This window comes from Talpa occidentalis, unplaced genomic scaffold (genome assembly GCF_014898055.3).
Source record: "Talpa occidentalis isolate TD23 unplaced genomic scaffold, MPIMG_talOcc4v2.1 talOcc4.9, whole genome shotgun sequence".
NCBI lineage: Eukaryota > Metazoa > Chordata > Mammalia > Eulipotyphla > Talpidae > Talpa > Talpa occidentalis.
The window spans coordinates 109,388,677-109,642,747 of record NW_023605305.1 but is presented as its reverse complement, the minus strand read 5'-3'; the positions used below and the strand labels follow the sequence as shown (position 1 = coordinate 109,642,747).

The 254,071-nt window shown below is 41.9% G+C and overlaps 8 protein-coding genes and 1 long non-coding RNA gene across 15 annotated transcripts; 5 read left to right on the top strand and 4 right to left on the bottom strand.

Annotated features, from left to right (window-relative positions):
- Window positions 1-60,203: 60,203 nt before the first annotated feature.
- Window positions 60,204-63,002, bottom strand: OLFML3 (olfactomedin like 3). The gene is made up of 3 exons (XM_037500297.2): window positions 62,786-63,002; window positions 61,808-62,093; window positions 60,204-61,511 (listed from the first exon to the last, which is right to left on the bottom strand). Exons 1-3 carry the CDS (start codon window positions 62,900-62,902, stop codon window positions 60,691-60,693), a joined length of 1,224 nt encoding a protein of 407 aa, XP_037356194.1. The 5' UTR covers window positions 62,903-63,002; the 3' UTR covers window positions 60,204-60,690.
- A 6,501-nt stretch (window positions 63,003-69,503) lies between these two features.
- HIPK1 (homeodomain interacting protein kinase 1) lies at window positions 69,504-116,083 on the bottom strand. 6 transcript variants are annotated; one of them, XM_054691826.1, is made up of 17 exons: window positions 115,621-115,724; window positions 114,994-115,171; window positions 105,029-106,106; window positions 95,371-95,494; window positions 87,835-87,954; window positions 86,945-87,031; window positions 86,041-86,225; window positions 85,556-85,718; window positions 83,794-84,019; window positions 79,800-79,921; window positions 78,747-78,881; window positions 76,055-76,197; window positions 75,450-75,632; window positions 74,769-74,975; window positions 72,822-73,063; window positions 71,518-71,648; window positions 69,504-70,442 (listed from the first exon to the last, which is right to left on the bottom strand). In XM_054691826.1, the coding sequence occupies exons 3-17, from the start codon at window positions 106,102-106,104 to the stop codon at window positions 69,954-69,956; spliced, it is 3,633 nt and encodes a 1,210-aa protein (XP_054547801.1). In that variant the 5' UTR covers window positions 106,105-106,106; window positions 114,994-115,171; window positions 115,621-115,724; the 3' UTR covers window positions 69,504-69,953. The 6 variants fall into 6 exon arrangements, with proteins under 6 accessions (XP_054547801.1, XP_037357027.1, XP_037357026.1 ...); XM_037501133.2 differs by lacking the exon at window positions 114,994-115,171 and adding an exon at window positions 70,776-70,844 and having other exon boundaries at window positions 70,426-70,442; window positions 115,621-115,721; XM_037501130.2 differs by lacking the exons at window positions 114,994-115,171; window positions 115,621-115,724 and adding an exon at window positions 116,021-116,083.
- Window positions 116,084-116,283: 200 nt separating this feature from the next.
- Window positions 116,284-121,944, top strand: LOC119237122 (uncharacterized). The gene is made up of 3 exons (XR_005123195.2): window positions 116,284-116,732; window positions 117,153-117,270; window positions 121,177-121,944. It is a non-coding gene; the product is annotated as an uncharacterized LOC119237122 (long non-coding RNA).
- A 10,375-nt stretch (window positions 121,945-132,319) lies between these two features.
- Window positions 132,320-138,750, bottom strand: DCLRE1B (DNA cross-link repair 1B). Its single transcript, XM_037500161.2, has 4 exons — window positions 138,438-138,750; window positions 137,669-137,834; window positions 137,145-137,327; window positions 132,320-134,871 (listed from the first exon to the last, which is right to left on the bottom strand). Exons 1-4 carry the CDS (start codon window positions 138,624-138,626, stop codon window positions 133,823-133,825), a joined length of 1,587 nt encoding a protein of 528 aa, XP_037356058.1. The 5' UTR covers window positions 138,627-138,750; the 3' UTR covers window positions 132,320-133,822.
- A 631-nt stretch (window positions 138,751-139,381) lies between these two features.
- AP4B1 (adaptor related protein complex 4 subunit beta 1) lies at window positions 139,382-148,569 on the top strand. 2 transcript variants are annotated; one of them, XM_037499675.2, is made up of 10 exons: window positions 139,382-139,659; window positions 141,074-141,298; window positions 141,767-141,897; window positions 142,233-142,380; window positions 143,214-143,344; window positions 145,430-145,513; window positions 146,228-146,331; window positions 147,120-147,327; window positions 147,587-147,868; window positions 148,132-148,569. In XM_037499675.2, the coding sequence occupies exons 1-10, from the start codon at window positions 139,547-139,549 to the stop codon at window positions 148,557-148,559; spliced, it is 1,854 nt and encodes a 617-aa protein (XP_037355572.1). In that variant the 5' UTR covers window positions 139,382-139,546; the 3' UTR covers window positions 148,560-148,569. The 2 variants fall into 2 exon arrangements, with proteins under 2 accessions (XP_037355572.1, XP_037355571.1); XM_037499674.2 differs by having other exon boundaries at window positions 143,214-143,710.
- Window positions 148,570-153,996: 5,427 nt separating this feature from the next.
- BCL2L15 (BCL2 like 15) lies at window positions 153,997-160,120 on the top strand. Its single transcript, XM_037499730.1, has 4 exons — window positions 153,997-154,234; window positions 154,545-154,666; window positions 159,117-159,329; window positions 159,986-160,120. The coding sequence occupies exons 1-4, from the start codon at window positions 154,108-154,110 to the stop codon at window positions 160,004-160,006; spliced, it is 483 nt and encodes a 160-aa protein (XP_037355627.1). The 5' UTR covers window positions 153,997-154,107; the 3' UTR covers window positions 160,007-160,120.
- On the bottom strand, window positions 156,227-158,209 carry LOC119235858 (protein S100-A11-like). The gene is given in 3 exon segments (XM_037499426.1): window positions 156,227-156,579; window positions 156,582-156,625; window positions 158,181-158,209. Coding segments are annotated over 3 exon segments (426 nt in total).
- Window positions 160,121-167,684: 7,564 nt separating the features above from the next.
- PTPN22 (protein tyrosine phosphatase non-receptor type 22) lies at window positions 167,685-211,309 on the top strand. The gene is made up of 22 exons (XM_037498608.2): window positions 167,685-167,693; window positions 168,734-168,842; window positions 183,131-183,239; window positions 183,473-183,549; window positions 183,663-183,758; window positions 184,186-184,224; window positions 185,629-185,700; window positions 185,815-185,874; window positions 186,397-186,539; window positions 187,203-187,269; window positions 189,611-189,688; window positions 192,602-192,688; window positions 195,879-195,955; window positions 196,095-196,834; window positions 198,942-199,025; window positions 199,176-199,306; window positions 200,425-200,452; window positions 200,734-200,817; window positions 201,056-201,177; window positions 201,885-201,915; window positions 205,762-205,839; window positions 211,080-211,309. The coding sequence occupies exons 2-22, from the start codon at window positions 168,756-168,758 to the stop codon at window positions 211,142-211,144; spliced, it is 2,355 nt and encodes a 784-aa protein (XP_037354505.1). The 5' UTR covers window positions 167,685-167,693; window positions 168,734-168,755; the 3' UTR covers window positions 211,145-211,309.
- A 1,824-nt stretch (window positions 211,310-213,133) lies between these two features.
- Window positions 213,134-253,702, top strand: RSBN1 (round spermatid basic protein 1). Its single transcript, XM_037498162.2, has 7 exons — window positions 213,134-213,890; window positions 224,749-225,422; window positions 240,798-240,935; window positions 241,245-241,387; window positions 247,065-247,232; window positions 248,442-248,550; window positions 249,138-253,702. Exons 1-7 carry the CDS (start codon window positions 213,185-213,187, stop codon window positions 249,609-249,611), a joined length of 2,412 nt encoding a protein of 803 aa, XP_037354059.1. The 5' UTR covers window positions 213,134-213,184; the 3' UTR covers window positions 249,612-253,702.
- Window positions 253,703-254,071: the final 369 nt, after the last annotated feature.

Here is a 254,071-nt window from a genome sequence, read left to right as displayed (position 1 = left end):
AGAAAACCCTACTGCAGACTCAAATGTAAAAGGATGTTCTAACTTAATAGAATATCTTCTCTGCTCACCCCTGAGTTTTATAATTAATTTAGACGGCAGCCCATAGAGAGCAGAGCGGAAGGCACTGCTGTCTTGCACTTGTGCACCTAATTACTGGCACTCCAGAGTGAGAGGCCACCGGGGGAGCTGAATGCCTGAGAGAAGTGCTCTGCTGGCTGAGGTTGCCACTGCCCCTGGTTCTGCCCTCCTGCCAGCCACCCAGTGCAGGCAGGCCTGGTGATGCTGTCGGGGCAAACATCTCTGGTGGTTGGGCTGGGGCGTGCAGCAATCACAGCCTTCAGGTTCCAGTGGCTTATTTCTCATTCATGCCAGGTGCCCATCACAGGTCAACACAGAGGCCTCTACTCTTTGAGTTTATTCAAGGGTGCTCAAGATGTCAGAGCGGCCAACAGTTTCAATGACACGAGTTGTCATGCACCAGGAAATGAACTCCCGAGCGCCTCCCACTGGCCTCGGTGCCCTGGCCTGGAAGTGTCACACATCTCTTCCCTTCACAGCTCATTTCCTGGGGAATATTCACATGGTCTCCAAAAACAGAAGGGGTTCAAGTGCCTGGGGTGCAGGGGAAGGGAGAATAACTAGAAATGTTTGGTTAGCAGCCTTGGGAAGACCAAGGGAACTCAGAACTCAGGAGGGTGATAGCTACTGGAATGGCTGATTCAAAGAAATGAATAAAGAGAAACTTCTATTTGCGTAGAGTGAAATCAAGGACTATAGACTGAGCCACACAACTGTGCTAGCCTCAGACCTGAATCTCCCCCACCCCCCAAAAGTTATAGTCTAGTAAACTGGCAAGTTAAGTCGCTACAGTTCAGGGTAGAATGTGGAAAGTGTGGTTAGGGAGATGAGTGAAAAGCCTACAGACGGTGGAGAAAGAGTATCACAGCTTGGCAGAATGCGTGACAGCTTCAAGAAAGAAGGGGCATCTGATCTAGGTACTCTAAGGAGGTCAGGGTTTGAGGGTGTGGAAGTTGAGGAGTCCCTACAGGTGAAGGCCCAGAGCAGAGGACTTCCCACAGCTGCCAAGCACCCTGAACCCAGGGGGCACTATAACCCCCCTGAGGGTGACTGCTGTCTTGCTCGCCCGGGCAGGCCCAAGGAGTCCTTCCCTCCCACCCCCGGAGCCCCACCCCACCAGGCTGCAGACCTGGCCTTGCCTGACATTTGTCACCCCTGACCGGGTGAACTGCCCCTCCCCTCTCCACTGTGGCCGGTTTCTGCCTGGCTTCCAGAGTCAAGCTAGCAGTCACTCCCCATCCACTTACCAATCCCCACCTCCACGGATGGTTTCTCAGCCAGAAGCCACTCAGGACTTCATGATCGGCGCTGTGTCCCCTTCTCCTTGAGGTGAGCCTGTCCAGATGTCTGAGTCCAAGTGCAGGGACCAGGGCTGCCTCTTCCTGCTTTTCCTCTGGACGTTTCATCGCTGCACTTGGCCCTGAGGAGAGGCTGGCTGCGAGGAAACCAGTGGGCAACCGCGGTGGTCCACACAAGAGGGATGCAGGGCTGAGCCAGGCGGTCACTGCAAGGCGAGACAAGGGGGCTCCTCTAGGGTGTGGGGACCACGGGCAGACAATGCAACAGGGCTGTCAGCTGTGCAGACCCAGCAGAGGGGGAGCAGAAAGGGGGATTCAAACATTTTGTATGTTTTTACACTCGAGGCACCGAAAAAATGATGGTGCCTTCTGCAGAAACCAGAAATTCAGCAGAACAAGTTAAAATCATGAGGCTGGCTTGGACCAAACTGGGTTTGAGATACCGGATGGCTGCAAGCAGACAGCTACAGTTCATGATGCAGCTGGCAGAGAGGTCGGGCAGGAGATGCTAATTTATAGGAAGCTTACACACCAGAATGGGGCGTGCAGACAGGAGGCTGACACCACCACGCAGGTACAAGCAGACAAGGAGAGTCTCAGAGAGAGGTTGTCCAGGAATCATTAGCATGTAGAGTTCTAAGGAAAGGAAAGTGATCTGAATAATAATGGAGCTGGGTTCCAGCACAGCTGATCTATGAAAATGCTGATGGACAAAAACAGATCAATCAAGGACTTCATAAAATGAGTCTTCGTAACAGACTCAACCAAAGCACTTAAACGTAACTTGAGTCACACATCTCTCTTCATCCACCTTTGCAGGGACCCAATCCTTTGCTCTTCTGAGCTTTGCCAGCTTAGTCTGCTCTTTGCTGTTTTTAAAATGGTGGTACATTATATATCCGACAATTTACCATTTAACCATTTTTAAGTTTACACTTCAGTGGCTTTAAATACACGCACATTGTTGTACAATCATCTTGCCCGTCGGCACAGAACTTTTTTCATCTCGCAAAACTGAAAATCCATCCCCACAAAACAGCAACTCCCATTCCGCTCTCCAGCCCCTGGCAACCATCATCCTATTTTCTGTCTCTGTGAATTTGATTACTCTGGGTAGCTCATATGAATGGAATCATATATTTGTCCTTTTGTGTCTGGATTATTTCACTTAGCATAATGCCCTCGAGGTTGCTATCATGCGTCAGAATTTCCTTCCTTTTAAAGGTTCATCTTTCCGTGTCTATATCTCCTACATTTTGTTTGCCATTCACCTGTCCATGGACAAGCAAGACGCCTTTTTCTTTTGGCTATTGAGAATAACGCGACTAAGAATGTGGTTGTACAAATACCTTTTCATGTCCCTGCTTTCAATTCTTTTGAGTCTATACACAGAAGTGGAATTGCTAGGTCACATGGCAGTTCTATTTTCAACATTTGAGGAAGCTCCATGCTGATGCCTTAATGGCTGCGCCATTTTACATTCCCAGGAGCAGCGTATAAAGTTTCCAATTTTTCAACATCCTCTCCAGTACTTGTTCATTTGTTTTATGTTGTGATTTTGATGGTCGGTGTCCTATGGTGAGTGAAGTGGTATTTTGTGCCTTTAATTGGCATTTTTCTAGTCATTAATGAGGTTGAGAATCTTTTCTTGTGCTCATTGGCCATTTGATATCTTTTTTGGAGAAATACCTATTCAAGTCCTTTGTTCGTTTTTGAGTTGTGTTGTTTTTTTAATTGATGTTGAGCATTAGGTATTTTCGATATATTCTGGGATTTTAACTCCTTAAATGAATTGCAAATACTGTCACCCATTCTGTGGGTTGCCTTTTCACTTGGTGGCTCTTTTTCTTTTATTCATACATGTTTTTAGTTTTATTTGGTTTTTTTTTTGCCTTTTTATTTAAATATTTTATTTTATATAATTCTTACATCTTTTTTCATCTTTGCACAATGTAAGCATTTTCATTTTGGTTATATTCCCCATACAATTGCACCCCCCCTTATTTTGACTCTACTCCTTCCTTTCCCCGCACCTCCCTCCCCCCACGCCCCGTACTGTGTCTCTGGTTTATAGTTGCTTGTTGATTTTGATTTTTACTTTGTATTGATTAGTCTTTTTCCTGATCTCTTATTTAGGTTTTCTAAATTCCTGCTATGAGTGAGACCATCTGGTATTTTTATTTTTCTTTCTGGCTTATTTCGCTGAGCATGATCCCTTCTAGCTCCATCCATGTTGCTGCAAACTGCATGTGTTTATCTTTTTTGATTGCTGAGTAATATTCCATTGTGTATATGGACCACATCTTCTTGATCCAATGCCCAAAAATAGATGAATGTTTTTAATTTTAATGAAGTTCAATTCATCCGTTTTTTTCTTTTGTTGCACGTGCAAGAAATCATCATCAAATCCGATGCTATGAAGCTTTTCCACAATATTTTCTTCTAAGAGTCTATAGTTATTACCCATAGGTCTTTGATTCACTTTTTGAGTTAATTTTTGTATCTTTTGCATGTGTGTATCTTGGCATCTTATTGAAAATCCTTTGGCCATATAGCTGTGGGTTTATTTCTTGGCTCTCTATTCTATTCCATTGACTATATCTGCCTTTATGTAGCACTACACTTTTGATTACTGTAGCTTTGTAGTAAGTTTTCAAATCAGAAAGTGTGAATCCTCCCATTTTGTTCCTTTTTGAATTTTAGAATGAATATTTCTGTGTCTGCAAAAAAAAATCACTAGAGTTCTGATAGAGATTGCTTTGAATCTCTAGATTACTTTGGGTAGTCTTGACTGAGACCCATTTCTGTAATCACCCAGAAGCTACCATTTGCTAACATTCTGTCCACAAATCTCTGGGGTCCTCTCTCATGTTATGATAGTTGGCACAGACCAAAACACAGTCATGGAGGTTATACCAGTCTGGCAGACCTTTTATACCACACATAACATAACCCAACTCTTGCCATTTTCCTATGGAAGTCATCTTTCACAGCTGCAAAATGCCTGTCCCAATTCCCAATCTACTGACCAAACTCAACCGATAGCCCAAAGGTCTCTCTCCTACCCCATCGCTGTCCCAGAACAGTCAAGAAATTCAGCTGAACTTAGTCCCATTAATGCTGGCTCATCTTTTTTTTGCTTGCACATAGGTATTCACTCATTCACTCAACAAGCAGTGTCAAGCACCTTGTGTATATTGGGTAACATGCCCAAGCTGAGGCACACAAACTAATAAAGACTAACATACACTAAGCATTTAATACATGCCAGGCACTATTCTAGGTGCATCACATGCATTATCTCATTTAATTCTCTCTCTAATCCTAAAAGGTTAAGCAGTTTACCCAAGGTCACATAGCTGAACCTAGATAGTTAAATCCCACAGCTTGCATGCTTAAGTCCTATGCTAAGTTGTCTTCTAACAGCCCCACTGCTCTTCAGTGGGGCTCACAATTCAGAGGAGGAGCTAGACCCATAACTAGAAAATTGCTTTATAATGTGGAAAGGGAAGTGCTAGAGATAAGTCTGAGATTTAAGGCATTGTAGGGAAGGATAATGTAACTCAGCCATCTATACATATATCTTTCATGATGCATCCCTAAACGGACCCCCTGAGGCCTTGCCTCATCCTTTTCTGAATGGCTCATGCATACTAATTTGATCCCCTACATTAGTTACTCCTCCAGAGACAGCTGCAGAAGAGTCATAGTGTGTCCATAACACCAACCACAACCAGTCACCCCATAAACGCCTTCTGTGTTGGACAACTCCAGGAAGAATGAAATACCGTCACTCAGAGAGCTACGGGAGAGCAGGCTTGAGTTCCAAAAGGCAAGAGGGTTATCACTCTACAGTATGCATCTCTGAACAAATCCTCTGCAACTAGACCTGATGAAAGGGAAAACCTGACATTGAGCTGCCATGGAGGGGGCAGACAGGACTCAGGGGGTTCAGAGTTACCCTGCAAACTCAGGAACTCACAAAGCAGCTCAGCTGCCTGCCTTCTTGCTTGGCTGCATTCAGTACCAGAGGAATGAGTCAGCTCTGCAGGTGTCTGGCGTGGACCTACTCAGGGTATATTAGTACTGGGGACTGGGAATGGGGAAATGTGTGAGTCTTTCCCCCGAGGTGACTTTTTTCTGCACAGATTGGGGAAGTTTGGTGACACATCGTAGATTATCCAGAGAGACAGGGCAGGGACGTGGGCAGGTGCCTCAGGCTTCCTGCGACACGCAGCATTTCTTCTTTGTGGCTTTGCTGTGCTGTCTATGCCAGAGTCAGGTTTATGGGGCAATAAGGAATGAAATTCCACAGCTAGGTATTCTGAGTGTATTTGGAAGTGTGAGTCCCTGAGATGACAGAGGACTTGCTAATCACAGTTGAAAAGGTTATGGCCCTTTGTACCACGGTCTTTCATTGCTTTGGAGAAATTACCGACAGTGACACACCGCAGTTAAAAATGGATTGTGAAATCAAAGAGCCAGACAAGCTTCAGACATTGTCTTCCTAAAATTCCCAGCACCTTCTCTGCCAGATGGTCCCAGCGTGCCTGACTTCCTAGGCAGACAGGTCCTTCTGGGCCTCCTGGTCTTGAACCTTGGCTGCCTGGGGTCCTGACTCCTGGACAATGAAACGCCAGGGGCAAGTTGACAGTAATGAAAGCCTTTTGCTGCCGGATTTGGGTGGATTCACCTCTGACATGAATACATTTGGAAATCTCAAGAGCCTAGAGTCAAAAGATCTGGGGGAAGTCCTGGCTCCTCCCACCCCAGGTGTCCCCTGGGCAGCTCACGTCACCTCTGTGCCTCGTCCCCTCATCTGTAAAATGGGTGTAATCGCCAGGATAGATGTGCTGGGGCTCAGCTTCTGATCTGTGCCCCAAGAACAGACAGCAGCATCGCTACTGCCCATGCCCTCTCTCCTCAAAGACCTGTTCACCTCTCCCAACCAGGTGACCGGAGAATAAAGAGAATCAGGGGCTGTGCTGCTCTGCAGAGGGGGGGTATGTGGGGAATAAATCAAGTGGCTCTGTAATTAATTTAGAATGACTAGCGCAGTGAACGTCGAAGAGAAATAAAGTGATGACATTTAATGAATGTGTCGGTCGATATCTCACTCATTCCAGCTGTCTTTTTAAATGTCAGATAACTCGCAACTCCTGTTCCTGCAGCTGGAAGGTTTATGCTAACACCACCCACCGAGCCTGGCTTCTGCCCAGTGGGTTAGCGCGGCGCATCACTGCAGAAGCGGGAGTCCTGGAGGCGACAGGGACTGGGTACAATGCCCGTCAGCCCCAGAGAGCCAGGGGCTGCAGCTGCTCCAGCTCCCCCACTGATCCATTCTTCTCGCCCTTCGCCCACCTTCTTGCCATCGGCTATAAAAACACACGAAGAATCCACACCAAAAAAAAAGATAGCCGGTGTGTTCCCAGGTGGCATTCTCCCTGGCCCCAATTTTGCTTCTTCAAACTTCTTAGAGCGCTGACATCTTCAAGAGAAAACCTTAGCTGAACTCCAGGGACAGAGAGAGCCAAGAGCCAATTGCTCCAGAAAACTCCAGGCTCAGGATTTTCTGTTCCTAGCTGGTGGGCCCTTGACTCGGTCCTCTAGAAACCCCAGGTAGCGCTTCCGAGGCCACTCCGGGGAACAAGCAAGGGGATTCTCACTTCAGGGAAAAATGAAACCTGTGGCACTGAACAACCATCACCCCAAACTCCACCCCTGCCCTCCAAAGTGAGCTTCCCCGCTTTCAGGCCCAGCCAAGAGGCCAATCTCTTCAACCTTACTCAGACTTGAGGTGCCAGGAGGAGGAGCAACTACCACCCAAATGGAAAACTGGTTGGTGTTCAACTGACTGAGAAGCCTGCGTGGCGGAGAGGCTCCGGCTCGTGGAGCAGAGCGCAGCTGTGGCTTGAGGAGAGAGAGAGGCCTGGGAGTGGGGCCGGCAGGCGGCTCAGGACAGAGGGTGATAGATCAGCCTTGGCCAAGCCGGCTGCTGGGATGTGCAGAGGACATGTTGGGGCAAGTTTCCCACCCTGCCACTGTCCAGGGAGTCCATGCCAGCTTCTTGGGCGAAGCCAAGTCCCCAGAACTCCACCACCTAAGTGCACCCGCAGGCAGAGCAGCACCAAACCACCACCCCTTCTTACCAGCGTGCTAAGCCACTGGCTTGTTAAAGCAAGTGCTCCCGCCCATCTCTTTGGGGCTGGTCACCCCTCCCTCTGAGGTTGTCTCCTAACCTCACTCTGGCCTCTTCCACGGGACCCACATTTGCCGCCCCCCAGCTCACACACACACACCCCTAGAAGTGGGAAGGCCCAGACCCTGTTTTTGGCCTCCCCCCAATGCTGCTCTCTCTCCCTGGGCAGCTTCAACCGCCACCTGCCACTCTGTGCTGATGGCACCATACCCCAGATGCCACACAGCCCGGGCACCAGGCCCCCGCGCCAGCTCCCCGGGCAGCTGCGGACCTCAGGTGCCTTGTCCCATTGGTTTAACCCTCGAGGCCCTTCTCTCCCTTCCCTGGCCTCAAAGTCACGTGTCTATTCGGCGCCTGTGATGTCTCCTCTCTCATGCAGCCGCCCTGCTCTTTCTCTGACCCTCACGATCTCCCCCCAGATTACTGCTGTCATCTCCTTAATTTGGGGTTTCTACTTCTTCCTCTCCTCCTTGCTTATCCGGGGACCGAATACTCTCAAGACGGAAGGGGTTGAGCCGGCGGTGTCAATGTGTGAGGCTGTAAAACAAAGCTAGAGGGGCAGTTGTGGGAACCGGAGACCCTACTTGAAGCTATTCAAATTAATAGAAATCTCACAGCTAGGACAATGAATCAGATTTGTCCCCAGACAATGACATTTCCACTCTAAACGGCCATTCTCCACTGCCTGGTGGTTTAATCACCCTAATACCTTGGGCAGGCATTCCACCGCTACTCAAAATTTTTTTTACTGACTCCCCTTTTGCCTACAGGGGGAAACGGATGATGAATGTTTGCAGAAAGCTTTAGAAATTGCCGAGGACTTTGCCTTACGTGAAATTGGCCATGGATCTGTTCAGCTTTCAGGCAGCCCTGGGTCTCCTCCTCAGGCACACACGCAGCCCTTGCTCTCTTCAGGCCCTCCTTAAGCCGGACCTCCACCCCAGGATGCCCTCCCCTCCCCTGGACCTGAATCCCATCCTTGCTTTAAGGCCTAACGCCAGCCTCTGCCCACATTGGGAGCCAGTTGCTGGGGTGCTCCTGCGTAGACGCTGCTATGCTTTGCTTTGTGCTGCTATTTCTTTTCATGCCCACGTTCCTCCTCCACTAGCGACCGGGGCTAGAACCTTTTTCTGTCTGGCTCCCTCTGATGCCCTGTGTATCTGCACGCCAGAGAGGAAGCCCTTGCTGTGAGAGGTAGCCCCCTCCAGCCAAGGCCAGAGTCAGTACCCAGATTCAGAAAACCAAAAGTGGTTCAGAAACTTTCTAGAAAACCCAGTGTAATGGCAACAAAGGATATTCTCTCACTCTCAGACTTTACTCTACCTTGGAGTCAACTGAAAAGCTGAAGTGGAAATTGCTACCACTAAGGTCCTGAAGTGCTAGCCTGGGTCAGAGCCCAGGATCCTGTATTCCAACCAGCTGCTAGATGATTCTGATGCCAATAAACTCCAGGCCCATGCACGGAGGGACATTGGGCCCCAGAATTAGAGGTTTGCTTAACCTGGAGTGGCCCAGCTGAACCGAGGTCGGGAAAACCTTGACGCAGACTCAGTTCGCAGGGGGACCTTGCGAATTCCACGTGGCTGGCTCTCACAAAGGGCTGCATTCAGGGACAGTCTTGGGGTGGGGGACAGGCCTCCGCTGTCCCCGCTCCTGCCTCTGCCTCCACAGAACAAAAGCAGAAGCAGACAAGTTGGTCATGACCGAGGGCATTTGCTCTGAACCAGCGATCCCGGCTGGGCACAGGCCGTGGCAGAGTCCGGCTCTGGCTGGGCGCCTCCTCCAGACGGCCTCCACCACCCCTCTCCCTGACCCTATCTTTTCCTTCTTACAGTGAACAAGCACTGCCCAGGCTCCCAGGGACAGACACGGACGCACTTTAGGAAGGAATCTACTCTGGGATCGAGGACTGAGTGGAGCGGAAAAGAAAAGGCAGAGGCCGAGAGGGCACTAATCCCACCCACTCTTCGTCTGCTTTGGGTCTGGAGGTAGAGGAGGGGTCTTCTGAGCCACGAGAAAATATCCTGAGATGCCCCCAGAGCAGTGACCTCTCTCCTAAGCTCCCACATTCCTGCTGAGAAATCCGTGTGGGTGACGACAGCGCCCCCAACTCTGTGCAGCCCACTCTCAACAGACTCCCCTCACGCCAGGCCACCTGACTCCCTTCTCGTGGTGATGGCACCATCAGAGTCTCCTCCCCAGGCAGAGCTCCCGAATCATCTTTCTGTTCCTCCCTCTTCTGGGCCTTAAGAAATAAGCCAAAAATATCACCTCTTTGGAGGGTCCTCCCTGTGTTCACACTGCCCCAGGGCCCCTTGGGACCACGGTGGCCGCTACCTCCCAACACACTCATTCCAGGATTACGCGTATCAGCTAGTATTATGTCTAGTCCATATGAATGCTAACACCAGCAGCCATCATCTGTTAAATGATAATGATATGCAGGCCCTGTGCCAGGTTCTGATTTAGCTCTGCCCTCAGGCCTATGAACTAGGTAATGCTAGTTTTGTTTCATTACATACAGGAAACAAATCAGAGAAATAGAGTCACTTGCCGCAGGCCCAGGAGCAGAGATTCAATCCTAGATGAGTCTGACCCTAGCTGCTTTATCCTACCTCTGGAGGGCTGGGGCGCCATCTCTGCCTGCACCCCGTTGGTCACCCCTGAGCCATCAGCATGGACTATAGGTTCGTCTCTTGTCAGGGAGACAGTGCGCTCCACAGGACATTGCACCCGGGCCATGGAGGGCAGACCACTGGCTATTTGCCCTGCTCTGCCCGAAGTGTAAGTTCCCACAGGCCCCCAAATGCTGCTGGGAAACCTCTTCCTTGTGCTGAGAGACCTGGGCCCAGGCCACCAAATGTATCATATGTTATGTTACATGTAACCAGATTGAAATCGCTGCCCCTACCCACACCCGCCTTCCTCCCGCTGCAAGGTGGTACCTGGGATCGGCTGCCTCGGATGATGGATGCTTTCAATATTCTGGCCAGTCCCACTAAGAAGGCTTGACCATAAACCAGCAGGAAAAGGTAATTAGGCAGCGTTTCCTGATGAGGTGGGAGGATCAGCAGGTGTGAGATCGGGGATCTGAGTCCTGGTGTGCATTTAATGAAGTGTTGCTGTTCTCTTCACACATTGGATGGCAAAGCTTGAAAAAAATCCCAACCAACCTCTTTCCTCACGAGCCTGGATGGGGTTGGAGGAAGGGAGCCAAGTGTGCAAAAAAAAAAAAAAAAAAATTAAATAAATAAATAAGAAGTAAACAAACCAGAAGCGAAATAGAGCAGCCAGAACCTCAAGCTGTCTTCTTTGAATGCTCAGCCCTTCTTTGTGAAAAGAACAACCAAAGGCAACATAGAGAGCCCTGGGGCCAGGGCTCTAGACAACCCCCTGGCACACAAAAGGCCTGGAGGAAGGGGCAGGGATGCTTAAAAATCAGTTGGGCCGTGGCTGCAAGTCATCCCATTTAAATTCTAACAAGGCCGGTATTGAGAGATAACAAAGGCCACTGTGTTTAATTAAGGGTATAAATGGTAGAAATATGAGACAGGAGCTTTTACGAGCTGTTAATGAGGTGGATGGGAAGCCTCTAAAAATAAACCACTGCAAGTTGAAAGGGTAATTAGGGGTGTGAAAATAAACAGAGGTTGTGGATTTGAGAGAAGTTCCAAGCAAAGTCTCCTCCAACACGCTCTTAGTGGAAAGGGCAGGCCAAAAAGAGGGCCCCGGGGTCAGGGTCGGCGAGGACACTCGTGGCCCCTAACATGGCTTTTCTCCTCCTCTCCAAAGTGGAGATGAGATTCCTCCATCACCTGGAGCCCCGTGAGGCTGGCTGTGTGCCCCATGTAAGAGGGGGACCCCAAGGAGACCTGAGAAAATGGTAGGGATGAGAGACTTGCCGAGCTGAGGGGTAGTGTGAGGAGGGAACACTATGGTGGTGGATTGTGGGTGCTTGGTGGTGGGTGCGCCACGGTAATAGCACCTGAGGGGGGTCCTTATACCTCTAAAATATAAACAATAATGCAAACCGTTACGTCAATTAAATATATATATATATATATATGTACACACACACGTACACAGTCAGTGTGCTTCCTGCAGTTGCGCTGTTAGCCAGGAATTATGCTGAAGTACATGGGTGCATGTACACATGCAGCTGCTCACACACACACAAACACACACACACACACACACACACACGTCATTTGAGTTTTCCAGTCGAGGTCCGTGGCTGCTGAGTACAGAGCAAGAGATCGCTCACCCTTGGGCCCCTCCTGCAAGCCCCTGTCCCAGCCCCGCCTCTGCAGTGTCTTCCTCCCCTTCCTGCTGCTGCTCTGAGCACCGCCGGACCCGACGTTGCTCTGTGCCAAGTAAGTGTGGGAAATTCTTTCCATAATATACCCCCAGAACCAGCAGAGAAAGAAGGATCAAAACCCAATGCCGGCCCTAAGCAGCCTTTCCTTCTCGATCCAGTCCTACCTGCGAGCCTTGCATCTCAGTGGGAATGTTCTTATTTTATGGCAAAGGCAGAATGAGAAATGTCGGGGAGAAACATGGAGGGGGTGTCATGTGTCATGTTCCTCAGCAATGCCTTCTCCTCCCAAATAATTCTTTCCCAATGGCCTGAATATCCATCTCTGTCTATCAGAGCTTTATCTTTGGCACCAGATGTTCAAGGAGACAGGAATGCAGAACAGACCACAGCTTGGCGAGGTCCGCTGGTTCTGAACTCGACTCCAAGTAATCTGAGAGCTCAGGCTACAGGCTTCAGGGTTACATAATCACTCTGCTTTTCTTATTTGCTCATAGAAAGACATTCTGGACAGAAGCCTATTTCTCTTCTCTTGGCCTTTATCTAAGACTCCAAGCAATAAATAAACTGCTTATTACACTTACATTCAGCTGCAAAACCTCCCAAAGCCTTACCTTTTGTGTACACGTGGTCTGATTCTCAAGGGAAATCAAATGACAACTTAATTGTTTTTCCACCAAAAAGTATAGACTTCCGATCCTGCAGTGGAATATTTTTTATTGTATCTTGTCCCAATGATACCATAACTAGTCTCATGTTTTAAGGCTCCATCACTTGAAACCCCATTCCTGGTCCCAATTTCTAATTTTGGCTGTTCGGGTTATATATTTATGAAGTAAAGTAAAAGAATTAAAGTGGAAAATGGTAAATGAAAGTATACTTAACATTTAGACATATCTATAACATTTATATAACTATACAATGCTTTGAATTATATATAAAATATATATAAACATACATATATGGAATATTTAAACATAATAGATGATAGATAGACAGACAGACAGATAGACTAAGAGAGAGAACAGGGACAGTCAGGCTCAAGGGAACTAGAACTGAAAATTAGAAAATAAGCCAGGCATTGTCTCTTTCTCTGTCTCTGTGTGTGTGCCTGCGTGTCTGTCTGTCTGTCTCTCTCCAGGGTAGTGACATGATCACTCAGTTCTTTGTCTATCTGTGTCTATTCCATCCTCTTCTCTTTTCAGGTATTTCAGGAAGATATCAAGGGGCTAATTTACAACCACTTATTATGACCCCAGTGGCCTCCACCAGTATCTGATTCTCGGACCTTCCAACACCAATGTCCATTAACAACTGGCAGCCCAATGGCTTGGTTGAAACTCTCGAGAGAAAAATCTAATCAGCACAGATCATTTGTCTGAGTGAGACCATACATAATAAGTTACAGGTCAGTCATTGTAGCACTGCCTTTGTACCTGATATCTATTCCCTGTCTAGTCTGCACTAGCAGTCAGGAGAAAGCTACTAAGTCTGCCATCCTACCCCTTCCTGGAGGGATGAACAGGGAGGCATCCTGGGATAAAAATGGCAGAATATCCAAACACCATGTTTATCTCTACATGGAATATCTAAACACTATCTCTACATGGAATTCATAGGCCCTAAAGATGAGTCAGAGTCAAACTGAAGCTACCATCCTGAGCTGTGTCCTGCCATCCACACAGTTCTCCAAGCTGGAAATGAGGGTGTGACCCTTCTATTCTATGCCAATCCCACATCCAGTTCGTTTGACTTCAAATTTTGCTGATTTTGCTTCCCAAATATCCCTTCCATGGACTTCCCTTCAACCTTCCAGCATATCTCAGATCATGTTATTATCAACTTTTTTAAAAAATAATTATTATTTTTTTAGATTTATTTATTTATTTATACAAGCACTGGGTACAGTCAGAAGCACGGGAGGGTGAGAGAATTCACCAGAGCCAGAGCGGGGAGCAGAACAGGCAGACTGACGAAGTACACTGCTGAGGGGAGCAGCGGGCGGCAGGAGAGGTCTGCGTGCCATATGGGACCCTCTCGGGTGGCTGGGGATCAAACTAGCACTGCAGAGGCTGCAGGCGGCTTCGCAGCCCAGCGCTCAACCGCTGCGCCACCAGGGGAGGCCCTATTATCAACTTTTAACTAGTTCATTGTAGTAGCCTTCTAACTGATTTTTCTCACTCAGTTGTTCCTCCTTCCAAATATTCCCCATATGGCTTTCAAGTGGTCTTGTCACTCTCCACTTAAAACATTTCAGTAGTGCCCAGTGTTCAAATCCTCCCCCTCCTAGCTTCTGCCTGTCTCTACAGTCTTAGCACTTAAGTTCACTGAGAGTCTGAGTGGAAAATAAACATTTCCAAGAAGATACCATTTTCCAGTCTCCTTTGCCCATGCCCAACACCTCTTCCACAAGGTTTTTCTCTGAGCTCTCCTAGTCTAGATTAAGAGAACTTTCTGGGTACTCTCATAAGGGAGTCAGCGTTTCCATGGTTCTTACTGCTCCGTATTATAAATGCCTGTTTTCTTATCTGTATACACCACAAGACTTTAGTTCCTTACAGGCAAGGCCTATGTCTTACTGTTCATTGAACCTGTCCCACACTCAGCACAGCATGATTAATACAGCATTGAATAAAAAGACACGCTTACCTATCACTGTACACATACTGCCACCTTCTAGAGACACTTTTTCTTATGAAAATGATTGCTAGCTTTTGTGCAGGGTATTAATATTTTGTAAAGAATATTCATAAGTTGTATCTCATTGGTTCATCCCAGCGACTGCTCCCCCTCCATTCCAGTCTTTCTAGCCCTGGTATGATGTCAAGAACAAAGGGAGGAATTACTCTTATTTACCTACGAAAGAAATAGTATTCAAAGATATTAAGTGACTTGCCTCGTGGCAAGTGATTAAGACAGATTCCTACTAGGAAAATCTGTAAGTGACAGCTGGGAAGCAGGTGCCAATCTCCAGAGAAAGTGCAGGAATGGGCACGTTCTTGGGAAAAACATTCCCTGAGTAGTGAGGTTGGAGACCCTAACCAGGAAAGTCCGATACTGTTAAGAAGACAACAGAGGAGGTATTTCACTGCCACTTGGGCACAAGGGAGGGGAAGACTTTGTGTTCCACCATTAACAGACTCTGTTAAGGCCCTTAAGTGATGATTTATGGTGTTCTTTAAGGGCAGCTCACATAGCTGCACTGAGCAAGGATTAGACACAACATGAGCTCAAAAAACAGCTAAATGTCAATGGCCAGGGAAAAGTTAGGTACAGGGTGACCTGATTTTCTAAAGAACATGACAAGGTAGGCCAAGCAGAGGGAGGAAACCAAGCATTGGGGAGGATATTAGAATATAAAACAGGCTAAGAAGCCACTGCCTAAGAGGGGTGAGATCTGCTTATATTAAGGGGTACTGTCCAGATATGTATTCCAATCACCATTCAGAGCCTCCTCGCTTAGTGCTCAATAAGAGCACTGTGTGTGTGTGTGTGTTTGTGTGTGTCTGTGTTATTGCCAGGACATCAAAGCACTTTTAGCAACAACAAAAAAAATGCTTCAAACAAAGGGAAAAAAACGCAGGCAAAACAACAAAGCCTGACTCCATTAAACAAGATTATACCCAGAAAAAGCAGAGAACTGCTAGACCCACAGTGACAGATGTACATCTCCATTTGTTTTACCAGTTGTGCAGAAAATAAAAGCAAAGAGTGACACAAAAAACAAATAGCTACCAACAAACAGCTTTGCCTCTGGGCAGATTGCAGGCAGTCGGGAGTTCCTTTGCTGGGCCCAGGGCTTGTGGCTGAATGAACCCTCTTGAAATGCTGACAAAGTAGTGTTAGCAGCTAAATAGGTTGCATAATTGATGTAACCAAGTGTCAATTTAAGATCTGTGTTTCAGGGCACCACTGCTGAAATGTGGTGTGGCCTAGTGTGGAAAAAGCAATTCATTCCAGGAGTAGATATACCGAGGGTTTTACCTGAAGGCTGAGAATTACAACTGCCAAAAGGAAGTGATTTTGTTCCCTCACCCATCTTGTACACATTACAGAATTTCCAGTTATTCCAAAGGTTTTTAGCCAGGCTTCCATCCCCCCACCTCTTTGCTAGCTCCCCACAGTAGCACGGCTACTCCAATGGCATGCTCCAAGTTAGCATGGCTAAGTTGGGCTCAGCCCAGTCCCAAGACTAAGAACAGATTTGATGTGAGAAATAAATGATTTGAAGAGCCTTCAATCCTAGTAACCACTCCCTCCAATCTAGTGGGGGTTGACTTGAGAACACAAATGAGGTGCAGGATAAAGGACCCCCTCATGGTCTCAAGCTCACTTCCCTATTGTCTTGGGCTAGCCCATAGCCCTCACCCCGGGGCTGGTTTGTTCCATCTCTAAAATGTCTGCACCTGGACCTCTCCTGTCTCGCCTGCTGCTCCCCTCAGCAGTGTGTTTCAGTCAGTCTGCCTGTTCTGTTACCTACTCTGTCTCTGGTGAATCCTCTCAACACCCGCACCTCTGGCCTGTACCCCAGCTCTTGTATGCATAAATAAATAAATCTTAAAAAAAAAAAATGTCTGCACCTGTGTCTCCACTGCTCCCCTCTCTCCTACCACCTACTCTAAGTCCCACCTCCCCTCTCCTCTGGGACATTGCAAAGCCTGCTACCTGGCCTCTCGATTCCCCTCTTGCCCCTGCAATCCACTGTCCACACAACAACTGAATTATTTTTGTTGTAACTTTTAATAGACATTTAAAAAGACATGCTTAATCTGGTAGCACAGCATAGTGTGTGTGTTATGAAGACAGCTGTATTTTTGTGGCAAGTGTAAAGGGTAGGGTGCCCCCAGATGTACCTCTTTGGCATGTGGATTATCTCAAGCTAAGGTCAGCTAAGGGCCCATCAAGAGAAACTCTGACCACTCCCTTATTACTTACAAGGTTGAAACTTGGGGTCTTCCCCAGAAATAGAGTTATTATCAGAAATAACCATTCTATCTAAAAACCTATCTAGTTACAGAACATCTGGTCTTTTCAACATTTGAGCCCCCAATCTCTTTCCTCAAAGCCCCAGACCTCTACCCCACTCCTTACTTCAGGATATAGTCCCCCAGTGTGGCTGACTGTCTTTGGAATCCAGCTGTCTATGTAGGTTCCCCCCCATATTAGTAATTAAATTTTTTTCCTCCTATTAATTTGCCTGATGTTAATTTGACTACTGGAGCAGCCCAAGGAGAGCCCATGTGGGTCGGGGGAAATTCTCCCTCTCCCCCCAACCATGCCAAAGCAAATCTTAGACATCACGGCATATCACCCCTACATACTGTGCATTAAATAATTTTTTAATATTATTTAATAACAAGTTTGCTTTCAAATTCCCTGCATGGCCTCAAAGATCTCTTTTTGCAATTAGTTTGTTTGAATAAAGAGCCAAACTAGGTCTCTCCCATGTGTTTATTATGTTCTCTCAGGCTCTTGTATTCTTTATTAGTCCCTCCTTTCTTTTTTTCCATGCCATTGATTGATCTCTTTAAAATACAAAATCAGATCAGGTCATTTCCTGCTCAAAACCCTCTAACAGTTTCTCTCTGCAATTAAATAAAATTTAACCCCATGACCCCCCCTGCCAACCTCGGGGTTCTCTGTCACTTACTCAATTAGTCCAGCCCCAGTGGTCTTGCCTGAACGCACTAACCTTGTCTCCACCTGGGATGCTGCGCTTGCTGTTTCTGCGGCCTGCACTGCTTTCTCTTCCCCCACCATGCACACACCCCGATCTGGGTAGAACCAGCTCCTCTCCTTCAGTCCCAGCTCAGAGTGCCGCCTCCTTAGAGACAGATACCTCCCAGATAACACATCCTAAATTAGGTGTTCTTCCCCCAGGCCGTTCTCTATCACTTCACTTGATTTTTATTTCTTCATGGAGTTATTACTATCCAAAATTATATTATTTTTGTTTGCTTACCTGTCTAACAGCACATTAAAATAAGAATTTCCCTCTTAAATCTCAAAAGACAGTAGATAAAAAAAAAAAATTAAAGCCAGTGAGCCATGTGCACATTCTACCAAGGAAACAGCCAGGAGCATTTCCATGACTGTTGGTGCTCACAGCCGAGTACAAAGAAGAGGAAGGAGAATGAAGGGAGAGGGATTTGCAGAGTATTTCTTGGGAAGGAGTTGTTGCTGTCTAGAGACAGGCAATGCCTTCCACCCAAGGTGAGGGGGTGAGGAGTGCTACGTCCTTCTTGACGCCTAGGGAGAGAGAGGCTTGAGAGGACCACTCAGAGAGCTTACTGTGGGTTCTCCTGGCATATGATTTGAGGAGACTTCAGCCCTGGTAACCACGCCCTCCAATCTAGTGGGGGTTACTTGAGAACACAAATGCGGTGCAGGATAAAGGACCCCCTCATGGTCTCAAGCTCACTGCCCTATTGTCTTGGGCTAGCCCATAGCCCTCACCCCGGGCCAATTGGTTCCATCTCTAAAATGTCTGCACCTGTGTCTCCACTGCTCCATGAGAGCGGACAGGGAAACTAAAGTCCTGGGAGTGAAATGACCTCCCTGGGTTGACATGGCTAATGGCTGAGCAGTTTGAAGAAGCAGGTACGGCGCACATGTCTCCCCAGAGGAGCTGGGCTTCGCCTCTGTCTTTTCATGAGGAGATCAGTCCTGGGAGGGCTGAGACCTGCTTGCTGTGAGACCCCCAGCGGCATCCCGTGCTGCTTCCTGCTGAGAATTTGAAAGCAGCAGGGAGTTAAACCTTAGGCCAGTAGGCAGAGGGATGAATCTTTGACCGAAACAAGATGGGAACTAATGGATAAATGCTTTCTCTTTCTGTCCTCCAGCTACACAGTTGAGACACTATCAGAGGCTGCTCAGTCACTCTCAATCAGGCAACCGTGACACGCTCACTTGGTAACGCGTCCTTGAGTTAGCTCTCTCTGGCCCTGCTTCCGTCCCTCTCGCTCTGCTTCGTGCTCTGTGGATCCCACTCTCCAAGAAAATCCTCACATTTAAGGCTTTTTCTCAGGCTCTTTTTTCTGGGGCACCAGGCTCAGGCAGTCAAGAGAGAGTGACCCCTAAGAATGCTGGCTGCCTACGTAAGCCCCCTGAGAGACCATTAGTCTTGGTTAATTCTCCAATTCCCGTGTCCAGTCCTCTGCTTTGTTGGCTCAGAAACTTAATTTGTTCAGCACTAAATAGGGGATCTCTCCCAGCGGCAGCTTATATTACCTAAGCCCACAGGATGCACATCTATTTAATCACCATAAAATGTAAATGTTAGACCAGATACTTGAGGCCACCTAAATAGCACATCTTCTGCCTGTCGGTAGGAAACTCAAGATGCCTCGTGACCAGAAAATCCCTCAGTGAGCCGTGAACGCCCTCGCAGTTCAGGGGACTGGGGCTTATCTCCCGGCTAAGTACCCTGAGGACCTCTTAAGGCTTCAGACGGGACCTTGACAAGGAGATCTTAGGATAAGTCTGCTTGGCCAAGAGATCCTCTCTCCAAGCAGTGCCTATTAGGGCAATGTCCAAATTTGCCCTCTCTCATTCCCATGTCAGTGCTTCTGGATGATTAGTGTTATTATTAAGGTGCAATATTTTTATTATTCTTAACATGCTTTTCAGAGGATATGACCTCCCCTTTAGTTAGCCCCAACCATCTACCTAGCTGGGAAGAGATTAAATTGCTACAGAATGCAAAAAGAAATAATTACTGTTCTTCTGTTGACATTTAAAATGAGAATTTTCTTCAAGGGACTCGAGTGCAAGACACTGGATCCAGTTAGTGTCTTGAGAGCAGACTTGCTCTCCACTACAACAGCTACACGGCCAAGTGTCTGGGCTGGAGTCCAGATTCCATTGATTACCAGTGGTTTGACCTTGAGCAAATGACTGAATTATTCTATGACTTGGCCTCCTTGTCTGCAAAATGGGAGTGATAATAATTCCTACTCAGAGGATTGTCATGAGAATTTAACAAACTAAATGCACACTGACCAGGCATTAAACAAATTGAGTTCCTTCTAGATGCCAAGTACTCAGAAGTAGGTTAGAAAGTGTCTGCAACATGATAAGTGTGCAATAAACATAAGCTATCATTTTAACATTCCTGTGTCTTCTTCTTTAGTGTATCAAGACCCAGCCCTTAAGTTCCAATGAAGCCAAGAAACTTCCTCTGTGGTAGACAGGGATATAACAGAGAGAGTGATGAGAATCTTTCCTTTCAGTCTTGAGGGTTTGTGGGGAGGATATCTGAGAAAGAGAGAAGAAAATTTCCTGCCATCCCATCACATACACCCTATACACCACACACCCACACACATGCACACACGCATGCGCGCACAGCACATGCGTAGCCCACCATATACACCCACACACACTGCTGGAGCTGAGCTTCTGAACACCCAGAAAGTGACAAGCACTATGGACAGAGCTCTCGCGTGGCAAAGCATAGATGATGAGGACAAAGTGCCCATATCAGGCAGAATGAGGGTCTTGAGAAAACCAGCAGGGTCAGGAAGCCAGAGAGGCCCTGACAGAAAGATGGCGTGCCCTCACCCTCAGGAGCTCTAAAGGGAGACTTGACTTAGCCAGGGAGTAACACAGGGTCCTAAACAGACAGAGGGAGGCCAATCACAGATCCCTCTAGCTGCCAGCTTTAGCAGCACAAGAAATGACCAGGACTAGGGACAAGAGAGAGAGAGCCCTGGGGACTCCAGGAACCAGGGACACCACTCTCGATTCTAGGGGCCAATGAGCGTGGGTGAGTGGACAGACAACTCCAAGGCTGGGGTGTAGGGCACTTTCACATGGCGAGACAGCCTATTTCCTAGAGGTACTGTTTGCATTGTTACCTATGGTTGTATTGAATCTGAGTTTTTCTTCCGGTTACCCAAAGCTTGGAAACAAAATACAGATTCCATTTCCTCTGGATGGCTGAGGTATGGGATAAGTCTTATGTTCCTGATTGATTGTTATTTGAGTGGGTGCTCTTTTCCGTGGGGCGACTCTTCTTTGGGAGCTGCCCTTCCCACCACAGTGCAGTCCTAACAACAACAACAAAAATCTTTCTATTAAGACAATTCATTAGATGCTTGGTGGGCATCTGGCTCGAGGTGGGCCATTCACACACCCTGCCTTGGGGTTTGGAGTTTTGGATCTGAGAAAGACGACTGTTAGTTTCTGGAAAGCATGGCAGATTTCCAGAACAATGATTCCCAGTGTACTACTGGAGCTCTCTGATGAGCCTCAAGACAAAGCAAAATGCAAAATAAAAAAAAAAAAAGTGCTTCTATTCTTATGTGCAATTGATTTTTTTATACAATGCCATAAATTTTTGTATGCAATGAAGGACTAATTCCTAATAATCTACTGAATGGGTTATTATGGGTTCCTAAAATTTAGGATTTCCAAGCTAAAGTGATTTTTACAGAATGTGCTGGGAACTCTGATTCCATTTTCTGCTGAGGAAGCTGTCTGCCAGCTAGGCAAGTTGGCAATGGAGTGATGCTCTCACAACGGAAGCACCCAGATAGCTGGAATTTCTGCAATTTGGGGTAATAACACTTTATTGTCAGTCCTTCATCAGCGCTGTTTGGAATTGACTATGGGTTTTGCTGGCTTAGTTACATTGATCATTATTTATAAATTGCATTCATTATAAATTACTGTTAATTTGACTTTTTTACTATTTAGCTTTGTAATGATCAGTTTAGTTTATTGTGGTTGTGTGTAGTGGTCTTTGGAGCCTATACTTTCTCAATAACTACACTTTAAAACCGTGTTATAACTCAAATAAGGTTCATCCCACCTGCATATGTACAACTTGCATATGCATGAACCCTTGAAATTTTAATAGTACTTGATAATTCACATAATACTGTCTTCTTCTCTGGAAATTGGGAATGATTGAAAGGTTTCAAGGTTTTTACTCCTTTTCAGTGAATCACAGTAAATTTGAGATTCTGGAGGAAGGACACACAAATCACCGATGTTCTGTCCATAGGTTGTTATCCTTATTCTCAAATTTCCCGAGATCCGTTTAGTCAAATTCTTTTTTGAGCCCATGAATGTATACAGCACGTTCTCCTATTGACTTAAACTAGCTTGAGTTTGTTTTGGTTACTTGTATCAAAAGAGTCTTAAGTAATAAAGTCATTTCTTCTTCAATAGGGAAAATAATTATATTTCAGTCTCTCCTCCTCCCACTGTATACTAAAGAAATCATGTTATCTGAGAATAAAGGTGTTTTCACTTCTTCTTTGACAATCCGTACACCATTTATTTCTTTTTCTTACCTACACAACACTAGAAAACTAACACAAACTAACACAGTCACCTTGAGGCAGGCAACTTGTGGTGAAAGAAAGCTAATAGTTTTGTGTCATTCCATTGGCTGAAGTCAACACTCCATCACTGAGCAGCCAGGACTGTCCTGTAATGGAGATGCTTCCACATGGGGATGCAGGCAATGGGAAGGAAGATATGGCCCCTCTCTCCAGGCCTGACTCAATAAGAAGAGTGAAAGGAGAGAGAACTGTTTTATCAGGAGGCTACAATCATAATCCAGACAAGCGATGGAGGTCGGTAAACAGACCTGAGGCAAATAAATATATAACTTGCCAGGGTTGCTAATTGACTGAATACAGAAGGTGAGCAAGAAGGGGTCAGGAATAACTCCTAGGTCTCTGGGTTGAAAAACCAGGGCTATGGTGAAGTCACTGATCAACAAAGGAAGCTCTGGGAGAGACAGTTTGGCAGAAGAGTGGAAATCAAGCTTTTCATTCTGGGCATGTTTAATATGAGCACCTTTGGGACATCCAGGTAGAGATGTCAGGTAGGGGGCGGGATATGCCAATCTGAAACTCAGAGAAGTTGGGGCTAAAGATATAAATGCGTGAGTCATCAGCATAAAGATATCGCTTAAAGTCATGAAAAGGGATGGAACCACCGAGGGAGAGAATGTAGAATCTTGTCCTTCCAATGTCTCTTTCGCATTGCCCTTGGACTTGGTGTCAGACTTGGTCTCACTCGTCATTCTATCATGCAAATCAGATCGTGCCATTTTGCTTAAAATTATGCATTAGCAGTCAAAGGGAATTTTTCTTCTTTTAACTTTCAATTTTACTAAAATGCTGCTTAAATTGTAAAAGGAAAGTTGTGTTCACACATTGTACATTGACCTAGTTTCCCAGAAGAAATTATATAGCACTGATTAAAAGCAGTACAATATTTGGAGAGTTGAAGAGAAACAGAGAACGCAAAGAAAATATGATGAAGGCAGGCAGATAATTAAATTACAGAAAATGTGTTGCTTTTAACATTGTTTTCTCAGAGTAACTGATAATTTATATACTCGGTCAGAGATTTTAATTGCTTAAAAGGCCATTCACTAACCGTGTGACCCTATAAACCACTTTAACCTTTCTAAGACTGCTTTTGCTTTTTCTCTAAGGTGGGAGTAACGATGTTTGCACTACTTTCCTGGAAAGGTTGCTGAGAAGGCCAAATGAGATCATGGAAATAAAAGCACTGAAAAGTTTACAGGAGGAGGTGGTGGAGGTTATAAGCTCCTTAAGTTCAAGGGCTATAACTTACTATACTTGTATCCTCTCTACCCAGGCAATTAATTGCCTAGAGTTCATTATATGATTATTATTGAAAAGAAAAATGGCTTCGAGGTCTCCCAATTGCCTTCAGAATAAATTTCAGCTGGGATCCCTTGAAGAGCAGAATCTGAATTCAAGATAGTTGCAGATAGGTTATGAAATTGTCTAGAAAAAAAGGAGCAAGGAAACAGGAAGAGACAACCAGGTCAAGCCAATGTGCCGTCCAGTAGAGGCATCACCATTAAGGGCAGCAAGGCTCACTTCTACAATTTTGGGGGAAAACTATGTCCTGAATGAACTCTGCCCACTGATGTTTTATGGACTCTACCCAAATCCATGCCAAAGAAATTCTCTCTCTCTCTCTCTCTCTCTCTCTCTCTCTCTCTCTCTCTCTCTCACACACACACACACACACACACACACTGAGTCACGGCCAGACTATCTGCCTCTACCACAGGAGACTGTCCGAGAGCACCAGGGCCCTGTAACAACACTTCTCAAGGTGGTTCTGCCAACAATGGAATGACCTAGAGCAAGTCATGTGAGCTTTTTTTTTTTTTTTTTTTTTGTGGGACCCTCGCCAGAGGCCGGGGAACGAACCAGCGCTGCAGAGGCTGTGGGCAGCCTCGCAGCCCAGCGCTCAACTGCTGCGCCACCAGGGGAGGCCCTGAGCTTTTTAATCCTATTCCTCACCCATCAAAACAAGATAAGTGGTGACAGTGCCTTCTCTTAAGATTGTCATGAAGCGTGCCTTAGACCTTCGATGTAAAAGAGCTTAGAAAAGCCTCGTCCCCAAATAAACAATGGCTACTGTTGGAGGTTTAGAGCAGAAAATTTGGGATGGAAGCTGCACAAGACCAGACATTAGAGGCAGGTGGAGAAATGATTAAGAACGTCGATAAACCTGCTATGGAAATAGAAAATGCTTAGCTGGACATGGGGATATGGAGATTGAGCATCATTACAAAAATTCTCCAGTCCTGGGCCTTCCCGGTGGTGCAGCGGTTGAGCGCTGGGTTGCAAAGCTGCCTGCAGCCTCTGCAGCACCGGTTCGATCCCTGGCTGCTCCCCGGCCACCAGAGGAGGGTCCCACATGGCGCGCAGACCTCTCCTGCCGCCCGCTGCTCCCCTCAGCAGTGTACTTCGGTCCTTCTGCCTGCTCTGCTCCCCGCTCTGGCTCTGGTGAATTCTCTCACCCTCCCGCACTTCTGACTGTACCCAGTGCTTGCATAAATAAATAAATAAATAGATAGATAGATAGATAGATAGATAGATAAATCTTGTATAAATAAATAAAATAAATAAATCTTAAAAAAAACCTTCAGTCCTGATAGATGAACCCAATCACACCCCAGAATTGACTGATTTAACAATAAAGAACAATTCCACAAAGGAATGGAACCCTCCCCCAAAAAAGAAATTGTAAGAATAAACTTGTCCCTTTCAAACGCTCCTCTCTGCCCATCTGTGTCTGAAGCACCTTCTCTTTCTCTCTTTCTCCCAATTCACCCGCCCTTCTGAATACAACCTTTGCCTGCCCGTGTCTATGCAAAGGGTGTAGACATCTTTTCCTTAGTAAACTCGCTGTAAGGGGAACTCTGGAAAATGTGGTAACCCAAGGACCTCGCTCACTGAACCCCAACATCAACCTCATCCATCGTTTTTGTACACAAGGGGAGGCAAGGCCTCATGGAATGTTCTTCATTCTCTAGCTCTCTTCCATTTGCCTCACACACCGCCCTTCCTTCAAGGCCGGAAGTGTCTGTATATTCTTCCCCTCCCATAAGATGGTGACAGTTTTGCCTTCCCTTCTAGCCCGCCATGTCCGAGGCCCGAGACAGGGAGGTGCTACTCTAGCCGGGATCCGCTGGTCCTGGGACCTGGGCATCTGCTGTGGGGAAGGGATGATGAGCAGATAACGGGTGCTTCAAGTCTATATTGGCTTCTCTCCACGAGAAAATGCTACAGCCGCTTTCTCCTCAATGCCCTAAAAAGCAAACACCCTCACTACAGCAACAATTAATCTTCTTCCAAAGACCAACATCTTGGCTACCCAAGGAGTGTACATTCTTTCCATTAACTCAGCTTTGACCCTACTCTTTGAAAAGTAATTATCCTGGCCTTGTTATGCTAAAAAAAAAAAACCATTTGCCCACGCCTGGCCTGCTTTTTAGCACCTTCCCTTTGACTAAAAAGGCTTCTGCTTGAATCAGAAGACTAAGGACACTGTCTCTTTGGTATATTTCCCCCAACCCCCAAATTTCTCTTTTCTAGTAGCTGTTTTTCTTTTTGCTTATCCCACCGTCTCCTTCCATCTTCTGATTTCGAAGCTCTCACTGTGGGAACTCCCACTCAGCCACTGTTTCTAGCCTGAAGGGCACCTTTTGCTCCTGGCTCACTACAGAGATGACTAACACATGCTAAGCCCAAAGATGAATCACTCAGGCCACCAGGTCCAACCCATTTTCTCACAGATCCTGTGACCTCCTAGGCTCACCCCAGCCTTCCCTGTCCTTCTGGAATTGTCCTTCTGGAACTGTGGTTCTCCACTCTGTCCCGGTCTGCCAGCCCATATGTACCTGTGCCCACATTCCTAGCACCAGGGCATCCTGGATTTTCTCCTTTTATTGTCTGTGGCATTAACAAGGCCGTCTGGAGGTAATTCTCACTCCCCGGTTCTGATTCTCAATGCCAACAATTCCCGCAGCTGAGCAGCCCTCCCCCACATTTCATACAATAACAGCAAATATAATTCCTTCCACGGAACGAGAAAGCCCACCCCTTTCTCCCAAGACTCCGAGAAACCAATGAGAATTAGTTAATTCCACCTAAATCCCAAACCCCAGAATCTCAGAGCCCGCCAATAACCAGGCGCCCACAATGGACACTTGAGCTCACCCCACCCACCCTCCGCCCCAATTTTCTAAGCCTGTTCAGCAACCAGAGCCATTTAATCCAGAAACTAATTTGCAAGGAAAACAATGAGAAGAGTAATAGTCTCCCTGTAGGATTCCAATAGAAGGTCCCCCCTGGAACTGGCACTCTGTAAAGAATGGAGAATGGGCACCTGGAGAGAAATGCCTATTAACATTCAAAACCCCCCAGTGGAATGGAAGCTGACCCACTGCAAAATGGAAATCTGCCCCTGCACACAAGAGCCAGCACTCAGCTTCACATTATTTATCCTGCAAACACTGTTGCTAATAGGAAGCAATTGCAGCCTGCTCGGGTGTCTCAGGGCAGCCCGCAGAGCTGTGCCCAGGATCTGCGCCTGGGTTGCTTTGGAGCAGTGCTATTTGGAAAAGAGTAAAAAGAACCAAAGAGGCCGAGAGCCAGTGGCTGGGCAGGCGGGCTGAGAGGGCAGCCTGCTGGTCTTGGCACACTCCCACCGTCCACCAACTTTGCAGGAAGGAGCACTGATGTGGTCTTCTGTCCTTCGTGGATGGGGCCTGGAACTCAGAAATGAGGACATTCACCTTGACTCATTCTATGAGTCACAGATAGCAGGAGGCAGAAATAGATCTATGACCCGCTGCTCCTTACCGCAGATGTCATGGAGCCTCTTTATCAGGGACTCCTGGAGAGGGATGCATCCGGGCGCTCCCTGTAGCTGGATCGGTTTGTCTGATGAAGTGTCCAGCCTTTTCCATTCCAAAGGCAAATGATTTCAAGTCAAGAAGGACTAGGACCTTCAAGCAAACGGCCCTGGCCAAGGCTGCTGGCCCGCGCACATCAAGCACATCTTGATGGAGAACACCTGCGTGCTTTGTTCCTCCTTTGTCTCTACAGCCTTCTTGATGCACACAACACGCTCATCTAGATTTCTAGGTCTCCCTGGAAGCTCATGCACTTCAAAAAGCCTTCCTTGATGAGAACAACCCCATTTTGATCTTTCATGTGTATCCCCTAGGGCTTGTGACAGACGATGCAATGGCCTCCCTGCATCCAAGCCGTCCCCTGCCTTTTTCCCAAAACTCACCTTAGTGCTGATGTTACCTTCCCCCTGTGCCAAGGAAGGTGCCCTTCACAGGCCAGTCATGCCTTTGGATTCATCAGCGAGGATTGTACAGTTTTCAAATGTCAGTTTTACTCTTTTTCAGACATGGTGGGGCCAACAGGTCAGGAGAGGATGACCTGAGGGGTTTGTTACAGTTCCCCAGAGAGGGAGCATGTCTTGGGAGGGGGAGACTCGTGGGGACAATGAGGAGCCCCAGGGAGAGCCAGTCGAGGCAGGACACAGAGGAAACCGGAAGCCAGAACCTTCACTGCAGTGTCTGCGGAATGCAAGAGGTGGGCGTGGGTAGTAGGTAGAGGCCTGACTACTTTGGATAATTTCAGGGCTGGGGTGCAGGAAGGGAACTGCCCTCAGCTGTCAGGTGAGTGCGGCAGGTGGATAGTGGTCCAGGGCATGAGAGACTTACCAAGACATGATAAAAAAAAGAAAAGGCAGAGGAGGCTGGAATGGGGGATTGCTTGGCTTGCACACAAAAGGCAAGTTTCAGGAGAGCAGTTTAGTTTCTGCAGGCATGAGCTTGCTCTGGGAGGAGCAGTTTCTCAGGCTCAGCAAGGACCCAAGAGGCCAGAGCATCAGAAATACAGAAACTAGAAAGGCACAGTGAACGCAGTTTCCCTTGGAGCTGTGGCAGCCATCTTGTGACCACAGGACGAAGTCACAGAATTCCCGGAAAGCCACGTCAGCGCCCGAGGTTGAGCCGCTCCATCGAGCATCCACGAATTGCTTCACTCTAATGTTCCTTTCATGTGAGATCAAAGCCCTGAATGCTTCAGCCACCTTTATGCAGTTATGATGTAGCCCTCAGCATCCTAAGTGATGTATATAAGTCTCCTGTTTATTCTAGAGTAAAATAAGTAAAAATTATAACTGTTTTGTTACTTTAAAAATGCTTTTTAAAGAATGAGTTGTTTACTATACAACTATTTAAGAAAAAAAGATGAAGTCCTGCCATAAAATCCTGCCATTTGCAGCAACATGAATGGACTTAAGGGGATTAGGCTCAGTGAAATAGGCCAGAGAAAGACAAACACCAGATATTTTTCGCATATGTGGTATATGGAGAAGTAAATAAAAAAGCTGACGATATAAAATGAAAATAAACATTTGGACTATGGGGCCAAGTTGATGGTTACCACAAGGGAAGGCAGGGAGGGGAGTGTGGGTCTTGAGAACATTATTTGGAGCAAAAGAGACAGACATTAGGTGTACAATGAGATTTATTTCATATATATAAAGTTCAGCCACCACCAAATTGGCAGATATTAATAGAAATTAAGACAGAGGATGCATGTGTGAGTTTCAATTAAAATGTTACAGAGGAGGGGCCTCTCTGGTGGTGCAGGGAGTTGAGCACAGTACTATGAGGTGGTCCGCAGCATCTGCAGCACGAGTTTGATCCCCAGCTGGCCGGGGTGCTACCCACATGGCGCAGCAGACCTCTCCTGTCTCGCCCGCTGCTCCCCTCAGCAGTGTATTTCAGTCAATCTGCCTGTTCTGCTCCCCACTCTGTCTCTGGTGAATCCTCTCACCCCCTGCACCTCTGGCCTGTACCCCAGGTCTCGTATGCATAAAAATAAAAATAAATCTTTAAAAAAATTACAAAGGAATATTTTCTGTGTTAATGGATATAATTCACATGTTAAGAAAGGATTTAGATTTTGTAGAGGTTATACATTTTAAAGATTTGTCAAGTCTCGCATTTATTGTCATATTTCACTATGTTTTAATGTTATATTGATAGAAACAGTAAGAAAGAGGTTAAAAAAATGAATGATCAGATATTAATGGAAAGAAATCACAGTCACAAATCCCCTGTCCCACCGAGTATCACTGACCAGCCTGGGATGCCAGTGGCTCGTTGGGTTCTAGGTGGAATGTTGGGGTTTGTGGTGGCTGGTGCCCCCATGGTTACAGGGCTTAGCCCTGTGCTGGGCCAGTGCCATGGAGGGGCTGCCACCCGCTGTGGGTCTTGGCTTTGGGCTGATCCTTGAGAACTTGAGTGAGGTGGTGACGGAGCTTCTGCCCGTAGGCCTGAACCCACCACTCACTCTCCAGAGCTTCCAGTGGGGGAGAGTGTCGAGTCCCCTCTTCATCGGCTTCCTGGTCGGTCTCTTATTTCTATTCCGACTCCTTCAGTCTGTTAGAAGTTGGCTTTATGTAAGACATGAAAAGCAGCTCGCAAGAGCCCTGGCGGCACGGATTGAGGAGAAATGCCACCTCATTGACAAGCTTTATGCTGCTAAGAAGGAGTATGAAGAGATCGAGTCTTCTTTGGAGAAAGCCAGGCTGGAGAGAGACGCACTCAACGTGCCCGGCCTTGCAGAGGCCTACAGGAAGGCGGTGAGGGCCAACGCGGCGGTGATGGCGGAGCTCAGAGCCCTGGCTCAAGAGCTGAAGGAGGAGAAGTCCACGCATTCAGAGCAACAGCACGTGATGGTGGAGATGCAGAAAGAGCTCAAGGCCCTGAAAGAGCTCGTGACAATCACCAAATCTCAAGGAGCTTTCCCAAGCCTTCTGGGAGGTGAAGAGCCTGTCCTGAAGGTCCCTTTCCTGGGAGTGGACGTGGGTCTTAAAGCAGCACCGGGTCCTGGCCTCCACCTGGCCTCCTGACTGCTGGCCTCATTCACCTGCCTCCAACTCCCCATCTCTACCAAGGGACACGGGGCCAGTGGAAGTAGGGGGTGTGGGGCCCTTCTTGGGCTGCAGTTCTCCAAATTCACCCACTGGACATAGAGCAGTCAGCTCTTCCCAACCTAAAGTCTATTGGAATTCCTAGAAACGCCAAGAAATGCGTGACTTACTTTATATTCATAGACTGTTTGGATTATCTCACCAGCCACAAAATAAATGTACTTCAGAGATTATTATTTTCGAAGTAGGCTGATAACAGAGCTGAGGTTACCAGAGGGGGAGAGAGTGTGGGGTAGGAATAAAGGTGGACGGAGTTTTATAGTTTACCACTTCTTAGCTGTTGCCTGTGCTCTTCAGTGTCAAATGGGGAATGAAGTTCCAGAGTGCTCCATCCAGCTGCAGATGGCAGAAGGAATATTTTCCCTCTCCCGACTCCGGGATCTTTCCATATGATCCTTCTTCTTGGAGAGATGTTTGGACTTTAGGTAAGTGAGATGTTTGCATGGGGAGACTTGATTAAGAAGGAGTGAAAGTAGAATTCCCTTTCTATTTGACTGCACACATTAGTACATTGGGGAAGCATTATCTTGGAAGAAAGAAGACTGGGCTTGGCTGCTGTTCAGACATGTGCCCTCTGCCAAATCACATCCCGTTTCTACATCTCAAGTTTTCTCAGTCACAAAATGAAGAAGTGGGGTGAGGCTATTTGTGATGCTGGGTGCAAAGGCAATCAGCTTGTAGACCTCTGGATTCTTCTCAGGCTGGACAAGTAATCAAAACAGCATCAGATGGGTGAGCAAAGGAAAGGCAATTTAATGACATATCTAAGGAGAACTTACATGGATGTAAACTCTAAAGACTAATGGAGTGGGCCAAAGAGATTTGCCCTGTTTTAAGGACCTGGGACATCAAAGGGTGGGGGAACTTCACACAACATATAGCAGGGGTGGGGGTTCACTGCACCCTGACTCAGAATAAAGATGAGATTCTTAGAGAGAACATGTTCACTGATAAACCTATGTGAGACCCCCAAGCTACAATCTACAATCTTCTAAGTGTCTTTTCCTTGATGAGGGAAGGTTGAAGGCCTTAGGCAGAGACAGGGGCTTTCTAGCCTTCAAGACCCTCACTGCTGTCGACCCAAAACCATGTGCCTTAAGCAATGGTAACAGACAACCCAGGACTCACAGGGTCCTGACCGACCTCTAGTTCTCATACCACAGTGACAAGAGGCCTTCTCCGGGAATATTGAGAAAAGTCTGTCTGACCCTTCTGGAGATGACTCCACCCACCCCCCAACTCCCCTTTCCTACACACACACTGATCATTGCAAACTCTCAGATATCATGATTGTAAATGTAAACAGATCATCTCAACTCTCAAAATACCAACCAGTATATTCAATCCAATCACATCTCGCCCATCCCCATTGCAAAACCACCCTGGTCCTGGCTACCAACACCACCAGCCCCCACCCCCAGCCCCCTCTCTGAGCTTACTCCTCTAGCCTAATGAGTTTCTGCTAGTAGCTTCCATTCCTATTCCGGAATCTCCACACAGCTTTCCATTGTGGTTGGACCAGTTTGCATTCCCAGGCCTTGTTCATTTTTTCCTCAAACCTAGACTGGCATCTGGCACACCAGCAGGCCATAAATGTGTCTGCAATGCATGGGTGGAATGTTACAGTGCTCACAGTGGGAGCCCCACTTTGGGAGACTTTCTCCTGCCTTTTGCTGCTCCGAGGTCAGTGCTGTGGCCCAAGCAGGGAGCCATCAAGTACTTGCTTGTTAGGTGATGAGGGAAATCCTTCTTCTGTAATTTCTGATCTTCTTAAATATAGAATTTTCTGGGAGGTCCCAGGATTTCACATTCAGAAATCCAACACACACTTGCAAAGATGAGACCGAGAAATTTGTCCTCAATTTCTCCCCCCCCCCCCCCCCAGGAAGTCTCTGTTGAGTGCAACAGATTCATCCCACATAGGCTTGGTCTGTCCCAAACTCAACACTTAGCTGTTCTTACTAAACTCACATGTATAAATATTCTCTGGATTTTTAATTACTTCCAACACAGAGAACACATTTGGAGCCCCTTGTCAGTCATTCTGAATCTCTTACCACTTTGAACTACTTGGGAAATGAGTTTTTCTGCCACAGAGGACATGGAAGAAAACTAGGGACGCTTTTTCTAATGAAACCCATATTTGGATTTTTCTCACAGGCATTACCTCTGCTTGTAACAAAAGGAAGTGACCTTGTATTTCTTGGAAACTGATTGCTCCATTCCCCTTAGTACTCTGTTTCTGGTGGCCCATTGACTTTTAAGTCCCTCCAGAAGCTGTTCTTAACCCCAAAGCCTCCGGGCAGGCTCTACAGTTGCAGCTGTGAGAAGTGGCAACAGATTCCTGGAGACCTTGAAAAGTCTGTAGGAGGCAGAGTCAGAAGAAGGGGGACTCTGAGCTTTAGAGGGTGAGTCCAAGGCAATATTGCTTTCCAGAGAACCCGCTGCACAGAATGGAAATCTCCGTTACAGCTGGGAGTGCCCTGTCCCTGCCCCACTGCTACCGTCCACCCGTCCCCACTCTCGTTTAATTATTCCAGATCAAGGAAAGGCAGAAAGCGATTTTAAAAAGTTAAACAAGCTTGGCATTAGCCTCTAAGAAGGAAGAAGCAGTGTCTTCTGGGTAAAGTGGCAAGCTATACAAATTTCTTTTACCAAATTTCCTTTGGTCAAAGGTGTTGGGAAAGCAACATAACTAAGCAATGTGATTTGGTTTAAGCTCTTTGGGTTGCAAATGGCATTCATTTGTGCTAACTTCAAATGGGATAGTGAATTGTATGGATATGGGAACATTTCCCAGAATCCCAAATCAGGGTGAGGATACGGGTTAAAGGGGAGATCTCAGCCAGGAGCTTGAACTAGAACAGCCATTTGCTTTTATTCTTTCACTGTAGGATCTCAGAGACCCTTATCTCTGCCTCTTTCTATGCTGCTATGCCCATCCCCCACCTAACAGCCATTATTCAACTCTCAGCTCAAGTCACACGCAGCAATTCCTGTCCCTAAATCACTGTTCCAGGTTCCTAAAAGAGCGTGATTGGCTCAAGCCGAGTACCCAGTCCTGATCCATTTTACTCCTGGACAGTGAACATGTACTAACCCTTATTGGGAAAAGACACTAAACAGTAGACAAGGCAGGTCAGGGAGGATTCACAGGCAAAGGTCACTGAGAGCCTGAGGGCTTGGCAGCAACCCCCAAGCCCCTATATTGTGTCATGTCCCTGCATGGACAGTCTCTCAGGTTATCGCTGCTGCTGTTCAGCAGCCCCGGAGAGTTAGAAATGACTGTAATCTGGCTCTTGATTTATTGCTTTTCTTATCTAAGAAAAGTATCGTTTTTCGTTAGAACTTCCTAATGAATCCTAAAATCGTTTTTTCTAGAGTATTTTTTTTTTTTTCTTTCTGAATGTCTGAGCCAGGGTTTCCAAACTCCTAAGTCACAATTACTCATTCTCAAGCACTGGGAACTACGGTCGCGGTCCTGGGACAGTGAAGGCTGACTAAGAAGTCATAATGACAAGGGAAGAAGAGAGAAGGGGAAGAAGAAATGGACACGAAAGAGAAGGACTGAACACATGTCAAACACTTGGGACTGCAGGCCCTGTAGTAGCCTCTTAGGGTGTCTGACGGCAATCCCCTCTCAAGCAGGTGAGAGATGCTGGGAGCTGTAACTCTATTACCCACCCATGTTCAGGATTACTGCCCTCTCCAAGCTGTAGGTGCTTGGCTTAATTGCACAAAATATTACTAGCTATTTTCATTTACACAAATAGATTTCATTTAAACCTAATCACCATGTCGCACAAAGATGATTATGTGTTGATTAACTTTGCTTTAAGATTAATGCCAACATTAAACTCTGCCCACTATTTTCAGGCTTCCTATTTTATTGTTTGTACAGAATTGATTGTCTACTCCAACTAAAAATAATTAGAGGAAACATCATATCCTGAGCTACTAGGCTATAATAAAGATGGCATGCAGGGCCTTCCCCAACCGCAGAGGATAATTGGATATTCTGAAGAATTGATCCAAAGCTATCTGGATATCCTTCTGGAAATGGAAAGAATATTAGCAACATGGAGATATATAATATAATATGGTCTCGTTGCATTTGCAAGATGCTAAAAAGGAAGGTGGGCAGTAAGACATGGTGGAAGAGCGCAGGTACTAAAGTCAAAAACCAAGACCAGCCCTTCCCCAGCAATTATTAGCTATGGTAATTTCGGGGGGTGGAGAGGTGGGGGTCATGTAGGGGTAACTAACATTCATTGAATGTATATTATTAAATAAGAAATAGATCTGCCAGCTGCTTTAGTAAAAGGGGTGACTAACAATAAGAACAAAGCAGGTGATCCTCGGAATAACCCTAAGGGCATGGATGGTGTTATCATCTCTCTCTTGATCTCCACAGAACAGGACAAAAAGCTCAGAGATGCTAAGTGACTTGACAAAGATCGTGGTGATCATTCATAAGTCATCTGGACTTGAATCCAGGTCTGTCAGGCATCAAAACACAAGATCTTTCTAGATCTCCTCGGGTGTATGATGGTTAAATGCTCCCTCATCTCCAAGAATCTCGGCTTCCTCATTTGCAATGCTGGGTAATAATGTTTTACTGAAAACACAAGGTCTTAATGAGGTGCCATAGGATCCACACACCTGAGAGCACTTTGTAAAATGCTAACAAGTGTAAATTAAAGACTTAGAAAGTTTATGTTTTTCTTGGAAAAAATAGGTAAACGTTGCCTTTTTGCCTTTTGCCTTTTTCCTTCCTCTCTCACTTCTTTCCTTCCTTCCTTCCTTCCACCCTGCAGCCACTCCACCCTCCTGCCTAGTTTGGGAAAGAATTAGCCTGGGCGCCCAGGAGAGCATGCGTTTTAATTAGTCATCTATGATTCCCTGGGAAATGGCTGTTGCTCTGAAGACAGGAACCTGAAAGTTCCTCACTCACACAGAGCTGGTTGCACACCCAGCAGGGGCACAGGGCACAGTTGCTAAATGATGGATGCTCCTGTGACTCCAGTTAGGTAAAGCGCTGGATGGATCGGAACAATTTCCTTTTATAGCATCATCTTCATGCTGAGTCTCGGGCATCAACCTGGTCTTCTCCTGGAGAGAAACTAGATATCTGCCCTAAACAGGGTGGAGTAGATAAGGCATAAGCGATCAGAATATCTAGATCTGGGTCCCAACTGTGCTGCATTTCTGCTGTGTGACATTGAGAAAGTATTTACCCTCTCTGAGCCTCAATTTTCTCTTCTCTAAAAAAAAAAAGGACGGTGATAACAGCGTGTTGAGGGTGTTAGCATTAAATGAGATAATATTTTATAAACAGTGTGCTTATGATGATCACAGATATTAGTTGTGACTATAATTTTTCTAGCAGTGGGGGGAGGGGATCAGGGCTGAAAGGCAGTGGCTGAACCCCTGGAAAGGCCTCGTGGGAATATGATAGTGCATGGCAGATATGATGTGCTGCGCAATATCATATTTGATCCTCAGAATAACCCTAAGGGATTGGGGCTATTATTGCCTTCATCGTTACAAAACGGGAAAGCAAAGATCAGAGCAGGTTCACCTAATTTTCTTTATAATTATCATTATTTAGAAAAACAAGCACAGATGTCACTTCTCAGAATTTTTCCGACACCTGCACTTGCCACAGAGGCGGTAACAATGGTCAGCAGAAGGTGTGAATTCCAGGGGCTGGGTTTGTGGGGATGGAGGCCTGTTCCCCACAGGCAACTCAACAATGTGTTGGTCATGCTTTAAACCTAGAGGACATCACCCTCTGGCCCCCAGTTTCTAAGAACTATCTCCAAACACTGCTCTCCATCACAGGATACTGAGGAAATTGCTGATATGTTTGTAAGGACTAGAGTTCAGACAATTAGGGGAAACCTCAAGCACAAAATTATGATAAATATATAGAAATTAAACATAAGCACAAGACAATAATTACCTTAAGTATAAAGAAATAAAACAGTCCAAGAAAGAAAAACTAATACTTCTGCTATGAAATGCACTTAGATGGCCATAATAGTGTAGTCATCAACTCAGTATAAATGCTGGTCAGACCTACTATAATGTTTTGGGAGAAGGGAAAAGTGAGAGAAAATGTTTATTCTGTTAATCTGCTGTTCAGAGGTAACTTGCTTTTCTTACTATAAAAATGAAAAAGTAGCAAATTAAGGGATAATGTTGAAAACAGGAAAATCAGGATATACAATAGCAATATCAACTTGTTATTTAGAGACAGAAAGTTAGTGCCGAAAACTTAGAGAAGAAAAAGATAAGTTATAAAAACTGGGCTGGATGACCCACATCCACGGCTCATGGACAAGGCTGACAAGTTATTTTGATAGTTGGAGGGAGGCCTCATTTCTTCACCCCATGGACCTCTCTGATGGCTGCTTGAGTGTTCTCACAACATGGCAGCTGCCTTGCCCCAGAGCAGTCGTTTAAGAAAGAACACAGTGGAAGTCACAATATCTTTTATGACCTAGCTTTGCAAGTCACACTCCATCATTGCTGGAATATCCTACTGGTTACACAGGTCAGCCCTATTCAGTGTGGGAGGTGACTACACAAAAGTATGGATTATCAGGAGGTTAAGATCATTGTTGGTCAATGAACTAAATCTCTATCCTTAACATTCTTTTTTTTTAAGATTTTATTTATACAAAAACTGGGGTACAGGCCAGATGTGTGGGAGGGTGAGAGGATTCACCACAGACAGAGCAGGAAACAGAACAGGCAGAAGGACCAAAATACACTGCTGAAGGGAGCAGCGGTTGAAACAGGAGAGGTCTGCCATGCCATGTGGGTTTCTCCGTGGCTGGCCGGGAATGAACCCACACTGCAGAGGCAGTGGGCAGCTTCACAGTGTGGCACTCAACTGCCTGTGCCACCAGGGAGGTCCCTCTATCCTTAACATTCTTACAAGTATACCTGGTGACATAGCAGAGAAGCTCTGTCAATAATCAAGCCAGGGGCCTCGCTGGTGGCACAAGGGGTTAAGTCGCAGCACGATGAAGCTCGCTGCAGCCACTGCAGCATGAGTTCGATCCCTGGCCAGGGAGCTACCCACATGGTGCAGCAGACCTCTCCTGACTCGCCCGCTGCTCCCCTCAGCAGTGTATTTCAGTCCACCTGCCTGTTCTGTTCCCTCCTCTGTCTCTGGTGAATCCTCTGACCCCCTGCACCTTTGGCCTGTACCCCACTTCTTGTATGCACAAATAAATAAATCTTTAAAAAAAATAATCAAGCCAACCAGAAACTAAAATCATGTGTTCAGGTACCCAAGTCTCTAAAGACCCCTGCAGGTCTGACTTACCCAGGGGCAGTACTGAGGGAATCCAGAGGAATGGTGGGAATGCATATCTTTTGCCTCCATCAATGCTATTTTTTGCAACCAAGCACTTGGTAAATGTTGAGCTGAAAGAAATTCAATGTTATGCTCTCTGACAAGTACATGGAGTCGGCTCCTCCCTGCTACCAATTACGGGCAGATCCATATTCTTTAATAGGCTGAACTGGAGATGGCTGTCATTCACCTGTGAAAGTTCAGCAGCCTGGCTGGGACACATGCTTGGCTAGAAGGAGAGCTTCCTGCATGTAATACTTGTCCCAGATGCAGACAGCCTTGGAATTTAGGGCATTCCAGCTATAAACCCACACCCTCCTGCTTTCCCAACAGCAGAACAAGGATTCAGTTACTCAGTTAAAGTTCTACAGACCCTCAAAAGTGCAGTTACAAAGCCTCCCTCCATCAAGCGTCCTGCCTTCCCTCCAGAACTGCTCTTCCGCCGCCTCCTGACCTGTGTCCAGGACTCTTGACCCCTTCCTGCTCCCCTGTCCACCCTTATTCTTAACCAGAGGAAGAATCCTTGTCGGAGGACACAGAGCAGCGCTTGTGGGCCAGCTGTGGCCCTCTGGGGCTATTGGTTTGGCAACGTTTAAAAGTGAGAGGATTTTACATAAAACCCCACAGATTTCCAGCTTTTAAAACAAAATGGAAAATGAGGCAACACTGAGCCCACATTCCCTGGTGACTTTAGTTGGCTTGATCTGGCAGCCTCTGCCCTTCTGATGGGGCACAGGATCCCTGCGGTCCCCACCCATCAGTTTCTTTTTGATGCTTACTTGACCCCTGTCTGGGTCTTTGGCTTTGATCTTCAGGAATTGGGGGATGTTTTTCTCTCAGTTGTTGTGGTTTTTGCTGGTTTCAGGCCACCGCTCACCATTTTTAGTAACTCTGTCTGGTTCCCCCCCAGCACAGGGGAGTGCACCCTCAGGCACATTCTGGCCATCGAGGCACTCTTCTCCTTGTTGAGGCGCCCTCACCTACGGGGGGACCTACCTGAGCAGAAGGGCCCTTCTGACATGGACGCCCATTCCTGATTGGTGTGCAGGTGCATGAAGCTAGGTGAGTGCCAATTCTTCCTCTCTCCTTGCACCTTCCTCTTCTTCTCTCCCTCCTCCCCATATCCCCTCCTCCCTGCCTCTGAGCCAAGGAGCGCGCCCCCTCCACCAAGGGAGCTTGTGTTTGCCTCTGATTCCTCAGGCCCACGGGACTTTAAGAACTCCATTTTGCTCTTGATGTAAGAGCCTCAGTCCAAGCCCCTAATGGAGGCAAAGCTTTGCATTCCATCCGTCCGCACATTGTCTGTTTCCTCTCATAGTCCATGGCTTCAGGAATCACGCTCTGCTCTTTGCCTTCTAATTACGTGACCTTAATCGAATCACTTCATCTCTTCCAGCTCAGTTTCTTCACCTGCAGAAAGAATACAATGAGACCCGTGTCACCATCACCGGGTCATCATGACAAAAAGCCGAGCTCATGTAGCTTTAAATGATGTTCTCTTAGTTTGATATCCAGAGCATAGTGAGAATCAGTAACTGTATCTGTTACAATTTTTAATCTCAGTGATTTAAAAACTAAACCAAACCAAAACTAGAAAACCAAAATCAAAACAGAAAAACATAAATTTACTGTGGCTGGAGCTCTTTCCTTCCTCCCTTTGTGGACCTCTAGGTGCTTCCAGGAGACCCCCCAGGGATCCACACCCCAGGGGGTTCTCCAGACAAAGCTTTAAATCACTTCCTAGTCCTGCACTCACCAGATGCCGGACCCCAGAGAGTCACCTTTGACTCTTCCATGTCCCCCACCCTACTAACAAGCCCAGGTCCTGCTGGCCATCCCGCCAAAGTTCTTCCCACCATCACTCCCTGTTTCTCACTCCACCGCTACTCTCCTTGCCTTTTTGAAATTTTTCTTTCATCCATGAATTCAATATTTCATTCATTGAGCAAATATTTACTTATACCAACAATGTGCCAGGCACTGAGGATACAGCAGGAAGGAAAACAGACACACCTCAAGGAGCTTCCATTCTGCTGGAATTGGACAGGAAAGAAACAGATACATACAGATATAATGTGGTGGATGGAAAAAATAGAACATGAAGTGGGACAGGGAGTGGCGTTTGGGGAGGACTGTTTTAAATAAAATGGGGAGGAAATGTTCACTGCAAAGGAGAATTTCAGCAAAGGTTTAAAGGAGACAAAGGAACGACCCATGTAAACGTCTGCAGAAAGACCATTCCAGAAAGAGAAAATGCAAAGGCACTGTGGTCAACATGACCACCTGGGACCAGCTAGCAGGAGATGTGGCCGAGTCAGGAAAGGTTGGGACTTGAGGTTACAGAGCTAACAGGTCAGTCCTGGGGACCCGGGAGTTCTTTGGGGTGACTTGTTCTTTACTCTGAGTGCAATGGGAAGCATTTAACGGAGACATCTCCATTTTCTACCTGCATTACTATGATACCCTCCTGCCTGGCCTCCCTGGCTCCCGTCTTCACCCCGTCTACCCCGCCTGCCAGGGCTGCCAGAGTCAACTGTCCAGGACATTTATTAACCTCTCTCACTCTGACCACCATTCCCAGGTCTTCACTGTTGCCAGAAAAGGTCAATTTCTTTGTTGAGGTTTCAGAACTCTGTGATTCACCTTAGAGCCTCCCCTTTCTACAGCCATTATCCGGAGCCGGCCCCTGCCCTCCCCAACATGGATTCTCATTTCCTGCATGGGTCACTCCCTGTCATGCATTTTTTGTTGCAGCTGCTCCCTCTGTGAACTCCCCTCTTCCTCTCTTCTGGCTGTTCAGGCCCTGCCAGGCCAACCTGGAGGTGGAGAGAACAGCCACCCTCGCTGAGTTCCCATCCTGGGTATGTCTACTCTGCAATTTCCAGCTGTTCCTCACAGTGTGTCGGTTCATTCTTCTGTCTGCCCTAGCAGAGCCCTCTGAAGACCCCGTTGCATCTTTTCCTCTCAGCATCCTTAGCGCTCAACACAATTCCTTGCACGGAGTAGCAGCTCAATTAAATTTTAGCTTAAAAATAAATGATCTTTTCCTTCCCCACTTCAAACCCAACTCATTAAGCTAGAATCAGTCTTAAACACTTCCTTGCATTTGATCTTTGCAGTTATCACAGCCCGACCTTTATTAGTTATGAATGTACATGTGTTATATTTCCTCCTGGGTTACAAATGAACTAAGTAGGGACATTGGGATCAATTTTAAAACCACCCTCCACCCTCACCACCTAGAATGATGCCGCTCAAAGGCAATTAAGAGTCTGCGCTTGAGCTTCTGTGGTTCTTCTCTGCTTGCATTTTGGCTTTCTGGCCTGTGAGGTCTCGGCCTCCCTCTTTTTTTAGGACATGGGGGTGGTGATGACTATTTCGTGGCGCTTTTGAAGGAGCTAAATGAGCAACTGTGCAGGGTTAGCCATTGATTAAAGGGCTGGAAAAGGCAGCTATTATCATTAGAGGCTCTGCGTAGAATTTCTCAGGCTTGTGTAAAGTTCAGTGTCTTTTAAAGGAGAAAAATGTACATAGGACCCCGAAGAACACAGGCAAGAGTGCTGGCTTGCGTGCCGGCTGGGTAAGAGTTTTTGGAAAATATCATAAAATTGAAAAGTCAACAGCCAAGCAGTTCTTGGAGAACTTGCAGAAGCCAAGACTGTGTCCGCACACCCCAATCTGAGGGGTTTTTGGTTATGAAGTTGACTTGGGGCAGAACCCCAAGGCGGAGGAAGGCAGGAGGCCACGGCCGTGAGCTGAGTGTGGCTTCCTTCCAGAGTTTTCTTAACCGGGGTTCTGCAAAGACGGGAGCCTTTTGATCTTCCCAAGTGCCAGGGGGTAGACTGGGAAGAGGAGCCAAGAGGCCAGCGGTTGGCCCTGTGGCTCAAGTAGGGGTGGGCCCAGGCCATGACTGAGCAACCTCCCGCCAGAGCCCTGGAGCAAGCTTCTCCTTGCGCAAGACCGAGGGGAGATGGGCCGCAGGCAGGGTGGAAGCACAGGGACGAGGACATCCCCAACTCAGAAACTTTGTCTTCAGCAGATGGGAAATCACTGAGGCAAGGAAGGGTCAGCCAAGCAGAGATGAACCACAGCAACTAAATATAAACACGGACCCCTGGCTGGCTCCACAATCCCCTCTCCAGTACCCCCTCAAATCCTCCCCAGACTCTCGGGGCCTGTGAGTCCTCTGGGTCTTCTGCACTGCTGGTCTCCAAACGCCAACACTCAGCCCCGCCCAGAACACGCTTCTCTCCTCGCCTCAGCAGAAACCGGTCACTGGGAGTCGCCCTGGCCCCAGACCCAGAGCAGAACTTCTAGAGATCTGCCAAGTGACATTTCAAAGGGATCTGGAGAACTCCCTCCCACCAGCAGCATAGGCATCTTCTTGCACATTGTCAGGAGGCCCAGGCATCAGTAGTAAACAGATTACTAGTGACCTGCTCACCGTGCCCTTCCCAAAAACCTAAACACAAGTCCCAGTGAGCAGGCTCCGAGTGTGAACGCGAGATCATTCCATTCAGAACGACTCTGTAGAGGCCGTGGCCTCTCTGAAGCTCTCTTTTCTCATTGGAGACATTTTGTAGAGGCAGTTGGTGGGGGGAGAGAAATTTCCCCCCAACCGCTGGGGTTCTTCTAGGGCCGGTGGAGCCAAGGAATGGGATAGAGGCCTGTGGCTTCACGGAGAGATTTCCAGGGGGACTCACAAGACAAGGATGAGAAGACCTGCTGCTGTGATTGGATTTTTGTCCGACCACATGGATAGACTTTCTGACAGAAAAGTTATTTCTGATAAAAATCCTAATTCTGGGCAATACCCCCAATTTTCATTCTTCTAGGTAGTTAAGATGTTGGAATGGCCTGGTGTGGACAAAGAACCAAACTCTCCCCCTGACAACCAACATGCACCTCGCCCCAAGCTGGGGGAGACCTGTGAGGGCCAGGTCCGAAGCCACCCCAGATGTCCAGAGTGGGGGCTGCGGGGAGGGAGTGGAGCTGAGCTGCTGTTTTGTGAGTCTTTAGAAGGGACAGAGGCTCATGGTTGAGCTCTCTCCCTCGCTCACCCTCCTCTCTCGCCTTCTCTCTCTCTTCCCCTCCCTTCCTCTTTTTATTACCAGAGCTGCCACTCTCCCAGTCAGACATCAGGATTTTGAACCTGCTCCCACCACCCTGAGGACCCCCTACCTCAGGGCTGCTAGTTCTCCCTCCCCCTCTAACCTATTTTGTGCAATTAATTGCTTTTGTTTTTCATTTTTGCTGCATGAAAGACCCTTTCATTTACATTTGTAGCTGAGAGTTCAGACCCACAACCGGTAAGAGAGGTTCTGACCCAGTGACGGTTTCTTAGACCCTTGGTCTGGTAGCGAAGGGAGGGGCAAAGTCTCCTGCGCCATTGGGCCTTGATTGACCTTAGCTCAAAATATTCCTGTGCCAAAGCGACATGTCTTCTGAGCACCTTGGGGAGGCCCATCCTTCCCGTGGTCTGTCCTTCAAATTTGCAATGTTATTCTTCTCTTAGGAAACTTGGGGACAGTAAAGTAACATAAAACCAAAACCAGCACCCTAAAATATCCCCCTGGCAACTTTGCAGGGGAATCAGTCTTTGTCCTAAAGCCTCAGAATGTGAAACAGCTCCTGAGGCTTCCCCTCCCCCTTGAGCTGCCAGATCCCCTGTGTCAGGCTGGCAGAGGCAGAAAATGCCAGGAGCAGCCACCTCCAGGAAACAGTTGAGGATTCGTGAAGAAACTAGTTTGACTGTTGACCAATAGAGCCAAAGTCCCACACTGAGCTCTGCTTTCTCCTAGCTCTCCTTTAAACATCTCTTCCCAACCTGCCCCACCGGAAGTTGCAACAGTTTTCCGGAGGGCAGTTTGACAATGTGAGTGCTGACTAAGTCTGACTTCTAAGAATCTACCCCAGGAAAATGAAATGCTTTGTTTTCCTTTAAATCTAGGAGTGTTCTCTTTGGAGTGTTCTTTTAGTAATAAGCATAAATGGCCCAGCTATAAAGAATTGACTGAGTGTTGTACAGCAGAAGGCCATAAAATCTTGGAGGGGGGGAGTGATATGAGGAGAGTTCTTGCTATATTGGGGATTTTTTATGAAGCATTTTCTAAAATATTATTTCAGTATTTTTCCAATGATGCAAAGAAAGAGCAAAACAAAAATATGTCCAAAAAAAAAAAAAAAAGGACCAGAAAGATGGAATTTGTCACATATTCCTCTGGGTTCTCGGCTGGTAGATAATCAAAAAAGCATCAGCCAGATTGATAAGAGAAAAGTGAAAAAAATGTTTAATAATAGCATGTGTACCTCCCGCATACATGGGAGTCACCCAGCATGACTAATTCCTCTCCTGGCTTCAGATGTCATCTAAATACTTTAGCTAAGGCAGAAAAGGAATTGGGGGACAGTGGGGTACATCAGTCAGGGAGCCTACCAGGGAAGGTACAGGAGACAAAAATATGCAGATTTAAATTCTACCTTCTTGAGAAGGGATAAGGAGATTAGGTATTCCAGGGCCATGCCCTTATAGAAGGTTACCTGTGAAATATCTTCTTCAAAAGCCACCTCCGCCCAGCCTTCTGAACCCCTCCCATGAAATCAGCCTCTTGCCAAAGACATATTTTGGGTGGCAAAAAGTTTTTGCTTCTCTATAACATTGAATATATGTTATACATTCCTTCTTTTGTATACTTCTTCCTTCTTTGAATACTTTTCAAATTGTCTACAATTAGCATGTATTTTTCTTTAAACAGGGCATAAAGATCAATAAATTGTCTCTCTTACTAAGAGACGTCATCTATTTTTTATCTGACTCATATCCTTTAAAAGCAAACATCTTATATTGCTCCCTGGAAAAAATCAGACTTGGAAAGAGCAAACCCAAGGCAGCCATTGGCAGGGCCAGCTGCATAATTTGTGGGGTTCAGTGCAAAATAAAAATGGGGGCCCCCTGTTTCAAAAACTAAGAATTTCAAGACAGCAGCAAGAGAGCATTAGACCAAATTGGGGTCCTTCTAAGTGGGGGCCTTGGTGACTGCAAGCATCACATGCCTAGGAAGACCACCTGGTCAATGCCAGGAGCAGGACACTGACCCCTCAGGGAGGGCTTGCAAAGGGGCACCACCCCCAGAGGAGCTGATAGAGGTCCCCTTGCCTCCTTGTTGCAGGGCATCATCTCCACAAAAAGGGGAGTTTCCATGTTCCCTGCCACAGCTGAGGAAGGTGGCACTGAGGCTGGAGGAGATGCTGAAGAAGCCAGCGAGCAGTGTGGAGAGGAGACTGCAGGACCCATGTGGAGGGGGACATGTGAAGAAGGCGTGCTTGCTTCTCAGCTTTGGACTTGCCTCAGGAACTCGGGGCTCATGGAAGGAGACACGGAGTCAGACATGCAGAGACACTTGGAAGAGACATGGGAGAGAGACGCACGGGGAGGCGGACAGTGGCAGCCTTTGTCTTGATTTGTGCTTTGATTTTGCTTCCTTCATCCCAGACTTGTCTGGTTCCTTGCTTTAGCCTTGTAGGCAAATCTTTGGGGCTCAGCAGCCCTGCTTTGGGCCTGGGTATTTGCCCACGAGGGGATGGGTAACTGGGTGTTTCATTGGAAAACTTTATCCTTTCTTTCTCTAAGCACAGTCCTATTAAAGTTCTTTCACACAAAGAGAATGCTTTGTCTTTATGCAGTGAATGTCAGAACCCATTTAGAGCGTGCAAGTTCAGGGGGTCCCGGGATACCCCTCAGTCTGCATGCTAACATCTTCATCTGCTGCGGAACCTAATTTCATTCTTCAGCAGTCCAGCTTCTGAGCAATCAACCCCTGAACAGTGGCATACTTTATCTCATACATGCAAATCAGAAGCCTAGCCAGGATTACTTAAACCCTGGATCATAACCTTCTTCTGGTTTTTTTTTTTTTTTAATTTTAAGGTGACTGATTATTTATTCTATTTGAAGGATACCAGAAAGATGCCAAGCCATCTTCTACCTGAAGTTAATGACAGTTCCCACAGAGACCAGAATGTGGGATTTTTTTTAAAAAAGAAATTTCTGGATATTTTCTCTCCAGAATCATCAGGAACCCCAACTTGCGTCTTTCCCTGGTCAAAAAATCCTTTTTTTTTTTTTTTTTTTGTGCCAGCTCCTCCTATCTGGAAGCAGGAAACTCATTAACAAATTCACAACAGAGCATTATTCATTCCGCATGTCTCAGAGGATTTTAATATCAGGAGTTACAGTAAATCACCCCCGAGTTGTGGTCACATGAATCTAACTAGGCGCACAGAGCAGCATCCTTGCTAATGACCAACGAAGGCGAGGCTGGGGGAAGCTGTTGATTCCCCTTGTCTGCGGGGGAGCAAACTCATTAACTAACACTTGGATTAAATTATGTGCAAAGCAAATCTCTCCCTTTGCAACCAGTCACTGCGGCTGCCTGCCACAGAAATGCAAACAAATTAGATTTAAACCTCAGCCAGACACCTGCCCGAGCAGAGCCGGTGAAAAATGAACGCAGAGTTGCTTAGGCTGAAACGCCTTCCTGACTCCTCTAGGAGAGTTCCAGGTCTGGGGTGAGTGGCGCAGGGCCCGGGTGCTACCCTCACCCCAAAGACTAGAAGCAACATCTCATTTCCTAAAACATAGCATGCGGCGTTTCACCCAGGATCCGTTAGTCCAACACCTTTGGACTTCTTTTCTGTTAACACCCCATCTTTTTCTCTTGCTGAAAAATGGAACAAAGTTTGAATGTTGGAAACGCCGTGATGGGCGTCTGGCTCCACTCCTCATCTCACGCTTGGATCCTTTGTTAGGGCCCAACGGTCATCCTGCGTTTGCTTGGACGTCTCCAGAAACATGGAGATCATTGTTGCCAAGGAGACAAAGCGTGCAGGCCAGGGCTGTGCTCCCTTCTGTGAAAAGGGACTCCCTCGCTTGGCGAAAGTCCTCCCTTCAGGGACCAGTTCTGCACGTTGGGCCAGATAAAACCAGCTTCGCCCGCTTTCCTTGTGACCACCTTCCTGGTGTTAACTTCTCCACTTCCCTGGGGCGTTGGCCTGTGGCCCTCTGGGAGGCTCAGTTTCCTTACTTGTAAAATGGAGAAAATAATATCTACCTTGTTGGATTGTTGGATAAAACATCACCAGGATTGTTGTTAGAAACAAAAAGAATGCTCACGGGATCCTAGCACAGGGTAGGTGCCTAATAAATAGCAGCTGCTCCAAAGGTCCTCCTCACCCAGGATAGAAAAGAATATTGGCCCTCCAGCCTGACCTCAGCCAGCAACCCCGGGGGTATAGCCCCCATTACTCAGCCTGAGGAGTGTGGTCTTTGGGGCTGCCACATGGTAACTGCTCATATGGGCCGTATACCAGCCAAAACCCTAAGTCTTGTGGCTTTAAGCCTATTGTGCAACTTGAGGAGGTTATGGAGCAGGAAGAGGCCTACAGGACACGCACAGTAGGGACACAGAGAGTCAGTGGCTGCTGATGGCTGCCCAGGAACAATCCTGTCCGGGAGGAGGAGAGGCACTGGCAGGGAGGAGCTTTGCAGAGACCCGGCCCAGACTCAGTGGGCCTCACTTCCCCTGGGCCCTCAGTCTCCTGCTGGCCCCCACCAAACCGCCCCAGGAACTGGTTCACTCTCTTCCTTTCTCTTGGGCTCAGAGCTCATCCCACCCCCCTGCCCCCACCCCTGCAGCATTCAGCAGGCCTCTGGCCTCCTACCCCAACAAGTCACCAGTGGGAACACCGTGTCCACAGGTGCCCGCGCAGCCCTGGCCTTCTCCCTCCATTTCCATCCTCATCCTGCTCCCTTCTATTCTCTCTCTCCATGACATTGGCAACCTCTACCCAGATTCCTACCGTTTTCCCTCTGGAAAAAAGTGTTTCTCTTGCCCTAAAAACTCCTTCTCCCACAGGCTAATTAACATGGTAATGAGACACCACTTCGCAATAGCAGGCTGGCAGGAGCCGAGTGTTATCCTGCTCCACCACCCGCTCGCTGCACCGGTTCACTGTGCAGGGAGTGAGGGTCCAGTGGGAGACCAGGGGACTCTTGGTAGCGCCATACCACCGAGGACATGCACCTGGGGATGCCCAGGGGCCTCCTCTTCCAGCCCTGTGGGCCCGGGACTCCGGCAAGGATATGCCCTGCAGCACCGCTCCTAACAGTGAGAACTGGACACAACCTGTTGACCAGCGGAGGGAAAGGTTGGGACTTGTTAACACAGCGGTAGCGACCGTAAATGAACCATCACGAGCAGGCTCAGAAATAATGCTGAGGTTTGAAGAAAAATTGCAGGAATACATTTTTAGAAGGTATCTCTTATATGAATTTTAAAACATAGGAAACAATTCCATCAACCTCACTGGCACAGGTATAGGCAGCGACAATGTTTTTGAACGCGTGGGAATGATCCTGTCTTCAGGACGGTGAATCCCTGAGGGGTGGGAGAGAGGAAGGAGGAAATGGTGGAGGGGCTGGGAATGACCCCTAGCACTGATCACAAATGCTTTTTAAGGCCGAGTGGTGCTTCAGGCTTGCCGGTTACATTATTACATCATTTTCGGTGCATACGACTTTGTCATCATTAAGAATACATTAGAGAAAAAGCTTCCCTCAACCCTCTCCTCACTGCTGCCTTCCTTGTCTGCACGTCGGTCACCGGATTTCTTCAACGATTCTCTCCTTTCACTGCCTCCCCTTCTTTCATGCTCACCGCCTGCTCCCTCCAGCCTCCAGGAAGCTCTTCCCTCCTCTCTCTTCTCTGAGTGTTGGAGACTCCCGGCTGCCTCCTCCTCTCAGATTTAGAGATGCAGGCTCATCCAGTTCCCCTCAATCTCCCTCCTTCACCAGCTCCTCTTCATTCTCCCAACCCCTGACTATACACTGCTTTCTCCCTCAAGACCTCACCGGTTCCCACACAACGAAGGGCGCAAGAACAGGACCTTGGGAGTCCCACAGACTTTGGGACAAGCTCCAGCCCTGCTGCTTCCTAAGTGTGTGTGACCTGGACAGATGTTGCATTTAAACCGCAGTTCCCTCATCTGTAAGAAGGTGCTGGCGGCCCCAGCCATAGGGCTGTTGTGAGGCTCACACACACCCACCAGTTCAGTCAGCGTCAGCTATCGCTCTCACAGTGTCAACGTGTTTCCCTCAGAAATGCTCCCTGGCAACAGGGCCCTGACTGGAGTTGCTGGCTTTTATTTCTCTAACTCTCTGAGGGTCATTGTATTCCCATAGAACTGGGCTGGTAGCTGCTTCTGACCAGGTCTTCTGACCCGGCCTGTGGGTGGTGGGGCTGGTCCTTTCTCTGGGACGTCCTTGTAGTCCCATCCTCCCTCAGAGGCCTACCTGGGACGCCACTGTCTCCCTTGTTAGAGCATGACCTCCTCCTCCTTAGAAGTCTGGAGAAATGTCCCCCTGAAGGCAACTGACAAACTACTCATCTTAGGTAGCAGAGGGAAAGCCTGGCTTGTCTTGTCCTGCCTCCTTTAACCACCCCTCCACTCCCCCACCCACTGCCTTGTGGCACCCGAGATGCAGCGCTGTCCTCAAGCCTGGCTCCCATTAAATGCTGATTGGTGGGATGGGCTGTTTCGATGATTAAGTGAGATCACCGCATGTTGGGCATGTCCAGTGGGTGCCAAGGGCTTGGTAAACAGGCAGGGCCAAGAGAGGAGTACCCTAGAGACGCCACAAGGCCAAGGTGAGTTCCTAGGTGAGCCCAGTGAGCCCAGTGTGCCCAGCCTCTGAGGGAGGCAAGGCTGGCAACAGCGTCCTACTCCAGGGAGACAGGCAGAGACAACTGTGTGCCCGAGAGAGAAGCTTGGCTGGCTTCCAGCCTCAAGCATCTCTCTACTCAGGGGAGGAGAAGCATCCAGTGTCTGTGGTACTTACCGCCCAGCTCACAGAGAACATCCTTGGAAAGATAGGACAACTCCTGGGCAGGAAGGACCTTCCTTTCTCTTCTTGTGCTCACCTGCCTTTTTCATCTCCCTCTTCCCCTCAAATATCCACTGGCCGGGACACTGGGCACTGAAGCTGTGAAGAGGCAGTCTCTGTCCCTGCCCCATGCCTAGTCTGGAGAGAAGGACCCTTAACAAATGATGATCCACCTTGAGGTGTAATGACCGCTGTGCGGGGCCAGGAGGCCACTGGGAGCTTCCTGCAATGGTCCAGCGGGTGGTCGTGCAGCAGTGACAATGGAGTGGACAGGAGTTGTCACCATGTTCTGCTGGCTCAGGCTGAGGAGCCTCCAGAGCTGGCCCATCCCCCACCGCAGGCATGAGGATCACATGACCCCTCCCAGCCTCCAGGAGGGCCTGCTTGTCCACCTCTATCCCACCCGCCCAGCAGCTGTGAAAACAAGTCAGCCTCTGCCTTCCTCACTGTCGTGAATAAACATAGTAAATACTTCATCAATATTCATGAAGTTTTTAATCTATTGTCTGTCCCAGTGGCTTTGACATGAGGGTTCTGCAGATGCTGCCTCTCACATGGCTGTCACTCGGGCCTCGTGTCCCTGGGTGGCCTCCCTGACCTGGTCCCGTGTCTCACCCCCCTCTTCTCCCTGCTCCAGGAATGAGGCCCCGGGCCTCCCGCTACACTGTCATGGTGTTTTGACTTTAGCACATCTTGGACTTTATACTTTCTGCCTGATGGCGGTTCTGGCCCATCTTGGGGACTAGGTGAGACTCACGTCCTCTTTTATGAGTCTGGGAAAGCCACAGTTGGTTTGCAGCCATCGACTCCTCTGATGATGCCTTTTTTTTTTTTTTTTTTTTTTTTTGTGGGACCCTCGCCAGCGGCCAGGGAATGAACCGGTGCTGCAGAGGCTGTGGACAGCCCCGCAGCCCAGCGCTCAACTGCTGCGCCCCCAGGGGAGGCCCAGTGATGACGCCTTCTGCACAGCACCTTTTCACCCCTTGCCAGACAGGCAGCCCCCTGGCCGGTCTTGGCTGCCCCAGACCCCAGCACGGACACAAGCCACTAGATGCGAGTATTGAGAATGGGAGCCTCTGGCGCTTGCGGAGCTCTGGGATTTACACACTTCCACACGCGTGTAGTCGTCACATCACCGTGCGGGGGAGATACTAACACCGCTGCTCTCTTGCAGAGGAGGAGACCGAGGTCACGCCGGCGGGAAAGAGCTGAATCACAACTTGAACCTGGACCCCTGCCCCATGCCCTTCCTCGACAAGGCCCCAGTGACAGGTCCGCCAGACTGTTCCTTTCCAGACCACAGATCAATTGGTTGCGCTGCCTCCCTCACCCGCATTAAAAACCGACCTAACGTAAATCACTATTTATGGTGGGTAATTTGGGAATAATTCATAGATGTTCAAATGGATCCCAAAGTTTGGTTTAGATGAGGTTACTCCTGGGCCTCCCTGGCGTCAGCACTGTGAAGCTAGCTGCAACTCCTGCGGCACGGGTTTGCTCCCCGGCCAGGGAGCTGACCCACAGGACACGGGAGACCTCGCCCGTCTCCCCGCTGCTCCCCTCAGCAGTGTATTTCAGTCAATCCGCCTATTCTGCTCCCCACTCTGCCTCTGGTGAATCCTCTTACACCCCCCACCCCCCACCTCTGGCCTGTGCCCCAGTTCTTGTATGCATACATAAATAAATATTTTTTAAAAAGAAAATTAAAAAAAACAAATGAGGTTATTCCTATCTCAATTTAGAATCCATGCTACAAGGCATTTCCCTCTGTCTCCACTTACTTACTTACATCTCGAAAGCTTCCCCTAGGCCTCTAAATAGTATATAACACTGAAAAATTATTTCACCTCAGAGAGGTGTAAGGAAGGCTGGAAAGGACAAGAGGAAGAGAAATGAATTGCTAGGTTGTCATCAGGAATGAAAGGGGAAACCCAGATCTACATGTATTTACCTTCTCTGTGCAGGAAGGAAAATGCTTAAGCCTCCAGGACACGGGGCAGAGATTGCAGGTGGTGGGAACCATTATGTCCTCAGCATGAAACACACAGCTGCTTGACAAGTCGCTGGATTAGCCACAGCAGTGTGAGCAGAGAGCAATGGTGAGGGCACCTGGGTTAGAAAACACTTGTCTGGGGGCCTCCCCGGTGGCACAGCGGTTGAGCGCTGGGTTGCGAAGCTGCCGCAGCCTCTGCCGCGCCGGTTCGATCCCCGGCTGCTCCCCGGCCACCAGAGGAGGGTCCCACATGGCGCGCAGACCTCTCCTGCCGCCCGCTGCTCCCCTCAGCAGTGTACTTCGGTCCCTCTGCCTGCTCTGCTCCCCGCTCTGGCTCTGGTGAATTCTCTCACCCTCCCGCACTTCTGACTGTACCCAGTGCTTGCATAAATAAATAAATAAATAAAATCTTAAAAAAAAAAAAAAAAAGAGAGAGAGGGAAAAAAAAGAGAAAAAGAAAAAAGAAAACACTTGTCTGGGTGGAAGGGGAGACGAGATGACATCACGGCCTCTTTCTGCTCAAAATAGTCCGTGTTTCTGGCCTCTGAAATACTCGGCCACACTCCTTGCCACGCCAGCAGAGGTGCCCGGCCCTTGTGCCAACCTCAAATCTTCCAAAGCCTTTCCCTCTCGTTCTAGCCCAGCCTTGAGTGGATTAGAAATAGCGATGGCGATTTCTCAGAGTGGATCCAGTGGCTGCAGAGAAAACTGAGAGGTGATGGTGAGAGAGGAGAAGAAACACCAAGCAGAAAAGCGTAATAGCCTCTTGCACACGGCATAATTGGTTCTGAAGGCGTCACGGAGTAGCAGCACAGGAGAGTAACTGATGTTGATAATACCTATGAGTCATCAAGAGAGGTTAAGTCACAGATAAGTCACCAAGAGAGGCCACTCCGTTACAAACTGTCTTGGTTATGGTCTCCCAGTATGTGCCTGACTCTGCTGGATCTTGGGGCTAGAAAGATAGAGAAGGCCTGGCCTTTGCCCTCACAACACTCTCTGGACTTGTGATTTCTAAGATTCCTTCCTGCAGGTCCAGAAAGCTTTACACATTAGGACTTGAACCCTATGAAAGGATAATCCAGGCCACATAATCCTGTTTTGCTAACGAGCAAACAGACTCAGAGGAGCTGGCATCGGGCTCAAGGTCACAGTAAATGAGGAGCAGAGCAGGGATACTCAGGCACATGGACCAACCACACAGAAATAGAAAGGTCTTCATACTTTCACCCCCGTGCTCTTCCCACACCATCTTCCTTCCCCCAGAAGGGCTATCACAGAGATGGAGAAAGGCTCATGTATTTGACAACTGCCTGGATTTACAGGTCTGGAACAGAGCATTCAGCAGCTACAAAACAAAAATCATGTGCAACTGGACAGCAATAAATATCTGTAAGGCTAAGTGCAACCGAAATGGTATCGAAGGATCTGTCAAAATCAACAGCAAGTCCAAGAAGTCAATAGTGACGGTGACCTGGGACACATACTGAACTACTGAAATATCTTTGCAAGAAATGTAGTAGGAGAGAAACAGAGCTTAGGTGCAGGCCAAGGCCGTGCACACCACTGCTGGTAGGGTTGGGTCGGGCGCAGAGCGAGGGGACACCCATGTCCCTCCCTGACGGCTGGCAGGGGACGCCTGTCAACTGCACTGTCACCTGTCACGTCGGGATCAATGGCAGGAGACAGGTGCCATGTCTTCCCACAGACCATGTACAAATGGAAAGAGGAAGCAGCTGGAGAGGCCTTGGATCAACACAGGAGGCTTAGAATACCAAACAGAGGCGCAGAAGACAGCAAGAGGCACGGGCCTGGGAATGAGCATTTCCCGAGCACCTGTCTGTTTCTGGATGCCCGGCTAAATATCTCACCAGCACTCCAGGTCAGAAGGAGAAAGACAAATATCAGATGATGTCACTCATTTGTGGAACCTAGAGAAACGAAAGAAAACTTCCAACAAAACCAACCCGATAACCAACCCTTGGCATCTGACTGCAAGCCTGAGGTTCCCAGAGGGGAGGCCGGGGTGGGGGCCCGGGGGGGCACCGTGAAGGAAGACGGGCTTTAGCCGTGGCCAGGGGGTGAATACATACATCTTAAGAGATTTTCAAACACATGTCCTCTAAATTTAATAGAGTGTTGCAAACCTACATCACCTCAATTAAAAAAGAAAGAAAGCAAAACACTAGCTCGCCCTTTCACGCCCAGTCTCTGAGCGGGTTCTAGTCCCTGAAGTCCAGGGCCGTCGTATGCCGGGATCCCAGAGCAGAGAGTGACACGTCAGGATTTGACCTCAGCTGCGGTTCTTCCGTCTTCTGTGCAGCCTCCAGGACACAGATTCAGGCCCCAAGACTCGGGGCTGGGGGTTGCTTAGTGGAGTTGCGGTCAAGGACAGGCCACATACCGCCTGTGGTCCTCACAGACCCATCGGGGGGTGCGGTACCATCACCATCCTGCAACTGCACTCCAGGAGGTCACAGGATGACAACATCCCTCCTCACGATCGGACGGTATCCCCCTCACTGAGCAACACGGGACTGCGTTAGCCTTGTGGCCTTAGACACATCATGTTAATCCCGTAATCCTCAGGTTCCTGAGAACTGCCTATCTCGTGGAATGGTTGTGCAGACCCAAGGAGACAAGCTACATGAGCATTTTGCTACCCGTAACACGTGTGATAATGATGATGATGATATTAACAATAATGTTTTTTTTTTCATATTTTATTTAAATTTTATTTTTATATTCCCCATACAATTACAACCCCCTTATTTTGACCCCATCCCTCTTTTCCCCGCCCCCCACCCCCCATAGAGTGTCTCTGGTTCATAGTTTTTGTTGATTTTGATATTTTCTTTCTTATAGTTATTCTTTTTCCTGGTCCCTTATTTAGGTTTTCTAGATTCCTGCTATGAGTGAGACCATCCGGTATTTTTCTTTTTCTTTCTGGCTCATTTCGCTGAGCATGATCCCTTCCAGCGCCATCCATGTTGCTGCAAATTGCATGTGTTTATCTTTTTTGAATGCTGAGTAATATTCTATGGTGTATATGGACCACATCTTCTTGATCCAGTCATCTATTTTGGGCATTTGGGTTGTTTCCAAAGCTTAGCTATTGTCAACAGTGCTGCTATAAACATAGGGGTGCAGGTGTTCTTTGGAATTGATGTTTCTGTGTCCTTTGGGTAAATACCTAGGAGTGGAGTTGCTGGATCATATGGAAGCTCTATGTTTAGTAGGTCCAGAAATCTCCACACAGCTCTCCATAGTGGTTGGACCAGTTTGCACTCCCACCAACAGTGCAGGAGAGTTCCTTTTTCTCCACACCCTCGCCAACATTTAACAATAATGTTATTGAGTACCTACCATGTCCCAGGCACTGGGTTACTGCTTCACAGGGATAACTTCATTTAATTCTTGGCACAATCTGTGAAGCTGGGACTGTGGTCCCCATGTATAGGTGAGGAAGCTGAGGCTGATGGCACTGTAGTAATTTGCTAGCAAGTGGCAGGGCTAGTGTGGGAGCAGGTTTGACTATTCCAGAACCCTGCCACGAACCACACGCCGAACAACAAAGGTCTCCCCACTGTCTTCTGTAATTTCAGCCTCATTCTCCCCTGTGGTCAGAGGGCTTAGATGTGCTAGTCTGGCTTGTGAGTTTCCCTTTAGATGCTGGAGCTAGAAATTGCCCCTGTGGGAAGGCCAGCCAACGCTGCAGTTGAAAGGAGACAGCTTTTAGTTTTTATCTGTAGCTTGTCTTTGTCCAAATAAATTGAAAAAATGCCATCAAGAACGGTTACTGCTTGCTGGCAGCATGCCACCCTGAGTGAGGACCTGCGTTAGGAGACAAACATTCCTTCTGTTGCCAGGGCTCACAGGACGACGGAGGAGCGCAAGCACGAGGGGGTACCGAGCCCCTTCTCTGAGCCAGGTTCTGTGTTAGGCCCCGGGCACAAGGGAATAAGACACAGCACACTGAGACACAGACCCCCTGGGGGGGTGTGCCTGGAGAAACAGGGGTTCAGAGGGGAGGCCCTGAAACCTACCTTTTCTTGAGTATTTTAAAAAGCTTTCTTCCTCATTTCCCAAAACATTCATCAGCATTCTAATTGTGACAAACACCAGAGCTTTTAATAAGTCTACTCCATGTTAACAATAGAGATGAAAATGGTTAGAAGTAATCTCAGATACACACATAATACATATGCTTATGTATCACAAATACACACATAAAAATACACACATCAAACTTACTTTTAAACTGCATGGGTGGGGCCTCCCGTTGGCACAAGGGGTAAAGACACAGCACTATGAAGCTGTCCGCAGATACTGCAGTTCGATCCCCGGCCAGGGTGCTACACACAGGCACAGGAGACCTCTCCTGTCTCGCCCGCTGCTCCCCTCAGCACTGTATTACAGTAAATCTGCCTCTTCTGCTCCCCACTCTGTCTCTGGTGAATCCTCTCACCACTCCCCCCATGCCTCTGGCCTGTAACCCAGTTCTTGTATGCATAAATATTTAAAAGAAATAAATGGCATGGGTAGTTTTCCTCTATGAATTGAGACTGATCCTGTTGATGGAGTGGAAAACCCCCCCAGAGGAAGTGGGTTTCAGAGCCCCCACATGCTGATGGTCCACACTGCTCAAGTGTCTGCGTGAATCATCCCTGACCTGCTCTGCGCCAACCCCACTGGGCAGGTTTTGTGTCACGAGCAAGGCATTAAGTGACTGGCCCACAGGCCACAGCAGTAAGTGGCAGAGCCGGACTCTGGCCCCAGGAGCTCTGACTCCGATGTTCCTGCCCCTTCTGACACCAGATTGCCCGGACAGCACCGTGCCCCGATGGAGGGAGACAGCACAGGCCGAGCGAGCGCAGAGAAGGACCGGCCACCGGAAGATGTCTTGGGAGGGCAGACCTGAGCGCCGTGGCAGAATGATCCAGGACTGGCCTGCACAGCTCTTTATTCTGGTGAGTCCGCTGGGTCATGTGCAGGCCGGAGCCTTCCAAAGGGTCAAGGTCATCCACCCGGCAGGCTGGGGGATGTGGGAGGGTGTCAGTGGGGTGGTAAAGTGAACGCAAGTTGCTGTCTTTGTGCATTAGGGTAGAAACCCATCAATACGAACTTAGAAGATAAAAAGCAACAACATAAAAAGCAGGAGTGTTTAAAGATTCCGGTGTTTGGTTAGACCCAAAGGCAGGAGATGGGCTTTGATCACAGGAGGGATGAGGAGGGAGGGCTGGAGGCTCTGCCACCTCTCCTCTCCCTCCTCCTGCTGGGCTTCTGTCCTGCGTCTGCCTGTCCTTACCCCGCCCCTCTCACTGCCTCTCAGAAGCAGGCCAGGAGATGCTGCCAGACACTCTCAGACCTAAGATCTCTGACCTGCCTTTTTTTTTTTTTAAAGATTTATTTATTTTTATGCAAGAACTGGGGTACAGGCCAGAGGTGCGGGAGGGTGGGAGGATTCACCAGAGACAGAGCAGGGAGCAGAACAGGCAGAAGGACCGAAAGCACTGTGAAGGGGAGCAGCGGGCGAGACAGGAGAGGTCTCTGCGCCATGTGGGTTTCTCCCTGGCCAGCCGGGAATTGAACCGGCGCTGCGGAAGCTGCGGACAGCTTCACAATGCTGTGTTCAACCCACTGCGCCACCGGGGAGGCCCTCTGACCTGCCATTCTTAATCCCCCGGAGAATCCGATTTAATCCCCTCGGGCCACACAGCTATGGCCAGGGAACAAGGTGTCCACTCTGACAGCAGGTAGAATTTGGGCTGGATGGACCCCCAGAGGTCATGCCAGAGCATTCTGGAGAGGCGTCCAGCTCGGGCTGGTGTCAGAACCCCTGTTCCAGCGAGAGGGTGCAGGGAGGTCTTCGTTTGCACTTTCTCACTCTGCCCTTTAAAGCAATACATTGGCTTCCACATTTATAATTCTTCTGTGGAGTTATTAAGTCCATAAATAAAGATTTAATCTTTTAAGCTCTGCACTGTGAGAGCAGAAGTGAAAGAGCAGGCAGAGCTTACCAGCCGGGGCAGCCTGGGTGGCGAAGGAGGAAGCTTCCAGTCTGTGCACAGAGGACCCAGCAGAGGCTGCAGCTGCAGAGAGGCTCTCAGGCCGAAGAGTCAGCACCTGCCCTCTGGCTGGAGGAACAGAAAAGCACCCCCCCCACCCCAACACACACACACACACACACACACACACACACTGTGGCTCAAAGACCACGCAAGGCAGCCACAGACAGGTGCATCGCCAGCGCACAGCGGTCTTCAGTTCTCCAAAATGACCTCAGCCAGGTGGAGAAAGGGGCAGGAGAGAAAGAGGGTGCTCCCAGGAGCCCGGGGAAGGGGTGCCTTTGCAAGGAGAGGGATTGGGAAGGGACCAGAGAACTGGAGACTGGAGGAGGAGAAGGGGAAGAGCCCCGGTTCCTGTGCAGCTCAGCGTCCTCCAGAGGAAGCGCTGACAGCTGAATCAACAACTCCGCGGCCTGGTCTCTGCTCTGCCTCCCCAGCGCCCAGGCCTGGAGAACTCTGGCTCAGCTCCTTGATGAAAACGGCAGGAAGCAAGCGAGCTTTGGTTTCCCTGTAGGCAGATCCTAAGCCGGTTTCAGGGAGGAGGGGAGGGGTTCTGAGGACGCAGAAGGACACTCTGGGGCCCAGAGCAGGGACCAGCCTGGGGGCGAGAGGCAGCTCCAGCACCCCAGCCCCGGCAGGCGGCGTCTGCTCCTCAGGCCCCAGCCCCGGCTGCCGCTGTCCGAGGGTCCTGTGTGGGGCTTTTAGCCTCTCTCGCTCCCATTCGGGCCCTCACTTGGCATCGCTCGAGCCCAGCCAGAGGTCATCACCTCCTCCTGCCAAGCGCTGGTTATGGGCGGCCGCGAAGAGGCGGCGAGGCTGTTTTCTGATGATAGGATTCAGCTCCCGAGGCGCTCTCCTTGAGCAGCAGATAATTTAGTTTAATGAATTTGGACAGTTCACTGGATCTGCCCACACAGTTCCACTCACCTTCCAAAACGCTTCCAAAATAGCACTCGGCGTTGTACAGTGGCCAAGAAAAAAGCAAAAAGTAAGAAATGACAAGGCCCCAGAGATTCCTGCCCCTTTGGAAAAGTCTGAGTGAACTTTTCCAAAGAAAATTCAAGCCAAATTGTTTAAAAGGCTGCTTTTCCCTTTCTCGCTGCGGAGTCAGCCCAGGAAGGTGCCACAAAGCCTCCCGCGGGCAGGGGAGCAGGAGGCCCCTCAGAGCAAAGCCATCTCCACCGTCCTGGAGCTGTTCTCTCTGCAGGGCCTTCGAGAAACCATTCCTGATGTTTGCTGCCCGCTCTAGATAACTCCACAGACACAGCCCACCTTCCAGGAGCTCACAGTCCACACTGGGAAGGAGACAAGCGCCGCTCCCCGCACACACACTCACACACACTCACACACTCGCTCGCTCATGGCCGCAGCAGCCCTCCGCCTGGACCCCTCTCTCCAGGCCTCCACGGAGCCCTCCCTCCCTCCTCCACACCCTCCCCAGTGCTCCGCTGCAGCCAGATGTTGCGTGGGCAGACCCCTCCGTGGGCTGACAGGCGGTGATTACCGCTGCCAGCCCCACATTAGGGGAGAATTGAATGGGAGAGAGCCCCCACCGCCTGGCTCCCTACAATAGCGCCTTTGTGAGGTGCTGCACTGCCTTTCTCTTCCCCGTCCTCACCAACCTACGTCAGGAGCTGTTCTGCCTGAGGAGACAAGACAAAAGGAGGCTCACAGGGTGCTGACGGATCCACCCTATCCCGGGTGGGGAGGAGAGGTGCACTTTGGGGGAAAGACTCTTTCTCCCCATTCTTGTAAATAACCACAAGGCCCTCCCCAGGCACCTGAGGACAACCTCCCTGGGAAAGCAGCAGGTCTTGTCCTTCAGCCCACGTTGCTCCTGCGTGCTGGGCAGGGGTGAGGCTGGGGTGGGGTCTGGCACAGGGTGTAGCAGATTCCTAAGAACCTGGGGGCTCTTCTTCCTGACCCTCCTCCTATCCCCCCGAGGGCCTCCGTAATTCCAAGCCCGAGGCCAGGGAAGAAGGCCAGAAAGGGTTAAGTGCTGAGGCCTCCCGGACAGACTTTGCCAGCTTCCAGGGCTGCAGTGGGGTCGGTGGGGTGGTGAGGGTGCAGAGGGGCATGTGTTGGGGCACTGGTGAGGCTAACATCTGGGACGTGGTCAAGCCCCCCCTCCCTGCCCAAACCGCAGACGCTGTGGCAGCAGGAAAACCAGAGCAGTTCGGACCAAGAACAATTGTGCAACCTGGCCCGGGGACAAGCTCCATGCTGGGGACAGGAGGGGGCTGGGGCAGAGTCCACTTCGGAGGTGAGAACAAAGTTCTGACTGAAAACACACGCGCTCGGGACTTCGGTTGCCATACAAGGCTTCAATGTGACTGAAATCCGTTCTCTGGTTCAAAACCTCGGCGAACTGGAATTGGAAGCCTGCTGGGGCCCCTGCCAGAGGCCTGGTGTCATGAGTGGTTCTGGGAGGGTCTGGGAGGATGGTGGGTGTGGGGGGCCTTGAGCCCAGCCTCCTCAAGTGGCGGCTGGAGCTTCCCCAGGCGCCTCACAGTGAAACCTGTAACCAGAGAAGGCCCCTCGCCAGCCAAACCCCTGATGCGGCTTAAGGAGGGGATGGGTGTGTAGGAGGAAAATGGAGGGTCATTGGGGGAAATCTAATCTGAGGGTTTCCCCCAAACAAACACAGGAGAGGAGCGTGGCTTTTCCTTTTAATGCAAAAAGTTGCAATACAAAATGACGTGGAGAAAGTCCGGCTCTTCAGGGCACCGAAGACAGGAGAGAGAGGGCGGCCTTGAAGCCTCCTTCTGCCAGGCCTCTGTCCCGGCTCTCAGTCGGGCGGGAGAGAATCTGTTGCCCTTTGCCGGCCTGAGGTCTGGATCTGGCTTCTCTTTGGTCTAAAATTCCTTGACGTGGCGCAGGAGGAAAGGAGTGAACATTGGGGTTTTCTCTGTTTTCGCTCTCAAGGGATTGATTACTCAAGAGCTGGAGTCCTGGATAAAATGAAGGGGCTGTGAGGGTTTGGCATCCACTGGCTAAAAATATGGGGTCTGAACCACAGCTTGTCCACATGAGGAGAATAGGAGCAAGCAATTTAGTGGGGGTGTAAATGTGAGGAGGCTGAGAGAAATTCCCAGAGACGAGGCTGGCTCCTCAGACTTCTTCCTCTTTCCTCCTCATCTCCAGCTTGTAGACGATCTGGTAGCCATCATCCCAGGCGTAGAGCTGGCGCTCCCGGGGGTTATAGCGGAGGCTGGCATGGGCACCGTATCGGCGGGGAAAATAGGGGAGCGCTGCTCTTTCGGGGGTCAGAGTGCCACTGGCGTCAAAGGAGCACTGGACGCGGGCCCGGCTGGCGGGGCGGGTGTTGTAGACGACGTAGAGGGTCCCGCAGATCACAAAGGCCGCCTCGGCGTTGTCTCTGGGACACGGGGTGTCCCACTGCTGCTCTGTGTCCAGTGTCTGCGGGTCCAGCTTGGCCAGACACAAGTGCCTGTCGTCCTCCCGGGTGGCGTAGACGGCCCAGAGGCCCTCCTCGTCGGCGGCCAGGTCGATGTAGGTGTCCGCCGTCAGCCCGTACGGGGGGATCAAGCCCTCCGCGGGGAACACGGAACTGTCCACCACTGTCCGGTTGGCCAGATGGAATTTGATGAGCTGCAACGTGTTCTCTGACTCACCGCCCCCTCCAGGCCCTCCGGGAGGCCTCCGGGCATAGTAAAGAAAGCCGCCGTACACCAGCTGCCCCGTGCCCACCCAGGGGAAGGGCAGCCGGACCCGGGAGGCTTTCCGGGCAGCCATGGCCAGGGTGAAGTCACGCAGCCGCGGGAAGATGAAGGCCGTGTCGTTCTGCGTCCCGTCTAACACGTAGATCTTCTCTGTCGGCCCCAGCGGATCCTTGGTCCACAGGCCAGCTGGGCCCCCAAACCGCTTCAGGATCTTCATGGATCTCACCTGGGAGACTGTGTAGCCACAGTCTGGTGGGGAGGGGGAAGCAGAGGACAAGGAGGTAGAGGCAGCGGTCGAGGCCCACTGGCAGGAACCCCCTCCCACTGGGCAAGTGGGGGCATCTACCCAGCAGACCCTCCACTCTTCTGGAGGATCGGGGAAAGCGGCACGCAGAGGCCTGGCTCCCCAGAAACCCTGCTCGATGAGCCTCTGACTATAAGGATGTCCCCAAAACAGAGTCCAAAAGATAGAACCAAAGTGGGGGGAAAGAGGAAGAGCATGGGAGAAGAGAGGTGAGCGAGGGGCCCGCCTGCAGGTCACTTACCAGTCACCATGTCATACTTCTCGTTTCTTCTGCCCTTGCCTTTGGCCCCAGGGCCTCCAGCCACCTTCTCATCAACCTCTACACAGGGCAGAGCTGGGCTCTGCGTCTCCAGATAGTCAACCTCGCGTTCCAGACGGTCCACTCTCCCCGAGATGGAGTCTGCTTCGGTTCTCAGTGCTTCGCGCTCCTTCTCGGCCACCTCCAGCAGAGGCAGCATCTTGTTCTTGAAGTCCCGAAGCTCTGCAGCCTGCCGGGTACTCTGGTCGTGGCACTGGGCCAGACGTTCCTGACCAGATCGGGGAACAGGAGGGAAGGCTGAGGGTTACGACTCCCAGACAGGGAGAGGCCCGAGCAGGGGCGGGCGTGGCGAAAGTACAGCCTCAGCCAGGCTTGAGCGGCCCCTGCAACCCTCCCAGGCAAGAGCCAGATGTTCAAAGACGTTCACTGTGCAGAGGGCTCAGTCCCCTCGGCCCGGCCCCTGGCGTCCTCGGCCTGGGCACTCTGCAGCAGCGCCACTGAGACACGTGCCTCCAGGGCGGGCTCTGTGCATGAAGGTGGGAAGGGGTCTCCGCTCCATTATGCAACTCCTCTCCTGGCAAGTAAGAGGCTACAGACCTCAAACTGTGCTTAAAAAGCCAGAAAGTTGCAGGTCTCCTGGGAACGCCCAACATCAACAGCATCATCAGCTCATCCTGATGATGCAGGCTCCAAGCCTGGCTCTCGCTTCCACCCTGCCCCTTTATCCCATTCTCATCTCGGGGCTTAAAACACAAGGGTCTGCGTGCTTTGGAATTGTTCTACGTGTGTGAGCGAAGAGAAGGGCTTGCAGTTTTGAAAATTCTCTTAGGGCAAGCGTGTTCTGCCTGGGTTCTTCCAGAGCTCTACCTTGTCACCCCCAGATTCCTGACACGCGAGGTGATTCACGGGAAGGGAGGGCATCCCATGCGGGCTGAGCTGGAGGAGCCAGGAGCCACTCACCTCCAAGGCGGCCAGTCGGTGATCCATGTACTCCACAAGGTGGTGCTGCTGTCCGAGAAGGGGTCGGGGCCACGACAGAAGCAACAGGATGAGGAGAGAGGTGCTGCGGGGCCCCATGGCAGCCAGCGGGCGGCACCGGCGTGGATGAGAGCCCTGGGCCTCTTCCACTGGAGCCTGCGGGTTACTCTGGGGGCGGGGTGGGGGCGGTGCGTCCTCTTTCTGGATCTCTGGTCTCTCTCACTACTCTGGAATGCTTTCAGTCTCTTTACAGCCCCCCCTCCCCCTTCCGCCTGGATTGATCAAACACAGATGGCCCCACTGCAGAGCAGCCAGAAGCCTTAACCACCTCCCGCCTAGGCTGCAGGCTCCCCAGGACAGGGAAGGGGATGGAAACCCAAGGGCAGGCGTTCTAGACGGTCACCCGGGAAAAGGAGTGTCCAGCGCTGATGTCTTAAGAAACTGCCTTCATGAATCCTGCCCTTTCTCAGCAACAACAGCACGGGTTGCTCTCGGCCTTGTTCAGTGGAAGCAGAAAGCAGGGGAGGTGAGGTTTGAAGGGAAGAGGTGGCAAAAGGAGGCCCAGTGGTCAATTTTCATTACTTCTGTAGCTCACTTGCGCCATCTGGTGCTGAGCACTTAGTGTCACGTCCCCTCCGGAGGAAAATTTTCCACCAAGTCAGCCAAACAGATTGGATTTATGGGGATTTTCATCATTAAAACACAGATTTCCCCACAGACGACCCCATTACTTAAAGGACTATCCCGATCTCGCTCTGATTTAGCCTAAGGAAGAGATTATAACTATGATAAAAAAGGAAAAACATCATTGAAAAATGTAGTAAATTGGGCCTCCCCGGTGGCGCAGCGGTTGAGCGCTGGGTTGCGAAGCTGCCCGCAGCCTCTGCAGCGCCGGTTCGATCCCCGGCTGCTCCCCGGCCACCGGAGGAGGGTCCCACATGGCGCGCAGACCTCTCCTGCCTCCCGCTGCTCCCCTCAGCAGTGTACTTCGTCAGTCTGCCTGCTCTGCTCCCCGCTCTGACTCTGGTGAATTCTCTCACCCTCCTGCGCTTCTGACTGTACCCAGTGCTTGTATAAATAAATAAATCTTAAAAAAAAAAAAATGTAGTAAATTAATTCTTAATTACCTGAAGTGAGACTGACAGCAAAATCTTCCTACATGGCTTTCCTTTGCCTGAAAACTTCTTTGAGGTAAGTGGTTTTAGGTAGCATGTTCCCCACCCATGCAATGGCGGGCAGAGCTGGCAGGCCAGGCAAAGCTATAAACATGGGAGGCAGGTGGGCGCCGGGGGAGGGACATGTGGAGAAGGGTGCTTGCTTCTCAGCTTTGGACTTGCACCTGGGACTGGAGGGACTTGGGGGACACATGGCGGGAGAGGCATGGGGAGGCTGACAGAGGCGGCCTTTATCTTGATTTGTTCTTTGACTTTGCTTCTTTCATCCCAGACCTGCCTGGGCCCTTTTGTCCCTTTCCTACGGCTCCCAGCCAGGTACCTTAGACTCATGGTGAGCTTTTGGGACTCCGCAGCCTGGTTTTCGGGCCAACGCTGTTTAGCTGGGCATTCACCCAGGAGGGAATGAGTAACTTTGGGTGTTTTGTTGGGAAACTGTTATCCTTTCTAATCTTCTCTTTGTTGACTGACTGTTAAAGCTCTTTTACACAGTGCAATCAAGCTATTGCCAGCCACTGTGGCCTGAGTTCGATCTCTGGCCAGGGAGCTGACCCACATGGCGCAGTGGGCCTCTCCTGTCGCGCCCGCTGCTCCCCTCAGCAGTGTATTTCAGTCAGTCTGCCTGTTCTGCTCCCCACTCTGTCTCTGGTGAATCCTCTCACACACACACCCCCCCCACACACACACACCTCTGGCCTACACCCCTGTTCTAATATGCATAAATAAATCTTAAAAAAAAAAAAAGAATATGCCTTGTCTTTGTGCATATGGATGGCCAGATCCCTTTAGGGTGTACAAGTTTGGGGGCCTCAGGGTACCCCTTGGTCACACACTAACACTTCCAGGTATAGTCTCTTACCAAAAATTGGGGAGTGTTCCACAAGTTCACACTAACTTTATATCCACTTATTTATGGAAAAAAATCCGGAAAATATGTAGCAGCCTAAATCAAAATAAATGTATTCTGACTCCCCTACTAACGGGAGGCAATAAACAACTGATCACTTCCCTTGGTTCAGGAGTCCAAGATGAATTAATAACGGTCACTATAGAGTAGGTAGACTCGGCCTGAAACATATATCCCAAAAAAGCACAAAAAAAAAAAATATATATATATATAGATAGATAGCATTTATTCCGAGATCTGTGGTGATTAATCTAGCTAGATCTCTAACTCTATCAGGAAAAATTTTATTCACTGTAGAATCAAGAAAAATCTGATCAGAAGTGCTCCTCTAAAAAGTACAGCTTCTAACAGTGCAATTTAAAACAAAGCACTTGCTTGTGATTATTTTCATTCTGCTACTTTAGAGATTTGGTGGGAAATACTAACAAACAAAGTTCAATTAGTCTTTGTTAAAAGTTCCTGGCCTTTCAAACAGCCAGACGCAAACCATCTTAAGTTAGGGCCTTGGGTACTCTCTTCTTGGGAAGTGTTTCCTGCCAATCCCTATTCATCTGCGTTCTGGGGTTTATATGAAGAATGACTTTGTATCTGATCTTCTACTGATGGTCAGATGCAATGGATTCAACCACTCCAAATAAGCCATCAGGGGTCACCATCGTACCTTTATAACAGAAGTCAAAAAAAGTCACATGAATCAGAAAATTTACCCATTTTATTGATGCATTGCAATTGCTCTACATTTTACCATATTATGTAGAAAATACTGAAAATACAAGCTACTTTGTAAAACCAAAGACAAACATTGAATCCAAAGATAAACTATGTTTTACACAATGGACCCTTTTCCCGTAAGTTAGTATTAAATTTTAAATATCTATTTCTTTTGTTAAAATGATTATTTTACATACTCCCTAGGTACATCTGCATTACAAACATAGCTCAATAATTCTCAGGAACTGTTTCTAGAGGCTTGTTGTAAAAGGAAGCGCACAACCAGAAAAGGGAGAAAGCAAAAACAAGTTTAAATCGCACACAGTAACTAGCATATCAAATTACATTTAATAAAGTTGGAATTTCATTGCAATATCAAGGATTCAAAGCAGAAATACTAACATTACATATAATGTACATATAATGTACTGCTACATGTAGTGAGATTATTTTTCAAGCTGAATCAAAACCACACATTATATAAAGTTTAGCAACGAACAACCATGTAGACATGCTGCACCATCCATCAGTTTAAAAAAAAAAAAAAAAAGTTAAAATAGGAAGCAGGCTTGGGCCATTCCTGTCACTGAGAGGCAATTTCATTTCCTATCCTAAAACAAACCATCCAGTGGGTTTTTGCATTAATAATGCTGAATAAAAGCACACGTTACTGTGCTTGCCTGGCTAAAGGCGGTCACGCTTAGCGCCTCTAGTGGAGGATGATGGATGGCCAGAATTGCTGGGAATGGAGTTCTTAGTCCTGGGGTTGGTACTTCAGCTGAGTACTGACAGCAGTATCACCTCCTGGGAACTATTAAACCCTCCACAGGGCTCTGGTGTCCTGATGAGCCCAGAGTGGTCGTATGGAACCCTTCCCCACGTTCCCTCTCGCCCTGAAGGGGAGAAGCTGGAAATGCAAGTTCTGAGAAGACTTAAAGCCTGAAGCTGGTCTGAGGTCAGGTCACTGTGACCTGGGCCAGCTGCTCACTAAACGTAAAGGGCTTCCCCACCTGGCCACAGCCAGCAATGTTAAGCCCCAGGGATAGACTCTAAAGCCACAAGGAGCACACACAACATTTGACAGACAGTAGTTTTTGATCTTGGTAGATCTGAAATGCCAACTGATAGACTAACAGAAGTCAAAAACAGTCACATGAATCAGAAAATTTACCCATTTTATTGACGCACTGCATCAATGAACTCAAATCAATAGACTGGAAAATTTCCAAAATGCTTAAAGTCACACAATGCTAGAAAAGTGACTAGGGAAACAATACAAGCTGTTGATACTGTCTATTTGCTGTGAAGTTAAGACTCCTATCTTAAATGGGGTCTACTTCATGGATTGGGGGGCAAGTGGAGTGTTTTGGTTTTTTTCCTGCATCTCATTTCTTACAAAAACAAAAAATCTTATCCTTGCAGAAGAAAGACAGGAACAAAAAATATTTCCATTATAAACTAGATCTGCCTTTGAGCAAGAAAATCAGAATGTGCTTGGCAAAAAGGAGACACAAAGATCATCTACGCGACCAGAAAACTAACACCAGTGACAAAAACTATACAAACTGCTTGGGTATCTTGCAAACACAAGTCAATATAATGATAAAAATATATATATAGAAAATACCAACATGTTCCTGGTAGGCTGTATTGACTCTCTGCCCCATCTTGGAAGCCCTCACTTCTTACAATGAGGAAACTGCAAATGACTTGACAGCTCCTCGGTGTTCAACCTGGCAGTCTGCTGACCAGTCTCCATGAAATCTCCCATCTCCATCCCGCACCTCCTTGACACCATCTCCACAAAGAACCAGTCCTAGACTTATCCCTCACATGCGTAATTTTCAATTCAGATGGAACACATCTGTATCTTAGGGTTCACCTTCTTGCCCAGAATCTTCGGCGAGCAGGAACATCCCTATCCTAAGTACCCTCTACTTGACCTAGATCTGGCAGAAGTCGAGAGTACAAGGACAATTTCACAGTTTGAAGGGCCCCAAGAATATATAAATTGTTAAAAAGAAAAAAAAAAAAAAAAAAGAAACCTCAAAAGCCCAATAACTCAACAGGCTTTGGTTCCTTCTTCATAGTCATCACCGGCTGAGAAACCTTTCTGCGAGTTCCCTGTCACGGCGGCATCACGCAGCTCCTCATGGTATGGGGACAGGGTAAGCAATACAACAGGCTCTTTGGTATGAAAACATCCGTTACATGTTTTTTCAACAAGCAAATATTTTACTAGGAATGTCAACTATTTGCAGGAAGGACTGCCATGTGGGAAAAGTGAAGAAAAAAAAACTCATTCTAAAAGTGATTGCACATACTTTTTAAGAACGAAAGAAAAAAAAAAAAAGGAATATACACTATTGGCTTGACTCCTCCCACCTGCTTCCCGAGTTCTCACAGAGGCAAGGTGGCAGTGCACAGTGAGAGAGCCACGAGGGGAAAAGGCGTCTGTGAGAACTCAGCTGAGATTCCAAAATGGAAAGGGGTAGAGGTGCGATAAAGGAGAAAAGCTGCTGTTTTTATGTTTCAATGTCGGCAGGGAAACTGAGAACAATGCATTTACACAACACCGCTAGCTACTAATCCTGTTTTGATAAATCCCAGTGAACAGCTTAGGGTCCACGGGGGCTTGCTGGTCCATCCTAAGGCAAGCTCACTGTAAACGCTATTAACCACTACGTTATCATATAAGGCACTACAATAAGGGAAGGAGAAAGGGAAGGAAGAGACACACACTGAACAACTCCTCACCAGACACACCTGTGCAAAACAAGTCCTAGGGTCTCCTCTCCTTGCAGGCAATGCCCCTGCTCATTCAGCACTACAGTAATATGCTCTAAGATAACTGCAATTAGTTCACATACATTCCAACACGTATCAGTTCATTTTGGTTTAAATACAATGGAGACATCAATTCCATCTCCGGGGTAACACTGGAGGATCAGATACACACTAAATACACAATTCAAGTGTAATCACTACACATTTGATTACAAATAACATTTTGGGTTAGCAGGAAAAAATTGCTTGTTATAGTTTTCTAATCAATATGTACATATTTAATTATGCAAAATATTAAAACACCACCATTACAAAACTTCTAAAATATTTTAAATTTAGTAATAAATTTTTAAAATATTTTTTTTTTGCAGTTCCTACATGCACTTATTGTATAAGTCTTAATAAGAGAGCATTCAATTTGCTGCTGGCATACAAAGGAAGCTACTGTAAAGTATAAAAGCTATTCACAACAACGTTCTTTATCTGGTTTCAGATTCTTTAGCTTTCTCCCAAAATAAATCACATAGAACAGAAGGGAGAGATGAGGCAAATAGAGAGAGGTGTAGTATTGAAAATTCATACTAATCTTTAGACAAAACTCATCAATGCCAGTATCACATAATAGAGAGATTTTGCATATAATAAAACCACCACCACTATACAATAATAACCACCTTAATGGCTTTTCCAATAATAAAATTTAAGTTGAATCAGAGCGAGAAGGACATTTTAAAAAAATAATTTAAAAAGAATGCATGGTGCTTCATTTAAAAGAATACCCAGTGCTTTCACGGTAGTAAGGATTCTCTCACAAGGTTATCAGCAAATGGTGAGCTGCCTTTTGGAACACTATGAGAAACACAGAAGCCACCGAGAGGATCCCAACATTAACAAGAGTAGGATTAAAGCAGTTTTGCAAAAATAACAACTGTCCACTAAGTATAACATGACATGAAAACAAAACTAAAGTACTGTAAGTTTACATGTCCCATAAACAAAAGTCAGATTTTGAGGAGAAATGCCGGATAGTTACACAGAGACTTGTATAAGCTGCTTTAAAAGAGGCAATTAAGTCTAGATTTTTAAACAAGAAAAAAGGAAGGATTTTTCTCTTCTCACTAGAATCAGATTTCTTTCTATCAGCATTTTTCCTCTGACCAGCAATTACAATAAAACAAAGTAAAATGAAGAGGGGCTTCATTTGTTGTGAAAAGCATTTATAGAAATCATGTCAGAGACAAAATATTTTTCAAAGGGTAACTTCGGAAGCATTTCTCCTCCTAGGTAACTACAGAAGGTGGGCATCTGAACTCTTCCAAATACTAAAAATGCTGTCACAAAAATAAAGAATTAAAAAATAGGGCTGACTTTGGGAGACTACAATAATGCAGTCAACACCGACACAGGTTCCCCAGAGAAAAAAATCTCCTGCTTCAGAGGGCCCCTGCAGAACAAGTTGCTGGCTAAGGAGTTTCGAGAGAGGGTTAGGGAGGAGCTCATCACAGCCCATTATTAGGAATTCAGGGTCAAGAATAGGCAGCCATGACCCGGCCTCCTCCCTCCTGTTCACCGACTACAAGTAGGAATACTGGCTGATCTTGGTAGGACTCAGTGGGTATCCAGTGTAAATTGCTGAGCCTCGGGAAGACCCGATGTAGGACTGGGTGGCAAACTGGTGTTGGTACTGAGCCGGGGCCACGCTGGCGGAAGTGAGGAGGCTGGGCCCAACACTGACAGGGACCTGGTGCACCAGAGTGCCGGGGTGAGTGGTGTAGGCTGCAGCGTGCCTCGAGGAGCCCTGTGGGGAGAAGAGGTGAGCGATGGAGCTGGTGGAGCCCAGGGCAGCGGCAGAGGTGGGGGCAGCATACGTATACAGGTGAGGCTGGCTCGGCAAGTGGGCAGGGGCCGGGGCCAGGTGTGGGTGCCCCGTCGAGTGCAGGGGGCTGCCATGCTGGAAGGCGTAGGGGGCTTGGGAGAGCGGGGCCACAAACGCCTGCTGCCTGCGGGGGGCAGGATTGCTGCTTCTCTCCTGCGAGGTTGGAGCTGACGATGACTGCTGGTTCTGGAAGGAGGAAGAAGGGAGTGAGGAACGGGGATCGCTCTGGTTCTGGGTGCCACAGGCCAAACTGAGAGCTGAGGTTCTAAACTGTACGGCTTCAGGGCTGCCACAGCACAGAGTCTCCCGGGCTGGCCATGCTATCGGAGGTCAGCCATCCATCCCTCTGCCTCTTGGCAGAACAGATCCTAACCCAGCCCAGATAGCAACAGTCTGCTCTCAGGGATGCCAGAGGAAAGGGGGAATCAAGCATTCACAGGGCTCCCCACTCCTTCAAGTGAATAACTGTCGACTCAACTCACCCTATTCTGGCGTCAGTGAATTTGAATTTTTCCTAACCTTTCTTTCTTGTCATTGTTTTCTTTTGTTCTCCTCTAAGTTCTTCATGTCCCTCTTGAAATGTGGAGCCTAAAATACATGCACTAACTCGAACTCACATCTGTACAGGCATGTGCTTTCATGCGTTCTCACTCTCTCGCTCACACACGCGCACACAACTGTCACACAGTGTCGCGCCTTCTCGCTGCCCGTAGACGTCACACAAGCATGAGAATTTTAGCTGAGGAAAGAGCGAACATAAGCAGAATAGTGGCCCTCTGCACCCCGTCAGAGAATCAGGTGAGGGGGAAAGTCCCAAATCCCACACTCAAGCAGCATCAGGACTAGCACCAGCTGATGAGGTGGCCAGAAAGCCTTTCACTGTGTCTTTCCCCGAGTAAACAGCGCTAGGCTTGTTATTTATGGCTGGGGAGATAAAGGAGAATCTGGTCTCAAAGTATATAGTGGCGCAGCACCAGGCACAGACCAAAGCATCCATGGCTCTTTCTAAATTCCAGACATTTATCTTCCGGGAAAGACAAGGGGGTAGGATGGGAAACCCAGAAAAGTCCATCCCGAACACTCCGGAGGGAATGAAGAGACACGGCAGGTGCAGGTAAGACACAGCCACAGAACACCGAATTGCTTAACAGAAAAGGAGTTTACATTTGGCTTTATTCAGCAATCCAGCCAGAAGCAGGGTTCTCCAGAGAGGAGCAATAGTGGGGAGCCCAAACAGAAGGCAGCAGCCCCTCGCGCTTACCTGGCTGAGGTTGAGTGGCTGTGCTGCGCTGGTCCCCCCGCGTTGAGCTCGATACCCTGTGGGGGTGATGCAGCATCCAGACGACTGCCCACTCACTGAGGCCACTGGCTTGGTCTTACTGCTCAAGAGACCTAAAAAAGGGTCAGGATTTAGTGGCTTAGGAGGAGACATCTGCTCAGTATCACTGAACTAACCTTGGGACCCTATCAGGGCAATCCGGCCATATTTGCGTGCAGTTCTCAAGAGTTAGTTTCTTGTTTCCTCAATTACACTTAACACCAGAAGAACAGAAACTGTATCATCTGTTTCTTTTTGGTCTTGCCACAAAGCTCCATAAGGGAGCCTTACAGGGTTTATTTCAGTAAGTACTACCTACGCTCCCATGATATGCAGCATATTACAGAAATACAAACACAAGCAAGACACAGTCCCTGCCCTAAATGTCTTAAGAAAGAAGGCATAGAAATGACGATGTGAAGTTGAGTAAAATATTGGTAATTGTTGGGACACTGACATGTCAAAGGGTTTGAAGGAAGGCAAGATTGTATCTTGGGCATTCACTGTCTTCAAATAAGAAACTGAAAAGCAGCTACCTACAACCAGACTAGTTTTAAACATTTTACTTCCACCTGTAGTCCCACTAGGAAAACTGGAGTGTTCACTCAGTGCCTCATGGGGCAGCTTAAGTTCTCTGGACCCATCAGGGACAAGCGCTTCTAACAAGGCTGCTCAGCAGCCTGGTGTCAGTTTAGTCTTGTCTGCAATGGGACAGTGTCTACTTCTGAAAAGGAGAACCACTCTGAGGCTTAACACAATACCCTCAAATTATAATCCTGCTATATCTCAGGCAGTAACACAACTCAGGACTAAACAGAAGATGCAGAGAAGCGAGGCAGAGATGGCATGCTCCCTCTGAGCAGCGGGTGGCCCCTGGGAAGCCACTGCCTAGACAAGGACCACACTTCCGGGGCCCCTGGCATTGAGGCCGTGTAACTCGTTTTTACTATTTCCAGGGCTAAAGGGGTTAAGAAATGTATGAACCTCCTCCAAACTGTCTTGTCCACTTTCCCCCATCAACAGCCAGTGTATCTGAGAGTACATACTCACTTTTATGTAAAAGCAAATAAGCACAGGAAGATAAACTGATGGCCAAAATCACTTCACATCATAAGAAGTTGATGGCTGAATGAAGTACTTCTGAAGCTGGCTGTCCCACCGGGCTCTACCACAGCGTGGGGGACAACAGCAAATACTAAGCCTACGCAAGTCAAAAGAGGCTTAAGCTCCAGCTATGGAGAACTCACCTGAGGCCTGGGTTGCTACAGTGCAGTCACCAAGCTGAGTTTTCAGTGGAGGCACAATGATGGTGCGGGTGCCAGTGCCGTCCCCCACGGCTCTGCCGGGCCCCTCGATAAGGGGCCCACTGTTGCCCCGGAGAGCACTCAGGGTATCAGTGGAATATGGGCTGCTCAAAGAAGAGTCAGAGTCTGGAGAATCATTGACAGTGACATAACTGATGACATTAGATCTTGGCTTCAGGCCAGAGCTGAGAAGAAAATACATGAAAAATCAACACCTTTTTAGCCATGTTCCTCCCTTAACAATGATGATGATGATACTAACAGCAGGAGCAAGCTTCTGAGCACTTGTTATGTAGGAGACACTCTTCTTATATTCTACATACATCCTGTTGAATCCTCACATTTCTATGAAGTACTATCATCCCCATTCTGCAGATGAAGAAACTAAGGTATAGGAAAATCAAAGAACTTGCCCAAAGTCACAAGAGTAGTAAGTGAAGGCAGGATTCAGAACCAAGGCGGAGGACACAGCTCTAACAACCACTCTGTCGTTCCCATGCACATGATTTCAGTAACACTCTGCAAGTACCACTCTTTTCCCTATCACCCTACTGGACTCTGAATGGTTCTATTTAATCAAACTTCTCATTAAATATATAATTTTGAAGTTTCTTTATTAACTGCTCTCCATATTGCTAATTTTTGTTTTTCCTCATTTTTTAGAAGATTCGGTTCTCATCAAACCAATCGGCTGGTTATATCATTTTTGCCACTATGGAAGGCCACTTTTCCTCACTGGAAGGCTTACTGTTTCTCTTCCCCAAATCAGTTCAATGACCACTTTCAAAACTTAGTTTCAAGTCAACTTACCCATTTGTAAATGGTTCTTTTAAATTACTTCATTCTAGAATTTACTTTTCAAGTTCACTTCATTTTTATATGACTGTAAAGTCACTGTATTATTTACTTTCATGTGTGAGTCCTACCTCCTCAGGGAAAAGTAGGGTTATTCCCTCTTCTGAATGCCTGACACCAAAAGTTAATGAAGAACACAACACAATAAACCAGGCCCTGAGAGACATTTAAAGAGACAGCTTTTAAATTTTCAACTGCCTTGGGCCTCCCTGGAGGCACAGCAGGTTGAGCGCCATGCTATGAAGCTGTCTTCAGCCTTTGCAGTGCGGGTTTGATCCCGGCTGGGCAGCAAGAATCCCACCTCTCCTGTCTCGCCCGTTGCTCCCCTCAGCAGTGCATTTTAGTCATCTGCCTGTTATGCTCCCTGCTCTGTCTCTGGTGAATCCTCTCACCCTCCTGTGCCTCTGGCCTGTATCCCAGGTCTTGCATAAAAATAAATAAATCTTTAAAATAAATAAATACATTTTCAACTCCCTCTTTGGTAACTGCCCAGTTAAGGACTTGGATTAAGGTAGTGGGATAAGAAAAAATAATCTGTTACTTAAATTCTTAAGCTTTCACACAGCAGAGGGAGAAAAAGAAGGGAGCCCTACTTTAAAGTTTTGCTTCTTCAAAGAGGCTTTTTCAGATTAAGAAAATCACATGAATCTCAAATGATCTCCTATCTACCAACTCATTCCAATGAACTGCTATCCAGATGATCCTGTTATGTATGTTTTCAGAGTCTCTAGTTCCTTATGGCCGGGGCTCTCACACCTGTTGCAGAATGTGCATTCCAAGCCAGAGTAGTCTGACAATTTCATACATACCAGCTATCAAACCTATCTGATTAAACTGCTATGTATAATCCTCTGGAAAACCTGAAAATGCTCAGTTATGGAAACTTGGCGTGCTTGGGATCATCATCCAAAATACCATGCTTCTAAAATTCCTTCTTTGTCTTCCTTCCATAGCCAAAATTGGCAACTTGCCTAATGTCAACAGACTAAGACCAAGGGCAGAGCCAATAAGCCCGGGACCAATGCCCTGTCTTACCTGTTGGGCTTAAACTTGCTGTCCTCTTCCTCATCAGTGTCACTGCGGATAGTGATGACACTCACAGGAGGACTAGGAGTATCTGGAATGATGATTGGCTGATGCGGATCCTGGACAGGGACTAGGGAATTATAAGAAGATGTGGTGCGGAGGGGGCTGCTCCCAACCAGAGAATAGACTTGAGAAGGCAGAACATCCAGAGAGGATCTGTAGGAAGTCACAAGAAAGACTGTTCAGATCATGGCCCCAAACTCGAATCATTTTCCAGAACCCTCTCCTTTCCAATATGCTCTTTGATTCTTTTTTAACCCAGTCATTAAGCTAATACACTTAACTATAAAAGCTCCAATAAAAAATAAACTAAACATTCTAGCCAGGGTATCCAGCAATAACACCAAAATACAACATAAATTTAATTTCTGTATGCCCTTCACCTTCCCCTGCCCTACCCAGTTAACTTTAAGGTTATAAAGTGGGCAGAGAAATAAAAACATCAGTGTAAAGGAGGCCTGCATTCAGAGTAGCAGCAGAGAGGAGGGATAAATACAATCAGGACACACCTGGTATGCAAACCCTCAATTTGGCCGCTGCCTCATACCAAAAATGTCTTAACCATAACACTCTAAATGCCAGGCTCTCAAACTGGCACAGTTTTATCTATCAGTTCTAACAGAGATTTACTTAGAAGAGACTGGAGCAGACTGCTTGTTCTTCTTTGAAGGGAGGGAACTGGATTGCTGCTGTCTGACAACATGGGCAACACCAACATTCAGCGGCTGAGCAGTGGCCAAAGTCACATGGTTAGTCAGCAAGGGAGGCTGCTGCATGATCGTGCTGTACTGGTTGCCATGAGAGTGGGCATTTCTGCAGCGGCAGAAAGAAAAAAGAGCAAATGAGCAAAACACTGGGAAATCAAAACCAAGGAAATAATAAAAGCAATTAAAATAACCACATACAGTTGCATTTTATTTTTAAAGTTGGGCACCTGGATTACCAGGTTTTAGTTTTTCACTGTATGCCTTTTAATTGCAGAAGACTTTCCTTAAGTAAATGACTACTTCTGAAGTAAACGATTCCTGATCTTTACAATGGGTCCTAAGCTTTTCCTGTATTCAAAGTTTCTTATAATTCCACCTCTTAGCCTGATATGGACCCTTTTCTAAAAGAATTTCCAAGAGAAATACCTATCTCCTTTATTTTCTTCTCAGTCTGACCAAATCGCCAGGAGCACCTAGTCTAAGGGATCTGCCATACAACTCTCCCACAGAAGAACTCAGGGGACTTGCCTCCAGTCTGTGAGCTGCTGGCCGCTGCCCATGGCCTCTGGAATCACTGCTGCGGGCTGGACAGAGTTGTGCAGAGCTACCCCAGGCAACTGTTGCCAAGTTGAAGGCAGGAGAATTTGCTGAGTTCCTCCAGGCCAAGCCTGCTGTAAAGAAACACACACACAAAAAAAGACCCAGACTTGACTCATTCTTGGCTTTTTCTTCTGGTTGTTTTTTTTTTTTTTTAAGATGAAAGAAAAATTCATATCTTAAAAGAAGTTGCTTGCAGATTGTTAACTTGCAGAGATTAAAAAAGAAAGTTCAGGGGGCTCAAGGTTACAAGTCTTGTAAATAGGGAAAGAGAACACGCTGCTTTATCTTGGCCACCTCCATAACCTGACCACCAGGGTAGTAAAGAAAAGAAGATCCTGGTGTGTTAAGAGTTTCTATTATACTGTAGAGCAAAGGAGTCTGAAAATTCAGAGATAAGCTCTGGTTAAATGGTGTAGTATCATTTTTGTAAAGATTATAAAATACATCCCTTGAAAGAGTTAAGACAGCTCCCTTAAGAAAAAAAGAATTTTTTGAGTGCCAATCAGATAAGACATTAGGTCAATTCAATCCATAAAACTAAAGGGAGAACTGTTCCTTTATAAAAGGGTAGTAACTTGGAAAATGGAGCCAGATGTGAATGACCGAAGGCCAAATCCTCTAGCAAACAAACTTACTCTAACAAGAGAAAACTAACTTCGTTATTTACAGCCAAATGATAAAATTAAAAATAAGGCAATAAGTATGTGATTTATGAGACAGATGCAGACAGCCGTATTTTGTTCGTAGTTACCTAAATATATACAATTTTATATATTTGTAGAAACATTCTTCAACAGAAAAACTAATCACAAGAAAATATACCCTTTTTAGTTTTCAACAAGCCAAGATACTTGCAATAGACAGCAACAAATGTTTTCTGTTCTTTTTACAGAAATTCTGGCATTTTCTGAAAAAATGGAAATGGATTTGAAAGCTTCCTTTTTAAACTTGAATTCTACAGAACAATCACCTACAATGCTTGGGTACATATGGTTCTGTTTCTTGAATTTCAAACTGCAAGGCCATCATCAAGACACTGTTTTAAAAATATTTCTGCAAGTAACAGATCCACTTGTTACAAATACGGGTTCCAAACAAGAAGCCTTCAAAGCAGAGAAACTGCAAACGTCTGCTATCATAAGCAGAATTGAAAACAAAACAAAACAAAACAAAAAATAAGAGAAGTATGTTAAGTCACACCATGCGTCTTTCCATAAGCCAACACCTGCACAAGACAAAGCGTGTAGTTTAATACAGAGCAAGAAATAACATTCCAACGTGAAGCAGAAATCTGGCGTTCCAAGCGACGAACTGTTTTGACAGAGGAAGAACAAAAATATGCAAAGCTTAGCAAATGGCTAGTGCAAACTTAAGAGAAGCGGCAAAGGAGAATTGTCAACTAACATTCCAACCTCAAAACTACAGGTGAACAAGTAAAAACCGGTGGGTCAGATCAATCGAGTTGGAAATATATATCTGACTCCCCTGCATTCGGGTCTTATGTTTATGAGATAATTAATCTGGAGGTGACAAAGATTTTCAAACTGAAAACTGAATTATAGTCATGTTGAAAGATGTAGAAATACCAGGACTCAATAGTATCTATTAAGTTTTCTAATCTGATTTTAAATTTTAAATAATGAAATGCTGTATGACCAATAAATAATTCTAACTGACCCCCCCAAAGAACTAAAACATACCCAAAAATCACTCTTAAAAGTCTAAATCCTTAAATACACCTGGAAGTCCTGTCTGTCTGTCCTGTCTTCAAGCCCCATACTGATACACTTGCTTCTGTACTTAATAACTTTTTGTAACAAAGTTATTATATTTGCATGGTTTTTCTGTATTATTTTCACCTTTATATACAGACCTATTTGTAAAGCAAGTAATTTCTCCATAAACCCCTAAAAAATGAGTTCACCTTTAATTTCAATCAATAAATGAAATACAGTCTAAAAGCATTTTAAAGGGAGTATCTTCACATGAAAGATAGAAGGTACCACCAATCATGTGTGGCAGAGTTACCTTCACGCGTCAATAGAAGGAAAGTTATTATCAACTCACACAGCAATAAATTAAGAGCATCTTAAACATTTCCACAGGCACAAGTTTTAGAAGCTTAAAAGAGCAAATAAATGAGGAAGCTAACTTGCCAAGGAGTTTAAATTTTGGCCATCGGAGTATCTGGAGCAGAGCCAAACCAAAGGCCATTTCCTTCATTCAAGAATCAGAGGGTAAGAGATAGGGCAGAAAACAGGTAACAGTGTTGAGGCTCTTCTGAAGCTACCCCAAGAGCCTTCATCACACTAAGCTGGCAAGAAGAACCAAGGGTTCTGGCTCCTTACAGGGCCACACTGAACATCAGAATCAAACAGTGCTTCAGCAGATGTTGGGGAGGAAAACAATGAGACATTAAAGATATAGCAAGAACACAGCCACAAGATGGCACATGCTTCCATGCCCTCTGCAAAAACTAAGTTAAAAGGTTTTTTTTTTTTTTTTTTTTGAAAAAATGAGAAACCCAGAATAAAACAGAACAAAAACAAACAGGGAACAAATAAAAAAGAAAGAAACCAAAGAAACTCCGTTAGTAACACAATCAAGTGAGGGGAATTACCAGTACAGCGGCAGTCTGTTCAACCAGCGCCGGCCGGCCGGCTGCGCAGCTCAGAGTAAAGGGCACCGCATACTGCGGTGTGATGGTGGCTACTTGAGGGTGGAGAGTTGCTACCATTAGTGGTGTACAGCTTCCCTGAAATGTAGATTAGGCAGGTGAGTGAAACAAACACGGAGGCAGGTTATTTGGATTCAGAAGGGTTCTCATTCCCCCCAAGTTAATACCAAAAATAAACAACAATTTCTTATCACCTAAAACACATGTATCAAACACGACTTTTCCTGTCAATTCTGCACAGCACTGGCCCACTATGTCAAATGCCAAGGGCCTAAAGCAAAATATCAATAGTAAAGAAATCCTTCTTGGGCCAGATTCAGAGGATCAATTCCATAAAACTCGGTTAACAAAGCATGTATTGAGGATTCCGCCTCTTCCTACTCACAAAGTAAGGGTTTTGGATTTCAGAATTTTCTAGGCATCATGGTCCACAAACATTTACTACAGAATTGAAAATTTATTTATTGTTCCTATATTTTTTGAATTCCTTTACCATCTTAGTTGCAAACATGGCAATTAAAAAGCTTTAAGCTTTCTACAGCTTGGTTAAGCACAAGGAATAAGGCAATGTTACACTTGAAGAGACACCTGTTGTGATCTGGCTTCTCAACCATGAATGAAATTCTGAAAAAGTGAACAATGGAGACACTAAGGAAACAAAGGGGGATCTTTTACTTTAGAATCAAAATGTTGTTGTTTGTGTACCATATCTTTAAGGGCGCCAAGATAAAAAATGAAATTCATCCCACAAAATTTGAGAAAATTTACTCAGAAAACAATTTCTCAACATATAAATAATTTATCCCTCAAATCTAGGGAAGAACTGGCAGTTGGGAATGAATACATCACTCCACAAAAACATTTCATTTTTAGTCCACTGAATCATAACCAAGAAAGATCTTATAGGCAAAGCAAATACCACTTTCTAGGACAAAATAATCTGATTCTCAATAGTGCTTCGACACTACTGAGCATCTAAGTTGCTCTGGCTTTTACCTGGGTGAGAACTCCTGACTGTATCTGTAGTGGCTGAGCAGCTGGTGCCTGAGGTACAATTGGCACAGCATTATCCATCCTCACAGGGAATCCAGAATGCTTTGTTGTTGCTTGTAATCCAGCTGCAGAAAATAACATCTCAGTTAAACTGTTTTGCTAGGTCTAGGAGGTTTTTGATGTGTCTAGCTTTTCTATTCAAATAACCCACCACTCAGGTTTTAGTTCTAAACAATTAAGGCAAAGGAGTTGCACAGAAGGCTGGAAGTTTAAAAAAAAGGAGACTTGAGTTCTTTCAGATTAGATTAACAGAGATGTCTGATATGGGGGGGAAGTTTAAAAGGATTTTAAATTTTCTATATCCTACAAAACTTAAAACACAACACACATCCTGTTTCCATTAACAGTGTAGGTCAAATCAAGCAACCAATACAAAAAAGCTCACTTGGTAAATGACATTTACCTTTTAATCCACTAGGGGAAAAAAAAACCTTAAGTGGTTTTTAAATGTAATATATTAAAAGCGAAGACTTTAAAAAAATAAATAAATAAAAGCAAAGACTTGAATATAACTTTTGGATAATTAGGTAAGAAAAATTATGAAAAGCTCAATTTATCATTTAAGTTATCTTATGATCAAAATATTTTAGAGGATGTTTTATTCCACACTTCAAAAAACATAACCTAGTTCATAAATTAGTCATACATTTTATCTTTAACCAGTATGTGAATAAATTATGCCTAGAATAAAAAAATTGAAAGGCAGATATTTTGGTTTACAAAAACTTTCTTATTTTAGAAATCTGTTCTTATTATTGACAGCTTTCTAAAAAGCTCTTGTGTAGCTAATGAAGATGTAAGAAAAACCAAGAGCTTTTGTTGCTTTTAAAATGTGACTATGTTTCCTTTACCTCATATTTAATACAATAAGCTCTGTGCACAAATGCTGAGTAAATATTCCCTATAAATAGGAACATCACATTTTGGAGAAAAGAGAGGCTTCAAGATATTTCTCCATTTTGCCAAGACTGGAGAAGACAGTTTTCAAAGTTTTCTTTGAAGTCTACAGTATCAAACTTTAAGTGTAGAGAATTTAAGTTTCTATTCTGTCTCTAATTCACTAATGTCTACAGCTTTTTAAAGAGAGAATACATTTTAATAAGAATATTCTTCTAGTGACATTTTCTAAACTATTACCAAATAATTTTCCTCAATATTACTGCTCAAGTATCAACCATAATTCATTTTGTTTTGTTTTTAGCAAGTTAACCTTCTAAGTTTCCATTTCAGCAAATGACTACTTAAATAGCAAGTTGTCATATTGGTAAACACAATCCAGAAATTAAGAGAAATTAGTAAAGTAAGAGAAATTAGTAAAATCAGAATTAAAGCACACAAAAATGCATTTTTTAAGAAGTGCTACTAATATAAAAGGAACAATCCAGATACCCAGACCAAAAAAAAAAAAGCCAGTCATTCTTCCTAAGGCAATGCTATCTAATAAGGAAACTAAGCAACATTAAAATTCTTGTCTCTATTCCCAGAATACATTACCAAACAATGTTATTGTAACAACTTCCCACCAACTGTTAGGAACTGAGAAGGCAAAATTTAGGAAGAAATGTTCACTGTAAAGACTCATCTGTGGGTCTCAAAGTGATGAAGTAGCAGGGTACAAAATTATAGAACCAAAGTTAACACTGAGCAAAATGTATGTCTGCTTTGGTCAAGTGGAATAGTATGGAAAATAGATGTTTATAGTATGGACCTACAAATGTCACTCTAAATAAGTATTAGATTGATGTAGTAATTTAGGCTAAGCCACAGCAGTCAAGCTAGTTTAAAATTAGCTTCTTCGGGAAACCACAAGTGAAACAAAGAATTAACCAAAGGTAACACTTTTAAAAGGTTCTCCCTGAGGCCTGAAGGATCAGTTTTGCTTTTATTTGTTTTGATTTTTATTTTTGTTGAACATAGCCTTTCAAATGAAGAACCATGGAACTATGGAAAGAAAAGTAAAACTGTCTAACTGATGAGGGTCTATCTTCTTTTAAGAGCAGGTGGTAAAAGAAAGCAGGCAACCTGGCATAGAGGCCTATTGGGCAAAAACCAGCAAATGGATGTGGGTGGCAAATCAATTTACAATTCTTCACAGCTATTTGAGTTTAGATACGAAGGGGTGGTAGAGAATAGTACCTCCCCCCAAGGAAGGACACAAGGTATGAACCCCACTGCCTGGGTTCAAATTATGGTTCTACCTCTAACTAGTTATAGACTTTGAACAAATGAGGGAATAGTAATCAATTTTCTCATTTAAAAATTGAGGATAATCACATTACTCACTTCCTAGGGCTGTCTGTCAGGATGAATTAATATATGTAAAGGCACCTGAAACATTACCTGGCATATGGTAACACATATCAGCTAACATCATTGTCACGACCTTAACTTAAAAAATTCCTTTCATTTGGAGATTTTTAAATTTGCTCTAACTAGCTGCTTGAGTTTTATTTATACTTCCCAGATAGGAAAAAAATTTCCAAAACTTATAGCTACCTAATTATACCAAAAGAGGTTATACCACTTTCCCTCTCTACCTCTTCAGTTTAAATTTTTTGTTTTTTTGTTTTGTTTTGTTTTTTTTAAAGGAAATCAAAAGTACTGCCTCATCTCTGAAGTGTCATCTGAGAAGTGGCAGAAAATTTTAGATCTGAAAGTTACTTCAATGAAATTTGGAAAAGGTTATCCACTTTGGAAAAAGTGAGGGGAAGCAGGTGACTAGTTTGCTAAGAAGTTCAGTATAAGAATCATTCTATATATGCTAACCCAAAGTATAGAATTTACTACTATGAAGCATACGCAGAAAATAATTGGTAAGTTAGGCTAAATGCACATTTACAGGTTTTGAATCTGCTCCTCCGCTCTCCCTGTAGTTTCTCCCTGGTTTACATGGCTATCGCTCTCCTGTCCTCCCGGTAATTTCTCAGTCTCCCCTATCCCCTCTTTTCCTTGTGCTTGCTCCGACTCTGTCAGAAACCAAACAAACAAAAGAGTCACAGTCAATTAGTAACTGAAGTAAAAAAAGACAAAAATGCTACCTGCTTCCATGTAAAGTGTGATGAGAAGCCTGAATCCTGGTTTATTCCCAAAGGATTCTGACTCTGACTTTCTATTAAGAAAGTCAAGTGTGTTGCCAGGAAATATCCTTAAAATATTTAACCTTTTAAATGGCTCATCAGATCAATAAGCACACATTTCCCATGTTTCAGAAAAAAAGTAACCAGATAGACTGGATTACAGAAGGAGAAAATGAGGATGGATGGGAATGTGAAAATGAAAATCTTATTGCAACACAAGGGGTAAGAGCCTCCTCCTTCAGCCATTCTGTTCCTCTGTAGAGAGTTGTTTGCAGGAACAAAGTGATTCATAAGCTGAAGCAGATAATCTTAATGCCTTCCCCATGTAAGTACCTCAGCTTGGAGAATTTTTCAGTTCAATAAAAAATTATCTTTATTTCTTAAGAGCTTAACTTAAGAGTAACATAAGAGATTTCCACATTCTTAACATGATTCCTATATTTTAAAATAAAATTTAACTTTCGTTTGGAATGCTGATTTTATTTTACAATGGAATGATATAGGAAATAAGATAAATAATCTTAGAGAAAATATGAGATTGGTCTGAGGTCTCAGTAAGAAAACTGCTATCAGGCAGTTGAGTTAATAAAACATTACCTGAATTAGAGATAGCATCATAATTAGACAGTCAATGTAAAGTACAAATTTTAATAAGTTTTAAAAATTTTAATTATTAAAAATTTTAAATAATTATAAAATATTTTGTAATTCATAAAAAGTTATAATTTTAAAATTTTATAAAATAAAAATTTAACTTCAGTTATCTTCATAATGAGAGCAAGTGTTTAAATGTCAAAGATCAAAACTAAACAACTAGGTACCTAATAGGTACTATATGACACAGGAGTTTCCCCACTTACTTTGAAAAGCAGGTGGGCACACTATAAATGTTTGTTGGAATGGATCTGTCTGAGTGCAAATCTGGGTGGTTCCAGGCTGTAAGGAAACACCCTGCTGGGCCACTCCAGGAACTGGTGCTGCAGATGATGGGTACAAAGCTGACTGGTAGTTAAGCAGTGAGACGTCTGAATTAGCCAGAGAAAGAGTAGCAGCTGCTGCGGTAGAACTGGAAGCTAGAACACTGGCCTAAAAACAAAAAGATGACAGTTGAATAGTGGCATAAAGTGAAGATTATAGCAGTGTTTCACGTAACATATCCAGAAAAACTTAAAAACATTTAAAAATGTCATGTTAACTGTCTATGAAGAAATGAAAAGTGGTCCTGTACTGCTTGATGCTATCTAAACCTCTACATCTCTTGAGCAAAATTACTGGGTGTGAGATCCTACCAAATCTCACATATTCTTTCATTTAAAAAGCAGAGCTTGCTAAGAAAATAAAAAGATTACATCTTCAGAAAACTACTTAAATCAAACTATATCTGTTTAGCAAACAAATGCAAAACAACTTTTAAGGTAAGTTACTGGAAATACCAAGCAAACTCATAGAGTACTGTTGGTTGGGGATGGAGGTGAGGAGGAGAATGGGTGTAGAAACTTCAAGTTATAAGATGAGTAAGATTCTGGGAACCCAATGTACAACACAGAAGAAAATTAATTGGAAACACCCTTCAAGACATATTAACAGAGAGATATTTGGCTAAAGTGTGTGTGTGTGTGTCTGTGCGCGCGCGTGTGTGTGTGCGCACGTGTGAGAGAGTACATATATCCTGCATATTGAGAAATACATGCTTATATCTTGACATTGGTACAAATTCTCAATAGGCAAGAAAACTGACATCAGGTAGTTCAAAGAAGAAAATATTTTTTTTTATTTAATTTATATATATTTTACATCATTCACCTATTTTATATATTTCACCTATAAGTGAAACCATTCAATATTTTTCTTTTTCCTTCTGGCTTATTTCACTAAGCATAAATCTCTTCCAGCTCCATCCATGTTGGTGTGAATGGCATGAATTTATCATTTTTGATTGCTGGGTAATATTCCATTGTGTATATATGCCATGTTTTCATAAAGAAGAAAATATTAATTGAACTTCTATAATGCATTGGGTAGTACCATAACTAGATAAACAACTAATGCTAAAAAAGGCAAATTTGGGCCTCCCTGGTGGCACGGGCGGTTGAGCGCCACACTGTGAAGCTGTCTGCAGTCTCTGCAGTGCGGGTTCGATCCCGGCTGGCAGGGGAGAATCCCACATGGCGCGGCAGACCTCTTCTATCTCGCTTGCTGCTCCCCTCAGCGGTGTGTTTCGGTAGTCTGCCTGTTCTGTTCCCCACTCTGTCTCTGGTGAATCCTCTCACCCTTCTGCACATATGGCATGTACCCCGGTTCTTGCATAAATAAATAAATCTTTAAAAGATTAAAGTAAAAAAGGTAAATTTGACTAACCAGTAACTAGTACAACAGTCTGTTCCATTTATTTTACTATGTTAAGACTGTGAGGGCACGGATTAGGCCTTTGTATTTAATCTTTGTCAGTGTGTGGCTGATAGGCATTATCACTCTAGCCTATCTTCCATCACTCTGTCAAGTGGAAAATTCTTATGAAGCAACAAGACCACCAAAGCAAAGCCTGGTTTCTTTAGCTCAACATGCATTCTTCCTAGTTTCTATCCCAATAAGTTTAAGATTCCAAAATCATTTACTAAATACCTGATTGTGCACTGTATTGAGTTGGTTGCTGAAGCTCATGGTTAGATTTGTGCTTGTATTTGGGGCAACATGGGTAGTGAAGGGACTCTTGATCTGACTCACTGTATCATACATGTGCACCCTGCGCTTGCAGATCTCCATGTTCTGGAAACAAGACTTAACACTGGAAAAAAGAGATTAAAAGTTCACTGAAATGCATGCTGAGAATTAAACAGACAACAAATAACACAAGATTACTAGAGACCAATGTTCCATTTTCCTCTGAGTACTCTGAGTAAAATGAATCAAGAGTTTTTATAACCATAAGGAGGAAAAATACACATTTAATTTTTAATCTCATGATTTTTCAATGACAAAGGAAAGTACCAGCCAAATATACAAGCACCAACGCTGCTGCTCACATGACAGTTTCATTTAACTACAGGCTGGTGACTCAACAGAGAACCACATCATGGCAAAAGAGCCCCAGAGACCACAGTACTCACTGATTGCTATGCGGAAAGTCCAGAAGGTGAGTCATTGTCACAAATTGATGATTAAGAGTTTTCAGAGGAGTGATTCTTTTATCTGCATCAATAGTTAGCATTTTTTTTAATAGGTCAATGTATTCCCTTCGATCCGCCTTCTCTGCCAACATGTCTGTTCCCTCTAAGTCTGTAGACATATTCACCTATGAAGGAAATTTTAGAAATATTATACTTTATCCTTAACCTCTAATGCTGGCACTAAGTATCTGACTTCTCTCCAAATTACCTATCTATCTACCTACCTACTTACCTATCTACCTTTCTACCTATACTTACACATATATATATATACACACATATACACATAGTGCTCAAGAGAAAAATCTGAGACAATTCTAATACAGGATAATCATTTTCACAGGTAAGCCCTTACATTAATTAAAATCTGCAAATTGGTAGAGGTTTTTTTTTTTAAAAAAATAAAGCTAAATAAATTCTTTTCATTTAAAATTTGAATCAAGCAAGTTAAGCAAAAGTGACTACTATTATGTAATTTTAAGTTTCTGTTGTTGAAAAGATTAAATGACATAAATGTAAAGTGTTTAAACCAATTTTGAACATAAACGCCCAAATGCTAGCACTTATGAAATATTTATTTAGTAGAGAAAATAGATAAAGAAACCTTCATAAACAATATTTCAAAATGCTAACATATAAGACCAGTTAAAAGGGAGAAATATTCTACAAGTATCCTTCTCTAAGATTTAAATCAATGACTGATTATTAATGCATTTTCTGTAAAAAAAATGAAAACACATATCAGGCAAAAACAAATTGAATCTACTTTAATAGAACCAACAGAAGGTGTCTCTTATTAAAGAAACCGATAAATCTGTGGATTTCTGAAGCTTTCTATACTCACCTGAGCCATGTCATCTAAACAATTAAAAATGTACTTCCGAGCTTCTTTTGATTTGATTCCAGTCTCCAGTTCATGTTCTTCAGGTGTCTATAAAATATACATTTTTAAAATTTCACTGTATGCTCTTTTCACATTTTGTTCTAAATTAAAGCCAGAATACAAAGAAACCAGTGTTGTCACCTTGCCAACCAGAGATGGCAAAGTGTAAGTAATTTACAACCAGAAAATCTGGTGGAGAGATGTCACTTGCTGCTGTCTGGCCATCCCTTCAACAGCTTTAAATAAACATGCAAAAAGTGATGTCGCATAGATCCTGAAGAATGTCAAGTAAGAAGGGACCCTGCCAATTTTCTCTCAAAGCCACTTTCAAATGAAATGATATTTCCAGTGCTGACTATTCAACCGGCTCAGAGGCAGAGTGACAGGGTTAGTCAAATAACTCAGATTCTCAAGTTAAAAGAGTTGGCTCGGAAGTAAAAGGTAAATATTTGATTCAAGAAAATATATAAAGCCTTTTATGTGGGCAGTTAGAAAATTACATTGTCTTGTCATAATTATTAAGAATTCTCTACAAGGTAGTCATTGCTAAATCACTTGGTTCTTCCTAACACTTTAACTACAGTGCACATTACTCTCTATACCCTTTCTAGGATGCTGATTAAAACATAAAATAATCTCAGTCAAATGACTGACATTTAACGTTTTGTTTAACTAAGGGTAAGGCCAAAATGGGTACAATGAAATAATTTTTCAAAGGATTTACTCCCGCAAATATATACCTCCCTTCCCTACTTTTCCCTCCTCTAATTCCAGAATTTAATAACTAAATTTTGAATTCAAAGTTAGGAGTGAAGAGTATAGGGATGGGTAGCATCACAGGGGAGACAGACCTTCAGTCGCCACAGCGGATAACCCAAATTAGGATCTCTGTTGAAAAACCTGGTTGTTTTTGTCCCAGCACTGAGAAGATATTCAGCTGGCAGGCCTTGTGTTTGTGAAATGTAACGAATCTGAAACATCAAAACCATCAAAACATTGATTTAAAGAGCGAAATTATTAAAAACTTTTAAGGTATTATTAGATCTACGCAAAAATGCTACTGCAAAGAATTAACTCTTTGATCAATACAACTGAAATTAACCTGTAAATACATACATATGCTAACCCACTCATAGTTAATCCCCAAATATTTATTCAGTGACTTCTTTGTTACTATGTCAGTTATTTATAAGGAAAATTCAATTTGAAAAATTTGTGTGAAACTTCTTTTGCTCTTTGTAGACTTCTGATACAAAATTCAGAAAACTTCAGGAAGGTTCTAGACAGAATAGTTTCTAGTAAATACTGTTTCACATATTACCAAGATTTACTTTGTTTTTGATAGATTATCAATTAAAAAGATTAAAAAATTTTTCCATAAACCTTTCTTCCTTGCCTATTCTAACTCCTGTTAATTGCCCCATCTCTAAACTGCCACAGAGCTTACCTCTAATACCATAAAATTAAGTATTGAATTTAGCTTTTCTTTCCCTCCACAGTACCTACTGTGTTCATTCATTCAACATTTATTGACCATCTACTATGAATTAGGTTAGAAGTTCTCAAAGTATGGTCTGGGGTCCCCAGAGGTCTCCAAGACAGTTTCAAGAGTCTATGAAGTAAAATCTATTTTCATAATAATACTAAAGTTATTTGACATTTCATTCTATTCTCATGGGTATACAGATTTCCGGAGGTGATGTGTGAATATGTCACTGCTCTGATGAGTAAGGAAACGTGCTTGCGTACGTATTTTCCTGGTTTTACTGTTCACACCAAGGCTTGTTCCACAGTTCTCCTCACCCATGAAAACAACAGAAGAGCCAATGCATCTCTCCCCACAATTAACAGAGTTATGAGAAGCAAATTTTTTCACTACCCCCTCCCTAAATTGAATGGCTATGCTTAAAATGAAATTAGAAACTTGTAAATAAGGAAATAAATCTTACTTTCCAACTCTCCTCCCCAAAATCTTCAGTTTTATTTCTAATGTAGTATATATGAACAGACATTGCTATATACACAGTTCTTTGGGTCCTTAACAATTTTTTAAGAATACAAACCAAAGGTCACCAAACTATGGCCTACAGACCAAATCAGACCTGCTGCCATGAATCAATTTTAGTACTATGCAGGCAGTTAAAATGACAGGGTAGAAGTATATTTATTGACATGTAAAAATATTTCACAATATGCTAAGTAGAAAAAGCAGATTACAAATTAAATATCTCAATTATTTTTTAATTACTATATTTCACTGATTCTAAGAACATTTTCTCACTTTAACATCTTTGAAATCAAGTAATTCTTTAAAATTGAAAGCTGCCATGATTTAACTGGCAGCATTCTTTCTTAGAGGTACAGAAAAATGGTGCATTTTTCAATCGATGGTGTATTAGATATGATACAGCCCATAAGGTCCTTATATCCCTAAATTTCTATCAGACCACAAACACATGTTCATTCACTAAATATTTATTTAGTCAGGCAGTGGTGATTTTAAAAACAGACATGGTTCTTGCTCTCATAGACCTTGCAGTTTGGTGAGGAAAACAGACACTGAATATACAATTCAAACTGAATTGGCATTCTGAAGGGAATAAATAGGTTTCTATAAAAATACACAACAAAGGAACCTGACATAGACTGAAGACTGGTGCAGAAAATCTCCTTGAAGTGATACTTGAGCTAATAAATGAAATGAAGGGGTACTGGAGAAGTATTCCAAACTATGGGAATAGAACGTGCAAGAGCCTGTGCTGGAAGGAAGCATATTTTTAACCACTGCTGAAATGACACCAATGGGGCTAGAACATGAAAAGCAAGAACAAATAAATATCAACCTAGAGAAGGAAAGAGTACCATATGAAGGATTTAACTCTTTATTCTAAAAGTGATGGGAAACCACTAAAAAGCAGGGAAGTGGCTTGAGGAAATCTGTATTTTGAAAAAAATCACTCCAGAAAAAAAAAACCTGCAGGGAGGTCAGAGTAGATAAAAGGAGACTGTCTAGTAGCCTTGGTAAGTGATGAAGACAGGCTGGACTAGGGTGGTAGCATGGGAAAAAATGAGTCTAAACAAAAGGAATTAGGATATAAATGATCAAGAGATATGCATGTGCATATGCACATATCAAATGGCATTTTTCCTTCATAGAATTTATCTCAATTGTTATTATATAAATATTTGTGTGATTACTTACTTAAAGTCTGTTTCCTATCACTGAACTATATAGCCTCCATGAATGCAAGATAATTAACCTGACCCAAAGTACTTACTCAACAAACATGATAAAATCTAACACATTACACACATACACACACATACACACACCAGGTTAACTCTGAGGGGTAAGCTACTACTGGAGGTGGAAATTTTTGTCTCTTGGCATCTTTTCTAATTTTTCTACAGTGATATATTTACTAAATTAAAACGCTAAAAATATTTAATATTATAGAATGAAATAGATTCATTATAATGGTAGAACAGGAAGCTTGATATTGCTTTTTGCATAAGTTTAAAATAAAGCAACAGGGCTGTAAATAAAGCAACAGGGCTGTAAATAAAGCAACAGTGATGTAAAGCTGTCTGCAGCCTCTGCAGTGCCAGTTTGATTCCTGGCCAGCCAGGGAGATACCCACATGGCGGGGCAGACCTCTCCAGACTCGCCCGCTGCTCTCCTCAGCAGTGTATCTCAGTCAATCTGCCTGTTCTGTTCCCCACTCTGTCTCTGGTGAATCTTCTCACCCAGCCCCACCCCCCACCTCTGGCCTGTACCCCAGTTCTTGTATGCATAAATAAATAAATCTTAAAAAAAAAAACCTAGAAAAAAGCCACAACTAATATTATACTTAATAGGAAAAATGGAATGTTTTCCCCTAAAATCAAGAAAAAGACAAGGATGTCCACTCTTGCTATTTCCACTCAACACTGTACTAGTGATTCAATGGAAAGCAATTAGGTAAAGGGGAAACAAAGAATCCAGATCGAAAAGGAAGTTGTAAACTGACCTTTATTTGCACACAGCATAATCTCATAGTTAGAAAATCATAACCAAAAAAAAAAAAAAAATCAGAATACAGTTGTATTAGGAAACTTAGAAAAAGTCCAACAAAGTTGCAGAATACCAGATCCGTGACAGCTCATTGTATTTTTATACACTAGCAATGAAATTAACAAAAATAACACCATTTACCAGAGCCTCAAAAATAATAAAATACTTAGAAATAAATTTAACAAAGGAAGTATAAACCTGTACTCTGAAAATTACAATATAATGCTAAAGAAAACCTAATAAATGTCATGGATCAGAAGATAATATTGTTAAGATGGCAGTACTTCCTAAAGTGATCTATGGATTCAATACAATCCTTATTTTTAAAATGACGTTCTCTGTAGAAATAGAAAAATCTACCCTCAAGTTCATATAGAATCTTAAGACCGGCCTCCCCGGTGGCGCAGCTGTTGAGCGCTGGGATGCAAAGCTGCCTGCAGCCTCTGCAGCGCCAGTTCGATCCCTGGCTGCTAGGTGAGGGTCCCACATGGCGTGTAGACCTCTCCTGCTGCCTGCTGCTCCCCTCAGCAGTGTACTTCATCAGTCTGCCTGCTCTGCTCTCCGCTCTGACTCTGGTGAATTCTCTCACCCTCCCGCGCTTCTGACTGTACCCAGTGCTTGTATAAATAAATAAATCTTTAAACAAAAAAAATAAAAGTAAGCGTTCTTCTGGAAAAGTTATTAAAAAAAAAAAAAAGGAATCTCAAGAGGCCCCAAATAGCCAAAATAATCTTGAATAAGAACAAAGTTAGAAAACTTAACATCTCCTGATTTCAAAACTGATTATGAAGCTCCATGTAATCATAATTGTGTGGTACAGTCATAGGAATATAGGTTAAAGATCTATGGAACAGAATTTAAACAGTCCATAAATAAACCATTATATTTCTCATATCTGACCAACAACAAATCAATGGAGAAAGAAATCTTTTAGCAAGCAATGATAGAAAACTGAATACCTATATGCAAAAGAGTAAAACTGGACTCTTGAACCACATTCAAAAATTAACTTCAAATAGCTCAAAAACCTAAAAGAAAGAGTTAAAACTGTAAAACTCTTAGAAAACACTGGGGTGAAGTTTCATGACATTGCTTTGGCAATGATTTCTTGGATATGATCCCAAAAGTACAAACAACAAAGGAAAAAACAAACTAGACTTCATCTAAATTAAAAACTCTTGTATAAATAACACTATCAACAAAGTGAAAAGCAATCCCATGTAATGGTAGAACTTATTTACATAATTACATAATACGTGATAACCATATTATGATTGATACCCAGACAATATAAAGAACTACAACTCAACCAAAAAAAAAAAGAAAAAAACAAATCAAACATGAACAATGGGCTTCTCAAAGAAGATACATAGCTCTCTAGTAAGCACGTGAAAGATGCTCAACACCACTGATCATTAGGGAAATGCAAATCAAAACCACAATGAGATCGCACTTCACATCATAAAGATGGCTATTACTTGAAAGAGAGAGGAAAAAAAATAAACAGTGCTGTTAAGGACTTAGAGAAATTGGAATTCCTGTGCATTGGTGGGAATGTAAAATGGTCTACGCACTATGGAAATCAATTTGGTAGTTCCTCAAAAAGTTAAACACAGAATTACAATATGACTAGACAATTATACTTCTATCTGTAAACACAAAACAACTGAAAACAGGGACTTAACCACTTGTACACCAAAGTCAGCAAAACAGTCATAAACAAGAGCGAAAAAGTGAAAATAACCCATGTGTCCCCCACAAATGGATAAATTTCCTTCTCCTTATACACAGATTGTCATTCAAGCACAATTTTTTTGAATTAACTGTTTTTCCACTGAATTACCTCAGCATCTTTATTGAAAAATACCTGACATATATGTGTCGGGTCTATTTCTGGACTTTTCCCATCTGTTCTATTGATCTATATATCTGCTTAGCATATTGTTTTGATTACTGGAATGATATATTAAAATCTTAAAGTTTAAAGAAAGGTGGCACGCACATACACACACACACACACACACACACACACACACACACACGCATGAGATTATTATTAATCCATAAAGAGTAATGAAGTTCTGGGGCCTCCCTGATGGCTCAGGGGTTCAGAGCTATCAAGCTATCGCCAGTCACCCTGACTGAGTTTAATCCCCAGCCAGGGAGCTGAACTAACCCACATGGCGTAGCAGACCTCTCCTGTCTCGCCCACTGTTCCCCTCAGCAGTGTATTTTAGTAAATCCGCCTATTCTGCTCCCCACTCTGTCTCTAGTGAATCCTCTCACCCCCATACCTCTGGCCTACACCCCAGTTGTTGTATGCATAAATAAATAAAAACAAATCTTTAAAAAAAAATGCAATGAAGGTCTGATACATGCTATAGCATGGATAAAAGAAATTGCTAAGTAAGACAAGACTATCACAAAAAGACCACATATTGTACTTGATGAATATGTTGTATCAAAAGAGGCAAATCTATAGAGGAAGTAGCCAGTGGTTGCTGAGGGTGGGGTAGAGGTTGGGGAGAAACGGGATTCTTACTGAGTTACTTTTTGAAGTGATAAAAATGTTCTTAGACTGATTTGGTGATGGTTCACAACTCTGTGACCACACTGAACACTACTGAATTGTATATTTAATAACTAAATTCTGTGGTATGTAAATTATATCTCAATAAAGTTTTCTTAAGGCTCAGCTATGAAAACAAGGATTCTGCCATAGGAATCTTTTTATGTAACAGCAGCTGCACCAAGAAAAACTACCCTGAATCCTGCTCTACAACAGCAGCATCCTATTTATTCAGCATGGGAAAAATGTTTTCCTCCTACCACCCACAGTTTCACATCTCTGCATCACACAAAAGATCTTAAAACTACCAATCATTTCTTTGCAAGAAATGCCTCACTTGTACCTTAGCTTTTAAACCTAATTTTATTTGGTTCCAGTTCCTAAGAAAATTTATGATACCAATCAATTAGTAAGGTTGAAGAGGTGTCACAAAACAGTTGGCCTGGAATGCCATGTTGGAGACTGTAATTGCTATGAGCAAGATATCTTAATCAGGGGTCCATGTATCCACTTCATTTATACACAAAACATAGTACGTGTATTTTCCTGAAAAGATACACAGCTTCATCAAATTCTCAAAAGGGTCTAAAATCCCGAAAGAAGAACCAATGACTTGGTTCAGCCATTTAATCTCCCTCATACTTTCTGGTGTAAAATAAGGACACTGACTTATTTCTAGCAAGGTAAAACTCTAAATATTCTGAAGCACAATGTAACTGGTTAGTTACACATGAACAACTCATTTTTTATGTTTCATTCCAAGATATGTTGAGAGTCAAAATTTCGGAAGTTGGCAAAGGTTGTATCTACCTTAAAATGGATCGAGTAGTCAAAAATTCTAAGTCAAACAGGGAAAGAGTTGTGTTCCTTTTCCCTTTTAATAATTTCTTTAAATAAATAAATAAACAAATGAGGTGTTTATTTATTTACCTCATTTACCTACTATGTACCAAACATAGTGTGCTGAGGAGACGCTGGTGGAATGAAAAATGTCTCTACACTCCAAGCTTATTACATAATGGTTAGAGCTTTTTCTTTTTTATTTTTAAGAATAAGAAATGAGAATTCATAATTTATCTCCATGGTGAAACTTTCGCTCAGGACCGTCTCCTTAGGAAACTGTAGCATATCTTCTGAAGACTGTTTCGAAACATAGGTCATTTATCAGAATACTTTGCAACTCATATGATTTCCCTCCTAAGTTCTATTTTACATCTGAGACAGAGGCCCAACAAATGTGACAGCTTCTGAGGTCCAATGTGTTTCAGTATACAGAGGGTGCTGACTTCAGTGTGTCATCTATAAAAGGAAATATGAGCTCTAAGTGAAATTTCATTTTTAAAATTCCAGTTCCTCATCCTGCCTTTAATTTCATTTCTTTCTCTCTTTCTTTTTTTTTTTTTAAGAGAACAGAAAAGAGAGACTTGTTGAAACACACCACCAAGGGAAGCAGTGGGCAAGACAGGAGAGAGGTCTGCTGCCTACTTTCATTTCTTAATTTACAAGACATATTCGTTAATCCAAATTAACCCTCTAATAATTATTACAGCTCTAGAAAAGTATCTAAAATAATATAAAAGCAAATTTCTTTTTAAATTTAAAATTGCAAATGCAACTTTAGACTAAGAAGCAGTAAAGAAAATTCTATTCTTTAAAAATTCTTTCTAATTAGACTATTCTTTCCTGCTACACTTCATCTTCCTCTCAGATTTACTTCAGTAGTAACTACTTGCTTTCTATTTCGATCTAAATAAATACTCTTACCTGATCATATTCAGAAGCACCAGGATAAAGAGGCCATCCCAGGAACAGCTCAGCTATCACACAACCCAACGACCACATATCAATAGCTTCACAAAATGGTAATCCAAGAATTATTTCAGGGGCTCTAAGCAAACAAACAAACAAACATTATCTGGGGAAAATAATTATGTTAACTAAGTCTTATTTTACTGTAGGCTAAAGGTACATCAATTTAATGAGACTAAAAGCATTATCTTTGGTATAAAGCCCATCATCCAAATCTCCCAAAACTCGCAGGGCCAGATATGTACTAGAATTCAGAAGGTTTTGCATTTCAAAAAGGTACTAACATACATAAACTACAAATTGGATAATGATCACAGTGGACATTTAAAGAAGCACCCCATAATCAAATTCATATTTCTGAAACAAAATTCATGAGCATTTACAGTAGGCCAACTAAATAAAGATTTTAAATAATCTTGCATTGACTCAGTTCAGGTCCTGCAAATAAATAAGTTAGACCAAAGGCAGAAAGATTTTAGTTTTGAGAACTTCCTGAATTTTGAAATCATGGATAAGGGATCATAGATTTATTCCTTTTATTCTAAGCATATTTTTAATTATGGAAAAACCAATTGAATCGCTTGGTCAATAAATGCCCCTTTGCGATAGAAATGCCTTCTGAAGAGACACAGCGCTTGACAGCAGAGACTCTATAGCCAACTTTTAGGTTCAAATCCTAGTTTCATTATTTAATAGCTGTAGGCAATTACTTACCTCTCTGTGCCTCAGGTTCCTCATTCATAAAATGGAGATAAGGGTTGTTACAAGGTTTGAATAATAATAATAATTATGCTTAAATATTAAAGCTCTTGACCAGTACCTGGCACATAGTAAGCACTATGTGAGTGTTAGATATACAGTAATTTATTATTATATTATCATTGTTTTAAAGCTTTACATTCTTAGTGTGTTTTCTAAAATAATCATTTCCATACCACTTAATCATAAAAAATGGCATCTTGCCATCTGAAACAATACGTATGGGCCTTGTGAAGTAAGTCAAAAGGAGAAAGACAAATACCTCATGACTTTGCTCATTTGTGAAATATAACTGGGGGAAAAGACAATCAGAAACAAAACAAAAATAAAATCAATCCCTTACACTCTGACAACAGAAGGGAAGCGCTCAGAGGGAAAGGACAAGGGAGGGAACAGGAAGAGGGGCTGAGTGCCCGGGGGCGGCTGGGGGTTAACCACTTGGTGGTGGGCATGGGGTGATACATACCCTTGCTGAGGGAAGAGCATCTAAAACGTACACAGTGTTGTAAACTAATGTTACCGCAATAAAAACAAGAAACAAAGGAAAGAAAAAGAAATAATCTTTTCTATTAAGGCTTCAAGTGAGGAACCTAACTGAGCCAACCTTAAGGAGAAGACTAAGAAAATACATAAACTTAGAGCCATATATATATATATATATATATATATATATATATAAACACATTCAAAGCAAAATTATTATCACTGTTTATAGAGAAGGAAACTGAGGCAAAAAAGATACTAAGTAATTTGCCCAAAATTAAATAGTTAATGACTGGCAGAAAGAGAACTCGAAGCTAAGCTGTGTTGTACTGGAATTGGGTATATTATATTGTATCTAAGTAAATAAAGGTTAAGAACATCTCCATCCATATACATCAATTTGGCATGGAGCTATAGATGGCATTTTTTTAAAATAGTCACTAAAATTAAGAGATAAATGGATCCAAAAAGGGGTTTAATAATAGTAACACTAATACAAATATAACTATAATAGGTAACACATAGTACGTACTGTGTGCCATGATCTGTTCTCCCTGTAAATGTGGAGTCACTTAATCCTCATAACAATCCTAGGAAAGCAGGCATTGTTTCTAAATATTAAGTCCTCAATTTTAAGATGCATATTTCCACCCCACATTTTACATCCCTGAAATTAAGAAGATTCTTGCCAATAACGGTATATTTTAGTTTAATGGCAGAACTTCTACTTTCTCATTGGTACACAGTGTTGCCTCTTATAATCCATGATCTGACATTCTGTGTAATAAAGTATCATTTCCATTTTACAGATAAAGAAATTGGGAACTGAGGGGTTAACTTGCCCAAGGCTGCACAATTAGTAAATGATGGAGCCCAGGCAGTTTAGATTCAAGGTCCAAGTTGTTAAACACTTGATTATCTTCACAGAAAGATTTCCTTTCTCTACTACAAGCCATAGAATGTAAATCTGTGAAGACAGCCCAGATCCAGGTCTCTCATTTAACAAAAACTAAATGGAGGGCCTCCCTGGTGGTGCAGGGTTGAGTGATGGGCTGTGAAGCTGCCTGCAGCCTCTGCAGCACCGGTTCAATTCCTGGCCGGCCAGCGAGGGTCCCACATGGTGTGACAGACCTCTCCTGCCACGCCCACTTCTCCCTCAGCAGCGTATTTCGTCAGTCTGCCTGTTCTGCTCCCCGCTCTGTTTCTGGTGAATTCTCTCACCCTCCCGCGCTTCTGACTGTACCCAGTGCTTGTATAAATTAATTAATTAATTTTAAAAAAGAGAACTAAATGGAAAGGCTGTTGTCTCCATGAGGAATCACCTAACAGACCACTCATGGAGTGACTAGGTTTCCCAAACCCTGACTTTCAAGGAAAGTGTACTTATTATTGCTTTTTTGTGTGTTGGGAGGTGGGGGTGAGAGAGACAAAGATTGAGCAGGGAGGATATAAAGAAATTTCCTTAAATAAAAATATCCTCCCCAAGTAAGTATCTAGGAAGAGCAGCCAGCCCTTAGAAAACAGGACGTAGGAATTAAAGGACTCCACAGGGCATAGAAGCTTTCCTGACCCTTGTACAGAGAAAGCAGACGGTCCAGACCTGATGAAACTTACACTGTCTGACAGCTACGGGTAGAACCACTAATATCTCCAGTTTTTCTACTAACTGATGTGAGCTGACATCAGGCAAATAAAGAACCTCTAAAAGTGGTATTAATGATGTCAGAGCCTCTCCTTTCTCTCTTCGTGATCAGGCCTGTGGAGGCCTGCCGGAAACAAGACTTCTAAAATATGGCTGGGAAGCTGCCGTTCAAGGTCATTTTTACTGGCTACTACCATGGTCTCTCCAACCAGAGGGAATGCACAGAGCTTCTTAAAATTGAAAGTGTTTATCCACAAGAAGAAACTGAATTCTATCTAGGCAAGAGATTGCTTATGTGTACAAAGCAAAGAACAGCAGAGTGACTGCTGGTGGCAAATCGAATAAAACCTTTCCAAGGTTTCCCAGGGGAACAGTGGCGGGGTTCGTAACCAAAGCTTGAAGCAACTTCCTGCTAAAGGCATAGGAGATAATCTGCATGATGCTACTACACCCTTCATAGATTTAAACTTATTGAAAAGCCAGTAAAAGTGAATTTGTTTTCCTGTTTAAAAAAAAAAAGGTGGTATTTCTGTTGCAGGTGGCTGGAGTCCCATATTACTGATGGAATGTCAGAGTTCCATTAACTTGGCATGTTTTAAGGCAGCCCAAGTTTCATAGCATTAATAAACTAGAGGGTAAGAGTACCAGGAAACATAAACGTTTTTCTCAAATTGAAAAGGTACAAATTTTTTATTTCCAATGAACATAATCATTAATTTCCAAGTTCATCACAGTGCCAAATACAGCTGACAGGGACAACGCAAATGGCTTTGTGCCAAAATAAAAACTGGGCTTAGAGATTCCTAAACATCAACTGAAGGGTGGCAAATTGATTCTGTTACTCCCACTAGACCTGGAAGACACTTTAAAGTCCAAAAGGCCTGCCACAGAGAGGGGCCTGGCCACTCAATAATGACGTCTTTAAAAATGTAGCAACAATGTGACCACTAGTGCTACACTTCTGAAGTTTAAAGTCTCATGGAAATTAAAAAAATACTAATTTCAGGCCCCAAGCCCCATTAAACAAAATAACCCTTAAAATTGGCTGGAATCAGTTTTTCCATTTGATCTCAACCTGCTTCTGGAGCAACAAAAGCAGCTAAGGATTTCCACGAAAATTCACACAAAATAGTTAACTACCAAATCTACCATACCAAAAGGCAAGTATCAATAGAAAAAAAACAAACAAAAAATTGAAAAGAGTAAAAAATAAAAACAAGGCTGCAGTCTATATAGGGTATTTCATTATCAGTAAAGCTGAGAAATGTTAGATTTACTTAAACTCTAGGAAGGAAAAACACTACATTCATTTTCTCTTTTAACTGAATAAAAAGGAATTATTTAGAGCAAGTTCATCTCTAAAGAGTGAATGCTTTAAACTTTGAATTAATATTATAATTCTTGGAAATATTTTCATTATGATGTCATCTTTCCCCTTGGCCTCTATTATTTCTCAATCCCTCAGTATAAACTCTGGACACTGAAATTCTGGTTCTACTCCATCGGTAACAGGGTAATCCCCAGGGAAAGAGGAGGTTCCAGGTTTCCCGCCCTACCCTAAGGATGGGTGGAGCTGGGCGGGAGCAGAAGCCAGAGGAGCCTGGGAGAAGGGAAGGGGATCAAGACGACTTGGAGCAGGCACAGGGAGCAGAACCTGTGTGCCCGACTTGGAAACAACATTCTTTCTCTTTCTCGTCTCTGCATTGCACACCAGCTGTAGGAAAGTTCCTTTCCATTGAAGGTCTTACACGCTAAGAGTATGTCTGGCTTTACGCGGCAGATGGCAGAACCTATTCAGAGTAGGCAAGTTTGGGTGTCCTGGGGTGTCCCTCACCCTGTCCTGTATCACATCTACCTATATAATAACAAAGACCCAAACCACTATTCTTCCAGGCCCCTTTCTGGCTCGGGCATTCCAACAACTGGGCGGTAAGAAAAGATTACTGACTAAAGCATGGGAAAGAGGGATCAAAGGGCAAAATTCACTTTGGCAGGAAAATGACATTAACTGCACTTAGGGCTTCTTTCTGAAGACAACATGCCCATCCTAAGAGAACAAACACTAAACACGCTCTAATTACTACATCAGGTAGAAGAAGAAAAAAATCCTTGTCTTTTGATTTTCTAAGTTCAAATATCTTCAAACTGAAAATTTCCACCAAAGCCATAAAGCTTATGTCACTGGAACCCAGCGCAAGCCGAGAGTAGAGTCGCTTAATAATGCATATCATTCTTGGGCCATTTTCATGTTCTTCCTGCCCATCTCAAAGGCATCAAACACATTTACCAGATCAGAGCTGTTATAGAAAGTGTAACTTCCTCCATCTGCGGCTTAGGTGAAACTGTAAACCAGACAAAATTGGATTGTATGTCTAGGATAAGCTGAAAATATGTTTTCCTTCTCTAGACCTTGCCCTTCCATAGAAAATAAAGTGATCTCAGCTTTAAATAAAGGCCAGCAAGTTTGTTAGAATGGAAAAGCACTGAATCTCTTTTAGCATGGTAAACTTTAAGCATGCTTTTTTTATATGATAAACTTTTCCCCACCAAAACAAGAGCCCCCAAGACAGCAACTTCCCTTGCAATTAGTCTACATTTACACGTACAGTTAGCCAAGGAATAAAATATGTTATTTCCACTGACTGAGTCATGTAGCCATGCTTGTGGTCAATGAAACAGCGGGGTGGCAAAAATTTATGTCAACTTATATTATGTTAGCAAGATGAAACAATATAAACTAAAAGGAGGGCAAAAGGAAGGTTGGCTTTGCAGTCAGAATGAATCACTGACCAGTTAGATTTCACAGAGGTTTTCTGAAGGCAAGAGGGAGAATTCAATGAACTCCCATCAGGCAACAAAGCAACATCAAGAAAACCAGTATGGATAAAACTTGTGATAAAAAAGGAATTGCTAAGCTGCTATTCCATGTGCTCACTATCAATAATACGGTAATAAAACAGAACACTGATATTAAATAATAAGAGTAGTCAAGCCCTAGATATTGAACCTCATTATGCACAGTATTACACTCAGAACTTCTGTTTTAAGGAATAAACTTAACTCCATTTAAAATGACTCCTTTAAGAAATATAGAGGATCCAAACAAGGGATCAGGGGGAAAAAAGTAATTATAACAAACTAAAAATCAAAATCAACAGGCAACTATAAACCAGAGACATTCTGCAGTGGGGCTCCAGGGTATAGGATCAAAGCAGAGGTTAAAAGAAAGTTACTTATTCTAAGTCTCAAGATAATATAAGAAATTAAATAAGTGTAAATAAATAAATAAATAAATAAATAAATAAATAAAATCACTCCTATAGTCAACATCTAAATGCAATGAATTTTTAGGAAGCTTTATTGAAGAGTAATTACCAGTGGGTACCAAAATTTGAAAATCTTTTCAACAAAATAAAAGCAAATTACTCAAATGACAGCTTAAATTAAATTAAAATCATAAGAAAGGGGTAAAGAGCAGCAACCTACCTTGAAAATTATTCAAATGAAATACACTAGCATAAACTAAGCAGCCAGAACTATTTGTACTTATGATATCCTTTACCCTTTAAAAATCCTCCAAAGATAATTTCATGAAATAATTTCATCTCAATTGTTCTGCTTTTTTCAATTTTAAAATTGCTTCTACCACAAAAGAATGCACTTTTTCTTTGATAGGGCAGACAAACAGTTAAAGGAGATCTGCAGGCAAGAAAAGATCTAGAAAACAAGAGGTGATCAACTCTAGGCTATAATCTCCCTCTGACCTCCCCCAGTGGGATGCAGAACTGAACTCTTCAGTGCACCTGTAGAATGTGCTGTGTGTGTGCAAGTGTGGGTGACAGTAGGACTGCTCGAAGACGTGCATTAGAAGAAAAAGTAATTGGAACTTAAATCTCTCCAGTCACGAATAAATAAATGGAGATGATTCTCAAAATTAGCCAAGTTGCCTGGGGCAGCATGAAACCAGAAACCAAAAGCTCTAGGCATTTCTTTATTCCATCTCACTGCAGAAATGTCATTGTTTTATAAAACTATAAAAAGAAAAGATATGAAAATAAGTGAGGGTGGACTGGAAGAATTAATGTTAGTAAGATAACAGTACTATCCAAAGTAATTTAAAGATTCAGGGCACTGCCTTATCATAAACCAATTAGGTTTTGTTGTTTTTTTTTTTTGGTAGAAATAGAGAAACTAATCCTAAAAATTCATATGGAATCTCGAGGGATTCCAAATAGCAAAAATAAACTTGAAAGACAACAAAGCTAGAGATTTCAAAGCTTTGATTTCAAAGCTTCCTACAAAGCTACAAGTAATCAAAACATGGTGGTGGTACTGGCAAATAGACATATAGACCAAGAAAATAGCCCAGAAATAAATCATACATGGTCAAAGTATTTAAGTAAGGGTGCCAAGTTTATTCAATGGAATGGAAAGTTTTCTCAGCAAATGGTGTGGAAAAACTAAATATCCACCAGCAAAAGAATGAAATTAAACCCTAAATTTATGCCATACTCTAAAATTAACTTAAAATGGATCAAAGTCTAAATGTAAGAGCTAAAACTATTCTAGAAAGAAGACATAAAGGAAAAGTTTCATAAATAACCTTGGTTTTGCAATGATTTCTTGGTTATACCTAAATACAAATAGCAAAGAAAAAAATGTACAAATAACAAAAGAAAACAATGAACGAACTAGATTTTATCAAACTTAAAAACTTGTGTATAAATAACCACTATCAACAGAGTAAAAAGACAACCTCACAATACGGGAGGATGTATTTGTAAATATCTTGGTAAGTGATTAATACCCAGAATATATAAAGAACTCCCGAAACTGAACAACAACAACAAAATAATAATCCAAATAAAAAGTGGACAAAGGACTTTAATAGACATTGCTCCAAAAGCAGGATATACAGATGGCCAACAAGCACATGAAAAGATGTTCAATGACAACAATAATTAGGGGAATGCAAATCTCAAACCACAATGAGATACCATTTCACACATACAACCGGATGGCGAGAAGAGGAGGAGGAGGAGGAGGAAGAAGAAAAGAAAAAGTGTTGGCTGGGCATGGAGACACTGAAGCCCCAGTGTACTGCTGGGGGAGGGTGGGTGGGGATGCAAAATGGTGAAACCACTGTGGAAAGCAAACTGGTGATTCCATAAAGCTACTTAGCAAAGAATTACTATACGAACTAGCAACTCTACTTCTAAATATATATACAAAATTTGAGAACAAGGACTTAAACACTTTGTGCTTAAGTGTTCATCCCAGCATTATGCACAATGGCCAAAAGTATGGAAACAACCCAACTGTCCACCAACAGATACATGGATGAACAAAATGTGGCCTCTATATATAATGGAATAGTATTTGGCTATAAAAAAGGAATGAAGTTCTGGAACATGACACAGCATGGATTTACCTTGAAAACATGCTAAGTGAAATAAATATAACACAAAGGGATAAATTTTGTATTGTCTGATTTACATGCAATATCTAAAACCGGCAAATTCATAAAGAAAGGAAGTCAAATAGAGATTATCGGGGTGGGGGAAGGAAGAACTATTGCTTAAGGCTCACAGAGTTTCTGTTTTGGTAGTGAAAAATTTTTGGAAATAAGAGGTGATAGTTACAGAAAATTGTGAGTGTATTTACCAATATTAAATGGGATAATTACAATGTTAAGTAAAATTTACCACAATTAGAAAAAAAGAAACACACAAATAGTGTATTTTCTGAGTCCTTTTCAAAAATATCCTTACAAGAAAAAATATAGAATTTCTAAAATATATAAATTTTAGTTCACAATTTCTATTTTTTCAAAATTTATTATCAGCTTTGGGCATAGTGAACATACCTCCTGATAGACATATTTTGTGGGTTATCTTTTTTTGGTCCATTTATTATTTCATTTCCTGATTGGATAAGTTTAAGATTTGGATTTCATGCATGGCCATTAAAATTAAATATCAAATTCTTTAAAATAAATAAGACAAAAAAACCTGTATACACCACCATTTAAGTACTGGCCCGGTAATTTGAAGATACTAAAAAGTTAGCCATGTTAGAAGCAACTATCTGAAAAAAATAAATCACTAAAGTGTAAGGTACCTGAATCAAGGCCATTCAAGGATAGCCAAACAAGTTCATAACAATTAGGCTGAAAATACTATGGAGAATGCTGAAACAGGAAGAGACCTTGGCAATCATCTAATCTAATTTTCACTATTACACAAGAAAGAAAATGTAAAAGAATAAAATATTACTAGAGTTAAACCTGCGGTTATTTCCAAGGCAACTTACCTGCCAAGATATGAACAGAATGGGGTGGGGGAGGTTGTGGGGAGGAGACATATACCCAAATGCATCACAAATAAGAACATATCTTTAAAATGGGGCAATTACATATAATAGGACTAAAGAAAGAACCAGATGCTAGTACGATTCAACTAGCATCAGAGCGAACTGATTTTTTTCCAGAACTTAATAACCTTCAGAATCAGAGTGAATTAATTTTTTTAGTGTTAAAGAAAATTCTGAAACAAGGCAATGGTACATCTAGAAATGCCACACACATGGAAGGAACTTAAAATACATCATCTGATTTCTAGCTTGAAATCTGTAAATAAATGAATTGTTACATGTAGCTCTATAGAGTGCATGTTAAATATAAGAACAGTTCTCTAGTCTAAGAGATGCTTTTCAGCATCCATCACTTGCCTGTAGTAACGTGACTGTAAGTAGGTTGAGCACACAGCCTTGGAAACGTGACTGGCAGAACCAAAGTCAATGACCTTCACTCGGTAGGGCTGGCGTACCGGGTCAACCAGCATTATGTTTTCAGGCTTAAGGTCGGCGTGGATCAGACCAAGGCTCTTAAGCTTCATCAGGGCTGTGGCCACCTGCTGCAAGATGGGTCTGATATACTTGAGTGGCAGTGGGCTAAATTTGTTCTGTTTCAGAAAGTCATATAAGTTCTGCTCCAGCATCTCAAACACAAGGCAGGTGTGATTCTTGTGCTGAAAGCACTCGTAAGAACGGACAAAATTATACTCATCAGCATTTTCACTGCTGAGGCGGGAGAGGATGCTCACTTCGATCTGCCCTTGCCTGGCATAAGAGGGGTGGTTCTTCAGGATTTTAATGGCCACGATCTCCTTGGTGCTCCGCTTCCAGCACTTAGCCACTTGCCCAAACGTCCCCCGGCCTAGGAACTCCAAGACTTCATAGCTGTTGGTCATAGAGCAAAGGATCTCATGCTGGACCAGCTGGTAATCCCCTTCCCCGCTGGAACTGCTACTCTTGGTGGTCACAGTGGTGGTCGTGGCAGCAGCACCCACCACAGTCCTGTTTTGCAGCATGAGAGGGGGATGTTCTTCTATGATCTGCACGCTACCGTTGCTGTCGACTTCCTCACTTTTTCTTTTCAATCCACATTTTTGATATGGCTCAAGCAAAGAAACGTTGCTTCTGTGAGTCAGGGTCTGGCTGCTTTGGAAGGTGGATGTAGCCGCACTGGCAGAGCTGTCAGCGGCTGTTACAACAATATGCTCCACTGCAGGAGCCGGGAGGAGGAGGCCCTGGTCGTAAGCAGGGAGGTTGAAATTTGCTACCTGGTGAGAGGAGTTGGCTTGTCCTTGTGTGGCTGGAAGGGTTTTGCTGTGAGTATAGTATTTGTCGTTGCTGCTCTGTCCTGAAACATCCCAGCCAGAGGGCTCTATTTTCAGTTTCTTTGCACTGCAGAAGGCACTCGACGACACTGATGGGGGGGAAAACACCTGCAGCTGTGATGCCATACCTACATGCAGAGAAGGGAAGAATTAGACCCTCAATTTTACATACCCCTCTATTAGTACCTAAGAAAACTTTTAGTTTAGAAAAACCACAAGCAAACACTTATCTGGCTATGGTTTTATTTTGTACATTTCCAAAACATGTTCCCTTTTTTGGCCTAATTACACAACCTTAAACACTCTTTGAGGCCTAGCAACAACAGGGCTGTGATTATCTATGATGGTTTATAAAATAATAACAGTAGTATTAACTCAGATGACTGCTCACTCACTATGTGCCAAATCTAAGCACTTCGCCTATATTACTCATTTAATTTTCATCACAACCCTTTGAAATGAATACCATTATTTCCATTTTATAGATGCAGGAACTAAGGCACAGAGAGGTTTAAGTAATTTACCCAAAATAACAAAGCTATGAAGTGGCAGTATTGGAATTCAGAGGCAAGCTCTTTGGCGCCTGCAGTCATTTCACAGTTGTCTTCATTCTCGCCCTGATTAACTTTTTAATCAATTATTTAAATTTAGACATAGATGGCATGCTTATAAAAATCACAATGAACCAAGTTTGGGCAGGGCATTCAATATTGCTAAGTAACAGGTCCAAAAAGATAACAACAGGGTACAAACCACATGGCAAATCTAGCAGATGAAATTTAACACAAATAGACTCCTACTTAGGTCCAAAATATGAATAGCACAAAGCAGAAGGACAAGTGATACAGCATTTACCAACACACACACACACACACACATATACACACACACACGGTTGTCAGAAGTCATGATGCATTTTTGCTTGAAAAACAGAGAAAATATGCCTTGACTTTTCCAACAACCCTATCCTATACATGTGTGTTTGTGTATGTATGTGCATACAGCATACATAAGAGAAAAATGATATAATAGTGTTCCCCTCATCAAAACCTAATTCAATCTTAATCTACATTCATCGAAATAGTGTCCAAAATATGGTGGAAAAGTGAATGTTAGCCACTCTGCTCAGATCATACAGGAAACAGTGTTCAGTTCTGCCACTACACTGTAAGAGCATCATTAATAAACTGACCAGAGAAAAAACAATCAGGATGATGCAAAACTGAGAGGCTCGTCTAAAGAACTTCAGGACATTATCCTTAGAAACACACAGGTAAAGGAAGTGAGAACAGCCCAGCCTTCATCCCTGAATGCAGACAAAGATACCTGGAGCTCAAAAAGCCCAAAGACTAATCCCAAAGCTATCACTTTCAGAATTAAATGCAAACACAACACAGCACACAATTCATTTCATATTTATTTTCTCTGCTCTCAACCATACAACCCTCAGATACTTTGGGGTTCTTACTAGCTTATCCTTATTTTGCTTCACCACTTTCCCCCTTTATAATAACTACTTCCCAGGATTAGTCACCTGCAAAGATCCTCAAGTCTCCATCGCTAACCCAGACTTCTCTTTCTTGACCTCAAAATCCTGATATCCAATTGCCCCCTCCATACTGCAACTTGGATATCTTACACCACAAGTTCAACATGTGCAAAATGAAACATAAGAACGTCCATCCCACCCTCAGTACCCCCAGATTTCTCTCTTAATTATGAGATGGCACATATTTTTACCCAATACTTCAAGCCAAACTTCAGGGAGGCAATGAGTCTCAGTTTATGCATCTATAAAATAGTGATAGTAATACCTGTCTCATGGGGTTCTGAGTACTAAATGATTTAATACACCTAAAGTGCTTGAAACTCATTTAAATCCTGACTTGTGGGCATCCCCTGGTGGCACAGCGGTTGAGCGCTGGGCGGCAAAGCTGCCCGCAACCTTTGCAGTGCCGGTTAGATCCCCGGCCGCCAGTGAGGGTCCCACATGGCGTACAGACCTCTCTTGCCGTGCCCGCTGCTCCCCTCAGCAGTGTATTTCATTGGTCTGCCTGTTCTATTCCCCGCTCTGGCTCTGGTGAATTCTCTCACCCTCCTGCGCGTCTGACTGTACCCAGTGCTTGTATAAATAAATAAATCTTTAAAAATCAATCAATCAATCAATCAATCAATCCTGACTTGTATAAGATACTGTAAGGTATAAGATAAAGATACCCTCCCTTCTTCCCTCATATTTTATCAATTCTAGCTTCTAAGTATATTTCAAATCAGCTACTTTGCTTTATCCTTATTGGAATCATCTAGTTCAAACTGTTAGTAGCCTCCAAACTAATCTCGAATGCACTCAGGGGATCTTATCTTTATACAAGTCAGATGACTGTTCTCTTTCTTAACCCACCTCACCTCCTTTCTCCCCCTCTGTGACTTCCCACTGCTTTTGGAATAAAGTCCAAAATCTTCAGTGGGTCTAAAAAAGGTCTCCAAAATTCTGGTTGCTGTCTTTCAAAAATCTTCCCATCTGACTCCTCCATTCCAGCCAAACGGCCCTTTTTCAGTTCTTGGTAGGATGCTCCGTTTTCTTTCACCTCTGGGCCCTCTAATATATTGAAGACTTTCTGCTGGAAAACTGTTTCCTGACAGACACAAACATACGCTCACACAAGCACTCTCCCATAGACATCACCACTATCACTGCCACCCCCCACCACTCACTCCTCACAACACCCTGTTCTTCCCTTACAACTTGAAATTATTTAATGCTAGGGTGTAAGTTCGATGAGGCAACTTCCATATCTGCCCTGTTCTTTCCTTGTGTAACTAGAACTGACCGCAGGCTCTTGTAATATACAAGCTCAGTATCTGTGGGATGATTTGGCCCCTGCCAGTCAACCTCATATATACATCCTCCCTCATAGATACATATCAAACAGCAAGGTTTTCAAATGCCTGACTTTGTTTAGTTGTTTAATATCTCTCCCTTATCTGTATGGTCTTTGAGATATGGGGGCAGTCTCCACTCCAATACACACTGTCTAATTCTACTTGTTATAAAAGAACAAACATATAACTAGAAAGGAAGGAAGCATGACAAAGGATGTTACAAAACATAAAAAAAAAAAGCAATGTGTACATTTCTTTGTGCTTGAATGCAACTAAAAACCATCTGCACTGGACTAGACAGCTGGAACAAAAACATTCTCAGCCTTCAATTTCCAAAATGTGGTCTGGATTTATTTTAAACAAGAGTTTCTATAATTTACATGAACCATGAAAGAATAAAGTGTAAGTTTAAAACTAAAGTCAGTACAATTCAACTCTAAGCCTTCAAATTTACAAATCATTTTGTTCTACCTATATCAATGACATAACATCAAGCTATAATAAAAGAAAAATCTGAAACCAAGTAGTGCCTTTACAAAATTTACCTGTGAAAGTATATGCAAAGGTATTTCTAGTCCTCATAAAATTGAGACAAATTCTGAAAAATGAAAAAATTAAATTTGTTTCCCATGGCGCAACCTACCAATTTTAACAATCATCAAAAAATACGAACACAATGTTAATGCACCTAAACTTATTTAGTGCGAGAACATGAATTTAAAAAAATGCTGGCAGTAGCTCTACGTCTAATAATATGGGATCTTAAAGTAGTAATAATGAAGTCATGACATTTAATACTTGATGACTTCAAATCTTAACATTGAGCACTGCAAAAACACACATATGAAGAAATTTTTCAGGAAGTTTAAGTGAACAAATGACTGTAACTCTTTCTCAGTAAGACAAACTTTAGTCCACCATAGGGAAGAACCCATAATGTCACCAGGACTGAGACCCGTGCTGACCTCAACCAAGTCAAGGTTCGCTGAAGATACAGAATCAAAATTGCCTACAACACCCGAGACTCTTGTTTGGATAGCACTCTGAAATTCAGCTAAGAAGAGTCCTTTTCAGGTACAAGATAAAGATACTATGTTCCACAAAATTTGCAAATGAAAGGCAATATTCTTCCTAGGCTGAGACCTCTCAAAAATATGGAACAGAATTAGTATCTGTGGAAAACTTACTATGTAGCAGACTGTTAAACAAATTACAAATATTTTCAAATCACAGGAGAATAGCTACCAATAAATAAATGTTACTTCTGACTTCCTGAAAGTGTTGCACCTCTTGACTCCAAGCAATAAACTAGTCTTTTCATTTCAAAGCTGACTTTCCAAGGACTTAAACAAAAAAAAAAAATGACAACATTGATCACTGCATTAATTGCCAATGAGAATAGGCAAAAGGCAACTGGTAATTGTACCGGTAGATAATAAAGAAAATTGGGTCTTGCTATAGAATCCAAGGCTTTCCAAAAACAAAGTAACAGAATTCCCATTTGTTTTCTATTTAATGGGTGCTCCCCGCCCCCGCCCCCCCCCCATTTATGGGCACCCCAGGTAGATAATCTTACTACAAAGAATTCAAATATTACAATATGAATCTAATAGTTGGGTATGACAAGCAAGATAATCACTTTTCAATATTTTGCCCAATGTCATCATTTCCTCCCTGACAGATCATAAATTCCTGCTGCTTTCACTTACTGTCATCACTGCCTCTGCGATACAATTTAACAAATGCTGACCTAAATAGCCTAAAGTCAGTTGTGTATATTGATTTCTTCCTTCAGCACTTGTCCTCAATTCATATGTACCCAGATGTACCTATCCTCCAGCACGCCGACACATAGAGAATATTCATAATCATTAAAGCAGGTAAATAACAACACATTTTCTGCAAAAATAAAGCAAGACCAAGCCTGGGAAGAAGACTGTCACCTGAACATCAAATGCGTCTCTGCTGTACCCATGGTTCTCCACCCTAACTGCACAATTCCGGACGATTTACTTCAACAGCCTAACTTCCCCAAATTGTCCTCTCAAGCATCCCCTTTCAGACTGCTGCTTCCAATTCATTCTTCAACTTACAACTGAAGTTTTTTGTTTTGTTTTGTTTTTAGTGCTTATTTGCACCCCCCTGCTTAAAACCCAAGCACAAAGTACAAAAGCACTAATGTGGATTGCCAGGCCTTATAAGATCTGGACCCTGATTATTTTTATAGCCTAAGCTCATCTACCCTTTCCCCCAGGCACTCTCTCTTCCAGAAGTACTAAATTTCCGTGGGTTTCTAGAGCAGGCCTTGGTTTCTCCTGCCTCGTTCCTTCACACATAACGCTCCCTTTCTGCACTTCATTTTCCCCTTTCGCCTTCTCCTGTGCTAACTTCTACTCCATGTCTCTGCTGAAAGCTCACTTTTCCAGTATGGCAGAGCTGCTGGTTTGGCTCCAAATCTACTCTCCCTTTATCCAGGCAAATGGCTTGACTGTCTATACCAGTCCCTCCCTCTAGTGGAAAGTGACGTGTGAAGTCTGGCGCAATCCTTCCCTTTCCACCAGCAGAAACTCAGAGACCCAGCTTTCACCGAGACGCCACCGCCCAATGGATGGCAGAGCCACAAGATGGAAAGAACAAGGGTCCCTGAACACGGAGAACAGAGTCACCTGCCCTCCAGGGATGCCCACCGCAACCTGGAACATTTACTTCAGGCTGCTACGTGAGAGAAAAACTATTTTCCTTCAGCTACATTATTATTTTGTCAGCCTTATACTGACAAACTTACTCAGGAAGTCTTCCCCAGACCTATACTTCACACTAGGTTAGGTTTCCTAGTAAAGACTCCCATAGCATCCTCTACTATTTAGCACTTACCACACTTGTACTTACTTATTTCATTTATGTATTTAACAAACATATATTGGTCATCTAACATATATTTGTTAGGCACTATTTTAGACATTAGGGTAAAAGTGCTATTCAAGATGGACAAGATCCCTTATTTCCTTGTGTTTACTGTCTATTGGGGAAACACACGCATGCACACACCAAGAAATAGCACTTAATGATAAATACTATGATGAAAACAAAAATGCTAAGAGAGCCAGAGGGAAGGAGAGAGATACCACAGATTTGGTAGTGAATAAAAAGCCTTGTAAGGAGGGAGCAAGTAAGCTGAGAAGTAATTGGCAAGAAGGAGTCCATCCAGTGAAAATGAACCTTTAACGCAAAGCTACATTCTCCGGGTATTTGAAACAAAGTACAGAAGGGCTCAAGTGAGGAAACAGTATAAGCAGGACTCCAGAGGAAGCCAGGCAAGATCACACACTGACTGATGAACCACTTTGGGATCTATTCTAAGTTGCCTTCCCTTATAAACTACAAGTTCAAGACCAGAGGAGGATCACCAGCAGCGACTGCAGTGGCTAGCATACATTATGTCCCAAATGTTTGCTAAAATAAATGACCATAAAGATATCAAATAATTTCTCCATATATACATGGAAGGGGATTTTAAAAGTCTTTTGGACTAAATTAGAACAATAATCACAGGAAGAGATAAAAATTTGCCTTATCTACAAGAGAATATATGTATTAGTTTTCCAAGTAATGTGATACATTAGAAAATAAGCTTGATACTTTTTGAGTCAAAGTTCCCATCCCCTTTCTACAGTACTTCCTTCATGTGAAACAAGCCAGGTCCCCAACTGGTATGCAAAAATAGGGTATGGAACAATTGGTGTTAGCCCACAAAGGAGTAACTCTTTAATTCCATGTAATTTCCGATCATAAATTTTCTAATATTTTCGTAAACTGGCTGAAGGGTGCTTTCTTTCTAGACAGAATATTTTGTTCTAAATTTTAGCAGCTCACGTAAGGTTTTCTAGAAATGGCAAATCTGTAATAACAGAGCAAAAGGAAAGGAGGGACTTTGGGGGGGGGAAAGGAACCATCTTAGTATGTCTGCAGGACAGTCTACAAGCCTGTAAAGTTTAGAATAAAGAAACACTTACCTCAAGGCGTTTCTAGCACAAGGAAAATGTCAAACTAAAACAGAGATCAGTAGGAAACATAATCACTAAGAGGATCCAGTTTAGATTAGCCAGCAAATGCCTAAGAAAAAAGGACTTAAATAAAGTAACAATAATTTAGAAGGTGGAAGAAGTTCTTTCAGATGGATCAGACGACTTCTGCCAGTATGATCGGGGATGTGGAAAAATTAAGAACGGTTCAGAGAAAAAGAGATGTATTTTACTAGAGCAGAAAACACTGACAAAAAAAAAAAATTTCAGGGGATCTCATAACTAAAATCCCCTAATTCCAAGATGAGGAAAAAGGAGACCCAAGAAAGCCAAACAAGTTTTACATAAAGCTGATGAGCGGCAACGCTGGCAAAGAGCTCAGGTCTTCTGATTCTTTCATTAAGCACTCTGGGAAAGCACTGTACTAGGTGTCTTTAAAGATTCCAAAAGAAATACACATAAGTTTCTCTTCTTTAAAGAGCTGAGAATGTTGCTTAAGTGATATGACACACACACACACACACACACAAGAAAGCAAAAAGAAAACATAAAAACAGATGCAAATTAGTTTTAAGTGCCAAATTATGATCTAAAAAATACATGAGGCATTTAGGAAGCTGAGCTAACAACTAAAAGGGAAATTAAAAACAAAAACAGGGACCCAAAATCACATCAGTGATTGTAGAAATGGTGCTTGAATGACTACGATGCTGCTGATGTCTTCAGAAAGGCATGACATATCCGGGAAGAGTGGGGAGGAATTAATGACTCTAAGAAAAAAACTTTAAAAGATATACTGACCTGAATAACCACGAAAATGAAAATAAAAGGGCAGATCAGGAAGCTCATGTTTGCAAAATTACTTTGAATTACAAAAGGACCGGTTACAATACCTAACAACAAGTTGCACAAGTTCCAAGCACAAGAAGTTTACATGGTAGGTTTGGTTCATTGATTTCTACCAACACAACCACTGACTGAGCTGTACTTACAAAAACAAAGCCACAGAATGAAAGAATTCTATTTTCCAGCCAATTGTGAACTTTGAACCTATCTTTTTTTTTTTCTTTCAGGAGTGCTGGTTGGTTTTAAACCTCAAGTTACCAATCAACTACATGAAACTCCAGTGTCCAAAGATAGGATAAACTATTCTGAAAATACCCTCCGCACAAGTTCTACTTGCCAACCAGAGTCAGTATATTTACAAGATCTCACTCACCACTTTACCCCTCAGATGCTTTCCTGACTTGGCTGCCTCCAGTTCCAACCGCAAGTACTTTACCAAAATATCCTCAAGTCAGGAACAGTATCTTAAAGTCAATGATATCCTTCATCATCCCATCGTGCCAGAATCCTAACACAGCTCCCTGAGATAATTACATGTAAAGACCCCAAATCTCCAGCTGAATAACAACTATTTGGGAAAATGACTTGTTAGTAGAATTTTAAATGCCTTACCAAAAGCTTCAGATTCACACATGGAAAAAAAAAAAAAAAGCTGGTGCTGATTTGCATTCTCTATGATGATCCTCATCATAATATAATTAAAAAACCCTACAGACCAGGAATTAAAAATAGCTTCACACAAACAAGAGCAAAATTGTAGGTTTTGCTGAGGGCATCAGCCACTTAATTTAAACCCCACTCGATCAGGAGCAGGACCGCTGCTGTAGTCATCAGAGTTACCAGGAAACAAGATAACGAAGACATTGGGCAGAGAGGACTGTAGAGTCGAAACGAATATTTTGATGCAATTACTGAAAACGCCCGATGTGTCACTCCGAAAAAGCACCTAGGGCTGCCTCAAAATGAGTTCTATGTACAACTGAGTCAGTGGTTGAAGCGGAGAAAACACTCTGGAGCCTGGGTTGTTTTTTCCCCTTCTCCCCACCCCCCTCCCCTGGCCCCCACCTAAACAGGAAAGAACACGCGCCCAGCATAAACACAGGCCACAGCTCGGTTTGTCACCACAACAAACTGGAGGTTAGACAGGCGCTCCTGGAGACGGAGCTAGCTCGGGTCGGGGCTGCTGGGCCCCCAAGTGGCCCCTCTCCCCCCCAAAACAGTGAACGGCATGGGCCTTACCCACGAGTTGTGGTTGTTTCCTCACCTTTTTTTTCTTTTCCTTTTTTCTTTTTTTTTTTTTTTTTTTTAATTTAACGAAAGCTTTGGGAAAGTGGCGACAGCAAAAGTTTCCCTTTGGGCCAGACCTCTAGCTCTGCCTCGCACAGACAGACTTTAGGTGGGCTGGTCCCGCGGAGGCTCCACCATCATTACAAATTACCAACCTGACGATTAAAAAGCATTAGTGGAGGGCGCAGGACGGCTTCCACACCCACCCCGCACGCTCCCCCTTTCCAGACACCGCTTCCTGGCCCCCCCAAAACACACACACACACACACACACACAGAGGCGCACCCCGGGAACCAGCCCGACCCCGGGGCGGCCCCGGCGGGGCGCGGAGACCCTGTCATTTGAGGACAGCACCACGCCCAGGCGGGAAGTGGCAGGAGACGGGGGGAGCTTCCCCGAAAACAGCCCCGAGCGCCCCGCTCTTGTGGGGTCGCGACCCCCCTGGCGCCGCGAGCGGCCGGGGCGCAGGACCGGGCGCCGGGCCCCGGGCGGGGACCCGCCGGCGGAGGCGCCCCCCGCAGGCCGGCGCCCTGGGAGCCCGCGGCCAGCCCGGCCCCGCCTCGGGGGCGCAGGGAGGTCGCCCCCCGCCCCGCCCGCACTCACCGCCGGTGTGTCGGGGGCTCAGCCGCGAGCTGGGGCTGCCGAGAGGAGGCGGCGGAGGAGACGAGATCCGGGGCCCCACCGCCGGGTCATCATACCCCCCGCGCGAGCCGGCCCGGGCCCCGGCCCCCGCCCCCCGGAGCCGCCCCGCGCCCGTCCCGCGGGGGGAGCCCCCTCAGCCTCCCGCCCGCGCCGCCCCCGGCCCCAGGCCGCCGCCGCCGCCGCCTCGGCCCCGCGCGCTCCCGCCTCGGCCTCCCGCTGCCGTCCGGGGCCACCGCCGGGCCCCTCACTCCGCAGCCGCCGTTGTCGCCAGGCCCGACGAGCCGAGCGCCGAGCGGCCGCCCCCATCCGCCCGGCCCCGCCTCGCAGGAACTGCTCGCCCGCCCCGCGCCATGACACCTACTGAGGCGGAAGTGCGGCGCGCGCGGCGGTCAGCGCGACTGCATGGTGCCGGGGGGAGGGGTGGGCGCGGGAGTGGGGCGCGGGGGGCCGCCGTGGGGAGCCAGGGTGGGGCGGGTGCCGCGGGGGGTGGGCCGCCCCGTCCTCAAGGCCGACTCCGCGGAGATTTTAAGGTGCTGGTGGCGGGGGGTCCAGCTGTAAGGTGTTACCCTGCCAGTGTGACATCACCGCCCAGTGTGACACCCGCCCCCGCAGAGGCCGCGCCGGGCCGCGCCGCGCCGGGCTGAGCCGCGAAGCCCCACGCGGGGCAGGATCCCCGCCGTTTACGCTTTGATTCATTGACGTCTGGAGGGACCTCCGTGTGCGGGATCTGTTGGTCCCCAAGACTCTAGCCCAGAGACCCCGAGAGGGCTCTGCTGCCGCCGCCTGGGAAGCCTGTGATTGTGTTTGCAAGTGAGAAGCTAGGCGTGCTCTGAACCCAGCTCCTGAGAACCAGCGATGAGCAAATGCTGCCGTCATTTTCTTGCCTTTTCCAGCTGATAGTAAGGCTGGGTAATCAAGAATGTCTTGTGCACACAACTTCTGGGAAAGTGGATACGGCGTGGAAACTAGGGTATCCTAATAGGCAGTTGCTATCTCGCACTGTCAAGAAGGTCAAGAGGTTGTGTAGACCGTCGGATGTACCTCCCACCGCGTAAAATGTTCTGATTTCTAAAGTGAGAGGTGTTTTTAAGATGACAGTAGTATAATCTGTTTTTTCCAGGCCGCAAGTACTATGATCAGCCCTAGAAAGTGACCGTCCCGCACCCTGGGTATTTGCATGTACTCTTTGAGGAGGACCACAGATGTGGCTAAGATAGGACTCTGCTACCTAGTTATATTTTTCAGATCTTGCTTCGTTTTACATGCTTGACCTCTTTGGTGATCCTCTTTGGATCACCATCTCCTCACCAATAAAAGATCATTTTTGTGAAGATGTGCTGAAGTGGTTATATTACCTTTGGGTTTCTCTCCTGACTCAACAGCATTGGGAGCAGTTTTGTTTTATTGGGAACAGGAAAGTTTATTTCCCTAGAGGACAAGGGTTAACAAAAGTGTTCAGTCCCACAGGGCAGTTTTGTTCCTTATTTTCACAGAAACTTAGAGAACATAAAGTCCTACATTGGACTGACCTGGAAAACATCAAGACAAAGAGAGTGGGTGAACATGCCTGCCTGGGGAGCCAGGAAAAACAGCAGAAGCTGATCTCTAAAGGTAAAACAGATCCTGTTCAAAAAGACTGCTTTAAACACACTTAACTGCATATCATGCTTTGGTTCAGCCCAACTTGATGTCTTGCTTCTAAACAACTCTTTTTCCAAGTCCCTTTTCTCTTTTCAAAATGTTTCAAAATTCTCCTTAAGGGAGCTGTTCCTGATTGACCCCCACTTTATTCTAATTGTTCAGTTCTATGTCGTCGTCTGACTACTTAATTTACTTCTTTATAAGTTATTTATTTATAGTTGTTGATCTCTGTATTTTCACTTTTCTTAGATCATTTTCTTGGTCTCTCACTACATAGAAATCATCATTAAATATAGTATTTTCCCCTCTCTGGTATCGTTCTTCCATCCAACAAATTGCTTGTGTGCATGCTCTATACCAGGCACTCTCCTAGACACTAAATCAGATGCAGGATGAATAAGACAGATAGTTTGCTGTCTAGATGGGGGGGAAATGCATGGAGTTATGTATGATGAGACTTTAATGATGGAATCAGGGAAGACTTTCAAAGATGGTATTTGAGCATTGTATGGTCAGAGAAGTTTCCAAGTTTCGTGTACCTGAAGTTCATGTGTCCATTCTTCAAATATCTGTTGAGAATCTTCTGTGTACCAGACACTATGTTGGAAATTAAAGATACAAAGAAGGACCCCCCTGGTGGCGCAAAGGATTAACACGCAACCTATGAAGCTATCCGCAGCCACTGCAGCATGAGTTCGATTCCCAGCTAGAGAGCTGCCCACATGGCACAGCACACCTCTCCTGACTCTCCCACTGCTCCCTTCAGCAGTGTACTTCAGTCAATCTGCCTGTTCTGCTCCCCACTCTGTCTCTGGTGACTCCTCTCATCCCCCTCACCCTCTCACCTCTGGCCTGTACCACAGTTCTTGTATGCATAAATAAATAAATCTTTTAAAAAAATAAAGATACAAAGATGAAAAAACAGGATCCATTCCCTGAGGGAGCTTTTAGTGCAGCAGAGAGGCTGCAGAATATGGAATTAGTAAAGTAGGTTGAGTCAGATTTTGAAAAGCAATGAAGAACTATTAGAGATTTAATCAGACAGGTAATGTGAAGGAATCTGTGCTTTAAAGAGAGAACTCGTGGCAGTGAGGGCGATAACTGAGCAAAGTGGATGAAGACTAGAAACAGCCTAATAAGAGAACTTGGAAGAGGCTTTGATCAAGTAGGGGAACATGAGAGAAGGTGAACAGTTTCTTCCCGGACAACTCAGGGCAGCCAGAGAGGGAGACAGAGCAGTCGCAAATCCTGTATGATACCCCTTCCGGGTCTAGAGCCTACGTTCAGTGTTGCAGGCAAAAGGCACTTGCTCAGAAGCTTCAGTGCTTAAGGCCTAGAAGCTGAATCAACAAGCTAGGCAAACTATAGAAGTGGTGAAGCCAAGGGGCTAGAAAGAAAAGGAGAATTCAAGTAGAAGCCAACATATTGGAAAACCATGAGTGAAGATCTAAAATCAAGTCATAGAAAATCCCTTTTAAAATCTAATAACATCCTTCTTACCATTTTCTCCCCATCCAGTATGTACAAGACCCAGCTTACAGTCATATTTTGCACTTGATTGTCATGTCTCTAGTCTCCTTTAAAACAGTTCCTTAGCTCTTTAATATTTTGAAGAATATAGGCCATATTTTTAATAATTGAATATGATTATTAACCTGTTATAACAGGTGTTTGGTTTGTTTGTCTCCTGTTTATTCATGACTAGATTCAGGTTATCCATCCCTGGCCAGAATGCTACATTAATGATCTACTTTCCCAGGATATCATACCCAAAGGCAGATGAAGTCTCTGTTCCTCATTGGGTGACAATTTTAATCACTTTGACCAGGGGTCTAATTTCTCCACTGTATATTTACTATTTTTTCCTTGTAATAATAAAGAATCTGTGGAAAGAAACCTTAGATCATGCAAATATTCTGCTTCCCATTAAACATGCTCCCACAGATTTAATATCCATCAATGATTCTTGCCTATACCACGTCTCCCTTATCTCTTATTACTTAATTAACCATGAAGTTGTTTGTTCCTTAATGATACAGACTCATGGACTACTGTGTTTTTCAATGGTTTATAATTCCTTACTGTCCTTAATGATTTTGGTGCTAAAATTGCCCACATTTAGCCTGCAGTGGCCTTTTCAAGCTCCTTTGTTTTTGTTTTTTAACATGTCTCCATGCTTTGAACTGATCTTGTCCTTCAAGACCAGCCCTAGAATCAGTCATTTCTCTGAGTCCTAGTTCCTTTTATAGTGAATTGTATTAGAAAACAGATTTGGGCTCTAAGTCCACATTGATGTCTTATAGGATGCTTGTGACCTTGGGTGTGAATGTCAACCCTAGTGGACAGTTTCTGCATTGCAAGAATGAGGTACCTTCCAAAGCTCATTTATGGTGGATTTTTCCCTTCCAAGGCTCATTTATGGTGGTGGTAGCAAAGGGGAATGTGGCAGGCATTGTTCATTGACTGTTCAATGAATAGTTAGGGTTAACCACCCCTGTGTACCAAACAACCCCCATAGCTCAGTGACTTAACACAATTAAGTTTTATTGCTTGCTCATAGCATCAGTCTATTTCAGGTAACGATTTCAGGTAACTTTGCAGTACTAGGGGTTAGAGGGTTACTCAGCTCCATGAAGTCCTTCAGGGATACAGGCACCTTCCAACCAGAGTCTTGTGTCTTCTCCATTCTTTGCTTGGATTTCTCTATTGGATTCTTTGCCTCTGTCCAGAAAAAAAGGACTAGAAAATATGGATGATTGTGTGGGAAGTTTTTATAGGCCAGGCCTGGAGGTAACAAACACATACACCCACTCTGCACACATTACTTTGTTGGGAACTCAGCAACTGGATGCTGCTAGCTCCAGAGAGGCTAGAGGATGATGCAATCTAGCTATGTGCCCAGGAGATTTGATTTCAAAATAATTAAGTCAGTCTCTCTCATACTTATTCAAAAGTCATTTCCTGTATTATTTCTTCCTTATTAATATAATACCAGTTTTATTCAGATAAGAAGGAGGATTCTTTGGTTCCAAGAACTGTAAGGTCTTTCTTCCAAATCAGGGAATAAATTACAATTGATCTAAACCAATCCTATTGATCCCATTTCTTTATTTTTTTAAAGAAACTGTTTATTTTCCATCAACCTTATTTTCATTTTCTGTAGAAGAGTCTGTTGAAGAATAGCCCATGCCTCTTTGCCAATGATAGGTCTAGGGATGGACAGAAGACTTAGTTCTGATTACTGAAATATGAAAAGTCTGCTTAAAGGCTCCTGGAAATTTTTTCTCGATATATAAAAAAACACCTTGAGAAGTAGAAATTCTTTTACTCTTGCCTCTGTCTTCTTTCTGAAACAAAGAAATGAATATACAAGGCCTGGCCTTCTTGTGACCACAAATGCAACAGCATAGATAAAGACAAAAAGGGGTCTCCCTGGTAGCCCAAGGGTTAAGTCTCAGCACTACCAAGCTATTGCCAGCCACTGTAGCATGAGTTTGACCCTTGGCCAGGGAACTGACCCACATGGTGCATCAGACCTCTCCTGTCTCTCCTGCTGCTCCCCTCCAGTGTATTTCAGTCAATCTGCCTGTTCTTCTCCCCACTCTGTCTCTGGGAAATCCTCTCACACACCCCCACCCCATACCTCTGGCCTACACCCCAGTTCTTGCGTGCATGCATAAATAAAATATATCTTTTAAAAAAAAAAAAAGACACACAGTCACATGCTGAGTACAGCAGAGGACACGGATAGAAAGAGTGTGTCTTTGATGACGTGCCTGAACTCAGAGAACCTGAAACTGCCCACTTCTGGACTTTAAGTAAATAAATATTCTTAGGTTTAAAGCTACTGTTAAGACATTTTTCTGTTATTTGCAGCCACAACCAGTCTTGACTGAAACAGGAGAGAATGAAGAGGTTTCCTGGCAGAAGATACTCATGTGTAGTGTCCAGAGGTTCTGAGATAAAAAGGAGAATAGGGTTGAAGAGTGCTAGTGGACTTGGCATTAGAAGGGCCACTGTTGATCTTGGTGAGAGCAATTTGAATGGCAGAGTGGTGGCAGAAGTGATGTGTTTCCTACATAGGATTTTTCATAGTATGAGCGGTGACTGGCAAACTGGGAAGTGTGGTTTGGTTTGCCTGGATAACGGAATCTGTTCTGGTCAGTTCTCATGTTCAACTCTCTGCAACCAAAGAAGCTGCCTGGGTCTGTGCCATCCTCTTCAGCTACTTCTAAGGAGCCATGATCTGAGTGACTGACTGCTCTGTCACTCCTCACAGGAATAAGTTGTTCTTGCCCCTTAAATGGTTTCATGAATGACAAATCTAACATGCATGGTTGGGATTAGAATAGGACTTTTTTCCCCCATTTCTTCCAAGATTTAGTGACTGTAATAAATATCAGGTACTGAGTTGGCCAGAACAAAAAGATGAATTAAGCACATTCCCTGTCCTCAAGGGTCTCAAAAGCTAAGTTAAAGAGATGAATTAGGAATAATGATCACAAGTCTGTGAGGTTGGCCTTCACACCATATAACAAGCGCTGAGCAACCTAAGACAACTGTCTGGTGGTTACTATGGAAGCCTCTAGGTGTCTCAATTGACCGAGTAGGAATGTAAAGAAGATGGTACTGGACCAACAGTGAGATGCTTTTTGTTTTTGTTTTTTTTAAGATTTATTTTATTTATACAAGAACTGGGGTATAGGCCAGAGGCACGGGAGGGTGAGAGAATTCACTAGAGACAGAGTGGGGAGCAGAACAGGGGAGCAGATGACCAAAAACACAGCGGGCAAGACAGGAGAGGTCTGCCGCGCCATGTGGGTATCTCCCTGGCCGGCAGGGAATCGAACCCACACTGCAGAGGCTGCAGATAGCTTCATAGAGCGGCACTCAACCCGCTGCGTCATGGGGAGGCCCCTGCTTTTCGTTTTTAGTAATTCAATTTTTCATGCATAATATGAACAAAATAAATACAGATATCGCCTACTTCCTGAAAGTCCACATTATGCCAATTGGCTTTCATGAAAGGCCTACCTCAGTATTTGCTTGTGCTCACTGAAAGAAATCCAAAGAGGATTTTTGCTTTTACAACAAAAGGTGAAAGGTAAAACTCACTTGTTCAGCATTTGTTTTACAGCAGCCATTCTAGAGGCAGCCAATCCAAACAGCCGAAGTGACCCCAGTAACCTCTTCCCCTCCCCAACACCCCCACCCCCACACTATTTTACACAGGCCGTGTATTTATGTCCCTTCCTTCCTTCCTTTCTTCCTTCCTTCCTTCTTTCATTTAGGGAAAGAAAAAGTTTATTGAGGAGAAAAGGAACAGAAATAAAGTGGGACTCCCAGGTTGGTGGAACCAGGCCAGGGAGGGGCACAGGAGCCATTTTTGCTTTAACTGTATGTTAATTTTTTAAGTGTTTTTTGGTTTTTTTTTTTACTATATGTTGATTTTTTTTTTAAAAGTGTGATTTGATTATTTGGGGGATCTGGGAAAGCTGGAAGTTTTTTAACATAAATCAATAGTAATTGCTTCTTCACTTTCTGCCATTTCACCTATTTGTGGATAGGCTCTATTTGTGGATAGCAGGATTCTGCCATTTCGCCTTCCGAAGGTTCCATAGGAAGGCTCTATTTGTGGATAGCAGGAAGAACCTGTTTGCCCTTATATTATCACACATGAGGGACATGAGCTCTTAAGAATGACACGTACTTCCTGGGGAAAACTGGTTCTGAGTCGATGCTAAGCTGCCAGAGAGCTGTGAGATTGTACATAAACGCAGGAAGGAGATGAGTTTATAGAACTGAGAAGCAAAGAGTCCGTGTATGTTAGGAGCACTCCCAGGAAAATCAGCCAAGTGAGTCCTCCCCTTTTCCTGGCAAAGGCTCCTCCTCTGTGTTGTGAACTGGCTTAGTCTCCTCACTGCCTCGCTCCTACCTGCTCCTCCCCACCAAAGCAGACCTGGCTGTTGGGCTGAACAGTGTGGTATGTGATTGTGGATGGAAATCTAACTTGCCTGCCCTCAAGTCCCACTCTTGCTAGTTTTGATTGTCGCATCAGAATAGGACAGTTTGGGGACTGGGTCCCAGCAGAAATGATGACTTTGGTGGGATGAGAGTTTGAAGAAAGGCCATGCCTGTAAAAGTAAATACACAATTAAAAAAAAAAAAAAAAGAAGACCCAATTCAGGCTGAATTTGGCAATGCTTTGTTGTCCAAAGATCAGGACTAATATTTTCCATTAAATCTTACAGTTAAAACTTCATAATAATTGAAATAAAAGCATAAGTATTCTCTGATAAATGAAATATTTTTACTGAAGTGTCCTAGTCTCTCAGGAAATGTAACCTCTAACCCCAAGGCCTGTGTTGACTCCAAAGCAAGTAAAACATGTTTTTTCCTCTCAAGTACATAGTTATAAAACATGCCTGTTAGGGAATAGTGTTAATTCATAAAATATTCCAGTTATTTGTATTGTAAATAAACACTTATTTTATTCTTCTTCATTTCCCCAAATATGTGTTTCTATATAATATGTGTGGATACACACCCACACCCCCACACCCCCACACACATGCACACACAGTTATATATATAATATATACATTTTTGTGAAAGTTTTGGTGGAAGAAAATTATACCTTTCTCCCTGCAGCTGCTTGTGTGAAAGCGGTAACCAACAGAATTGTACCCAAACACATACAGAGCCCTTTCTTCCCAAAATCCCGATTCAGTTCACCAGTATTTCTCATCACTGCAAGAGCCTGCTAAGTAGCATTCCTGTTTTCGTTTTGGTCCCATCATCCACCTATTTCTTTTTAGACTATACATCAGGTCAACTTATTCCCCCACTTTGAAGAACTCCAATAGCTTCCTATTCCATTAAAACTAAAACTCAAACTTCTTGGGCCTCCCTGGTGACGCAAAGGGTTAAGTACAGCATTATGAAGCAATACACAGCCACTGCAGCACTAGTTTGATTCCCAGTCGGCCAGGGAGCAACCCACATGGTGCAGCAGACCTCTCCTTTCTCACCCACAGCTCCCCTCAGCAGTGTACCTCGATCAGTCTCTGGTGAATCCTCTCTCCGCCCCCGACCCCGCATCTCCGGCCTGTACCCCAGCTCTTGTATGCATAAATAAATAAATCTTTTTAAAAAATTAAAAAAAAAAACCCCAAATTTCTTACTGTAACCTACAAGTCACTTCTGAGACAACATGTGCTTCCCTCTCTGAGCTCACGTCTACCTCATCTTCCCCCAACACATGATCTTCCTGATGTTCTTTGGGCACAGAGCTTATTCCCAGTGGGCTACACCAATGGCACCCCTAATCTTTACCTGGCTGGCTCCTTTCGTCTCATCTTCAGTGTCAGTTCCAGAGAGACACCTTCCTAGACTGTATCTAGCTGCTCCCCATCCCCAATATCCAGTTTTATCTTCCCCTTAGCACTGTGTGTGTTTATGTGTAGTGTATATGTCCTTTGGAATATAAGTTCCAAGTGGGCAGGACATTTTTTGTCTTGTTATTGATTATTTTATATCCCTAATGTCTAGAACACATGCTTTGCACTTGGTGGGTATTGAATAAATATTTGGTGGATGAACAATTAAATAAATCAGTTTATGGACACTAGTTTCTCATAATTGCAAGATATAGAGATTATATTTATAAAGGGTCTGCCAAACTAAGCTTCAGTAGTTCAGTCCTGGGGAGCTAAGAGCTCTACTTTATTTCCTGATTGAGAGAAATAGTATTTATTGAGGGAGGATTCCCTAAAGGATGTGCAATCCATCATTCCTTCAGATTTATTCATTGACTCATTCTAGCAAAGATTATTATTAAAAACCTATTTTGTATTCTGGACAGTGGGGATGCAACAGTGAGCAAAACAGACTAAAAAAAAAAAAAGTCCTGGAGTTCACATTCTAGTACAGTGAGACACAAGCTAACCTCAATAAATAAATGATATTCTGTGTAATACAAAGTAAAACTCAAAATCAACAAGCAACTATAAACCAGAGACACATTACGGGGTGGGGGAGGTGTGGGGAGAGGAAGGATTAGGGTCAAAATAAGGGGGGATGCAATTGTATGGGGAATATAACCAAAATGAAAATCCATACATTGTGCAAATATGAAAAATGATGTAAGAATTATATATAATAAAATATTTTTTAAAAAGTGGTCAGAGGGCCTTGCTGGTGGTACAGGGGTTAAAATCTCAGTGCAATCAAGCTATCACCAGCCACTGCAACATGAGTTCAATCCCAGCCAGGGAGCTGACCCACATGCGCAGCAGACCTCTCCTATCTTGCCTGCTGCTCCCCTCAGCAGTGTATTTCAGTAGATCTGCCTGTTCTGCTCCCCACTCTGTCTCTGGTGAATCCTCTCACCCCCCCCCACATCTCTGGGTTACACCCCCATTCTTGTATGCATAAATAAATAAAAATAAATCTTTTGGAAAAAAAAAGTGGTAAGAGCCCCATGGAGAAAAATTAAGGAAGGGCAGGTGGTGGTTGCAATTTTACATAAGATAAACAAGAATAGCGTCACTGGGCAAGAACTTGAAGGAAGTGGGGAAGCCAGGTGGGTATCTAGGTGAAAATCTCTGTGTTTACTGGGTACATTGCAGTAACTGCAAGAGGGCCAGTGTCCCCGGAGGATAGAAAACGAGGTGTGAGAGATGGCGGGAGGTTGTGTGAGTAAGGCAGACCACTATAAGAGCTTGGGTTTTTCCTCAAAGTGAGCTGGAAAGTCACTGGAGGATTTGAGCTGAGAAGTAAAATGATCTATGTACTGCCTGCTGTGGGGATTACACAATATATTAGGAGACCGGAGGGGTCAATGTTGGGAGCAAAGAGGACATATAAGAGGTTATTGTCATAACTTAGACAAGAGACAAAGGTTGCTTGGATAAAAGTAAGAGAGGTGAAGATGGTGAAAGGACAATTTGAAGTATGTTTCAAGGTGGAGTTAACAGGATTTATTGGTATACAATAGTGTAGGTGGGAGGGGAAAGCCATGAAAGAGAGAAGAGGAAACCAAGCCTACTAGAAAAACAGAAGAGGATTGCTCAGTGGTAAGGAAGCCATTTGGATGTATGATAATGATGTATGAGATCATGAATCTAAAATGAAGCCAGTCAACTGGTTGGATTTCACCAGTGTCCCAGCTGCTCCAGCGCTGGCAATGTGTAGATAGATAGTATGATTTATCCAGATTGGAGTTTTCAAGGCAAGTATCTACATGAGAAGACAGCAAGGGAGTGATATTAAACTGATGAATCACAGGATTCAACCGGGTCAATGTGGGAAGAGAAGCTTGGAGAGGGTTTATGAATAGTAAACTACCAGCACTGGAGATACTTGAGCAAATAACCTGGAGAAATGAAGGTTCAGCATTGAGATTTCAGATGCGTAATTTCTGGCAAAGACAGGATGGTGAGGTACAGGGAAATAAGATCTCTGGACAGGAGAAGAAGGAAACCGAGAAGCCAGAATACTGAAGTCGTTCAGAAGGAAGACAGTGTTCTACAGGAGCAGAAAACTAAATCAGTGACTCAGTCTTGCTAAATGAAGAGGGGGAGAGGATGCTGTAGCTGGTGGCAGACACTTCAAAAGGAGAGATTTTCCCAGGAAAGAATGGTTAATAATCAAATTAAAAATAGAAAAAAAAAATAGGCCCAAGATGGAGTCCCTCAGGTTGGGCCTCCATCCAGACTTAATTCCTACTGCAGTTTCAACCTCTCCCAAAAGTGTTATCCTATGTCTTCAATCTGGAGTTTCCCAACCAGCAAGAGCAGGTCATCTGCATGATAAGACCCCTCTACTTTCCCCTGACAGGTGACTTTACCTGAAAAAGAATCTTTTATTTTGCTAATAACCTTGTTTCACCCTCTTTCTATCTACAAATAACCTCCATTTTGTGTCTCCCTTGCAGTATCTGGATGAGATGCTGCCTGGTTCATGAATCATTTAATAAAGCCAATCAGATCACTAAATTTGTGAATTTTATTTTTTAACAGTATTATGGGTCAGCAAAGAGAATAAAGGGATTTTAATTCCACCTCTTTACCATGAGGGGTTGGGGGAGAGAAATGGCCTCTGCTTGAGAGTGTTGAGAGATCCAAGCACTCAGAGGCGAGCCCATTGTCACCTTAGGAAAGAAAGGTGAAAGGGACTTTCAGAACAGATGCAGAGAACGTAAGAGGAGTTTGCTGAGCGCAGAGCAGGAGGCTGGAGAGCCCAGAGAGACAAGGTTGGGAAGGCTAAGTATTAGCCCTGGATTTCTGACAGCGCTGAGGTCTCTTCTGCTGCCACCTCAGGGGAAGGGCTGGTTGAGCAGACCTGTCCCTTCGGTCCAAGAGAGTCCCCTCAAGGTAGGGCAGCCTGGTACCCGTAGTGCTCAGGCATCTCCCTAGGCTTTCATAATGTGAGAGTTGGAGGTCGTTTAAGTTTTGAATAAGCAGTGAGGCACAGAAGAGGGCCTGGACTGAGGAGGTGACAAGTAATGTTGAGGATGCCAGAGGCTGAACTATGTAGTGACACCAGCTATGTGGTTCATTTCTCCAGGGTAGGAGTTGACAAGAAGTCAGGGACTGATCCGGGCTTGATTTGTAGAGCTGGTATGAAAGGAGGACCCAGAACCAGATCAAGTGCAGTGTCTGGCCCTTTGTCTCCGCACAATGGAATGTCCTGGACTGTCAGCCCAGGTGCTCTGCTCTGCACACATCTTTGGACTCCCTGGGCCTGTGACCTGCCACTTGTTCTTCTGTTGTGCTTTGAGCTTGCCCTTAGGATTTTACAGTTAAAACTGCTCAGCATTTGAGCTTGCTGTGATTTGATCCTATTCTCTTTTTTTCCATCTGGACACAGGTATCCTTGGCTGCTTCAGCTAACCATCCTTCTGGCAAGACCTGACTCCAGGAACCTCCCTACCAAGAAATGTCTTCATTAACCAATCTCTCAACAGACTTTTCTAGACCTGCAAGACAGGCTTAGCCAATGGCACTGTGTAGGGCATGCACCAGGAATGTCAACCACTCACTCTCCCATTGTTACAGGGCAGGGAGGGGGCAGCCCAGACCCCGCAAATCTGCCTATTCTAAATGGGTTCTGCCATCTGACGCATCAACACAAAACATATGAGACTTTAATGGGAAGGAACTTTAATGCAACTAGGAAACAAAACAGAAAAGGCAAAGAATCTAGTTTCTAAATCAAGCACCCAAAGTTACTGGTCCCCTCGTGGGTAAAACTCCATCCAAATGGGACTGGCCCAGAGCAAGGCCCCAAAGCCTGCCACAAGTCTAAAGCACCTTCCAGTGGGGACCCACAGAAAAGGGTCAGAAACAACCAGACAAGCCTGGAAGGAAAAGAGCAAAATCAACATCAAGATAAAAGCTGCCATTGTCACTTCCACGGGTCTCACCCACATCTGTGTCACCCAGTCCACGACCAAAAGGCAAGCGCAGTTTCTTCACGTGTCTCTCGGCTCCATGCGCCTCCTCCAGGTCTCCTTTTGGCTCCATCCTGCTTCCTTCCTTCTCAGTCTCCTCTGCAGCTTCTTCTCTCCCTGCTCAGCTCCACCCTCCATTTGGGTGGGGCAGGGAACCCGGAACCTCCCCCTTTCCTGGGGACCACCCTGTTACACCATAACTACAATTGAAGGCATGGCAGGGAGGATAAAGTAAAAATATGTTTTTCAATGTACTGGATGTTTTGTGAGGCACTTAGGTCACTTTGTCCTCGAAACCCTATGAGGTCGACATTATTCTTCTCACACTACAGATGAGAAAACTGATATGTCAAAAATCAAAGTAACTTGCTTAAGAGTGTGCAGAAAGCTAATCAGTGCAAGGGTGATTGCTCCCAGACTGTCCATCCTGAAAACCTGTGTCTCTTCCATTATGGCTGTTGTGCAGGTAGGAGATCCTGGGGACAGGTGAGTTGCTAGCTTGGGCCTTGATACCTGTGCTAAGTAGTTTGAGTTCCTAAAGGTTTATGAGTAGAGGAAATGTTTTCTTAGTAAGAAATAATTAAGGGCCTCCCCTGGTGGCGCAGCGGTTGAACGCTGGGTTGCGAAGCTGCCCGCAGCCTCTGCAGCGCCGGTTCAATCCCCGGCCACGGGGTGATGGTCTCACATGGTGCGCAGACCTCTCCTGCTGCCCGCTGCTCCCCTCAGCAGTGTATTTTGCCGGTCTGCCTCTTCTGCTACCTGCTCTGGCTCTGGTGAATCCTCTCACCCTCCCACGCTTCTGACTGTACCCAGTGCTTGTATAAATAAATAAGCCTTTAAAAAAAAAGATAATTAAAAAGGTTTTTTTTTTTTTTGCTTCCATTGAGAGTGAAATTAGCAAGCAGATTGTGAAAGCCTAGAAGATGGATGGGAATTGAAAGCAATTTAGCTGATGGAGATGTTTTCCTTCCTGAAGGTCAGTTTTTTCCAAACTTTACATCCCTGACTCCCTAGGAATCTGGTCTCGCCCTCATGCTTTGTTTCTCCAGAGACTGACTAGTAGGATAAGTGAGCTTGGTCCAATTTTCATGTTTCTCAAAGCACACCTTTTAGTGAGCACATCCATTGTGGAACTGTAGCACTGAGAACACACTCTTCAGCCTCCACTTCCCAAAACTACTGTAAATTGAAGGGAGGAGTCAGAGCTAATAGGATGGCTGAATAAATAGCATTTTACTTTATTTTTTTTAAAGATTTATTTATTTATGCACACAAGATCTGGGGTACAGGCCAGAGATGTGTGTGTGTGTGTGTGTGAGAGAGAGAGAGAGAGAGAGAGAGAGGATTCACCAGAGACAGAGTGGGGAACAGAACAGGCAGACTGACTGATGTACACTGCTGAAGGGAGCAGCGAGCGAGACAGGAGAGGTCTGCTGCGCCATGTGGGTTTCTCCCTGGCTGGCGGAGGATCAAACTTGTGCTGCAGAGGCTGCGGATTGCTTCATAGTGCTGTGCTTAACCCCTTGTGCCACCAGGGAGGCCCCTACAATAGCATTTTAAATATTGAATATTGTAAGGGAAACAGTAACCCAGGGCTGGCCACAAATTTTGTGGGATTGAAAGATGACTCAATAAGTTTTCTCTCTAGGGAAAGAACCAAGAGCAAGATTCTGGGTGCTTTCTGTGACCTATGTGTTCAAAGAGAAAGGATGTGTTCAAAGAGAGTGACCCAGGAATGAGATAGTCGAGGGAAGGAGATAGCTAAATAAAAGCACTGTGGCTAAAATAAAGACAAACTTAACCATTCTGAGAATTCCCTGTAGGCACTTATAGATTCAGAGGATTGTAAGGACATAGCAGAATCTTTCAATAGTGATGAAGGTGGGATGTCCTTGGAAAGAGTAAGGGGAAGCACCATGAACCCAAGACAGCTGTGGCAGTGGTGGTTACAGAGGCTAAAGGTGAGGGACCCGAAACAGACTGACGGCGACCCACCAGTGGTAGTATCAAACATATGTGCACGTGGAAGCCCAGGCAGAATTTCTCCTGCTTAAGAACCACACCAAAATGTGAGAGCTCTCTGAGTGAACAAGAGATAGAGAACCTGGGCCCAAATCTCTTAAGGAAAGAACAGGCAGACTCTCTTTTTTTTTTTGAAAGAATTATTTATTTATGCATACAAGAACTGGGGTACAGGCCAGAGGTGCAGGGGTGAGGGAGGGTAAGAGGATTCACCAGAGAGAGAGTGGAAACAGAACAGGTAGATTGATTGAAACACACTGCTGAGGGGAGCAGCAGGTGAGTCAGGAGAGGTCTGCTGCGCCATGTGGGTATCTCCTTGGCCGGTGATCAAACTCGTGCTGCAGTGACTGTGGATAGCTTCATATGTTGCATCTTAACCCCGTGCGCCACCAGGGAGGACCCCAGACAGACTCTCTTACCTCCTATTTTCTATAACAAGGGGCAGTCTTGGTCTTGAGTGCTGATGGTGCCCAAAGCCCCCCAGGCAAACTTCTCTCTCCAAAGGGACTTTAGCCACTTTTAGTCTCATTTAGTCTCATTTTAATCACATTTAGTCTCAGGAAAAGTACAAGTTTTCCCACAGATTGTGAAATAACTAATTGATCCCTAGGGAACTTGCTTTACCCCAGTACCTGCAGCCTAACTGCAAGGTTTTCTAGATCTAAGGGGTCAACCTTAGTTTTAAAAAACAAATCAGCTTCCTAGAGATATATGCTATGCAGCATTTTTATGAGTGTTGGGAAACCAAACAAATGAAGCAAATGCCAATCTGTATTATAAGGTAGACAAATTATAAGGCAGACAAATAGGATGGAATTTTCCCATCATTAAATTACAGACACGCCACCAACAACTGAGTTCCTCAAGGCCTGTGCTTCTCATCCCCTAGCTGAATTTACAGATCCCAATTCAAGGAATATGTGTGACCAGCGTGAGTCCACAGGTTCCCGTGTTGCCAGAAGATAATGCCAATCCAGGGGCCTTGCAGTGCAGGCCACCCTATCTCTCCCAGCCACCTTTGGGCAGCACAGCATAGAAATGAGACAGCTAGAGGCTCCTGGAGGAAGTCCAACTAAGCATTGCTCACACAGCTTAGTAAATATTTACTAACTTATGAGATGAGGTTGTAAAGGTTAACATGTACCTTTCAAATGACATCATTTGTACTTAATGTGTCTTTATTTTCATACTGCCCTGTTCTGCAGCTTCTCTGGAGGTCAACTGGGCATCATTTGCATCAAAAACATAAAACTGTGATCCTACTTCCAGTAATTCACTCCAAGGAAATAAAAATTCTATGAGATATGCATAAGAATGCTCATTGTACTATGTATAATTGGGGGGAAAAGAGCACACAAAATGTTGAATATGGAAATAGTTTTAATTAAGGTAGACTCCCTGAGAGGGCCTTATACAGCTATTAAAAATGACACTTTAAGTAGTATTTAATAACATGAAATTCTTAATATATTAATATCGTAAATATATTAATTCATTATATTAATATATTAATTTACTATATTAACATAGTAAAATCAGGATATAAAATTATATACGGCATTACCCTGACTTTGAAAAAAAGTTATGTATTTAATATTTGCACGCCAAGAAAAACGACTAGAACAATTGAGCTGCAGGAAGGAATTAGAATTGATTTTTTTCTTTACATTTTCATAATTTCCAAAATTTCTTATTTTATATACAGAACATTTTTAAAGAGAGAGGCAAAGAGAATCAGCATTTGAAACACCCACCGTGTAGTAGGTATTGAGTCTTTTACCAACTATCTAGCTTCTATAGCAGTCAGGAGAAGTAGGTATCTCAGTACCTGTATTACAGATAAGGGGCTGGGGCTCTGCTGTTTGCTCTGCCACTTGCTTTAGCTGCTGTGCTCCTAGAGGGTCCAGGGAGGCTTATAGTGAAGGTCACTGACAAAACTGAGCTGTGCACAGCTTGCCCAAGAGCCAGGCCTTATCTTGCTTTCTAAACTTTTCAAATCTTCCCCCAGAAGTAGAAAACTTTCTCTTGACAAGAAAGGCTAAAGACCAGGATTCCATTACGAAGCAGTTTTCACCCATGCCCTAAGGCCATGGTCTCTGCCATCCTTATTGGTATGGCATTTTGTCAGGCGGCGAGCAGGCCAGGGCAGAATTCCCTGCACACCCCCCCCAGCTAGCTCCCTGGTCTGCCTTGGATACTAAAACAAACAGGCTGTGTGCTCTGGCTCCCTACTCAATCCAAAGGGGGGGGATTGGGGGAGCAGCAAATATCTCAGCTATGTGAACTATCAGGAATATCTGGCAATGCATTTGATCTTTTGTGACTTTATTTCAGCCAAAGAGTCAGGACCTTCTGGCAGCTAAGAGCCTTAATGTTCAGCTGTGTTCCAGGTACTCCCTTGGTGAGGGGTGCCCAACCCCCCAGCTGGCTGGGTTCCAGATAGGTCCCCAGTGGCACTGCTGCAAACTCTCATGGAGGCAGAGGTGGAATTTTTCTTCACTGTTCCAAGGCTCTTCATTGCTTCCTGTTCCTTCCCAGAGGCAGAGACAGGAAGTCACTTGGATGGGGTCATAGCAAGTCAATGACATTCAGGATTGAAACGTGCTGCCTGGATCACCACTTTATCCTCAAGCGCCACAGCTGCTAACTTAAAAAACAGAACCACCTAGGGATTTTTATCTAGGAAGGGGGAGAACCACAGAGAATGGCACATGACACACCAAGTAACAATGGAGGGAATGACCTGGCCCTTCTGGATTCAGGCTCATTATCTTCTACACCCCCATTTTCAAAAAAGTTGGCGAACACTGAGCTGAAGTTTTAAGTTACTGCAGGACTTAGCAGAACCTTCAAGGTGCTCATGTCTACTGTGAAAAATGTTTTGGGATCCCCATGAACATACATTGGGGAACGCTGCTCTGGGGCGATTCCATAAGGACCTTGTGAGGACAGAATAGAGGGCCCAAAACACACTCTCCCTACCAGCCATTCTCTTCAAATCTGCGATGTTGGATCAAATGAGGTTGTCATTCTACACTCTCCTGTCTACTCTGGCCAAAGTTTATGGTATTTTTCCACTTGCTGATCAAAGCCCCTGGAAGAGAACCCTGCCTGGAAAAAGTTCACAGGTGTCAGAAGGTATTTTAGTGCCAGGCCCTTGAACTCAGGAGCGAGAAGAGGGGCAGCCTGGCTGCTGTGAGACAGGGTAGAATCCTGGCCCAGCCAAGTGTGCTGGGTCCCTGTGGCTGTGAAGCCAGCGTTGTCTCCCCTGGAGACCAAGTGAGACCCTGCACCAATTTCCTTCCCAGTTTCTGGTGAAATAAATTCCTCATCTGGAGACCTTAAGTGCACTGAAACACCCAAGGGGGCAGTCAGGCTAGGCCCCATCTTCCGGGACTCAGAGAAAGGAACTGCCTTGCTGCAGAGGTCTGGGAATAACTGTTTCTGGGTCTGCGAAGGACAGCGGGGAGGCAGCTTCCCAAGGCCCCCAGAAAGTCTTGCATTCTTGGCCTTCGTTGAGATGCTCTTAGTTTGAGACTGATCAGCATCTTCCTCAAGGGGTTCAAACACAACACCCTGGGTTTTCGGCCTCTTTAGCCTCCTTTCTAACAACTTCCAGAGGAAGGTTGGTTTTCTAGTGGAGGAACTCATGTACTGCTGCACAGAGTCTGGAACAGGAGGAAGAGAGAGCCTGGGGCTCAGGCTGTCCTGAAAGTAGTCCCAGCAGGCTTGCCGACGGACAATGGGCACCACCCGGCAAGGCTTCAGCGCTGCAACAAAGGCACGGAGCTCAGAGTAGGAGGAGTGGTCAGAGTAAGGGATTATGTGGATATCAGGGTGAGAGTAGTGGATTTTCCGGCTTGTGGGGAGGATGGCAATGGTGGGGTGGCTGTGATTCCACCGCAGCATGGCGGAATGGCGGATCTCCATGTGGTTCACGGCATGGATGCGGCCAGCCTTCTCCTCCACCGTGAACACATCTGCCAGGCCCAGCAGCTGGACCAACTCCAGCCGCTGAGGACTCAATACCACCCAGGTCCGACACTCCAGGGCCAGCTGCTCCAGCAGTGACTCTTTCCCCAGGCTATAAAGTCCTGAAAAATGTTAAAGGGATTGAGGAAAGGAAGAGAATGAAGCTGCTATGAAATTCCAGTAAATGAACTGAATATTTAACAAAAATACACAAAATTAATGTTGGGGAGTCTCAGGGAGATGGCTTTTGAGCTATATGGAGAATGGGGAGAGAGGTAAACAGAATTCACTCATTTCAACAGAGAAAGGCATCGACCAGTGGCTAGGCACCGTGAGAACAAGTCTCAGCTCTCCAAGGGTATAATCTCCAGAGACCTAGAAACCATGTAGTTAAGGGCAGTGGAGGTGATAGGTCCAGAAAAGTATCTACCATATGAGGTCATGGGGTTTCCTGAAAATGACATCTGAGCTACGTCTTCAAGGGTGGGTCTGAGTTAACCTGACTAAGTCTTCAAGGATGGAGGTCACAGTAGAGAACTTTCAAGAGGGGTCAGTTTGGTGTTACTAAAGCAAAAAGAAGGGACTGGTAAGAGATGACACTAGAAAAGGACCATATAATAGAGGGCCTCATATAAACTGCTAAGGAGGCTGGACTTCATGCTGTAAGTGAAGGGGAGCTAGTAAGGAGCCTGAAATGGGGACATGGCTAATTCTAATCATAGACATAATATAACCAGAGCAGTTATGTTAACAGTGCTGTTATAGTAACACTAAGCAGTATTCTCCAACAGCCGGCTGACAAGGCGTTGTAAGCAAAAATATTAGTTAAAAGGCCTAAATAGAACTTACACGGGAAAAAACAGAGCCTGAATTTGAATAACGGTGGTGGTGACAGATGTGGGAGAAGTTGTTTAATAGTCATTCTCAGATCTTTTCTGAAGGTGTATTTCAAGTTCTTACGCAGATTATGAACTTTATCAAAGAATTTATATTTCTTTTATATTCCCCTTATTCTTCACCTAGCTCAAAAATAGCTGATTTTTTTCTCTCTCCCTATCCTGGCCCCCTCCTTCCCTTAAAACCTCTTTTAGGTCCTTTTCTGCTAAAAGATATTTTACTCATCCTTCTATCCCCAGGGCCTATCAAAAGAGTATTTGGCACATAGTAAGGGCTTATATATTTGCCAAATTAATCAAGCCCCGCCACAGCACCCTCTAGGCAGCTGGGAAACTGCCTAAAACTCTGGGAAAATTCCAATATTTAGGATGAGAGGTCTTCACAAGCAGTGAAGCAACCAGAGAGTAATGGGCATTCCTTGATCAATTTGGTGGTCTCTCTGGCAGGCATGAAACTTTTTTCAATATCCTTGTTTAACCCCTTTCAGAGGGATTTCAGAGTTTGGCCATAACCTTTTAAATATTCATTACGGTGGCAAAACTTTTTCCTTTTGGGGACTTATAATTTTGGGAAAAATCAAAAGGTGATTAGAACTAAATCTGTTATATTTTTAAAAACAAAAATTGCTTCTCAGAAATTATCTCAAAAGACAATTCCAAAGGAGTCCTCTTGTCCTGTACTATTGTGGAACTGCTAGAATAAGCACTCAGCTGGGTTTTCAATGTATCTAATTTTAGGCAGTACTCTCATTTGAATATCTAAATCCAGATAAATTTCATTCGCTCATATAGCAAATATTTACTGAATACCTCTATCTGGCATTAATTTAAGCATTTGGGACATAGTCATAAGTAACAAATAGTTCAGCCACCGTGGAACTTACACTCGAGCAGGGACAGACAAATAGTAAAAACTGAATATGGTAATGAACCTAAATTATGGTAAACACCGCAAGGTGATGAGTGCAACGCTGTCCCTTTCCAACTTAAAATCCTTCAATAGTTCTTTGTTCCAAGAGCAATGTTGGTGTTTAGGTTCAAGTTTAAAATGGCTAACAAGTACTTTAGCCCCTCCTGCCTCTCCTACCTCCTCACCCTTGTGTGCGGGTCACACTGGCTGCAGCTTCTCTGTTCCACAAACACACGACTTCTTCCCACCTCCACCCATGAGCTCAAGGAGTTTGTGGTCCAGGTGAGTGGAGGGCAGGGGAAGTGGCGGGTAGACAATAAACAATAAGCAACAGCACATTAAGACATGACAGGTAATGGGCACTATGGGAAAGTGAAAAAGTTCCGTTAGTGTAGGGATCAGGAGCTGGGAGTGTGAGAGGAGGGCTGCTGGGCAGGCTGTAATTTTAAATAAATTGGTCAGGGCAGCTTTCATGGAGAAGGGGAGTTCTGTGCAAAGTCTTGAAAGTGTGAACCTCTCCCTCCTTACCCCCCAAAGAACCTAGATTTAGTAGCTCTGAGTGAGAGAAAAAGGAATGGACACCACTCACCGATCTTTATGTTATGTTGTGGGTGCTTTTGAATGAGCTCAATGATCTGGCGGGCAGCTTCTTGTTGGGAGGGAAGAACCAGGGCTGGGTTGCAATTGGTGTTGTCCAGGTATAATGTATGGATCTGTTTCCCCACTCTCAGAGCTGGTTCCTTTAGCATGGATGGTGTATATCGAAAATCACCTGAAGAATACAGGGGTGGGGGCGGAGACAATAAAACAGAAGACTGACCTCATCTACCTCCAACAAATGGGCAGGTATTTGTTGACCTGTGGAGAAACTGTCATGGAGTGTGGCGCTGAACTAATGTAGTATATAGCTCCTATGTGGAAATGTTCCCATCCTGCTCCTGGCTTTTTGGATTATTTTTCACAAGGTTCGAACCCAAAAGAGTGGGACATCAGATATAAAAAAAGGGGTCACTGTGTTCATAAGGTAGGAGAAGTCCAGAAAGTCTGTTATGAGCTAAGGCTGCTCAAGAAAATTAGGCTGGGAAGGTGAGCAGGACCCCGCAGGAGGCCCACCTGTGTAGAGGATGTTTCCAAAGTATCCTTCAAAGAGAAACATGACAGATCCAGGGCAGTGATTGGCATCTAGGAGGGTCACGGTCATGGTCTCTCGCCCAATTTCATCTAGAGGCAGAACATGGCTCTCACCAACCTCCAGGGCTCGGATCCACTGCTTAGATACCTGAGGAAACAGTTTGGTCGTCACAACAAAGACAGAACTCCTCCCTGATTACTCTGTAGATCAAAACTATCCCTTTCCCCAGCCAGGGAAAGCTGGTCAAACAACCCCGTTTCTCCTCCCATGCCCCACCCCTGTGTACAATTTTCAATTAGAATCCGGGAAACGGTCTAGTTAGCGATTCTTAAACTTCTGTAGAAATAATAACCCCTTGGGGTAACTGGTAAAAAAAACTCCAGCACTTGCCCCAGATGTATCTACGAATCAAGGGGCGGCCGCTGGACAACCCATACATTTACCCGGCACAATAAGGTGGATTCTTGTGAGGAGCTGAGTTTGGGCAGCACCGGTTTAGCTTGTGTGAAAAGCAGGAACAGTTTCTTGGCGGGACTCAAAGATCTCCCCAATTTATAGCTACAACCTCCCAAGAAAGCCAGTTGGAAGTCACGCTCCTATTGCGGACTAAAGATGCATTTCTGGATGCAAACAACTCCCACTTTTGTCAAAATTAGTCCTGACTAATGACTAGGCAGTGACTCCAGAGCTGTGTGCCAGATCGGGGTCCCCAGCAGATGCCTGCACAGAGGCCCACGGCGGCCCCCCTACCTGCAGGTGGCGGTGCAAGAGGTAGGCGGTGACGGGGGAGCAGTAGAGGGGCCGGGACCAGGTGCTCGTGAGCCCCACGGTGTGGTCCGAGTGCATGTGGGACAAGAAAAAGAGCCGCGCCGACGCGGCCCGGCGCAGGCTCCAGAAGTCCACCGCGATGGGCGTGTGGGGGATCAGGAGCCCGTTCATGGCGGCGGGGCTGGGGGCCCCGGGTGGGCTCTTCACGGGGCCGGGACCCCGCGCGGGGTTCCCGGGACAGCGCGCCGAGAAGGCCACGCTGGGGCCAGCCCCGGGCCGGAGCCGCTCAGGAAAGCCAGCCCATTGGGGGTCAGAGGGCGGTGGACGAAAGGAGGTGCCGCCGGGGCGCGGGTGGAGGCGCGAATCGCCCGCGACTCAGGGCGCGCCCCGCTCCCACGCGCGGGAACCGCGCCGGGCGCGCCGCTCAAAGCGCGCGCCGCGGGGCTGAGACAGGCCGAAGCAGCCGATGGCCGAGCGCCCGCCGCCCTCCGCCAGAGGGAGCCGCGCGGCTGCGCTGGGAGGTGAGAGGTTGGGGGAAGGGCACTGAGGTCGGGGCGGGCGCGCTCGGCGCTCCCCGGGAGACTGTGAGTGGCAGCTGCTCGGGGCGGGCGCGCGGGAGGGGGCGGGACTTCCTGCCTGTCATGCCCGCGACCGCATGGAGGCGCCAGAAAGGCCGGCGCTGGAGGAGGAGGGGTCTGCGGACCCGGCGGCCCGGCCGGAGACCGCGCCCGGGGCCTAGAGGTAGCCGCAGCGGGGTGGAGCGAAGCGGCCAGCACGTCCCGCGGAGGCGCCGAGCCGTCGAGGGTGGGCCTGGCCGGGGAGCAGAGAGCGTTTGCGTTTGTGTACTAGGGCCTGGGGCCGCCTGGGAAAGCCGAGGCTGGGCGCGAGTCCCCGACTCCGCGCTGACTGACATTTGCTTTACCCAGGTTCCCACGTCGGGGCGAGGAGCCCACGGGTGACCCCGGGCTGTGGGCACGGCCCCGTCAGTCTCCGCGCTGACTGACATTTGCTTTACCCAGGTTCCCACGTCGGGGCGAGGAGCCCACGGGTGACCCCGGGCTGTGGGCACGGCCCCGTGGCCGGGGGCGAAGATGCCGTACCTGGGCTCCGAGGACGTGGTGAAGGAGCTCAAGAAGGCTCTGTGCAACCCTCACGTCCAGGCCGACAGGCTGCGCTACCGGAATGTCATCCAGCGAGTGATTAGGTATCTCCCAGCGCTGCTGACCGCCACCCCCGCCCTGCCCTCCTCCCTCGGCCACTGCCCAGGAGTAAATGAACTTTCACACTTGGCAGTTTATGTTTTGGTCTTTCTGTTTCTCTGCAGGGCCGCCTCAGTCTCCCTGTGAGACTTATATTCAGCCGGGTGGTTGCGTCCATGTCTTGAACTGCCGAGTCCAGGATCTGTGATAGATATTTAGCACAGAACTCCCTGTTTTGATCTGCAGGCCCACATATCCTCTTGCCTGCTTGGCGTTTCCACCTGAATGTTTCTTCAAAGACATGCAAATAGCAGCTACATCCTCCCCCTTTTCCAAACCTGCTCTCCCACTTACATTTGTGTTGATGAATGTCAGCACCCAGCTGACCATGCGTGGGTGTCAACCTTGAAGACACCTGAGCATCACTCCTCTAGTCAGATGATAGGGATTCTTAATTTTAAATATCCATTTAAAAAAAAGTTTTTAATTGGGATGGATGGCTGCTGTTCTGCTTTCATCATCAAAGCAATAGCAGTAGCTTACTAGTAGGTCACCTTGCCTCCTTTTTTCCCCACCAGACTTTTTTCAGTAAGTGAATTTGAACATCCAATTCTTGGCTACAGCTGTGGGCCACAAATTTAGTATGTGCAAATTTCCTTAGGGTGCATTTTTTATGTAATTTTTTTTTTATCAACCTGGTAATTCTGATTTCAGTAGCCTGGGGTGGGACTCAGGAATCTGCATCACAAAACACCGTCCCATCTGATTGCTCTAGGAAGTCAGTGTTTGAGAAACAGTGATCCATCAAGTCCAAACTTCTTATCATGGCACCCAAGGAACACCCCACTAACCCAACTACCTGCAGACAGTAGAGAGAATGTGCCATCTGTACTCGTGTCTACATACCTGATACCATGTACTTGTCTGCCAGACCTCCCTAGTGAGCTCCTGCTCATTCAGCTAAAGTATTCTTCTTCTGTCAAAACATTTTCTGATTCCCTGGCAGTGTTAGACCTCTGGGTTCCCACTTCACCTTGCCCATTACTTCTTCATAATACTTATCTGTTGTGCTATAATTAGTGGCATTCATTTCTGGGCTTCTTAGTAGACTTTGAATTCTAGAGATCTGAGGCCATGCTTCCTTCAAGATTATGTCCCCAGAACATTTTCCTGGAATATAAAAGCTGAATTTCACTGGAATTTACTAGGGATTCAATAGTGTTTATTGATTTAATAGAACAATGTTTATTGCAGGCCCACGGTGTGAAGTATTGTGTTAAATATAATAGACAAGATCAGTCTGCTTGCTTCTCCCCAAGAGATCACAATCTAGTTGGATAACGAGGAAGTATTTAAGTTTGACCTCTTGTGGATTGAAGATATGTATTTTATTCTTCCCTCTCTGCTTATTGATTTCAGGCACATGACTCAGGGCTTGGACATGTCTGGTGTTTTCATGGAAATGGTGAAGGCCAGTGCCACTGTAGATATTGTTCAGAAGAAGTTGGTTTATCTGTACATGTGCACATATGCCCCCCTTAAACCAGACCTGGCTCTCCTAGCCATCAACACACTGTGCAAAGATTGTTCAGACCCCAACCCGATGGTGCGAGGGTTGGCGCTGCGGAGCATGTGTAGCCTCAGGTGAGCCCCCTCTTGTCTGTTTCTCAGTGGCTGATGAGTTCAGGAGATCGAGGAGGAAACTTTTTAATGATGGCAATTTATTTGAGCTTCTTAATAATGGGGAAAACACCGTTGTAACCTGAACTCAGGTTTTTAGCCATTACTTTGGCTTAAAAAAAATTACATGGTTTCATTAAAGGCGTCTTGCAATCTTATTCCATGAAATAATTCTTGGTTTTGTTTAAAGATTTCTAGATAATTTTTACATATATATTTTACACACACACACACACACACAGTTGGGCAGCATTATTCCAAATGAAACATCAACTAGGGCTTTTAAAGTTTGGCAGCTGCTTTCTCCAGTTCTGCATGAGATGAGGGATGCACATTCAGACATCTACTAAACCCTCCGTTAAATGCATAGGTGCAGAAGTTTGTCAAAACTAGTATTTCAGGATCTGACTGACTCCAGGATATGTTTCCTAGGATGCCGGGTGTGCAGGAGTATATCCAACAACCTATTCTCAACGGTCTTCGGGATAAGGCTTCCTACGTCAGGCGAGTAGCTGTCCTTGGTTGTGCCAAGATGCATAATCTTCATGAAGATTCTGAAGTGGGTAAGTTTCAGTGTAATCCATAATAATCAATAGTTACTAGTGACTCCACTATGTGTATGATTTTACAAAAAATTTTGTAGCTTTGACAGACAGTGATAATGTGGTCCTACTTCTTTATACTTCTCTTTAAGTAGAAGTAGGATGAGGAGCTTGGTGTTTGGGACCCAGGTGAGATCCTTTGCGTTAGCTACTTAGAACAGTCTGAAGGTAATATTTTTTGCCTTGTGCTGTTATTGTTTTTGTCAACTTTGTCCTCCTAAAGCTGTGACGGTAGTTCCAGTTCTGTGACTGTGAAGCTTTTCTTCTTTATCTGAGATCTTTGTTCTCTGTTCTAGATGGTGCCCTGGTAAATGAATTATATAGTTTGCTGCGTGACCAGGATCCAATTGTGGTTGTGAACTGCCTGAGGTCTCTAGAGGAAATTCTGAAGCAGGAAGGAGGTGTTGTCATCAATAAGCCCATCGCTCACCACCTGTTAAATCGGTCTGGATGCCCAGTACTCTTTATTATGATGAGATCTGCGTCGTAGTGGGATCTTGTTGCTGTGTTGAATTAAGGAGACATCTTGAACAACTTCTGTAGAGTAGAAAAAGAAAGTTAACTTTAACTATTAACTTTCTCATAGTTCACTGAGAGGATTTCTTTTGCTTGCCTTAATTTCTTACGGTAAAATAGAGAGATGGTAGAAATACCTTGTGCGAACAGGTTCTGTCATCTTCTACTGTCATTGTGTCCCCCGAACGAAGCCATTTATGCTGTTCCAATGTAGAGAATCTGAACCTGGGGTATACTGACCATGTCTTTGACCTTAGATGAGTGTACTTTTCTTTTTTTTAAAAAGATTGATTTATTTATGCATACAAGAACTGAGGTACAGGCCAGAGGTGTGGGAGGTGAGTGGATTTATCAGAGACAGAATGGGGAGCAGAACAGGCAGATCTACAGATACACACTGCTGAGGGGAGCAGTGGGCAAGACAGGAGATGTCTGCTGCACCATGTGGGTTGCTCCCTGGCCAGCCAGGGATTGAACACGTGTGGCAGAGGCTGTGGATAGCTTCACAGTGCTGTGCTTAACCCGTTGTGCCACCAGGGAGGCCCAGATGAGTATACTTTTCTATTATAAACTGGTCATGGAATTTATAGCCTGTTTTGTGTCTAAATTCTATGTTAAAAGAATGATTCGATTATGGTACAGCTTATTTTCATTAATTCCCCCTTTGGTTTGATGAATAGATGTCTGTGAACATGGCAATAGCATGGAGATGGCCCTTATTTTTGTTGCTAAAATAGCACTTTATTTCCTTTTTTGGCTAGAATGTCAAAATTGGACCAATGGGGCCAGGCTGAAGTCTTGAACTTTCTGCTCCGCTACCAACCCCGCAGCGACGAGGAACTATTTGACATTCTCAACCTGTTGGACAGCTTCCTCAAGAGCAGTAGCCCAGGTGTGGTGATGGGGGCCACCAAACTCTTTCTGATCTTGGCAAAAAAATTCCCCCACGTACAAACTGACGTGCTAGTGCGAGTCAAGGGGGCTTTGCTGGCAGCCTGCTCTTCAGAGAGCCGTGAGCTCTGCTTTGCTGCCCTCTGTCACGTGCGGCAGATCTTGCATAGTTTGCCAGGTCACTTTAGCAGCCACTACAAAAAATTTTTTTGCTCCTACTCGGAGCCCCACTACATCAAGCTACAGAAGGTGGAAGTGCTCTGTGAGCTGGTGAATGACGAGAACGTGCAGCAGGTGCTGGAAGAGCTTCGAGGCTACTGCACTGACGTTTCTGCTGACTTTGCACAGGCGGCCATCTTTGCCATAGGTAGGTGTCTGTGGCCTTCGTGTTGAGAGCCTGGACCAACCTGCTAGAAAGCTGTATAACCAGAAAGAGGAAAAGGGAATGAGACAAAGTACCATGGACTAAAGAACCGGATCAATGACTAGAACAAGGCAGGGAGGGATTTTTTTTTAATTTTTTAAATATATGCTGCCATATATTCCAGGATAGAGAATACAGGTAATTCAAACTATAGTACTTAAAATTCACACTGCATTTTGTTGCCTCCTATCTAAAATGCTTTCCTGCATATCATCTTAACATAGTATTTAAGGCAGTCAGGAAAAATGAGCAGGTTTTACGAACTTCATTTTAAAGATAAGAAACTCAGGCATAAAAAGGCTATTAAATTATGAAAAGGTTATGTAATTCCCAAACCCAGCTTTCCTAATTCAAAGTCCTGTGCAAACTCACCATTCATGTGTTGATCTCCTATGGACCATGTGTTATGTTGAGTACACACCATAGATTAAGTCCTAAGTCTTGCAGACTTTTTCATACTACCCTGTCCGGGATTTATTTTTTTTTTAATATATTTTATTTTACATAATTCTCACATAATTTTTCATTTTTGCACAATGTATGCATTTTCATTTTGGGTATATTCCCCATACAATTCCTGTCTGGGATTTAAAAGTGTAGAGTGATACAAAAGGAAAGCGACGAGGGAGCTGAGTTTTGGAGGACTTCACGTGAAAGAGAAGGAGCCTTCACATTCAGAGGAAAGCATGGTCATTATTAGGGTAAAAAAGAGGGAACAAAGAGGACAGTAGAAACCACAGTTGGGAGACTGTGTCACGTTCTTCCCAACAGGAATATTCCCATATCTACAGTAAACAGTGCCTCCTGTCCAGTTGCCACAAAAATACCTTTGTTACTAACATTTTTCAGCCCTTTTCAACGGGAAATTCTTTTTCCATCCTTTCTGGTGGTCAATTGGAAAAAAGGTGGATTCATTTTTATCAAAGTACCCTTATAGCAACTTAAAATCTTGTTTCATCAAGCAAGGGTTACTTTTTTTAACTTTTTTTTTTTGTGTGTGTGTAGAAGGACTGGGGTGTAGACAAGAGGTACAGGGAGGTGAGACAGAGTGGGGAACACTACATGCAGATCTACTGAAATACACTGCTGAGGGGAGCAGTGGGTGAGACTGGAGAGGTCTGCTGCATCATGTGGGTTAGCTCCCTGGCCAGGGATGGAACTCAAGCTGTAGTGGTGATAGCACTGAGGCTTAACCCCTAGGCCACCAGGGAGGCTCAAGGGTTACTTTTTTTTTTTTTTTTTATAGAGGCATGCTTTATTTATTTATTTGTTTGCTGGTTTGTTTGTTTGTTTTGTTTATACATGCACTGGGTACAGTCAGAAGCGCGGGAGGGTGAGAGAATTCACCAGAGCCAGAGCGGAGAGTAGAACAGGCAGAGTGAGTAAGTACACTGCTGAGAGGAGCAGCGGGAGGCAGGAGAGGTCTGCGCGCCATGTGGGACCCTCCTCCGGTGGCCAGGGAGCAGCCGGGGATCAAACCGGCACCGCAGAGGCCGCGCGCAGCTTCGCAACCCAGCGCTCAACCGCTGCGCCACCGGGGAGGCCCTCAAGGGTTACTTTTTAAGGTATCTTTGGTCTTCTTTGTCTTTGGTGTGAAATTGCTGTAGAATGAGGCGCTCTTATCTGACCTAGTGCTTTCTTCTGCCTTTCCTTCCTCCGTAGGTGGTATTGCCAGGACCTACACAGAGCAATGTGTACAGATTCTCACAGAGTTGCTAGGGCTTCGGCAAGAGCACATTACCACAGGTAATGGCTTACCTTACTGGGATTTTTATTTTTTAGGTCAACTGTCTAGGCCTTGCTCCAAAAATATTTGTTAGTGACTAACATGGAGGTTTAGACTTTCCTTTGCATCATCCTCTGTTATCATCAGAGAAGCAGAGGCTCTACAGATCTAACAGAGAACCTTCAGGTTGCTGTGGATCTATAAAACTATTACAGATAATAAAGGATGCTGGGATGACCCTGTTTGAGCCCCCTTTTTTGCTTTATGACAACTTATTGTAAATGGTGGTTTCTAGGGCTGGGCCTCGGGTAAGACAAGCACAGTGCCTAAGAGACAAAGATTAAAAGAAACACTCAGGTTTGTGTAAGTGTGAACCCTGCTTGTTTTAAATTTTATTCCCCGGCACTTTGCTTCTCTCACCATATTACCAGCCTGGTGGCTCCAATTATACTGTTTTCAGAGTATTATTCAATACTACCCTACATTTGCATACAGCTTTACATTTTACCAAGTACTTTTACATACTTTAGCTCATTTATCCTCATATAATCTGGTAAGAGCAACAATCATTTAAGAAATGATTGCCCAAGTGAGACATTTCTCAGGTAATCACACCACCCCTAATACCTATTTGACCCAAATTCACCCAGCAATCTAGTGTGAATATGCCTTATTAAGATTCCTTCCGCAGTAGGCTCTAACCCTGTGCTCTTGTGTCCTGAGCTGTGTTGCAGTGGTGGTGCAAACTTTCCGAGACCTGGTTTGGTTGTGTCCTCAGTGTACAGAAGCTGTGTGTCAAGCCCTGCCTGGCTGTGAGGAGAACATTGAAGACAGTGAGGTTGACTGTCATTCTCTTTACTCCAGGCTAAGGGGGATTGCTTGGGGCCCTCCCCTCTGAGCTAGATTTAATTATTCTTTCTACCCAGTATGTGAAGTAGAAATTCGTAGAATTAATTACCACCTCATTTTATTTTTTGGGTCTCAATGGGATATACATTATAAAATTTATGTCTCTATATATGGGATTTAGCTACAGTTTGATTATAGATACTTTGATATTTCTGTTCTCTTGAACAGTTTTGAACCAGATAGTTAGACCATGGGATTTTTTTTTTTGGGGGGGGGCTGGATCAAAGACAGAAACATTTGTGGAATTTTTATAAATATTTGGGGTGCACCCCAGGTCTCTGTCTTAAATGATTAAGAGTGGTTTGACCTAGGCACAGTCATTTTTGTTGTTCTTCTTTTAGGCACAAGTGCTTTTAAGGGGCTTCACAAATGACTATGCTCTGCACTGTAGGTTTATCACTGCCGCCACGAAGTAATTTGGAGAAATTTTTCAGTAACTTCCACTGAAACATGAAACCCCAATTGGGGGCAGAAGCCCCAAAGCTGAAGAAGCCTTCTTGCTTCGTCAGCATAAGCTATGAAAGTCTTGAGTCTCCTTTTGTATGGAAGAATTTCCTTCCTATTCCTTGTGGAGAGTATAGCAGGGGAAATGGATGTAAATGAGAGATGAGACTTTCTCTGCTGATACTAGGCGGAAAGCAAAACTGCAACTGTCTGTTATCTGCTGTTTTGACCAGCCAAATGGTGAGCACCTGTTCTCATTCCTTGATTCCCTAGGGAAAACAGGCGCTTATTTGGCTACTGGGTGTCCACGGGGAAAGAATTCCCAATGCTCCTTATGTGTTGGAAGACTTTGTAGAGAACGTGAAGTCGGAGACTTTTCCGGCTGTCAAGATGGAGCTCCTCACTGCGCTGTTGCGCCTGTTCCTCTCCCGGCCTGCCGAGTGCCAGGACACCCTGGGGCGGCTGCTGTATTACTGCATAGGTAGGTTCTTTAGAAGGACATAGTTCTTAAAAAAAAAAAAAAAAAAGAAGAAGAAGAAGGACATAGTTCTTGCCACGATCAGTAGTGAAACTTAACATCGTTTTCATTGTCTGGCCGGTCCTATCTGGGATCCAGGAAGAAAATGTTAATATTTTCTTGGGTTTCCTCCCTCTGTCATTCCTCTCTCCCCATTTTGGTTGGCATGGGAGTAGGAGGTTTGGTTATGTTTTTATTAACTCAGTCTGTTGTTTTACCTTAGAGGAAGAAAAAGATATGGCTGTACGGGACAGAGGTCTCTTCTATTATCGCCTCCTCTTAGCTGGCGTTGATGAAGTTAAGCGAGTCCTGTGTAGCCCTAAATCTGACCCTTCTCTTGGACTTTTGGAGGACCAGGCGGAAAGGCCTGTGAATAACTGGGCTTCAGACTTCAACACTCTGGTGCCAGTGTATGGCAAAGCCCGCTGGGCAACCATCTCTAAATGCCCGGGGGCAGAGCGCTGTGGCCCGGAGCTTCTCAACACTGCATCCTTTGCCACGTCAGGTAAAAATAGTTCTTTATACTTTGTCATGAAAAATATTCATTTTTTGCAATGCCTGTTAGAAAGTAAAGCACCCTAGCTAAATCTTACGCTGTTGCCTTAATTCAAACCCACTGTGAGCAAGAAAGAAGTTCATCAAAGGCTATTTATGCCATGGATCCAATGATAAAAGTCACATTATGCACTTTGGAAATCTATATTAAAAAATCTATATAATCATTGAAGATTAAGGACATCTCTTACACAAGTTTTCTAATTCATTCAGGACCCCTGATCCCAGAAGAGAACAAGGAGAAAGTACAAGAACTCCCTGATTCTGCAGCCCTCATGCTAGTCCCGGACCGCCAGCTTACTGCAGAACATTTTGAGAAAACTTGGCTTAGCCTCGAAGTCGCTCACCAGCAGGTGTTCCCGTGGCAGGGAGCAGTCCACCGTGACACCCTCCAGATGGCCCTGCAAGTGGTGAACATCCAGACCATCGCGATGAGCAGGGCTGGGGCGCGGCCATGGAAAGCCTACCTCAGCGCACAGGACGATACCGGTTGTCTGTTCCTCACAGAGCTGCTGTCGGACCCTGAGCGCTTAGAAATGCAGGTCTCCGTGAAACAAAGCGAGGCGAGGCCTGAGACACTCGACAGTTTTATTTCTGTGTTAGAAACTGTGATCGGAACAGTTGGAGACATCAAATCATAGCAAGTTCTTGCTGCCTGTCCTGACTGAGAGAGCTGTCAGAGTTGCTTAGTTTTCCTCATTAGGGCTACTTGTAAATCCAGATAAAGGAAAATGGAAAACCTAGGAATCAAGATTCATATGTTTTGTCCAAAGACCATTGTCTTATTCCTCTCATACTGTTTTGGGGAATGACTTCGGTTTTCCAGGTGGTGTTATAAAGGTTAATGTTGGTAAGCGGGTGGGGATGGGGTGAGGATGCGATTTGGTTTCAGTTTCAGGGATTGGTTCATTAAAGATGCCTGATCTGTGTAGAAACTGACAGTCTCCCTTTGTGGGTCATCTCCTCTCCTGGATTACTGCAACGAGTTCCTGTCTGTCTTCATATTTCTAAGCATGTTTTCAAGTCCAGAGTTCACAGTCCCTAGTGAGGCCTCTACCTCACCTCTCCGCGTTGTGCCTCACCATTCCCCAAAACCACCCTCTGTTCTGGCAAAAGCAAACCTCTTGTAGTTCCCTGAATGCTCCAGGCTTTCTTGCCTCTGTGCTTTTATTTCTTGCCTAGGACATTTCCTCACTCTCCTCTCCTCTTTACTGAAGTAACACCTTGTCTACCTTTCTCTGTTGGGTACAGTATGAGCTCTCAGGAAGTTTTCTTCATTAAGGGCCTTGTTCAGGGCGCCAGCCCAGCAAGCGCATGTGTCTAGCAGTGTGATTGTAGGTGTTTCTTGATTGCTCTTCCTCACTTTTAATTTTATTCATGCCTGACCCCATTAATTGAAACAATTTATGGCAAGAACAGGTGTAATAAAATGAAGGTAAAGTATGAATAACTAGAGAATTCAGAACCAGGAAAATGAAATTGTCAGTTAAGACAGCTAGGTTGGGCATGGGGAATCAATCAAATATTCAGGCTCAAAGGTTCTCCATGGTTAATTGAGCCTTGGAGTTAACTCAGTAATGATTTGGCAGTCAGAGTAAAGAGAAGTTGTGAATTATACACTTGGCAATCAGAGAGGAAGAGACATTTGAATTCCAATTTCTAAAGAAATTTAATTTCCATAGGGGGCAACTGAGGGCAGTTAGTTATGGTTTCACATGTTTCTTCAGTGACCTTAGTGAGAGCATTTCTTCCAGGATTTAAGACAACATGATCTGAATATCATCCAACTTGATTCAAGGACTTCTACTTCCTAGATACATCAATGGGCTGCAAGTTTTTCAAATAATATTTCAACCATCACTTCTCTCAACTAGGCTCAAAATAGAAGTAGATAACAGATGGTATTGAGTTTTCTAGTAAGAGCCTGAGTTTTGTAAGTTGTCCTCACTGGACAATTTCTAAAGATAGTGATTGTCTTTATTCCGTCTCCACAGTACCTGTCACATTGTGATAACTCAAAAAATACTTATTGGGAGTGACTAAGTAATTAAATTTCCATAGTGTTTTGTTATATTGTATCAACTACAGAAAATAATGGAATTTTATCTTGAGTAGTATTTCTCAAAAGTAGTACTATTGATATTTGGGGCCAGATAATTTTTCCCTATGTGTGTGTGTGTTGTCTGGAGGAGGGGATTGGGGAGGTGTTGGAGGTAAGGTGTCCTGTGCACTATAGGATGACATTAGCATCTCTGCCCTATACCCTCTAGATGCCTATAGAACTCTCAGTTGCGACAGCTAAAAATATCTTCAAACATTGCCATTTGTCTTCTGGGGGTGGGGCAATTGCCAAAATCACCCTCAGTTGAGAACAACTGGTCAAGACCATGGATTCCCTGGGAAGTTGAAGTAGAGTTCAAGAAAGGAAGAAAAAGAGAGAGAAGGAGGGAGGGAAAGGAAGGAAGAATTGCTTTCTCTCTTTTTTGATTTGTTCAGTTAAACCATGAGTGTTTACTAAAGTAACTAAAGTATAAAGTTCTGCCAATTTTATGTTACATGGGAACAGGATGTAGGTGGTAGAAAATAATTAATTGACTTTTTTTTTTTAATTTAAAGACTATATTTGAAATATTGACCTAAAAAAATTAGTTCTATTTCAGCAATTGAATAAATGTTACTAAAATGATCCCAACTACTGGGAGCTTTTAGAAGATTAAGTTCTATTTGTTTACTTTTCTGTAATGTAAGGGGCATGGCAGAATAGCACTTGCTTTTGAAAAGTGTCAGTTTTAAAATTGAATTAATTTAAAATGACACTTTTAAAGTATCAATTAAAATTAAATTTTAAATGATATGTAGATATAGATATAGATATAGAAATATAGAGAGAGACTTTTAGGAGAGGGAAGTAAACTGTGGCCTTAGCAACTGAAGCAAATAGTGAAAAAAATTCTGGCCTCATTTTTAGTAATAAAGGAGTCCAATATTAGAACTGTAAGAATCTAACTCCTGAGTATGGGCTCAAAGAGGAATAAAGCAGAAAAATTTACATTACACTGCCTGTGGCAGCACACACCCTTTTTCTATAGCCTTACAATATTGATTATTCAAGTTAATGCAAAGGAATCAAGATTAGGTTCAAATATGGTCCATAAGCATATCAGTAGTGAAATGAGGAAGGTGGTTAATTATTGAAAGGAAAGGTGTATTATTTAAGACAGATTTGACTTTCTGCTTTATGTTTTAAATTTTTATTCTGCCACATACTAATGTCACTTCACTTAGACAAGCTATTTAATACCAGTTGACTGGTTTCTTAAGAACATTTTTTGTTTTTATATATTATTTTAGGAGTATGTTGTAAATGTATTGTTAGAATCTTAAATTGTCAATGGTGAGCTCAAAGGAGGTTGGCCTAGAATTATCTCAGTGTGAACTTCTGATGTCAGAGATCAGTGTGAACTTCTGATGTCAGAGATCTGAAACCTTAGTAGTAATTGAAGTTTCAGCTCCAGTCATAGATATTGACAAGTGAAAATAGCCCTTTTCAGCTATTCCTAGTCCAAAAATCAATTTATGATAACTTGCTTCTATGGAATGGAATAGAAAACAGTATTGGTTCTGATCCTTCTGGGGTTCTTCTTTAATTGTTTTTACCTTTTGTTTTTTACTCATTATTTTGCAAGATAAAAATTCCATTCGGAACAACTGACTTACAGTTTATGCTTGAATCTCTTTTTAGTTCACCAAGTCAGAATTTCCTAGAAGGGCTAATAGGTTTCGAGTGGTATTGAGATCCAGACCCCAAAACTAGATGTAAGAAGAAGACATTAAGAAGACATTAAGAAGACATTAAGAAGACAGATACTATTGGTAAGAGTAAGAGTTTAATCCTAGATCTCTTAGAACAATATGGAATCCAAATCTATTAAGAAAATAGATCTAGACCTTGGTCTAAAAGGAGACATTTAATATTTCTTGCTTGTCAGATACTGCCAGATCATTCCACAACATTATTTTATTTACTGCTCATCATTTCCCTGTGAATTACTTCATATTATCCCCATTTATAATCCCTCAAATGCCCTCCCCAGCTTTTTTATACTCTATTCCTTCAACCTGAAATGGTCTTATTCCTCCTCTTTGCATAATGAATTCCTATTTGTCTTCCAGAGCTCACCTCAGATGTTATTGCTTCAAAAAGTTCTTTCTACCTAACCCCATAGGTTTGTTTCCCTATAATCATACACTATTTCAATAAGCACAAGAAATTATGTGATAGGACACTTAATATCTGGCATTCATGCTGAAGTGTAAGTTCCATGAGGACAGCAACTGTCTATGTCATTTTTCTGTGTACTTGTAGTGCCAAATATAGTCCCTTATGCATAGGTACTCAATGAATAATCACTGTATGATTGAGGCAAATAAATGCCATAGTCAGGAGTTAAATTCTTCAGTATCTTCAAAATCTTCTTTCTGGGCCTCCCCGGTGGCGCAGCGGTTGGGCGCTGGGTTGTGAAGCTGCCCGCAGCCTCTGCGGCACCGGTTCTGATGCCGGAATTGTCAGGCCTAGTCTCCCAGCCGGGATTGGATTTCAGGCTGCAGGGCAGCGCTGAGCCCCAGCCACTAGACCCCCACAGGTTGGTGTCTCACGAAGCCGCAGCAGGAACTTCGCAGACGCTCAGGCAAGCAAGCGAGAAGAGGCAGGTTTGTTTAGAAGAAAAAGTTTATTGAGGAGAAAAAGAGCAGAAATAAAGTGGGACTCCCAAGCCAGGGAACCAGGCCTGGGAGGGGCAAGGAAGCCACAGTGGAGTCGTGTCTTAGGGAATATATACCTTTTTTCCCTCATTATTCTAAAGCTGCCCCAGTCTCTTTGTGATTGGTTTGGTTAGTTCTCGGCTGTCTCACTTAATTTGCTACTGAGTAGGGGGATCTTCACGTTCCTTATTTAACAGCTTTCTCTTTCCCCATTTGTTGCATCTTTAAATTTATGGCCCAGTCTTCTGGATGGGCATCCCTGCATTGAAGTTAAACAGCTGCCCTTCTAATGTGACCATAAATTAAACCACTCTCCATTTCTCCAATCTCCGCCTCCCTTTACCACCTGAAGGAAACCAGGACCAGCATTAACAATGTTGTCCTTGGTCCTGGCATGTTTGTTTTCCTAATGGAATTGGTTATATTTCTTTGGTTGTCCTTATCTCTGAAGCCTCCCTAAATTCTTCAGAGGTCCCCTCCTGCATTGTCCCTAAAAAACTGCCTAATAACCCTAGCTTGCCCTGTCTCAGTTCGATCCCCGGCTGCTCCCCGGCCACCAGAGGAGAGTCCCACATGGCGTGCAGACCTCTCCTGCCGCCCGCTGCTCCCCTCAGCAGTGTACTTCGGTCCTTCTGCCTGTTCTGCTCCCCGCTCTGGCTCTGGTGAATTCTCTCACCCTCCCGTGCTTCTGACTGTACCCAGTGCATGTATAAACAAACAAACAAATAAATAAAAATACATGCCTCTTTAAAAAAAAAATTCTTCTTTCGTTAAATTACACCATACACTAAACCTAACAGGGTGTATTTCTTTTTTCTTTTTTAAAGATTATTTGATTTATTTATTTATTTATTTTTAAGATTTATTTATACAAGCACTGGGTACAGTCAGAAGCGCGGGAGGGTGAGAGAATTCACCAGAGCCAGAGCGGGGAGCAGAGCAGGCAGAAGGACCAAAGTACACTGCTGAGGGGAGCAGCGGGCGGCAGGAGAGGTCTGTGTGCCGTGTGGGACCCTTACCCGGTGGCCGGGGATTGAATTGGCGCTGCAGAGGCTGTGGGCAGCTTCGCAACCCAGCGGTCAACCCCTGCGCAACCGGGGAGGCCCAGGAAGTATTTCTTAATGGCATTACCCAAGAAGACCTTCCTCAACTCTTTTTCACTTCTAAATTGGCTATCTAATAATGAAAGTTATTCATTAACCTTAAATACTATCAAGGGTGTGGCTCTGAGAAGGAACTAAAAGTCTTCCATAAGTTCTGTGTGCCTAAGCATTTCACACTATTCTCACCTTTCTGGGCAGCTATTTTTCAGGAAGGGTGAGAACGGCTCTAGGACTGTATGTCCCAGTAGGAAACTTCACCAGAGGGAAACACGTCTACTGAAAACTTCTTGTGTGGAAAAGCAAAACTTGGCAGCAAACATCTAAAATGAAGAATTCCCTAACTTTTGAGGAGCAAACTGAGTGCATCATAAGCTATCTACTCGAGGACATCTTAAACCCCCAGGCCCCGATTGCTAGCCGGAGCTTAAGCTGTGACTGTGAAACTGACTCAGGTAAGGCTCCTGGTCGGAGATGGTGATTGTAGATCATTGAGCAAATCTGAATATGCTTGCTTATTTCCTTCTGTTTCAAAAGGTAACTCTAAGCTTTCAGGAATATCTGAAATCTTCATGGCTAGGAAAGAGATTCTCAGTGAAAGGAGATTTTCTCTTGGCGTTGACAGAACAGTGAAGATATTCTTGGATGAGAATGAGGCCAAAATTATGTAAAAGTCAAAAGAATGTTCTACAGTGCCCAGTTTCCTGGGATTTGCCATTCCTTCAAGGATTATGACAAAAGCGATATGTGTCTCTTCCATTTTAGGAGGGGCTGGCTTTTTTGACGAGGCCATCATTGCTGGTCGCCTTCGGATGCTGGCTGACGAGTTCAACAAAGAAGTGGAAACTACTGCACAAGCTGTCATCACAGAATTCACGCAGGAAAAGGTCAAGTTTCTACTTATTTCTTTCTATTGTTTGCTGCTTTTTTAAATTTTCCTACTTCAAATACCCTTTTCTCACTTCTCCTATATGACGATGACTAGAAATATTCTGTGGAAGATTTGGGGGCTTCTATTCATAAAAAGAGATACAGCAGGAGTTCCCCCAACTGCTAATTCTTTCAGAGTTCATTAAAATCCAAGTGGTTTCAGAAGGAAAGCTTCTGGAATAAGCTGATCAACCTTCAGATTTTCCCATCTGATTTTCATAATCAGAGCTGGACTTAGAGACACAGAGCACTATTTCTGATAAGGTACTTTATTCATTTTATCTACCTGCTTTAATACTTACTTTGCTGGAAGTGGGATCTTGTTTTTCCCAAGGTCCAGCAATGAAACATAGATAGAAAGGACAGGCTGTTAACAAGTCTGATGCAAAGTACTTACAGGAACTCACAGGCCATATCTAGCTTTTCAACAGAATGCTGATAGTAGTATATAGTAGTACTGGATTTTGTACTGGAATTAAAAACCATAGACTATGTTCTAGAAGATGCTGATTAACATCAAAAATGGCAACTAATGTTATCTCATCACTGTACTAGTTAGTATTCTAAATGCTTCATATTTACTTTCATTTAATTTTTACACCCTCTATGAGGCATTTTAGAAACTATTATCCATAGCTCAATCTCTCCCCATATACACACAACACCATCAAAGCAAACATCTAACAGGTTTTGGTCACCATCATACCCTCATAACCTAGAACAGTGCCTGAGACACAACAGGTCTGCAGTATGTTTTTCAGATTTTTTCAGATTTTTGGATTTGCTATGCATATAAGCAGATAAGAGAACTGGGGAGTAGGGAAACAAAGAATTAGGTTACTCTGTAAGTGGTAAAGTGAGGATTTGACTCCAGAGTGATTTCAGAACCACACTAGGCATAACACACAAAACCCTCAGAACATATAGACATAACTATTATGCTTTCTTTCTACTAAATTCAGTTTGGCTGATGTGCCTCCTTCACATTGAGGCAGAACTTGTTATTCCTAATTACTCACACTGAAACTTTCTTAGATAGTTGATAACTGGATCTCCTTTTTTTTTTTTCTTCACAGTATAAGCATACCTCATTTTATTGTTTCACTTTATTGCACAGTTTTTACAAATGGAAGACTTGTGGCAACCTAGCATTTGATAGCTTACAGGCGCCATCTTTTCAAAAGTATCTGGAAAAAATATCTATATACATAGTCACTTCATGTCTCTTTGTCACATTTTGCTAATTTTTTTTTAAATAATAAATTTTATTTTTATATTCCCCCATACAACTGCACATGCCCCATTCTGACCCCAATCCCTCCCCTCCCGGCCCCCACCCCCCAAAAAGTGTCTCTGGTTCATAGTTTTTTGTTGATTTTGATTTTCACTTTCTTATAGTTATTCATTTTCCTGATCCCTTATTTAAGTTTTCTAGATTCCTGCTATGGATCTCCTTTTTTTAAATTAAAAACACTTTTTTTTGTCACTGTGTGTTTTAAAAAATTGATACTGCTTTATTATTGCCTGGTGGGCTTTGAGGAAGGATGATGATAGGGAGGCCAGGAGGAAATGTGGGGGTGTCTGGAGGCCAGGCCCAAGGGCTCCTCAGATTTACTTCTGTAACAAATGGACTTCATAAAGGAGTCATGGCAAACTATGGCCAGGCTGCCAATAAGATTCAAAAATTCTTGAAAATCCAGCCGCCCATCAGAACTGAGGTCCAGTTTCTTCATCATGAAGGCAAGGGTCCTGGGATCCTTCTTATTCTTGGTGAATACAGCGAGTTCTGTATTCACAAAGGTTAGACACTGGCTCTGGGAGAGTTTGCAGTTGTTACCATCCTTACCAGCACTCTTCTGGAAAATTGCAGAGACTTGATAGACCACTGAGTCTGGGTAGCGTGTGATATTTTTGCCCTGTTGGAGCACTGCTAGGTTCAGAAGCTGTGAATGGGTTGCTGCACTGGGAACTCTCTGAAACATTATTATTATTTTTTACAAAAGTCTCAAACTCATAGAAAAATTACATGTTTATACAAAGAATTTCCCTCTTGGATCATTTGCGTAGCCAACATAATGAGTTTCATCACCTCCTAATATGTTTATATTTCCTTCAAACAAGGATGTTCTCTTATCATCAAAACCAGGAAATCAGCAGTGATGAAGTATCACCTCATTTTCAGATCCATTCAAGTTTTTCCAGTTGTCCCAATAATACCATTTATCATTGAAAGATAAATGAAAGATAGCTGAAAGATTTAGGCCAGAATCAGATAATGCATTTAGTTGTCCTATTTCCTCTCTCTCTCTTTTAAAATATTTATTTATTTATGCATACAAGATTTATTTATTTATGCATACAAGAACTGGGGTACAAGCCAGAGGTGTGGAGGGGGTGAGAGGATTCACCAGAGACAGAGTGGGGAGCAGAACAGGCAGACTGACTGGAATACACTGCTGAGGGGAGCAGCAGACAAGTCAGGAGAGGTCTGCTGCGCCATGTGAGTTGCTCCCTGGCTGTCTGGTGATCGAACTTGTGCTACAGAGACTGCGAATAGCTTTATAGTGCTGTGCTTAACCCATTGTGCCACCAGGGAGGCCCCAGTTGTCCTATCTCTTTAGTCTCTTTCAACCTGGAATGATTCCTTAGTCTTTTCTTGATTTTCATGACCTTGAAATTTGAAGATTATGGACCGGTTATTTTGTAGAATGGCTCTTCACTTGGTCTGTTTGCTGTTACCTCTTGGATAGATTCAGAATTTGGTAGTACCTTTGATAGAAATAGCACAGAAATTGCTGTGTTTTCATTGTGTTTCATCAAGTGGCACAGGCTTTAGCTTGTCTCCTTCTTGATGTTAATTCAAGTCGCTGAAGATGTCTGCAAGTCCGCTCTACTGTAAAGTTACTATTTTCCATTTTATAATTAATAAGTAGTTCATAGGGACTTACTGTGAAACCGTGTAAATATCCTTACTTCATCAAAATTTCAACCTATTTATTTTATTATTATTATTTTTTAAGTTGTTGGAACTTTTTTTAAAAGATTTATTTTATTATGCATACAAGAGCTGGGCTACAGGCCAGAGGTATAGGGGGGGTGAGAGGATTCACCAGAGACAGAGTGGGGAACAGAACAGGCAGACTGACTAAAACATACTGCTGAGGGAAGCAGTGGACGAGACAGGAGAGGTCTGCTGCGCCATGTGGGTAGCTCCCTGGCCGGGGATCAAACTTGTGCTACAGTGGCTGCGGACAGCTTCGTAGGTTGAGTCTTAACCCCTTGTGCCACCCAGGAGGCCCTACTAATTTTTTTTTTTTTTTTTTTGGTGGGACCCTCGCCGGCGGCCGGGGAACGAACTGGCGCTGCAGAGGCTGTGGGCAGCCTCGCTGCCCAGCGCTCAATCTCTGCGCCACCAGAGGAGACCCCTAATTTATTTTTTATATCATCATAGAGTCATGAATTCTTTCTTACATCGTCTCATCATTATTGGAATACTTCATTTTTAACAGATCCTGTGTTTTTCAAGTGTTGGCCTGAAACCAGCCATTCTCCAGGGAGTTCTGTTTTTTTTTAAAATGGAGAATGATATTTGGAAGCTTTCAGTAGTCTCCTGTGGATATCCCTTCTCAGCTGCGTGGGCTCTGATATCCTGCTTTGGCCAACATGGTTTGCTCTATGCTACAGCACAATAGTTCTTGCTTGGCCCCACTTTATAGCTTTCAGACAAAATTTTAGAGGGAAAGAAAAAGAAAGAAGAAAAACTAATTTTTTTACATTCATATTTTCCCAGACTTCAGTCATTCAAGCAATACCATCATAATGTGACCAGCCGCACTATCATGTATTTAGTATTTTTCTTTCAAACAATTTTGTTTTTCTTTCAATCATTTTGTTCATCCTGAGCAACAATATCTGAAATCATGGTTTGATAAGTTTCTTAATTGTTTTTCTAATATCCATTACAATAAATAACAAAATATTAAAATGAGAAGATTTTATCCATTGACTCCTAAGAATGTAACAATACATGGGCCTCCCCGGTGGCACAGCAGGTTGAGCACAGTGCTGTGAAGCTGTCCAAAGCCTCTGCAGCACAGGTTCAATTTCCAGCCAGCCAGGGAGATACCCACATGGCACAGCAGACCTCTCCTGCCTCACCTGCTGCTCCCCTCAGCAGTGCTTTCCTCCATCTGCCTGTTCTGCTCCCCACTCTGTCTCTGGTGAATCCTCTCATCCTCCTGCGCCTCTGGCCTATATCCCAGCTTTTGTATAAATAAAAAAAATAAATTTAAAAAAATACATTGGCCACTCTTTGGGAAACATTGGCTTTATTGGATTCCTGCACCTGTAGCCTCCTGCACTTTCTTTTAGTGATACTCCACTGATGTATCCTGTCTCTGTCCCCAGGCAAAAGCTATACTTCAGGACAAAGTGAAGTCCTTGTGTGCTCAGGATTCCACCTTAGCTTCTGAGAGAGCCTTCCTGGGAATGTTAGTAAAACTTGTTGTATGTGTGGCAGAAAAGGCTCCTGAAATAGCACGTCAGCTGGTTACCCCAATGACAACCATGATCAACGAGAACAGTGGTATCCGGGATTTCATCAAGGGCGAGGGAGGTTGGGTAAGTATGCCAGGGTGCCTGGCTTTGCTCGTCATTTGAACCCTTTTTGTACTTACACTTGGTATCCTATTCGTGACTCTTTCTGTAAGTTGGAAACCAAGCATGAAAACATGTCTCCCTACTTCACTGAAAATGCAGGATTTTCTTGCCATGAAAAATGGGAATATTCAGAAGCTCACCCTGTGGGTGTTGGACTCCAGAGTCATGCTGCCTAAAATGTTGGCTGCTAATTCTGTAAAGCTTACTTCCACTTCCTACACACAATCATCTATAAAGTATACTGGGTGGTAGAGTTCTAATCTCAGCTAGAATCACTTCATTCCCTGGAAAATTTCTGGGTCTTTTTCCCTAACATCTTTGGATATGTCTTGAGGAAGTTCAGAATAATCTTACTATTATCTAACAACAACAACAACAACAACAACAAAACAATTAGTGTTGTGTGCCATAGTAATAACTATAGGAGGCTTTCTAAGCCCACATCTCAGTAATTGTTAGAACGTCTGCTTTCATGGAGCACTATTTTCATTTCCAAGGCCAGCAGATGCCTTAGGAAGAGCCACATTCCCTGGAGGTATCTGCAGATCATTCCTGGTTTCTTTAGGAAGTTCTTACGATCATCCTTCTGACTGTGTGTTATTCACTGTCCTTCCTAGGAACATGTGGAAAGCTGCTAAAGAAGAAATGGAGCTGTTTCCCAACCTTCACAGTGCTTCTTCTTTGCCTGACTGAGTTGATTGATTGTTGGCAATTAAAACAAAGGATCAAATAAAAAACGGCTTTCTTTTGCATAGAACTGATCTTAACTGGGTAATCTTTTTCCACTGATTGGTAAAGGTAGGAGCCATTCCCAAAGGTCTACAGAGGTCTGTGTGAATTTTATTGAGGTTCTGCTGAAGCCAGCACCTCCAGACCCAAAGCAATGACTTTGTACATGGTAGAATTCCAGGCAACAGGACAGGCTTTTGTGGGAGATATCACAGGGGAAAGGGACTCCATATTAAGCTAGTCCATCAGATGTAGTCTTGTTCTATCAGTATCTTGTCTACTAATTTTTTCCTCTAGAAGATTTCAGGGAGATTTGTAATTGTAAAATCTTATTATTTTGAGCATTTCCTTTTAAACTCACAATTTAAACTTCATCTGAGCAGAATTATTTTTGCATTTTCTGTGTTGTAATCAAAAATTAGCGGTCTGTTCATTTGTCCTACTAGAAAGGCCAGAGAAAGAACAGTAAGAGCATTTTCACAGCCACAGGATACAGGAAGTGCTGCCCCCAATCAGGACAGCTAGTCATCCCAGCTCCGATTAAGCTAACTGCACAAATGTTTATAAAAGTGTGCTCCCATATCACTTATGGACCTTGTAAATTGCTAATTTCCAGGCCCCATGCCTAAAGATTCTGATTCTTTAGGGGTGAACTGGGGCCCAGGCTTTGGCTAGCCTGTTCTGCAAAGCAATTCTGATGTTATTGTAGAATTTAAGAACCATCACTTCAGAACAGGGATTGGATAATTCTGACCACAGGCCAAGTCAGTCTAATTTTTTTTTTTTTGTAAATTAAGTTTTTGGAATGCAGCTAATTGTTTACACATTGTCTGTGAATGTTGCTGTTTTCACACTGCAAGGCAGAGTTCAATGACTATGGCAGTCACTCTATGGTCTGTGAAGTTTAAAGTCTTTACTATCTGACCCTTTACAGAAAAAGTTTGCTGACCTCTGCTCTAAAGCTAAACAAACATTTCTCCTTGAGCAACTTAAATTCTGTGGCAATCCAGATAATTCTTGCCAAACACAAATGTAGATAGGATAATTCTTTTTTCAGAATTTACTTTGAGAGTGTAAATTTACTTCAAGTCCACTTTCTCTAGGACCTTTGAAAAACCAGGGAGCTCCGTGACTCCTGAGTAACATAGAGAAACAAGTGATTGGAAGCAAAGCACTGAGTGTCTAGGGTCTGTGTGTCTCATAGCTGTCCATCGTAATTTCATAGATTAGTAGGCAATCATCAGGTAGAGACTCCTTCATCCAGTCTCTAAGCCAGATCACTTACCTGAATGTCAAGAAGAAATACAGTGCCATATCTATTTTTGCTATATCTGTTTTTTATGGCTTTGGCTAAACTTTAACAAACTAACCACATCCCCTCCCTTCAGCCAGCCAGCCATCTGGCTCCTTAAAATGCACAGAGACAAAGGTACAGTGCTGTTAATATAGTTGACATTTTCCAGGTACGCTGTTTCCTCTATTCTTGAATAAATCACAATGGTTTAGCAATCCTGAATGCGATTTCATGTTTCTCTTTAGTGGAAGTTAATTTTTTTGCTGCCAATTTAAGACACTTGTTGTCCTTTGTTCCTTACATTACTCTCAAACTCAACATGCTAAGTTTTGTGGTATTTGACCTCTTAGACAATATCACTATTTTCACTTTGACTAATGCTTTTCAGTTCATAAAATAAAATTCTTCTATGCATTTCTACTATGGTTTAGCAAGTACCGTCTAAGCTGAATGATACAGAAATAGAACAGATCGGTGGTTGCCAGCACCAGAGGGTTAAAGATGGTTAAAGGCTACAACTTGCAGGGATTAGATGAAAAAGTTCTAGATAGTAATGTACAGCCTGGTGACTAGAGTTGACAACACTGTTTATTTAAAAGTTGCTAAGAGAGTTGATTTGTAAAATTTCCTACCACAAAAAAAGAAAAAAAAAAAGCTATATAAGTCTGTGAGGTGATAAAAGTACTAACTGACTATATTGAGGTAATCACGTTTCAGGGCATAAATGTATTAAAGCATTAGATTGCATACCTTAAACTTACATTGTGTTACATGTCACTTATACCTCAATAAAACTGCAAAAAAAAATAAATTGAATGATAAATGTCGAGGCCAGCAGCCTCCTCTTTATCTCTTTTCTTTCCCTTCTTAGCCACACCAGCTTCCTATTTTACCCTCCATTCCCATAAAGCATCAGACTGTGAATCTAGTTCCAAGTATCCTGTAGTATCTGGAGACTGAGGTTAAGGTGCCCCTGGGGATTCCAGGAAATGGTTAAGCTGCTCTGGCTGGGTGATGTGTTGTTGCTGGGCCACCCTGTCCTAGGAGAGGTAAAGCGACTGGCTACAAGATTAAGCCCAGGGATGAAGAATATATTCAGGTCGTTTGATTTTTAACAATTTAGCCACAACATAGGTTAATCAGGTGACATTGGGCAATTAGTCCAATTCCTTTGTGCCTTTGTTTCCACATCTTAAAATAGAGATGATATGATAACTAATTCGTAGGATTATTGTGAGGGATAAATGAAACAATATACTTTGTAAAGGGCTAGGCCCAGTGCCAGGAATATTTTGAGTACTGCATCACTGACAATTTGCCACTCCAGTGATCGGGGTTCATAAAATTCTAGATTGACTTGCTTCTTTCCATCAACTGTCTCTCCAAGGCAAGCCAATCTTCTCGACTCACATGACAGTTTTGAATTTGACTTATCTTTTTCACAAATCCATGTCCACAACTCTTAATTCTTTATGAACATACCTTTCTTATTCCCAGACTGTTCTAGATTGCCATCCCGCTTGCCCAGAACTCCTATTGCTTTACCCTTCTCTCTCCAGTCCTACTCAGACGTTAGTCTTTTTCACTTATTCTTTCCTTTTTGTCCTGATTCTTCCTACAAGAGTTTATTACCACTTAACCTTTCCAATCTGCCCAAAATACTATTATGAGATTGGCTAACACTGTGGTTTCCTTACCCACTCTTTCAATTCATTCTTAGGTGTGGTAGAATTCATTTTGAAATTTTACACACCACTGAAGGTGCTTATGAGACTTTCAAAAAAATTATCAGAAGGGAGCTTTTTTTTTTTTTTTAAATATCACTGAGATACTTTCACAAAGCATTGCTTTGATTGCCATTTATTTAAAATCTTTCAGCGGAACTTTTGAATGTGACTGGATATGTTCACTGTCTTGATCATGGTGCTCTTTTCTGGGTATACACACACACCAAAACTCATCAAAGCAAGGACTTTGAAATGTGCAGTTTATTGTATGTCAATACTACCCCAATAAAGTTGTTAAAAAAAAACCTTTCAGTACTTTTCAATATCCTTCAAATAAAGCCTGGCTTTTCAGCCTGATATTCAAATTCCCTAGAAGTCTGGTCCTAATTAGTCAAGACTTTACATACCAGTGATCCAGTCAAGCCAGCAACTTACTATCCTACCCTCCTACTGTTTCATATTGTTTTGTCTCAGGTTCTAGAGACAAGTTCAAAATCTAACTTACACATCACTTCCTCTATGAAAGCTACTCAAATAATCCAAATAAGAAGTGACCTTTGCCGTCTCAAGATTTCATTGGTGTCACTTTTATGGTCTTGTCACAAATAGCCTTAAGCGATAGTCTTTTGTATATTTGTCTTCCCTACTAGAACAAAGGATTCTTGAAAGAAGACAATTTCTTGCACATTAGCTCTTCTTTCCCCCTTTCTCTGGTGTGTGTGTATGATCACATAAATATTCATTAAGTGACTAAATGAGCGATTCAACATTGACACAATCAAATGAAAGATGAGACTTTAGGTTTGTTTATATTTTGATATAAATCAAAATACCAAGCCTCACCAAGAGTCCCATTTGGTATTTCAATTAAAAAAAAAAAGGAAGTTGCTTAAATTGCAAGTTATCAGTTGACCTCTGGGGGGAGGGTTGTATCCAGAAACCACAGGCAGAGTGTTGTGTTGCAGGTGGGAAGCGGGTTCCCTGTGTTGCAGGTGGGAAGTGGACAATGAAATTAACAGCAGGTGAACTGAAGAACTGGGTGAGCTCTCAGAACGCTGCAGTGACCAGGTGCACATTGAAGATGGACAGGAGATGCACCTGCTGTGGATGAGGTGGAAACACCAAGACAAGCCATCTTCATTAGAGGTGTCAGAGTTTCTTCGGTGTTCCTCTGCACAAAGGAGAAACCGGTCTATTTGGAGATAAAGGAGGTCGTGTTTGTTGTCCAGCACCGCCCTGCCGGCTGGCCTCTGCTCAGTGTGACACCGATTCTGTCGTCACTGCAGCCTGCTGCTTTGGTAGCCACGCTCAGGCTGGTATACTCTTTGGCAGGGCCCCAGACCTCCCTGTAGGGAAGGCCCATCTGTTCTGGGCATAGTGAAAGCACCCAGGCGGGACTTGTGTAGATTGTGCCAGGCAAGAGACCTGGAATAATTGATGGAGCAACCCAGGCAGAGTGAATGTCTCACCCAAGCCTATCCACATCATGGCATCACTATCACAACACTTATTTCAGGCATTCTCAAGGCCAGGGGAGGTACCAGGGGTGATACAAACTTACAGAAGACACTCTAGTTAGCTGCCTTTGACAAACTTTACAGGGGGGCAGTTACTGTATTTTATTTTGAAGAAACTCCTTTTAAATGAACTTGTGGGGGGCAAGGAACATGTGAAGAAACTAAGAAAACTTCTGTAGTTGAATAAGATTTATATTGAAAGGGTTCAGACTAAGGTCATGGGTGGACTAGAGACAGGATTTGTTGAGAAAAAGTAACAAGGCATTACGGCTTCATTTTCATCTTGGTGAGAGATACGGACAAAGGTGAGAAGTAGTGAAAGAGCAGAGTGGAATGAGCAAGATCTGTGGGTATGTGGTTGTGTCGGTTGGGTGGAGACACTGAGGGGAGGGGCCTGGTGACAAGTAGCAGAATTTGGACTTGCATCAGTAAATAGGCATCAGTAAATACTTTGGTTCTTTAGCATGAAAGTGGAGCTGTTGTGTTTGGTTTTTTTTAAGATTTTTTATTTATTTTTGCATAAAAGAACTGGGGTATAATCCAGAGGTGGGAGGGTGAGAGAATTCACCAAAGACAGAGCTGGGAGCAGAACAGTTAAACTGACTGAAATACACTGCTGAGGGGAGCAGGGGGTGAGACAGGAGAGGTCAGCTGCACCATGTGGGTAGCTCCCTGGATCAAACTGTGGGGATCAAACTCAGGCTGACGAGGTGGTAAAGCTGAGACTTAACACCTAGGCCACCAGGGAGGTCCTGAAAGTGGGGTTTTGAGGATTGTCATCCAGCTTCAGTTGCCAGGAGATACTAGAATGCAAGGTACATAGATGAGAAGATAACTAAGAGTCTATTCCCACCGGAATCTGGATGTGACATCTGGAGTTTGGTTCACACAGGAGTAGAAGATAGATTGAACCTAAAAGCCATTGAGGAGAAAGAACCAATAGGCTTTAGCGACAGGGGACTGAGTCGAGTGTTTCACAGATGACACACTCAGCCCATATCAAACCGATCACCCTGGGAATGTGGGAGGAGGTGGAAACTAAAGCAGAAGCTAAGTGGCTCCCCAGGTAGAACACGCCTCTTCATAGACAGAGAACAATGTTCTGGAAGGCCTGAGTATCTTCCCTGCTGACTAGTTTATTTTGTCCTAATAATCTCTCCCGACATTCTCTTTGTTTACAGTTCTTTTTTTTGTTGTCATCTCATTCCCAACCTGCACAACCTTGACATTGACCTTAAAATGGCACGCTCCCCTCTTGCTGGAGCAGGTGACGGTCACCTGCACTCCTCTCGGTCATCTTCGCCCATCTAAACCAACACCAGCAGCAGCGAGATGTTTCTGCCTGACTCCCGTTCAAGTGCTCCTGGCCCAATTTTACTTTCCACAAGAACTCAGCCTGGTGGTTCTGATGAGGTGTTGATGAGTCTTTGTCTGAATGGAATTGTCGTGTTCACTTGGGGTTTATACCAGACCGGTTTAAATGTTTCATCCGTCAATTCTTAAATTCCTTTAGGTGTTTGCCAGTCGGCTGTATGACTTGTTTCCCCTGCCTGGCTCTTGATCTTCCCACATGATACAAATGAGTCAACAGAATCTCCGTCAACAAGCAAATTAGGTTCCTATGCCCTCTGGGTATCTGTAGAAGGAAGTGTGAAAAATTAAGCAGTAACTTAGATTTGTTAAAAATAAAACTGATGTTTTTTTGTTTTCTCCTTCAGTTTGCTTTTTGTTTGCTTGAGTGGTCTGTCCAGGAAATGGCCTTTCTGCAAAGTGGGTTTTTGAGGTTTGGTTATTTCACGATGTTTCTATATTGCTTGGTTTGAGAATAGAACAAACTCCCAAGAATTGCTGTTTGTTTTTTTAAAAAAAATCTTCAGTTTTGCTAAGATAAAAGGGTGAGAGGCCTACAGAGGGCATCTGAGCAAATTTTTTGTTGTTATTTCAGATCTGTCTCCATTTCCTCTCCCCGCTACGTGAGATAATAAAGTTAGATTGTTCAGAAATACAGGTTTGAGGAAAATAGATTTATTGAATTTAATTTTATTAGGTATCTTTTTATGTATTAATTAGTAAAGTTCTGATTCTTATGCAAGTAAAGACAATTTAAGGGGCCAGAGATGTTATATTTTTGTCCAAATGCAGAAAATCATTATCCTTTTAGGGTTGTGCTCTGCCACTCTGCTCAGAAGCAAGTTGGTTTGAATGTTTCAGTTAAGTTTATATCTTTAGCTCTGAGAGATTTTATGAACTAGTTAAGGCTGTTTTCCACCATATTCTGCCTTGTTCACGATTGTATACTCGGGACCTTCGTGCTTAGCATTTAGTGGGTACTCAATAAATTGGTTCCCAAATTAATGTTTTTTGTGGGGATTTTTTTCTAATTAAAAAATGGCGTGGTAATTTTAAAAAGCACCCTAATCCCAGCACTTACACAACTGATTCTTTATTGCATCTGTGTCTTCAGTGATAGTATATATCTTTTTTCACTTAGTTTCTGTTAATGTGACCTTGCAGCTTTGCATTTGTTTAAGTGTTCCCATATTTTATATGTCTTAAAGTAGACAAACTAAAGGTTGTACTATTTAGAGCAGCTAGAAATTTTCTTTTAATGCTCAATGGCAATCATTTGAACAATACTATCCTATTCTCAGTAATTATCATTGAAGAATTATGGTTCATTTAAATTTATGTGTGTTGGGATTGAAATTCCCTATGGGCTTTACTTGCCTATAAGCAGCATATTTCAATGACCTCTCCTTTATTATTTGCAGGGCTTCATGAAGTGGCTGCAACTTAATAATGTTCAGAATCAAGATTTCCTAAAGGAAGTTTGAATAATGTTAATACCTTAAATAGAGGAAGTTCTAACAAGGCATTTTCTTCTTTTCCTTAGGATTATTTCAGACTAATTTCAGCATATTATTTCTTGACCTGTCCTCACACAGAGGTGATCTACTGATTTTTGCCTGTTATCACACCAAAAAAGACCCTCTTGGGTTGGTTTGGACCCACTGAGGAGGTGCACCCATTGCTCCTATTGATGCAGGAGGAGATGCAGGTGAGCTTTTTTTAAAACAGCCTGCCTGTCTGCATCAAAATGCCACGTGCACAGCGTGGCTTCCCAAAGCAATGGCAAGTTGAAGGCATTGGCTGCAGAGAAGAAATGCTGTCTCTAGAAATAGTTCTGCAAGCTTTCTGCCCTGAAAAATTACACTCTTGCCAGCAAGGGTTGACTTGCTCAGTGGCTTATTACAGACAGGGGTATTGTACCAACTACCTGGTGAGGGGCGCCTCACAGGACCACTGTGCTCCTGGATCCTATCAAGATCAAAGCTCTCAGTATTGGCATCCAAGTGGAGCTCAAAAAGTAGAGAAAGGTGGGCAGCCCCTGAAATCAGCACTTCCCTTAATGGAGGTTGGCATTTCCCCAGCCCTGGAGAGACAGACTGCAGAAGCACCTGACTTTGTTTCATCTAAAAGAGAGTTTAAGGTCCACACAGCAGACTGAAAAGTTCTGAATGAAAGCAACGCCTCCGATGGACAGATGTTCGCCACTCACCACGTGGACGAGAAACTTGGGAGGGCAACACAGCAGAAGGTGGCTGACTAGAAATAGGGTCACCCCCCTTTCTGGGCCGCCTGCACTTTGCAGAATTTATGTGGGACAGAAGAAAACAGAAATATCAATGGACCTTTGTGCTCATTAGGGACATGGGGAGAGGCAGGGCCTATCTAGAGTTCTGTGGTTCTGTGTTTCCTCTAGGAAACAAAAAAAATGGCGAATTTGCTTAAGCATGCTGGAGAGGAACAGCCTCAGAACTGAGCAGACCACATGTTGTGTTCCGGGTAGCCTCTTGTTTGTTAAAAACCTAAATTGTAACCGGTTCCCTTGCTAAGAGGAAGGCACTAGGGCCCAGGAGTGAGATGATGGCTTTGTTGTGTGACCACAGAGGCGGTTACGTACTAATTTCCTATAGGGCTTGTGATGAAGTCAGTAAACCACAACCTTCCCCGCTCTCTGCTCAGGTTGCAGTGGAGGCTTTCGGGGTGTCTGGGCCATGGCACACATCTGACATGCCTTCCTCACCCCATTTACAGACCATCACGCTTGCCCTGCAGCATGGACCAGAGAGAAATCCTGCAAAAGTACCTGGACAGGGCCCAGAACAAGAAAATTAACAAAGAGGAGTTTGGCAATGAATTTCTGGTGAGTCCTATGTGTGACAGTCTTGTTACCTACACTACTTAGCCAGGATGGTTCGCTCTCCTCGACCAAATTGCTTTTGGGATAACGTGAGTATAAGACCTTACAGGGCAAAAGGGAGGAAAGGGACCTAAAAGTTTGACTCTGCTAAGTGGTTTGTGTGTATTTTAGAGATTCTCTCCAAAATCCCTTTTTTTAGTGTTTTGTTTGCTAGTTCTTATGGTTTGATGAGGGGGTCCATGTTAGACACGCATAATTCCACGTGTCTTAAGTGTGATCCAGGTGTATAATGTTAATTAGCATCTGGAGTTCCCAGGTATCAGAGTTGTGGCTTATGCTTCAAATTATTCATTTTAGTTAATATTAAGAAGAAAGTGAACAAACTGACGTCTCACGGAACATTGCATTTTCAGCCTACGGGTGGGATTTCATTTGGGTGACAAAGGCTCTTGAACAGCCCCAACACCATCTGCTGCCACATTTCGTGGTTTTTTCTTTTTTTTTTTCCCTAAGAAAAAAATTAAAATAAATTTTTGCAATAATGGGGTTCCCTTAGCCTTCTCTTGCTTGGAGAAGAGGAATAGCAAGAATGGGGAGTAGAGACAAGCAAGGGACATGAAATACAAGAACAGAGCAGCCTGGGGTCACCCAGTTCTGATTGCTCCATGGTTCCAGGTGCAGGGGCTCTGGGTAGGCCCTGCTCACACTACACCCTGGCACCCGTGACACAGGCTGTCTGAGCGTGCCATCCGATATTTTGGAACACTCCCATCCGGAGTTTCAGACCTCTAAAAACTTCAGACCTTAGCCCTTCATCTGTGACGAAGTGTGAAAAGCAAGAGAATTGAAGCAGAAAACCTGAAATTAAATCATGACTGTTGAGCAAGTTATCAACTATTTGGCATGTTCCTTGATCTCCTGCAGTGTCTGTCTCCTAATATCTACAATGGGAGTAGTAAGTCCTACCCTTCTGTTCTCATGGGATCACTGCGATGATTCACTCTCAATAATAATACCAATCAAATGTGATATTTAATAATAGTTATTGAGTACCTACTATAGTCCACACTTGGTTCTAGGCTCTGAGGTTACAGCAGTGAACAAAGTGAGAATGTCTCCCCTATGTGACTAACATTCTGGGACCAGATAGTAGATGTGCAAACACTGAAAAGCCTTGCGTGATTCATGTTATTATTGATGATTACATGTTATGGCCGAAACCCTAATGTCAGCTTAACTGGGATAATAGTTAATAAACATGTTTCTATACCACTGGCCCAGAAGCCTGAGCTCTGGATGGGTGAAGTTATTACCAGGGAGGTGAGAAGGCCCAGGGTCCATGTGTCTTTTTAGCTACGTGCCTGTCCCCGGACAATAACTCCTGGGCCACATGTGTCCCATGCATGGAGTGAACCAAGGGGCCAGTCTCAGCCTCTCTTTTATTTTGGTTGTTTAAAAAAAAAAATGTAGATGCCATCACTAATATTTTGCCTTTTCTTAGCTCAGTCATTATCTATAGTAATTCTAGCAGCACCTGACCTTCTGTTTTCTCTGTGGCTGGCCTTGCCACATTGGCAATCAATTTTCCATTCAATACCCAATTGATATTTTAAAAATAAAAATCTGGTCTCCTTCCCTACTCCCAGACCCCATTTGAAAACCTGTTATGGTTTGTAATTTGTTTTTCAGCTATTTAAAATTGTGAACATAATACACACGGGGAAGGTGGGGGGATGTGTGAGGTTAAAGTTGAAAAGCAGCCACGAGGAATAGACCATGTCAGATCCGGGACGGGCGCTGTTCCCTCCAGCATTTTCCAGCCCCCCACACCACCCCCAGCCATCCTGCCCAAGGAACACTCATTATCCTGATTTTTATATTAATCACTTCCTTGCTTTTTTAGCTGCTGATTTTTAGGACCTTGTTCTTGGGTGGTGATTAAGTGGAACCTCACTGTTCACTGACTCATGTCCTCCAGCGGAAAAATGGTCTTGACCTGACCCCCACCCAAAGTTTCAAGTGAGACACCAGAAAGTGTAGTTCTGGGTGAGTTGAGGTAGTGGTGAGAGGGGCTGGGGCGCCTGCTTAGCCCAGGTAACTACTGAGGTTTGCATGGAGGGCTCTCCACCCCACGTGCCACATTCCACATTCCACCTTAACCCTTATCCTCCCAGGATTTGATGTTCCTGGTTTGGACAACTGGGTCCATCTATTTCCAGACAGACGCTCTGCATCCAGCCCTGTGCCGGTCATGCCTCCGAGTTCAGTCCCCACCTCCCCCTTGGCTGGTACCTGGGGGCAGGGGCAGTTGTCCTGCTGTGGCAGGGGAGCCCAGGGGTGCTGCTCGGGTCTTCTCCTGTGCCAACATCCTTTCTGAAGTTGAAACCATCACTGTCCACTCCTGCAAGATGTCATGCCTTCATTCTCTGTCTTGAGCGCTTGCTATGTATGAAACATCATGCTAGTGTGGGCGATACTCCACCCTCTGGTGGAGCTAATCTTCTGAGACATTAGAGGATGTCTCCAAGGGGCAGATATGAAACAACTAATTACTCTATTGAATATTTAATCATAATTGTGATAGTCTTGGGCAGAAGTCAAGGAAGTGTCATATTCTCTTATTTATCACTCAAAAAAAAAAAAAAAGCTAAAACAAAAAACCTGCAGGAGGTATCTAAGACCTTTGACTTGGAGGAAGCCGAAGCTCTGGGAGGTTAGTAACTGGCTTATGTTCACTGAGTTGTGCAGCCATCCACATGAAATTTAACCAGGATCTATTATTATTTCAGAGTCTGCAAAATTAATCTTTATGCAATAGTACCTTGCTTCAGCCACTAACTGTGAGCCCTTCAAATAGCCTAGTGTGAGGGTAAGTCCCCAGTTAGGACAGTTTCTATACAGCAGAAACAATAGCGTGCAACTACTCTACTGGAAATTTCTTAAAGTTATAGTTTTTCAAAGCTATACCTTATTGTTCTTGTTCTTATAAAACATCATTACTATAAATGAAAACAAATTCACTATACTACCAACACCTCAATAAGTACAGTTTTTTGTCTGCAGAAATTCCAGTTCTTGTCCATGTATGCAATACCTTTTAGATTATTATAGCAGAGATGCAATTTCATATTTTCATTTACCATTACACCAAAATTATACATTATCTTGATTAAAATCTGTGTTAATGGCTTTGGATGGTTCGTACTTCTATGCCTCTTATAGCAACTTTTCAAGTACTTTTGTGTCAACTCATTTAATCCATTGAGGCAGGTACTATTATTATTCTATTTCATAGATAAGGGAACTGAGACACAGAAAGGTTAGTTGACTAACCTTTAGCACCCCATAATAAGTGGTGGAACTGAACTTTGATTTTCAGGCCATCTTAACCATCTGTACTTGTAACAACATTGAAGTCATATAAATCTGGGTTTGAATTTAGGTTCTGCTTATTATTCATCCTGTCACCTTGAACAAAGTCTCTAAACAATGGCAACAAATAATATTTCACTTTGCCGTATTGCATTGTTTATATATGTATGTGCATGTGCATGTGTGTATATACATATATATATATATATAAAGCCTGACATATAGTAAGCACCCAAATAATTTAATAACCTCTTTGTTGTTGGATATGTAGATTATTTCTAATTTTTCATGATAACACTACAATAAGTGTTTGTCCATGTGTTTTTTTCCCTTCTTTTGGGTTATATCCTGAGACTAGATCCCCAAAAGTGTTGTTACTGGGTCAAAGAATAATAGCTCTAGTTGGTAAGGTACTGCCAAATGTATTTCCAAAAATGTTTTTCTAATGGCAATATCTGAACTATCTGAACTTAGCATCTTGTTACCACCTGTCAGTCTTAATTTAATAATTATAAAAGGTAATAATCGATACATTTTTGACTGTTTACCAAATACTACGCAATTTAAGTGGCTTGTCATAGATGGTCTTACTCACTACAATTCCAAGAAGAAAATATCTTTATTTTACCCAAGAAATGGATCCTGTACTATATCATAACATCTTTTATTTTTTCTCATTTATTTAAAATAGTACTTTGTGATATTAATTTTATTTCTGAGCCTGAAAAATTTCCATGATTATTTTCAACCTGCATTTCCTCACATACATTTTCTGTTCATCTACCTTCTACAATAGCTTCCCCAAAGAGCTGTGTGCCGGGCTCGCCGCTAAAGCTCTTCACAAACAGAACCCCATCTCCTTGCAGTTGCCAAGGCCTTCCAGTCTTCCTCTGCCACAGACTTTTCCACACATGCTGTTTCCTCTGCCTTGAATATATTCCCTCAGAGTCCTCTTTTCCTAGTCAAAACTTCTCAGTTCTTTGGACCTCAATTTGTTGGTGACTCTCCAGAGACCCTCCCCGACCTCCCTGAACAATCAAATTTCCTATTTTAAGTTCTCCTCTGTCATTTTTTTTAAGATTTATTTTATTTATTTATGCATACAAGAGCTGGGGTACAGGCCAGAGATGCAGGGGGGTGAGAGGATTCACCAGAGACAGAGTGGGGAGCAGAACAGGTGGATCTACTGAAACACACTGCTGAGGGGAGCAGCAGGCAAGACAGGAGTGGTCTGCTGCACCATATGGGTAGCTCCCTGGCCAAAGATCGAACACATGCTACAGTGACTGGTAATAGCTTGATAGCACTGAGACTTTAAACCTTGCACCACAAGGGAGGCCCCTGGTCATTTTTTTTTTAGATTATTTTATTTTACTTTATTTTTATGTAGAAGAACTGGGGTATAGGCCAGAGGTGTGGGGGTGAGAGGATTCACCAGAGGCAGAAGGGGGAGCAGAACAGGCAGATTGACTGAAATACACTGCTGAGGGGAGCAGCAGGCAAGACAGGAGAGGTCTGCTGTGCCATGTGGGTCAGCTCCCTGGCCGGTGATCGAACTTAGTCCATAGTGGTGATAGTGCTGAGACTTAACCCCTAGGCCACCAGGGAGGCCCTACTCTGTCATTTTTTTTTTAATTTTGTCTCCCCTCTCCCCTGCTGTATCTTCATAAGGTATTCATAGCACTTATGATAGTTCCCATACGACATTTACTTGTGTGATTATTTGATTCATTTCTGCTTTCCCACAAAAGGAAGGCTTATATTGAGTTCTGCTTATCTTGGCATCCTCAGCCACTGGCAGCGTTTGGCATGTAGTAAACATGAGGAACAGAAGAATTTACCTAAGGTCATGCAGGTCCCAGGTGGTGCAACTTGAACTTGAAATAAAGCCTCTTTCCCTTCTCTTTCCCACTCCATGGCTTCTAATTCATCCATTGTTCTCAGCACTTTAAACTTAAAAAAAAAAATTGTGTACTACAACATATACACAAAAAGTGCTTTAAACACACACATACAATTTAGCAATTAGTAATAAAGCAGGCACCACGTAAGCAACACTCAAATCAAAATTAGAATAGTGCCCTAGAAATCCTTTGGGTGTCCTTTTGAATCACAACTTCCCCTAAACCCCACCAGACTATAGCTAAACACTTCCCTGAGATTATTCTTTCTTTGTATGTCTGAGTAGCTTCAAGACACACACACATAAATATACATATACATATATATGTATATGCACACACACACATACACACACATACACACACACACACGTGATCTATATCACTAAACTACCAGAATTAATTTTACCTGTTTTTAAATTCTACATAAGTGATTTCTTTTTTTGTCTTCCTTCTCTCCCTCTGCATTATGATTATAAAATCCATCCATTCTGTTGCCTGTAGCTAGATCTTAATTTTTTCTAGTCACCTCTGTGAGTTTTGTCAAGGTTCAGCACATGTGATAGCTATTGTGGCCACAGTGCACACTGAGTGAGGTCAACCCTTGGGGTCCCATCTATTTTGGATCACCACATCCAGGCTCTTGACTTTAACTTTGCTGGTCTGAAAATTTAATTTTTTCAGTAGGCTCAGAGTTGGTCAGGAGCAGGCAAATGCATAAGAAATTCACCAGGAAAAAAAAAATTGCCAATTTATTTTTCAGGGAGAAAAATCCCTACCAGACAAGGTAGAAGTTACATTGAGGGCCTCCCTGGTGGCACAGCGGTTGAGTGCTGGCTTGTGAAGGTGCCCACAGCCTCTGCAGTGCCTGTTCAATCCCCGGCCACTGGGCGAGGGTCCCACATGGTGCACAGACCTCTCCTGCCGCGCCTGCTGCTCCCCTCAGCAGTGTACTTCATCAGTCTGCCTGCTCTGCTCCCTGCTCTGGCTCTGGTGAATTCTCTCACCCTCCTGCACTTCTGACTGTACCCCAGTGCTTGCATAAATAAATAAATAAATAAATAAATAAATAAATATTAAAAAAATAAATAAAATCCTTCAAAAAAAAAAAAGAAGTTACATTAAAGGCAAGCATGTTCTCTAGTTTGGAGAATGAGGAACTTGCTATTGTCAGAAAGTTGCTTGATGAATAGGGTGATTTCAGGGCCTCCATTGTCATGGTGTGAGGCCTTCATCTGCTGGGGTGAACCCTCAGGGTTTGGCCACCACTGATCTGGACAGTGCTGGGACACATTAACAAGTGTCGTTCATTGTTCTTTCCATCCCCCAAGTGTAAGGAAGGCCATCCTCTTCCATTAGTGGATTGTCTATCAGGTAGATTGCAATTTGCAAAGAAATAGATATCCATTCTGGCCAATTACAGCAACTGACTGTGCTTTCATGATATAGATATATATATTTCAGTCATTATATTAAATAAGGGTTTAGGCTTGCTTAGATAGTAAACTCTGGCCATTTTGCTGCGTGTCTTTATTCTTAAAATTCTTTAGATATACTTTCTCTTTTCTACATCGGAGGTAGTTCAGCATCTTCATTTAGGAAGTGTGCGTGTAAGTATGAATTGTGTGTAAAAAGAGCCTTGTATCAGGTAATGTGCTGAATATGCAAATATAGCCTAAATGTCAGGTAATGTGCTGAATATGCAAATATGAGCTCCTTGGTTGTCTGCGTATTTATATAAAAACTGGGAATGCAGAAATATGAAAACAGCTTCACATATTTGATTATAATGTATCTTCTAAAATGTTTTAGAGTTAAGAAATTGCAGATAGAAGTACAATTTACAAAAATACCTGTAACACCACTTTACCTATTTGTATGGACCCATATTTAAAACACTATAATCCTAGTGTTGGACAGATTTCAGAAATATGCAGTCTTATGCATTGTTATTGTAACTTTATACCATTTCTGATATATATTTGGTAATATGGATCAAAAAGCTTTAAAATAGGTTTGACCACCCAAGATATCTTCTGAAGGAAATTGTGAAAGATATTTATATAGATTTTGACTACCTATTGTAGTATTGTTTAGAAAGATTGGCTGCAACTTACATTTAAAATAATAGAAAGGGATATGTTAAGTGACTTATATTATACCTTATGCAATGGGATAATCTGCCACCATTAAAAATAAGATAGAAGAGGGGCCTCCCTACTGCCACCGGGGTTAAAGTCTCAGCGCTATAAAGCTGTGGCCAGCCACTACGGCATGAGTTCAATCCCCTGCCAGGGAGCTGACCCACATGGCGCAGCAGACCTCCCCTGTCTCTCCCGTTGCTTCCCTTAGCAGTATACTTTGGTCGATCTGCCTGTTCTGCCTCCATTTTGTCTCTGGTGACTTCTCTCACCCCCACGCCTCTGGTCTGGACCCCAATTCTTGTATGCATAAATAAATAAAATAAATCTTTTAAAAATAATAAAATATAGAAGAAAATGAATTGATAAGCTAAAAAGAGCAATTTATAATCTGAAAAAGTATGAATCTATACCCCTACACCATATACATTGTAAACTGTTACCTCAATTAAAAGTAACATAATGAAGAAATTAAATAAATTAAAAAAAATTTTAAAGTGTAAGTTATAAAATCCTATATACAGTGTGACCCCATCTTTATCACACTCATATATAAAAGATGAAAAGGTAACATTATAAAATACTAAGAATAATAATCTCTGGGTAGTGGGATTGTAGGTGATTTTTGTCATCTTATTTTGCTTCTCTGTATCCTAAATTTTCTCCAATGAATATGCATTATTTTTTATTTTTTAAAAAAATCTACATTTGAAATATTCCTTTAGTGTCATTGGATTCCATTTAAATAATACAAAGCAAAAAAGGGTGAAGTTTGTTTCTTGGGGATGAGGTATTTTTGTAAAAAAAGCAAATACTGTGTTTCTGAAATTCAAAGACACATTTATTAAATAGGAAGGATTCAATAAACCCTGATAGAAAGGAAATATTCAGTTCTGAAGGTGAGGGTCTAATATTGGTTTATAATACACTAGAAATAACATTGGTACTGAAGTAACTTCTGGAGACTTATCCATACACAGTCCAGGGAAGATCTGGATATATTTTTCTGTAGAAAGATCTAGTTATATCCTAGTTCTATATATTTTTTAAAGATTTATTTATATATGCATACAAGAACTGGGGTATAGGCCAGAGGTATGGGGGGTGAGAGGATTCACCAGAGACAGAGGCAGGAGCAGAACAGGCAGATCTACTGAAATACACTGCTGAGGGGAGCAGTGGGCAAGACAGGTCTAGCGGGCAAGACAGGTCTGGGTAGCTCCCTGGCAGGGGATCGAACTCTTGCTGCAGTGACTGTGGATAGCTTCATAGTGCTGAGACTCTACCCCTTGCACCACCAGGGAGGCCCCTTAGTGGAAGGCCCCTTAGTTCTATATTTATTTATAGTTAACGATACTAACCAAGCATCCTGAACACAAGAGCCCTGCACAGCAGGTGGACAAACGTCAGTTCAATTGAAATTATTCATTAATATGAGTCAGTTTCTCACTTGAACATATTTATCAGCATTTCCTGACTTTTGTTACATTAAGATGCAATTGTTTGCAACTATCACTAGAATAAACATATCCCATTCTCTTTAAAGCTAATTCTCCCAACTCTATCTCCCCACTTTCACTAGACACTATCCAGTTCCATGTTTCCAATTATTTGAATGACATTTGTAACACATTTCTTGTCATTTCCTCACATTTTATGTATCTGAAGTTGAATCTCTTGGTTTATTAGCAGTCGCTTCCCCACCTACACACTTATGTGACTACTGGACTACAACGAAGCTGTGTAAGTTTGCCTGGATAGTAGGAGATGATGATGTATTTACTCAGGGCCAGTTCAGTCTTGTCCCCCAATATTAAGAGTAGTTGCTCTTGTTGACTGGATTTGCAGGCCAGAGCTTATAATTCTGTTTCTTTGCATTCATGCTTTCTCCATCCTGGTGGAGGTTTGAAATTCACCTGACCTGCCACTTTAAGGTATTGAGCTACCTTGAGACACTCTGGAGACAGCCCATCTTGATGTTCCTCTCCCCCCTAAGATGGAGGACCCGTATTTGATTTTCCTACTCCACAATGTGACTTACGCTTGTCTTCTGTGTTACAGTAATACCATCCTCCAGTGCAAAGATGTTGTCTTGAGCTTTCCTTTTGTTCTCTTTCGAGAGGGACCTTAGCTCATTGATTAGTTTAATGGGTCATCACACAACATCAATTTGTTCATTTCATTATAAGATTGATGAGAATAAAACAATTCAAAGTTGAAGGAAATGATGTTATGCAAGGACCTGCCTTCTTTATAAGTTATTTCCCTTAAAGTTGCAGCTTCCAAGAACCTATCTAAGACCGTAAATTTAGGATTTACTGTAATTCCTTTACTAGTCAATGAGAAGAACTTACAAATGACTCAACCCTGAGGACCTCAGTTCTGTTTTCCTTCCCAGAAACGAAAAGGGTAGTAGAGACTAAGGACCTTATGAGCTTACGAATGGCTCAACAGGTCACATGGAATCTGATTTCTCATACATTCCAACCTCTCAAGACACAAGAGGGATGCTGGCCTCTGGTCTTTATTCTGTCAGTCACTCTTCTGATTTTTCCTGTTGCTGCCACCTCCAGGGAACTCAGATCTCCCACCCTGTGGTTGGCAGAGAAATACTTTCCCCTTGGACCTACATTTTCTTCCCCAACTTCAACCCACATCGGTGGCCCTGCCTTGTTCTTTTATTGTTCTTTTATACTATTCTGCTTCCCACTTTCAGAGTTTCGCCTTTTCTGGTGGAGCTTGTTAGTTCATCTGCCCTAAATCTGCTCTGTTTTGTTCTCTGGTGGGGGGTTTAAACCTGGAGGGCCTAGCAGAGAGAGAAAGGGAGTAAAAGCAGGAGGCTAGCACAGTGATCTGACCTCAAGGTGAGGTATCTGCCTCCTCCTGTTACGGCCATCACTGAAGGGCCAGCAGCCAAAATGACGTTCAGTCCTTCTGCGCCTTCTGTAAGCACTGTCAAGGCATTTTGGCACACCTTCCCACATTTGCAGAAAGATTACATCTTCCCCTCTTCCCAGAGCTGAGCTAAAATGACAATACTCCATCCATACCCATTCTCAAGGATGATGAAGTCAGGTTGTACGAGGACACTACAAAAGGCAGCAAATTGGCAAGGCAATGCAGGCTTACAGGAAGACACATGTCATCTCCACCAGCTGAGTGCAGCGGGAGATGGCACACCCAGCCAGGTGGGCATTCACCCAGACAAGCGGTCATCACTGGCTAAACTTGGACCAAGACCACAAAAAAATCCCAGCACACAAAGCCAAATCTCACCTAGGAGGAAAAGAAAAGGGAAAATACAATGAAGAAATAATTGAGCAGGCATAAAGGAATTTTATATACAACTTTCATTAAAAACTGTGAAAGTGAAAAAGGAAAGGCAAGGTATCTAAAAATTAAAAAAAAAGCTTTTATCCTTCCCAAATTAACACCCTTATAGGCCTTTCCTAAGTGATGTTTTGCTAATAGCCTCTCCTTTTGTCATCCAGCCAGATGAGTCTAGATGAGGAATGGCATAGGAAAAAAAGCTGTTTTGTTTCATTGTTGAAGGTGGCAGTCAAGGCCACTAAACAGGTATGTGACGCATACACACAACCTTTATCTGTGACATTTCACCTAATAACTGAGGCTATCTTACCAAGAGTAAGTTTTCTATAGCATTCTCCCCGGAAAAGGAGCAGCAAAGCAAAACGAACAAATAAAAACAGAGTAATGGGGAGTACGTTCTAGGATCAGTTCTAGAGAAGTCTAAAAGGAATGGTTCTGGAATTTAAAAACTTTTCAGCAACTGAGGAATCAACAGCAACCTGAAAATGATTATTCTGAAGGTATGTAAGAGCAAGAGAGCTAAAAAGTAGGAATAACTTGAATGGAATTATTTCATAGTCTCTCATGTGTCGTGCGATGCCCTAAGTTCAGTTCCCCAACTAGCCCACTTGTGTCTATCTTGGTGTAAAAATAAGCTGTGCAATTATCAGGTTTGCATCTTTTCTGCTAAATCCAATCCTGAAAGTGCATACAAATTCAACATGGTAAAAAGCTAAGTTTTAAGAGCTCGCCAGACACCTGCTTTTCGTGGGTTTGATCTAATTGTGTCTGATCTAATTCTAGGAGAAAAAAGGGTCATAAGAACACTCAGTGCTGGCATTTGTGGGCTAGTCATTACACAAGAGTGGCTGTTCCATTTGTCATATTTAGTTGGAAAAAATTTACATTCTTATACAATGAGTTATAACAACTATGATTGATTTGGTATTTGGTGTGAATTTAGTTAGATTTTAGCTCTTTGATAATTCTCTGTATTATGAATTCCCAGCTAACATACATCTTATGACCTCAACTGTTTCCCTCTCCTTGTAGACTCACTCACTCACCAAATATCCTCATTAATTGTGAAAACTGACAATAGATTTGGATGTAATCAATTTCTATTCTCTCCTACCTCATTTTTTTTCTCCCTCATCATGCCTTTATTTCAGCTCTCACTTCATTACCCATTTTCTTTTTGAGACCTAGTTACATGTTCTTAAGTAAGTATCTACAGATAGACAGAGATCCTAATTATGTGAAAATATTATATGAAATATAAGCAACTAATAATAATATAATCCTCTTTTCTTTTGTGTTGCCAGCCACTTGAGAAAAGTTCTTTCTCTTTTTTTGATTTATTTTTATAAGTTTAATCCAAGATACCATAATCATGACTGAGAAATGCAAAAGCAGCATTGGGTACAGATATACGAGGAAGAAGTCATAATTTTAAAGAATTTTCAATGACGTCCATTTGTACAAGCTTGAATGAACCTGGAAGTCATCTTTAGAAGCCTCAACTTTTAGGGCAATGGAAAATTAAGGTCCAACTAAGAATGAGAAAACTCTTAAGCACATGGCTAAGGAGTTTGGATTTTTTCTAGGGAATCCACTGAAGTTGTTTTGCGTATGAGATAAAGCAAAAACTGCATTTTGGTAAGATTAATTGGGCAGAGTTATGCCCGATGGATTTGAATAGAAAAAGAAAGTGTGGGGCCTCCCTGGTGGCGCAAGGGTTAAGGACAGCGCTTTCAAGCTATCTCCAGCCACTGCAGCATGCCCCAGCAGACCAGGGAGAAACCCACATGGTGCAGCAGACCTCTCCTGTTCCACCTGCTGCTCCCCTTAGCAGTGTATTTCAGTGGATCTGCCTGTTCTGCTCCCCACTCTGTCTGGTGAATCCTCTTACCCCCTGCTTCTCTGGCCTGTACCCCAGTTCTTGTATGCACAAATATATAAATCTTTAAAAAGAAAAAGAAAGTGTGAAGATGAGTTAAGAAGTAACTGTGACAGCTCAAGCTGTAAGGGAGGGAATTAAGGTTTTTGTAACTGGCATAGGAAGGAAGGTGGATGCAAGGTTTTGCCTGGGAAGAAACTTGATCTTGCTGACTGAATTGGAGGTAGAAATTGTGGGAAGGTGGGAACCAAAAGTTATTCCATTTCCAGAGTTTGGGTGCGTGGGATAAAGATAATGCCATCATCAATGACAGTGGGACAATAATAACTTTGGTTTTAAATGTCCTGAGTTTGCAGCTATAGTAAGGTATCCAAGTGGAAACGTCTGGGATATATGATCAGGAATTCAGGATTGTAATTTAGTAATTGAGTCTCAGTTTATAAACTTGAGTTATCCAATAGGAGTTGGAATTAAAATTCAATTTGAATCAGTTAAAAACCACTGGGTATAATTTCAATAAGAGTATATGCTATCTCCCAGCAAATGCATATAGTGAGAGAAGAGCAGAGTGTTGAAGATTTTACTTTGGAAATTGGGGGTAATTCACAATTAGAACATAGAAATGAACAGCCAGCCAGAGCCACACTATTTTCAGAGCGAGAAGTGGGAAAGAGAAGTCAGAGAAGAAAGGAGAAAACCAAGGTAACAGACTAATAAAGGTCAAGGGAAGAGGAAATGTCCAGAAGGAAGTTAAAGAGAATGAATACTAAATAGATGCTGAGAAATCTGACCGACAGGAAGTAATTAATGCTCTTTGTGTGACAAAATCACCATTACATAGTGGGCAAATAATGGAAATTATTTTCTGTAGTTCAATCCAACAAATACTTATTGGACACCAAAGATGTTTTTTTTCCCCTTAGCTTTCTCCAATTAAGTAGGGCCACAAAGGTCACAGCTATTCAATGTGGTTTCTTTGAATCAGAGGAGGAAGTTAAATATAATTTGGGATAAAATGGATTCCTAAGAAGCTGCTAAAGAGGAAATACCATTTCTCTGTTCTGAAATTTGGGTCTATGGGATAACTGGGAAATGAGAATAATTTTAATGATTATCCCACTATTTTGAGGAACCTTATGCTTGCTTCCCGCCTGATCCAGATTGTATTCTATCAGCAGAAAATGCTACTACTTGAGATTATTGTTTGATTGAGATATTGGCTTGAAGTTTAGGTCATATTTAAAATGATAGCTTTTGAAATCTTGACATTTTGTTAGATATAGAGAAGTTTTATTCAGCTAACGAAAGTTCCATTTCTACTTAAAATAACCCTACAAAGAAAGTGAATTAAACTTTTAATATCTGACCATTTGGGTGGAGAATGGGGTATGTGCTGATTTGTTTTCAGAAGATACTGGTTTTTTAAATATTCACCAGTTTCATCTCTAAGTTTTAGCTATTTGTGGCTCAGCTAATTTCACTTCTCTAAATGTCACCCAATTCTGATGTCCTTCTCCTCTGAGGCTCTGTCCTGAGGGAGGCCAATCTCGGGGGTTACTGGAAGGGCAGAAATGGAATGTGGGGGTAGTGGAGAATTAGCTCTGCAGATACTTCTTCCCTCTTTTTTTTTTTTAGAAAGATTTAATTATTCTTGAAATTTTATTACAGAAACTGAAAAGACAATCCACCAAGTACAAAGTAGATAAAACCTACCCTACAACTGTTGCTGAGAGACCCAAGAATATCAAGAAAAACAGATATAAGGATATCTTGCCCTGTAAGTTTCTTCCTATAAACTTGAACCTTCTTCCAAGTTCAATCTCATGCCTTTCTCTTTTTATCCTTTGCTTGCTGTTCCTAATCTTGGTTTTGACAAATTAGTTTGTGCTATTTATGATTCAAAAGAACACTCACTCATCAGATGCGAACATCACTATTTGTAGTTTGCCAGACCTTGCTCACAGTCAACCCTCTGACGACACCCTCTTAATTATGTCTTTTATAATCTAGATGATCACAGCCGAGTAGAGCTGTCCCTAATACTCTCTGACGAGGACTCCAACTACATCAATGCCAACTTCATTAAGGTACACTCCTTATTCTGTATTTCTCTAAGAGGTTCTTTTAAAAGAGGGGAAAACAATAGACAAGAAGAGGATATTATTTGTAGTCACCCCGTGTGATTTTTGTTCCCCTTTAGGGAGTTTATGGACCCAAAGCTTATATTGCCTCCCAGGGACCTTTGGCTACAACTGTCCTGGACTTCTGGAGGATGATTTGGGAATATAGTGTCCTGGTAAGTGTGGAATTGCTTTTGTTACTCAATTCTCTAGTTTTAAAGAAGGTGGGAGTAGAGTGTGAGGGTGTGTGACTGAGACTTCCTATGTATTAAAATCGGTGCTTTTTTTGGTCAGTCTTTAAAACTTCAGTGTTCTGACACCTTTTAGTCAAAAGTATCATGTCATTCTTGTTCAAGGAAATGGAAATTTTCATCTTGACAAGTTCATTTGTTAACAAGAATTTACTGATTTGAATAGAGAAAAGGGAAGTGAGGACAGAATAGAAGGAAGGGTAGGAACAACCTTTAATAATTTATCAGGATTCCTTTTAGTAAAAAAGAAAAAAAAAAACAAAAGCAAGAAGCATAGTCCACCCTGACCCAAGCCCTTCCGATTAGCTGCTCTAACTACTGTGTGTCCTTGTTTCTCTGTTGCATCCCCCAGATCATTGTGATGGCATGCATGGAGTTTGAGATGGGGAAGGTGAGTTGCCTTTTAGCTTACCTAAAAATAAGGGAAAGAAGGAAAAGAAGGTAGAAACTAGACAGCAAAAATGTACTTAAATGTACCTACAAAAAAATTATTCTTATTTTTCTAGTTTTCAGTTTGGGAATACCAGCTGTCTCTCAGGGATTTTTTTTTTAACCCCTAATTGCCCTTCTGGTTCATTTTCCTAGTAGATTCCATGTTTTAAAGTAAAATTAAGGAATTTTTAAAAAATCACTATTTATTTTTCCATTTTTAAAAGTCAGACATTATTAATGCTGGTCAGAGTGCTGACCTGGGCTTTCAATGACCGCCTCAGCCACGCATGTCTCCTGAGCTCCTGCAGTGCGGCCCGGTGTGGCTGCTGAGCTTAGTTATTTTATTCTGTTTTAATGAATTTAAATGCAAAAACTGATATACAATTCAGTTCCTGGAAAATGTTATTTATATATTTGGAACAACTTGGGTATCTTGTTTTCAACTGTACATTTTATGAAATCTAAATGTAAATGACATATTTCCAATAAAAAGTGAGCATACTAATTGAGATGTACTGTAAATATAAAATACATAGCAGATTTTGAAGCTGTAGTTTGAAAATATCAAATAGCTAATGACTTATCTTGATAACATGTAGAATTTTTTTTTGACATTTAAGGGCCAAGTAAGATAATTTTACCTTTTTTCATTTTTGAATGCATTTATGAGAAAATTAAAAATTAGGGGCCTTCCTTGTAGCCTCCAGGTTAAGTCTCAGCACTATAAACACTATGGCCTGAGTTTGGTCCCCGGCCAGGGAGCTAATCCACAGATGATGCAGCAGACCTCTCCTGTCTTGCCTTCTGCTCCCCTGCAGTGTATTTAAGTAAATCTGCCTGTTCTGCTCCCCAATTTGTCTCTGGTGAATCCTTTCACTCTACCCTCACACCTGCACCTCTGGCCTACATCCCAGTGCTTCTACACAAAAATAAAAAAAAAATTAAAAATTAGATAGGCAGCTCATATTACAGTCTTAAACAGCAATCCCACCTGTCTCCATTTTAAGTTGACACAATTCCAGTTAAAACAAGGGGGCTTAATGTTTCTGTTAGCTCATACAGCAGACATGATTTCTATTGATCCTTCTGAAATACTGAAAATGCCAAAAGTCTCTGTTTCTACTTTTTCAGGCCTCTAGGAAGTCATTAACTTATATATCCTTAAAGTGTTTGCTTTTCCATCCTTGGGGAGTCTCTGATGGGAAATCTTGATGTTGGACTAAGTCCATGGGGATTGGAAGTTCCTAATGTAAGATGAAGCATGCAGAGCTGACTTTGCTTCTGAATGAGGAAGTGGCTCTTGCCACCTCAAAGAAACTAGAATAAATGGAGGGAAATCATTATATTCTGCTTTGTGCCACAGAAAAAGTGTGAGCGCTACTGGGCTGAGCTAGGAGAGACGGAACTACAAGTGGGTCCTTTCTCCATAATCTGTGTAAGTATCATCTCCGTTCCCATTAGGCTGAGCAAACACTTCAGGGTCTACTTGACAGAGAAAAATCTTGTAATATTAGCCATTGAAATAGCTAATGTTTAATCTATTTCTTAGGAATCTGAAAAAAGAAAATCCGATTACATAATCAGGACTCTCAAAGCCAAGTTCAAAAATGTAAGTACAGAACAGGTGAGATAAACTCCAAAGCCTACATAGATCAGGAAGGTAACTACAAATGTGACTCGGGCTGGACCTAACGAATTGGGGAAAGAGCAGTCTTAATGTTCAGAATAAAAGCCTCGTATACAAAAGAGACAATCTATTCAATGCCATGGCACACGTATAAAATGATAATAGGCGTAGGGTGAATAGAGATTGCACAGTGAATAGGGGTCAGTTTGAGAGCCGAGGCTGCCCATTCTCTAAAGCAAAGGGTCTTGAGGTAGCAGCATGCCTGTTTCCCAGCTCTGGGGTGGACTGTCTGCCTACTGCCCTCATCTTGTGAGTGGACCAATAGTAAGTGACCTGAAATCACATTTAATTGTTCTCAGAAGGCACCAGAAGTCTATAAGAAAGAAAGCAGCATAAATTGCAGACATGCTATAGATTCTACTTCGTAAGTCAGAGTAAACTTATGGTAGAATGAGGGGGAGTCCTATCCCCGAACTCACCTTTTGTCCTGGCTATTCTTTATAGGAGACTCGAACCATCTACCAGTTTCATTACAAGAACTGGCCGGACCACGATGTGCCGTCCTCCATCGACCCTATTCTTGAGCTCATCTGGGATATGCGTTGCTACCAAGAGGACGACAGTGTCCCTGTGTGCATTCACTGCAGGTGGGATGCTGTGGCGTGAGCCTGTGCCCACAACACCCCAGGGTCACAGTATGGCCATGACGGGAAGACTCGCTGTTGGAACTGAAGGTGGTTGGAGCACACGGGGTGCACATTGCTGATCCTGGCCTCACCTTTTCCCTTTGATCAGGAAGGAATGAAGTTCCTTTGCTTTTTTCCCTGTTAGATATCTGTACATATATTTAATTTTAATTTGGGGGTTGCATTTTTGCTCTTCTGAATGTGCCCACGTTCTACTCATCCTCCACCAAACCCATGCCAATACCCCTCTCTGCCAGCAATGAAGTTTAGAAATGAGGTTGATGGGAAACAAAAGGTGAATCACAGAAACAGACTATAATAAGTTCAACCTGAGCATTAAATTAATGTTACTTATTAAATAATTTATTAAATTATCAAATTAATATTTTTTTCTGAAAAGTGACTTGTGAGCAGTGTAGCTCTAGAGACTCTGTGAGAAGTTCCCTCTGATCTCTCCTGAGGTTCATTGTACCACGTGGCAATTGGCAAGGGTGTTCTGGGAACTGGTAGGTTTAGAAAGTTTCATTGTTTCCAGCTTTCTTCTGCAAATCTGCTGTTGCAATAGCACAGCTGCAAAACTCCGCTGTCTGCAGTTACACATGCTCCTGTGGTCTTTCATTTCAGTGCCGGCTGTGGAAGGACGGGTGTTATCTGTGCTATTGACTATGCGTGGATGTTACTAAAAGATGGGGTGAGTTTCTCTCCACAGGTCCTTTCCATTTACTTACCCTGCGGCCATCAGACTTAGGAATTGTTGGTTCTTCAAAACGTCTGCCTCCATAATTCATCATTTCTAGAACATTTTCTTGTAGACCTACTTTGTCAGGGGGTTAAATTAGTCATTAAGTTGATGGTTCTCAAATTGAGTTTCCCAGCCAAAGAGCATCAGCATTGCCTGAGGATATTTTAGAAATGCAGAGTTCAGACCCAACACAGGTGGACTAAGGCAGCAACTCTGGGGGCGTGAGCCAGCAAGGTTGGCAGGTAGTTTGAGAGCCACTGCCCTAAATTCTATAATGACCCTTTCTCCAAGTTGCTTTTGTAAATGGCTCAAGTTGCAATTAAACTTTATGTTCCCATCTATAAATCATTTTTGTTTTTCAAAGGAACAATAATCACATTTTTTATTTGTCCATTTCTTTTTTTTAAAGATTTATTTATTTATGCACACAAGAACTGGGGTACAGTCCAGAGGTATGGGGGGTGAGAGGATTCACCAGAGACAGAGTGGGAAACAGAACAGGCAGATTGACCAAAATACACTGCTGAGGGGAGCAGTGGGCGAGTCAGGAGAGGTTTGCTGTGCCATGTGGGTTGCTCCCTGGTGGGGGAACTTATGTTGCAGAGTTATGCTGCAGAACTTATGAAGCGGACAGCTTCATAGGTTGTATCTTAATCCTTGCGCCACTAGGGAGGCCCTATTTGTCCATTTCTATGTTGTCTTCCTCCATGACAACCTTGGTCTGAGATTCTGCCATAGTCCCTAACAAAACTACTGCAATCAGCCATTTTACAGTTTCCCCGCTCTGTCAGTTTCACAGAGGTCTACTCATTCCCCTGGTTTCTTGTCATCAACCTTAGATAGGTTGATCTGGCGTCAGCACGAAGGATTTCCACCAACAAGATATACACAGCACATCACAGCTGGTTGCAAGCACACAAAGATCAATTGGGAACTTGCTTAAGGCTTTGGTGGTTTTTCAGAATTCACATGCTGGGTAGGCATTCTGGGGGGCAGTCTTCAGTGCCTCTGGCCCCACATGCTGCACCCCAAGTCCAGCAGCAGTAATGCCTTTCTTGCCCATGGCAGTGGGTTGCAGATAGAGCCAAATCTTGAATGCACCCAAACTTCTGTCTCTGCTACTCTGTGACAGCAAGGAAAGAGATAAATCATTTTCATTTTTATTATTAAATCTATTTTCTTACATCATTGTTAATTTTTGTACAGTATTTGATTTCTCTCCTCAGATGTAGTCCGATGTGGTTCTCCCACCACCATAGCATATGTGAACAATCACCATAGTTTCTTATGCTCTTCCCTCCCCTTGCTTTTTTTTTTTTTAAAGATTTATTTATTTATGCATACAAGAGCTGGTATACAGGCCAGAGGTCTGGGAGGTGAGAAGATTCACCAGAGACAGAGTGGGGAGCAGAACAGGCAGACTGACTGAAATACGCTGCTGAGGGGAGCAGCCGGCGAGACAGGAGAGGTCTGCTGCACCATGTGGGTTGCTCCCTGGCGGACCAGGGATCGAACTCATGCTGTAGAGGCTGTGGACTGCCTCACAGTGCGGTGCTTAACCCCTTGCACCACCAGGGTTCCCTCCCCTGTTTTGACCCCTTTCCTTCCCCCTGCCCTGCTGGATGCCTCAGATCTATGATCAGCTTGCAAGTTTTATCTCTTTCCTAACCTTTTGTTCATTTTCTCTATATTCCACATAGAAGTGAAAGTATCTGATGTTATCTTTTTCCTTCTGACTTTTTTTTGCTTATAATAATCCCTTCCAGCGCCATCCTTGTTGCTGCAAATGGCATGGGTTTATCTTTTTTGATAGCTGAGTAGTATTCCATTGTGTATACATACCACATCTTTTTAATCCATTCATCTGTTTTGGGGCTTTTGGGTTGTTTTCATATCTTAGCTATTGTAAATAGCTAAATCATTTTTAATAGGCTTGTACAAAATGGAAAGTTTAAAAATGTGGGTTTTAGACCTATATACCAACTTTTATTTCATAAAACCCTTATACATTCTCATCTACTGAGACTTTTCCCTCATTTTATCTTTAACTTCAAACATTTGATCAATCATTCCATGGGAAATCATTCTGCAGAGTTTCTTCAATCTTTTCTGGGTGGAAAACCATGCCCTAAAATGATGATACAAGTGATAAGAAACCACATTTGTTTAACAACACATTCTTTTTCTGATATTATTGCATGTCGGGAGAACAACTATCATGGGAGCGGCAATAATTTATTAACAAAGACAGGGTTAAAGGAATAAGATAATTCTTCTTTCTTTTTGATAGATAATTCCGGAGAACTTCAATGTTTTTAATTTGATCCAGGAAATGCGAACACAGAGGCCTTCATTTGTTCAAACACAGGTGAGAACTATGACCAGTTGACCATAATGTGGATCTTACTCCATTTCTCTGTTTAATACCAAGGCATCCAAAAACAACTACCACACCACAGCTTAGCTCTCACGCCAATATGCTATTAAGTGCATTAATCCAATTTCCCTCTAACTCTAAATGTACCAATATTTTCCCTGTATCCTTTGCCTTGGGTCAAATTTCCTTCATTCCTTATTTTACTGTCTCTTCAGAAAAAGTATAAGAAATCAATAAAATATTTCTTACTTAAAAAGGATGTTGAGAAAACTCAATAGGCTGTTTGACTTATTAAAAAGAAATAGAAGGATCAGGTCAACTTGAAATTTTTAGTAGTAAATTCATTTCTAATTGACCATTAGAGAGTTGCAATATCTATTCCAGGAGGTGGTAACAGAGTCTGGAGGATGCATTCTGTATACTCATTTTAGGAAATACTGAAAAACAAAATCAATCATAATCCTATAACCAAGAGGTCTCTTTCCTGGTCCTTACTGTATGCATATATAAAAAATTGTAATTATAATAATTCTGTATGTATGATTATATATTGTAACCCATTCCAGGTTGCTAATACTTATTTACTTGCTAAGAATGCTTTTTTTTCTGCCTTCTCTTCTTTCCAGCTCAAGTTCTACCTCCCATGTAAAACATTCCCAGCTCAAATCTCTCATTGTCATTAATATTAATTTTACCCATATTTCTACACCAATAATTTAACTCACATTTTAAAATGGTCTCTATCTTTAAGATAGTGTTTGGCTTCCACTCATTCATTCATCAAACATTTATTGATATTTACTATACAAAAGACACTTTTGTATAATTAGTTACTTTTTCAAGATCCTAGCATGTTTAAAGCACTTGGAAATGAACTTGCACATAGATTCAGAGTAAAACAATTGACAGTGGCAGTTCAGATATTTTCATCTCAGATTTGTGAGTTAAAGGGAAAAAATGAAGAGCTATTATAGAATAAGCATTTTGTTTGGCCCACACAGGTTTTCCACTAATAGCTAGTGGAAAAATACAACTTTTTTTTCATGTATTCACTGTAGGTGTTTTCTATATTCAGCCTATGAGGGGGAAAGTTTGTGTGAAATGAGGGCATTGACTGGTTTAGTGTTTTCAGACTTAACGAAGGCTGATCCATGCAATGTCTAAAGACGCCAAGAAATGTACAATCTAGTTGTATAGTAATCAGTTGTAAAGCTGAGTCAATAAAGAGAACCACACCCCATTTCAGAAAAACTTCACTTCAGGCCTACTTTTAAGAGTTGGAATATAGCTAAAACAATTTTAAGTTAGCCTTCACATTTTGACATTATTAATGACTACCTACCAGTTGTAGCTTTTTCTGACACTGTTTTAACCACGAAATAGCACTGTCACTAGCTGACTACTTCCTGTCTGATTTTCTTTGTTCTAAAAAAACTCAAGAGTGACTACCTCGATGAAAAACAAAGAAATTAATTTTAAAAAGTCAATTCGGGGCCTCCCCAGTGGTGCAGTGGGTTGAGCGCCTCGCTCTGAAGCTGTCCGCAGCCTTGGCAGTGCCGGTTCGATTCCCGGCCGGCCAGCAAGAATCCCACATGGCGCAGCAGACCTCTCCTGCCTTGCCCGCTGCTCTCCTCAGCAGTGCTTTCGGTTCGTCTGCCTGTTCTGCTCCCCACTCTGTCTCTCACCCTCCCACGACTCTGGCCTGTACCCTAGCTCTTGTATAACTAAAAATAAATCTTAAAAAAAAAAAAAATTAAAAAAGAAGTCAATTCGTAAATGAAAAAAAAAATTCAAGAGTGCACTAACCCTGCCTGTGTTGGGTGATATAGACTTTGCATTATTCTCCTACTAAAATTACTTTTGGAAAAAGTTGGATTTATTTGTATAAGATTGTGTAAAATGTCAGGGAAAACCCATTAAACAGGTCCATTTAGGTGAAAGTCAAAATAAAGTAGTAAAATCCCATAAAACTTGTAATTATAGATGTCTAATTTATGGTGAAATCCTTTTAGAATTACAAATTTCCAGACTCTATTCAACAGTTACTTTACTTTCTTTTTAAATTTTTTTTTTTTCTGATTTGGAGGTGACATTGGCTGACATCACTGTATAAGAATCAGAGGAATAAGTTCATACCTGATACCTCAGATGTACATCACCACACTCCTCCCACCCCTGCCCCACTACCCATATTTGGCCCTTTATACCATGGCCCCTTCCCATTTAGCTCTTATATCCACCTTCACCATCTAACAGCCTCGGTTCTGCAGTGATTTCTAAGCAGTGTACCTTTTTTTTGATATCTTTGCCAGGGAATAATTTCAGCCTCTTGATCTAAGTACACTAAACCAAGAGGCAAAGATTCATGTTCTAACCAATGTCCTGCAAAAATCACTTCTGTATAACCTTGGACAAGTCTGTAAACAGGATAATAACCTACTTGCTAGATCAACTGTGAGGGTCAAATGAAATAATAAATATCAAAGCTAGCTATCTACCCACGAACCACAACCTCTCTGATTTTTTCCAGAAAAGATGAAGGTGACTTACAAAAAAAAATGCATTCAGGATGAAATAAAATTTCTAAAATGTTAGCAAAGAAAAGAGAACTCAAGAGGTGGTAGAAGGGGGTAGATAAGAAAGTGGGGTTAGAACACAGAAACAGTAGGCCTCGGGGGTCCTTGTACATAGCTAGGTAGGTCAAATATTTGGCTGTTTCTGGTAGCCTAAAAGCGCTTTGAAATCTGAAGTGGTTTATGCAAACAGAAGACACCGTCATTAAGCTATTGTTATTGGTATTTTCAGGTCTGCTATACTAAGGGTTTGGTTGGTGTTACTATTCCCAAAATCTGGCTTTGTAATTCACCAAACTTTCTCTTTGTTTTCATTTGTGATGCTCTTTAGGAACAGTATGAACTGGTCTACAAAGCTGTATTAGAGCTATTTAAGAGACAGATAGAAATTATCAATGATAAATCCTCTGGAATCGAGGTAAGCTTTAAACTTGGTATTTTTTCCATTTGTTTTTCATGTTTGATTTTGGTCAAGATTAGTTACAGAATCTTTTGTTTACTGTTGCAACCAAATTGGAGTGTCAGATGTGCATGTGCCTGCCCTGAAAATCTCCTGTGAAAAAGGACAAATTAATTGAGATACTTAAACTTAGAAAATTCATTTATTGATTTCCTATTGCACACCATTTTCAAGTTTAGAAACAATAGGAGTGAGTGAAAGGGCAAGCTTATGTCCTGTTCTCATGCTGTAGAGGTTTGTGTGGTGAGTTAGAAAAGAGTAATAATTACAAAATAAAATCACACTTGAGCCTTGATAGGATTTTTCTAGCCTTATTGTTACGCCAATGTCTCACAGAAATTTGAGAATGATTTTCAGCTGAAGGTCTTTTGTATGAAAGCAAATATGATTTGACCAAACGCCAATTGAAACATTGAGTGTTTTGGAATATGGTTTTTAATTATGTTATAAAAAATAAGTCAAGGACTAACTGTATAATCACAAAGTACTAGTTTCTGAGCAAACCTTTAGAAGAAAAAAATGACTGATTTACCTTCTAGGGTGGATGTAACATCTATAATAATTTAACTTTTAATATCACATTTTGGATTATTGATCTGAAAGTATTTATTAAGGGTCTACCATTTCCATAGAATTAGGAATATAAAGTATGTAAGACATGTCTTTGATCATAACTCCTATCAGTTGAATGATAAAACTTCAGGGAGGGAAGAAAGCCCAAAAAATTGTTGAGGCTAGTTAACAAACTAAGCAATTCTCTAGTTATTGTCAACTCTAATGAATTTGCCAGAAGAAAGTTGCACAATATTTTTCAAGTGCTGAAAGAAAAGAACTCTTAGCCCAGAATTCTACACCTGTGAAAATATCCTTCAGAAATAAAGGGGAAATCAAGATATTCTTTTTTTTTTTTTAAGATTTATTTATTAATGCAAGAACCAGGGTACAGGCCAGATGCATGGGAGGGTAAGAAGATTCACCAGAGACAGAGTGGGGAACAGAACAGGCAGACTGACGAAATACACTGCTGAGGGGAGCAGCAGGCAAGACAGGAGAGGTCTGCTTCGCCATGTGGGATTCTCGCCGGCCATCCGGGATCGAACCCGCACTGCAGAGGCTGCGGACAGCTTCACAGTGCGGTGCTCAACCGGAAATCAAGATATTCTCAGATGAAGAAAAACTAAGGGAATTTGTTGCCAGTGACCTACTCTAAAAAATGACAAAGCAAGTTTTCTAATCAGGGAGAAAATGCTGAACAAAGGAAATAGAATAGGTTTTCTTTTTAAGTTTCTAATCTGATTATTAAAAAAGTATAACACTGTTTCATGTGGCTGTAAATGTATTAGAGAAAATATGTTAAGGCTGTTATAAGCAGGGGAGGATTAGGGACAGAAAGGGAGGTAAAGTTTCTGCTTTTTCTTCTTTTTTTTTAATCAAGGGAGGTAAGTTTTCTGTACTTGAACTAGTAAAATGCAACACCTATAGATAGATTCTGATGGCTGTACCTAGAGCTATAACTAAAAGGTGACACAAAAACATACATTCAAAAAAACTATAGATGTCAAAATGAAATTCTAAAAAATGCAGGAAAAAGAGGCAGAGGCAGCAAAAGAAAGAGGAAGAGGCAGCAAAAGAAATCAGTAACACAGAAAACAGAAAAAAAAATAAAGTGGCATATTTAAACCCTACCATAGCATTATATTAAATGTAAATGATACAAATATACCCGTGAACAGACTGATTAGCAACTATATTCTATCTATAGGAAAAATACTTTATATATATATATATATATATATATATATACTTCATATATATAGGTTGGTTTAAAGTAAAGGATTGAGAAAAAATACATCATGTAGGAATGAATAAAAGGAAAATAGGAGTAGTTATATTAATATCAGATAAAGCAGGCTTCAGAGGAAAGACAATTATCACAGACAGGGATGGACATTGTATTATGATAAAAGAATCAGTCCATTGCTTACTGCTATTATACATAGAATATGAAATATGTATGAACCAAGCATAATTGTAAAGTGTATGAAGCAAAAACTGATAGAACTAAAAGGAGAAATTTGAAAAATCATAGTTCTGTTTAGAGACTGCAATACCCCCCTCTCAATTGATAGAACTAGACAGAGAATCAGCAAGAACACAGGAGTACTCTACATGACATAAACCCATCAGATCAAATCAATATTCACAGAATGTTCCACCCAACAGCAGAAAAATATACAAGATTTTATTTTCCCTTTGTGTCTTTCAATTTCTGTTTTCTCTTCATAGAAGAACACAAATCATCTTATTAGGGCCCACTCTAATCCAGTATGGTTTCATCTTTACCAATTACATCTGCATAGATTGTTTCCAAATATAGTCACATTCAAAGATATTATTGTTAGAGTTTATCTTTTTATAATAGGTGGAGTCTTAAGATTTGCTGACTTTTTTTTTTTTTTACATTTAGAAGTCTCTGAGATCAGAATATATTTTACAATTTATGGCATCTTAGATGCTATGAGTCACAATAACAAATCTCATAATGTGATTGCTATGAATAAAATAAAGATTGAGAATGGCTAAGTACTCTCAATGTGAGAGAGTAATTTTAGGTTGAATGGTCAGGGAAATTTTCCTTATGCGGGTGACATTTAAGCAGAAATAAACTATTTAGTCAAACATGCAACATCTGGAGTAAGAAGAGTATTTCAATCAAAGATAATAGTAACTATAAAGGCCTTAAATTGGAAATGAGTTTGACACGTTAAGGAAAACCAGCACAAGAAGGAGGAAGTAGAATAAGATGAAATAAGTATGAGAACCTAATAAACACCTATTAACTTTAAAGGTTAAGTTCCAAAGGTTGCCCCTCAAACACATTTGAAAACGGCCACACTTGAAAAGATACTACAAGTAAATCCTCTCTAGTTTCTCTAATACTAATAATCCTTTATTCTGAACCTTTTGATCTAAGTATGTGAACAAGTTCTTGTTGGATTCATTATTTTGGAAATTCACCTAATTTTTCAAGAATTATTTGCAATCCTTATATTTTCTGAAAAGTAACTTCTCAGCCTTGTGAATGCTAAAATATTTTATTGCCAATGCTTCACTAAAAAAAAAAATACCTTACTTATTTCTTTTGAAGATTCGAGCAAAGTGTTCAGTTCCTCAGCAAACTCCTCATCTAGAAGAAGACACTTATTCTCTTAATTTACCAAAATGGTGAGTGCAATTTCACACATGTAAAAGGGACAGATCTGGGAGACAAATCTCAAATTCATAATTCTCTGTGATGCTAGGAAAAAGACAGGGAAGAGGCCTCTGGGTATGCTATCCTCACTACTTTCCTTTATTTCAACAGTACAAAAGAAGCAAAAATGGTGAACCAACAGAGCACACAAAGGGAAAATGCAGAAACTTCTTCCTTTGACCCGAGGACTTCTGAAACTAGTCAAAAGGAAGGATTAGTTTTACACCCTGCTAAGCAGAGCAGTTCTGTGGACTTTTTGGAGCTAAATTGTGGTTGTAATGATGATGCTCTTCAGAAGCATAAAAGTTTGGACTTGAACTCCATTTTGTTTGAAGCCTGTTCTAGTTCAGAATCTATAAACTCAACAGAAAGATACTTTAATCCAAAGAGGCCAATAACACGGACCAAATCAACTCCCTTTGAATTGCTACAGCAGAGAGATACCAAGGAGTTTGACATCAGGGGAAATTTTTCTGATTTGGAATCTCAACCACACCATTCTTTTCTTGAGGAGCCTCAGAAAAAGATGCACTTTTCTTCAGCAGAACTGAACTATTCCCTGTCTTACGAGTCTCAGCAGCAAATGTTTAATCCATCTAGTGCAAGGCAACATGTCTCCAGTGCTTTCAATATATATTCTGACATGTCTTTAGTAGAGGATCCTTATTTTTCATCATTGTCTCCAAGTAGTACTGGTTCCAAGATGTCTCTTGACTTTCCTGAGAAGCAAGATGGAACTGTTTTATCTTGTTCTTCATTGCCATTATCTTCTACCTTCTTTTCTTATTATCATTCACATGATTCTTTAGCAGAGGATCCCTCAGTACTGAACCAAGAGACAGCATTAGTAGGTATGTTATTTTTTAAAATGTGTGTGGCATTTTAGCTTTCAATTTGTTTCTATGTAAGATTTGGATTACTTCTCACTTTCCCCCTTGTCTTTCTCTGCTTCTTTCCCTCCATGTCCTAAATTCCAAGAGTGTTTCAATGTTGTGTTAACTTGAAAATAGCAATAACAAGCATGCTCTATTTCATGACACTAGGTAGGAGTGAAGGTTGTGTGACTTGGTACTGCATCTATGCTAGCAGGCAATCCTCAGTCCTAGAAATTCATATCAAAAGTCCACAATTTGTTAACATACAGGAAAGATTTTATCAACAGCACCACATGGTCACTCAAAATTTTTCTTGCACAATCATATGGCTATAATGAGTTGGCCAGATTGCTCAGAATTGAATTCTCTTCCTGCGGGAGCTGGAAGAGAAAGGCCTGATTTCCTCCTGTCCTTTTGCAATAACTTAGTAGAAGGGAATTCATGTTCAGTGTTCTCTGTGGGATTTTAACCTTCTATACACCTTTACTTTCATACCTTATCTCACCATTCTAGATTTTTGCATCTTCTGCCTATTGTTTTGTTTCATTTAGTGGTTTGAAAGGAGCGATTCTACTGTTAGAGAAGATTATAATAGTGTGATGTTGAAGAAGATGCAGTAAAATACAGAGCAAGTTTAACTCTTAGGTAGAGCTTCTAAAACTAATTTAAAAAGGTCTAACTGGATAGGAACTAGAGAACACTTGTTTTTAATAGCTGCATAGATAAGTAACTTTGTTACAGAAATACTTTATCTGGACCTAGGAAGTTCCTTCTTTACTTATTTTACGTACTTTGATCTTGTTTTACAATTTAAAGGAATTTTATATTTCCTACATACCCCATAATATATTGGACTTATTCATCAGCATCATCAAAAAACAAAACAAAACCAAACCCAAATCCTTAGTTTCTGGAATTGTAACAACATTGACATCTGTGCCACCCAGTGGCAGTTTCTTAGAATAGCATTTTAAAAGTTCTATAAAAATCTGGAATGCTATTTCTATAGAGGTATAGAAAACCTTGTTATCCCAGTTCCATGAACCAAGAACATTCCATATTCTTCATTTGTAGAATGAAGAAGTGATACTAAAATCTTTATGACTTTACATACTTTGTAACTGGATCTTTAACATATCAAAGTGTATTAAGTTGCCTTGTTACATAGTCTTAGTAAAATTGAGAAAGTTGTAGAAAACAACCCAAGACTTTCTAAATTAATGTAGTGTTTTATATTATGTTATGTTATATTCAGCGACTCAAGCAAAATACTTCGAAGATTATTTTTATTTATTTATGCACACAAGAACTGGGGTGTAGGCCAGAGTGTGTGTGGGGGGGGTGAGAGGATTCACCAGAGACAGGGTGGGGAGCAGAGCAGGTGGAGCTATTGAAATACACTGCTGAGGGGAGCAATGGGGAGACAGAAGAGGTCTGTTGTGTCATGTGGGTTAGCATCCTGGTGGAGCATTGGACTCATGCCACAGTGGCTGGTGATAAGCTTGATAGTGTTGAGACTTAGCCCCTTGTACCACTAGGGAGGCCCTCAAACAAAGTACTTTGTTGGTTTTTTTTTTATATTTTTTAATAAAGATTTTTATTTATTTATGCAAGCACTGGGTACAGTCAGAAGCGTGGGAGGGTGAGAGAATTCACCAGAGCGGGGAGCAGAACAGGCAGAAGGACAGAAGTACACTGCTGAGGGGAGCAGCAGGCAGCAGGAGAGGTCTGCGCGCCATGTGAGACCCTCCTCTGGTGGCCGGGGAGCAGCCGGGGATCAAACCGGCGCTGCAGAGGCTGCGGGCAGCTTCCCAACCCAGCACTCAACTGCTGCACCACCGGGGAGGCCCAAACAAAGTACTTTGAACCTTTAAAGGAAATAGAACATTTTGAAGATGAAGCAAAGAAATCCTGGGTTTGAAATTTAAGATGAAACTATATTTTGCTTTTATTCTTGATTGAAAGATACCAGTTTCAATAGTGTAGTGATGATTGATGGCATTTACCTCAATATTAGAATGTAAGAATTTTCTTTGGCGTTTTCCAATTAAAATTGTGATTATATTTCTGGCATTTTGGATAGCAACTTCTGCAAGGACAGAAGATGAAATCCCCCCTCCACTTCCTGAACGGACACCTGAATCTTTTATTGTGGTAGACGAAGCTGGTGAGTACAATTCAGTGGGTGGAATAGGTTGGATTAACTAGATGACTTCTCAGGTCCTTTCAACACTCTGTCTGCTATTACTGAGTGACCCTTGCTTTCTAAAAGAATGAAAACCCTCCTAAGAATTGAACCATATTTACTTTCTTCCAGGAGAATTCTCTCCAGATGTCCCCAAATCCTTAGCTTCAGCTATGAACATAAAAATTGAAACATCACTAGAATGGAGTGGAACATCTGAATCAGAGAAATTGGATGACTCTGTAAGACTTAGACCAAGAAAGGTCAGTAATTTCATTCCGGATTCTACTTATTTGGATTCAATAGACTATAGTCCTTCTCCTTGTATTTTTAACACCTATCACTCAATAAATATTAAGCAGATCCTATTTATAAAACAATGTGCTAGAGGATATGGGAGATAAAAAATATATAAGAAATAACTATTGTCCTAAGAAACTTAGAGTCTAGCAGTGAGTTACAGGATGTGATGTCTTTATTTTTGTCAATATTTGTCAAAGCAAGGCAAAATTGATTAATGCCATGAGAAAGAGAAGAGACTCAAAAGCTGAGAGATCCTTGGGAAATAATAATTGGAAGTTGAAAATAATCAAGGAAGACTTAGTGTAAGAGGAAATATTTAAGCTGATTCTTGAAAGATAATTAAGGCAAAAATAAATGTTTCATAAGTAGGTAACTTGTTCTTGGTAGTAATTTGGTGGACTGAATCATATTAGCTGTGATAAGCTATGATAGAAAGTAATTTTTTGAATGACAGATACCCTTTTTATTTAAGATAAAACTTCCGGGAATAATGCTGTCTACTTCTGAAAGAAATATTTACACTTTCAACAATGTATTTTGTATTTGTATATATTCCATGAATGAACTGTCTGAAGATTTCAGAGATCTGAAAAGTAATTAAGTATATATTTTAAATGGCTACAATGGCAATACTGATAGGCAAATATGCTTTACCTTTGTAATTATACTTTTAATTTGCTAGTCTAATTGTTAATATTATTGCTAATGATATTCATATATGTAATAGTTTTTATCTTAACTCCCAGAGCAAAGAACACTCACTCATTCCCCAATGCCATGTACTTACTTCAAATTCAGCAACTTACCTTCAATTAAATTTTCAGGAAAATGTTCTGAGTAGAAAGGAAAGGAGACAAAACCTCCATTTACGACTCAGTGCTGTGACATAAAAATCACTGTAAGGATTAAGGATGCCTTTTCGTAACTCAGCACACTTATTCCTTAGGAAAAACAGGGTCAGCACTCGGAACTATTCCAACAGGTATAGGACGTGTAATGTCAAAATGTGTTATTTATTACTTTAAGTTTGTGCATTTGTATGCATAGTCTGCTTTCATTTTCCCTTTTTATTTTTTAGAGTGTAAAACTCCTGAGTCCCAACCCAGGTAAAAAAAAATTTCCTTCATTTAGATGATATTTAGCGCTAAGGATTTGTACTATAAAATGGTTCATAACATTTTACAGTGTCTGGTGAATCATTGACCTATTGGCTAAATATCTAGAAGAATAAATTTCTTGAGGCACCAGTCATCTTTCAGATAATTTTTTATTTGGTTGTTATGGGTTAATATTAAAAATTAGAAAAGTCACTCAAAACCAAAAGGGGATCCTGACATGAATTTTAATCAGATCTTTTTTGCTTTTTTGGATACTCTTTTTATCACAGATCTCTATGACGATCGTTCATCTCCCTCACCACCTCCGCTTCCAGAAAGAACCCGAGAGTCCTTCTTTCTTGCTGATGAAGACTGTAAGTGGCAGCACTTTCTTTCAAAAAAGTTATTAAAAGATAAGACTGATAATAGGCTAACAATTAAGTTGGATCTAAATAGAAAAGGTACAAAATGTTTAAATATTACAAAAATTACATAAAAACTTATTTTTTAATTATTTATTTTAAAATGTATAAAAAGTCAAAGTGAAAATGATGAATATATATCTGAAAGCTTAAGAACTATGCAACAAAACTCTGCAACATTTTTTTTTAGATGTGGGTTTGCAAGCTGAAGCTATACACACTTATTCCACTAGTTGTCCTAACCCCATGGACAATTCAACATCTTCAAAACAGACATTGAAGACTCCTACAAAATGTTTCACAAGGAGTAAGGTAAAGAAGACAAGACTTTCAAGACACATGTCGTCAGAGGCTTTTCATTATTGAAGCTGCCCTCCTCCTAACCCCAATTGCCAGATTTAAGATAGAAAAATAGATTAAATGTTTTCATTCAAATCATTGATCTCACAACAATCACATTAATAGAAAGAAACCAAAAAGAAAAAAAAAAAAAAACAACTTGGCTTAACGCATGCCCAATAAAACTTAACTTTTCTTCTTCTGGGACAAGACAAAATGATTTCTAAGTTAAAATGGGGGAGGGGAAGAAAAACAAGAATAGTCAGTAGATTGGGGGGTGGAGGGAGTAAAATGTAGGATTCATACATCATAGCTATCCCAGGACATATTCTAGATAGATGGAAAATTTAAATGTTAAAAAGAACAAACAAACAAGAAACAAAAAACGACCCATAGAAGTACTGTATTTTTGCCCATTTTTCTTTTAGGGTTATTATTTTTAAAACACATTTCTAGGAGCTCTGTACAATCTTTTAGGGTTGGGAATAAATAGCTAGATGAAGTCAGGTGATGACTCTGTAGTGAACTGAAAATGGCAAGATGGGAAAAAAAACCCTGTACATTTTGATGGCTATTTTTAAGGAAATTCATGTTTTAGACTAATATTTAAATTTCCGCTTAAAGTGTTTTGGATTTCATAGGAACAAAACTAACACTTTCTTTTTCTTCATTTTTTGCAGAGTTTGAAAATTTTGCGGAACATGAAAAAGAGTAAGTTTCTTTACACTTACTTAGAGTATCTATACTGCTTTGACAATTATGTAAATTTTACTTATATAACCACTCTGTGAAAAAATTAACAATATTATTCCTAAGCAGAGTTTCAGTGGGATCCTATGACTCACTGCTATCACCCCCAGGTCTTGCACCTGCTGGGCTCTACAATGCTAACATCTGGTAAGAAGTCAGGGGAGGGATAATTTTTGTTTAAAAGGCAAGAATAAATAGTATGATGTTTGGCACTTTCTACCCATCCTAAGATGCTGTCATACAAATGTGTTATTTAAAATTCCCAGCAGTTTAACCTCAGATGTATTTTCTTTGAAAATAGTCACAGCAAAGCACATTGTGAAACAAATGTGTTGATTTAATGAAATAAGCAGAGTATTGACACATTGCCATTTTCACAGAGTATTATTAGCAATAAAAGTCTGTTGCTTACTATTTTTACTATATTGTCATGAAAACAAAATCCAAAGATTCCTGAAACTGTGGGAAGATGATTATGTTAGAAATCCTTATTTACAACTACCAAGTATATAAAACATGGCAATACTTTTTTCTTTTTTAACACAAAATTAGCCCAATCAAGGACCAAACAGCAACTTAGTTACACTGGTGATTTAGGAGGGACAAAGAGCAATGAGAAAATTTGACTTAACAGGTAACTTAACAAAGCTTGACAATATGTTAAGTAATAACTAACTGAGAATTATAACTAACCCTTATTTCCTGAGTTTTCATTCTATCTCCCTCTTCATAAACTAGCCCACTCTGCCTTCCCTGCCATTCACATAATTTTTGAAGTGAACTGATTTCTCACCTGTGATGGCGAAAGGATGATTGAAAACTCTACTTTTTACTCCAAAATTAGGTAAAAGAGAATTAACCATTTCAGGAGGAAGTTATAGTATGAAACAAGGGAAACAAAAGCATCAAAAGCAAATGAACTAGTTACTTGATTAGACAGCCATAGATTGACCAGCTTAGCTTATGAGACACCATAAGCTTTCTTTCTTTAGCACCGACTTTGTCTTGGGTATAGTGAATAAAGACACAGAAACTTAGGTTGGCATAGATTTTAAATATGGTGGAACTCAGAGACTCTGCTTAGGTCATTCTCTAGATCTGAGTTAATTTCTATTTCTTTGCTGCCTGCCTCTTTTGGCCTTTTGGCCTCAAATGAAGAATAATATCTGACCTCCAAAGTTGACCCTGAAGCTTTAGACTTAGTTGTCCATACTTGTATTTGTTTCCTTTTCCCCTTCCAGATGGTTCATGATTCCTGTATTTCTTATGTTCTGTCTTTATTCTGAATTTCTTACTGGTCTATCATTAAAGTTGACCCTACTTTTAATGTAATTGAGGATTTTTCATCTGTTATTTGAAGCCAGCAGCTAAGCAGAGTGTTACACATTCATTTATTTATTCATTTGTGTAATGAATGTTTGTTGAGTGCTTGCCATCTACCAGACATTCTGCAGGGCATGGGGGATGTGCTGATGAACAGAACAGATGCTGGGCTCTGCCTTTGGAGAACTTTAGTGAGAGATTCAGACATTAAAAAAGTAAATTCACAAATATATACATAGCCACACATTGTGATAAATGCTATGTAAGAAACCAAGAAGATAATTATGAGGGAGGACAGCAAAGGGAATCTGTTTTATACTCAGGGGTCCAAGAGATGGACCCCTTTCTGAGATATGACAAACCTGAAGCATGCTGGAGCAGCCAGCCAGAAGAATGGGGAGAAGAGCACTCCAGATTGAGGGAATAGCTTGTACAAAAATTCTGAGGTGTGTTTGGTATGTTATAGGAATTCAAAGACAATTAACATAATTGTAGGCAAATCAAGAGGAGCGAGAACTAAGGAGAGGCTGAAAAGAGAGTAGTGTTGGAAGAGGAGGTAGATAAACCCTTATGGGTCATGTTAAGTAGGTCACGGTTTATTGTAAATGTAAAGGGAAGTCATAGAAAAGTTTTAGGCAGAGAGGTTACATGATCTATTTTATAAAAGATCATTCTGGCTGCAGTATGGAAAATGAATTACAGAGCGACAAGAGCTTGAATCATGCTTGAAGCCTACTTTTGGTAAAAATTTTAAATGCTCAGAAATCCTTCAGCTGCAAGTAACAGAAAACCCAACTTGAGCTGGCTTAAGCAGAAAATGGAGATATTTTTGGCCTGTAACCAAGAGATTAAGTGATATCAGTATCTAATCTCTCATTTCCTATCTTCTGGCTTTGTTATACTCTCTTTACCTCACTCACAGGCAGACATTTACCCATGTGGTTTCAGACTTATAATGGAAAAATGAATTCTTTCCTAGTTGCTCAAGCAACATTCTCATGACAAGTTTTGATTGGGTCCAGATATCTTGACTTGAATCATTTGCTCTTGCCTGAACCAGCTATTGCCATTATACTTAATATGCTGATTAATATAAGACTCCTTCACACCTAATATTGAACAATTACTATATGTGGACACTGTGGACCTGTAAGGATCAGCTCTGAACAACCATGTAACCATGCCAATGTACTAAAATCTGTCCCAGTCATAAGGCTTGATCTAAGGGTTTGTTTAGTTCCTTGGTTTAAGACGAGAATCAGCTCAACAGGAGCTTTCAAACAGGGGAAAGTGGCTTCCTAGAGAGAAATTCAAGTTTAATTTTCAGAAGAAGGAGGAATTAATGCTGGGCAGGCAACATAAAAATATCAATGACAAGTCAATATGCAAAATAGAGCTTCCTTTGACATATATTTGCAGTATTTTTATCTCTCATTGTAAAATACAAATACCAATATTTGGTTCTACGGTGTTATTTCTGAGGGATGAATATGACTCTCAGCTCACATGCAGTCTAGAGATGATTAATATCTTCTGAAATTTCTCACTTTCACCTACATCTTACTAGTTTTTCTGTCCTCAGTGCCTGGCCTAATGCTTGGCACATAGTAAGTATTCAATTATTATATATTTTTATTGAATTTGGTTGAAATTTACCATGTACTTTTAGTGTTTCATACTCAAGTATGTTCAGGAAGGGGAAAGTGTTTCTGGAATCATGGTATTAGGTGTACAAATACATATGCAATGCTCTCATTGCATTCTGAAAGTGCTGAAGACAAAAAAAAAGTGAATATTTAATAATTTCCCAATTATATGCTGTTTCTTAAAAAGATTATATAAACCTAAAATTATGCAAAATGTAGACCGTGTTTTCAATGACAACTTTCAAAATGGGGCAGAAACTGATACATGACTACATTAAGGTGCTGGGAAGAGAAAGTGTACTTTTTAAATATATCTGTAAGTAGCTAAAAATAGCAAAATAACATCACTTTGGGGAAATTTTGGAACTATCTAGAAATATCTGTAATGGGAAAGAAGTAAGCTAGAAAGGAAAGAGAGACATCCCAAGAGTAGAGGGTAGTGTTAAGAAAAGTTATAGATGAATGCTGTGGATGAACTAATGAAAGAACAAATGATTTAAAAGTACCGAAAGTGGTCAGATGTACAGTAAGATGAAATCCAAAGCCAAAAGGTGAATCCCCCAAAAAGTTGAGTCACATGTAACAGAGCTTTATTATACAATATTTTTGCAAAGAAAAGCAACATTTTTTTTAAAATACAGAGAAAAATAAAAGACTATAGTGATGACCCCATTCGTAAGCATCTATATTTTTGTTTGATAGTGATATATTTATTTGGGAAGAATAATTACTTTGAAGAAAATGTTAGTTTGGGAATATTAATTTGGAGAAATTATGTGGTTGGATAGATTTGAGCCTATCTTCATTCTCTCTCTTGCATTTCTTCTTTTGATTCTAGGTATTTGTAATTCTTCCCCTCCAAACAAGCCTCCAGACTCTGTTCAGTCAAATCACTCCATCTCCTTTCTGAATTTTGGTATGTGTATTGTTTATAGACTTTAGCAAAGTTCATTTATTTTATTCGTTTGCAGTATAAGCTACACTTGAAATATGATTTAAGTTTGCACATAGAGGTTCTGATATTTATGTTCTTTTAAAATCTGAGCTATAATTGTATTTATATATTCTTTTCCATGCAATTTGTCTTTTTATTTTTGACATTAGCGTCCTCTTAACATCTTACAGAGGACTGAACTGCCTACTATATGTGGAAAATAAAGCTAGGAAACCAAATGACTATGTTGATATGTAGTAAATAAATGTGACTAGTCAGATGAAGAAATTCTGAAATGCCATGATACTCTAGTTTGTATCTAAGCAAAGTTATACACAACTGGGATCAAAAGAGCAGCAGTTGTTGCTATTCAATCTTGTCTAACTTGTTCAACAGTACAAGTTGAAGTACAAGTCTGGCAGCTTAAAGGAACTGTTTGCTCAATTGTCCCTAGTATAAGCTATAAACTTAATAATTTTATCTTATTTTAAGCATTCTATTATTCTTTATTATGTAAAATCATACTAGTTAAGGTGATGTTATGAACACTGTAATTCTTTGTAAGAAGTGTGCAATCAGACAGAGGGGAGCAAGAAGATGGCGGCGCCAGCCCCATTCCTGGGCAGGTGACTGCTTCTGCACTGTTCTCAGGGCCGGGAATCACAAAGAGAATACTTGGAGTTGGAAAAAAAAGTCAGAAAATTTGTCATTTTTTAAAGATTCTAATTTCCTGAATATTTCTCCAACTTACTGAGACAAGTGTCCTATCTAAACAGGAAGGCATCTTCAGAAATTCTTCACAGATCACACCAAGAAATCATAAAATCAGGGTCACCTGACCTTTGCAGATGCAAACATGTTTAAATCTTACCACCAAGCAAAGAATGAAAATCTCATCCAAAAATAGTTTCAGAGCCACTGGAGCAAAATGCAAGAGATGTCAACAGAACTCTCAAATTGTGTGTGCCTTTTATTACATGAATATGGTCATTTAAAATAAAACGATGTTATTTTAAATATGCTAGTAGCCTTTTATTACAAATAAATTCAACAGAGAAATGTGTGTAATCAAAGTGACTTTTATCACATGGCAAAAAAAGCAGTATGCAATTAATGTAGACTGTGACCACATCTTAGGAACTGCTGCTTTATGGTATCATCTTGATCTGTATGGTCAAAATTAGGTTGCTCCCACATCCACATTGCAGGTGCCAAGAAGGTGAGAGAAAATGTGGAAGAGGCATGATTTTCCTCTTCTGGCCTTAAAGCACTGGCCTGAAATTGACAACATCAATTTGGCTCACATAGGCGCCTGAGACAAGTGCTCTAAGCTCCCAGGGAGATGGGGAAATGTAATCCTGCCAGGAAAACAGCCGCCTGTACGGAATTCTGTTCCTGAAGAAGCAAGGAAAGATCTTGTGAAGAAGCAGCCATCTCCGCATATCTGGGTTATGGGTCCTATCCGACCTTTGCAAATACTTAACTATAATCTCTGGATCTATTTCTTGGGCCATGAAATTTTATTTGGAGTACATTAACTCTGAGGTTTAAAATGTTATGATTCTAAAAAAGTTACTATTCTTATGAAATAATTTAAATATATTGAATATTACATAGCTTAAGGGAAAAAGCACTAAACTTTGCTTTGAATGCAAATGTTGCCTGTTTCCTTCTTTACTCTCAATTAGTGATGCTATTTGAAAAACTCGTGGTCCATCTAACTTTACAGCAGTGTGTGACTTAATATAAGGGTAAAATATTAAGAGACCTGCATCCGTCTTGTTTCTTCTCAAATGTACCGATTTGACTATTTGATCCATGAAGAAAGTAGCACTTTTTCATTGACACACTTTCATAAAGGAAGAGGCAATGTATTTAAATTAGAATGAAAAGATTGGGTGGCTTATAAACATTTATGTCTTTCCTGATTAGCCTTACATGCAAAAAGGTAGATCATTCATTACTGTTCTGACTATTGAGAATTGATCAGTGAGAAAGATTGAGTGTAGGGAGTCCTCCTATGTGACGAATATTATGTTCTTCTATTTTCAGTCCACTTGGTGACAATCAAGTTATCTGGACTGAATGGATGATTTTGTGACAATTGTGTGAAACTAACCTGAAATGTTTTTTCTTCTATATTCTTAACATTGAGGTGAATTGATATATATTAGTTTTGGGTGTACAACATGATTCAATATTTGTATATATGATTTGGGAAAATATCTAGTCAGGTCCATTTTTTTTTTTTTTTTGCTAATGAGTTCTGAGAGTTCTTTATGTAGTTTGGATATTAATCCTTGACCAGATACATGATTTGCAAATATTTTATTCCATTTCAGTAGGTTGCTTCCATTTCCTCCTCTCCTCTCTCTTCTCTTCCTCCTTCTCCTGCTGCTCCTCCTTTTTCTTCACCAGTAAAATGTATATGAATGAGGCTGTGTGCTCTCTCCCCCATTTTTTTTTTTTTACCATCACCATTTATAGATTCAATTTTAATGGATTTTTGCTTCTGTCTTCTTACTCTTCTCTCTCCCCCAGTTCTGGTAGTGTTCTTGTGGATCAGACTTAAGTAACGCCTGAGTAGTTACTATGTGCCAGGCATTGTATTTGGATACTTAAAGAAATACCTCAGGTGATTCTTTTGTCAGTTCTATAAGGTATATAATATACACTACTTTGTGAAGTGATGAGGTTTAAGGTTTAGGACTATCTCTGAGTTTTCTATTCTCTGTTCTGTTTTTATATTTCAAAGCTTTCATTGATCAATTTGAACCCCTAATATTATTAAGTGTAAGAGTACCTTGAAAATATACCTTCATCAAAGAAAAAGGAAAGCAGGAAGTTGCTGGTGTGGTAAAGGATCAATGTAGTAACTGCAGGTTTTTTGAACATACCCAGACATCGTTTTCACTGGTTGTATAAAATTTCTTCATCTTCCTTCTTTGAGGACGGGAGTGGGAGTAGAAGGGAGTGTTTGAGAGAGAGGGAGAAAATGTTTACTTAGTTTTTCTGGATGTTATTTTTTCCCTAAGCTTTTCTTTTTTTTTCCCCCTAAGCTTTTCAAACAAAACCTTAGTAAAATGGGGCTTCATGGACAAAGTAGTGAATTTAATACAATGATTTTATAAAGTGAATGATGCTTATTTTTTGAAATTGAAATATCCCAGTTTTATTATTTTCATGAATGGATGGTAGGTGAAAAGATGTAGGTAAAATATATTATTTTACAAATCCAATTAGAAATGGGTAAAGGACTTAAAAGGGACATTTTTCCAAAAAGACATAAATGGTGAACAGGTAAATGAAAAAATATTCACTAACACTAGTCACTAGGGAAATGCAAATCAAAACCACAATGAGATATGACCCCACATTATAATCACCATTATAAAAAAGACAAGAGCTAACAGGTGTTGTGGGAGGCTGTGAAGAAAGGGGACTCTGTGCACTGTTGGTGGGAATGTAAATTGGTATATTCTCTATGGAAAACAGTATGGCGGGTCTGCAGAAAATTAAAAATAAAGCTACCATATGATCCAGAAATTTCACTTCTGGATCTATAGCTGACGGAAATGAAGTCACTCTCTCTGAAGAATTATATGTTACTCCATGTTCAATTGCAGTATTATTTAAAATATCCAAAACATGGAAACAACCTAAGTGCCCATTGATAGATGAATGGAATATGCGGGTGTACACACACACACACACACACACACACACACACACAACCCTTCAACAACCAACATGGGTTTGAACTGTACAGGCCCACTTTTACAGATATTCTGGTAAACAGACGATAAAATTTAGGATTAAGTAAATATAGTACTATAAATGTATTTTCTCTTCCCTAGGATTTTAATAACATTTTTTCTTTAATTATTTTAAGAATATAGTATATAACACATATAACATACAAAATAGTGTTATCCAACTGTTTATGTTATGGTAAGGCTTTCCAGTCAACAACAGACGACTAGTAGAGTTTTTTGGGAGTCAAAAGCTCTATCTGGATTTTCAATGGGAGGGTGGATTTTTGGTGCCTCTAACTCCCTCTTTCAGGGACATCTGTCATATACATACATACACACATATAGAACACAATGGAATATTATTTTGCCACAAAAAGAAGAAAATTCTGCCTTTTACAACAACATGGTAGAGCTTCAAGACATTATGTTAAGTGAAATCAGTCAGTCAGAGAAATACAAATACTGTATAGTCCCACGAGTGGAATCTAAAAAGGCTGGAGTAGTTCTAGTAGAAGGGGCTGAGGCTGGAGAAAAAGGGGAGATACTGGTGAAAGGGCCCAAGCTTTCTGCTATGACACCACTAAGTCCCGAGGATCTGATGTACAACAGGGTCACTAGAATTGGCAGTATTCTATTATATATAGAATTCTATTATATATACTTGCAAGTTTTTAAGAGAGTAGCTCTTAAACGTAATCACCACACAAAAAATGGTAATTACATAAGGAAATGGAGGTGTTAACTACCCCTTAATGTGGTAATTATTTCACAATATACAGATGTATCAAGTCATCATGTTGTACACCTCAAACTCAAAATATTTCATATGTCAGCAGTATTTTATTTTATTTTTTTTAATAGAGGCATGTTTTATTTATTTATTTATTTGTTTGTTTTGTTTATACATGCACTGGGTACAGTCAGAAGCGCAGGAGGGTGAGAGAATTCACCAGAGCCAGAGCAGGGAGTAGAGCAGGCAGAAGGACCGAAGTACACTGCTGAGGGGAGCAGCGGGAGGCAGGAGAGGTCTGCGCGCCATGTGGGACCCTCCTCCGGTGGCCGGGGAGCAGCCGGGGATTGAACCAGCGCCGCAGAGGCCGCGGGCAGCTTCGCAACCCAGGGCTCTACCGCTGCACCACCGGGGAGGCCCAGCAGTATTTTAATATAGCTGAAAAAAGGATACTATGTGCTGAATTTTCAAAGGCTATCATAATCAGGGTTCTTTACATAATTATTACAACTAATAAATTTGTAAGTGCTTTACAAATTTATAATATTTTTAGTTTCTATTATCATTTAAGCTTTAATTTAATTACCAAATTCCTTTATAAGCTATTACTACATTGATCAAAGATGCTGCTTAGCCTTTAGAAAAAAATCCATGTATTTGTATAATATACTCTAAATCCAAATATTCATATCCATTAAAAAATCTGTTTTTAAATTCAATTTTATTTTTGTTCCCAGGTTTTGCAAATCGTTTTTCAAAACCCAAAGGACCAAGGAAACCACCAGCAACTTGGAATGTTTAACACAATTTGGAATACAGATTGCAAGTGCATCTGCAACTAAAACTACTAGAATACTGATAGCTAAAACAAGTTCTCTATAGACAAATATCAACAATGAAGATATGATAATGTGGTAATAGCTTTTTAAAGGAAAAGCATTATGGAAATAAGTGCCAGAAGTTTTATATTTTCACCACATTTACTTTGGGTTGGAAACTGAAAATAAAAGCTCACTTGAGCTTATGTAAAGAATACTGGATGAGAAACAGTTTTGGAGTGGAGTTTTCATTTTTGGAAATGAATTTTACTCTGCTCTTCTACATAGATACAATCTTTCAAAAGTTGTGAAAGAATTGGATATTAATTGGATATTACTATTAATTGTGGAAATTGTCACAACTTACTATAAAAAGTGTTTTTAAAAATCTTATATTGTGGTTGCAGTATAAAATTATTGCTTTTGGCAGTGACTATTCCCTGGGAGTTATTTTTGCCTCAGTGGAGAATATCCCTCCACATCTTCAAAGTTGGTATGAAAAGAAGTTATATTTAAGAGGATATACAAAGAATGACAGTCTTTTTTTTTTTTTCTTTCATTTGGATACACCAACAAGATGTTCAATGCAATCTTTTAAAGTTTCAGCCAGTTATTCGATTATCAATTTTAGACAAATAATGAACCAAACCTTTTGGTAGCATTTTCGTCATTTCCAAGGTCCACTCTAAACACGCACATCTATCCAATCAGGGTGCTAGCAGTTAAAAACAATCAGTGTGTATATGGAATCGGCCTTAAAATCTGATGTTTCCAACTTAATCTTATGCAACAAATAACTTAATATTTTTTACAAAGCATTCCAGAGTTCCCCCACCTAACTCTTTATCAAAATTTCCTAATTCTTAGGAGCATGAAATAAACCGCATTTGCTCTTCAGTGTTTCTCATTAGGAATTCTCACTGCCAGGGCTCCTGGATGCAACAGTCACCTGCTTATCGCAGCACAGCGTATCCCACGGGGGCTCAATAAACGTTTTATTTTTATTTTTTCCTTCTCTCTCACTAACTTGAGCGTTCACTTAGCGGGACACGTCTCCAGACACTAGTGGGATCCACCCACTGGCGTCTACCCCGAGTCCTTCACTCCATCAGTTACTTCCAAGTCTCTCTCTCGAGGACCTTACAGATGAAAAGGATCTCAGGGAGGCCTTGGGTCGTGGATGAAACACTGCACGTGGATTTCCGAGCGGGAACCCTGCCTGATGGTTTTGGGCGTGTTTTCTGCTAGACCCGCTTCTCAGATTTACGAAACCTTCCACGTGAGATCTGGAAAAAAGGTCTGGCTGGGAAAGCGTGACCCGGGCTTCCCGTCCAGCACTCGCCCCTCGGGACGCCCTCAGAGCCAGGCGGTCCCCACCCTGGCGGGCACCTGAGGGCGAGCAGGTGAGCGGGCAGGTAAGCGGGCAGGTGAGCGGGCAGGTGAGCCGGGCGCTCCCCTCCCCCTCGCACCTGCCCGGCCCCGCCCGCCGCTGTAACCATGGCAACGGCCGCGACGAGGGGCCCAAATTCCTCGCGATTTACAGCCCCCTCCGACGGCGGACCCACGTCGTCCTCCCATCACCGTCTCCTAAAATTCCTCCTTCCTCTTCCTTTCACGGCCGATGAAGTGCGGGCGCAAAACGCTGGAGAGTCTTTTACCTCACAGAGGTCAGGGGCGAACAGGAAATTGGAAAGTAACTATGGAGACCACCTACTCCGTGGAACGTGACGAAGGCCCACCCGAAGACGACACGCGGAACGCGCCGAGAGCCGCCGAGAGCCGCTGACATTGTTTCAGCCGTTAGGGCCGTTGGTGGCAACTCTCCGCCCAGAGGCGGTTGCGTCGCGGCCCGGAGCGTGACTCGGCGCACGCTCGCTCGCGGCGCCGCCCGTCGGCGGCCCGGGCCCGGCGGGCGGTGCGGGCGAACTACAACTCCCATGAAGCTCTGCGCGGCCCGCGGCGCTTCTCCGCAGAGCGCGGTTGGCGAGGGCGGCGGAGCGGCGCTGGGGACGGCCCCTTCCGGCATGTTCCGCGCCGGAGGGAGCCCGGCCGGGAAGCGGAGGGCGGGGGCGAGACTCCAATGCCCAGCGGGCCGTGCGCGGGCGGCGCATGCGCGGTGCGCGGACGGGGGGGCGGTCGGGCCATTTAAATGTGTGTTTGTGGGTGAAATGGCTGCGCAGGTCGGAGCGGTGCGCGTAGTACGGGCGGTGGCGGCGCCGGAGGAGCCGGACAAAGAGGGGAAGGAGAAGCCCCATGTGGGGGTCTCGCCGCGGGGCGTGAAGCGGCAGCGCCGGGCGAGCAGCGGGGGCGCCCAGGAGAAGCGGGGGCGGCCGAGCCAGGACCCCCCGCTCGCTCCCCCTCACCGGCGGCGCCGCAGCCGCCAGCACCCCGGGCCGCCGCCGCCGGCGAGCGCAGCCCCGGCCGGCCCCGGCCCCGGCCCCGGCCCCGGCCCGGTGGAGCCGCTGCTCCTGCCGCCGCCGCCGCCGCCCTCGCTGGCGCCCGCCGGGCCCGCCGTGGCCGCCGCGCTCCCGGCCCCGGGCGCCGCGGCCCTCTTCACCTTCTCGCCGCTGACGGTGAGCGCGGCCGGGCCCAAGCACAAGGGCCACCGCGAGCGGCACCGGCACCACCACCACCGCGGCGACGGCGGCCCCGGCGCGCCCGCCCGCAAGGACAAGCAGGAGAACGGCGGGAGCGCCGGCGGGGGGCCGCCGGGCAAGGCCCCCAAGAGAGGTGAGCGGGCGGCGGCCCCTCGGCGCGGGGAGGGCCGGGCTCGGCGGCGCCGGCGGACTCGGGGCGAGGGGCCCCCGACGCGCCCTCGCCCGCCGGGGGCTGCGCGCCGAGGCCGAGCTGTCAGCGCCCGGCCCGGCCCGGCGGCCCCCCGCACCCCTCGCCCCCCACCCCGGCCCCCCCGGCCCCCGGCCTGCACCCGCGGTGGCTCGCGGAGCCGCCGGCGCGGGCCTGGCCGAGGGCCTGGGAGGTGGGGTGCCCAGAACCGCCTTTTTTAAAAGTCAAGGCTCGTTGCTAAGAGGTTCCCCTCCCGTCTGCCTTGATGGAAGACTTTAATATCCACTCCTTGCGGTCCAGCAGCTCGCGGATGTGGTTCAGGTTTAAATCAGTTTGATTTTTTGATGGAGGTTGCCGTGGCTTCTGCAGAGCACAAAGTATCCCATGCCCTGTATCTTTTTTTTTTTTTTTTTTACTTATTTGTTTGTTTGAAATCCGGAGTAAAGACATCTCTGTTGTTGTTTGTTTGTTTTAATTTTAAATCTTGATGCTCAGGAAAGGGGTGGGCGGTTCTCTCCCCCTCCGGCTCCTGGGAAGTGGGGCCAACACTGTGTCTGGGAAGTGGGAAGCGCGCAGTAGTAGGTGGTGGAGGCAGGAATTCCAGTGACGTTTTGTTCTGTCTGGCACGGCCGAAGTTGAGAGTGTAGTTAGCGCTCCTAACCCTTGCTACGGTCAGGGGTTTAACCCAGGGGATGTAGGATTACTTAATTAAATGTGGGTGCTGAAGAAATGAGGTGGGCCAAAATTGGTGCCTTCCTCCTCCGAGTACCTGAAACATTTGTTTAGATTCTCTGTAGAGGAAATGCAGGTGCGAATTTTGTTTATGCCAAGTGTTTGTACATTGTATAGGATTTTATGGTTAGTTGCAGCTGCTCAAGAAGATTTTCGGTTACTTTTGTTTCCGAGTACTCGGGCAGTTTGGTTACTTTATGCTCAGGAGCCAGCCTGTCAGTCTGAAGTTTGGAGAGTCTCGGATTTCTAACACGTATTTAGGACTGATCAGTATTTTTGGTGCTGCTTTTAAATAGCACCGTTAATTGCAAATATTTGCCCCCCATAAGTATTTACTTAATTGAATTAAACCTCTTTTTTTTTTTTGGTGGTGTTTTCCAAATTTTATTCTCAGACTTGTGCCAAGCTGACAAGAGTTTGCACTACCTATATGCAATGGTCCCTTTTATTTTTACCTTTATTTCTCACCTTAGCATGTGTATCTTTCAGTTGTACAGAATTAGAGGGAATCTTAGAGATCATCCAGTTCAAGTTTGTGTTGTAGAAGAGGAAACTGAGGCCCAAAGTAGTGAAGAGACTTGTTTGCTCAAGTCAGTTAATTAGTAGCAAGTGCAAAAATTTTAGAATGAATCATCGGCATCATAGGGAGTAGAACCCAGCTTTACTGAATCCCATCAAGCTTCATCTTCCCCTCACTCTCCCCCCCCACCATGAAGCTTATTTTTTGCAATTCATTCTGCTGCTTCTCTGCTTTCCTTTCCCCCTGTGCCTTGGTGTCAGAGTGGCAGTAGCTAACCCTGTTAGGAGTTTCTGACTTAGCCCCCTTTTATGTTAGGGTTGTGGTAATTACACGTATAATAATTCACAAGGTGCTGCTCAGAAGATTGCCCAGGACTGTTTTTTAAAAAAACAGAAATAAAACTTTACCCCCGTGCTGTCCAATGCAGCTCCCTCCGCTGATAGAACTGTTCTGTCTGTGCTGTACAATATGGTAGCCGTTAGTCATGTGTGACCCTTGAAACAAGGGTCAAATTTTCAGACCCTTCAAGATTTGAAATGTGGCCAGTGTGACTGAGGCGCTGCATTTTTTTATTTTTTAAATTCTTAATGACATAGTTTCTTTTGACTAGTGACTACCACATTGGACAGCGCAGTTTGAAGTATTTTTAGTTTGCCAGTGTGTGGAAAAGAGAAATGGATTAAGATGGGGCATTTAAACATTTTAACTTTGTAATGAAAGAATGTGGATTATATATTCTGAGGGGAGTGTGCTCTGTGGCCAGATACATTCAGGAAAAACTATATTCTCTGGCCTTTTAGATATATAATATACATTGGCATTTTGAAAGTGAGAATACAGACAGTAAACAGGTTTAACCTTGTTTAATCTGTACTTTTGCACACACTTGTTGGGTATCTTTTTTTGTTCTTGTCAGTCATTTGAAGGAGGCTGTCTCTGGAATCTTCGTGTACATGGTGACTCTACCACCTAGTGCCTGACCGTGGGCAAATTACTTTAACTTCCCTTAGCGTCAGTTTTCCTGTCTGTAAAATGGGCTTGTGGTATTCTTTTACAAGATTGTTGTGTGTATTAAATGGAGCAGTATGTGGAAAGTACTTTAAACAGTGGCTAATATTAGGTGCTGTTGAAACTACCTTTTGTTATTTTTTTCATGCTTGGTCCTTTACGTAGCTGTAAGATTAATGAGGAGAGTGGCTAAACTCTTGCTAGTTACAGAACTATGTCTTTTCTTCCCTTATGCTCAAAATTTCAAATGTTATTTTGATTTTTATTTTGAAAGGTTTCTATATTCACAGGAAATTGCAAAAATAGTACAGAGAGGTCCTTACCCTTCATTAACTTTCACCAGTGGTTACATATTACATAACTATTGTATAATATCAACACCAGGAAATTGACATTGGTACAATGTGTGGGTACAGTTCTGTGCCATTGAATCACCTGTAGCTTAGTTTACCCACCACTGCAGTCAAGATACACAGCTATTCCTTCACAGAGGTCCCCCTTTGCTGTCTACCTTTATAGTTTTAGGTGCCTTCTATGTGTCTCCATCTTTCCTAACTCCATGCAACCACTACTCTATTCTCCATCCTTATAGTTTTGTTATTTTAAGAATGTTATATAAATGGAATAATGCAGTATGTGACCTTTTGAAATTGACTTTTTTTTTTCCCATTCAGCTTGAGGACCTTGAGGTCCATTCTAGTTAAATGTATCAATAGCTCACTCCTTTTGTTCTTGCTGAGTAGTGGTTCTGTGATATGGATCGACCAAGGTTTAACCATTTACCTGTTGAAGGACAATTTTGGCTGTTTCTATTTTGGCTATTATGATTAAAGCTATAAACATTCATGTTCAAGTGTTTTGTGTGATATGTAAACAGTCATTTCTCTGGGATTGCAGTTGTTGAGTCGTGGCAAATATATTCATTTGTTTTTTATAAGGATATTGCCAAACTTTTTTCTAGAATATCTGTACAATGTTATATTCCCTCCAACAGTATATTAAGAGATCACCTTTCTTCACATCCTTGTCAGTATTTGGCATTGCTGCTACATTTATTTCAAGTGTTTTAGTGGATGTACCATAGTACCTAGTTGTGAACTGAATTTGCATGGCTAGTGATAGTTAACATCTCTTCATGTTATTTGCTGTCCATAGATCCACATTAGTAAAATGTCTTTATAGAGTCACTTCCCACTTTCTAGTTCAATTGTTTGGATTTTTTTAATTGAGGTAATATTTTTTTACTAACTTAAATTTTTAAAATTTTTTTTATTTCAGTAACATTGGTGAAAATTTTTTTTTACTGCAGTAACATGAGTTTACAACACTGTGTGTTTTAGGGGCATGTGTTCACATTTCTTCAAATGTATGTTACCATACTTTTGAGCTTAGATACTTCTTTGTATATTACAAATAGGAATCCCTTGTCAGATACTTGACTTGCACATATTTTCTCCACTGTTACGTGTTTTTCCATCCTCTTAACGGTTTTTCACAGAACAAAAGCTTTATATTTTGCTTATGTCCAATTTATTGATTTTTTTCCTTCTTATAATGTTTTTGGCATCATGTATAAACATTTTCTCCTTAAAAGCTTTATAATGTGAACTTTTACATTCTAACCTGTGATCTGTTTGAATATAAGTGTGATGTTTGAGGGTCTTTTTTTTTTTTTAACCTAATTGCTATCTAATCACACCAGCATCTTTTGAAGATTGTTTTTCCTCCATTGAATTGCTTTTGCTCCTTTGTCGTAAATCAGTTCCATTGCCTGTTTTTGTGCAACCTGTGAGTTGAGACCGGTTTTTACATTTTAACTAATTGAAAAAACTGGTGACACATGAAATATCATATGGAATTCAAACTCAGAGCCCGGAAATAAGGCTTTATTGGAACAGCACTCCACTTAATCATTGTGTGTGGCAGTTTTCACACTACAACAGCGGAGTACATATTCCCTGCAAAACTTACTATCTCTTTGGCTTTTTTTACAGGAAAAGTCTGCCTGTGTCTGAGATATTTTATTCATTATAGGTTAGTCACAAAGCATAATTGAAACAAAAACAATCTGTAAATGAGAAGGTAATCTTCATCTCTAAAAGGCAGGTATAGTGATTTTCAAAGAGGTGAAGTGACATGCTTAAAATTTTCTAGTTAGTACACGGTAGAACTGAATCTAAAACCCAGTTTTAGAAATTTAGTTTATACTAAACACACTGGGATTGCTAAATTAATAAAAAGATACTATACCCTCTAAGCAATGGGCTTGAGGCCGAAACTGATAGTTACCTGGGTCTTTTGAAACCTATACTTTTTTCTTTCCCTTTTATTGCTCATTACCAAGCATTGAAGCATAGAACCAACTTCACAGAAAAATTAAAAAATAAATAATGCTTTAGGGCTTCCCCGGTGGTGCAGCGGTTGAGCGCTGGGTTGCGAAGCTGCCCGCGGCCTCTGCGGCGCCGGTTCGATCCCCGGCTGCTCCCCGGCCACCAGAGGAGGGTCCCACATGGCGCGCAGACCTCTCCTGCTGCCCGCTGCTCCCCTCAGCAGTGTACTTTGGTCCTTCTGCCTGCTCTGCTCCGCGCTCTGGCTCTGGTGAATTCTCTCACCCTCCTGCGCTTCTGACTGTACCCAGTGCTTGTATAAACAAACAAACAAACAAACAAATAAATAAATAAAACATGCCTCTATTAAAAAAATTAAAAAAAAATAAATAATGCTTTATAATTTTTTTATTTATTATATTTATGATCCTACTAATACTTTAATATTTTTTAAAAGGACAGGGAGTGGATCCCCATAGATCTCTAATGACATTGGTGTCATTAGATTGTAGGATTGCTGCTGTGTACTTCCTCAGAGACCACCTTCCTTTCCCACATTTTTTCATCTTTGAATAACCTCCCAAGTGTTGTCATAGGGAAACCAGACAACTAATGGAAATTTTCTGTGATTTCAAAAAGCTATTGGCAGGAATTTTAAATCCAGAAACAGTTGACTGTTTTTTGTGATAGGAATGGGGAGTTTTACGGGGATTATATTATAAAGAGAACTGAAATAAACAGATAATCTCATTTAACATAGCAACAACTTCAGGGACTGATTCTTTTCTTACCCACACAGAGAGAGGCAAAAAAGTCTTTAAGGGCATGGAAATCTTTGCAGTATGTTTTTATGCAGAATTATGCTGTAACAGACACTCAAAATATGTGTTACATGAAGTAATGCTTTCTTTATTGGCGATCATTGCAAACCATCTCATGTCCATTAATTGTAATTAGATAATTTTAGATGATCACCTAATGGGAGTATTGCTGCATCAGTAGTGGAGCCAGAAAGGAAAAGAGAGTGTAAAATTTAGTGTACTGGAAGAGTAAGTTTTAGAGCCAGACGGGTGACAGTTTGAGTATTAGGGTCACCAGCTTTGTGACCTGCTATAATTCGAAACAAACACCTCTTTTTTCTGTAAACAGGATTTATATATGTATTTCACTGACTTGTTTGAGAATTAAGATGGGATAACCTATGTTCCCTAGCACTTTGTGAATAATAATTTCCCCCCTTTCAGATTTTTTCCCTTTTTATGGTTCTCTTATGGTAACTATAGATGTATGGTACTTTATGTCCATAATTTCTAACTCTAGTTTTGATATTCCAGAGTTGTTGCCAGTTATTTCAAGGAATATTATGAAATATCAAATATTGTGGAATATCAACTATGAAAATAATAGAGTTAAATGGTGAGGACTTCCGTGTGTGTCAAATCCTGTTGATGAGGGCCTGTATTTTTATGATAGCTCCCTGAGATCGATACTAGTATTAACGTTTTAAGATGAGAAAATTAAAGTTTTTAGAGCTTGCCCAGTGACCTTAGTAAGTAGTAGACATTAACCTCAGTCTAATTGTGAAGCACTGCTTACTAAATACTATACTCTCTTGCCTCTAAAATTAGTTTTGGGGTGATAATAGTAGTTAACATGTGCTGATGATTTGTTATTTCCTAGGACTATTCTGAATATATGCATTGTTTCATTTCCTCTGCACACTGATTTTATGAAGAAGGTAGTCTTATTTTTCCCCTTTTTACCAACAAGTCAGTATACAAAAACTAGCTTGCCAAAGATTATACTTCTAGGAAAAGTGTTAGGATAGAGATTCAGACACAACTAAGCCACTCTTAAACATCTTAGTAAACAGCGCTGGTGTGGTAAAGTCAGGCAGTGTTACTAACCAGGCCTTTATATAGAACTAGAACAAAGTCTTTCTTAAAAAGCTATTTTTTTTTTTTTAAATTGAGGTGTAATTGACATATAACTTGTTAGTTTCAGGTATACAAGATAGTAATTCTATAATTGTATGTATTTTGAGATGCTTGTCATAAGACATTAACATCTGTCACCATACATGGTTAACAATTTTTTTTTTGTAATGAGAACTTAAAGATCTACAAGAACTCGTACTCCTAACAATAAACTGTTTTTAGTTCTTTTATTATGACTTATAAAATACAGAACATTTTTATTTAGCTTCTGCTTGTCCATCAGGAGTTTTAGGAAGTGAATATATTACTTTTTTTCCCAGCTCTAAGATATAGTTCCGATATAAGATTGGTTTTAAAATTTTGTAATTTAGGAAGATTTTACTTTGCATTAATGAGAACTTTCAGTAGTGTGATGTTAAATGATGCTCTGATAAATTGATGATATTAGCCATGCCATGAGGATTTGATTCATAGCATCACATATTAATCCAATCATAGTTATAATGACCCTTTTTAAGGTAGCCAGTATAGTTTGACTTTTTATAGTATAACTCAATATGTTAACCAACAATTGAGATGTAATTGGCATATAACAGTATATAAGTTTAAGATCTACAGCATATTGATTTGATACATCTATACTGTGAAGACAGTTGACTTTTAAATCACATTAATTCAAGGCAAGGTAACTGGTTATCATTCTCCTAAAGCAACCATGGCCAACTTTACTATAATAACCCTTACAAACTTTGTATATATATTCTATTCTCAGTACCTCTGCAGTAATTCACACGCAAATTTTGGCATTTGTGGAAATTCATTATCTAGTATTGAGACAGGGCAAGCTAGGGTTATTAGGCAGTTTTAGGGATAGTGCAGGAGGGGACCTCTGAAAAATTTAGGGAGGCTTCAGAGATAAGGACAAGCAAGGGAAAGTAACCCATTCCATTAGGAAAAACAAACATGCCAGGACCAAGGACAACATTGTTAATGCTGGTCCTGGTTTCCTTCAGGTGGTAAAGGGAGGCGGAGATTGGAGAAATGGAGAGTGGTTTAATTTATGGTCACATTAGAAGGGCAGCTGTTTAACTTCAATGCAGGGATGCCCATCCAGAAGACTGGGCCATAAATTTAAAGATGCAACAAATGGGGAAAGAGAAAGCTGTTAGATAAGGAATATGAAGATCCCCACTCAGTAGCAAATTAAGTGAGACAGCCGAGAACTGACCAATCACAAAGAGACTGGGGCAGCTTTAGAATAATGAGGGAAAAAAGGTATATATTCCCTAAGACACGACTCTACTTTGGCTTCCTTGCCCCTCCCAGGCCTGGTTCCCTGGCCTGGGAGTCCCACTTTATTTCTGCTCTTTTCCTCCTCAATAAACTTTTTCTTCTGAACAAACCTGACCTGCCTCTTCTTGCTTGCTTGCCTGAGCGTCTGCGAAGTCCCTGCTGTGGCTTCATGAGACACCAACCCGTGGGGGTCTAGTGGCCGGGGCTCAGTGCTGCCCTGCAGCCTGGGATCCATTCCTGGCTGAGAGACTAGGCCTGACAATTCCGGTATCAGTATGATACAAATGGTCTTAAATTCCTCTGTAAACGAAGACTAACCTTATATATCTCAACCTTAGATAAGAGTCAAAATTTGAAAAACCGGGTTGTGAAGAGGGAGATTAATTTATTTCATAATGTTTTAAGCTTTTACCTTGTTTATAGATGAGGTTACAGTTAATGCAAGGTATTTCTCATTTCCTTGTGTAGTGGTTCCCCCCCCCCCCAACATGGGCTGTGTTGCGCTACTGTAATGGTTCTCATATGAATGAGTTTTGGAATAAAACTCAGAGACTTGGCCATGTTAGAAATACCATTGGTAAAGTCATAGTAGTATAGAAAATGTGTTACAGTCAAGGCAGCTCATTCGTGGTGGTAATTTCAGCGGCAGATCTGGGTCACAATTCATCTTCTGCATGCTAAATACCTCCCCTGAAGCTTAAAATAACAGAATCTATTCAGATATTTTTTCCTTTTTTTTTCTGTGCAATTGCTAAAACATTTAGCAGAAGGTAATTAGATAACTATTTTAAAATTGGTCTAACCTTTGTATTTAATGGCATTAACATTTAGTTGCTTAGGAAAATTGCTCAAATTAATGATGTGATATATGGGGAAAGTATTTGGATTAAATTTAGGGTGAGAGGTATAAATGGTTGTTACGAGTGTTTTAACAAATTCTCGAAGATTTAGTTGTGTGTAGAATAAAAGACTGCTTTTTCTTTTGTCAATTTAAATGTTAAATTATATTTATATTTTGGTATATGGTCTCAATTTAATTACAAGTGGTGTTTGCAAATGAAGGTTTTCTTTGTTTGAAAGCAAATATCAAATAGAATGAAAGTCATTTGTATGTATGCACTTTAAGATCTTTGGCTTGCACTTTTTTTTTTTTAAGTATTTTCTCTAAAAGATTTGATAACTCTTGTAAGCTGGTGATTGGGAAGGATTTTGTACAGAGTGCTGCAACCATCTTTTGTAGCATTTATTGAAAATGCTCTTCCCAGATGTCGTAACAGGGTCAGTCACATCAGAAACAGTGTTATTGGGTGCATATATTTTGTATAGTAAATACCACACCAAGCATGATGTTTAGGCAGGACTGTATCTGGTATTTAATTCTAAAGATTTCTTGCTGGTATATTTTACAACTAGTAAATAAAATACACTAATTTCTTTTGGCGTGTCAATCCTTATAATCTCTCAAAAATTAAAAATAAAATTTTATATTATAAAGCTATATATGTTTATTGTAGAAAATCAGAAAATACATATAAACAAAAAATAAGAAAGCTTTATAATCCTACTGCCCTGGATAACTAGCATTAACACCTTGGTGTATATTTCTTCAGATATTTTTCTGTGTTGTATATATTCAAAATATAGATTAGTCAGACTTTTTCCTCTCTTTAGGTCCTTTGCTTCTTCCTGAAGTAATTTCCCTTAGACGTTTAAGGCTCAACCTAAATGTCACATCCTAAAGAAAAATTTATTGATAGCTTTCTTTTTCTTGTGCAATTGGATTGAAGGTCCGAGAGAGTAGGAACCCCGTCTGTCTCAGCATCATATCCCTGCTACCCAGAAGTGTCCCTGGCATGTAGTAGATACTTAATAAATGTTTGAATGAATGTTGAATGTTGCAAAAATGGGATCAGTTTAGACGCTCTGCAAAGAAAGGTAACATAATGGTACCTCAGTAACAATTTTTTAAAAATTAGATTTACTAAAATAAAAACATGAACAATTTTTAAAAGATCTAAAAAAAGGAAAGGTAAGCAAGATATGTTTTTAATCGTAGATTGCTTACAGACTAGAGGAAAGGTGGACAATTAAACATGTAATAACAGTATGGTGAGTGCTGTGATAGGGGAACGGCAGTGTTAAGAGAGCACAATGCTATTTAAATTGGGTGTGGAAGAGTGGTTAGAGATTTTTTGGAAAGGTGACAATGTAAGCATTTTGTAACCTTGTAACTTGCTAGTTTTTCCATCTATAATGTGATTTGTAATAGCTGGGTATTACAACTATTTTTACCATTTTATCAGTAAGCTCCAGCATTTAATCAATAGACATTTAAGGAATTTACCATTTTAAATAACACTGTCATGGCTGTTTTTATGTATCTTCAGTTATTTCCCTTGGTAATTTTTTCTTTGGAGTGTAATCTGGTTCCCAAGAATTATAAGTATTTTCCAGCGCTTTTGGTACATACCACCAAATTGCCCTTCATGAAAGTTGTACCAGTTTATACATTCAGCAACAATATGGGAGCATGCCAAAAATCCATCTTGGCAATTTGATAGCAAAATGGTGTTTTACAGCTTAATTTGCCTTTGTTTGACTTGCCTGTATGTGTGATAGTAATTTGTAGACTGACAACAAAATATGATGATCTGAAATTTAGATTTTAAAATTGTTGCTGAGCAGATAGTCCATAATGTAGCATGTATGAAGTTACTTGTGTACTTCTATGGTTTGGATTGCAAGTCAATTTATATGCTTACTTTTGCATTATCTGCTGTTTAGTATAATCTTCAATCCAGTACATTGTATTTTAAACTCATTTTATTTTTTTTAATTTTATCTCACTTGTTTTATAAAAATGTAAGTTACAATGGTATTTTCAGAGAATCTTAAGTAGACTATTTAATTTGTGATTGAGTACCTTAAAAAGCTTGTATGTTGACACTAGCACTAGCAACTAACTTCTTTTTAATTATTGTGGCCAGAAACACCAGATGAAAATGGTAAAACCCAGAGAGCTGATGATTTTGTCTTGAAGAAAATAAAGAAGAAAAAGAAAAAGAAACACCGGGAAGATATGCGAGGAAGACGCCTTAAAATGTACAATAAGGAAGTACAAACCGTCTGTGCTGGCCTGACCCGCATCAGTAAGGAAATCCTCACCCAAGGACAAATAAATAGCACTTCAGGAGTTAATAAGGAGTCCTTCAGGTATCTGAAAGATGAACAGCTGTGCCGATTAAATTTGGGCATGCAAGAATATCGGGTACCCCAGGGAGTACAAACACCTTTTATGACTCACCAGGAACATTCTATTCGTAGAAATTTCTTAAAAACAGGTACTAAATTTAGCAACTTTATTCATGAGGAACACCAGTCCAATGGTGGTGCTCTTGTCCTTCATGCTTACATGGATGAACTCTCATTTTTGTCTCCAATGGAGATGGAGAGATTTTCTGAGGAGTTTCTTGCTTTGACATTCAGTGAAAATGAGAAAAATGCTGCTTACTATGCTTTAGCAATAGTGCATGGAGCGGCTGCTTATCTCCCAGACTTCTTGGATTACTTTGCTTTTAATTTCCCCAACACTCCAGTGAAAATGGAAATTCTGGGCAAGAAAGATATCGAAACAACCACCATTTCAAATTTTCACACTCAGGTAAGGTAAAATCATTGTTAAATTATTTAGTAAGTATAGTTTTAGCATCTCAACAGTATTAACTTCATTCTTTTGCATAGCACATACCAGCACACTTTTGATAAAAATTCATGGTGGTAAAAGGTGGTTCATCTTGTTTGTTTATTCCTCTAATAGATAAGTCTTAATTGCTGAGTTCTTTGGGATATGGCTTATGTCTTGCTTGATATAAGGAATATTTTATACACGCACACATCATTACAAGTCTGTGGAAAATCAACTTGAAAAGTAATCAGTCCAGTCTTTTAGAACCCAGGTAATATTAGTATGGAAGATGTGACTTAGATCTGGTAGTCTCAAGGTAACTTTAGTTAAGACTTACATTTTATGTCATAATAAAATATGAGGGCATTGGCCTGTTTATTTGCCAGGATTTTCCTTTTACTTCTCTTCTTTCAGTAACTTGTTGGCAGTCTATCCCAGAAACATACTCCATTTGTGTGACTTGAGAGTGTCACTAGGAAGACCACCATAGCCGCTGCTCCTTCTGCCTATGCACCATTGTAGGTGAAGATATTTTCTGAAGCCTTGCTTGGGCAGCTAGGCTTAAGTCAGCAGGGAAACCGCTCCTTCCTAACTGGTGGTTTTTACCCAAACATTTTTGTAATTAAGTTTATTAGGGCATAAAAAGTTGATAATGTGACCTAGTTTTTTTTTTTTTTTTTTTTTTCTTATTTGCTGTTCTCATAAGGATTATGGATATGAATGGTCAGCTATAAGTTTGTATTATGGATATAAACTACATAAGTTTAGTGGAGAATATTTCACTTTTTAGATTTGTGATCATATAACCTGTTTTTTTCAGGTTATCTAATTTGCTGCCGTTCTTTTCCTTCAGATTTTTTTTTTTAGGCAAATAACTGTTGCGTAATAAAGACTCTCAGCTGCTTGCATTATAGTGGTTTCAAGCCACTTCGGTTTATTTGAAACCTCCTCTGACTTGAATCTTTTTAGTGATTCTTACCATCCTTGCCTCCGATGAGGGGAGTATCCAGTTTAGATTTATGAGGTTCAGAATTTCTCTAATTGAAGTTCTCTCTGCAGTAGAGAGAGCAGGAGCAGCCAGTCTGGAGAGGTCGCAAGATGGGGCTGCCCAAGATGTTGGAACACGATGTGCAATAAAGGGCTTCGCCTTGGATTTTGGCCTTGTTACTACAATCAGGTACCGAAGTGCTGACTTTTGTAGTAGATTTTGTTTTTTCTTTTTCCTTTTTTTTTTTTTTTTTTTAAAAGGAGTTTTGCCCTTTGAAGGTTAAGGAATTCTATTTTTATAAATATTATAGAAGAGACTGAAAACAGTTCTCCTAATGTACTCTATAATCCTCATAAGTCCCTATTTAAAGAAGAAAGATATTGCTGAGAGCAGAATTAACATATGCATATCACTTTTTTAGTTTAAAAAAAATGCAGCAAATTTTCTTTTCTGATTGCTAGACCAGCAAGCATAATTGAAATAAGCCAGAAATTTTGGGGGAAAAAATCTTGGTTTTACAGTGGTGACTTTTTAATTTTCATATCAGTCTATAGTAGAACAAGTTTATATATCAATAAATAGAATCCAATCTATTTAACAAAAGAAGAAATCTATATATTCCCTGCTGATTTTTGTCCTCCAATTAATTTTTTTAATGGAGCTGAAATTTAAATGACTGTACCAACAACTTACCTTGAGATTTACTTTGAGATTTAGAAAATAACTAATTTTTTAGAAACATACCAAATTATTACTGAATTAGATACCCTTAAATACTTCAACCGCATAAGTTTATTGATTAAGTCTCTTGCTCTGGTGATTCTGAAACTTTATTCATGAGAGAGAAATCATTGGAGAGAAGTAGGAGGTGGGTAGGGAAGGTTGAATTAGTCCATGAAATCTTGAATTTGTACCTGTTAAGTCTTTAGCAGATAACTAAGGTGTAAACTAACATAATAGTTCAAATTTATTTACCATTTCATGGTTTATGAATATGCACTCACATTCATATTTGAATATTTGATACAACCTGTGGGTTAGATAAGAAATTTTATTTCTTTTCCATTGAAGAAACTGAGGCTTGGCGATGTTCACTATCATCTGTGGTCATATAGCTACTAGTAAGTAGAAATCAGGGGGTGCAAGCATAGACTTCTTGAACAGTATCTCCGTAATTTTACCATCCTCCTCTCTTACTTAAGTCTGGAAAAGAGACTTCCATTTGTTGGTCTAAACTGTAGTCAATGAAATTAAACCATCTCATTTTAAAATAACTCAGATATTTTTACTTGAATACTTTTAATAAATACCTCTCGATTGCTGGGAATTAAGTCAATACCTTGGGTGTTTTGAACTCCGTGTTTTGTGAAATCTTGTGAAATTCTGTGGAGCCTATAAATAAAGTGAAGTAAATTTCTTTTACTGCCTTAGAGATGGTTATTGGCAGTTACTTCTCGTTATGTATAGCCATGATAATTATTCATGGCTATATTTCAAGATAGTTTATTCAGCAAACATTTATTCGAGAACCTACCATGTACTGGAGATTCTTCTTAAAAGACTGATGAGCACAATCTAATGGAGATGAATAAACCAGCAATTTTATAGTTTTATAAGTAGTAGAATAGAGGTATGCATAGGGAAAATCCTGTAATAATAGAAGCACAGTTTGTGGCATTACCTCAAGACTTCAGGTGATTACACAAGGCATTTTAAAGCATATGGTGTTTGAGTAGGATCTTGAGAGATGATTAGTACTTAGTAATTGTGTTTTAAGCAGAGGGAATCATAGCCTCTGCAAGCACACAGAGGCATTAGAGAATATGGCACTTTCAGGAAGCTAGAGATAGTTGAACACGGCAAGAATATGTGCTGACTGTTAAGAGATGATGGGAGTTGAAACCAGAGTATGAGACAAAATTAAGATTGTGAAGAGTTTTACATGATGTGCTAAAAAGTAGCACTTTTTCCTAAAAACAAGGGGGACTGACATTAATAGACGAGTATTCTTTTATATTTGGAAAGATTGGAGGACAGGGTGGAGGATGGGATTGGCGGGGTGGGGGGGGAATGAGAGCTTGGAAGAAGACTGGTTAGGTTACTATGGTGACCATATCAGAAATGATCCATTTCCAAACTGGTATTGACGCTGAAGGGAGGATGGAAATGAAATTTGAGAAATTAGAAAGTGGATTTAATTGTCCTTGGTGAGGGAGAAGAATGATATTGGATAAATGAGTGGAATGTGGTGGTCACAAAATCAACACAGAGTTGTAAAAGCTGGTATCTAGAGGTGGAAGGTGTTTGAGACATTTTGTGGAGGTGCCCGTAGAGACTAATGGTTAGAAATGTCTTATTAGGTAGATGAATATACCAATCTAAGATCAGGAGACATCTCTGTGATGGAGATGTAGAAGTTGGACCCACTAGCCTCTGTAGGTAGGTGACCCAAAGACAGCATTAGAATGGAGAGAGATGAAGCTAATAAGATTCTGTACACCCATGTAAGTTTAAGGAAAATACTCTGAAAAGAGAGAGAGAGAAAGATAAAAAGAGAGGCAGAAAAAAGATTAGGATACAAGCTTTCTTGGTTTTTGGAACGATGGCATAATTAAAGTGTCAGATCCTTACCAGGAATCAAGACAATGATGGAAAAAATCTAGGTTGGAATTTAGTTGGAAACATTAACATCAGAACTTTGCAAATCATGGTCATCTAAGAATTGTAAATTAAGCTTTGTTTTTAAGAAGTTTTCTACTTAAAGTGTACTCTGCATGAATGTGACATCATTAGGGAGCTTACTGGAAATGAAGACTCTCATGCTCCTCCCCAGATCTTCTGAATCACAATATCCATTTTAACTAGATTTCCCCAGATGATTCACACATACATTAAAGTTTGAGAAGCACTAGTTTACAACTCATCTCCACTAGCAGAAGGGAAGTAAACTGTAGGTTTTTGTGCAGAAGATAATAGCTTCTGTTTGTTTTGAAATGATTGTAGTGGCAAAGCAAGGATGCATATGTAAGTGGTTTTCTTTTAACGTTCTGTCAAACTTAGATTTTCTAACACCAAAGGAGGTAAGTTCTTGATAAATACCAGTTGGAGCATTAGCGTCCCTCAAATTTGATTGCTTAACTCAGCAATTGATACAGGATAACTTTGTAAGTTTGAGTTTCTAATCTAGAGGATTACATATATATTGACACAGTATGGCATTTAAAATTTCTGTAGTATTATTCATGTCTAAGTTTTAAATAATCATTGACTAAATTGCAATTTTGACCCCCAAAGCTTTAGTGTTTGGGAATTCTTTTGGTCAGTTAATGGAGAAAAATTAGTATCACTTTACAAATGTATGTTTCCCTAAAGTATGTTTTAGAAATAAATTTGTTTTTTGCCCCCTAAGGTGTTATATCTTATAATTATTGGCTACTTGAAAACTTTTTAAGTGGTTTTAAACTTCAAAGTGTGATAGTTTTGCAATAAGTATGCAAGCCTTGTCTTTCTTCCTGATAAAAATCCTTTGGTAACTGATAAATTGATTAAGGATTCAAACATCTTGTGGATTATCAGGATTTTAGAACAGATGGGAGCCATTTCCAAGCCTTTGTTGTATTGATTTAGGAAGGTCACATTTTGGTTGTGACCTTCCCCAAGTTTAGTTTGAATAAATATTCAAAGAGGAATTGTTTTCTCCTCTGTCTCTGAGTGGTATTAAAAGAGGTGAAGGATTAGCACATTTTAGTGTACATGTAAAATGCACATTTTTATCTTATAGTCTGGATTTGGGCTTTATAGTCTGCATTTTGTAACAATATCACAGATGCTGCTGATACTGCTGGTTCATGAGCTGGTTCATGTAGGTCTTAAATTATATACATAAATTCCAAGAAAAAGCACTAAAAATACAGTGAAGTTAAATGGGGAATTATTTTAGATATCACCATCTGCAGCTGTCTTCACCTTGTAGCAGCTAAGTAACTGAGGGATGAATCTGGAGAAGGGTGTGTTTGTGAATGCGCTGGGGATAGAGTAAGAAAGCATGTATATACCACAATAGGGTTTTGTTCTCTTCAGCTGGTAATTGTACATATTTTACATTCTGCCTTTTTTTCCCCAAAATTTTCTGTATATGTACAGTTTTGAAGTTTTCTTACAGTGGATCATCTCTTTCAAGGGGCGATAGATGTTTTTTGTTACTTTCATTACTATAGAATAGTAATGTGTGCTGTCCTGGAGAGAAACAAGTGTTCCTTCTTCATTGTGTGTTGTGGCAAGGCCTAACCTGGGGTTATCGTGTGGTCCCCATCTTTGATTAATATAATTAACATTTTATGGTGAATTGGTAGTGCTAAAAGAGTAGTACCAGTACAGTGTTGTGTAACTTGGGAAATAACTGAGAAACTCCTAAGGAACTTCATATAAGTGTTATGTAAAAGGGGAAAATATTTTTAAGTAGATGGCTTTATAAAAATAAAACAGCCTAAAAACAGTAGATTAATTTTTTGCTCAGTCAAGTTCAGTTTATAATTAACTCACTTTGACATTAATTTTTCACTTTTAAAGTGGGTAAACCTTTTTACTTACATACATACAAGATTGGGTAGATTGCTGGCAAGCATTTTTCCTTTCTGTTTAAGCACGCAGCTTGAATAAACGTCTTCCTGAAACATGAGTTCTGTAGAATCATTGCACCCCTTGTCTCCCCCCACAGGGTTTTCTAAGCAGTGTATTTCTAGCTTGTCCTTGAAAGTGTTTTATTTTGTTTTTGACAGAGTTTTTGGTTCACAACAAAATGGAAGGGACTGTGCAGAGATTTCCCATATACCCCCTGCCTCCACCAAGAGGCCTTCCCTGTCTCTGTGCTTTTACCTTTTCCAGAATGTCCTGTCGGTGTGATCATACTGCATATAGTTATTTGGGCTTCTTTCACTTAGTAATATACATTCACGGTTCTTCCATGTTTTTTCATGGCTTGATAGCTCCTTTCTTTTTAGTGCTGAATAATTCATTGTCCCGATGTACCACAGTTTATCACTCACTATTGAAAAACATCTTAGTTGCTTCCAAGATGCAGCTGTCTTTTCTAAGTTCCTAACTAATTTATGACTGTTGTTATTAAAAGGTGTCTGTTTTGGGGGCACAGTTGAGCTTACTTAACTTTCAGCAGTTGACACAGGATAACTTTGTAAAATTGAATTTCTAATCTAAAGGACCACTTCATATCTGTTAACACATTAATGTGCATGCAGTGCTAACTACTGTTTTCTTACAGACATTACCTCCCTTGATTTCTCATCCTTTTGCCTTCTGATTTTTCTAAAGGCTGTTTTCCTTGTTGGCATTATGTTTCCTGCTTCCAGGGCAGCCTTGCTCTTTTCTGTTCTTTGGTCTCTACTTAATCTCCCTCCAGTCCCCTAACACTCATTTCTTTCAACAATATGTCCCCAGTACTACTTTGGGCAGTGGTAGAAGTCAACTTGTACTTTGCTTTGAAGTGCCATTTCTAGGCCAGAGTTTCTCACCCTTGCCAGATCCGAAGAGTAATACAGGGATTGCGAATTCAGAATACTATTCGAGTCTCAGATTCTTCTCTTGGAAATTCTAATTCATTAGCTCTGGAGCGAGGGCTAATGTAGATAGCTCGAGTGATCTTAATTCCTATGATCAGCCACCTTTGAGAAACACTTTTTAAAACTGTATTCCCTTTACCGTTGCTCTGATTCTTTTCATTTGCCCTCTAGATAGCATCCTCTTAGAATTTCCAAAGACTTGGAGATCATCTTGTCCAACCTTTCCATAGTGCAGTAGTTGATAGTTATTCAGGGTCTTGTCTTTTCATAAGGTTTCATAAGTCTTCCAGTGGACCACCAGCACTTCTAGGAAGCCTGCTTTTTTCTTTGGACTCCTTGCTTGCCTGTGCTTCATGATGACTATTCAAACCGTTTACCTATGTCTAGTTGACTCTTGAAAAATGGGAACTAGGGCCTGTGTTACCCCTGACCCCTGCAAGCAGTTCAAAATCCCTGTATAACTTGAAATGGGTTGAATCAGTAAATGTGGAATTTGAGGATAGGAAAAAATGTTTAAGTGGACCCTCACAGTTCAAGTCTGTATTCAAGTGTGACCTAAACATATTTTGCACATTCTCTCCTGTTAGAGAAGATAGCCCATCTCCTCCTCAAAAGCTAGTGCTTCTGTGTTCTGGATTTCATCCCTCACCATACTTGTTTTTTGTTTTTTTTTAATTGTAGGAAAAGATACATAACATAAAGTTTATCATTTTAATTATTTGTAAGAGTGGGCTTCGTTGACATTTAGCACTTTTACAGTGTTGTATGAGCATAACCATTATTCATTTCTAGAATTTTTTCATCATTCCAAATAGAAACATACATTTGCTTAGAATCTTTACCCACCCCGACTGGTTAACCCCCCCCCTTCATTTCCATATAAAGAAAAATAAAAATTATATTAAGTGAATTTCTGCCTTATATTACATCATTTAAAAAAAGTTTATCTTCCCAAAAGTAAATTTTTCTGAATTTGTGGTTTATCATTTCCATGCATCTTCTGTACATGTATTTTGCTGTGAATATATGAACATATAAATGATATGTTTGACTGTTTTGTGATTTAACACTTACATGTAGTATATTGTGTGTATCATTCTGCAGGTTGCTTTGATTCCACATTGCTTTTGAGAACTGTGTTGTGCACATGTAATGCTGTTTAATTCATTGATTTTCAGTGATCGTATTTGGTATTTTGTTGTGTGACTATATCACAATTTCTTTATTTTCCTGTTCTTGGACATTTAGGTTGCTTACCCTCTTGTAATATTACTGGGTTGCAGTAAGAGTACATGTAGATGTCTCCTAGATGCATATCTGCATACACCCCATGTGTCCTGGGTTTCTGTTTACTTTTTTTCCTGTTCCAGTCATATGACTGGTTAGTTGCCTGAATTCAGCGACTCAAATTAAACTGTGCATTTCTGAAAAGTTTTCTGCCATTACATTTGATTGATAATTTAGATAGGTCTGAAATTCCAGGTGGGAAGTTTTTCAGATTTGTAAAGGCATTGCTGCAGTGTCATTATTTAAGCTTCTCGCTTTGCTGTTGAGAAATCCGGTTTTAAAATTGTTCTTGGTGCTTTTTAGGTGTGTTTATTTTTTCCTGTCTGGATGCTTTCAAAACCTCTGTCCACATAACTTCAGAAAATTGAGGGTAATGTGAGACCTTGAGATGGGTCTTTTTGTTTTCTAATTTATTACGAAATATCACATACATACAAAGAAGTATGAAGAGTAACACCTGCAGGGCCTCCTTGATGGTGCAAGGGATTAAGTCTCAGCACTATGAAGCTATCGGCAGCCACTGCAGCACGAGTTCGATCCTCAGCCAGGGAGCTAACTCACATGGCACAGCAGACCTCTCTCCTGTTTCGCCTGCTGCTCCCCTCAGCAATGTATTTCAGCCCATCTGCCTGTTCTGCTCCCCACTCTATCTCTGTCTCTGGTGAATCCTCTGCACCGGCGCCGCCCCCCCCCCCGCCGCCCCCCCCCCACCTCTGGCTTACACCTCAGCTCTTGTATGCAAAAATAAATCTTTAAAAAAAAAAAAAAGGATAACACCTGCATTCTTACTATCTAGCTTAAAAAATAAAACAGCATGAATACAGTTGATGGCCACCCTTTAACAGCCCCTATGATTTTCTTAGATCTCATTAGTATGAGTCTTTATCACCAGAGCATTTCTGATGAGAATTTAGTCCTTTTCAATATGGAAATGCATGTCCTAATAATGTTTGGGTAAACTTGTATTTTTTTCTTTGTTTCTTATATCAGTTTTCACTGTTTTTTTTTTTTGAAAGATTTATTTATACAAGAAATGGGGTACAGGTCAGAGGCACAGGAGGGTAAGAGAATTCACCAGAGAGAGTGGGGAGCAGAACAGGCAGACAGACCGAAGACACTGCTGAGGGGAGCAGTGGGCGAGGCAAGAGAGATCTGCCGTGCTATGTGGGTTTCTCCCTGGCCAGCCAGGAATAGAACCTGCACTGCAGAGGCTGCGGACAGCTTCACAGAGCAGCGCTCGACCTGCTGGGCCACCGGGGAGGCCCTTCACTGTTCTGTTCTTAGGAAACTTTTATAAGTTGTTATTAGGCCTCCTCATTGAACCTTTAATTTTTTTTTTTTTTTTTTTTTCTTTTTGGTGGGACCCTCGCTGGTGGCCAGGGAATGAACCGGCACTGCAGAGGCTGCGGGCAGCCTCGCAGCCCAGCGCTCAACCGCTGCGCCACCTTTTTTTTTAATAATAAAATTTATTTTTATATTCCCCATACAATCCTTCCTGATAAAGAGATTTAACTGTCTTCCTTTTCTCCTATTGGTTTATTTCACCTGTAATGTTTTGAATTTTAAGTAACATTGTTATTTTTTAAGTAACATTGTTTCATGGATATAATATTTATTTCTTTGATAATAATACACTTGGCTATATTCAGACTTTCTTCTGTGTCATTGAGTTCCTTTCTGTTTTAATCTTGTGAGTATATTAGGTATTTTCTTCAAATGGCTGGTGATTTGTTTATACTGAAATATTAGTCAGTACAAAATTAATTAGAAACCCTGTAGGTGGGACTTATCACTTGATGACTGGGCAGTGACTCTTACCCCATTATTGTGAGAAAAGCCCCAAATAACTTTTAGAAGTCTTTTCTTAGGGGCTCTAAATCTCTACAGCTACGAATTCACCTCATTTTTGCTCTAGTAGAAGAACAGTTTATATACCCGTCTGCTGAAGTCCTGGGAGCCAAACTGTGGAAGCTGGAAGGTGATATTGCTAAATATGTAGAGTTTTGTTTAATTCCTTATTTTCAATATAATGACTCTTCCATTTTTGTGCCTGTTATCTTATTCTATAGTCTCGTTAGTTTACTGTCTTCACAAAATAGATAGGGTAGGAAAGAATATGGGATAGGGAGGTAGAAGTTAAAGTGGAGAGGTCTAATTAATTCATCCTTATCCATCTTAATCCAATATTCTTTGTCCTTAGTTCCATGCTTTGTTCCCTGCCTTATGAGATTCTTAGCTTTACCTGATTCTGCGCACAAACTGGTCTTTGGGTTATGTTCTGTGTAGGTATGCAGTATCCAGAGTTCTCAGTCTGCTTATTCTCCTGTGTGCTTTTCACCTTCTAAACATATTTTGATAGCTTGTATTTGCCGTTTTCCCTTATGTTCCCTTTAAATGTATCCTTTCTACTTTCAATTGAGTCGGGTTTTAATAAGAAATGGAAATAAATGATGTTTAGTCTCCCACTTTTAACTAGAGGTCTCCTTTTCACTCTTAGCAGTTTCTTCCCATTAGCATTAAAACAGTACACAAAAGAAATCTTAAATGGAAAGATGTTCTTGGATTAAGGAGAATAAAAAATCAACATCAGAATGATGATTTTTCTCTAAATTATAAATTGAACACAGTCCAAATAAAAATATCAATAGTTGTTTTTGTTCTGGGATAGTCAAGTTGGTTTGAAGTTTAATAATGAGAGGTGATGGGTGGTAGGTAACAGACAAGAGCAGCCAGGAAATCTTTGAAAAGGAAAAGCAGTTACGGAAGGGTACCCTAACGGATGCCAGTACATTTTGAGGATTTAGCTATGCAGTAAGTTTGTGAACACTGTTCTAGTTTGTGAACACTGTTCAGTAAAACAGAAAAGTTAAGTCTGGCATTTGATCCAAATACATATAGGCTTTTGGATTATAAAATTGATAGAATCTCAAATAATTGGTAGCAGAGAGAAGATAGTGTTGGGACATCAGGATACCTAGAATTTATTTTGGTATCCATATCACTGGTTACCAAGATAAATTCCAAATGAGATGAGAGATTTAAATGTAAGAAGTGGGAGACACATACAAGATGGCAAAAACAAAACAAACCCCATGGAATCTCCTTCAGGACTTTGGCATAGGGAGGGTCTTTCTATGACAAAAATAAATAAGCCAAATCACTTATAAACAAAGTCAAATTGTGAAAAATTATATTTCATATCACTGACAGGAGTAAACTTTCTAAACTCTGAAGAGCTCTAGAAATAGATACTAAAAAATACTAACAATCCAATATAAATAAGCATTGTGAATGGATAGTTCCCAGAAAAATATAAAAGACCCTTTAACCTTTTTATCTGAAAAGATACTTCATTCCCAAGAAAATGAAATTAAAACTATTTAGATGTCAGTTTTTACGTATCAATTTAGTAGAAATCTAAACATTTGATTACACTGTTCATGAGATTATGGGGCAGCATATATTGATATTCTATTCAGAGTTGCTCAGTTTTTCCATCTAAAAGATTCTCCCTTGATTGTTTCCTCCTGTAACTACCAACCTTTTGTATTTTCACAACCAGACTTCTTGAAAGATTGTCTGCATTTTGCTGTTTCCATTTCCTCCTCTCTCCTCAAACCATGCCAGTGTGGTTTCTGCCCTCATAATTTCTCGGAAATATCCATTGCAAAGGTTAGCAGTGGGGCATTATTCATCTTCATCTTACTGGAAGTGCCAGCACCATTGTCACAGAGTTCTTGAAATATTTTCTTTCTTTGGCTTTCTGCATGTTGTGCTGTCTTGGTTTGTTAGCCTCTCTGAGCACTTCCATAGCTCCTTTACGTTCTTCTTGGGTTACCTTTTCTTCCCTTTTCGCTTTTTTAAATTGGAGCTTTCCAAAATACTTACTCTCTGAACTTGTATTTAGTCTAAAGTGTCAGTTATTGCCAATGACTGTCTGGAGGTCTTCTGATTGCAGATCCATTTGCCTTCTGGACACATTCACTTGTACATTTCAAAAGTATCTTGTACTGGTGCCTATTGCTGTTTTAACAAATTACCGTAAACACAGTAGCTTAAAAAAATACAAAGCCTCTGAGGGAGAATCTGGCTTTTTAACCCTTTCTAGCTGCGGGAGGCCCACTCCGTTTCCTGACCAACTGTGGCTTCATCCTCTACCTCCCTTTTATGAGGACATCTGTGATTACATTTAGGGCCTGCGTGGATGATCTGGGATAATCTCCCCATTTCAAGATTCTTAATTTAGTCACAGCTGCAAAATCCTTTTGCCATATAAGGTGACATTCCAGCGATTAGGATGTGGATATTTTGGGGAGTCTATTCAGCCTTCATTGTGTCTAAAACTGAAGATACCACCTCCTTTCCCTGACCTGTCCTCCTCCAGTATAAAGAGTGGTTTCTCCATCTGATGGCAAAGGTCAGGACCTGGAAGACGTCCCTGACACAGTTGTCTTTCCTGGCTAGTCTTTCTCCAAATGTTGACAATTTATCTCAATATTTTTCAAATCTTGTTTATTTTAAAGCATGAGCTCACTGTTACTTAGCTTAGTTTATTGTTTCTTACTTGCAGCGTTACAGAACCCTCCTAAGCTGTCGCTTTGCTTTCTTTGCCCCTTTGAGAAAATGAAACAAAAACAAAAAACACCAAGTCTCCCTTTTTCCTAAAAAAGCAAAGACAAAGCTGATACCGTTTCTTCTACTTTAGGTCCTTGTGTGATTTTCCAGAATCCTTAATGTGGTTTTCAAGGTTTGCCATCATCAAGCTGTAGCTCATTTTTCCAATCTCATCCTTATTTTTCTGTTGAGCATCCTTAGCTTTCTTTTAGACCCAGAAGTAGTGATGCTTAGAGAATTTTATTTCCTTTAAACTTCGTCACACAGATTTTAGCTTAGTTTCAAGAAGCACTTTACCCTCCCACCCCCACATCAGGATTCCACGTTGTCTTTCATAATGTCTTTTTGTTCATTCTGAAGACTTGTCACAGCTAATAGTTATTTGTTTAGTGTCTCACTCTCCTTTCTAGACTGTAAGCTTCAAGGGGCCAAGAATGGGTCTGATTGCTTTATCTATGTTGAGAACAGTGCCAACAATAATACACAGTAGGGCCTCCCCGGTGGCGCAGCGGTTGAGCGCTGGGTTGCGAAGCTGCCCGCGGCCTCTGCGGTGCCGGTTCAATCCCCGGCTGCTCCCCGGCCACCGGATGAGGATCCCACATGGCGCGCAGACCTCTCCTCCCCTCAGCAGTGTACTTCGGTCCTTCTGCCTGCTCTGTTCCCCACTCTGGCTCTGGTGAATTCTCTCACCCTCCCGCGCTTCTGACTGTACCCAGTGCTTGTATAAACAAAACAAACAAACAAATAAATAAAAACATGCCTCTATTAAAAAAAAATACACAGTAAACTTCTATTGAAAGAATAATATCTGCTTTCCTGTAACTCCTGTTCTTTATTTAAAACTATGTATGTCTGCTCTTCTGTGATAAACCTCCAAGTATTTGAGGACTTTAATATACCTTCTTTACTTTTTCATATTAAGTGCTTTTGAAATCTTTTAATTTCTGTACTCTTCCTTCAATTTGTGTGTTTTCAAGTCACTAATCATCTTAATGGTTCTCTAGGTTATTCCCTAGTTACAGACTTGTTTTTTAGCTTAGAGCAGGAGATAATATCGCATGTATCACCTGTGCAATGCGGAGTATTGCCCAATCACTCCGCGCAATAACAAAGAAATTTTACATACAATGGCCAGAGCAAAATAAAAGTTCCCTGAGTAAGCTCAGAGATCAGCATCTCTGTTCCATGCTATCATCCAGGAATTCTACTTTCCCTCTGTCTTCTAAGTCTTACCTTAAAAGATTAAAAACCCTTTGGTCTTGTCATGTGCATGGCTGAACCTGGCCCCAGAGGAGAGAAAGAGGAAGTGAAGTGGAGAGCTCGCTGCTTTCTTACAAAGGCCTGCCTAGGAAATTGCACATGCAACTTGTGCTAACGTCTCTTTGTCTAGAACTTAGTCACAGGCCACGCTTAGCTGCCAGGGAGCCTAGCTCATTGGCTGTATGCCCAGGAAGGTTGTTTTTTTTTTATTTTTTTTTAAACTAAAAGAAGAATAGAATAGATACTAGGGGATAATTAGTAGTTTGTTTGGCATTAGTTTCACACAGTTGGTATGTGTTGAATTTCTGGTATTAAATGCTGCCTGTCTTTTAACTTGTGCTGTTAATTATTTAAATGTATCTCAGACATTAGCATTTATTAAAATTTGTTTGTGCAAGTGACACTGTTAATAGCTTTATTATTACTACTTTTTTTTTTGCCAACACTTAATGACGGATTACTTCATTTCAGTAGTTCCCCCTTTTCAGGTTTACTTTCTTTTATTTTCTAAATAGGAAAAGATACTTTATATTTATTCATGTCACATATTAACTATCCATGATATTTGCATTTTTAGATGTCTTCAAGTTCAGTGCTTTTGAATTTAATGGTGTTCAAATTAGGTAAACTTGGCTATTGTGATATTAAAATATTAATTCAGTCTTGAAATATGTGCAAAATTTTAAATAATGTGACTTCATTTAGATAAATAATACATTAAGAGTTGCATAGCTCAAAGGCAGCAGGTTCAGTAAATTGAAACCTGCCACATGGAAGCATGCTTCAGGGTTGGTATTGAGTTATGGGAATCCTAAATTATGATAGCTCTTTAGGACAAATTCTCCCATAAAAATGTCACTATCCTGTGTAGTTTGATAGCCAGTTCTTGGTAAAGGAATTTCTGATGATTGGGAATAGTTGAGTTGGTGTTTGGGGGGAGACTAATATTATCTCTGAAATCATGTGGTCCTGTAACTGAAGGTAAAATCTGCTTTAGTAGTTTAGGGTACTTGGCTTCGAAAGGTTAAACTAATCCTTAGAAAAGCTCCTTACTTTACCTTTCTTATCTCTGTATGCCATGATTATTCTCTTTCTCAGTCTGCCTCCCCTGGCTTTCTCTAGCACGCTGATCATACAAATTGGAGATAACTTACACAAACATATGCTAGGAAATTCTGACCTTGGCGGTTGCTGCTTAAGGATCACCTAAGGTGATCTTGGGAGAAAGATTTATAAGGGATTAGGAAATCCCTGCTATTTGAGAACAAAATCTAAGATCTTTTTTTCTGTGTATACAAGTATGTGTGTGGGTGATGTTAATTGTCCATGGGAAAAAATAATGGGTTGATCTGAAAATGCTGCCAAAGAACTGTGTAAGAAATACTAAATGGTTGTTTTTGCTTTCTATTGAGGTAACGTGTTTGTGGCATGTATCCTGTCAATGACTTTGTCAGTGTGGTAGGGTTCCTTTTTGTAACTATAAACTTTATCCAAGGTACCGACCACTGAGTTCATAGTATGTAGAAGAAATAGCAACATTGGAAACAATATGCTATGCTAATGCTTGGACTATATTATATGTACTTCAGTCCTTTCTCCTCCCTCCCCTCTTTTATTTTTCCTCAGGTCAACAGGACATACTGCTGTGGCACCTACCGGGCAGGTCCTATGCGGCAAATAAGTCTTGTTGGAGCAGTAGATGAGGAAGTTGGTGATTATTTCCCAGAGTTCCTTGATATGTTAGAAGAATCACCATTTCTGAAAGTGAGTGTCAGATTATTAAAGTTCTGATCATTACTGAAATGGACACCTTCTATTAAAAGAGTATTAAACTAGTCTTGTCTATTAAAAGTAAATTTTATCCAGTGTTTTGAATAGAAATGTTTAGAAAATTACTGTAAGATATTTAACTTTAGCTATTCTTTTTTTCGTATAAGTTACTCTGTAATTGGCATTTATTTTTTTCATATGCATATACAAAATAAGCTTCTCAGAACATTCATTTGGTGGGGAGGGGGGTTAGTTTGTAAATAGTCCAAGAATTTTTTTTAATATGACTCATTCCTCTTCTAGATGACTTTGCCCTGGGGTACCCTTTCCAGCCTCCGACTCCAGTGTAGGTCCCAGAGTGATGATGGGCCTATCATGTGGGTAAGGCCAGGAGAGCAGATGATCCCTACAGCAGACATGCCAAAGTCACCCTTCAAAAGACGACGGTAAACGTTTATTTTTCTCAAATAAGCAAAGCACATTTTGTTTGGGTTTGTTGCCTATAAAAATGATTGAAACATGAACACAGTTTGAAAACGACTTGTCTAGATTGTTTGCAGATCTTTCTTCAGAAAACCTTGGAGTGGTCAGCGCCTTAGCTGAGCCTGCCTGTTCATTGCACAGTCAGCATTGTGAGGCATCCTCCTAAAAATACTTCAGTTTTTGGGTTTTTTTCCCCCTTAAAACCTGAGTCCTAACTGCCTACTAGATAAAAGTCCCAAACTCCTTTTGTGGTCTACTCTTTCATAATATAACTGCAACATTCTCTGCTTTTGTTTACTCCAGCTACACTGAATTCGATTTCCAAACCATTGTTCTTTACAAATTTGTGCTTTTGTACTATTATTTTTACTTGGCATCCTCTTCCCCACCTACTCCTCTACTTGGCAAACACTTAAATTTTCAAAATTTACCTTTGGATGTCACTTCCTTTGTGAAGCTTTTCTTTGTTCCTTTAGATAACTAATTGTTACCTCTTTTGTCCTCTGACATCATTCTCTTCATTAATGATCTGCTTACATGTTACTTTTTACAAAATTTGGAGCTCTTTGAGGACAGAGGCTGTGTAATATTCTTTTTTGTCTTCATGACACATGGCAGGTGATCATTGTTTGCTGTATTAAACCAGTAATGTACTGTCCTATAGTAACTCACTGCATTAACATAGTTTGTGTTTCAGAAACTTAAATGTAGAGTAACTCTAGTACTATGAAAATTGTCATTTAAGGAGACTGAAAATAATTTGTATTTGCTTATATTTGATTTGATTTATATTTGCTGACTATGGAAATAGAAACTCAAAATAATTACTCAGATAGGTACCAGCATATTACTCTAGATCATATCTTAAAGGAAAGTTGCCAGAGCTAAGTGTGGAATAACCTAACCTTTAGACACTTGACATAATGCATTAAAAAGTTCTGTAAAAACTATGTATGAATGCAACATGGTGGCATGATAAAACCTAGCAGTAATCCAGATGTCTGCATGGTGCTAGACCATAGCAATTTTTGTATATGACGGTATGGAATATTGAAATTCTAAATTCTAAAAGACTGTTTATAACTCTTGTTCTATACCCTTCCAAAAAGGAAATGACTACCGTTTGTGTCCTGATTATTATAATCAGTAATATAAATTTTAAAAAATCAGATAATTGAAAAGAATAAAAAGGCAAAAAAAGATCCATCATCCCACTCATTTAGGCATATTAACTTTTTAAATTTTAGTCCATACATGCTCGTAAATTTTCCATTATAGACAAAAGCACTCATTCCTTACTTTAAAACTTGTTTTTTCCCTCCTTAGATTATGTATTAAGATGCAACCGCATCATCATTTTTAAATGACTCTATAGTTTTTACTGTAAGGTGGTATCGAGATTTATTTAACCACAATTTACAAGTGTAAATTGTTTCCAAATATAAACTTTTTTAGCAAACATGACAGTGGTATGCTGGAGCCAGTTTGCATAGGCTCACAAGATCATAATTAACCAGCAATTCTACAACAAGTAAAGTCACAGTAACTTGGCCATGTGGGGAGTATTTGTACCACAGAAATCAGCAAATCAGCCATCTTTCCCTGAAGCCATTTGTTAAATGTGTGCAACAGTTTACTGATTTAGGGATGGATGGATGCTGGTTGGTGGCTGACGTGTTGATGGGTAGGTCGGTACAATCTTTGTGCAGTTGTATGTTTCTTAGAAATTCCTAGAGGCTCAAAAGTAGTCACACATTTCTTACTGACTTCTGGAAATGTGCTGATTTATGCTTCCACCCATCTGGTAAGACAGCACTGTTTCACACATAACTTCTACTAGCATTCTTTTTAACTTTGCTGATCTGATTGGAAAAAAAAGTCTCAGTTAATTTGTTTTTCATTGAGGAGTTTGTGTTTCTTATATTGGAGTTCCTGTTTAATTTCCTTACTTATATCTTTACTGGATTTTTTCATTTGAAAAAAAAAACAATCTATATTATGACTATTAACTTCCCCCTCCCCATGTTGCAAGTTTTTTTTTTCATCTTTTTCCTTTTAGCTTTAATATTTTATTTTTCTTTACACACAGAAATTACTTACATGTTGTCAGATCTGTGTTTTCCTCTGAGGTTAGCATGATAAAATATTAACCTGTTAGTTAATGTGATTTCAGTATTTATATATTGTATTTACCTTGTATTGATTTCAGTTTAGAGGGAGAAATTTCACATTTTTTCTAAGTTGTTAAGAACCTATACCGACATTATTTATTTAATAATTTGCTATTTTTCCACCAATCTGAAGTGCTGTCAAATTTTATTTCTGTTGGGATTAAATAGTCTTAAGTGAGGTATTCAGAAGCACTTTGAATTGGAGCTGAATAAAGCAGAACTTAAATACTAAAGTCATCTTTTTGTGTTGAGAATGTCCTATTGCTGAAAATGATCCAGTCAATCTGAGAAGCTAACTAGGTATCAAGGGCACTGTTAAGGAAGAATAATCTTTGAGTTTATGAACTTGAGAGTTAAAGAAATACATGCACAGGGTTTTAAAAATTATTACAGTGGGGTTTATAATAAACATGCTTGGCCAGTCCCCTCACCCACCCTTAAGGCAAGCAATTTGCTTGTTAACAGAAGCAAATCCCAATTCTGCTTTTAGTGCTTTTTTTGTTTTAAGACTTTGACAGGGTGTCAGTTTCCTGGAATGATAGATTTCTTTCCTTACCTGCTCTCCAAATAGTTGCATGAACCAAGTTTTATCTTACTCTTCCCCCCACCCCATTGTATTTGTGTTAGCTGTACTTATACATGAGGTAACTTCATATTCTGCTTTAAAATCTTAATTAGATCTTACATGCATTGCCAGTATGTGTATTCTAAAATTTGAAAGCCAACAAATGGCATTTATAATAATACAGATAGGTAAGATTACTACCTGTATTGTTATTACAGACCAAACTAGGAGTCTAAAAATTTGTATAATGTCCCAACGTTATGTTACTTACTCAAAAGAATAATGTACAAAAGGACCTTTCCTTTATTTTGTCTAGATATTGAAAATCTTGTTTAATATTTGGATTGTGCTGATTTTTTAAAAAAATGTCCTATTTTCCCTGTAGTTTTGATTGCTCCTTTTTGTTTTTGTGTGTGTGTTTTTTTAAGATTTATTTATTTATGTATACAACAACTGGGGTACAGGCCATAGGTGTGGGGGTGAGAGGATTCGATCACCAGAGACAGGGTGGGAAACAGAACAGGCAGACTGAAATACACTGCTGAGGGCAGCAGCAGGCGAGATAGGAGAGGTTGCTGCGTCATGTGGGTTGCTCCCTGGCGGGCCGGGGATCAAACTCGTGCTGCAGTGACTGCGGACAGCTTCATAGGTTGCGTCTTAACCCCTTGCACCACCAGGGAGGCCCCTGGTTTTTTTTTTTAAGATTTATTTATTTATGCATACAAGAGCTGGGGTACAGGCCAGAGATGAGGGTGAGAAGATTCACTAGAGACAGAGTGGGGAGCAGAACAGGCAGACTGACTGAAATACACTGCTGAGGGGAGCAGTGGGCGAGACAGGAGAGGTCTGCTTCACCATGTGCGTTTCTCTCTGGCCGGCCAGGGATCGAACTTGTGCATCAGATGCTGCGGATTGCTTCATAGTACGGTGCTTAACCCCTTGTGCCACCAGGGAGGCCCCTGATTGCCCTTTTTGAAGGGGAACATAAGCTTTTATTGACCATATTCCTAGTACTTTCTATTTTCTTTTTTGTTTAAGATACTTGTGGAACCTAATTGACTTTCTCCTCTATGATTATGACTTTGGCTATGGCTTTTTTATATAACCTTTTGTGTGTATGAGCACTTGTGGTTGCCTTGCATTCTACATTTTTAGAATTTTAGTCATACTGTCTGCTCTAACACATCACTTTTAATCTAGAAATATTTTGGCACTCTGTGCTCTCTTCAGTGTGAAAGGCTTATCGGCGTTATTAACCTGGGACTTCCCATTTTAATGCTTTTCTGAATAATCACACGTGCCTTCTTTCTAGGTTTATTTCCTTTTGTTGTTTGAGCACATTTCTCAAATAATATTCTGAGAAAAGGAAGGTAACCCGAGTCATTATCTATCTGGAAATTTCTTTTTTGGTCATTAAATATGATTAATGTTTAGCTGGATTCCCCTTAGAATTTTCAGTATTACCACAGTGTCTCCTAGTATCTAATATTGTTTATGAGAAGATATAAAGCCTGGTCTTTGTAGGTACCCTATTTAAAAAAAAAAAATTTTTTTATTCACGTATAACATTGGTTTATAACATTATGTTGGTTTAGGTGTATATCACCATAAATCTACATATATAAATCTATATACACCATAAATCTATATATATACCATGTTGCTTTTACCATTAGAAGTCTCATTCCATCCTTCACCATATAGTTGACCCTCTTTTACCTGATTTCTCCTCTCCCCTTTTCTTCTGGTAACCCAGTAGGAAATTTGGTCTAATTTGGTCTTACAGTCTAAAAGTTTATTTTTGTTTTATTTAGTTTGTTTTGCTGTTTTATATATCACATTAGTGAAATCGTATGGTGTTTGTCTTTTTCCATCTGACTTATTTCACTAAGCATAATACTCTAGGTCCATTCATGTTGTTTCAAATTGCAGGATTTCATCTTTTATTTTTATGGCTAGTAGTCTCCCACTGTACTCCACATCATTATCCAGTCATCTGTCCATGGGCACTTACTTTGTTTCCAGCGTTTAGCTGTTGTAAATAATGCTCCAATGAACATAGGGAGGGAGGTGCATATATGTCTGAACTAGTATTTTCACTAATTCATTGCAGTGTATTCTTTGGGTAAATACCCAGAAATGGGATAACTAGATCATACGGAATTTATTTTTATTTTCATTTTTTGAGGACCTGCTATGCTGATTTCCATAGAACCATACCAGTTTATATCCCCACCAAGAACACAAAGGTCCTTTGCCCATGACCTCTCACATGTTTCTTACCTTTTGAATAATGGCTGTTCTCCTGGGTGTGAGGTAATACTTCATTGTTAAGTCACAAAAACATTAATTTGTGTAAATGGAGTTAAATAGTGGGCTAATTTCCTTCTTTTGCATGTGTTCTGTTTTCCCAGCACCACTTACTGGGGAGACTTTCCCTGCTCTGTGGTGGTTTTGTTGTCCATATATGTCTTTTCCCCCTTCTTTCTTAGATTGAAGCTCTTTGCTTTCATTTTATTGTGGAGGGAGAGGCTCAGTTTACCATCTTGAATTTTAAGTCTGGTAGGATATTTTTAAAGTTAAAAGTGAGGATGACTAAGTACCACATACAGCCATATACTTTGAATTGTATTTTCTGTTGATACAACTAAATTTTATTTATTCAATCACTACTTTTGAGACAAATCAGAGATGTAGCTTCTATATTACGATGACATACCAAGAGAGGAGTGTAACCACATTACGCATTACAATATAGTGTGTTAAATGGTAGTGATCAAAAATCATTGCCTCCTTCTCAGACTTCATCTTATTTAAAATCTTGCATTTCAGCAGACATTTTTGTCTTATTGCTGTTAATACTTTCCCTTCCCCCCCTTTACTTCACAACCAAATCAACTCTAGATCAATGAATGAAATAAAAAATCTCCAGTACCTACCTCGGACCAGTGAACCCCGTGAAGTCCTCTTTGAAGATAGGACCAGAGCTCATGCTGATCATGTGGGTCAGGGGTTTGACTGGCAGAGTACGGCTGCTGTTGGGGTTTTGAAAGCTGTACAGTTTGGTGAATGGTAAGTGAATGGAACTCAACTGCAAGGTTGATTAACATTGTCTGAGATATGTCCTCTTGATTGAAAAGGTTGGGGACCAGTTTTGTTTTTTTTTAAATTATGGTAAAATACACATAACATAAAATTTAAAAATTAAATCCTAACCATATTTAAGTATGTAGTTCAGAAGTGCTAATAAGTATATTCATATTGTTGAGAAACTGATATCCAGACTTTTTTCATCCTACAAAATTATTAACTGTATACCCATTAAACAATAACTGCTTTTCCTTCTCTAATTCCTGGTAATCATCATTCTACTTTGTTTCTATAAATGTGAATACTTTAAATACTTTAAATACCTCATATAAGTGGAATCAAGTAATTGTCTTTTTGTGCCAAGTTTTTCTCATTTAGCATAATGTCCTCAAGTTTTACCTATTACGCATCGTGTCATAATTTCCTTCCTTTTAAAGACTGAATAGTATTCCATTACACACACACACACAGAGACACATTTTGTTTATTCATTTATTTATCAGCTTCCCCCTTTTGGCTGCTAGGAAATTGGGTGTAGCTCTTTGTACCCCTGTTTTCAGTCTTTTGGGTATTATCCAGAAGTGGACTTGCTGGAATTGAGGAATTGTTATATTGTTTTTCATAGTCTCTGCTTCCTTTTACTTTCAGTTGGTGTCCAGTTTTAACAAAGCTAGAAAAGTAAAAACTATATTTTACTTTTCCATAATTATGACTTCAGGGCCTTCAGTATTACTGTAGCTTAAACTGAACTTTTTTAGGATGTAGTTCAATCACTATTACAAATATTTCAAGTTAAAGATCATTCAGGCTTTTTTCTCCCTTTTTACTTTGAAACTTGGGAGGTGTGGGATTTGTGAGTGAGATGTGTTCTATTTTATCCTGATGTTATCACAGGATGGCATGGAGCTCGTGGGGCAAAGTGGTGAAAGATTTGCAAATGCGTTTAGTTTATAATAAAATTACTTGTTTTTAGTCATTGTTTCAGTTTTATACCAATCTAATTTTTGTTTTTGTGACTTTTTTTATTTTTTTAAAAGTTAAAGAAGCAAATGTATATTTTGTCTTTAGGACTTATGCATCAATTTGTATGCTAATTGTAGCATTTTCAGGAATTTTCTAGAAAGACTGAAATTTGCCATCATTTTCCTTTGTGAGATGTTTATTTCTAAAACTTAATTTTGTTACTCTTAGGAGTGACCAACCTCGCATAACCAAAGATGTGATTTGTTTTCATGCTGAGGATTTTACTGATGTTGTACAGAGACTTCAGTTAGACCTTCATGAACCTCCAGTTTCTCAGGTAATAAATCTTGCTTTCTTACATAGCTTGAGTAAAATATTGGGAAAAAGTATCTTGCTCATTTTTCTTTCATTTTATCTTAGATAACATGTAGTAGTGAATTTAATTTTATTACTATGATAGGCTATGTGTGGAGATGTTGAAAATCATTAAAACAGATCCATTCAGTCTTTGGGATGCCGAGTTGACTAGGTTGCTCGGAAGGCCCCAGGCTGCTCAGTTCTGACCATGAGCAGTCTCGGCTGTTAACTCTGTTGCACACTGTGCCCTCACCTCCAAAACATGGAAAGGCACTGAAGGAATGTGGGACACTAAAGGCCCTTGTGTGTGGCAATGAATATTGCTATTTCAGTGCACTTTGAAAACCTATGCCATCCTGACTTTAACTGATGCTTGACACTAGAGAGGTAATAAAATATGAGGAAAACGTTTCTCAGGCATTACAGAAAATTTTAGAAAGTTCATATCATTTAGTATCGCCTAGCTTTAATTTGACTCTACTGCTTTCCTGTGTTAATTATGAAGTTTCACTTGACTAAATTACTCTATGTTTTAAAGTCTCATGAAACTCTTTTTCTTCTCTTCAGTGTGTTCAGTGGGTGGACGAAGCTAAACTAAACCAAATGAGGCGGGAAGGCATTCGTTACGCTAGAATTCAGCTGTGCGACAATGATATCTACTTCATCCCTAGAAATGTCATTCATCAGTTCAAAACAGTGTCCGCAGTGTGCAGTTTGGCCTGGCATATAAGGCTTAAACAATACCACCCTGTTGTGGAAGCTACTCAAAACTCAGAGAGTAGTTCTAACAAGGACTGTGATTTAACTGGAAAGCGAGAGTTAGAAGTTGACTCCCAGTGTGTGAGGATAAAAACTGAATCTGAAGAAACATGCACAGAGATGCAGCTTTTGACAACTGCTTCATCGTCCTTCCCAACTTCATCAGAACTTAATCTGCAGCAAGATCCGATGACTCCGCCTATTCCGGTTTTAAAGGTGGAAAGTAGACTGGACTCTGACCAGCAGCACAGTCTGCAGGAACATTCAAGCACTCCTGTGTGATATGTACATATTCAAACACATTTTTTAACTTTTTTAAATTTTGATGTGAAGTTATAGTTTTATAACTGGCTTAAGTTAAGTTTTATTGGAGAAATCTTGCCTATAATTCTATAAAGAGAAATGACATTCCACAAATGTCAAGCATATCTTTTTTACACAGATTATGCAAAGTTAAGAGTTGTATCTTATCCCGTTAGTACAGTATGTAATAGTGGGTCTGCTGCTACTTTCTGTTTTAAGGTGTGAGGTAACAATTCAATCTCTTCTTCAAATCAAAATGAGAATTCTCTGGAATAACAGATTCTTATTTGGTAATTATTCTCTTCCCTGAATTTTATCTTGCCCTGACTCTTGCCATGTTTGCTGTTTTTATACCTGGTAGATCAGATTTATGGTTTAATACTCATGTCTTTATGGCATAGATTCAATTTCTACAGTAAAAATGGCATAGGTTGCAGGAAAGAGTTCTTGCATCTTGTACATGGGCAAGGTAAGTTATTTAGTTCCAAACATAAAGAACAAGTAGTTTCTAAGGAAAATTCAGTGGCTCTTGGTTTCTTAACAGAAGAGAAAGCATAGCACTTTCTGATCCAAACTGTCTTTTTTGTATCTGTTATTTAAAATCCAGTGGATATTTCAATTAAAAATATCTAAAGATTAATAGTCCTTGTTCATTCATTACCCATGGTTCATTAATCTTTTAGATCTAACCTGGTAACTGTGGAAGATATTTTGGGTAAAAGAGATAGTGTTGACATGATACTCTCTTCTGCTTCCTAGCATCCTCACATTTTGTGTGGATGCTTCTACTTCCTAAACCGATTATGAGTATCACACTTAGGGAATCATACAAATCTTTCTGATGAGGCTGCCCTATTTTGTGCATGAAACTTAGGAAAAACTATTTTAGTCATCTGGCATCGATCTCTTCATGAAAACAATTCGATTGAGACACTTCAGTTTAATAGTTTTAACTGGTGAATACATGGGTTTATCTGCTGTTACTCTGTTGCTACTCTCTAATAAAAAATGTGGCACTCACGTTAGAGTTTCAGGTAGCCTCAGGCTTAGTGCCCGAGTATTAATTTTTTTTTAAACAGACACAGTTCATATAGCTAGTGTAGTCTTAACTTTCTATTATTTTAGAATGTTAATGTGATACACTTTCACTTTCTCTTAGTTAATAATAAAGCTTTTGTTTATTAAAAGAAGAGTATTCCCCACACCTAAGACCAGATTCTTGTATCTACCTGGTTATAGTGCAATTTGGAGATTTTTTTTTCCTGGAGGGTGAAATTTGGAATATTTACATTAACATAGGCAAAAAAAAAAAAAAAAGATGCTGCTTTATTATGTGTGTCACCATGAAAAACTTAGCTGCATCTTTCAAAATATCAAATATGAATTTTCTCTAAAATATTCTGAAATAGGTTAAATCTTATATAAATATTACTTTGTGCAATATTGTTGTGTAGTTAAATGCATATTAGCAAAGTATAGAGGTCACTGTGTAAACCGATAGAGAAGTAACCATCAGCAAATACTGCAGTGATTAGTTAGAATCTGTATTATTCCTTATATATATGTATATGTATGTATTCTCTGTTACAAAGGATGAAGACAAATAGAGAAACATTTCAATGTAAACCATTTATGAATTGGAAGTGATGTTGGCTTTAGTTATCTTTGTAAATAAGGTAATTAGAATGGTATGAAAGTAATGTGATTATAGCAGGGGTGTTTTTAAATCTTGGGTATAAATTCTAGTTTATCAAGACTAATTTTTAAGGGAGCTACCTGCCTTTGAGGGTGATTTTTTGTTATTTTGGGAGGGAGGGGGTTAATCACAAAGTATATGGGTTTGGGTTATTTCTTGTGTTTTTTTTTTTCTGTCCGGAAGAATTTCATAGAGCTTTACTAGGCTATACAAAGTAAAATTCTTCTCAGGCAACATTTGCTTTTTAAAATAATCATGAACAGGATTGTTAAAGCAAAAACTTTTTTTTTTTTTTTTATTTTCTTGTCTTGTCTTCCAAGATCCGATTTCCCCATCTCCCACTTGCCATCCAGCAGATGCCATCTGTCATCTAAGCTGGTCATTGCTAACCAACAAGGAGACTGTCTCCTGACAGCCAGCACTGTGTATAATCACTCAGGAACCAGCGGATCTGCAAAGACCTACAATCAAAAACAAATTCCCCATTTCCTTTTATAAAACGTACTACCCCCTCACCTCCAATATAAACACATTAAAAGAGTATAAAATGTTTAAAATCATGTACTAATAAATTCATTGTATATTAGAATTGCAATAGAATGGAGAGAGAAACATTTAGCTAGTGATGTATCTGGAAACTCTGAATGTCCTATGTGAGTATTAGATTTTAATAGCATGCTTTAAAGACTGAAGACTATAAAAGCAAAAGTTTTGAGTTTCTTACTGCTTTCAAAGCTGTATCCTAGTTTAGTGATACAATTGATTGCAACTTTTCTAAATCATTAAATTATTTGGTTTGGTAGAGTGAGGCATGGAGCAATCGGGTGTCTTTTGATTTGTAAAGTAGTGATGGCAGTGAAGTTGTAACTGAAATTTAAGCTGATCTTCCTTTTTGGTATATTATCCATTGTGCCAACTCTGAGATTACTTGCAGAATGTGGCTATAAGTTTTTGTAAGTTATAAGTTTTATAAGCAGAGGGACATTTTAAAAATGTGCTTATGGAGAGGACCCAATAAATGAGTATTTCTAACTTAGTAACTAGAATGATTTTATGTCTTCATTAACAAGGATATAGATGTCTTCCCCCAACCCCAGAAGTCATTCTGTAATTACCAAAATATGCTAGGAGTAGGATTATGATTCAAAGAGGTATCCCAATTCATAAAGCAATAATAAAAGCTGCATATTAGTTTTCTCCAAAGTTTAAACTCATTAAAATGAGTTTCTACACTTAATTCTACTTTTAATTTGCTTATTTGGTATTGAGAATTTGTTTTATTACTATGTTATTACAAGACTTTTGAAAGGTAAACTTTCTCCTTAGAGGCAGTTGGAAAATCAGTTGACTAAATATTACAAACTATTTTAGGGAGAAAATGCGCTTGTTAAATACTAAACCGTAGGCAAAGATAGCAGTTTTAACAGGCATAAAGTTAAAACTTAATGACTGGAGAAACTTTTGCTTATTTTTCCCTTCATAAATACTGTTCAGAATGAAAGCTAGCTTGGGAACAAAATTCCAAAATTCAAGAAAATCTTCAGTGAATATATTCATCATTAATTATCCCATTCATTATATTTTCATCTGTATTTGCCATTAAAATTTGCATCTGTACCTTTTAGGATAATTGAGTATGTGTCTTTCTAATCTTTTATCATTGCTACAGGTTTTAGAAGAACCTTTCACTGGTACATGCCAGAGGTTTGTATGTCTAAATTTTCTGTTTTAAACAGGTTGTAGCTGTATTTATTGGTTATGCAGTAAGAGGAAATGTACAAGACAAATGTTTTTCTTTAGCACATAAGGGACCTATCCTCATCCTGAAAGTTTGTTGCTTTAAAAGCAAGTATCTCTCCATAAATATTATGGCCTTCCATTTTCTTCATACATTTTTTAGGATCCACTTGTGCATGTAGTTGAGACCACTGTCTCTTTAATATAGCACTTTTCAATTTCTCTAAAGAAATACTTATGTACTACTTCTATCACATGTTGTAAATTTTCATGTAATAGTGTTTTCTGTGACTAAACTCCATTTTGATTGGCAGCTAAGATTTTTTTTTTTTCCTGTGGCTTTAATTTATCTAAGAGGTCTTTGCATATAGATGAAATGTATAATTTGCCTGGCGGACTATTTGCGTTATGTGGCCTTAGTTTATTGACATTGAGTGTTTTAAAAAGGTTTTAAATGAATAGTCTTAAATCTAAATTTGTGTGAATAATAATCCTTTTAACAGTGCTTTTTTGTAGCTGTCTAAGTGTGTTAAATTGTTAAGCTATTTCTTTGTAAAATAGGACAATGGAATGCATAGAGGTTTTTTTTTTTCCTGTAAAGTATTTTTTTAATAAACAAAGTCTGATTTGTCCTTTATTGATGTTTGGTGACAAAATGAAATGCACATGTGAATTCTAGCTACATGAAATCTGTTTTAAAAATATTAACCCCTTTCTGTGTCTCTATTTTCTAATATTTTAGAAACTTGTGGCTTTTCATTCCTAAAGAAAAGGTTATAGGTATCTGGGGAAAACTTCATACTGAGTTACGGTGGTTTGGGGAAGAAAAGTGATGCTCGGCATTAGTGCTAGTTATGCCGCCTGCTGCTTAAGTTTTAGGATCATCCTGCTTAGGAGAGGATGATCTTAAATTTTTATTCTGGTGGTACAGGCATTTTTGAAAGTGTGCGTATGGTGTTAGGTAAGAGGGTAGAATAAAGGCTTGCAGATACTGACGTATGGAGTG

Bases quoted from the DNA above. Each gene is read 5' to 3' on its own strand.
- BCL2L15 (XM_037499730.1), top strand. From the start codon at position 154,108: ATGAAGAATTCCCTAACTTTTGAGGAGCAAACTGAGTGCATCATAAGC. The intron at 154,667-159,116 runs GTCAAGTTTCTA...CTCTGTCCCCAG, and splicing joins CAGAATTCACGCAGGAAAAG to GCAAAAGCTATACTTCAGGA. The intron at 159,330-159,985 runs GTAAGTATGCCA...TGTCCTTCCTAG, and splicing joins TCAAGGGCGAGGGAGGTTGG to GAACATGTGGAAAGCTGCTA.
- AP4B1 (XM_037499674.2), top strand. From the start codon at position 139,547: ATGCCGTACCTGGGCTCCGAGGACGTGGTGAAGGAGCTCAAGAAGGCT. The intron at 139,660-141,073 runs GTATCTCCCAGC...TATTGATTTCAG, and splicing joins GTCATCCAGCGAGTGATTAG to GCACATGACTCAGGGCTTGG. The intron at 146,332-147,119 runs GTTGACTGTCAT...TTGATTCCCTAG, and splicing joins AGAACATTGAAGACAGTGAG to GGAAAACAGGCGCTTATTTG.
- HIPK1 (XM_037501130.2), bottom strand. From the start codon at position 106,104: ATGGCATCACAGCTGCAGGTGTTTTCCCCCCCATCAGTGTCGTCGAGT. The intron at 87,032-87,834 runs GTCTGTCTCCCC...TATATTTTATAG, and splicing joins ATCCGCTGTGGCGACTGAAG to ACACCTGAAGAACATGAACT. The intron at 86,226-86,944 runs GTGAGTATAGAA...TTTCCTTCATAG, and splicing joins GTTTAGATGACATGGCTCAG to GTGAATATGTCTACAGACTT.
- DCLRE1B (XM_037500161.2), bottom strand. From the start codon at position 138,626: ATGAACGGGCTCCTGATCCCCCACACGCCCATCGCGGTGGACTTCTGG. The intron at 137,328-137,668 runs GTGGGCCTCCTG...TGTATTCTTCAG, and splicing joins TGGAAACATCCTCTACACAG to GTGATTTTCGATATACACCA. The intron at 134,872-137,144 runs GTGAGTGGTGTC...AACATTTTTCAG, and splicing joins ACAACATAACATAAAGATCG to GACTTTATAGCCTGGGGAAA.
- RSBN1 (XM_037498162.2), top strand. From the start codon at position 213,185: ATGTTCCGCGCCGGAGGGAGCCCGGCCGGGAAGCGGAGGGCGGGGGCG. The intron at 240,936-241,244 runs GTGAGTGTCAGA...TTCCTCTTCTAG, and splicing joins AAGAATCACCATTTCTGAAA to ATGACTTTGCCCTGGGGTAC. The intron at 241,388-247,064 runs GTAAACGTTTAT...AATCAACTCTAG, and splicing joins TCACCCTTCAAAAGACGACG to ATCAATGAATGAAATAAAAA.
- PTPN22 (XM_037498608.2), top strand. From the start codon at position 168,756: ATGGACCAGAGAGAAATCCTGCAAAAGTACCTGGACAGGGCCCAGAAC. The intron at 185,701-185,814 runs GTAAGTATCATC...TCTATTTCTTAG, and splicing joins GTCCTTTCTCCATAATCTGT to GAATCTGAAAAAAGAAAATC. The intron at 201,178-201,884 runs GTAAAGAAGACA...CATTTTTTGCAG, and splicing joins AATGTTTCACAAGGAGTAAG to AGTTTGAAAATTTTGCGGAA.
- OLFML3 (XM_037500297.2), bottom strand. From the start codon at position 62,902: ATGGGGCCCCGCAGCACCTCTCTCCTCATCCTGTTGCTTCTGTCGTGG. The intron at 62,094-62,785 runs GTGAGTGGCTCC...CGATCTGGTCAG, and splicing joins ACCGACTGGCCGCCTTGGAG to GAACGTCTGGCCCAGTGCCA. The intron at 61,512-61,807 runs GTAAGTGACCTG...CCTCCCCACCAG, and splicing joins GAAGTATGACATGGTGACTG to ACTGTGGCTACACAGTCTCC.